Consider the following 288358-nt stretch of genomic DNA (forward strand, 5'->3'; position numbering starts at 1 on the left):
TTTAATAATAGACTGAACAATCAGTCAGAAGATAAGGAACTGAAGGACTTGAGCAAAGTGTAGACCAAACAGACCAAGAGACATATAGAAAATACTGCACCCAACAACAGCAGAATATACATTCTTCTTGAGGGCATACAAATCATTCTCCGGATAGAACACATATTATGCCACAAAATTTAATGAATTTTAAAAGATTAAAATTATACAAAATATTCTTTCTGATCTCAATAGAATAAAACTAGAGACGAATAGCAGAAGTAAAATTGGGAAACCCACAAATATGTAGAAATTAAACCACACACCCTTGAACAACTAGTGGGTCAAAGAAGAAGTCACAAGAGAAATTAGAAAGTACCTTGGGACAAATGAAAACAAAAACAAAACATCCTGCAGTGCACGGGATGCCCTGAAAGCAGTATAAGAGGGAAATTTATAGTGGTAAACATGTCCATTGAAAATAAAGATCTCAAATCAATGATCTAACTTCACACCTCAAAGAACTAGAAAAAGAAGAACCAACTAAACCCAAAGCTATCAGGGGAAGGAGATAATAAAGATTAGAGCACAGATAAATGAAATAGAGAATAGGAAAAAAAGTAAATGAAACTGAGTTGGTTTTTTGAATAGATCAATAAAATTGACAAACCCTTAGCTAGATTAAGTAGGGAAAAAAAAAAAGAGGAGACCCAAATAACTAAAATCAGAGTTGAAGTGGAGATGTTACAACTGATACCAGAGAAATAAAAAAGAACTATAAGGGGTTACTATGAACAATTGTACACCAAGAAATTGGATAACCTAGAAGAAATAAATAAATTCCTAGAAATGCAATACCTGCCAAGACTGAATTATGAAGAAATTTAAAATCTGAACAGACCCATAACTAGTGAGGAGATTAAACCAGTCATCAAAAACCTCCCAAGGAAGAAAAGCCCAGGGCCAGATGGTTTCACTGCAGAATTCCATAAACATTTAAAGAATTAACATCAACCCTCCTTAAGCTCTTCTAAAAAGTTGAAGAGGAGGAAAACCTCCAAATTCACTCTATGAGGCCAGCATTACCCTGACACAAAAGCCAGACAAAGACTACAAGAAACGAAAATTATAGACCAATAGTCCCAATAAATATGAATACAAAATTCCTCAACAAAATACAAGCAAATAATTCAACAGCACACTAAAGGGATTATACAGCATGGCCAAGTGAGGTTTATTCCTGGGATGCAAGGGTGATTCAAAATAAGGTAATCAATCAGTGTAATACACCACCTTAACAGAATGAAGGACAAAAACTACATGATCATTTTGATTGATGCAGAAAAAAAAAATTTGACAAAATTCAAAATACCCAGTAAACTTGGAATAGAAGGAAACTATCTCAGCATAATACCCAGCAAACTTAAAAATACCCAGAAAACTTGGAATAGAAGGAAACTATCTCAGCATAATAAAGGCCATATATGAGAAGCCCACAGTATACATCATACTCAATAGGGAAGGGCTGAAAGCTTTTCTTCTACGGTCAAGACCAAGATAAAGATGTCCACTCTCACCACTTCTCAATAGTATTGGAAATCCTAGCCAAAGCAATTACATAAGAAATAGAAAAAAAGAAAAAGTCATCCAAATTGGAAAGAAAAAAGTATTATCTCTGTTCACAGATGACATAATCGTATATGTAAAAAATCCTAAAGATTACACACACATACAGTTAAAACTAACAAATGGATTTAGCAAAGTTGTAAGATACAAACTTAATATACAAAAATCATCTTTGTTTCCATACACTAACAATGAACAACCCAGAAAGTAAATTAAGAACACCATATCATGTACAATAACATCAAAAAGAATAAAATACTTAGAAATAATCATAACCAAGGACATAAAAGAGCTGGGCACAGAAAAATACAAAACATTGCTGAAAAAATATTTAAAAATCATAAACAATCAGAAAGACATGCCATGTTTATTGGTTGGGTGATGAGATATTATTATGATGTCAAACTACCCCCAAAATCTACAGATTCAACACAATCTCTATCAAAATCTCAGTGGCATATTTGTAGAAATAGAAAAAAAAATCCTAAAATTCATATGGAATCTCAAGGGACCCAGAATAGCCAAAACAATTTTGAAAAAGAATAACAAAGTTGGAGGATTCACACTTCTTGACTTCAAAACATATTACAAGTTTATAGTAATAGTGATACCAGCATAAAGACAGACTTATAGACCAATGACATAGAATAGAGAACTCAGTAAAAAAACAAACAAACAAACACACACACACACACAGAAAAACCCTCACATATATTGTCCAATTATCTTCAACAAGGGTGCCAAGACAAGGATAATCTCTTCAACAAATGCTGTGGGAAAACTGAAAAGCTACATGCAAAAGAATGAGGTTGGACCTTGATCTTACATAATATACAACTGTTAACTCAAAATAAATTAAATACTTAACATAAGGCCCCAAACTAAAAAGCTCCTAGAAAAATAAAACAGGAGAAAACTTTCATGACATTGGATTCAGCAATGAGTTCTTGGAAAGAAAAGCAAAAGCATGAGCAACAAAAGCAAAAATAGACAAATGGGACTGCATCAACCATAAAATCTTTTGGACATCAAAGGACAAAATCAACAGAGTGAAAGGCAACCTATGGAATGGGAAAAAAATATTTGCAAATCACATATCTGACAAGGTGTTAATATCCAGAACACCTACTGCTCAACAACAACAAAAAATCAAATAACTCAATTAAAAACTGGGTTGAAGGACTCGAATAAACAATTTTCCAAAGAGGATATATGATTGGTCTACAAACATAAAAAGCTGCTTTAACATCACTATTTTTTGAAAAGGCAGTCTGTGCATACAGTTTTGAGCCCCACTAGTCCTTAAAGAATGAGTGTTGGACCTGGAACACTTTTTTTTTTTTAAGATTTTATTTATTTATTTGACAGAGAGAGATAGCGAGAGCAGGAACACAAGCAGGGGGAGTGGGAGAGGGAGAAGCAGTCTTCCTGCTGAGCAGGGAGCCCAATGCGGGACTCAATCCCAGGACCCTGGGATCATGACCTGAGCCGAAGGCAGATGCTTAATGACTGTGCCACCCAGGCACCCCTGGAATACTTTTTTAACCAAAAGATAAAGAATGCACCCAGCTTGGGCTGGACTTACCACCTTCTGTGGAAATATCTTTCTTTGTTTCAATGTATGCCCCTTCGTTTTGCTTAAATGTGTACATTATATGGCAACTGGCCAATTCCACTACTATATCTGTTCTCTGTGGAGAGCGGATGGAGTCCTTCTTTGGTAGCATAAGAGGGGTGTGGGCATGCTAATGACTCTGCATCAGCTGCTAGGAAGGACCTGTTAGCCATAGGGGATTGATGCCTACTACTGAAACTGATCTTGCTCTTTCTCTTTCCTACATGAGTAAGACATCCTTCCAACCAGTTGTAACTACATTGTTTTCCTTGGCGACTCCAATACCAAGATGCAATGGGCAGAAGTGCTTGAACTTCTACTCCTGATAGTAGGGCAATGGGTATTACTTGCTCAACACTAAACACTAGAGAAATGAACATGAAAACCACAATGCGATATCAACTCACACTCAATAGGATGCCTACTATCAAAAACCAGAATATAACTAGTGTTAGTAAGGATGGGGAGAAATTGGAAGCCTTTTGCACTATCAATAGGACTATAATATGGTATGATCTCTTTTGAAAAAAACTATGGCTGTTCCTCAAAAAATTAAAAATAGGACAATTATATGATCCAACATTCCTGCTTCTGGGTATATTTACGAAAGTGTTGAAAGCAGGGTCTCAAACATAATTTCCATACCCTCGCTCATAGCAGCACTATTCACAATAGTCAAGAGGTGAAAGTAACCCAAAAGCCCAAACGAGGATGAATAGATAAACAAATTGTGGTATATACATACAATGGAATACTATTCAGCCTGAAAAAGAAAGAAAATTTTATCACATGCTACCTAATGGATAAACTTTGGAGGACATTATGCTAAGTGAAACCAGCCAGTCACAAAATGACAAATAGGGTAGGGTTCCACATATATGAGGTATCTAGAGTAGTCATATTCATAGACACAAAAAGAGGAATGACAGTTACCACTTACTGGGGGAAAGAGGGAGAGGGGAGTTGTTTAGTGGGTCTAGAGTTTATGCAAGATGAAAAATTCTGGGCGTCTGTTTCACAACAATGTGATTATACTTAACATTACTGAATTATACACTTAAAAATGGTTAGGGTGGTAGAATTTATGTTATGTGCTTTTTTTTTTTTTAAGATTTTGTTTATTTTTTGACAGAGAGACACAGTGAGAGAGGGAATAAAAGCAGTGAGCGTGGGAGAGGGAGCAGCAGGCTCCCGGCCGAGCAGGGAGCCCGATGCGGGGCTCGATCCCAGGACCCTGGGATCATGACCCGAGCCGAAGGCAGACGCTTAATGACTGAGCCACCCAGGTGCCCCTATGTTATGTGCTTTTATCCACAATAAAAAAAGACATTCCTGAGCCTCAGCCTCAGCCTCAGAGATTCTGATTCAGAATCAGATGTCTTGTGGTATCTGAGAATTAGCACTTCTAGAGCTACCCAGGTGCTTCTGGTCCTCAGGCCACACTTTGAGTACCATTAATTTACATCACATTTCATCATTAGAAAATACCAGACACCTACAATGTGGTTCTAGCTCGAAATATTAGGAAAGCTTGGGTAATGGTTTGTGCCCAAACCACCCTAGTCTGTGATATGCATGCACTGAGACCCAGGAGCTTGGAATCCAGGGGACCTGGCTCCTCTTCTGCCCCAAGCACACAATCTGTGTGATGTTGGACAACTCAGCTCTCTAAGCTTCAGGTCACTGCATTTATAATTGGGATTAAATTGCTGATTTAATAGGCATGTGATGAGGGTTATATGAGAGGACAAGTGAAAGGCTCTTATAAAGAAACAGATTTGATAACTGTGTCATAGACGCTTGATTTATATAATGTTAGAAACTCAATGGCAGCATACCTTCCCTGATCCCCCCACCACCCAGCCTTCTGTGTCTTTTGTGCTCATCGAATGTGTTGTCTTGGTTCCAACACCGACCCTAACTTCTAGAAGGTCGGGCTTAGTTTGTTAGCTTACTTCTCCTCCATCCAGGGTCTTGTATAGTGCTTGAGACATAGCAGATGATAAATAAATATATATTAACTGGATAAAATACTTAGAGAAGCTGTATTAGTAGTTCTCAACCAGGGTATCACATGAGAACTACGTGGGAATTAAATAAAAATACCACTGCTTGGGGTACCCTCCAGAAATTCTGATTTAATTAAGCTAGGGCAGTGTCTCCCAACCTCCATTGCAAATTAGAATTACCCCAGGAAATTAAAAAATCCAATACTCAGGCCACACCTCTACCAATTATGTCAAAATCTCTGGGCATGGGGCTGAAGTATCAGTATCTTTAGAAAGAACCTTCAGATGAAACTATTGTGTAGTAGGGTCTGGCATCACTTGGCCATATGGAGAGAAAATTTACGTACCCAAGGAGTGGATTCCTAACCTATTCTTAGATAGAGACAAATGAAAAATTAAGAGGGGAGCGAGTCACTATTTTTCATGTGCCTAATAAAATCTTATTGTCTGCCCTTTCCAACTTTGTTCATTTAATTTATTTTCTGAGTGTTTAAAGTTGCTCTCCTTCAAATTCACTTCTCTCTCTTTTTGGCTATTTGCGATTGCTATTGGGTGACTGTGCTGGTTTGGATAGTGTCTCCCAAGACTACATGTACACCTGGAACCTGGGAATGTGACCTTAATTGGAAACAGAAACTTTGCAGATGTAATAAAGTTAAGATGAGGTCATATTAGATGAGGAGGACTCCAGTCCAATGATTGGTGTCCCCCCTTAGAAGAGGGAAATTTGGACATAACACAGAGGGGATGACTCCGTGTGATGACAGAGGCCAGGATTGGAGGGACACTCTATAAGCCACGATGTGCCAAGGTTGACTGCAGCCACCAAGAGCTAGATGACAGGCCTCCATTGGTTGTTTGGCCAAAACCAATTTAACAGGGAGGCTGGGGAAGAAGGTGGATAGATGGATGTCCAGTGAGATATGTTAGTACTGCCGTGGTTGTGGGTTCCTGTACAGAGCCAGTGCTGAAATGTGGTTTTCTAAGGTAGGAGAGAGATTTCCAACACTGAGCAGTTTTAGGAGATGCAGATATGCCATCCTTCAGTACCTCTTACCTACCCGAAAGCCTCCCATCTCTTGTTATTAAGGGGAAATCATTCCTTAAGGGACACACACACACACACACACACTGGCTCGTCCACTTCATATTCAGAAAATTCTCAGAGAGAAAATATGGAGTACCAAATTGGATACAAGCTAATATAAAACCTGTATTATCTTTTTTTTTTTAAGATTTTATTTATTTATTTGCGAGAGAGAGCACAAGAAGGGGGAGGGTCAGAGGGAGAAGCAGACTCCCTGCCGAGCAGGGAGCCCGATGTGGGACTCTATCCGGGGACTCCAGGATCATGACCTGAGCCGAAGGCAGTCGCCCAACCAACTGAGCCACTCAGGCGCCCTGTATTGTCTTTTTAAATTTATTTTATTTTATACTGTGTTTTTATTTTTATTTTTATTATTTATTTTTTTTCCCTACATCTTTCCATGCTGCCATAATGGCCACATGAATATCTTTTTATTTTTTATGTTCAGTTGTCTGTGCAGGATGTGACTATGACAGACGGCTGACCAGGAATGGAGGTGTTAGCTTCTGGAATTTTCTTTCTGTTAAGAATATAGAAGGGATGCACACATGGAAAGGACGGAGGCACCCTGTTCATTTAATGGCTTGGACCGCATTTGAAATCACAAATTTCACTTTTCTCTCATCAAGTGAAAAAAAATCATGAGCTTCAGACACAGGAAGGGCTGGGGGACCTCCAGACCCTGGGTTTCTCACTTACAGGCTCTGCCACTTCATGCTTGGTGACCCTGGAAAGTTGCTCAGCTTTTCTGGGCTTCAGTTTCCTCATCTAGAACACAAGGATGATAACACCTACCAGACAGGGTTGTTGAGGGGATTAGATAAGAGAAGGGGGCAAAGCCACTGGCCTGTCCTAGGTTATCGATACTTATTGTTCTTCTTTGCCTATTGTGTAAGGGGAAAAACCCCTCACACTTTTAAAGAGTTTACATAGGGAAATTCTGAACTCCCTCCACAATGGTCGTGTGCTGTGGACTTTTGTCTCTTGTGTTGAACACCTTCTGAACACCTTCTGTGATACTGTTTCCAAATTCCAGCTTCCTAGGCACTAGGTGCTCTAGATTTATTGACCAATGTGAGACTTACAGCAGCCCTTCAAGGTGGGTGTCCCTTCCCCATTGTTGAGGTGAGCTCATTGGAGTTCAGAGGAGTTAAATAATTGGCACAGAGATGTTGTGTGTGAAGCAGCAGAAGCAAACCTCTAGCCCAAGTCTAGGAAACTCTGCCATGTTGGAAACAAACCTCCTCCCAGTTCTGCCAGTGGCCAAACACCATGAGTGAACTAGAAAAACCTCCACCTCATGGGCTGGGAATGACCTTAAAAAGTCTTTGAATCTAGTCCGATCAGTTCTTCAATGTTTATGTCAGTCAGGCTAGACCAGGGTTATTATTTAATGACTCCTGGAAGTGTTCAACAGTCTTTTCCTGTCTCGGGACTACATGGAACTGAGATGCATGAATGCAAATGGTGGACCACAGGAATGGTGTGTAGGGGACCACAGGGATGGACCACAATCTGTGTAGACTTTAAGGAATATGTCCTTCCAGTGGTGTGGCTAGGAGAAGCAGAGGGAGGGCCCGGGATGTTGGTTCAGCTCTTTTGGGAATGGGAGTGAGATTCAAAGGTCAGGGCCTAGGCCTTGTCTGACAATGACACTGGAACCCTCAATGTTTCTGAACATGCCAAATACGAACCAGTCATTAGAATAAAAGCACTATAAAGAGAGTGATCTGTTTCCTTCTTTGTTCGCAGCCATTTCCTACCCCTAGAACAGTGTCTGGAACATAGTAGGAGTTCAGAGTAGATAGTAAATAAACTAACTGATTAGTTTCAGGGCATTTGCCCTTAATTCTCCCTCCATGTGGAACACCCTTACCCCAGAGAGTCACAGGGCTTGATTTTTCATTTCAATTATGGTAGGTTCAAAAGTCACCTCCACAGAGAGGCCTCCTCTGCTGTCTCATTTAAGACTAGTTACAGTCCATCACTTTTACGCTCGTCTTCTCCTTTACTCTTCCTTTCTATTACTTGTATATTTGTGAGTTTATCATCACTTTACCCACTGGTAGTTCCATGGGCAAAGCATCCATCTCCTTTGAGCTACTGTATCTCCAGGACCTGGAGCATGGTCTGGCAGAGTCAGTGCTCAATAAATTATATGTTGAATGAATGAGTGAATGAATGAATGAATGCCAACTCCATGGAATAGGTTAGCACAGTGCCTGGCACATGGCAAGAGAGAGATAAATGTCAGTGTTGATGTTGATGATGACATCAAATATCACCCTGAGGCTGTCACACTTTGGATAGGCCACTGACAGTCCTCAGTGTAGGTAGTGGATATTGGACCACTCTTCCACCCCACCTGCCATTCTTCCTTGATGCTGGGAGAGACTCTAAAAAATAGAGTCTGCTCCTGACTTTTTGTTCCTTGTAGAACTGTGACAAGGCATTTGGTGTCACATCCTCTTCTCTCCCCAACTGTTGAATTAGAACACTTTCAGATCTTTCTCACCAACATGTAAATGACCAAAAGCAGTGTCATCCCTGCATCCCACCATATTCTAGCCATGGCCTCTCCCATCTTCTAGGATTTTCTCTTCTCTTTGCTTTCCCACATGCTGTCATCTGCCTAAAGTGTCTCCACTCTGCTGCATTTCCTACCTATGGATACTGTTTCCAAATTCCAGCTTCCATACCACTTCTATGAAAGCTCAACTGATATTTTTCTGCTGTTTCCACCTCCTCTTTCTGTTTTCAATGCCACTTTCCCACCTTCTGTTGGAATTTTCATACAGGTCACTGTATTTTCCCAGACTCCTCTCCCCCAGGCCAGATAAGCTCCTCAAGGTCAGGGGCCCCACATATGGTGGGGATAATGGATTCTGACTTGAGTCAGTGGAGGGCATTCCTCCAGCCTGTGGACTTGGCTTACAGACCCCCTAGGTTCTGATCCTGCCCCTCCTACCATTTGTGAGACCCTGACAATTGTCTTAATCACCCCATGCCCCATGTGTCCACTTGAAATCAGGGATGCCAATTACTATAGTTTACAAATAATCCAATACCTCAGACCAATGGATGAAAGTATACCGATAGGAATTCTGAAATGGGCCACCTTTGGGGATAACTTAGGATGGACAGGCAACAGAATATAGTATCTTAGATATTTTTTCATTGCTATATTGAGGACTATTTATGAATCCATTTGGAACCAGACACAGAGAAACCAAACAATTGAACACATTTCTGAAAAATGCCCAAAGCTTTATTATCTTTGCTACTTTGACAGAAATAACATCACACTGAAAATATCATTCTGGCTCATTCACTTCAAAGACAGGTCCTCACTGGGCATATACACATAGCTTTGTAGGCCATGGAATTATATATACCCTGTGGTAAACAGCCTCTGAAACTCACATCACAAGTGAATATAAAGGAAATTTAAAAACACACACACACACACACACACAAATCTAAATATTCCACTGTACTCTCATAGCACAAAACTTCATTATTTTATGGAGAACTTGGAGAGCTTTGCAGCATACAGAGGGACTACTGATATGACATTTCTTAACTGACTCCATCTGCTCTTGACTCATGACAATTATTTGTCTGTAATGCAATGACTAAGATTTTGCCAAAGGTGCTCTTACTCCTCACAGTAATTCAGGGCCATCTGCTGGGAAGTAACCAGATACATCTGCTGGGCTATCCTGCTGTGCTGTCTTCTAACTGTACCCTAGTATGTCTGCTGGAATGTATCCAGGTCTGTCTGCTGGAATGTATCCAGGTCTGGCTGCTGGAATGTATCCAGGTCTGGCTGCTGGAATGTACCCAGATCTGGCTGCTGGAATGTATCCAGGTCTGGCTGCTCAAATGTATCCAGGTCTGTCTTCTGGAATGCACCCAGGTCCGGCTGCTGGAATGTACCCAGGTTGGGCAGCTCAAATGTATCCAGGTCCATCGGCTGGAATGTATTCAGGTCCATCTGCTGGAATGTATCCAGGCCCATCTGCTGGAATGTATCCAGGTCTGGCTGCTCAAATGTATCCAGGTCCGTCTGCTGGACTGTCTTCTGGTCTCTATTCTGGTAGGTGTCCTGGATTGTCTTCTGCTTAATTTTGATGCTAGAGTCATCCTTACAATTAGGTTTGGTGGTGGTCGTGGTTTGTATCTCCACTGGAATGGTGGTGGTAACCTCTTTGGGGTAGAAGGATTCTGTGGGGGTGGTCTGTTCCGGGGTGGTCTCTGTGGTTGTTGTCTGCTGTGTAGTGGTGGTCTCTTCCACAACCAACCGCTCTGTGGGGGTGGTCTGTTCCAGGGTGGTCTCTGTGGTCGTGGTCTGCTCTGTTGTGGTGGTCTCTTCCACAATCAACCTCTGTGTGGGGGTGGTCTGTTCTGGGGTGGTCTCTGTGGTCGTGGTTGGCTGTGTAGTGATGGCCTCTTTCATAATGAACTGCTGTGTGGGGGTGGTCTGTTCTGGGGTGGTCTCTCTAATTGTGGTCTGCTGTGTAGTGGTGGTCTCTTCCATAACCAACCGATCTGTGGGAGTGGTCTGTTCCGGGGTGGTCTCTTTAATCGTGGTCTGCTGTGTAGTGGTGCTCTTTTCCACAACCAGATGCTCAGTGGTGGTCTCTTCGTTCACAATGGGCACTGTGGGAGTGGTCTCTGGGCGTTGGATCTCCTTGGTAGGGAGAGGAGGTATAGTTTGGCTCTCTTGCATGGGATAGTAGTGTTTGACATCCTTGGAACTTCTATCCGAGGCCCCTCTGACAAAGGTACGACACCAGGGGTTGAATTCCATATTAGCATAGCTGGGGTCATGGATCAGAGAGGAGTACACCAGCTTCAAATTGGATTCTGGAAACCTCCAACCGCACACCCTGGTCCTCAGGACCATCTTGGAGTCCTCACAGATGTTGTTTTGCCAGTGCAAGTTCTGGGCAATTTGTCTCCAGTAGATTATATCACTTCTAAAACATGATATGCAGGACTTTGGATTGCCAGCAAAGACACAGGAAAACTTGTGGTCAAATCGGGTGCACTCCACCATCAGGGTGGTGCCCTCCTTATGATCAGTCACAGTCAAATAACATGTGGCCTGGTCTCGGGTAACAATGACGCCACTGACCACATGCTTTTCTTGCTGCCTTCTCTGCAAAGTTTGGGGCTTGCCCAGAGGGATCCACTGATTCTTGGTTGCAATGCTGCTTTGCCATTCACTGAATTCCTTTTGGCCCTCCACCAAGAGCACCTGAGCAGCCAGGAAGAGGAAGGAAAGCAGGGTGAGGCTATGGATCCTCATGGCTTCAGCTTGGTGGGGACCTGTTTGACAAAAGCAGATAAGTCAGTGCCTGGCTGTAGTTCAGTAATGCAGGGCTGCAGGATGACCCTCCCTCAACCCTGACACATGTCTGCCTGATTAGGAGTGAGATCAAGAATCCTTCTGGTTCCTGGAATTACTAGACCAGCAGCCCATCTATTCACATTTCTGCTTTACCTGGGTCCTGAATGTCAAAAACCGCCTACCCTTCCTTCATCCCTTCACCACTCTCTGCGCCAAATAAACTCTCATCCCTCATTCACTACTCCTTTACTCCTGCATTTGCTCACTCACTTCTTCATTTACTCATTCATTGAAGAAGCATCTACTGTATGTCATGCACTAAATCAGATATTGAATTAACCAAGTTGAATAGGAAATTTTGTATCTTAAACTCTTAGAGATAACTCTTTGGGGAAATTTGAACAACATTAACTGGAAGTCTGTCCCAATTCTGTCTGTGACATGATCTTGGGCAAGTCACTCTCCCTCTCTGGGTCTCAGTTATATCAACTGGATATTGAAGTGTTGGATGCAATGACTGAAACTCTCTTCTAGCTTAATATAGGTTTACATGGTGTCACTAGACCATGTAATGATAGTGGACATGGCAAGTGACATTAAAAGTGACACAGACCCAGGGTTCAAAATGGGTGGAGTTTGGACGCTCTGAGATAGGTGGGTTTGTAAGGTTGGGCGCCTGGGGTGCAGTAAGAACCTAAGGAAAGGCATGAAGGAGCAGAGATCATTTAATTTGACTGGGTAAAGTGAACCAGGGTGGATAGGGATGAATTTCTACCAGAGCATTTAGACTAGGAAATTGAGGGCAAGGATGATGACTAATTGATTTCTGGAGCCCTGTTGTGTCACAGTGCTAGACATGTACAAAGCCCTCAACCAATGCTTTTAAAAATAAATGATTGACTAGAAAGGATGACCTGAAGAACTTATACAACTCAACACCCCCCCACCCAGATAATCTAATTTAAAAAATGGGCAGGGGACCTGAATAATCCATTTTTCCAAAGAAGACATACAAATGGCTAACAGACAATGAAAAGATGCTCAACATCACTCATCATCAGGGAAATGCAAATCAAAACCGTGATGAGATATCACCTTACACCTGTTAGAATGTCTAGAATCAAAAAGACAAGAAATAAGAAGTACTGGCAAGAAAGTAGAGAAAAATAAACCCTCATGCACTGTTGGTGGGGATGCAAATTGGTGTAGCCACTATGAAAAACAGTACAGAGGTTCCTAAAAAATTAAAAACAGATTAATAATATTAATAGTATATAATAATATTAATATAGATAATATTAATGTTAATATTACCATATGATCCAGTAATTGCACTACTGGGTATTTACCCCCTTCAGTGAAAAAACTAATTTGAAAACATATATACACCCCTATGTTTGTTGCAGCTTTATTTGCAATAGCTAAGATATGGAAGCAACCCAAGTGTCCATCAATAGATAAATGGATAAGAAAAATGTCACACACACACACACACACACACACACACACACACACACTGGAATATTACACAGTCATAAAAAAGAATGAGATCTTGCCATTTGCAACAACATGGATTGATTTAGAGGGTATAATGCTAAGTGAAATAGCCTGACCAAAAGAGAAATACCGTAACTTCACTCCTCTGTGAAATTTAAGAAACAAAACAAATGAACAAACAAAGGAAAAAAGAGACAAACAAACTGATGGTTGCCATATGAGAGGTGGATAGGGGAATAGGTGAAATATAAAATTAAAAAAAAATTTTTAATTCAAGAAAAGAAAAAATGATGACCTTAAATAGTACACTAAATTACATAGATTTTATCAGGTAGCCAATAAAAAACAAAACAAATAAAACAAAACAAAAAGACAAAAAAAAAAAAAACACGCTTGAAAGGTGAAGAGAAATAGCATTTTTTTTTAAAGATTTTTTTTTTTTTAAGATTTTATTTATTTATTTGAGACCGAGAGAATGAGAGACAGAGAGCATGAAAGGGAGAAGCAGACTCCCTGCCGAGCAGGGAGCCCGACGTGGGACTCGATCCCGGGACTCCGGGATCATGACCTGAGCCGAAGGCAGTCGCTTAACCAACTGAGCCACCCAGGCGCCCTATAGCATTTGTATTTTGACACCTACTGTGTGCTATGCCCTCTACCAGCATTTGATTCTCACCTTGTTTAATCCACTCAAGAGCTATGCCTGGTAGATAATAAAAAATCATCCCCATGTATAACAGATATGACAGTTAAGGCTCATACTAGTAAACAAATTATGCAAGTAGGCAAGTGACAAAGATGGGACAGGCAGCCAGACCCTATCATTCTGGTCCTGAATACCATCCCTTATTGATTGATGGTTGCCTTAAACTTATTGTATTTTTCAGATAATATTGGTAACAAATAAGAAAACTATGAACTAATCAGGATTTGCTTTGGTTTAGTTGATGATAAGATGATTCGTATTATCATGAATCCACTTAAAAATACATTAAAATCCATTTGTAGTGCTCTACCATAAAAATAAATTCAGAATTTTGTTTGCATAAGGGGCTTCTGGCCTTTCCTTAGGATTGAGAAAGGGAGACAGTCTCAGGCATGTGGGCTCCTGAATGAAGGTGGATGGAGAACTAAGTACACTAGATGAATACCCCCTAATTCATCAGGGCATTGGGACTCAGTCCCTAAGTGTCCCTGATGGCGTCCAGACCCAGGATCCTGAGGTCTTGAGGAGCTAGGAGGGGGGCAGGTAATGAAACTCTTAAAAGAGCCAGGCTCTTACCTTATTCGGAGTATGCAGATCCGGTGTAATCCCAGATGTGAGTGAGTTTGCAGGCTTACAGCTGTCTCATCTGCTGTGCCAGGCAGGGAAGGCCCTTTTTATAGAAGCCCAGGCAGATGGATTTTACAATACCCATATCTATCTATCTTTATGATACTCCTCCCAGCCACATCCCTCGGGAGGGAGCCAGTTTCTGCAGGGAAAGTGGTTGGTGTAATCCTATGTGTGTGTGTGTGTGTGTGTGTAGGTAACATGCAAGGCATTAGACCTGCTTCCTTCAAACCCTTCCCTTTCCCCCAGCAGCCAGGGTAGGAGGACAGCTCACCTTGCAAAGACCCTCCTTGATGGGATGAGGACCCCAGCAGCAATATCTGTGGGAGAGTTATAAACAATAACGAAACTATCTTAGCTGCCAAGCCCTGTGCTGCCCATTTTACTTAAAGCTGTCCCTGAATTGATGATAAATGACATCTGACCTTTTGCTTTGACATAGCACCAGGGAGAACTGTGTGGACCCTGGTGAACTAGAATGTTTGCCTCTCTACATGTTAACTCTCAGTTCCATTGGCTGAGCACACTTTGGAGTGTGGGGCTCAGCATTGTGAGACTTTCTGAATTTCTAAGATGCCTGAAATCCAGTTGTGTTGATATGAAATTGGATTGTCATTTAGCTCATATTTTCCCAACATAATAATATGTTCCAGTGATATACAGACCAAAAATCGTAACTGTGGCTGTATTTCATTCAAGATTCACTTGTTTATGGGTCACCTGGGTGGCTCAGTCTTTAAGCGTCTGCCTTCGGCTCAGGTCCTGATCCCAGGGTCCTGGGATCGAGCCCCGTGTCCGGCTCGCTGCTCAGCGGGAAGCCTTCTTCTCCCTCTCCCACTCCCCCTGCTTGTGTTCCCTCTCTCACTGTCTCTGTCTGTCAAAAAAAAAAAAAAAAAAATCACTTGTTTGAGAATTCCAAGGTCACAGAGATATGGATATTGACTGGTTCACTCATTTTTTCAGAGTCTCTTCATGAATTCCATTGGAGGTGGCTATTTCTCCAAACTCCAAGCCTTTTGTAAAATTGTTCATTTAGGGACCATCTCCATTAACCTGGCCACCACTGTTTAAAACCCTGACCTCCATAAACAGGCGGATTTGCAGGGTTATTTGGACAAAGGCAAAATAAAGCCGTTTTGTTCCAAAGAAAGATGTAGTTCAAGGTGACAGCCAAAAAAGTGCGAAATTCATATGGATCATAGGGGGCAATCAGATTCTTTCTGGAGGAAGACTATAAGTCAGAACACAAAGCCAATTTAGAAGGAAACACATGGACTCCAGGATCTTTTCTGAGAATTGTCTCTGAGCTTTGGCAGGGAACATGGACCTTCTCCCATTGGCTTCTCATGGACCTTCCTTCAGCCTTCCTGTGATCCCATCCCAGATTCTGTCTTGGTCTTTGTATTCCAAACAATTGGCAAATATGAGACCAGGCTGTGTAACTTGCCCTATTGGCTCAGCCTGTCTGTACACACACACACACACACACACACACACACACACACACACCCTCCAATCAATCAGACCACACCAAACCACTGGGCCAATATTTCCCGAATACTTGGTGCACTTGCTCGCTCCCTTCCTACTTTGATCCTGCTGTTCCCCTTATTTGGAATGCCCTTCCAGTCCTAGTGTGCCAGGCACACACCTGCTCATCCTTTAAGATGCCGCTCATATGTCATCTCCTCCCTATTGGTTTCATTGGTCCTCTCATCATTGCCTATGCTCCCCACCCTTTCATGGGTGTTCATGGAGAGAAATAGACCATCACTCCCAGTTAGTGTATATGTGCCAGCTTTGTGCTGAGACAGTGTTATTATTTCATATCTCTATATACTGAGTAAATGATGCACTTGTACTTCAGTGCCCTGGGGAAGCTGGAGAGTTTTAGAGCCCCAGCAAGGCTGTCTACAGCAGGTTCCCACTGCCTCCCCATGCTTCCAGGCCCAATGGGAAACCAGCCATCAGCAGACTGACTCCGTAAAGATTCATCTCCCTTTTTTCTGCAAGAACCCCAGGAGAAATGTGAGGCCACCCTGGATTCTCATGGTACAAATATGAACATGAGGCTTAGGTGGTCTAAGTCCCTCAGCAAACACCCTGAGCTCTGCATGGCAGAGCCTGAACTGGTGGTGGGTCTGTTGTTGGTTAACCTCCCAGCAGAGTATTCTGGATGTTGCCTTATGGTTCTGAGACCTGAATCTGTCTCAGTTCTCCATTGTGAGGAGAAGACCCAGCCCTGCTGTTCTGTGTACCTCCATGACCCCATTATCCACAGCAGTTCCTGGCATAGTGTAGGTTTTTAAATAAGAATTGTTGAAGTAATGAGTTGAAAAATTCAACTTCAACTAACTTAAAAGACAAAAGCACTTATTGGCTCATTTGACTGGGCAGTAGGAGTAAAGTTGGTTCATATACACATAGATTCAAAGGTTTCAAAGTCTCTTCTCTGTTTCTATTTCCCTCTGAATCTCTGACTCTGTCTCTCTCACATTCCCTCTTTCTCTCTCTGTCTTCTGTGAACTCTCTGCTGTTTAGTTTCATTCTCAGGAAGGGCCCTTCCATTTGTTATAGAAGAGAACATGACCTTTCATCCCTAGCACCATATGAGTGCCCAGGAGAACTCTGACAGCCCCTCGCTGGTACATTCACTGAGTCTGTTGCAGAGAGCAGAGATGCGAGGTGGACAGCCCACCAGAAGCACAGGGAGTGGAGGATGGGAAGTTCTCAAGAAGAAAGAGGGCTTCTGTTATCCACAAAAGGAGGAAAAGTAGACAAAAAACAACCCACCGACATTTCAACAGGTTCTCATTTAATGGGAACAAATGCAGATAATAAGTTATATTGGAATTTCATAGCTGTTGACTAGCCTATTGAGAAAGACTCCCTTCAGGCTAGGTAGGACTTAGCTCATTAGGGAAGCCATATCAGATTCATGGGACAGAACTGTTCCTAATCTGTTTGAGGATCAATAAGTAAACTAGTTGCCTAAGGAGAAGGTTTGTGACAGGAGAAGGTAGGAGATAAGATCTCAAAGTCAAAGAGAGGTCGTGAATGCAAAGCTGAGGGTTTTATTCCACAGACTGAGGATGAGCATGAGTATGCAACCCAGGAGCCATCACTTTCCCTCCCAGTGTCCTTGGCAGACATTACCAGTAGTCTGTGCAGAGTACTCTTGCTGAGCCTGGAGGCAGCCTCAGAAGTCATTTCAACCCAGTCCTCCAGAAAGCCACTAGTCATCTACCATTGTTGGCATGAAGGACAAAACCTTTACCTGCCATTCCTGCCACCAATGGGCTTTTGAATATTTCTAGTATTTTTACATAGAAGAGTGAGCAAACTCACACCTTAGGGAATCCACAAGCCTTACACAAGAAAGTGAGCTTGTATCAGGAGTGGGACTTACATTGAAGATTTCCCTTTCCTTCACATTTTGATTCAGACTGTATAGCCCTTGAGAAGAAGAAAAGTAGCATGTGTAGCCCAGGGTCATGTGTCTTTCGTTGATCTGAAAAATGATGGCCAACTTTGGCCAACTAACCCCCCAGTGGAGATGGGAAATAGAAGTCAGGGTATAGAGAGGAAACCAGGCAAAAGAGTGCTAAGAACCAGAAATCTGAACACTGTCTCGATGTCATCAAGACTGTCTCTTTTGGGGCCTTGAAGGTTAGAAATAGTCCACTAACAAATTTTTCTCATCATTTCATCGAACGGGTGAGATGCTGTCCACATTTTACATTTGAGGAAAGAGAATTAAACATATTAAGTGTTTTTCCCTCAAGATATCTACATGATGATGGTAATAGTGGTGATGGGGTTGATGATGATTATTTTGGTGATGGTGGTGATGATACTGATATTAATTCACAAGTACTCTCACAGTGCTTCTATTTTTCAAGCACCATTCTAAAAAGTTATCTTACTTTATTTGTACAACAACCCTATTATTACTTCATTTTATAAATGTAGGAAATAACCCTACACCAAAGGTAAGAATTTAGACAAGTTACTTCAACCTGGAAAGTATATATCTCAGCTACATGTGAGGGAGAATTATGCCTACTTCATAGGGTTGTTTACGCTCAAATGTGATACATACAGAAAGTGCCTTGCCCAGTGATTGACACACAATTATAAATCTCATGTATGAAAGATACTTCTAGTATTTTAAAAATGAAGTAACATACTTATGTATTTAAGAACTCTCCCCATTTTCCTCTTATTCTGTTAAAGTAAAAAAAAAATAATAAAAGTTTTGGATTTATAGAAAAAAATAAAACCCCTGCCCCATATCTCACCCAGGTTGGCCTATCATTAATCTCTCTTTTTTTAAAGATTTTATTTATTTATTTGACAGAGAAAGACACAGCGAGAGAGGGAACACAAGTAGGGGGAGTGGGAGAGGGAGAAGCAGACTCCCTGCCGAGCAGGGAGCTCGATGCGGGACTCGATCCAGGGACTCCAGGATCATGACCTGAGCCAAAGGCAGTCGCTTAACCAACTGAGCCACCCAGGCACCCTGGCCTATCATTAATCTCTTACATTACTATGCTACATATATAAAAAGTATTGGACCAATATTGATACATCATTATTGAAGTCCATATGTTATTCAAACTCTTTAGAATTCACCCAGTGTTCTTTTTGAAGTTGTTAATAGGCTATTTTTTAAGGGCAGTTTTAGGTTCACAGCAGAATGGGTGGAAAGTACATAGAGGTCCCATCTTCACACATAAACAGCCATCCCTCCCTGTCAGCATCCAGCACTGAAGTGTACATTTGTTGCAATGTATGAACCTACACTGACATATCGTGGTGACCCACAGTCCATAGTTTCCAGTGTGGTTCACTCCTGCTGTTCTGCATGCTGTGGATTTTGACATCTATAATGACATGTATCCACCAATATGGTCTCAGAGAGAACAGTTTCACTGCCCTGAAAATTTGTTGTATGCCACCTCTTCATCTCTTCTTCCATAAGCCCTGCTAATCACTGGTCTTTTTCCTGACTCCATAGATTTGCCTTTTCCAGAATGTCATATGGTTGGAACTATACAGAATTTAGTGTTTTCAGATTGGCTTCTTTCACTAGCTTTATTATTTTAAGGTTCTTTTGTGTCTTTTCATGGCTTGAAAGCTCATTTCTTTTTAGCACAGAGTAATATACTAATATCTGGATATGCCACAGTTCATTTATCCATTTGCCTATTAAGGACATCTCAGTTGCTCCCATGTTTTGGGTAAATAAATAAATAAGAATAAAGCTGCTATAAACATTCATGGTTTTATTGTGCCCATGAGTTTTCAACCTCTAATGGTATTTTCTGTCCAGGATGCCAGCCCATGTCCCACAAGGCATTTAGGAGTCTTGACTCTTTGGCTTCTTTGACTGTGATGTTTCCCAGCTGTTCCTTGTTTTTGATGAACTTGAGAGTTTTCAGGAGGACTGGGCAGGTGTTCTGAGACTGTGTCCCTTTTGGAGTTTGCCTGGTATCTTTCTCATGATCAGATTGGTGTTATGTCATTCTTCTCTTCATCAAAGATTTAAATGATGGATGTCAGGTTTCCTTGGATGTTCCATGGAGGCTGAATGCAATTGGTGACCACCTACAGGTTAAGGCTGGTGGATGAATCCGAGTTTCATGCCGTCCGGTCACTGGCAGGTGATTTCAAGTTCAAAAGCTGATTTTACTCTCATGTGTTTGTTACTGCAATATCATTCCTTGACTTAAGGACCGGCACTTGTTTGTGCAGACACCAGAGATTCCTCAGTGGGTGTAATTTGGTTGTGAGGTGAGCTTTAACTGCAATAATACCAGGCCAAGCTTGGTCAAAAACCAGCCCTCCTTCAAAGGTGACCACGTGAACAGGCTTAGAAAATGCTGAGTCATTGCATCAAAGTGATATTAATTTGTAGGGCCAGGTCATGTGCATTAAAAACTTACTGTCAGAAAATAAGGAAATTGTCTGAAAAACTTTAACTAAAATCTAACCAGTCTGGAAAAAAGTATTCATCTTAGCTCCACTGAATGGTATTTGCATTCTAAATTTAAAATCCTCATTAGTCATGAGATTTCAGAATTCCTGTTCAGCAAATCAATTAATACATAGTGCTAAAGTTTTCCTTTAGAAAAATAAGAGACAGTTAAAATTTGATAGTAGAGTATTTGGTATGAATGAAAATTGAAAGCCTATAAAGTTTATTTACCTTAATAAGACATCCAGATTTACACACCACAATTTTGAACCCATTTTGTAAGAAGTTATGTGCAATGCTTGGCTTTTATTCTAAATCCATTTAAAAAGAAATGCACATTTTTTGCAACAGTTTAAACCATATGAAATTGCTGTTTGTAGTAGGTCAAAAGTGGTAGAATATCAGCAACTTTGAGTGGATCAAACTAATTGTAAGGATTTTTTTTTCCTTCAAGTAATAAGGCTCTTTCAAAGTCTTATATGTTATTACAAATTATTTTTTTATTGTTCCCTGACTTGATTTTTATTTATTTATTATTTATTTTATTTATTTATTTTTTTTATTATGTTCAGTTAGCCAACATATTGTACATCATTAGTTTTTGATGTAGTGTTCAACGATTCATTAGTTGTGTATAACACCCAGTGCTTAGCACAACACGTGCCCTCCTTAATACCCATCACCCGGTTACCCCATCCCTCACCCCCCTCCCTTCTGTAACCCTCAGTTTGGTTCCCAGAGTCCAGAGTCTCTCATGGTTTGTCTCCCTCTCTGATTTCTTCCCCTTCTTTTTTCCCTCCCTTTCCCTGTGGTCCTCCACGCTATTCCTTATGTTCCACATATGAGTGAGACCATATAATAATTGTCTTTCTCTGCTTGACTTATTTCACTTAGCATAATCCCCTCCAGTTCCATCCATGTCGATGCAAATGGTGGATATTCATCCTTTCTGATGGCTGAGTAATATTCCATTGTATATATGAACCACATCTTCTTTATCCATTCATCTGTTGAAGGGCATCTCGGGTCCTTCCACAGTTTGGCTATTGCGGACATTGCTGCTGTGAACATTGGGGTGCATGTGGCCCTTCTTTTCACGACATCTGTATCTTTGGGATAAATACCTAGTAGTGCAATTGCTGGGTTGTAGGGTAGCTCTATTTTTAACTTCCTGAGGAAACTCCATACTGTTTTCCAGAGTGGTTGTACCAGTTTGCATTCCCACCAACAGTGTAAGAGGGTTCCCCTTTCTCCACATCCTTACCAACATTTGTTTCCTGTCTTGTTAATTTTAGCCATTCTAACCGGTGTAAGGTGGTATCTCATTGTGGTTTTGATTTGTATTTCCCTGATGCCGAATGATGTTGAACATTTTTTCATGTGTCTGTTAGCCATTTGTATGTCTTCTTTGGAGAAGTGTCTGTTCATGTCTTCTGCTCATTTCTTGACTGGATTATTTGTTTTTGGGGTGTTGAGTTTGATAAGTTCTTTATACATCTTTGATACCAGCCCTTTATCTGAAATGTCATTTGCGAATAGCTTCTCCCGTTCCATGGGTTTCCTCTTAGTTTTGTTGACTGTTTCCTTTGCTGTGCAAAAGCTTTTTATTTTTTAGTGTTTTATAACAAACTCTCCAGAAAGCAAGTTCATTGATTACCTCCAGGTTTTCGTTTTCCCTATCTTTGTTTTTAAGGAAAACATTGTAAAACAGGTGAAACATGCTTTAAAGATGTCTGCTTTTATTTGAGTAACATTTCTGAGACACTCAGAAAAAAGCCAGTAGCCCTTTTGAATTTTCAGTGTGTCACAAAGAGAGACAGTTGCCACCCTGGAAAGCTCACAAAGGGAGAAGGCAAGTTGAGCTTTCTTAGTGTTATCCCTGTGAGCCACCAGGCACGTGGGCATATGCATTGCACTTCTGTCACAGTAAGAGGTGAAGACGTTATGATGAAAAGCACACCCAGGACAAGAGGATGGCACTCACACCCAGAGAGCAAAGCACTCTCATGTGCCATGGGCTATGGAAGGGAAGTCAGGGATGTGCAGGAGAAAAAGACACTGGTTGGCTCTAGGAAGAACAGGGTTGCCCTCTAACCAGATGTCATTCATTCTGCCACTCAGTCATTCATTCATCCTGTCATTCACTCCTTCTTCCATTTATCCAGAGAGCACTCATGAAACACTTAAGGTCCCAGGCTCTCTCTGTCATGGCCCAGAATGAGTCAAGGTGACATGGTCCTTGTCCTCAAGGAGATGCAGACAATAAAGGGAAAGACAAGGATCTCAATCATGACAATTGAGGGGCAATTGCCGTATAGGAGGGAATGTGGGGTGATCTGGGTGGGGACATCTAACCTAGCCAGAGGCAGAGAGAATGTCTTATGAGCCTGCAACTGGTTAATCTTATGAGCCTGCAACTGGTTAAAGGACACTCAACAGCTGCAGGAGAAGGAATGTCATTTATTCAGTCCTGACTCAGTTACTGCTCTATGCCAGTTGCTGATATCCGTTTAGGGAATCAAAGTGAATAGGATTTGGCCTTTGCCCTCAAGGTGGGCTGGTTTAGTCTGTGGCTCACTATCTGATGAGGGCTTTAGTGGTGACACTTGCCACTTCCAAACATTAAGCAACAGACGGTTTTCATTTTTCTACAGAATAAAGTCCTAATTTCTGAAGGCAACATATAGAAACTTACTCTTTTGAATCCCAGCCAGATTCTGTCCAGTATCCGTCACCCCCTACAGGCATGTCCTTGGGCTGCCATTACATCTGAGTGCTCATTCTTCTGCCCAAATTTCAGACTATTTTAAGAGACTCAAACTCTGCCAAACTGTTACTTTTGTCTTAAAATTCCATTCTACCATTGTCTACTTGGCAAATAGTCACTCTGATTTCCTGTGCCCACAACAAAATCTATGGTTCTTTGTCTGGATTCCCCTAGATTTTTACAGCCTTCACTCTTATTACAGTTGACTTGTCATTGTATTTGGTTCATTTATGTTCTTGCCACTGTCTTCATCCTGGGAATTGACATCTCCAGCCCAGATCTCTAGCTTGAACCTTAGAAAAAACTTAGCATAGAGTCCTTGGATTGAATTGGATTTTGTGTTTTTCAAGAACCTTCTGCTCTCAGTAATAGTAACTAATTAAATGTAACATGTTAAAGAAAATTGAGAATTGGGGGTAAATTTCTTATAAATCATGGATGCATGGATTGGGAGACCACTCCCACACAGAGTTGGGACGAGAAGCTCTGTTCTCACATTGCCTCTCAGTTTTCTCTGCACGAGTTTTTTGTTTTCTCTCCCTGCTTTTATCTCCCTGTTTTTTTGACACATTTTTTTTACGGGTATCAGCAGCTCTGAGCCGAGCTGCGGTGTGGAAATCTCTGGGGGAGACTTTGATAATTTGGGCTTGAGTCATGTTCCCGCCATTGGACTCCTCCACCCTGGCAAAGAGCAGGATTCTGGGGTGAACAGCCCGGCACCTAAAACATGTGGTTGGATTTACAAAAGGAGCAACTGTTCTCAAAGAATGGAGAGCTGTTCCCAGCGTGGAGGGGCTCCCGTAGGCTTCATGTCTGCCCTGGAAGAAAGTTATGGATAAGGTAGATGAGGAAGTAGGCAGGAGGACATTCTAGATTTACCTGAGGCTGCATCCAGACCAATGGTTCCCCATCTTCCCAGGCAAGAGGACTGTTTATGACACCACAACCTGGGCAGACCTCCCCACCACAGCACCCACACATTTACTAAAAGTGCTTGAGCAACACCATGGTGAGGGCAGCAACAGCTATGACATGGGCCATTACTGCACACAATTTGCGTGATGAGCTCACCCAGTCCCTGCTCACCAGGTAGGTGCTAGTCTTATCCACATGCAGCGAGGAGGAAATGAAAGAGCACAGACAGCTAGTGACTGGTGAAGCCAGGGCTCTAAACAGGTCATGGAGTCTCTAAAAAAGCCGGTGTACTTACCCTAATCTTCCTTCCGAAGGTGCCACAAAGCCCATGGAAATTTGGTAATCTATTTGCATTTGATTAACCACAGTGCTATCTACTGTCATTTGAATATGCATTGTGCATCTATTTACAAGAGATCTTTACCACAACAGTAACAGGAGTGGCCGTTATTTTAAATTGAATTAACAATGAGCAAACTGACCGAAAGTCATTTCTTTCAGGTGCACTGGATCCCCAGCTCCAGGTACAGCCTGCTTTCTGCTCAGGTAGAAAAAGCTGAAAAGTGACACCATAGCTCCAAACCAAGCCTGATACCACCTGAGTACAGGACTCTGGGAGAATCCAGGAGGAGAAATCCTGGTGAGACTTCAGCTTGCAGCTGGCCTGCCGTGACTCTGGGGACAAAAAGGAAGGAGAGGCAGAAAGGGAACAGGCATCCCTGGGAAGTGTGGGGTTGGGGGTACTGGAGATGGTTGGAGAGGGGTGGGAAACATGTCTCCACACAAACTTGGTCACTATCTTTAATAGGTCTGAAGTTTTTCCAGCTGTCACTCCTAGAGCATGGACACATATGACTTCAGGACAACATTAAGATATTTTATTTCTTTATTTGAGAGAGAGAGCACATGAGCATGCAAGAGTGGGGGAGGGCAGAGGCAGAGGGAGAAGCAGACTCCCTGCTGAGCAGGAAGCCCTACTCGGGGCCAGGATCCCAGGATCATGACCTGAGCTGAAGGCAGACGCTTAACCAACTGAGCCACCCAGGCGCCCCCAAAAATATTATTAAAAGACCAGTGAGAAGACCTGCCAACTGCCTCCCAGACAACATCCGACTTGAGCTCTCCAGGCAGAAAGAAGTCCTTCTGAGGGTCCCTCTGTGCTGATTATAAACTGCAATCTTTCAGGAGCTCACAGACCCAGATATATTTGCAAGTGGATGCGCAGCAAGGATTTTTCATTCTCACATTTTTCTTAGCCATTTTATTCAAAGCAGTTAGACCCCTGCCATAATATATGCACCTCCCAGGCTGGTCCTAAATCCTTCCTGCAGACAGTGGGATTGTTGTAAAAGGTCAGTAACCGGTCTGTGCTTAATCTGTCCCACGTTCATATAAACTTTGAATCCTCAGGTGTGAGAGGAGGAGTATATATTAGGGATGAGGAGGTCAATACCATCAGTTTAAAGTCATCAATTTAATTAATCTGACAAACAGATTTCCTGTATGAAACCCAGGCAGATTATGTGCCACTCACGAGGTCCTAGAGACTGTGCAGTAGCCGAGTGCTTCAGCTGGGGAATGCCAGTTGCTAGAACAACAACACCCAACCCTGTGGGCTTTACACACTGAAAACTCATTTCTTCCTCACGTGAATCCAAAATGGGTGTTTCCACTGTGGATTAGCACGAACAAAATTCAGTTGTTGCCTCTAGAACCCCAGCCTTGTCAGACTTCCAACTGCAGCTATATTGATCATGCATTTTGGCAGGATCCTGTCTTGGGCATGGCGAGTGCCTTTTGCTCAATCTCTTTGGCACAAAGTGTCAGAGATCGTTTGTCTGCAAGCTCACCTGGGCCTGCAAACATGTTTACTGTCCTGCCCCAGGGATGCCCGAATGCTCACACTCTTGTCCCCTGAAGGGGTGACTGCACGGACGAAGTCAAGTCCGTGGGCTCCCGGGAAGAGCCGGCGGCAGCGGCTTAGGAGCCGAGTCCTGAGGGGCCAGCCTCCGGTCAGTTCTCGGGAGGACTGTGGACTGAGGCTTGGCGATGGATTCCTGAGACAGCAAAGGAGAGTTACACCCCCCACAGAGCTCACGAGCCAAGTGGGAAGCGCGGACTTAGTTGGGCTGTTCGGGGACAGGAGATGATATGTGCCTCATCCTGGTAACTTGCTGAGGCTGGAAAATCTGCCCAGTTTGCCTCGGGACCTGGGTAGCAGGTGTGCGGGAGGCAGCCCTATGGGCCCCCTACCCAGGGCCTGCGAACCCCAAGGACCTTGGTGGAATCCCGCGGTCTGACGCAGGGGAGTGTGCTGAGGGACGCCTCTGGCAGCCGGAGGCACCCCTGCCCAGTCGCTGCGGCCACGGGGCTCCTCCTTCTGCCCACGAGGCTCCCCGCTGTGCAGCACTTGACACCCTGCAGCTGATGGCTGCTGGACGCTTGTGGAGAGCGAGTGGCTGAGGGACGACTGCCAGACTGTCCTCTGCCTGCATTGGCCCCCTCGGATCCTGGGAGAGCAGATGTTTTTTACTTCTCATAAAAATGGAAACGGAACATCCCAGAACAGCAAGTCAGGTCCCAGAGGCAGGTGCCCTTCACACAAGAAGGCAGTGCCCCACCTCTAGGGACCCGTCGTATCTCCCGTGATTACTCACACACGAGCCTTTGGCTCCCTGGACAGGGCTCCCAGGAAGGTCTGAGGGTGCGCGGCTCTGGCTTCTGGAAGGCTCATCTCAGCGCGAGCTGACGGAGTCCCCTGGGTGCAGCCGCCCTGCGGTGCCAGTGACAGCTCTGGAAGGAACTGGTGGGCTAACTTCAAAGGCTCTTGCCTTTCTTGACACAATACCCTTAAGTATCAGGCATGCCTCTGCCATCTGTCCTTGGCCCCGCTAGCAACCGGACTGGTGGTGACGAATGACACGTATGTTGAAGACCCCCGTGTCTGGAATTGCGAGTTCTGGAAGGCCACTGCTGCACCTGATGAAACATTTTCTGTACCCCACATGGATGCCCGTGGGGAGGTGCAGGCCGAGCCGGGGCTGTTCAGACCTGCATGGTGGCCAGTGCTGTCGCCTGTGTAGACCAGTCCTGCCACCGACTGCATGGGCCCTAAGGACGAGCCTCCATCTGCATGCCAAGGACACTGAAATGGCCTATACAATGATCTGATTTTCTTTTCTTCTCTTTTCTTTTCCTTTCCTTTCTTTTCTCTTTTCCTTTCTTTTCCTTTCCTTTCCTTTCTTTTCTCTTTTCCTTTCTTTTATTTTCTTTTCCTTTCCTTTCCTTTCCTTTCCTTTCCTCTCTTTTCTTTTCCTTTCCTTTCTTTTCTTTTCCTTTCTTTTTAATCTTTATTGGCCGTTTGTTTATCCTCCTTTGTAAAATTCCTCCTGATTTTCTAAGATTAAGCAAGAACCCTTTAGCGCTAAGGGCATGCTTCGCAGATAGATTACACGTGTCCTCTGCTGTCATCTTGTGGCAACTTCTGGCTTCTTGTGGCCTTTGACCCAACCCGATAAGCGAAATTGCCATCGTGTGGGAGTGGCAGGCTCTGGCCACCCTATAGTGGCCCTTGAGACCGAGCTCTGCCGTATTTTGGAGGTCTGGGACATTTACCGTCATATGCTGCCCAGGGGGTCCTGACAGCGGGCTAGTGGACGTGACATTCAGTGGACATTATCTATTCCTTCTCATTCTCAGCTGGTGGTGTCATGAAGAAGTAGAATGGACTTTGAAAGACTCGACTGGGCAAGATGGGCAAGATCGCTGGATTGACCATGTCATCAGCCTTGCAGACTCCCCACAGAGAAGACAGTGCCAGCCCCATGCAGCTGGCCCTCAGGACTGCAACAATGGCTGCCTGCTTCTGCATCCGCACCTCTGTGATGAGGAGCAGCGATCAGTGAGCAGAACACAGATCTCTGAGACCTTATCTGAGGGACAGGGTCCTTATGGATGAAATGCATAGAGAGCTGTATTAGTTGTTCTCAAGCCAGGTTGTACATGAGAATTACATGGGATATATCCCAGAAAATGATTTCATTAATCTAGGGTAGTGTTTCTATTAGAATCACCTGGGGAAATTTTTTTTTTTTTTTTAAAGCTTTATCCATCTATTTGAGAGAGAGAGTGTGTGAGTGGGGAGGGGCAGAGGGAGAGGGAGAAAGAATCTGAAGCAGAGGGCGCCTGGGTGGCTCAGTTGGTTAAGCGACTGCCTTCGGCTCAGGTCATGATCCTGGAGTCCCTGGATCGAGTCCGTATCCGGCTCCCTGCTCGGTGGGGAGCCTGCTTCTCCCTCTGACCCTCCCCCCTCTCATGTGCTCTCTCTCTCTCATTCTCTCTGTCTCAAATAAATAAATAAAATCTTAAAAAAAAAAAAAAGAATCTGAAGCAGACTCCTCACTGAGCGCAAAGCCCGATGCGGAGACCATGACCTGAGCCGAAACCAAGAGCTGGACGCCCAACCGACTGAGCCACCCAGGCACCCCTTACCTGGGGAAATGTAAAAATCCACATGTTTGGGCCACATCCCTAGCCAACTATATCAGAATCTCTAAGGGTGGGACCTAAGTATCAGCCACGTGAATCCATTGCATGGCAGGGGCTGGGCATCACTGTGTCAGATAAAGAGACAATCTTTGCTCACAAGCAGTGGAGTATTAACATGTTCTTAAATAAAGACAAATGTAAAATGAAGAGGGGGTGAGTCACTATCTTGTACATGCCTCGTAAAATTTGTCATTTTTCTGTCTCTTGTGATTTGGGTTATTTAACTTAGTTTCTGTGTGTAGATTAGCTCTCCTTCAAACTCCCTCCCCTATCTTTCTGACTATTCGCTATTGCTGTTGTGTGACGGGGCTGCCTTGGACCGTGTCCGCCCCTCCCCCCCGAATTCGTATCCGCCTAGAGCCTGTGGATGTTTGGAAATAGGTTGTTCACAAATGTGATGAAAGCGAAACGAGGTCATTCTTGATCAGGATGGGCCCTGATCCAATGACTCCTTAGAAGCAGAAGGAAATTTGGACCCAGGCACACAAGGGCAGACTCCGTTCTGTGAAGACAGAGGCAGAGATTGGAGTGATGTGTCCCAACAGTGCCATGCATTGTCGCAATCATCAGACTCGAGGAGAAAGGCATGAAACAGAGTCTTCCTTCTCTGGGGAAGGGGATTTCCGACCCCTGGCCTCCAGAACTGCGAGAGAAGACACTTCTGTGTAGAGCCACCCCCTCTGCATAATTTATTACAACAGCTCTGAGAAAAGGACACAGTGACGTAACTGGTATTTATCATATAGGAATATTTTTCAATAAGAGGGTTAGAGTCAGATTTCTGAAATCATTCTTTTATTGTTCACACACACGCACATCTGCGATTTGCTGAGCGTTCTCTAACTACAAGTCTAAGTTCCCAAGCAAGGAAATGGGACACAATTCACGTCTTGTTCCCAAAGCTAAACTGGAAATTCGGTGAATGTATTACATATTGAAACTTTCATCGAAGGCTCAGATTATTAAAGCAAAACTTCTAGAGATTAAAAAAAAAATAGGTGTACACGCTTTTCACTCTTTGGCGCGTCAGTGCATGTTGAATATAAAAATCACTGAACTCTGTAAACTCCAGGAGGGAAGTGTTTCTTTTCCAGTATTTGGAGGTGCTGTGCCGTTGGATCTGTTTAAAAACTTTGTTCATACAGTCTGAGTAGAATGATGTCTATGAAAACCAATATTACCATTTTCTATACTGCAACAAAAATAAATACACCAAAAACACCACGTTACCTCTAAGATGAAGTATTTACATCATGGGTTACAAAGGCAATCTAACGGTCATGAAAAGTATATGACAATTTGTGAAGTCTACAAAGAAGGTGAAAAGGTATATTCACATTCTGCTCCCTTTAAAAGCAAGTATTGAAACAACCATTTTATAGATAAATAAACTGAACGTATAAAATGTCATTAGTTCAACAAGTATTTCTTCAGGACGTTGTATGTGCCAGCCCTCATTTTAAGAGACATCAGCACTGATTTTTATCTGGGCATATCTAGTGTCTTTATGTAATTTTAAGATGTTATTACTTTTATTTTATGAGCCCATCATATATTAATAATGATGACCTCCCCAGTCCCATCTGATAAATATGGTTAAAAAAAGAAAACGCTTACTTTTTGGCAATACAGTTCCAGCACTATAAAATACTAAAAAGGGAGATACAGTATTTTTTTTAATTACTATTACAGCTCAACAGCTGCATCCCCCACATTTTTTTACCCTAATACAGATGCTGACAGAGTAAGTTCAGGAGAGACACAGGTCGAGAGGGAAGTGAGAGAAGTAAAAATGAAGCATACAGGGTCATCACAGAGGCTACGGAGCGTAGGCTACAGAGTCAAAATGAAAACTGGTAAAAACAGTTATAAAGTAAAGTGCCAAGTCCCCAAGACAGAGGAACTGCAAACAAGAAACAAGAAGGTCGGTTAAGGACGCCGAGAAGAGTAAGCAAGAGGGAAAACAGAGCTAAAACAACCATAAGAAAGTCGGTACAAAGAAGACACCTGAACAGAGGTGACCCCTACTTTAAGAAAAGACCAAGTGTAATCTCATCTTTCGCAAGCTCTCTGAGATGAGTACCACTTAGAAAGTGACCGCGCTCCCCAAACTCTGCAGAAATGTCTACTTACTCATCGTACACGTCCTCTGAGTCCATTCGACGATAGTACTTGGCCAGCTTCACAGCGAAAATGATGGCTGGGAGTAAAAATATGGTCGCTTTCCCTATGCCAAACCAAAACAAATTCTAGGGAAGAAAAGAAAATCAGGAGGATTACATGCCTGAGGATGGGGAATGGGAAACAGCAGTTGCTTGGCGGCGGGGTGGTGGTGGTGGGGATGTCCCTTCCTTTTGCAATTTTTTTAATGAGTCCTAATTTTGTTCATGGAGACCATTTGTGAACAAAATATGAGTCAGCCACTGTGTGAAGCGCTACATATTACTGTAAGTCCTAAAATCTTTCTGAAAACCCCGAATCGGTCCTATTATTATATTGATTTTACAAATGAGGAACAGTGGCAGAAAGTGGAGAAGCAAGGGTTTGAATCTAAGACCCCACCAGATGGCGTCCCTTTGCTGCCAAGGAGAAGCGCAGGGCCCTCCGGCCGCCTGAGCCGAATCACATTCCGGAGTTGTCCGATGTGCTAATTCACCTTCCTGGCCTTGCTGGGCATCGGAACAGGGGGACCACAGCCTCCTCATTCCAAAACAGTATTATGTGGAAAAGGCAGAATTACGAGGCTCTCAACAAACATTCCATAGTTCATTTAGCCAATTTGAGGGCAGATCATAGGCTGTATTCAACCCTGTTTTGTCTAAAAGGCAGCTTAAAGTAGTTTCAAAAAGTAGTTGCCAACATTCATAAGTCGGATTTCACATAGGAACTTGGGTTTATGTCCTTTCTTGAAAAGGCTGAAGTTCAGTCTCCGAACACTGAGCCCCCATCCCCACGAGGCGACACCAGCTGTAGCTGAGTGGTGGTTCTTCCCTCGAGAGGGGTATCTGTCCTCGGTTTGCCCCAGGCCACACCGCTAGCTTTTGCAGGGGCGACACCCAACGCCGTGTAACCTTACTCACCAGTCACAACGGACGCACCTGGGAACGACCAGCATGACCCTGTGGGCATCATACACTGGCCAGCATTGTACACTTGGCCGACTTCGTAAATGCACAAAATCTGCCGCTGCCTTAGGATGTTGTCGTTAACACTAGGACCGGCTCCCCAGCCCACCGCGAGGCAAAGGCAGCTTGGATGTCACAATGGCCCCCCACCCCAACCCTCATGGCTCAGCCACTGCGATCCTGCTCTTCTCCTGATGGGATGTGCTATCGAATGGCAGTGGCCCCTCCTGGCCCAGAATTCCCAGTAAATTTGTTCTCCTCCCTCCCCCCCCACCACGTTCTTTTATTGGCATGTTTCTAAGCTTTCAAACTTGTTTTGAGAGGCTTTAGAGCTTGATGACAACCATATACTTTTACTGGAAGCTGCCATAATTCTTCCGGGAACAATCGAGATATAAAAGGAACACGTTAGTCAGTCTGGAGTCTGTTTTCCTGGCAAAATCAATGCCCAGAGCTCTTTCTGACTATTTAGACCGCCCTGCTATAAAGCTCCAGCCTACGATCTTCCTGACCAGCCTCCAGGCCTCCCCTTCACTGGTCTCCAATTATTTGCGGAAAGCATCTGATAGTTGGGTGATTTGAGTAGCTGGGGCAGGTGGTGAAGACTGGATGCAACGAGATTAATTCAGAATCAACAAGATTAGCCCAGGATGCCTGAGGAGGGTTCAGGCAAGCGGGGGTCCAAGCAGCAGCACAAAGCCCCTAACGGGGGCTGGGGAGGAGGGAAGGCGGCCAGGAAGCCAAGCCTTGGGGTCTGCATGGCTGGGAGAGCGCAGGAGTGTTTCCATTCAGGCGTGAAGGTCCGTCTCGCAGAAAGATGGACGTGTGCATGTGGGACAGGGAGATGGGCAGATGGAGCGATACAGATGTACTTTGACAAACAGCTGTCCGATCATCATTCATTCAGTTGCCTATGCCAGGCAATCATCATTCATTCAGTTGCCTATGCCAGGCAATGTGCCAGATGACAGGGACGCAGCAACACATGGGCCCTCTGCTCAGGGAGTCGAGAGTCTAGAGTGTGCCGCAGGGGACAGGCCTTAATCAAAGAACCACACAAATGTGCAATTCAAACAGCAATAACACCTCTAAAGGAAAAGCATAGAGTTCTATGGGAGTGTAGAAAAGGGAGCTCAATCTAGGTGGCAAGATCAGAAAGGCTTCCTGGAAAAAAAGACATGTTTGAGCTAAGACCTGACCGCTGCTCACTAGTAATAGCAAACATGTATTGAGTGTCAACGTACCAGCTATGGCGTCAAGGGCTTGACACATAATCTCTCACTGAACTATCAAACAGCCCTACTCGGGTGATGAAGCTCAGAAAATTCAATAGTTTTTCAAAGTCACAGAGTTCAGAAAATGTAGAAGTACAGTCCAAATCCAGAGCCTGTGTTCTCACTCACTGGCGGACTTAGAGCTACAGTTAGCCAGATGGGGTGCGGGGGTGGAGGGGAAGAATGAGAGAGAGGGAGAGAGTGTGTGTGCATGTGGTTTATAGTCCAGGTAGCAGAAATGGCATGTGCAAAGGCCCTGAGGTGGGGACATCGAGATGGATTTAAAGAAGAGAAAGAAAACGTGTGTCTGGAGAGAAGGGTGATCAAATAGTGCAAAATGTGGCCTCCATGGGCAGGGGCCCAATCATGCAGGGCCTAGTGTATTCAGTTAAGGACCCTGATCTTCACTGGGGATAGCCACAAGAAGTCACCAAGGTGCTTCCAGCAGAGGAAATGAGAGGGTTGGCTCGCAGAGATGGTCAGTGTATACTGAGGAGTGAAGAGAGCTAAGGAATAAACTTGATTAATTGGAACTTACCATCCCAATGGTAATATCTCAAAGGGTTTTAAATAAAAAATTAAATTAAGTGGCACTTGGGTGGCTCAGGAGGTTAAGCATCTGCCTTTGGCTCAGGTCATGATCCCAGGGTCTGGGGATCGAACCCCGTTTCAGGTTCCCTGCTCAGCGGGGAGCCTGCTTCTCTCTCCCTCTGCTTGCCATCCCCTCCCTGCTTGTGTTCTCTCTGTCTCTCTCTGTCTGTCAAATAAATAAACAAAATCTTTAAAAAAAATTAAGTTTGCTATAGCTTTGGGGTTATGTATCTGTATCTATATCTATATCTGTAACTGTATCTACATAGTTACACTAAGAATCCTTTTACATATTGGCAATATGCATACCAGTGACCACTCTTTCCATCTATTCTGGACAAATAGAAGTTTTCTTCATGAGGGTCTCCTGACTTCTATAAATATAACTCTAGTAAGAGACAAAGGTAAGCAGCTAGGTCTTTGGCTTTCCCAGCCTGTTAGGTATCACAACACGTTCATCTAAATTTTAGATTTTAGGTCTTGGATTCTACAACAGTAATGGACTCAAGCGCAAAACTATTTTATATCCTAGGGCGTACTACAGTCTGCCAACAAACCATGAAGAGTGACCAGTTTATTGTGTTTCGTTATTTCGAAAGATGAAATTCTTACCAGGGGGTCGATAACGTAGCTACACAGAAAGACGTCCACAGCAGAGTCCAAAGCGGTGGCCACAGGTTTACAGGCTGCAATTTGCTCAGTAATCTGAGGGGTAAGAAACACAGGGGAGCTTTGAGCTACGCCCACAAAAATCCACAAGAATTAGATGTGTCGTTTACCCTTGACCTGTTCTCACAAAAAGGATCTCTACACCGTCTCAGATACAGAGCTGTGAGCTGATGGCTAGGGATGAGCTCCACGGTGTATACAAGTAGGTACTCGAAAGCGAGGTGCTGATTCTGTCTGAGCCCGGGTCTCTGAGTTCTGCCCTTGTTATTCGGAACAATAAGGCCCACCCTGCCAGGCTCCCGAGAATGCAGAAGTCCAGATTTCCAGCACAGGGGCTCAGTCTGAATTTCTCGCCTGACCCCTTTGAGATCTGACAAAGGATATGGGGAAGAAATGGAAAGCTAATTAAACAATACTTCTATCATTTAGACCAGGGCTTGGCCAACTTTTTCTATAAAGGACCAGAGAGTCAATACTCTCGACCTCGCAGGGCAGGCTGAGACACTTTTGTCACAGGTGCTGGACTCCCGCTCGGTATGGCAAAACCAGCCACCGAGGATGCAGAAACATACGGGTGCGGCTGTGGGCCAGTAAAATTGTGTTTACAGAAACAGCGCCACCTGCTGACCCCATTTTAGAAGATTGAAAACTATGAACTCATTAATGAGGTGAGAATAAACAAGTTTTTAATAATCAATTAAACTAATTTTATTTCTTTTTAATTTAAATTCAATTAGCCAACCTATAGTACATCACTAGTTTCAGATGTAGCATTCAACAATCCTTCAATTGCGTACACCACCCAGTGCTCATACAAGTCTAATGAATCACAAACAGATGCTCCAATCCCATTGACTTAAGATAACTATAGTCATTCATTTAAAAAAAACTTCTGAGTGCGTACAGTGAGCTAGATGTTCACTCACTGGGACAGGGATGTGTCCTATTTCTTTTCCTTTATGGGTGGACTCACCTTCCCCTTTTCTTCCATATATACCTTACAAGGCAACCCACGTTAACAACTTTATTTTTACCAAGCTCAGACAACCCCGTACACTCTCTTTCTGGGCTTTTCAACTGTTGGTTTTACAAAAAGCAGGGTAGGAGTCATATTCTGTATGCTTTTCTGCATCTTTCTTTTCTCTCTTATTTCTACCCTGTAAAAATCTCTCCTAGTCCCTTGGCATAGCGCTGATCCATTTTGTACAAATGGCCACTTAATATTCCCATGGTGTGGCTCTTGTACGACTTAACCATTCCTGTCCAGATTCACTTGGCTTTCAGGGTATTTGCTTTATATGAATGTGACCAAGCTGTGGTTCCTCGGTCTGGTGGAGGAGACGCACAGGGTTGAGTGGCCGTGGTGGTGATGTTGATAATGCATTTCTTCTGCCCTTACTCACCTGTGTGTGCATGCCCTTCACCCCAGCACTGGGAAGACCCCGAGGTCTTCACATCTGGGAGGCAGGAGGAGGTGTCAGAATAGACATCAGAAAGCTGGGCCTTGAGGGAGAACCAGGCTCAGGGCCCAGACGGTGGGGACTGGAGGCGGGGACTGGGGATGGGGAGATGATACGGAGGGAATCACGTGGAGAACTGTGAATGTTTCCGAGAATCAAGCAGTTGGGTGTGGCTGGAATATGGGGGTGGGGCAGCAAAGAGGGACGAGACGGGCGGTAGTCTCGGCTCATGCGGCTGAGGGCTGGGAATAGATAGGAGACACTCGAGGCTGCTCGGGGTAGTCCAAATTTTCCTGAGTCCCTAGACTTCTCAAAGCCTGTCTTGGCTGACAGCAAGTAGCCCACATAACTCAGCCCAGGTTATTCAAGTAACTCAGCTGCAAGCATCTCCCTCCACCCCCCACCCACCCCCCGCACCTCTCCCCAAGTGGAATAATCCTCAGAGGGACGCAGACCCAAAGCCCAAGATGACAAAAGTCCTACCCCCCGGCTTCTTGGAATGTGACTGTATTTGGAGGTAGGGTCTTTGAAGAGGCAGTTCAGCTCAAATGAAGTTATCAGGGTGAGTCCTAAACCAACATGACTGGTGTCTTTATAAAAGAAGAGAAAATTCGGGCACAGACATGCACAAAGGGATGACCATGTGAAGACAGAGAGAGAAGACAGCCACCTACAAGCCAAGCAGAGAGGCCTCCGAAGAAACTAACCCTGCTAACACCTTGATCTTGGACTTCCAGCCTCCAGAATTGTGAGAAAACAAATTTCTGTTTTCTGCTCAAGCCACCCCAAGTAGACTAATACACCAACCACCTGACAAGCTCAGCAGGGCCCAGGGCACGAACACACCACCGCTTTGAAGGGAGGTCATAGTTCACTGGGGAGACAGAGTCAAGTGTGGCAGGAACCCCCAAAATGGCGAGCAAAGGAGCTGGGGGAGAAAGTGAAGGCATGTTCTCCAGCTCAGTGGGCCGGCCTGAGAAGGGGTCCAGTGTGGATGACATGTGCTGAGTCCTAGGTGCCCCCTCTTCACGGTCCCCACGTTCGAGGTCCTTTGCTTATCTCCTACCCAATTACTAGGAACTTAACTTTATTTCCTCCTGATTTTATCCTAGAACATGACTATCCTAACACATGGCCCTCTTAAGTTCATTAAAGATAAACTACTTACTGAGAACTTGACCCACTGCAGATAGCGTTCAAAGTATCCTACTATCGTGTTCCCATACTTCTTACTTTCCTGGAAAGAAATCAAAGAGTAGTAAAATCATTAAGAGGACTATCCCATACTCTCTGCAGCCACGGAGTGACGGGCTCACATCCACTTACTTCAACAATAACTGAGGAGATGCGGGTTTTGAGGAAGTCCTGAGCAGAATCCAGAGAGGAAAGGATATCGACCACTTTCACCTGGAAAACACAGCGATCGACAGGGTCTCAAGGGATGAAGGGATTTAACTAGATGGTTGGCATGTGGATTTGGGTGCTGTTAGCTCGGCCCCACACCACCACAACTTGCTAGTTAAGAAGACCACAGAACCAGCCCAGCCCTCTGAGGGCAGGGGAAGGAGTGGAGTACGTACCAAGCACTCACTTTGTGCCCGACACCGGGCCAAGCTCTTAATCCAAATCACCTCACTGAGTCCAAGAATCCCCCACCTTATCCACAGTTTCCTTCACCCGGGATCCAGAAGCAGATGACCCTCCTTCCGACATATGGTCAGAAGGTCAATAGTAGCTAACGCTCTGCCACATGCCTACGCCATTCCCCTCCCTTTGCCCCGCACTCAGGTTTTTTATCATCTCACCTCATCACGGGAAGAAGGGGGAGTTCAGTACGGTAAGATATTTTGAGAGAGAGAGACCACATTCACATGATTTCTATTATGGTATATTGTTATAATTGTTCTATTTTATTATTGATTATTGTTTTTCCCCTCTTATTGTGCCTAATCTATCAACTCGACTTTATCGGAGCTGTGTATGTATGGGAAAAGAACTAAGTACGATGGGGTCCCATACCCCCTGTGGCCTCAGGCCTGCACTGAATGCACCCCCCGGCCAGTGGGTCGAGAGCTGATTTGCACCCCAACTCGCCCCCACACCGGCCCTTTGTGAAGGGGAAGGCATAGCTGACCACCGTCACCCTGAACGTAAGAGGTGCAGCGTAGTAAGGGACCAGCACGCAGTCCCCAGTCTGTCTCCAGCTTCCCTTGGCATGGGACAACCGTGATTAGAGGTACAGTGATGGTCCCCAAGCAGAGTAAACCTACTAGAATAGTCTTCAGGGGGAACTCAGGGTCTTGGTATGTCAGTCAAGTAGCAGACTCAGTGTTGCCCAGGGAGTGTACCAGCTAAACTGAAGGAGCTCACGGTTCACGCGGGAGACCCAGCTGCATGGGGCAAGAAGCCCTGTGGCAAAGGTCTGCAAAGGCAGCTGTGAGGAAAGCGCAGGGAGGACCACGGAGTCTTCCACTGTGGCTGACTGACATTCCAAACCTCTCACGGGCAGCCTAGTCTGCTCAATAAAGAAATATTTTCTGAGTTGCCTATTGGCATTGAGGATACAAGATGCACACACCATAGCCACAGAGCTCAGTTTCTGCTGTGGGGATGTTTGTGGTCCCAGGGAGGCCCCTGTGGTCCCGATCACTGATGTCTTTCTGGGCCTGGCTTCTCATGGGCGGGGGCATACGTCCCCACCCCGTGACGATAGGTCCGGCCATGTCACGTCCCTTGCTTTGGCCAATCGAACGTAGGTAGAGCGGCAGAGTGCTGGTTCTAGGCAGTCTCCGAAAGGGCAGCCTGTTTCCATTCACCCTCTGATTGCCTGTCCTCCCCCTCGAGGACATGAGGTGGCCCAGACAGGAGCTGTTCCTTCAGGCTGGGTCTCCGGGCGGGGAGATAGGTGGAGAAGACCGCCATGGACCCAACAGTGAGAATGCGTTTGTGGTCAGAAGGCACTGGATTGTGCAGGTAGCCTTATTTCAGTAACAGCGACCATGCATCTTCTGAGCTTGCGTCCCACACATCAAGACACAGCTTTCGCCAGGATGCCTGGGTGGCTCAGTCGGTTAAGCGTCATGGTCCCAGGGTCCTGGGATCGAGCCTTCAGCTCAGGTCATGATCCCAGGGTCCTGGGATCGAGTCCCGCATCGGGCTCCCTGCTCCGTGGGGAGCCTGCTTCTCCCTCTGCCTCTCTCTCTCTGTCTCTCATGAATAAATAAATAAAATCTTAAAAAAAAAAAAAAAAGACACAGCTTTCGCCTGTGTGTCGAATGGTGCACCAAGGTGAGACGTACTTGCAGAAAGCAAGTGGTAGGAAAACCCAGTTTGACACTTAACATGGGTAGATAGCCAAGCCTTTTGTTTGTTTTTTTAAACTTAAATACTTGTAAAACCAACATCTCTGAGAGTCTGTGTGTGCTTTTATGATGAGACCCGCCCCACCCAGGGCAGAAAAGGAAAAATCAGTCCTTACCTCCAGTCTGCTGCTTTTGTGTTGAAGTTCCTTGACGCTTTGGTAGATAGTACTCTGGTGAACAAACATACGCAATATTTTCTAACTTATGACATGAACCAGCAAGATCACATGCCTGTGTCTCCCCTCCCTCCCCGCAGTCAGCCATCGGATCTGACCTTACTCTGCAATGGTTTCATTCTAGAAAAAAACAACAGATCCAAGTAACGATAGCTCTGGTGTCAGGAAAGCTGAAGAAGGAAATCAGGATATGTCTTCTAGAGCAGCATGCCCCATGCAAGGTGCCCAAGAAACCACGTTGAGTCAGGTTTGCTCAAAGTAGCAGGAACTCCTTAAAAGAAATTCCGCCCAAATTGCCCAGAGTAGTTTAACCTGAATGGTTTAGATCAGGGAGTGGTAAAAACAAAGGCCAGATAGTAAATATTTTAGGCTTTGTGGGCCATACCCTGTCCAAAGCACTGAACTTTGCCATTTTATTTTATTTTATTTTTAACTTAATTTAATTTAATTTAATTAATTTAATTTAATTTAATTGTAAACTTTGCCCTTTTAGCCAAAAGCAGCCATAAATCATCTGTAATAAGGGGGCATGGCTGTGTTCCAAGAAATCTTAATTTATAAAAACAAGCAACAGGCTGGATTTGGCCCACAGATTGTAGTTTTGGGGGTCATGGTTTGCTAAACCCTGGTTTAGATTGTAGGTCACATGTACAGAGCTATTTGCCTATTTGTAGACAGGTTGCCCGAGCTCTGAGAAGGCCAAGGAGTCTTGTGTCTCCTTGAAGGAAAGCGTTTAAGGAACAGGGAAAAATCAGCTTAAAATGTTAACAAATCTGTGCTAGGTATAAACAAGCAGAGCAGAAAATTGGGATGAGCATAGCATACAAAATTCAGAAAATCAATTTTCTTTGTGAATACTCTAATTAGAAAGTCAGAAGGGGAAAGAGAGACAGAAAGAAAGAGAGAGACATGGTAAAAACTAGTTGTAGAAGGTTTCAAGACTGGAGTCGAGTGGACTGATACGCTTCTCCAAACCTGAGCAAGCCAACTCTGTAACAGGTTTCCCACACAAGCCTAATAATCATTCCTTTGTTCACAGAGTCTCTCTGGGACATCAGCCCCTTCATGTCCAGGAACCAGGTGACCGCAGGGCGGGACCCGTTCCCACCATCTTCAGACGAGAGACGGAAAGCCCTAAGACTTGGTGGAGGCAGAAGCAGGATCTGAAATCAGCTCCGCCTGACTCCAGAGCCCGTGTCCTTTCTCTGCTACAAACTACCTTTCTGGAATTCAGGGAAAGAAACCAGAAGGCAGTGAGAAGAAAAAGAAAGGGGAAGTCAGAACAGAGGCTACGAGAGAGGAGAAAGGAAACATCGCCCATCGGATCAGCGAACTGAGCTAAAGGAGGCAGAGAGAAAAGGACTTACCCTTGCCTTCCCATATTTCTTGGCAGGGTTTGGAGAAAAAGAATTTGAGAACAAGTAAGTAAGAGTGAGTCCAGGGCACAGACATCAGCCTTCCAGCTAGGTGCCTGGCTTCCGGGGGCCTGTTGAAGGCCAAGAGAGCTGGAGCTCGGTACGTGGGGCAATCCCAGAGTTAATCTACCTGGTCACAGGCAAGTGGAAAAGGCAAGGAGATAAGGCACGAAAGGAGTGGTGACATTGAAAATGTGTCTTCTTTAAAGCCCAGCTGCTATCATTTATTTTATTTTTTTAAGTTTTATTTTATTTTATTTTATTTTAATTTTATTTATTTCAGAGAGAGAACAGAGGGGAGGGGCAGAGGGAGAGGGACAAGCAGACTCCCCGCTGAGCACAGAGCCTGAATTGGGGTTCCACCCCAGGACCCTGAGATCATGACCTGAGCTGAAATCAAAAGTCGGATGTTCAACCCACTGAGCCACTCAGGCGCCCCTGCAAGTTATTTTTTTTAACATAGCTCAGTTTCTTAGCCTGAGGCCAGCTGGGTTTGACCTTCGCGCGTGAGGTTAGTCTACATGAAAGCCAGCTAGTGAGATGGGCTTTGCTCGGGTCCCGGGGAAACCCCAGAGGTTGTAGGTTGTTACCATTGACTGTTCCAAAGGAATGACTTGGCCACGGTGAATCGTCCTAATGGTTTGTGCATTACTTTTCAGGGACTGTTTCAAACTTCCTTGGGGCTACAAGGAGAACCAAATAAACACAGGTCAACACCATCCTTCCAGACTCTGGAGCACTCTCCCTAAGTGCAGGAGCTCGGGGCAGGGCAGTCGTGACCAGCGTGAAGCCCTCCTTGTCCGCTTGTGGGTGTGGGGACCACCCGGAGGGCAGTACCAAGACACCTGACCTCGAATCATAGAACCATGACGTCTCAGCGGCCACCCAAAGCCAGGGGACTTTCCTGAGGGCCAGAGGCTGTGCTCTCTTTCTCACCTCGCCAGAACAGAGCTGCTGTAAAGCCTGCTTTCCAGCAGCTATGTCCCCATTTTACAGACCGGGAAACTAAGGCACAGAGGGGTGAAACATCTCGTCCAAGTTCCTCTCCTTAGGAAGCGGTGGAGTCAGGATTAAGATCCCAGTCTTCCTCCAGAGCCCAGGCTCCTCATCCCCATGCTCTGCTGCTTCGTGAAAGGGGCCCGTTTGAGCCACCGAGTCACCAACCAGCAGGGGAAGTGAAGACGGAAGTTTACGGGGCTCGGGTGATGTCTTTGCTTTCCCTTATCCAGTTGCTATTGGTGACGCAGAGTACCAGATGGAATCTCCTCCCGTTGCCTACACTGCGAGAAAAATGATGTGGGTGTGTGTGCGCGCGCGTGCGCATGTTTGGAGGTAGAGGGGTTGGTGGGCGTGAAAGCAGAGATGGTTCTAAAGCACCAGCACCACGAGCAGAGGTCAGGAGACCCGTGGGCACCCTGATGCCACCCCGGGACCATTCACGTGCTCACGGATTTCTGGGCCACACGGCGGTGGCGGCTGGTGGGAAGTCTTGACATGCCCGAGAGAGAGAGAGAGGCGCTTTTAACTGAAGGTTACTTGTGGTATAAGGAAGCTAAGAATAGTACGGACATTTGACATCTCTAATGATTACAGCATTTAGAACTGGACTGTTTGAACTCACCAAATGGTCGGCTTTTGCTTCTAGATCATTTGCAAAGGATAAAAGATTCACTTTGGTGGGAGCTTTACCCATCTACAAAAGAGGGGGAAAGAGAACCATGTCATGGCTGTGGGATTTTTAAGCCTTAGCGATATCTAATAGACAATAGGGTGAGCTATGGTCCATAAAGTAAGGCTGGAAACTCTCAACATAGGTGACCACAGCTGCACTCGTGTTTATACATATAAAACCATATTATTTTTATCCAGCCACATGATCCAACCATAAAAAGAAATCAAGTACTGATCCATGCTATAATGGAGATGAATCTCAAAAACTTTAGGCTCCATGAAAGGGGACCAGGAAAGACCATGAAACACAGAAGGTCACATGCTGTATGATTCCACTCATATGACATAGCCAGAATCAGGAAATTCATAGGAGCAGAACACAGATTAGTAGTTGTCAGAGCTGGGAGGGCAGAAGGGAAGCAACTATGTAATGGGAATGAGGGTTTTTTTTCAGGTGATGAAGACATTCTGGAACTGGATAGAACCGGTGGTTGAGCAACATGGTGATTCTACTCCAAGCTAATGAATTGTTCACTTTATTTTTTAAATTTTTTATTATTTCTTAGAGATTTTATTTTTAAGTAATCTCTCCACCCAAAGTGGGGCTCGAACTCACGACCCTGAGATCAAGAGTCACATGCTCTACTGACAGAGCCAGCCAAGCGCCCCTGCATTGCTCACTTTAAAATAGTTAATTTATGCTATGTAAATTTAATCTCAATAATTAAAAAAAGGAAAGAAAAATAAAAAACCGGAGCTATCTGCTGTTATTCCCCCCCCCAAAGATCAAGCACGAACACATGGGTCACACCTCAGCCAAGTAGACATTATAGTCTATGGTGTCTACTCCTGAAGAGCTGAAATCCATAAGGTTTCTTCTTCCTGCTTCGTCCAGCAGCACAATATTGTCAATACTTACATTCAGATTTTTAAAATCATTGTCTATGTTTCCAGCAGGCTGCATGATAAAAAGAAAAGTTATAGGTAAGCCCATCCTTCAAGAATGCCACATACGCATTAAAAGAGCAATGACACAAGACAAAGAAAACACAGACGTGCCCTTGACTGGCATTTCCTCCTGGTACTCTTCTCTCCCCTCCCACTCCTTCTCTGCATCCCTGCCTCCTTCCTTATGCCCCACGCCAAGCACTGTGTGAGGAGCTGGGATGCAAGGCAAAATAATAGTCTATCTCAGGCCTCAAAGCCCTCAAAGGAAGAGACAGCGTTGTAATAAAGGCATGCAAACTGCGTCAGGACCCCAGGGGCAGGAGAGAGTCTGCCAAGGCAGGGGGCTGGAGGGGGCAACGGAGGGGAGGCGGGCTCTGAATGGGTCTGGACAAATACAGATGCTGAAGGGGGCCAGGCAGGCTGTATCCCAGGGGAAGGAGGCAGCACGCCCTGGACTCGCGCGGCGAGGACACTTGAGATCACGGGGACATGGCTGGTGACGTGGGGTTGTTCTAAGAGGCAGGCAGAGTTTCAGGCAGCGAGCGTGTAGTGCCCGAGTGCCCTTGAAACTCTTTTGCTCCTCCTCCTGTCCATTATGCTCTTGAGTGGGCTCTGCCTTGGGGGTGGGCTTGGGGGAGGGGGGGTGGGCAAAGAAGCAGAGGAAGTCAGTGCCTTCTGTCCCTTTTCATCGCTGTTGCCATGCTGTCTTGCTGAGGGCTGGCGGAGCTCCGCAGAGGCCCCTTGGAGTCCTGCAGCCACAGCCATGATTCCTGAGGGGCAAGGACTGTGTGGGGTGGAGTTCTGGGTGCCTAGTTCTCTCTTCAGGGACCTGGCCGAAAAGGGTGGCCAGTGTTGGCTCTCCAACACCCCCGGGGCTTTGTTCCTCTAGGGACACTGACACACACACAGCAAGATCTTCCTGCGTCGTGTCCGCACCGAAGGCCGCTTTAGAGATTTTGGGTGGTCAGCTAGAGAAACTCAGGCCTCAAGAAAGACAACGGGTTGGGGGGTGATGAAAATGATCTGGAGTTAGACAGAAGTGAGAGTTGCAGGACCTTGTGAGCATTCTAAATGTCACTTTCAGATGGTGAATTTTATCTTATGTGAATTTCACCTCGATGAAGAAAAAGAAAAAGGCAACTGGCTTTACTAAAGACATACATCCCTTTCCTGATTGGCTCTAATTCCTTACCTCTTGAAAGTTGAGATGCTCACTGATATTGTAGCTGTTCTCTAGCTTAAGTGTGGTATAGATGCCCTTATTTTCTTTGCAGTCGCTGTGGGAATAAAGAGAGAAATCACGATCCAGAAAGGCAGCTGTGTCTATCTCTGTCCCCCGCTAAGGATGGAGAGAAAGGTTCACTGTTTATCTTTAGTTTTGTTTAAATCTGGGTGCAGAGAAGCGGCTTCTGAGTGCCGATGCAGGAGGTCACCACCCCTCCCACCCCCACGCGCCTACAATTCGGGACTTTGTTCCCTGCTTTACTCAATGTCCCATCTTCGGAACAGATACAGTAAGACTGGTAAAGCATCCTTCTTTCTGTCTCCTTTGTGTTTTTTCTACTGCTGTGAGGGATAACAAGTTCACAACTTGGGAAGAAATAAATTCTCATAAAAAACAAACAAAAAAGGACACCACCTGCTAGAAAGAGGTGTGTTACAGAGCATATCATGGGCTTTATTAAAAGATTCTATCAAACCCCTGCCAGACCACCTGCCTCCATATTTCCAGGGCTGAGCTTCACTTACCAAACAAATGGTTGGATGTATATTTTAAGGGCAGGATGGAGATAGGGAAGGGGGCCACACCTATATCCAGACAGTCAGTACACCTAACTTGGCCTCACCTCTCTGTGCTTCTCTAAAATGTGCAAAATGCCTCCTTGACTGAGCTAAGAAGAGCAAGCTCATCTGATGCATGTCCCTGCCACTGGGACGGGCACTTCCCGGGGGCGCCTCTTCCTTGTCCAGCAGCGAAAGCCCTCTAGCCCCGAGGGATGCCTGGGAGAAGCCACTTTCCCACAGCCCTAGGAGGAGTGATACTCCTCTCCAGGGAATCCCCAGTCAGCTGGTGTTGTTGGAACAGAGAACTAGATACACTAGCCACCAGGGGTAGGCTGCAGAATTCTGCAGGAGCCAGGGGCACAAAGAGCTGGCAGGCTGGGCCAAGAAGATCGGCTCTGTCTTTTCAGCCCAAAGATGGTTTAATCATTCCCAGAGACTCCAATCCATCGATAACGTCTGCCTACAACATGCTGTGGAGAAGGATCCTGAGACTCTTCTGGCTATGAGCAAGACCACCAAGGGCTGACTACCAAGGGCTACCACGAAGGCCACTCATTTGCTATCTCTGCTAGGGGAGCCTCTGAACTGTATTGAGCAGGGAGGAAGTAAAACTGCCCAAAGTCACCAAGGCCTGCTCCCTGATGGTACAGCCAAGACTGGAGCCTGTCAGTCAGCTGCTTCACTATTAATTAGCATGTCTGAGATTTGGACCCATCTGCTAACTTCTTCTTATATAGCATTTACTTGGGGTGGCGTGATTGCCGTACAAAGAGTTTTCAAAGGGTCTCATTAATGCATCTTAAGGTCACCTTAACCAGCAAGGTCTAGTGCATACCGGACAGGGGGACCTTGAGACATCACCACGCCAAAATCTAGAAGGCTTTCAGGGGAAGGATGCTCTTTTTGGTCTTATTTTTACCACTTCCTTGCAAAGACTAGAGAATAGCTGGTCTTATCAAGCTTAAAGACACTTTGAAAGCAAAATTCTCATTCTGGAACAACAACATTTTCAGTAGCCGAAAAATGCATAATGCCATTAAGTCTACCTGTAAACTTGTTCAAAAGTGAGATTAATATCCGGGTTGTTAAACACCATGCCAGAGAGATAGTATTTCCAATTCTCATTTAGTAAATATGGTGTGTCCAAAATCTAGAACAAATTGAAAAAAGCTTTTTTTAAAAGAGATACTCTTACACTAATACACATACATATAATAAAATAAATATTCTGTTAAATATATTTTGGGGATTTTCAGATCATGGTTCTCTTCATTGGTTTCCAATTTAAAATGGGAAAATAATGGGGCGCCTGGGTGGCTCAGTCGTTAAGCATCTGCCTTCAGCTCAGGTCATGATCCCAGGGTCCTGGGATCGAGCCCCACATCGGGCTCCCTACTCAGTGGGAAGCCTGCTTCTCCCTCTCCCACTCCCCCTGCTGGTGTTCCCTCTCTCACTGTGTCTCTCTCTGTCAAATAAATAAATAAAATCTTTAAAAATAAATAAATAAATAAATAAAATGGGAAAATAATAGTGTAATTGGAATAAATTGTCCACTGGGTAGATCAATAAGAATTACTGAACTACTTCTTTTGGAGAACACCTCTCTTAGTAAGACAAGTACATTAGAAATGGGAGAACTGACAACTCGATTCAGAGTAGCCAGTAGAAAGCCATAAAGCAGTTGGTCCACCTCTTTGCTACTTTTCTCTAGACAAAATGAATTAAAACGTGCATACTCTTTCACTTAATATCATATATTGAAGATGGCTAATATGTCATATGTATCATAAAATTAAGACGAGCTCATTAGTGCGTGATCGTATATGTGCCCGAGGAATGTAAATGGTTTCAAAATATCCCCTATTTTGGGGCACCCGGGTGGCACAGTCGGTTAAGCAGCTGACTCTTGGTTTCGGCTCAGGTCATGATCTCAGGGTCATGAGATCAAGCTCTGCGTCCGGCTCAGTGCTCAGCATAGACTCTGCTTGGGATTCTCTTTCCCTGCCTCTGCCCCTCCTGCTAGTGCTCATGCTCTCTCTCTCTCTCAAATAAATAAATAAATCTTTAAAAAGAAAATCCCCTATATATATATTTTTTTAAGAATTCCTCTTTAGCAATTTAACGCAGCACGGGAGATAATGAAGTCTGGCTTGATGTATCACTATTATTTTTTATCAAGAGGCCAAATGGACATAATTTAACACATCAACACTCCCAATTCAATTTTCCTCAACTGAATAATTAAAATACTAAGACAACTGGTTACCTTTGTAGTCACTCACCAAATTTTGTAACAGATTTGAAGCGAAAAGGCATATACGATAAAACAGGAAAACAGAAATATATTTTAAAAACCAGAACCTGGAGAAAAGCACTGGAAAGCCAGAGTGACGAGAGCGCCACCCAGACCCAAGCTGCCTCATTAATTAGTGACACTGAACTGAGAGGTGGTCCCGTCGAGTCCACGGGACTCGGGTTCAGAGGGAGAAGGTGGAGCCTGAACTCATTTCCAACGGCCTCGTCAGACATCCACCGGGGCATCCACCGGGGACGACACTCGGCCACGAGGCGTGGAATTTTTCCATGTCTTTCACTTCACATTGAAGGCCTCAAAGCATCTGCGTGGGCAACCATCATTTGAGAACCTCTTTAAAAGGTCAGAAGCCTCCTGGGTTACCCCTCCTTGGGAATTTTCTTCCCCTGCTTATTACAATCCACACTGACCCGCAGGCCTCAACTGCTGGTGGTTGGTTCACCTGACATTCGAAAAACAGTACTTTACCATGTTTTTTTCCTTTTGCTCTGACGAATAGAAGGAATCTTCACGCACTGAATAAAAGCCAAAATGCTCATCTTTCTGCCCCCACTAGATATGGGGAAATCGAAATTTCCACTCAAGCCCTTTCTGCCGTGGGGACTGGAAGCCATCCTTACCTGGAATAACTTCCTGTTTTTGTAAGGCTCGCAGACCAGTTTTTCCATGTTTCCACCGATGACAAACGTGAGAACCACGATGGCCATCAGTACCCAGCAGAAGAGGAAACTGACGCCAACCCCGCTGGAAACAAAACAGAAATGAGGTTTGGAATTCTACAGTAACTTACTCAACATTCACGGGTGCCTGGTTGGCTCCCTTGGTAGAGCATGTGACTCTTGATCTCGGGGTCGTGAGTTCAAGCCCCAAGTTTGGTTAAAAAACAAAAACAAAACTACGGATCCAATATTACCTACCAGTACTTACGAGTCCTACCTATGCAGTGTAGGAAAGCGACCTAGAGTCTTTGCTTTGTGCAGGTTAAGCGAGCCCCCTGCTCCGGAGCGGAGACAGGAAGCCGTAAGCACTGTGACCTTTCAGTCCCAGGCATATATTTAGGGAACACTGGTCTCCTTGCAGCCCAGCACGCACGGTGGTTCCGTCATGGCCTCTGAGGTCAGGAGAGTGAACCTGGCCTTCTGCAGGGGACACGGTGAGTGGGGAGGTTCCGAGGCAGGAATTGCACCCTTGGGAGTCTGTGGGGGCCAACGTGGCTCTGCATGCAGAGGGAGGGCTGAGTGGCATGAGCTCCAGAGGCAGGCAGGGGTGCACGGGACAGGGCCCGGCTGGTCCAGGAAGGGGAGGCTGCTGAGGGCCTAGAAGCACGGGAGGAACATAACCCCCTTTCTCTCCGAGGAAGAACATTCTTGGCAGAGCGTGCAGGACAGGATGGACAGAGGCCCGCGTGGCCAGGGCTACCACTGAGGAGGCTGCTGTCGGTCCTGGGGTGGTGGGCTGATGTGGCTGGAGGCAGGGGACAGAAGAGATGGGACACAGGAGATGGACACAGCAGGATGTGCTGGAGATTCTGCCCGAGAGAAGGCGAGGAAGGGCCCAGGGTGATGCCAGGGCTTGTCAGCAGGGAAAGGAGACACTGGTGCTCGGGGAGGGAAGAGCAGGTGGGATCTGGGCCTGCTCCCGTGAGACATGGCCCTGGGGGTGCCGGAGGGGAGCCGGCTGGGGGTGGAGCGCACATGTCTGGGCTACGGGCCGGCACGAGGCAATCAGCTGCTTAGAAGTGACCACTGGCCCCTGGGACTGGGATGGCAGGGAGAGGCAGCCCGGGGTGGGGCCTGGGGGACTGTGCCGCTTGCTGGAGGGCAGCTGGCGACCAAGGCCGCCAGGGAAGGTTGCTGTGTGGGAAGGAAAGCACTAGGCTCCCATGCTGGAAGGGAAAACCAAGGCGTGTCTGCAGGGGGAGGGAGTGCGCAGGGGACCCTGTCACCGCGGGGAGGGCACATTCGGGGTGGGGCAGCTACAGGAAGTCCCGGGGCTGGAAGCCTCGAGGTCACTGCTGACCCGAGGGCAGGGCGGGGAGATAAGGACACAGGCAGCAAGCATCATTATTTCCAGTTGTCTGTGCAGGGAGGGGAGTGAGAGGGAAGAAGTGATGTTGGGAAGTTTTCTGTTGTCCTGTTTAAAGAGGGGAGAGAGCAGACCGTGTTTAAGGGTTGAGAAGCAAGGCTAGGAGAGGGGAAGAGAAGGAGGACACCGGAGAGGGAAGGCTGGTCCACGGCACACTCACCCTCGGGGCAGTGCTCAGGGAGCAGCAGGTGGGACGGCCCGAAGGGAGACACCCCTCTGCACCCTCTGGACACAGGGGAGCTGGAGTTTGCAGAAGGTGTATGATACCTTTTATTTCCTCTGTGAAGAAGGGGGTAAAGCCTTCTGCTAAGAGAGGGGGAAATGAGGAGGATGGATGCATCAGAGTGGAAAAAGCCACTGCCGAAGGAAGGGAGGGAGGGAAGGAGGAGGGAGGAAAGGAAGGAAGAGAGGAAAGGAAGGAAGGAAGGAAGGAATTGGGGGAGGGAGGGAAGGAAGGAAGCAGGAAGGAAGCAAGTGGGGGAGGGAAGGAAGGAAGGAAAGAAGGAAGTGGGGGAGGGAGGGAAGGAAGGAAGGAAGTGAGGAGGGAAGGAAGGAAGAAACTTGTAGGGCTCTGAAGGATCCATTTGAGGAGGGGATCATAATTTTGTAGGGATGCCAATGTGCCCCCTTGTGTGACTTTTCTCTAGGGTGCTCAGTTACTAGGGTGTAGAGGCGGACAGAGCAGACTCTTGACTCCGTCTCGGTGGACTGGCCAGATCATCAGCGGTGATTGTACCATCACTGGTACAAGCAGGAAGGACCCTCGAAGTGCGCAGGCTGAAGGACTTAGAAACAACAGCCTCCCTTCCTAAGGGCACAATTCCGCCCAATCGACACACTTAAGGCATAATTACCAATATTTGCCTGGTTTGGCTGAAATAAATAGCAAGATATGTTCACTGCAGGGGCCTCTGTCAGCCTGAATTTCTCTGACCTAAAAGGCTTGGGAGTCAGGGAGCGTATAAGGAAGAGGAACATTGTGGAGCGTAAGCCAGTCACCATGGTTTTAACCGGGTGCCGAAGCATGCGTGTGCGTTAGAGTTACAAAAATCATCCAAACCTTCCATAGAACACTACAAATCAACACGGCTACTCTCCAGAGCTTACTGTTAGCATTTCCAGCCTCTGTTTCTTAAATATGCTTCTATCTAGATAAGGCTGAGGCCTGTCACTCAGATAAGAATAGCTAATGGTGCTCAAAGTGTTGGAAAGAAGAAGGAGGAGAAGTAAAACAAGAACAAGAAAAATAACAGGCAACAAAGATCGTCTGTGGTCAGCAGAAGCAAAAATATTTATTATCTGGACCTTTATAGAAGCGTGTGCTGACTCCTGATCCACACAGTTAGGAGAGTGACATGTGCATAATCTTGGGAGCCCCAGTCAAACATCTTCAGGACTCTGGTCAACCATGCAGGGTAGACAACCTCGTTCCATATCAGTGACCCCAGGATCTCCCACTCCTTGGTGGCTGACATTGGTGCCATTCCCCGTGCCTCAAGATTATAACTAAAAGTACAGAAACACTGCTTGTGATGCTTTGTCCATAGTTGGGTCCTACTTCCTTATAATGGATCCCCTAGAATGGGAATGACTTGGCCAAGGGAGTTCTTGGGTTTTTAGGGCCCCTGATCCCACCTGACAAACTGCTTTCTGAACTATGACCGATGACCTGCCACCCATGTGGCCCATTTTGTGACACCCACGGCCACACCGAGTATTAGCTCCTCTTCAAAACTCCGGATAATCTGAGCACAGTTTTCAAGAGATAAAACTGGAAGCTTCACAGTGGGCATCAGTACAAGAGATGGTTTTCTAGCTGCCTGGGTGACGTCTCCTTCCCTCCGGGGAGACCTTCCCTGGGCCCTAGAGACAGATGTATGCCCCCTGCTGTATCCCATCAGGTCCCTAATATGCTCCCTGGACCCTCAGGAGACACAAGGATCAGAGCAGAGTCAGGGCTTTCTGCCTCTCCTTCCCCCCTGATCTTTCACTAGGAGTCCCCGGGGAGATAAGGATTCTTTGTTGGTTTTTGAAGAGACCATGCTCTTCAACAGATGGTGTCACTGTTTTTAAGAACAGGTGGTCTTGTGGTTACGGCTGAACAAAATATACTCTTTCTAATTCCTACAGGCAAATAAACGGTTTTTTAGAAGAAATTACATTCTTCTAATTGGTTTGACTAGACTGACTACACCTCTACTGTTTTCCCCCTTTACAATTATCCAGTTGTATATCAGATGTTTTAGGAGATGGAAGAGCCTGCCAAACTCGAATTCCAGGCTGAGTGATGGGTGTCGCCTTACGGGGCCCACAGCCACCCTTAGGCTGCAAGCCACCTGAAATGCATCTGATCAGCATTTTTCCTACGGTGTAATAAAGCCCAGTGCTCCCAAGCCATGGGCTTCTGTGTGACTTTGTCTCTTTAGAGATTCCTTAGTCTACAGAGGTGAGAGTTATACCCAAACTGAAGTAATTTTAGCCTCCCTCCAATGGCTCATGACTCCCCTGTTTCTTTTTTCTTTGAAGCTAGACAGCACATATTTTGGTTTTGTCCCTTAAAAATGTGCAAATAGAATTTTACCATAAGTGCACCCATTCAGAGCAATGTACTCCCTCCCGTCAAGCAGTTAAAAAGATGTGATCTAGGGCGCCTGGGCTCAGTTGGTTAAGCGACTGCCTTCGGCTCAGGTCATGATCCTGGAGTCCCGGGATCGAGTCCCACATCAGGCTCCCTGCTCAGCAGGGAGTCTGCTTCTCCCTCTGACCCTCCTCCCTCTCATGCTCTCTCTATCTCATTCTCTCTCTCGCAAATAAATAAAATCTTAAAAAAAAAAAAAAGATGTGATCTATAGATTCACCGTCGAAACACTGACAAAACAGCCAAGTACCAGGATTGGTAAAATCTGAACATTACACTCATTTTCTATCTGTAACTGTGTACATGGAAACAAAAAGACAGGGCAATATACTCTTTTTCGCTGGGTTAATTTCTTAAGTGTAAGCATGTGAGCAAATAGGCTTTTCCATGCACGGAGTTCTGTTCAGTTTTGTCCAATTTTGGCAGACTCCCATGTTGTTAGCTTTAAGGTTGTTTGTAAGACAACTGAGCCTGCGGTGCAGTTCTTTCTGCCCACAGGTCCTGTCCCCATGCTTTAATAAAACCACCTTTTTTGGCACCAAAAAAAAAACCCAAAACAAAACAAACAAACAGAAAACCCCAAAGACTCTTGTGTTGCATTAATGCTAAGAAAGCCTCGTACCACACCAGAGGCTACAGGTTTGACGGAAAGGCCATACCATCATAGCTCATAAGTCTGATTAATTATTGTAGCGACCCAATGTTTGGAAAAGCACATTAATGCAGGACACCTGCTGCTTGCTTCTCGCAGCCTGGTACTAGTGACGTAAGAGAAATGAGAGCGTGGCTGAGGTTTTGAGTCTCCATTGCTCCAGGGACTTGTTCTAAACCTTTACCTTCCTCTTGAGCCCCCATCACGCTCCCTGCCGCTGATTCTTGAGGTACGGACTGGAAAAGAAGATGTCAACTTGGAAGCCACACAGCTTCCTCTCTGGGACGCATTCAAAGCTTCTACCTCTGCCTCCTACTTGACATTTCTGGCCCCATCTGCAGTCACATCCAGCTCATGCCCTGTGCTTTGTCCCACCCTGGTAGAGTAAAGGTTTTTTGCTTGTTGTTTGTTTCAAAACTACGAACTTGAATATGAATGTCTTGGAAGCAGACACGATTGCTCCACGCTGGTAACCCGCACCTGCTCTTATCACTGATTTAGGCTCCATGTCTAAATCCTAAGGGTGCTGGCTCGGCAATCCCTTTGCTAAATCATCTCCAGAGTTTCAAAGTAAACAAGCTAATGATACTGCTGACCACAGAGAACAGTGTCTGAGACCAGGTCAATCCTCAGCGAGTTTCTGGTGAATAAACGGATGGATGGAGGGAAGAGAGGGAAGGAGGGAGAGAGAGAAAATACAATGGGAATCAGGATGGCAAGCTTATAAATAGTTTCGCTACCGAGGAGCCCACCATATACAGACACTGTGTTTATGCTTGTCTATCGAAGTGCTAACAATTTAGAGTTTTCTTTTACTCTTGTCCACGTGGTGGCATCTCCCACACCGAAAGAAGTACAATCACACCAGGACGCCTCCTCCGCTGGAACCCAGAACGCTCAGCCCAGAGGCCACCGGCTTCATGTCATCTGCTCTTCTCCCTGCATTTCCACCCCCCACGTGACAAGGAAGAGCAAACACTCACGCCATGAGGAAGATGCCCCCGGTGTTCGAGACGCAGCCTCGTCGGGTCGGGGAGGCATTCCGGTTATAGCCGCACATGCCACAAATCAAGCCCAGGTAATAAAAAACCACCATGAGTGTCAGCAAAGAGCAGACAACCAGGCCACCCAGCCACCTGGTGAAGCAAGCACAGTGTTATTAGACACAAAAGAGGTTGATATGATAACGCAGAAGCTGTCAGGCTGGGGCTGGAGCCGTAGGGTAACACTGGGCAATCAAATATCCGATTCCCCTGTTAATGCCTCCGAGAGTGACCCTGTAGTGACAAGACCCCTTCCCATCCCTAGTCCTCCAGCCCAACCAGCAGGAGACCTTAATTTTTATCTTGGTTTTGAAGAGCTCTGTCTTGCTCATTGGTCGGGAGACTACTGCTTCCTTCCTTTGCTTCATTTCCGTGGGGCTCCTGAGCAGGGTCTACTCAAGTTCTCCAAAGCTACCGATCACCGTACCCCTTCAGACCCCTTCTTTTCCCTGGTCTTTCTCTAAAATGCTTTGGGGTTGCAGGAATAATTGGGGAGGGGGGCATTGTGTTCTTTGCTGAACCAGAAACTCTACACGGGGAGTGCACTGAATATTTTAGAATTTACCAGCATCCTAAATCAAGTGCCTGCAGAATGCAAACCTCAATTTTGTAATGGTCCTGTGAGACATTTTAGGATGATGGGTCCTCAGTTAGGTCTTACTGGCTTTCCCGGAATGTACAACAACCTTTTCCAGCAGCTGAGGGGCATTCAAGGGTAGAAATGCTTCCCAACCGCTAAAACACTAAAAAATAAAGAATTTACTTCTGCAACAAAAGCTGCCACTGAAGCTTTTCATTAAATTAAGAGCAATCTCAATAATTATAATAGCCACCTGCACCTACTCTTTGGCTTTTTGTTCCAGATACTGGGGACGCCAAATTAAACAAGCCACGGATCCTGGCCTCGGAAATCTTTCACGGTTAATGTGTGCTTCATCTGCTTGGTTAAATTTCCTTTAAAAATAAGCTTTTAGTTTCTAGGGCAGGGGGAGCCGATGTGTAGACAGATAATTGTATCATTCTTTTCATTTGTGAGACTAACCACTAATGAGATTGTAAATTCATTGAGAAAGTGTCGGTCTTATGTTTGTCCTGACACCTGCTGGGGTGACCTAGCCACACGGTAGGAAAATGGCTTACTGATTACAGGGCAATAATTGAGAGCATAGTCAGATGGGGGCTGAAAACCCACCTCGCAAACATTGCCACTGACCTTGTGAAGGTTATTCCACTCCTCTGAGCCTCAAGTTCCTCATGTATGAAACAAGGTTACAAATAGAACAGAACCCTGCAGTTTTTTGTTTCTTGGGTTTTTTTTTTTTTATTAAATGAGATGTCATGTGTACAGTGCTTTGGAGAGCAGGCCGTAACTGTTCCTGAATTGCTAGCAATTATTGTTATTATTTTATTATTTATCTTGGGTTCTTGCATAGTAAATACCTGAACAGGAATGGAAGTCTCTGGAATCTCCATGAGTTTGGGCAGTAAGAATGATTCTGAAAGTGACAGGTGGTGGGGCTGAGCCTTTCAGAGGGAGAGCACATCTTACATGTCACATGGTCCTTGAAGTAACTCAGGTCTGTAGGTCCACCACTCCCTAGCGCTCCTCCCTGAGATGTCCACTGTCGTCTCCAAAGCCAAACCCCACTGGCTAACATTTTCTAATGGGGCAATCCACAGCTGAGGACCGCACTGCTTACCTGAGCTCTCGAGCAATTTACTCATTTCAAGGATGTTCTTTCTCTAAGAACCAACCTTGATGTGTTGATTTTATAAGACAATGAAAAGAATATTATCCAAATGCCCTCCTTAATTCCTTTTAGGCTTTGAAATCCTTTTACACACATTAGATAGTTATAACGAAGATTCTAAAAGCCATTAATGACATCAAAATCGCAAATTATTGACTTCTTGGCTCAAGAACTTCCAGTCTTCAGTTTTTAAAAATATACATAATACTTCATGAATTTGCATGCCATCCTTGTGCAGGGGTCATGCTCATCTTCCTTGTATCGTTCCAATTTTACCATAGGTGCTGCTAAAGCGAGCACTCCAACTTATTAAATAAACATAAAGTAGGGTTAACACATACCAGGTTATGTGCTCTTTGTACAGTCTTCTCTCACAAGATGATCCTGGTTATCATGTCTGATTCCTACCCTGTTCCAGAGCAAGGTTCGCCCCCTAGCTTGCCGGCTCCGGGGGGTGGGGCACTCACCTGAATGAATCATACTCCTCCAATGTGGGTAAATTTCGGTGGATGTAAGTTTCAGTGTCATTAATGTAACCCATGAAATTGGACAGCTTATCCTGAATCGGAATCTGCTCGCCTATGTTTTCAATATCTGAACCAAGGGAATTCAAGGTACTTTTGATATCTGAAAACAAAGATACCCAGGTTATGCATTTTCAAACCTAAGGGAAACAGAAACTCTGTTTCAGAACCAAAATGAAAAGCTTCAACCACTTTAAGTTTTCCCCATGTTATGCGTGTGTTTTAACCATGGAAAGGTTCTACAAGCATGAATGTAGCCAAGACCATCAAAGAGCAATTACTTAACAGAACAGCAAGCTATGGGTGCTGACTTTAATGACATGGTGCTGAAGTCAAGCCAGAGTTTTCTTCTGCTGCTTATTTCACTAAAAAATAAAATGAATCTGGAAGTAAAGCCTATGGTGTGCCTACCATGGACCAGGCACTTTTATAAATGTTAACTCATTTATTCCACCGAGGTAGATATTCTTCTTCCTATTTTACTAAGTGACCCTGAGGCCCATCGAGGTTAAATTACTTGCCCAAAGATCTTTTTTTTTTCTTTTTCCAGAAAAGCACTAGAAATGGGATTAAATCCCAGGTTTGTCTACCAAAGCTTTGGTTAAATGATTTTGGAAAAATAGTTTAATAAGAAATAGCATTCAGGAACACAGTAATTCGCCAGGAACAATTTTTTTGAACAAGTGGTCCCAGGCAACATTTTTGTTAAAATTTGATTTGACTCATACAAATTGAGATGTGTTCAAGTACATCTGTGCTCTCTCCTATGCAGATAACAATGTATTCCCAGTGGTCAAAGAGTTTCTGTTAACATCCATCCTAACCTTTCAGAGAGAAGAGAAGTTCTAATTTTCTGGAAAGTGTTTGTCCATTGTGATAGGTCCTGGGATCAAAGCTATCCAGGACACAGACGTCATCTAATTTAATGCTCACACAGGTCTGAAGTTGGTGCTATCTGCAGTGATTCTTGACATGGACGTACTAACAACATGCTAATCAGTTAAACATCCACTGATCCTGAAAAGGGAGATCAATCTCTTTGCAGCCAGCAGAGAGATTCGCTGTTCTCACAATGAAATCCCAGGTGAACTTTGGGTAGATGGCAACATGAATCAAAATGGAGTGACATAAAATGGTGGGAATCTTCTTCAAAGGGTGTTGTTCACACAGAGCTCCCAGGAGGAGACTGCTGCCCACAGTGGTTCAATTCTCCTCTAAATGTACCCAGAGGCTCCAGGATCCTCAACAAGGTGACTCGGTGGGTCTCTTCTTTGACTCTGGGATTTCTGGGAGTTTGAGAGATGTGGGATGCAGACTCTCCCTCCCCTTTGAACAGTTCCCTCAACTCCGAATCAGGTTCCTTCTGCTTCTCAGGCTGTCCTGCCCTCCCACACGACACAGCTCCCTGGCCTTGACAACTTGGGTGACTCTGTACATGGCTGGTATCCTCTCTCCCCAGATACTTCCCTCAGGCCCCAGTTTGGACGTGTCTTCCTCCAAGAAGCCTTCCACTACCCTTTCCCCCCTGGATCCCTTGTGTGTGCCTTGTCATGTTGCCAGAGTGTGGAAAATGGCATCTGTGTAAGTGCTCAGCTGAAGGGCAGGCGGGGAGCACAATTTATTCATCTCCCTTCGCCGGAGCCCCGCAGAGCCTGGCACACAGTAAGCACTCAAACTAAGTGTGCGGGGTAGGACCGAATGATCAAAACATGGGAGCTAAGGGGTTTTATTTGTTTTGGAAGGACATGAAAATAAGCAACTGATATTCACGTGAATGGAGTGATTGACACTCGCCCAGACCTGGGAAAACTCTGGCTTGTGTTGAGGCAATGACCGTGCGCAATGGGCCTCGCTCACGCATACTGCACACCTCGCTTTGCCAGACTTACAAGGGAGGGCTGCACGTATTGGCAGAAGAGGTCCAGAAAGGGGGAACAAAAAGCAAAAAGTAAACACAGAAATTAGTAAGCAGGTGGCTATCGGACATACAGAGCGTGTTAGCCTTCAGATGCTAGCATAAGATGTCTTTAATCTCTTAATATTTTAAAGTAGAATCTTAGGTGAAACAAAAAGGAACACACAAAACATTTAAAGCACTGTGTAATAGGATAAAATACTTTTTTTACCCAAAGTCTTAAAGGGTTGAAAGAACACTATTAGGGGGAAAAAAAAATCAAATACCTCTAACACAACATTTTAAAACCACTTGGTCAACAGATAAAAGGAAGCAAAAAGAAGATGATTTAAAAGAAGAAGACAATCTCACCTAGCTTCTGAGATTTCTTCTTTAAGCAAATAACCCCTGTCTATTGCCATTGCTGCACAAAGAACTGTGTATACTGCACTCTTTCCCTGTGCATTCACCCTGAATACCACAACCTGAATACAACGTGATTCAATTATTTAAGACTAGGAGAATTCTCTCAATATTGGTCCTGCTCCTCCAAAAATCCTAAGCAACCCTAAGAGCCTAAGATACCATTACAGCAACATCAGAAGGCAGACGAACATCTTCCTAAAAAGACAAAATAAATCCTTATACATAGTATTCCTGGAAAAAAAAATGAATTTTAAGTTTTGTTTTGTTTTTAGGAAATATAATAATCTACAGTTTTTCCCCAGTGAAACCAATCAAAATGTGACCTTCCTAGTTCAACCACGGCTGTCTTTAGCTCTGACAGCTCAAGATGAGGCCTGGTCACTAGAGTGTGGCCCTTGACCTTGCCACCTCCGGCCAGCAGGACGATGTTAATCAGAGTTCAATAAGATTATTATTTCTTAAAATCTAAATCGCTGTGTGAAGGTGGCATAATTAAAAATCTCTGATACTCATTTAATCTTCCAGATCAGTGAGAGAATTTTAAAAGAGAAAAAAACAAAACAAAAACACTTCTTAACAATACATTTTTTTTGGTACTAATCATCCAATTTTTAACAAAGAGAGAAACAAAATGACTTCAAACTCTCTCACCTGATATGATGTCTGTGGTTTGATTTTGCACCATCTCGGGAATATCATTAAAGGATTTATAGCCCTAGAAAATAGTTCAAAGTAAATTGATACACATAGTGAGTAGAAGGGTAATTAATGAGTATTCAGTTTTCAGCTTAACGTGGAGGAGAGAAGCAAAATAAAAATTCTAACAGTCATCTTAAGGCTGAAATCATCACTATATGGTCATTAAAAGACTACCAAAAAAATTCCCCTTAAGGGAAGACTTTCCCTTTAAATTGTATCCATCCAAGACTTTGCTAAAAGTTTTTCACTTTTAAACTGTTAATTTATATTATCTATAGTAGTGTTTCTCAACTGAGGGTGGTTCTGTCCTCCAGGGGACACTTGACAATGTCTGGAGACATTTTGGTTATCATGACAATGGTGCTGTGTGAGCAGGGACCCAGGGGCTTGTAAATACCCTACAACGTCTGGGACAGCCCCACCACAGGGAATCATCAACAGTGTTGACAGTGCTGAGGCTGAGAAGCCCCAATCTGTGCAATGTTCCATGTGCAGGTAGAAAGTGAGTTACCCAAATCAGAGTCGTATTTTCCAAGGCAATTAGGAAGTAAGACTGGGGATCTAGTCTCACCGAACACACAGCTTATAGAGGACGTACATTTTAGTGACGCTGAAGTGAAAACAAAAACAGCCACTCCAAGCCATGTCATTTTGGGGCTAAATCTGGGACAAGAAGATGTCATTATTTCTAAGTAACTCAGCTGAACAGACAGCATTTCCTCGGGAAGCGGTGTATTCTGTGTTTCTTCGCTGTCTGCTGGTGTCTTTAGCTATCTGCTGGGGAACACTGTATCAGTTACAACCTGTTATGGACCAAATGTCTGGCACCCCCACCTCCTGTCCCTGGCATCATAGCCTGAAATCCTATCCCCTTACGTGAGTGACGGTAGTAGGAGGTGGGGCCTTCCGGAGGTGATTAGATCATGAGAGTGAAGCCTCATGAATGGGATCAGTGTTTTTATAAAAGGGGAACCCACACAGCTCTCTCCACCACGTGAAGATACAATGGGAAAACGGCCGTCTGCAACCTGGAAGGGTCTCTCGCCACAACTCGGTCATGCTAACCCTCTGATCTTGGACTTCCAGCTGCCAGAACTGTGAGAGATAAATTTCTCTCGTTGAGAAGCCACCCAGCCTTTGACAGGCTCTTACAGCAGTCCAATCTAGGTGACAGACTTTATAAGATTTATGGTGCCAGCAAGTTTCCAGTTTAGCCTGGTAACATCGATGCCAGGAAAAGAACAGCTACCACTTCTGTTCCCTCAACGGTGACTACGTGAACCAGCGCACAGGTCCTTGTTTGGATGAGTGTACACCTGACCCCTCTGCTTTTATCTGCCTTTGGACTTGTGGAGGTCAACTGTTGAAAGAGGTTTTATGGTCGAAGAGGCCTTATAGATCTCCTGGATCAATTCCCTCATTTAACAAATGAGGGGACACCTGTTCACAAAGACCAGGAGTTTCTAATGACTTGTTTAAGGTGACACTTAATTTTGTCAGTAGATGAGTGTTTAACAGATTATGTGAAGATGTTTTGATACCCATGCTGAAAGACAGAGTCAAGAATAACACTATTCCCTCCCTTTCCTGCAGGCCCAGGGCATACTTATTGAATCATAATCTACAAAGAAATGTTTATTGTGCACTCAACATATAGGTTGAATAAACAGCAATAATTGGTAGGCAATCAGGGAAATGATGATGTTCTAGACCAACGTAGCCCCTGCCGGTTTTAGAGTTTACATGCCAGTGAGACAATAGAGACATTAAAGCAATAATTACAGTTATGATGATCTTAACAAAGACTATCTGCTGTGCTGGAAGAATGTGTTAAAAAGGGTTTGACATGGTCAAGATGCCCGGGAAAGGCCTCACTAAGAAAGTGATGTCGGGGTGTGTGGGTGATTCAGTTGGTTAAGCCTCCGACTCTTGATTTTGGCTCAGGTCATGATTTCAGGGTCGTGAGATCGAGCCCCATGTTGGGCTCCACGCTCAGCGCGGAGAGTCCGTTTGAGGTTCTCTCTCTCCCTCTGCCCCTCCCCCCACTTGTTCGTTCTCTCTCTCTCATTGTCTCTCAAATAAATAAATCTTTAAGAAAGTGATTTCGAATGCTTTAAGTAGCTAGTACTTAGTAGCCTAAGTGGCTGCGTGAAGGGGAGAGAGGCAGGCATAGCCCACAGCGTGTAGGAATGTGCAGAAGGGGGAGGAGACGAAGCAACAGGCTGACGCACCAGAGTGGGAGGGCACCTCACGTCAGTCAGTATGGGGTTCGGCCCTACACCTACCGAATTCTGAGTCCCAGGAAGACAAGATCATCTTTTGCTTCTTATCTCCAGCATGGTGCTTTGCACACAACAGATGCTTAACACAAATTTCTTTAAGTGCAATGAGCGAAATTACCTGGAGGATAATAGTTAACACCCTTCTTGGCAACCCCCTTTCCAAAATTTTAGGGCTTTTTTTTTTGCAGTTACCTCTTTTCTTATGTACTAGTCTACGCTTTAATATGATGTAAAACACCATTGTAATTTTTTTTTCCCCCCCCAAAAAACATACCTGTTGGACCAGGCTGGACAAATCTGTTTGAAGAACGTCATTAATATTATCAATTTGCTGATCCAAAGATGGGAGCTGAAAATTCATAAAACAAAATATAAGGCAAGGTGGTTACTCCCAACACTATTTGTCATAAAAAAGGGAGTCATCTTATATCCAAGTCCCAAAGTCTCTATATTATAGGGTATGGTTTAAGTTTCTTTTGAACAATAGAATATTGTTTGGGGAAAAAGACATTTAGCTCGAGGGGCCTTTACAGGCATTAAGTTTTAGATGTTTGGAGGGCTCCTGGGGCAGTTAGCAAAAATTAGGGAAAGAAATTTAACACAGATCAAACACATGCGATCTCACACTTCAGGTACTGAATATCGTTCAATAAAGTTGTAAATAACCTTTTAAAAAATATGTTTAAAAGCAATACAACCAACGTTATGTTGGTGAGTGGTCTGGAATACATTTTTCCTTTACAGCACTGTACATGGATTTAAAGTGTTCTATCTCTCGCCAAGACTGGGACAAACATCACAGACCTCCTGACATAATGTACCAAGAAAGACACAATATCACTCTTGTGATATCCCCGGCAAGTATGCATAACTCCAATCTAATCATGAGGGCACACCAGATAAACTTAAATTGAGGTCCTTCTATAAAATAAATGGCCTGCAGTCTTCAAAAGTGTCAATGTCAGAATAGAAGAAGATGGGCAGGGGACTATCGCAGATTGAAGGAACTAAACAGACATGACAACTAAAGACCACATATGACCCTGGACTGGCCCTTAGAATGGAGAAAGAAAAACAGCTGTAAAGTCAGTTTTTTAGGAAAATCAGCAAAATTTGAATATAGACCATGGACTAGATGCTCATATTGGGTCAGCGTTACATGTCCTAATTTTGAGAACTATATAAAGGTTGTGTATGGTTAGGAAATGCACTGACATATTTAGGGGTAAAAGGACATAGTCTGCAACTTACCGACAAGTGATTGAGAAAAGCACAAAATGCATAGTATTTTATACATATAAATGACAATATGAGTAGATGGTAGATACACAGATTGATAAACAGATAAAATAGGATGAAGCAAATGGAGCAAAAGGCTGGCAATTTGTGCATCTGGGTAAAGGGTGTAGACAGGAGTGCCTTGTACCATTCTTGCAACTTTTCTGCATGTTTGAAAAGACATCAAAATAAAAAGTTACCCCCAGAAGACTCGATCCCATACAATTCAAATGCAAGGGAAGATCCCAGCCTCTGAAAAACCATGCACTGGTGACCACAGTGATATGCATAACTCATACATACACACTGAGACTGAAGGTGAAGAATCTGCATGATGCTGACCCATGAGATGAAAGGTGAGAAGAGCAGAGTCATATTAAGATACTGTTTTATAAGAAGTGTGGCATGTATATACCACTACCTCAATGCATTAAAAATCATGAGGAAACATGATTATTTTATCTCTATTTCAGGACTTCATATATTCAAATTGCTCCAGATTCTCCCCCCGCCCATTTTCCCTTTGGAATGTGGAGAATTCCCTTATATTTAAGCATATGTGGTTAATATACGAGGCATGTCATTTGAAACTATATTTTAATTTTTAAAGGTCTACAAAAACACATTCTATTTCCTTTTTTCTTTTTAAAGCTGAATTCATTCTGGTAGGTTCCACCAAATCAACCGCAGAGGACACTTAACTAGGGGCTTCCCGTTATTCCTTCTCCCCAGCTGCAGCCGCACCAACGTGGCGATCGGAAACCCGACAGAGACCCAGGCCACCATGCTCCTGACAGGTGTCCCAGTGGCCCTGGCCTGTAGCAGGGTCCCCAGCTCACCTGATCCAAGTTGGTATTGTCATCCAGCTGGCTGAGAGACACCTGTATGCTGTTACAAGTGGTCGCCACTGGTGGGACAGAGCACATGGGGTCACTGAGTGATTGCTCCACGTTCATTTTCACGTCACTGAGGCTGGTGTTAAGCTGTGCGGTTGACTTCTTCAGCTCCTTTAAGGTGTTGTTCACGTTCAACAAGGCTTCTTTGGTCTCTTTGATTGCTGTGGGGACACACCTGGCTTCAGAACAGACGCACCCACTAGGCAGGCGATGGCGAAACTCCTTCTCCTCTACAAAGTACCCTCAGGGACCTTGAGGTGGGCTCATAAAAGACATTGGGAGGCAGCCGCTTTGGCCTCCTTGCCCAGCTACTCCAGCTGGCCCAGCTTTCCCACCTGCGGGCTCTTCAGACAAGAAGGAGCAAGAATCAGCCCTTCAATGCAAGGGGGACACCGAGGTGCAGCATTCACTGGCCAGCACAGGAAGAGTCATGGCAGGGAAAGGTGTCACTTCCCTAGCATCACCCAGCCTTGAAGAGGCCAGCCCTGACAAGCTGGTGCTTTCAACCCCGAGCGGTTTTAACCCACATCAAGACTGATCACACCCAGACATAGCTTAGTAAGGGATATTCAGAGAGCTGGAAGTAAACACAGAGCAGCAGGTGAAGAGCGCAGTTTTGGGTTCAAGCGGGTCTAGGTGCAGATCCCAGCCTTGCCACTTGCTGGTCGCCAGAAACCAATTCCTGAAAGTTCTTTGGCGATTTCCTCATCTGAACATGGTGAAACCACCACCACATTCATCACAAAATATGGGCATCAGAATGAGATTCCTTGATGGCAGTGAGTCCATCTGTTCTATCTGGGGAGCCTCCCAGCCCAAGACACATTCTTATACTAGGAAATCCTTGCTAATTACTTGCTATCCTGATTTTTCTGAGGTGTACAGCTATGTATTCATGACCAGGGAGGTCGTGACTTACAACACTTTTCTACAGTGACTTAAAGCCACAGCAGTAAAAGATGTGAAATTTAAATCAGAGGGCACTGCTTTTCTACTAAGCCAGCAAGTCTTCTAGGCTCACAGAACAGATGGCAGAGCATCAAGCCACACTTGGACGTTACAAGCAAAAGTGTGAATGCCCTTAAGAACTGGTTTCCCTAACTTTCCCTGGCAACCACATAAAACTTGAGTGCTCAAACCTCACGTACACACGCACACACACATGCACACACACACACACACACACACTTTAGTGCCTCGTGTTGTGGGATCTCACCTGAGGTCTTATCCTAATTCTGCGATCACCTTGTGATAGCATCTTGGGCAAACTCTTTCACCTCTGGGGATCTCAGTTTCCTCATGTGTAAACTGGGGAGCTGGTTGGGTCATCTCTTGGTTCTTAGGAGAGTCTATGATTCTCGGCTGTGTCCTAGCAGGTATGCTCTTAGGAGATGGCATTGTCCTTGTCACCCAAGATGGCACTGCAACCCAGCTCTGGTGATTTACCCTGAGACTGGGGGAGGCGTCCAGGATTGGACCGTATGACCACTGGCCCCAAATTCTGTCACGTTACCTAGATATAAAATCCTAACATCTGCTTCAATCGTTTCTTTTGAATTTTGGTCCAGTCATGTCTTAACAGTGTTGGAGATATAATAATATTTAAGACTTTGTCAAAGAGTCACTCTGGGAGTCAATGTCTCATCTCTTGTACCTACCTCCCAGGATTATCAGCAAAGCATGGCTCATATTAGAGGCTCAATGAATGTCTACCACAGCAAAAACAAGAAACAAAGAACAGGGTTGCAGCTAAAAACACATGACAGGATGCAAAAGAGTGTGCCAAAGTATGCCTCCCATCATACAACACACACCTCACATTTTAATGTGGTTTACCTCTCATAGTCGTTTCCATTTTAAGAGAAGGTATTTTAAGGCAAGAGACAACAACAACCAAGAATGATGGGTGATAAAATAAACTGATGGCCCAGAATACATGTGTCCATTTAAGCACAGTTTATAGACATTCTGGGTTATGGGTACTATTCTGTCATGTTCCAAGAAAGACTCAGAGGTAATAAATATATATATATATTTTCCAAAGGCTTCAAAGTATTTTATGTCTATAAAATATCTACTGGGTTACAACTCTGGGAGTCATTCCAGACTTAGCAAGATCACATATATTATGTATCTGAAGTCAGTGGAAAGATATTTCAGATTCTCAATTTTAATTAATTAACATTTTACCAGCTCATAGCACATTTCCTTTGTAGGTCCTGATCTGCAGCTCAAATAAGATTTACACAGATGAATTCGCATGGTTCTGCTCTCTCCAAAGCCACTAAACACGTAAAGCTGCAAAGAATTTTTAGCAAAAAATTCGTCAAAGCATTGATTCTCAGCCTTTTGGTTAAGATCCAGCGCAGTATCTGTTCTTATCAATTTAATATCTGATACATCCTCTATCGAAGGACAATATATTAAATGGGTTTTTGGAGAAGGGGAACGGAATGAGAGTTTACTCCGTCCACTCCGCACATTGGCCTGGCATTGTAGGACCTCCAGGAATGGTGCTCCCCTTCAAGGACCAAAAGAAATTGTCAAAGCAGTTTATTAAGCATAGTATAAAATGTTCTGGCAACACCAGAGGCTAAACTTTAACGTATTCAGCCTGTTTAAAAAAATAATAAAACTTTAACACTAACACAGGAAGCACTGAAGAGAAAAACAAAATCTGTTTCCATGGCCTTTAATCCAAAGGAAATTATAATTAAAACATTAAAAATTGGGCAAATCATGGGCCAAAAGTAAAGGTACATAGCAACCACACTGCACCAGTCATATATTTTTGCACAGAATTTACCATCACATAATTTTGGAGCCGGAGAATTCGGAAGACCAGTTTTCCAAATGCCTGGCATCCTCCCGTGGCCACAGCAGCACTTGAACTCTAGATTCCTAACTCCTCCTCCAAAGTTACTCTGGGCTGTCTTGCCATGGACGGCACAAAAACACCCTACAGCTTGACACTCTCCAATGGTGTTGGCACCCAAATACCATCTAGTGTGGACCAGGTAGCACAGTCTTCGTAGTCAGACCTGCATCTGAATCCCAGCTCCACCACTCCCCAGCTACCTGGTCTTGGACAAGTTACATCATCTCTGAGCCTTACTGTCCTGAGTTGGTAAAATGGAGGTGACTATACCGATCACACAGAACTCTTGTGAGAACTAACAGGATTTAGGAAAAGCAGGCCCTCAACACTCAAGGCCCTCAACACTCTAAATATTACTTTATGGCTAATGATTTCTACAAACACTTGCTGTGGACTGTGTTGGTTGACATCTCAGAAGCCATGTCATCTGTCTCCTGCACTGCAGCAGACCTGTGTTTGGATAACATGGGTCCCACCTCCCACTTAACCCATTTCCCCTGTGTAGCACTGGTCCAAAGATGGCTGTGGAACCCCAATTGGCCCAATTGGAGGGAAATCTGGTTGAGGAGGAGGAGTAATGTGGCCGGTGTTAGCCCTCTTGCAATTATAAGGGAAGTTTGCATTAGAATGATACAGACATTGTAGAGAACAGCTGGGTGAAAAGAATCTCACCACTAGATCAAGCCTTACCTGAAGCCAGTGTCAGTTACATGAGCAAATAATCCACTTAGTTGAAAGCCAGATAGAGACAGATTTTCTATATGTGTTGGGGGAAATGACCCATAATTACTCAAGAAATGTTTCCAAGAGAAGAGAGATGACTGGAGACATCTGATTGTAAAGGTCACAGAGCCAGCCCAAATCATTAACCCATTGGTGAAGTGCAAACACACGAAGCTATGATGAGGGCACGTGGAGGATAATCAGCAAGAGCGATGCCGAAGATGTGGGAAGTGAAGGATCAGCATTTTACAGGAGTGACGATTCTCCCAGTGAGGGGATGAGGAGCCACCAGGTCCCCACCTCCTTTCATTGTCTGTTCCTGGTGGTTGGTTAAGTAATACCTCCTGCTAACCACAGAATAGGGCGGGGGGGGTGGGGGTGGGCGGGGAAGGGCTCCTTGACAGTGTTGTTGAACCCCCGAATCAGCTAACTTTGGAACCACCATACGTCCAATATCTTGTCACGTGTGATATATTTCCTGTTGTTTAAGCCACGTGAAGGGTCTTTGGCATTGATATCACATCAATGGCGCCTCCAAAAGACCTCCAAGAATCATCAGCAAAATTCCCAAAGCAAATGAAAACAACTATAATCTGATTTGAAGAGATAGATATATCCACAAAGCGCATCAAGGGCAACTAAAGAAAAAATCAAAGGACCTGAGACATTAAAAGTAAAAGATCAGGAAGCTTGTAAAGTCAAAAGGAGTTGCCTAGCAACTGAAGCAGGACTATGAAAGAATGTAATCCATTTTCCGCTCCATCACCAGCAAAGTTACAGTATTCCACGCTTAGAAAATGAAGCTCTGCAGGCCTTTATTTGTTCAAGAAATGACAATCCGCTCTGGGCTGGACACTGTGTTGGGTATCTTCAGACACAAGCGAGGGGAATTAAGACATGAACAAAATCAACAGGCCGACGATGCACGTGCAGTACCGGGGTCTGAGGGAGAATTATGTCTAGAGACCTACGGTAGAATAAACGCTGAGATCCGTGGTTTGGAAGGGAAGGTTTGGGGTTTGGGGGGCTGAGATGGAAAGTGACCAGAAGGATGGGCAGGGGTCAGGTATGGAAGGAAGACAGGCAGGCAGGAGGCATGGGTGTTTACATCACATCCCTTCACTGGGCCTCAGTTTCCTTGCACTGGAAGGACATGGTTGGTGACGAGGGGAGCAGGCATCAGGGAAGCATCTCAGCATTATCCATAGCAGAGGACATGCCTTCAGTTGCAGGTAGACCCGTTGCAGGGTCAAGGAGAAGAGCAAGGAAAGACTAATCAGTTGGTTAAAATGAATCTTACCAACTCCTGGCCTGTTCTGCATGTCATCCCGTTTCCTGTTTCCATGTCTTTGAACTCTAAGGGGATGGGGGGGGGTGGCAGGGAGGAATGTCAAAAGGAACGGGCGTAACCTTCCAACTTCAACACAAGTCCTTCCTTTGTGGCCTGTCTTCTCGGGAATCCTGGCTCGTGAAAGTAAAATTCACAGGGGCAGGATGACAAATGTGAAGCACAGATGAAATTGTCCTCTCTCAAACACTTAGCACCAGTATCTCCTCAACATTTGGAAGGGGCTCAGAGTCTTTTTTTTTCATTGTGATTGAATATGTAGTTTCTTAAAATCAGTACATCTGCTCACTTAGATCACTGACTGTGGTGTCTTAAGATATCTCTACAGATTCCTCTTTCCCAAAAGTTGTTCTTTCCAGAGAAAAGGAAAGAGTAACCAATAGACCCCAAAGACCTAAACTTCTCGAGGCTACTCATCTTCTATAGCAAGAGTCGACAAGCTTTTTCCGTAAAAGGGGCAGATGGTAAACACTTCAGGCTTTGTGGGCCACATCTGCTGTCAGATGCCCCCTAACCGGCGGAGCACGGCTGCCTTCCAATAACCATCTTTACAAAACCAGGTGGCAGGCTCCTATCAAATGCTGCTGTTTTTATTTCAAAAGACTTGTAGACAATTAATACAACCTCTTTGACACAAGCTTTTTTAAAACAAACAAACAAACAAACAAACAAACAAACAAAACCCAAACAAACCAAACCAAACCATTGCGATGCTGTGAGTCTTTACCTGTCCTGTGGGCATGCCCACATCTGGGGAAAACAAGAAAGGGGAGCGTGATCCTGGGAAGCCTCTCTCACCCATTTCCGGCGTGGTGCTTACCTTCCGCCATGGCTTTGATGTCATCAAGCACGGGCATCACTTTAGGTCTTAGCTGTTCGTGAATTCCACCTCCTAGCAATGACTTAATATCTAAATGCAAAGAAGCAGAAGGGGCTGTGAGGGTAGGCTCCACGAGTGTCCTCTCCTCTTACCTGCATTTTCCTCCCGCTGCAGGATGTCCTCCCTTGGAAAGTCGTCTGGGGTCTCTCCTGCCCTGAAAGCCCTCTTTTCATCCTCGACCCCATTTAGGTGTTGATTCTTGGGGAGATTTCTTCACGCTGTCCAAAGTCCCCACACCAGCAGTCTCCCGTGAAAAAGCAATCAGCACAGACTGGGTATTTAATCTTACAGGTGTCCCCTGCTGGTTTTGTAGCGAGATGAGCCCATACAGAGACGCGAGAGTGGCGCCCCCCGGCGCCTTCCCCAGGAATCACGTCCAGTATCTCAGGGTGGAGCCCCAGAGCTCTGGGCTTCGTCTCCAGCTGCTGTGTGCATCCGTTAGCATCAGGAAAGCCTAAGAGAGGTGACTTTTGGGGTCTGGGAACCCTCCAAAGTGTTTCCATATAAATTAAAGGTAATCGTTTCTTTGCTTTATGCCGTTTCAGATTACAAGAGTATTCACAGGAAGGCTCAGCTTTCAGGTAACGGGAAACCTGTCCTAGGAACACAGTGTTTATAAAGTTAAGCCGTGTGTCTCTGATCTCTTCAGCTAGGCCAGAGTTTCCCAACAATGACACCATGGACGTTTTGAGCTGGATAATTCTTCATGGTGGGGGTTGTCTGGTGTGTTGTAGGGTGTTTAGAAGCCTCCCTGGGCTCTACCCACAGAAGCCGGCAGTACGGCCTCCCCCCCCCGCTGGGACAACCAAAATGTCTCCAGATGTTGCCTGGAAGGCAAAACAGCCCCTGGGGGAGAACCGCTGAGCAAGGCCATGTGGTACCTCCTCGGGGGCCTGCAGGGACCAGCACTGACTACCCCCCTATTTCTGAAGCCCACTGGTTTCTCTGGGGAGCCCATCTCCATCTGTAACAGTGGACCTGACAGAGACCCATTTCCTCCGTCACCTGGGGAAGGCAGAACGAGCACTTGTGACCACAGGAAAGCATAGGCATTCTTACCATAAAGGCTGGGTTTTACTCCTCGGGTAACAAACAGAAAATTGTCTCTAACTCTAGGGAATTGTTCTGCTTTGCTCCAACTTTGATGCAGAAGTCGTAGAAATGGCATACTTGATCACCTGGCCCATGTTTCGTGGGAGATGGCCAGAGCGTCTTCTAGCCAAAACCAACCAACCAACCAACCAACCAAGTTGAGGCAACTTTAAGTTTTACTCACTATCCAGATCCGAGAATGCCTTTTTCTTCGTGGTTGCATACTGGCTCAGTACATAGTTGATTTGCTAAAAAAAAAAAAAAAAAAAAAAAAAAAAAAGCATGAAATTCTGCTAAAGTCCAAAGCCAAAATAAAGAGAGATTTAACAAAAACTATCCTGAATCAGAACATTTTAAAAAGAAAGCAGGTTCCTAGAGATACTTGTATTTTCTGATACCCAGACTTCTTAATAACACTCCAAAACTTCTTGGCTTAGGAAATAGGATTTCTAATTTCTCCTGATTCTGTGCATTGGCTCTGTGGAGAGTCGGGGCGGGGCCAGCATGGCTGGGGACAAACGGGTCCCTCCCCTGACGTGGCCTCTCATCTTCTAAGTAGCCAGCCTGGGTGTTTTCACACCATGGTCTTGGCAGCAAGAGAGCAAGAGTGAACACTGAGGTCTCTGGAAGCCTGAGGTCAGAGCTAGCTCAAGGTTACACTCACTGCGTTCTTTTTGTCAAAGCAAATCACAGGCACGGACCAGATTCAAGGGATTGGAAACAGATCCACCTCTTCAAGCGAGGGACTAAAAAGAATTCGAGGCCATCTGTAATCTACTGCAGTAGGACCAATCATTATATTCAGTGGCTACGACCGAGCTGGCCTCTGGAGCCGCTGCTTACCTTCCTGTCTTCTGGGCCCTAGCGGACCTGCTTCCCCACACCCTTCATGACACTGGGTGTTACCATTGGTTGAATAACCAGTGCCAATCCCCTCAGTGAAAACGTACATGAGTATTTAAATTTTCGTTTTTTCAAATACTAGAGTAAGGTTAAATATCTTATTATGCTTGGGGCCAATTATATTTCCAAGTTAAATTGATCATTTACATTCTGCCCATTTTTTATACATTTGTTAGACCTCTTCATGTATTTTGAACTAGGTAAGTTTCCCCCCAAAGTCATGACCATTTACGATCCTTCCAAGATTCCAAAAGCAATCCCAAAGTTCACCGGCCACGACTGCTATATATTTAACGTTGCCACCTTTTTAGGAAAAGGGCTTTACTTTGGAGTCTTTAGAATGGTGGGTAAAAAAATATGAATTTTTATTCACAGATGGGGAAAAGGAAACATTTCCCTCTTATAAAGCTATGAATAAAATTAGCTTCTCGAACCTCAATATTAAAAAAAATGTTTGCAGTTTTTGCTCTTTTAGTTCCAACCCCATTTTTAAACACTGGTACAATATTTAATATGTTAGTATTGTTTAGAATGTAACAAACTTCGAAGAGCACATCTCTTTGTGAAAAAGCCCATGGATTCTGGCGGGCTCTGATGAGGGAATTCAACAGGAAGGCATCCTTCTCCACATACTGGTACCCAGGAGCTCATTATCAATTATTTGGGCTAGTATGTACTCAGATATTTTTAAAAACAATATTCTCTCAGGCAAGACATCACATGCTTCTGGGATACAGAAAAACGTGCCCTCCAGCCACCCCATCCCCCTTCTTCCAAAAACAACTTGTGTATGTGGGGGGGCACGTGTGTGTGTGTATCCCCCGTCCCAAGGAATTCTACACATCTATGCAGATGTGAGCAAATGGGTGTTTATAAAGCAGAAAACTCTTGAAACTCTTGTCTCATGACCAGAGTAACTTCATGCAAACCATGCGCGGTTAACTATATTGCTAAAGAGAAAGGACAATGGCACCCAAAGATGTTTCTTTTTAAAAAAAATCACGAGACCCATAAAATAGTTAAGCAATTATATAATAAATACTATAATTTTATGTTATACCTTAAAATAAAGGAAAATAAAGTAATAAAAAAATGACACCAGTTCTGAAATGATGCTTTTGTACGCTTTTGAAAATCACTCACTGGGCTTTTACTGCTTCATCTACAAAATTCAAAGGTAGCACCTGTCTACTCTGATTTTCTGGGCTTCTAGAAGTCCAAATGAGATTCCACATATACACAGGGACTCAAGAAGGCCCCAAACACCAAGCGTCTTTGTGGTTTTTACCTCTGGCGTTCCATTCAGGAGGGTTCTCAAGTCTTTGAAGTTGCTGTCTGCCAACTCCCGAGTCTTTTCGATCTGGGTCCTCAGGTGGTGGTTTGCCACAAAGCCATAGATGATGCCCACGCTGCCGGAAATGGGAGAGAAGGAAGGGCATTTACTATGTGTCCCGTGGTCTTCTGGCCAGCAGAGCAGCTCAGCAGATGCAAGGGGAGAAGGGCTCCCGAGCGGGGCCCCCAGGACGGCAGGACCTTCCCCCCCTGCCCCTCCCCCACTGCTGCAGCCTTCCCGCCAAGACCCCAGAACCCAACATGTGGACCACAACATGGGACTCAGTCCTCTCACATGAGACACACAGCCATTTAAGATACGTTGTTCTGTTAAATACGAATCTTATAAATGGAAAAGGTTCCCACTAAATTGTGGAGGGAACAGAAGGAGCAATGTTTATAAGGCATGTGTGCAAGAGAGCGTCATTCCTGCCCGCGTGGGAATGTGGGTGCACACTGTCCTGCCCAGCGCATACACAAACACACCCCACGTGCTTACCGCTGCTCCCACCAAAGAAGACTATCAGGGAAAATACCAAAATGATAAGAATGGTATGGGCTTCCTAACATTTTTTTGCGCTAATTGTCTTTATTATTTTTTTATTGTCCAGGTGGAAAAGAAACATGAGTTACTTTAGAGTATTAAACTGCCACATGAAAAATTGCAAACAGTAGCATCATACTGTATAATTTTATTGTATATAATGTACAAAATCAAGAAACCAATGGTGCTAAAAGTCAGTGTTTGTATTTGGGGAGGGGTGACTAATAACTTCATAACATCATTGACGTGCTCACATCATGCAAGTTGATGCCTACGTACTTAAGATACGGACACTCTTCTCTATGGGCGCTTAATGTTAACTAGTTACTAACAATCCCCTGACTTAAATTAACTTGACCAGTTGGTTTGTTTTTGTGTCAAAGCCTTCCAATGTTAAATAAAATGTTTCATTGAAAATTGTTAATTACCAAGGCCCTTCTAGATTTGGCCACTAGATGGCAGCAAGGAATTACCTAAACTCCTAACAACGGTATTTAACCCACAGAAATTAATGACAAAATTGTTCGTTTGTAACCATCCAATGGAAGGTGTGGATAGGTTTCTAGAACAAAGTTTTGCAAATAATAGGCAAACTTGTTCCCAGGCAACTCCTCAGTCTTGGGAAATGGGGATAATCATTTGCCCTATTTACAGTACTGATTCATTCCAAGCAGCATTGGTTCATTGCTGGTCTCACTTAAAACATATTTTCCCATTGCAGTATTACACAGGTACATTAGGTTTTCCAAACTAATCCGAAAAAAGTCTGTAACGCATACTGTTGAACAACATTTCTTATGGTTAACAAGTTGCCATGGAACGGAATGTGACCTAGGGTAGGAACATAAGACGTGGGTTCTAATCCCACTGTTGCCCCTAACTCACACTATGGGAGCTTGAGAAAGTCACTTTCCTTCTGTGAGCTTCGGCTGGTATTGCAAAACTGAAAATTAAATTGGATAAGTACTTCTCAACCTGTAAAGGAGAGGGGGTACTAGATGTCCACAGGGTCTCCGAGAACTTTTTAAATTTTATTTATTTTTAAAGATTTTATTTATTTATTTGAGAGAAACAGAGAGTGTGAGAGAGAGAGAACACAAGCAGGTGGAGGAGTAGAGGGAGAAGCAGACTCCCCGCTGAGTAGGGAGCCCAATGCAGGACTTGATCCCAGGACCTGAGCTAAAGGCAGATGCTTAACCGAATGAGCCACCCAGGCGCCCCTCCAAGACCTTTTTTAAAAGTTTGGGTTCATGTTGATGGTAATTTTAAAAAAATGAACATTAACAATAGTCTGTGCCATTTGGAATGACCACCTTACAATCCATCTTTGCCATTCTTAAGTCTGCATTGGTATTTACCAGACAGGCAATGTACTGTAAAAATAATAGTTATTAAATGATGCGCTCATGCAGAATAAGGCCAAACGACTTTGGAGTAGTGTGAACAGAAGAAGAGAAAAAGTTGGCTTGTAGCAATGCACCTGGAGGTTTATTTGCATTGCCCAATTTCAAACATTCCATCTCATGATGAGTCAGGGCCATCACCTGAATACACCTGCCCACCATAGGATTTCAAGCTGGAAGCCCCTTGCTCTCTCTCCCCAGCAAGCCCACATTGTCATTCATCATGCTCCAGACCCATTTTGTCATAGAGGAAGTCAAAATGAACTTGGAAAACAAACAACAGGTCCAAGTTCACTTGGCTTTCACTGAATGGGAGAAGAACCTCCTTGCCTTGAACTCTCAGAGGGCTCTCCCTGAAATTCGGGTGGGCTATTTCTCACTTCAGACTCTCGGTTTCCCTATTTCTACCTATGTTTGATTTCCCTAGAAAGAGGTGGAAACTCCTTCTTTGTCAACTTTGGGTAAATGATGGGTCTCTTGTCCATGGTGGGTGCTCAATGAAAGTGGGTTTACGGACTGGGCTTTGTTTCATTTGATCCATTTAGAAGATTAGCCATATGTTTGGAGTGTCTAGTCCATAAACTGTTTTTGTTCCTTTACTGAATAAATGCCTTTACTCAAAATATCATCAATCAGTAAAATGAATTGCAATACAACTTTGCAATAAAACACTGAATTTCAATGCAATGTATTTAAAAAGACCTACATTTCTGCCAATCAATTATGGATCCAATTAAAATGAAAGCATTGGTCTTTTTCAAAAAACAAACTGTCCCAAACAGAATTCTGGAATAAAACTCAGCAACTTTCAAAGCTAATTTTCAGACCTATAACACATTGTAAATCATATTTAAATTAAGGATGGCAAATTCAAAAGCCTATACGGGCAGGCAGAAAGCATAAAGGGCAAGTGTATGGTATGAACCTCTGGGAGCTTGGAGGTCACAGGTGGGAGTCGGGGAGATGCTCTGTCTAGCAAGTGCCACCATGATGTGAGACCAGTATTGCCAGATCTTCCAATTATTCACAAAAATGGAAATCTGGATTTTTATGTAAAATCTTCTCTTTTTAAATATTGCCCACTAATTAAAAAAAACTAAATTCTATGCAAACTCCATTTGTGATCCCTAATTTAAAGCTCCTATTTATTTATTTATTTATTTATTTATTTATTTAAGATTTATTTTATTTATCTTTTAGAGAGAGAGAGAGTGCATGCGCATGGGTGGGGGAGGGGCAGAGGGAGAAGAAGAGGGAGAGAATCTTAAGCCAACTCCCCCCTGAGATCATGACTTGAGCTGAAATCAAGAGTCAGACGCTTAACTGACTGAGCCACCCAGGTACCCTTTAAAACTCCTATTAAACACAAATAGAGAATAAAGAAGTTATGCTTTTGTTGCCCTTGATTTACAAAGTCCTTATTATTCAATACATTTTTTAAGCAAAAAAAAAAAATCACACGAATTAATATTTTTGGTTTTTTTTTTTTTAAACAACCATCAATCAACCATTAGAATAGGAGAACACTGTGGGAAATTTGCCTCACACAAAAAGGGAATAAAATTTCAAGGACTATTAGCAATCTGGCACTTGACGTGTGTGTTTTTATGCAGTACAACAAAATCTCTTGAAATTTTTAGCTGAAGACAGGAATTTTAATTTTTATGGCATATTAGTTTTACATCTTCTATATTTTATTATGGACAGGCCAATTTTCTCCCATATACACTTAAAAGTAAATAAAGCTTTTGAAAGACTAAGGATAAACCTTTAAGATTTGTAGCAATTTTTTCCCTACCAATTTCCACTGACTTAATGAAATTAGCCAATAAAAGCCAAATAAATGCTTTCAGTCTATAACTGATCTCTTATTTTTTAAAAATAATTTTATTTTTATTTTATTTTATTTAAATTTTATTTAAATAACTATCCCCCTCTCATTCACATTAAGAAAGTCTCATGATTTTCAGGCATGCTAGCTCAGTTTCTATTCTAGAACCCTGTGGCCTCTAAGCCAGGAATTGATCATCACAAACCTAATTAAAAAAAAAAAGAATTTTGAAAATAGCCATCTTCCTGACAGAGACTGGGATTCAATTTTTACCATGGCAATTGGCAAAAGCTGACTTACTATACTCAGAAACTTAGAAATACACTGGAAAAATGAAGGGGTGGCTGTTTGATCCTGTTTTGTTGTTGTCCATCACTTTTTTGGAATTCTGAAAAACACAGCAATGACAAAGCACAAAGGAAAGAAAGGAGAGGAAACTTGGCTTTTTCTGGAGTCAGACACATCTGTTGGAACCGCCTACAGTGAGAGGTGGAAATTCAATCTTCTGCTGATGGTCAAACAGACTTACATAAACATATGTCAACGTCTGTGAATTCAAACATTCCACAGCTGCCTTTGGAAAAGCTCAGAGAGAGAACATGACTGTATGTATTCCATGTATATGAGGGGGCCTTTCTCCTCCACAAACTAAGCCTTTCTCAATTAGAAAAAAAAAAAGACTTAATTTGTTTTAAATGAAAAAAAATGATGGATGAAAAATAAGAGTACTCAAGATGAATGGCTCAGTCATTAAGCGTCTGCCTTCGGCTCAGGTCATGATCCCAGGGTCCTGGGATCGAGCCCCGGGTCAGGCTCCCTGCTCCCTGCCTCGCCAGGGACCTGCTTCTTCCTCTCCCATTCCCCCTGCTTGTGTTCCCTCTCTGGCTGGCTGTCTGTGTCAAATAAATAAATAAAATCTTAAAAAACAAAACAAGACAAAAACAAAAAAAACAACCAACTTCAGGATTAACTGTAATGTAGTATAAAGCCACAAAATGAAGTTGAGCCTGATAAAAGGCAAGTAGACTGCTCTGGGTTTATCAAAGGGTTTTTTAAAAAAATCATATCCAAAGATTATTCATCAGTTGTATCCAATCTCTGTTGAGGTCAGTCGAAACCAGAAGCTATACCTCCTTTTCTTTTTCTTTCTGCCTTCTAACTTTGTTACTTTGTTGACATTATTTTGCCTGTTATCTTTTTTTTGAGAGAGAGAGAGAGCGCGCTCACATGCCGGAGCAGGGGAGAGGGGCAGAGGAAGAGGCAGAGAGAATCTTAAGTAGACTTCACACCCAGCACAGGGCTTGATGCAGGGCAGTGTTCAATCTCATGACCCTGATACCATGACCTGAGACGAGTCTGATGCTCAACTGCTGAACTGACTGAGCCACCCAGGTGTCCCCCCTCCCTCTTATTTTATCTAATATGATTTTGTGGACATACTTTCTTCTCTTTTCTATCTAATCGTAACAGGAATCTTTGCTTTCCCCAGGTCTGTAATCTTTGTGGCTAGCTTTTTTTTTTTTTTTTTTTAAGATTTTGTTTATTTATTTGAGATAGAGAGAGAGAGACTGAGCATGCGGGAGGGCAGAGGGAGAGGCAGACTCCCCGCTGAGGACGGAGCCTGACGCAGGACTCGATCCCAGGACCCTGAGATCATGACCTGAGGGGAAGGCAGATGCTTAACCGACTGAGCCACCCTGGCGCCCCTCTTTTTGGCTAGTTTTGATTATTTGCAAATAAAATAGAACTACTATTCAACTCATAATGTTGAATATACTTGCAAACCCATAATAGCTACTCCAAATTTACAAATGTAAGCCAAGAAGTTTAAACTTCTAGTGTGAGTTTAAAGTAAACTAAACAATCTCAAATACCACTCTTTTTTAGAGCTATTTATGATTCATATAGAAATTCAATATATTATGTAAAATTTGTTTTAAATTGTCACTTAGCCTCAAATAGGTGATCAACTTTGTTTTAATTATATTGAAATTTGAAGATGTGGTTTTTAAATTAATAAATTTTACTTGGGCGGGGAAACATATCTTTTTTTTAATACAATTTTAAGATTTTTATTTATTTATGTATTTGACAGAAAGAGACACAAAGAGAGAAAGAAAGAAAGCATAAGCAGGGGGAGCGGCAGGCAGAGGGAGAGGGAGAAGCAGACTCCCCACTGAGCAGGGAGCCCGATGTGGGGCTCCATCCCGGGACCCTGGGATCATGACCTGAGCCTAAGGCAGACGCTTAATCGACTGAGCCACCCAGGCTCCCCTGGGGAAACATATCTAAACTGAATGTAACTATAGAGAATCACAGCATGTCTTTTTTTAAAGAATTTTCTAAACTAAAATATCCCTGGGAGAGAAAGAAAAAAGAACTTACCTAAATTTATTTGATGGATCTGAGTTTTGAAGAATAAAAAAAATTGTAGCATTCATTTCACATATAAATGAAAGCCGAGTTTATTTCTTTGTAGCTTTATTGTTCACATATTTTGATACTTTAAAAAAGTTTTTAAAGATTTTATTTATTTGAGAGAGAGAGCATGAGCAGGGGGAGGGGCAAAGGGAGAGGGAGAAGCAGACGTCCTATTGAGCAGGGAGCCCTGCATGGAGCCCCACCCAGGCTCAATCCCAGGACCCTGAGATCATGACCTGAGCCAAAGTCAAATGCTTAACCAACGAGCCACCCAAGCGCCCCAGTGGCATTTTAAACATAATGTAAATAATTCAAACAGTTCAGGGTGAAATATAACACATGTGGCACATAATTATATGTAAATAAAAGCCTCCCCAAAATAAATAAAAATAAAAATAGGAACCCCCCCCTAAAAATAGGAACCCAATACACAATATGTGTTTCATTCAAAAAAAATGGAAAGTCTATTATTATATATGTAAACATTTATTTGGGTAAATAAGTAACTACATGCAACAAAGAGTTTTCCTGAAACTACAGCACATGTATTTATATCAAGTGAAAACTATTAACTTACTGAATAAGTAATCAAGTTACCAAGAAGCCCTAAGGCAAGTATTTTCAGATGACACTTTGTCTCCTGAGCCTCATCTTTGCTGTCCAGAGTTTACCTCTAGAGAGGGAGAGGCATGGCTGTCCAAGTCTCGGGATGAATGAAAGATGGAAGTTTTAGGCTTAAAAGAAATGCACAAGCATCTCTGCTGAGTCTGACAGGTCTTTGGACAGCAACTGACACTTTTCTGGTAGCTGGGGAGGAGGTAACCACCCCCACAGCTGGAGTGGGGTCTGTGCATTCCTGAAAGTATTTCAAACACAAAGCAGAGCAGTCAGGGACATCTGAAATTACCATTGACCTGACCTCAAGCTGTTTTTCATAATTCAAGGTGCAGGAACAGATTCAAATTATTTACAAAGAGAGCATTGGCGAGACAGAGAGACAGAGAATAGAAAACAGAAAAGCCCTCCCTGATGGTCAAACAAGGGTGTGTGAAATTAGCAACCCATTCACGTGGGTCCAGTTTGCACCTAGACTGGTAAGGTCTATTATTTAACTATTTTCAGAAAAAGTATGTCTTTTTTCAAAAAAAAAAAACACAAAAAAACCCACAAAAACTGATGATTGTCCTGGAATCAGTGGTAATGCACTGGCTTTTGGGGAGATTTTTTTGGTTGGTTAAGTTTAATTTGGGGTGCAATGAATTCAGTAGGTAATACCTGAGCGTGGTAGATACTCCCAAAGAGACAAAAAGTCTATCTGCAGTGAGAAGTGATTTCCTTCCTACCCTCCACAACTGGCAAATTGCCTTCCCAGAGGCCACCACTGTGGCCAGGTGGCAAGCCTACCACGTATGCTCTAAGCAAACATAACCAAGTGTTTGTGTCTCTCCTTTCTTGTTGTTGTCTTAGGGGCCACGTTCTATACACAGTCTGCAAGCTGCTTTTCTCAACCCAACTCTCCTGGGGACTGTTTCATCTCAGCATGTCTAGAGCTGCTCCGTCCCTTCCAATAGGTACAGTGCATTCCGATGAATCATCACCCCACAGCATATATCCTACCAGGACCCTGCTAATGGCCACACTTGCAGAACTTTTCTTCTTGGATTTCAAGAAGAAATCCAAGCTAAAACTTCAGCTGGGAGGCCAACTGAAATTGTTCTGTTTCATTGTGCTCAATTTCTGTTTAATTCTGAATTCTGCTTAAATTCCCTCAGATCAGTTATTTAGCAAAACCCGAAAAATCTTACTCACAGCTACCGAGCAAACGCAGTGCTTGAGAAAATAGTGAGGAGAGGCTGACTCCCGGTCCTCGCTGTCTCTGTGTCTCCTTGGGGCCTAGCATTATTCACATTGTGGGCACTTTAGTTCTGTTGCTAGATGTTAGGACATTCATTGGCTGAATGAATGAGGAGACGTGGAACCATGACCAAATATCACAACCAGGAGGCCAGTCACGTGAAGCACGTTGCTCAGCTGAGGAAACTGGTTTGCACTTGACAAAATGTTACTGTCTCTTTTTTTTAAGATTTATTTATTTATCTGAGAAAGAGAGAGAGAGTGGGGTGGAGGGGCAGAGGCAGAGGGAGAGAGGGTCCTAAGCAGACTCTGAACTGAGTGTGAAGCCCAACGCGGGGCTCAATCTCACGACCGACCCTGAGACCATGACCTGAACTGAAACCAAGAGTTGGACGCTTAACCAACTGAGCCACCCGGGCACCCCCAGAATGTTGGTGTCTTAAAAGCAGTGTACTGATCTGTCAGTCAGTTGGAAAACTTATGGCAGCAGAAGGAACGGCAGAAGAAACATTCTAAATCATGAAGCGTGTTCTAGGCTTCGGGAGAGGGTAGCAGCTTAACTACAAATTCAAGAAAACTAGGTTTATTATTAGAAAGTTAATTCTGTTCTACAATATTCGCACATTCCCCAGCTCAGGGACTGTACCTATCATTCAAGATCCCTTTGAATGTACAAATCAACTAACAAATGCTCTGCCTTCTGCAGGCCGCCTGTCTCCAACCAGCTATTTCAGGCAGGAGCTGCTGTTCTGGGAGGTACTTTTTGCAGGCCAAGATTTACCAGCTTGTCTTCAACAGGAAAAAATACCAAAGGGTTGGCTTAGCATGTAAATGAGGGCAGCCTGATTACCACGCTAACTTCTGGTTATGGTGACACTGTTTTGAACCCTCCTGGACACGAATTTTTGTTCTCTTCTGTTTTATGGGTGTGTTGTTGTTGTCTTGCTTTAAACTCATGGGCTTAACAGTTAAAACATGGGCCATCCCTCACCCACCCAAAACACAAATCCGCTGCCGTCCAAGATGCTACTTGCCTTATGAATATACAAATCACCAGGAGGGAGACCGTAAAGTATTTCCTCAGGAAGGTCCCGTTTTTCTTCTGTCGCTGATGCATTTCTCCACCACACTTGTTACAGTAACGACACAGACCAAAGCAAAACCCCACCAGAGGCATCAGAAAGACAAAGAGCAGTCCCAGGACAGCACAAATAATAATCCCGATTTCATAGTAGATAATCTGCAAACAAACAAAAGAAACAGCATATACTGTAACACAAAATAACAAGTAGAACATTCCATAGTGTGCATGTCTCATTTGTTTTAACCTATTTGCCAGCGTGAGTTAAATCTTAATGTGTGTATTTCCATCTTGATGCTCCTTTTTTTTTTTTAGAGGGAAGGGCAGGGGAAGAGGGAGAGAGAGAATCTTAAGCAGGCTCCACGCCTAGCAAATGAAGCCTGACACAGGGCTCGATCTCACGACCCTGAGGTCATGACCTGAGCCGAAATCAAGAGTCAGATGCTTAACTGACTGAGTCACCCTGGAGTCCCTTGATGCCCCTTCTTGAAACAGAGGAAGCAGATTTGAGTTAGCAGAATATGGAACCAAGTGGTTACTATCTTCTTTCAACTCAGGGTAAAATGTCCAAATGCACGGTCAAGTTGCAAATGGCTGAATTTAAACCCCAAAGGTATTTTGTTTGTTTTTAAATGGTATAACACATTTTGGCAGAAATACTTGCATTATGAATAATCTACATATCGGGATGATTTTTCACCAGAAAGACAGGGCCAGTAGAAGTTATTAAAGATTCAAAGCAATTTGGAATGGATCAATTCATGACGAATTCATAGTTACAAAAGAATCTGGAATATATCTAAATTTAGAAAAAAGGCTCAGACTTTCTGAGTCAGACATGTTAATCACAGGCCACTCGCTTTGTTTCCCGATCCATATGCTGGGACTAATAATACATACCTTGTAAGGTCATGTCATTGGGAACATTACAGATAATGTATGATCAGTGATAAGGTGGCAAGTGCAGTATGTAGCCTTTGTAAGTGGTACCTCTCATGCCGTGCTGGTGAGGCTGGGCTCAGTAGCCCATGTCTCGGACAGTCCTCTGTTCCTAGGACCTAGCATAACTTCGAGATAGGATCATGTGACCTAAATATATTTTCATAATCTCTGCTGGGGCTGTATTCTGGGATTAAAAAAAAAATTAATGCAACCGGATGACACAAAACTTGAGTTCATTCCAATGCATGTGTACAGTTACTCACATTTCCATAAAGCCAAGCTGAGCCAAGTAAATGAAACACAAGTGTTGCTCCTAGGAGCGAATGTGAGGTCTTAGCACTGAACTGGGAGTCAGAAGACCTGCTTTAAATTCCAGTAGGGGGCTTCTAGTTCCCTAAACCAGAATTAGCATTAATGTCATAAACTGTATTGTGAGGGTCAGATAATTAAATGATTTAAAGTGAAAACAAGAGCTAAGTGCCCAACACATAGTGGATAGTCAATCAATATTAGTTAACTCTGTGGGCAAATGCTTCAGAGCATTGAGGTGCACGTGGCACTTGAATATTAATGGAATATTCTTTGATATTAAGGATAAAATGCTAAAAAAAAAAAGTGGTTGAATTTTGCTGCATTCATCAAGTACACGCTCCTGCTTAAACTTGGCCGCACCCCATGGCCACAGAGAGTCCTGTAACCTGCCCTTGGGGACCCACATCATTGGCCAATTGAGAAACCAGCCTCAGAAACCCCAAACTCTTCTCAATTTCAATATCATTTCCCAGCAAATGTTCTAAATTATTTACTATTTTTCAAAGGGATTTAAAATCCTTTCTGAATCCCAGGAAGATAATGAACCCAAACGCAGGAGAGAAGGTGTTTTGAAATGTTCTAAATGCACTATGTTTAGCTCCAAGTACAAATTTCACACTTTATATACAACCTTTGCAATGCTACTGACTCAATATTATGTCAAAAAGTATCAGGAACAAGATATGTCATTTCAAGAGTTCCTTTCTGGGCTGAAGTCTGGCCAAGGTCTGGCAAGGACCCAAATGATTTCCTGATAACATAAGGGTCTCCAGGGCGCTCTGTGGATGATGTGGAGGAGGAGATCAGGATTGAAATTTACTGAGATGGATCGCTATTCTTTGGCGAAGTACTAAAACTGAAAGAGAAGATTAACGATGATTCCATAAACAAAAATGAAGCAAGCCACTTTAAAAACCCCCACAGCGGAGAGACAGTGAAGAACAGAAAATCCTGGCAGAAGCATCTCGTTACCTGCTGGCTTTAGACAGAGCAACAAGAAACAGCAAACAAGGACTTTACCTTCAGAGTCAAGACTACATTTTCTGGCTGTGGAAGTCAAAGCAGTTGAGGAGTTGAGGAGAGTAAGGCAGAGGCAGCATGCATCAAGAAAACAGAAAAAGTTACATGAGCGATTAACCACAACTGGGAACGTTAATATTCCATACAGAGAAAATCAAGGAGAGGAGGATCCACACAAGACAGGAACATAAAACTTGAGTGTTTATTAGAGAAACAGCCTTCAGGTAGAGTCAGTTCTGGAATTTACATCTGAAATTTATATATGGATTTCTTGAAAAGTTCTTATCAATATGCTAACCAGTTGTGGTCGGGGCGGGGGGGAGCGGAATAGAGGGAAAGTTACACATGCTTAACACACTAACCATGTGGTCTTCGCACAACAGAAGATCAGTAGCTGCCTAGAACCCCAGTCAAAACAACGGCTTCCAAAGCGTCCTTTCTGAGCTGAGAATCTGATGGCATTATTCTCTTGCTCAAAGGCATTCCAAGGATTCCCACCATGTTTCATTCAAACCTCTTCATGTGATCCTGTTATTTAATCCTGGCTTCACGTCCTGCTCTTCTTGACCATTCTGTTCCTAGGAAGAAGCCTCCTGCTCCCCCTTCCTCCCTCCAGCTCCCTGGTGCTGCCTCCGCACCCAGAACAGCATTCCCTTCACTGCTCTGCTCATGAAACTCAAGTCTGCCTGGATGTTGCGTCCTCCTGGAAATCTGTCTTGAGAACCGAGTGTGAGTTTGCTTTTATCATGCTGCCTGGAGCCCACTCCTGCCCCACGAGGAAGGGCTCTCCCATGGGAGCACCGCCTGAGCCCCGCTGCTCGCTCGGGGAGAGCAAGAACCATGACGTCACGCTCACCATTCTCTCACCCACCCCGGGATCTGGTGTGCAACAGGTGCCCAACTGGAATCAGGTAAACTGATGAACTCAGTGAGGGAGTTTCCAAAATCGTGGTCCAGAGATAGGGCTGGACCGTCCCGTAGTGAAACAGGAAAAATGAAGATACAATGAGTGTCCCATGAAGTGAAATTTGCTCAGTGTATCCTTTTGGTGGGGAGAGGGAGGTGATAGGTATACGAATGCAGACAAAGTTAGTATCGTTGCTATGGTGGGTTTTAAATATCCCTGTGTGGCAAAATAAAATCGGGTGGCTCTATGCCATTCCCTGGATTACTTTTTTGAAAGAGTGTACTCTGGGAAATCTAAATTTGGAAACTATAGCTTTGGATGGCAGATTTTCACAGATGTGAAAGAACGATGATTGTGATATTAGTAACTTTTAAATGAGGCATACAATGAGTTGGAGTGGGCAGCTCAGATACACATGCCCCCAGGGTCACATGGGGCACCTTGAATGACCCTGGGCGTGGGCCCCACAGGCTTGTTGCCTCCCAAACTTACTACCATAACCACCTCATAGCACCTCATACTAAATACTGGCTTCCAGATCCTCCCCTAGAGCGGGTATCAGGAGATTTGGGTAAACCCAGGCATCTGTCTTGAAAGCAAGCCCCGTGTCTTGGCTATGATCAGGTGGGTTTCGGAAACCTGCTCTCAGCTCTAGGGCTGGTCATGCTGGGCTGAGCCCCGGGGCAGAAGGCCTGTAAACTACCACCATCAGCTGATTCTTTTGTGTTTAATTTTGCCGCTGAGGGGTCGGTCTGGTCTGATGTATTTGTTGGGGTACCAGCAAACTCCACAGTGCAGCTGGGTACATCTTCACCTTTTCCCCGTTCATGCTGGCTGTCACACAGGTCTCAAGTTATTTTCATGCAATGCAGCAGTTTGAATCCTGCTGTACGGCTTTGTGTCTGTGATTCCCCACACCAGTTAATTACCCATTATCATCACCCAGGGACCTCTTGAAAATAACCAGCCAGCCCTGACCAACTACGTCAGAATCTCTGGGGGACGGGCCTGGGTCTTGTTGCCAATGCTACTCTGAGCCTTTGTTACCTTACTAACAGAACGGGGATAAGCAGAGATCCTATTTTATGCAGTATTTGCAAAGAGAACAAGAGAAAACAGTAAGCAGCAACACGGTTTTGTGCATTATTCTGTTCTAAGCACTTTACATATACTGTTTACTATGTGTTAAATAAGTTAATACATGTGAAGTGCTTAGGACCTGGCTTCCCAGAGTAATGCTCAGTCATCATTATCATCCTCCTCCTCCTCCTCATCAGAAGTAGAAATAATCAATGCATGTTAACATTATTCTCATCTCTCACCTCCAACAAGCCTCAGACAATGACCCTGGTCATGGGTCGTTGCACTGCTTGCTCTCTTAAATGCTTCTGAGATCTCTAGAAGGTAATTTCCTTACTTGGAAAGGAGAGTGTGTTCTTATAGGCAGCATGCCACGTCCCCCTGGGGGGCAGGAAACAAGGAACTCATTCACTTACCTTTCGCAGACACGTAGGATGGGTTGCAAACACCACACACCCACCTGGAATGATGACCTGCCATTTCCTAAGTGCCAAATCCATATCCAATGACTGTTAGCACTAGTGAGGTCATGAAAGGCAGCAGGGATGAGGCCCAGGCCCAGTACCTGCCGCCAGAGGAAGCTTCAAGAAAGGGAAAGGTAAGAACTGAGGGATGACATGAATGAGGAAGAGCAGCCAACCAAGAAGCTGACGTGGAGATGGACCATGACCACAGAAAAGGAATCCAGGAGGTCATCCCAAAGAAGCTGGCCACTCCTACGGACAGGGGTGCACAGAATGAAAACATAGAGGTGGCGGTGGGGGTGCTGCTGGGAGAACTGTCCCCTGAAAAAATTTCTAGAGGTGCGGGTGGTACTTAGGGGTTGTTGATGGGAACCAATCATAATCATCTACCTAAACTGCCCCAAACTATGCATTCTTTGAAGATAGGGACTGTGTCCTTTTATTTAATTGAGGAGCCGCTGCTTGATGAACTCAGCTAAGAGGCTCTCTCTGCAGAAAGCCCATGTGAGCTGGGAGGGGGGTGATGGAATGCTGTTTCCATTGGTTTTCAGTCAGCCAGAGACTCTAGGAAGGGGCTCACCCACGCTGATTCCCAAGGGAACGCACTCAGGTGCGAGTTGCCCATGTAATCTCTACCTTCACATCTGTGGTGAGGACAGACTATTCCTGGGAAGACCAAACTGAGTAATACTTGTAAGTCATGAACAAAGGCACCCACCTCCAAGCACGTGCTACAGAGATGCTAGGAACCTGGGGTTATTAGAGTCGTTGCTTGGATTTCCATAGCTTCATCTGCCTGGTTCTCCGCTTCCCTCATGGCTCCATAATTCCAAATCCTAGTCCTCTCCTGGATTTCCATTTCTGCCGGACCACTTCTTCCCAGGGATGATTACCCACTGTCACAGTTTGTGGCTTAATGGGTAGAAGGCACCGCATGGAGGCTGTCAGTCTCTCTATACAGCCCAGAATACTCACATGAGCTGCATCTTCCAAATTAGTCATTTTAGGACTACAGTCCAGTGGCCGGGGTTGAGCCTAATTTTTGTTGGTGATGTGCTTGTCAGTTAGGAGTTAGACTCGTCTGGGTACGAATCCCAGTTTCAGCCTTTAGTCACTGGGTGATCTTGGGCAAGTTCCCCAGCCTCTCTGAGTGCGGGATTTTCTGGCATGCGCAGTGCAGATACTTCTGCCTCGGATAGGTGTCATTGTGAGGATGAGAAACAATGTCAGGATCCTCAGCCAGTGTGGGCCCAGGGTGGACAAGAATTAGTATTACAGAGAGGGCGATGACCCAGTCTATGCTTCAGAAGCAATGAAGCAATGAAGCAGCTTTGCGCCTTCAGCCAAGTGCTCATAAACAGAAGTGAGGCTGTATTTCTCATCTACTCTACATGCTTTTGACATCTCAGTTCAAATGCAGCCCTACCGTGGAGTCTTTTCCTGATTTCCCAGGTGCAACAACAATCCCCCTCCTCCGAGCGTTCACGGTCCTTTATCAGAACTTCTTTCATGATGCGAATCGCCCTCCACCTCACAGTCCAGCTGTTGACCGCACTCTGTCTGCCGGGGCCGCCATGACAGAGCGCCACAGGCCAGAGGGCTTGAACAGCAGAAAGGGATTTCCTCACAGTTCTGGGGGCTGGAGGCTCAGATCAAGGTGTGGGCAGGGTTGGTGTCTTCTAAGGCCTCTCTCCTTGGCTTGCAGATGGCTGTCTTCTCCCTCTGTCCTTACGCGGTCTTGTGTGTGTGTGTGTGTGTGTGTGTGTCCTAATCTCCTCTTCTTATAAGGATACCAGTCAGACTGGATTAGGACCCACTAATGACCCCATTTAAAATTAATTACCTTTTTAACAACACTATCTCTAAATACAATCCCACACCAGGCGCTGGGGATTAGGACTTCAACATATGAATTGGGGGCAAATCGGTTCGTAACATCCATGTTTATTTCTTATCCCATAACCTCCCTTCCACCAACTTTCACATGTTTGTCGCCCTACCATGCCTTGTTCCTAGTCAGCACTCTGTCAACAGTGATAAAATGAATACATAAAACAAAAGAGAGAAGTAAAAGAAAAGATGTCAAGGAGGAGAGGGGCCAAGGATCTTAAAGCACTACCTTTAACTTTCAGTTGAAGCATAAAAAGGAGGCAGTTCTGTGAAAGGGAGTCCTATTTCCCTTCCAAAGTTAGGCCCAGCCCTTGGAACAAAAGGTCTGCTGAATGCTTCTGAACCTCCTTATGGAGAGAGTTCACTGAAAGAGCGCCCAGCGGGAAGGTCACTGCCTCAGAGGCTCCGCCACCATCTGAGGGCTCACGGGAGGAGGAAATGCTCAGCTGGGGACAAAGATAGCTGAAAAGGCTCCTCAGGGCCACTCGCCTGGCCAGACCTTAGCTGTGTGACTGCGTGAATTAGAGAGGCCGTGGGCACCGGTCAGTGCAGAAGATGCTGTTGGTGCCCCCTCCCCCCAACCTCCCTCAGGCCTCGGTCATCCCCCTGTACCTCCTTGAACTTCTAGCCCCTGGCATCTTTAACTCTGCACTGGAAGGCCTTTTCTGGAACCATGGAAGGTCAGAAGTGCTTAGGGGTGAACCCTTCCCCCACTCCCACACAGCCCTTAACCTGTGTGCCTTCAGTCTCGGTGTCTGGATACCTCAGCTTCCTCACCCTTCCTGTGGGCTAATTCGGACACTGGTGGTTGGCACCGTTTCCCCAGCAATTCTATAGGATGACGCTCCAGTCAGGCCACACCTTTTACACCAGTCAGGCCACCCTCCCTCCCTTGTATTATCTCTCCACTTCCCAGCCAGTGTTCCCTGCAACGCCCAAGTCCTTGACTCCTGATCTGCTTGGGAGGACTGTAACCCAACACACCCAGCATACATCAAACTAAAACCAGTCAGAGAGCTCCCCTCCCAAGGTGCCTGGCTTCTCTGGAGTCTTCGCCTCCCCAAATCCCTCTTCCTCGGACAGCCATGGAAAACATGACCCAGTCCCACATGTGGGGGAGGATTCAGGTCATTCATGAGGGCTCAATTCTGTCTCCTCTCTCCACTTCACCTCTGTGCCAATGGCTTTTGTTCATCTACAAAGGCCCCTGAGGTGGAGAGGAAATCGGGCACTAGGGAGATGCCCAGTTTTACTCCAAATCGAATACGAAGCCCGCCACAAAGGACTTGCCCAGCTAAGAATCCTGCCCTGGAGAGTGGCAGCCCAACACCAGCTCCTACTTGCCCAGCTGCTCAGAGTGACCTCAGGGTCTCAGGACCCCATCCTCCAAGGCCTGGGCCAGGTGAAGCACACTGCCCCCACCCACCCCTTGGCAGAACTAGTTGGCATTCAGGCCAGGCTGCTGATGGCCTGCGAATTATCAATATCGATATAAAAGCAACTGTAACTTGGTTCTGCCCAGGGAGGCAGGCAGACGTGGGCCCTTGTGTTTGGGAGACACATGAAGCCAGTGGCATTTAATAATGAAAATGCCTTCCACGGTACTAGGGAAGGCCATCAGCACTAGGGAGAAACTGGCTCATCATCTTTTATACATGTAAATGGTTTTTAGATAAGGCTTTCCTCTTTGGCTTCTGTGTTTGTTTTCTCTTGAGTATCGTCGTATTGCAAATTGAGAATAGGAGGCATGGCAAGCACAGCATCTGAGGTAACCATTCACTGGGCGGGAGTTCACGCCCTCCCCATACATTGCCCCCCACGCCCACTGGGAACACTGTCATTAGCATTTGCTGTGGCTGGCCATTCAAGGATGTCCACCATATGTCTGCTTTTATTGTTCTCTTGATAATCACCTCCATGCCAGGGAAGGAGAGAGCAAAGTGCCTAATCCTGCAGGACGAAGAGCCTGACAAACAGATTCAAATTTTTTTTTTTATTACCCTAACATTCAACGCAACAAACATTTGTCTGTTCCACTGGCAACCCACACTCGCGGTCAACCAAAATCAAAAGAATCCCTCTTCTGTTCAGGTAGTCGATCATAGAGGCACACAGAGTGAATGAGCAGAGCTGCACCTTGGTATCAAGTAGAGACACACAAGGTCCTTTAATACTTCGTGAAAATACCGTCCACTTGTATTCGCGAGCGTTCAGGGTCCCAGCTCACCTCTCCTTCCTCTCCTCCCCTCTTTCACACCTTGTCCTTGCGGCTCACCTGGACCCCGAAGCCTGGGAGGCCAGCAAAGCCACCTCCCTACCTGCTCCAGCCCTGCTTATTATCCTTTTTACCACAAGCCTCCCAGTCACCTCCTTATGGAAGAGCTTCCGGTCAGATTTAATTATTTTCATCTATGTTCCTCTGCATGTTACTAATAAATCTACTTATTCCCTTCTTCTCCTTCTTCTTCCTTAAACAATTTGGTACGCTATTTTTTTTTTTTTTATTACCCTAACATTCAATGCAACAAACATTTGTCTGTTTCACTGACAACCCACACTCGCGGTCAACCAAAATCAAAAGCATCCCTCTTCTGTTCAGGTAGTCGATCGTAGAGGCACACTCCTTCCTCTCCTCCCCTCTTTCACACCTTGTCTCAAATGGTAGGGCTATTTTCCTTATCTCTAGCCAGGGCAAGTGCACCTGTTCAAATGTGAAGCCAGGTGAAGCACACTGTTCACCTCCATGAACAAAGCTCTCCATGAACCTGTTCAAATGTGAAGCTGCTTTTCAACAAACTATATTTTAAAACCAAGTACACATCCCTGTTTCTAGAAATCCTCAAACAATTCTTCTTAGTTAGTGAGTTATTTTCCCTTAGCTAAAAAAGTAATGCTTCCCTTAAGGAAATTTCGGTTTTTAAATAACCTACACCTTGAAAGGTGAATGTTTCTTCAAATCCTACTTTTGGAATTTCTGCTTTTGCCCAAATGGAGTTTGCTTCAAATGGGATTTATACAGTGCTTCATTATTCCATAAAAGTTCTTAGTCAAAAAAAAATTACAGATCTCACAGATTAACTGGTTGCTTAAAGATTTACTTCCAAGTCAGCCAAAATTTTGTACATACTTATTTTCATAACAGACATATCAATAAAAATTACCTTCTCATACTCAGTTGAGAAGTCAAACTTCTTTTGTAGAATTTTTCTTAAAATATCTGAGGAAAAAAAGCCACAAAAGAATAGCAAGATTACTTTTTCAGTAAAAACACAAAAAGCATATTTAGGAAATAAGATCTATATATACTCACACATTACTGTACCTCTATGTAGTATTCTTATAATTTTATTCCTATTTCTTTTTTTAAAAAGATGTATTTATTTTAGAGAGAGAGAGAGAGACTGAATAAGCAGGGGGAGGGGCAAAGGGAGCGAGGGGGAGAGAATCTCCTAACAGACTCATCGATGAGTGGGGAGCCCGATGCGGGGCTCTATCCCAGGACCCTGAGATCATGACCTGAGCCAAAATCAAGAGTCAGATGCTCAACTGACTGAGCCACCCGGGCACCCCAATTTTATTCCTATTTCTTAATGTAGGTAAATAATTGAGCTAATGAGGCTCGAGCCAGAAGCAAAGAATGGAAGACAAGTATTTTTGACTTACTATTTTGCCGGTGGCAGAATTAGAGGGTTGCCATTTTTAAGAGTTTTCAATTGCTCACTTAATATTTACCAACATACACGTCATTAATAATTACTGATAAAATGTGACACTGAAACTGCTCACTCTTAATTTTTGGAAACACAAATGCAATTCATTCTTTAATCATTCCATAGTTACATAATATTTTACAAATAAAAGGAATCTTACAATTAACTTAATCCAGCAGTTCCTCACATGAAACACCCCTCCCTCCCCATCTCCAAGCAGCACATGAAAACCTGAAATAATACACAAAATGGGATTTTTTCCGTGCATGTTCATTTTGGGCACTTCCTAATTCTTACATAGGTGAAGATTCGTCTCTTATTCTGACTCACCAATCTAGTCATGATATGAGGCAACTGAGGCCCAGCCAGAGAGGACAACTTGACCAAAGCCTGTGATGTGTGAGGAGGCCAGAGCGAGGCCCAGGTGAGTCTTCCTCTCTCTGCTCCATGGTCCTTCCCACGCTCCACACTGTAATTGACCCCAGCAATGAGCTTCTGCAGTGGTATGGTTGTTTCCGTACTGATCACTTCTCAAGTGTACTACAAGGCGGGCAAAGGAAACCCTGTTGTGAATCCTTTTTTAAAGCGAGAAGTTCAGATTTACATGCCGGGGGACAAAGTAAGCCACCTCCCCGCAGGGCTTTCTGGAAAACAACTTCCCACCGTCACAGAGCAGCCCAAACGGAGCAGATCTTTAAAGGGTGTACTGCAGGAGCAGGGATCATACTGGAAGGTTTGGGGTGCCTACCCTAATCCTAGGGTACTGGGAACACTAGTTATTTCTCCAAGGGACATCAGGGATCTCCTCCCACCTTGAACTAGTCACTTTGCTTTGTTTTTGTTTTTGTTTTTTAAGATTTTATTTATTTATTTGAGAGACAGAATGAGAGACAGAGAGCACAAGAGGGGGGAGGGTCAGAGGGAGAAGCAGGCTCCCTGCTGAGCAGGGAGCCCGATGCGGGACTCGATCCCGGGACTCCGGGATCATGACCTGAGCTGAAGGCAGTCACTCAACCGACTGAGCCACCCAGGCGCCCTGTTTTGTTTGTTTTTAAGACTTATTTATTTATTTGAGAGAGAGAAAGAGAGCATGGGGGGAGGGGCAGAGGGAGAGAGAGAATCCTTTTTTTTTTTTTTTTTAAAGATTTTATTTATTTCTCTGTCAGAGAGAGAGAGAAAGCGCACAAGCAGGGGAAGTGGCAGGCAGAGGGAGAGGGAGAAGCAGGCTCCCCAAAGAGCAGGGGGAGTCCGATGAGGGAATCGATCCCAGGACCCCAGGATCATGACCTGAGCCGAAGGCAGTCGCTTAACCAACTGAGCCACCTAGGTGCCCGAGAGAGAGAATCCTTAAGCAGACTCCCTGTTGGGTGCGAAGCCTGACTCGGGTCTCCACCCCAGAACCATGAGATCATGACCTGAGCCGAAATCAAGAGTTGGTCGCTCAATCGACTGAGCCACCCAGGTGCCCCTTTTTGGTTTATTTTATAGATTAGGTTTCTGTTCTAGATTTCATTGGATGTAAGGGTCCACCGATGATGTTTTTTAAATTGGAAATCATCCATTTATTAAAATATATTTAAAGACACAGGTCATGTTCATGTGTTGCATTTGGGGATCTTGGTCTAGGTAAGAGTTGGGATGGAGTCCAAACTCCACTACTTTCTGGGGGTCTAACCCTGGGTGAAGAATTAACTGCCACGAGCATCCTCATCTGCAAAGCGGGATGATGTCAGTCCCCACCCTCAAAGGACTGCTTCGGGCCAAGTGAGATAAGTGAGATTATGTTAGTCTGGCCACACACTACCCATCCACTTTTCTCGTCTTTATAAACCCAGACCAACCAACCCAAATGAAAACGTAGGATTTCTTCGGGGGAGCTGCCCCCTCTGTCCTCTCGGGTCACACTGACTAGGCAAGTGGCCCCAGAGAGATGGATCCTCACTGGCCTAAGTGGGCAGATCTGCACATGTGGACCGTGAACCCCCCACCCCCCCAGGAATCCTGGAATCCTCAAGATCTGCTCAGGGTGCCCACGAGGTGGAAGCAGAAGACGTTATTTGCCGTCTCTCTGTGTTGGCATTTGTACTCAGAGGGACAGGGTTGTACTGATTGGGCACAAGTCACACAGTGTTCGCTGTGTTCGGCGCTGCCATGAACTCGAGGAAGATAGAAAGCCCTGCTACACGTCAGAAGAATCTTGGCGAAGCATCGCCAAATGGCGCTTTTATCAGATCTCAACCTGCGAGTAACAGAAGTATACATAAGGCGCTCCTGCTGCACACCCCGGTATCCAGCTGTCTCCAGAAAGAGTACTGGGTCCTCGTTTTGAGTTGGGAGCTACAACCCCCACGGGCCTCACAGAGCACTGTTTTCGCTCAAAAGAAAGAAACCGTGGTTATTGGGGCTTGACTATCTCGTAGACATTTCCTCTAACATGCAGGGAGTGGAGCCCGCAACTTCAAGAAAGTGGCTGACGGGACTTGTTGCCAGCGATAAAATTAGAGCATTGAAGCAAAAATTAGGATTTTGCAACTTTTGTATCTGTGCGGTTGACAGACGCAGGATTTTACCACATCATTCTCGCTCCACGTTAACCGGTTCTATCAATAACACATGTAGCAGGTGCTTCCCTAACAGAGCTCCGTGGAGGCAGGCAGATACGACACACGTGGGTCATGTGTCGGCCACAGCCTCAGTGGGACAGTGACAGTCTTCCAATGTCCAACCGACGATCCTGTCAGTTGGCTGGAGGACTCTCCCAAGTTCCTGGGATCCTGGTGGTCCCAGGTGTCGAGGAACGGTCCCAGCTACACCAAGGGGCACTCCTTACTGACAGCTCAACCCTGTCCTTTGTTTGCCAGCTAGCCTTGCCTCTCTGCCAAAGCGGGTCTGAGGCTTCGGAGCAGGGATGTTCTCCCTCCCCCTGGTTTAGAGCAGCACGGCCTAAGAGAAATCTATGACAAGCCATACAAGTCATTTCAAATTTCCTAGTAGCCACATTTAAAAAGGGAAAAAGAAACAGGTGATTATTTTAACTTAATTTTAATAATATGTTGTACTTAACCCAGATACGTGCAATATATTGTCATTCTTATATGCAGTCGATATAAAAATATTACTGAGCTACTTCACAGCCTTCTTTTCACACTAAGTGCTCAGGGTCTGAACCTGAACTAAGTGTTCAGGGTGTAAGATGCACATCAGTACATCTTGGGCCAGGTTAGCTACCGTTCAAGTGCTCGGGGGCCACGCGTGGCCCTGACCTCCCAGTGCACCCTGTCCAACGAGAACACAAAATGAGCATCCACAATATCCATGTTCCCTTTGCCTTCCCTGTGCATCTCTAAGTGGCTTTTAATCCAGGTAAATGAACACGGGAAAGCCTGCAGTATATAGCCCAGCGTCTTTATCTGTAAAGCCCTGGCATTAACACTGCGGCTCACGCCTCATGTGGGAACTCAGGAAGCCCCACACTAGGAAACTCTCTCTCAGTTCTAACATGTTCGTTGCTGGTGAGAACTTTGAATCGACTGTGGTCCATCTCAGAAAGCATGTGGAAGAGCCGGGGTCCCACTTCTGCTCCCCGAGCTCCTGCCACCCCTGCTTGGTGATTCTGCTGCACTTCAGTCCTTTGTGTTCACCTCTGGCTTCCTGGTCAGCTCCTTAAAGGCTTCCAGGGGAGACTATCCTCATCTCTGGATGGCCTGCATCCCCGGAAAGTTCCGGGGTTTCAGAACTGTTTGTGGTATTGACGCTGCATCAACATAAGATTATCATAAAAAGTGTTGCTTGCTTTCCGTAGATCAGATGGGATCCCCGAAGTCTGTGATTAGGTCCCGGTATTGCCTGGTGAGCGAGGTAGCCATTGGCATTTGGGCTACCACCCTGTTATACTGCCCTCCGTGAGACCTCGGTGTGGACAACAGTGGCCACCTTGTTCTTCCTGACCTGAAGGAGGGTCTGCTCTGACGGAGCCTGAAAGGCACTTACCAAGGGCCAGACAACTCCCAGACACCAGGGAAAGATTCTCCCTGTTCTGAACCTGGGGAGCTATCTGGCCACCTTTCCCATGTGACGATTTATTTTCCATTACACCAGTCCCGTGCTCTTTCCACAACCTAACAGCTGCCTCTTAAAATATAGCAGTAGGAGGGAAATATGGAAGCCAGTGGACAAGGAAGTTCTTTTCATGGTTAGAAGCCTGTTTCCCAGTATCTGGTCTCATGAAGGGGCTCTGTGGGTCTTTCCACAATGATGGTGGCTACCAGCCTTTCTTCATTCAATGCTTAGATGGTATGATGTCTTCTTATCTGGGACTTAATTTTAAATTTCATGTGCTGATGGAAATTAAGAAATGTAGCAACAGGGGCTAATTCTGACCTCTTGTGTTAGATGACCAACTTAGAAAGTAAGTTGGTTTTATTCGGTTGGTTGGTTTTGGGTTTTTTGCTTTGTGTGTGTGTGTGTGAATAATTTCTCTATGGATTTTTTTTTTTTTTATATCTGAAGCCACACAGCAAGATAAAGCAAGAAAAGTAGGATCCGTATATAAAAGAAATCCATCTTCCTTATCTTAGTCAAAATTCATCTTTGACTAAGATATTTCTGTTCCCTAACTGGCTTCTCTTAATACATATGTAGGTTCTGGCCCAAGCTGGGCCAAATGAGATTTCACTCTTGGAACGTTCTCTGGGAAAATGGGTAGACAACTTAAAAAAAAACAACAAAAAAAACCTTGCTGCTGGCAGTTGATTCATCAGATTTGTGACAAACTTAAGTGGTCTTGCAAAGATTTTGCTGATATCTATTTGACAAGACTTACCTGGCTAGGTCTCTAATTAAAAGATGTGCTACCTTATATCTTCTAAAGTGTGTTCCTGCCATTTATTGGAAACAGAACCTCCTAAAAACTGCTAAAGTATATTTAAAAGATTTTTAAGGAAGAGATTTTGATGTCTGATGTAAATCAACATTAATATGTTGCAAATCGTTCTTTTTTTAAAGATTTTTAAAATTTATTTATTTCAGAGACAGAAAGAGCGAGCATGTAGTGGGGGGATAGAGAGGTAGAAAGAGGGATAAGCAGACTCCCAAACGAGTGCAAAGCCCAACCAATCTCATGACCTGACCCTGAGATCATGACCTGAACAGAAACCAAGAGTTGGATGCTCAAATGACTGAGCCACCCAGGAGCCCCCATTCTTAATCTATGTAAAACAATATTATTTGTAATGCAGTTCTTGAGAAAATATATTTATAGAATGTTATTTTGTTCGTAGCTAGTAATTTTTCTGCCAAAAGTATTCTAATTTTAGCTTGTTTTATTTTAAAGGTTTTTTTTTTTAAGTTTAGTAAAGTTTTATATTCGGGTCATTCTAATTGCTCTTTTTGCTTTTTCTCTGCCTGATGTTTTCTTGTCTCTTTAATTAGATGCAACAAGATAGAATTATTAAAATTAAGCCAAAAAGGAAGTGATAACCTTAGGAGCATTAAGGTGTTCAGCATCAAAATTAGAGATTAAAACGCACAGAATGGTTTTTTCTTTATGAACACAACTTAGAGAGTGAATCTTTTTTTTTGGATCTTTTTTTTTCTAAATGTCAAGTTATATTTGTACTCAGAACTCTTATTAATAAAAATTAAACACACACACAAGCACACACAAAGTAAGCTCTCTTAGGCACTTAAAGTGTTTGCTTGGAAATGTGATTAACTAAGAGCATAAACAGTGTTAAGTGGGTTCCCCTGTGGAGACACCACGGTGTCACTCTTTGACCTCTAGTGGCACGGTCTTAAACTCACGTGGTGTGGGGTCTCTCTACTAAGAATGACTTAATCTGTTAATTTATGCATTAAATCAACACTATAAAGTAAAAGATTTTATTCGGGTTCCTACTAAAAGGATCAGTTTTATAAGTAGTATAAAATAATACTCAAGTTCAATTTAGAAACCTGCAAAAGCTAGGTTGGTGAATGTATAACTTTCAAAAATTGAATATTAATGGAAACCTTGTTTCTTTCCAGGCACAAAAGACTTTCCGCAGGCTCTTAAACATCAATTTGATGACTCACCCCCTCCCCCAAGCTAGGCCGAATTCCCGAGGGGGCAAGGGGCAGGCAGGCAAACCAAGTCGAATGCCTGACAAGTGCCGATAAAACACAAACCTGGACAGGTCAAAGGGTTAACTTCCTGGATGTGTTGGCATTCCACAGAGGAAGGAAGAGCGAGAGGCACTCTGCCCTAAAAGAAAGGCTCAGTGCGGTGCTTGGTATGTGACTGACTAACACGAAAACGTTAGCGTCTTCTGCTTCTGCGCTTGAGCCGCTCTCCCTGCTCTGCCTTTTCCAGTCCCTCAGCTTGTGGCACAGCTTGTGGTGAGTGCCTGGCAGAACCCACGTGTCACCTCATTTTCTCTGGTCCACTGCTTGACTGCATTCCCCAGACCCCACGCACTTAGATGGGACATGGGACTTGAGTTCTGGCCAATGGAACATGGGCAGGTGTGTATACACAATACTTCCAGGCCTGGCCTCTAAAACCTCCCACAAGACTCTGCATGCTCGCCCTCTTTACCCATCTCCCAGCCAAATACAGAGGATCCAGTGGAGAATCCTGAAGCCCCCAGGGATGGAAGGACATTAGATGGAGGCCGGGCCTCTCCACTCCGTTACTTCTACATCAGACGGAGCCAAGACAGAGAAGATTTTTCACTGAAACTTGGGCTTGTTTGTTATAGCAAATGGTGCCACTCACCCTAACTAAAAAAAGAGCCTAGCCAATTAAGACTCCCAACAGTTTTGTGAAGCAGCATCCTCTTACCTGTAGCCCGTCCCGCCAGCTTTGACAAACAAAGGTTACCTTGTCCGTTCATCTGTTGAAGGACATCTCGACTCCTTCCACAGTTTGGCTATTGTGGACATTGCTGCCATGAACATTGGGGTGCATGTGCCCCTTCTTTTCACTACATCTGTATCTTTGGGATAAATATCTAGTAGTGCAATTGCTGGGTTGTAGGGTAGCTCTATTTTTAACATCTTGAGGAACCTCCATACTGTTTTCCAGAGCGGCTACATAAGCTTGCATTCCCACCAACAATGTAAGAGGGTTCCCCCTTCTCTGCATCCCTGCCAACACTCATTGTTTCCTGTCTTGTTAATTTTTCCCATTTTAACTGGTGGTAGAAGATGTGGTTCATATATGCAACGGAATATTACTGAGCCATAGAAAGGATGAATACCCACCATTTGCATAGACATGGATGGAACTGGAGGGGATTATGCTTAAGTGAACTAAGTCAAGCAGAGAAAGACAATTATATGGTTTCACTCATATGTGGAACATAAGGAATAGCTTGGAGGACCACGGGGGAAGGGAGGGAAAACTGAATGGGAAGAAATCAGAGAGGGAGAAAAACCATGAGAGACTCTGGAATCCGGGAACCAAACTGAGGGTTACAGAGGGGAGGGGGGTGAGGGGATGGGGTAACCGGGTGATGGGCATTAAGGAGGGCACATGTGGTGATGAGCACTGGGTGTTATATGCAACTAATGAATCGTTGAACACTACATCAAAAACTAATGATGTATTATATGTTGGCTAATTGAACATAATAAAAAAAAAGGTTAATTTTTTTCCCCAGGAGCAGGTACACACCCATATAACACACTGAGGTTTGGTGAAGCCATTAGGTTGGCACTAATGTAAATGGAGATTTTAAAAGACATCTTCATTAAAAGGTTGAGATTTCTGTATTCATAACAGAGAATGCATGAAAAGGCGCTCAAACTCAGAAATGTCACTACAAAATGGGGTATGGTATAGCTCAGGTAGAGCACCTTCCTGCCTGCTTCCTATTTGTGGATCTGCAAAGCTCTGGAAAACATCCACACTCCCACCTTAAATCTCCATAAGCCTTTCAACAGCTTCACTACCAACTGAATTTTCCTAATCTACAAAACACATGTTCAAAACACGCGGATCCAGGGCGTCTCTACTGCCAAAATATTTAAGGAAAATGCTCTCAGGTTACAGTGTTATCCTGGGAAGTTTGTATCAAAAAGGAGTTAAGACTAAGTTGGCTTAAGATCTTGGGACCATCTCCAAGAGTTATGGGCACAAAATGGCTGTTTAGATGGGTTGAGAGCACCAGCTACCCAAGGTAGGCTGCTCTTTCTGGAGCAGAATACAGATTTTCATCAAGATGTAAAGTTAGTTGGTTAAAATGTAAACATTTATGTGGTTTTTATGTGGCCCTTGCACTTTCTCCAGAGCTCCCACATGAAGAGGTTTTAAACTACAGAAAGGAAATTCACTGTGGTTGAATCTTGTCTTCCCTCATTGGGGTAAGCTTGCTGGATTTTGTTTTTGTGCTTTAGAACTTCCTGATGCACATTTTCAATGAATGAACATTTATTTCTTCTCTTGACAGAAAGATATTTCAATATGAACAAATTGAAAAAGTTCTGGTTATTTGAATAACTTGACTCAGTTCACTCTTTATCAAGAATACTGTTTAAGGTGCCAACTTATTGCAAGAAAAATGTTGGAATCTACATTAAATCAGCACAGTGATGTGATCAGTTCTGATAGCTGATAGGTTAGTTGAAAGAGAAAAAGCAGGATAATCGTGCCTTAGAGATTTTAACTTAAGGCATGTAGATACACATCTTTCGCATCGTTTGATGGGAAGCCAAGGTCCATCTTTGAGTATGAGTTCTCTGGCTAGAATGGAGGTGAGTTAGGACAGCATCTATGGTAAAAGAAAGCTCTTCACTTATTTCAAAGTAGATTCATGCCAACCACCCCATCTCAAAACTGCACACTTAGGTACATGAGAAGAGGTCAATGCCTCCCAAAGTTACACCACCTACACATAACGTGGGTCCCCCAGAGAAAGCACTCGGTGATCTCTGACTCAAGATATGGGGGGGGCTTGGCTGATTTGAATCTTAAGTGATTGAAATGGGGAGAGGAGGAGTAGGCTTTTCTCCAACTACACTCACACCCCCCACCCCACTCCACCAATCCCCAAACATTGTAAATGATTGCCTGTGTCAGTCAGGACTCTCCAAACAAACAGCACCGATGAGAGAGGAGACAGAGATGAAGAGAAAGGGGGATTGATTTTAAGGAAGTATGGGGCTACGCATTTTGAAGATTTTATTTATTTATTTGAGAGAGAGAGAAGGCACATGAGGGAGGAGGGTCAGAGGGAGAAGCAGACCCCCTGCTGAACAGAGAGCCCAATGTGGGACTTGATCCTCGGATTCCGGGATCATGACCTGAGCCAAAGGCAGACGCTTAACTGACTGAGGCACCCAGGCGCCTGGGCTAGGCATTTTGAAATCTTTAGAGCCGGCTGGAATCTCAGGCAGGAGTTGATATTACAATCTTGAAGCAGAATTCCTTCCTCTTGTGGAAATCTGTTTTTGCTCTTAAAAACTTTCAGCTGATTGGGGGGGCCCACCCACATTATTGAGAGTAATCTCCTTCACTTAAAGTCAACTTATTGTAGGTGTTAACCACACCTGTAAAATACTTTTATGGCAACACATAGATTAGCATTTCATTAAATCCTTGGGTGCTACAGCCCAGTCAAGTGGATCCAGAAGACTAACCACAGCTCTGCCCAAGCCAGCTATGTGAGCCATAGAATGATTACGCCCTGCAGGCGTCTGAGCAGCGCGCGTCTGAGCAGCCCTGTTACAGAGCAGGTGGACTCACCATCATTAAGGGTACCTACTGACAACCCATGCCCCAAACAACCAGAGAGCTTCACCTGGGCCCAGTTAGTGCAAGGGCAGGGTTTCCCATGTAGTGTCTGAGGACAACTGATCTTGAATGGTGCTCCTTAACCAACCCCCCAAACTGACTTATGTTTGGTGTGTGCTAAACCACAAGACAGGCAAATAAATGCCATTTGAAAAGATTTCCACCAAAAATAGCAGAACTGGGGCGCCTGGGTGACTCAGTCTGTTGAGCCTCCAACTCTTGATTTCGGCTCAGGTCATGACCTCAGGGTCGTGAGATCAAGCCCTGCCTCGGGCTCTGCACTGGGCGTGGAGCCTGCTTAAGATTCTCTCTTTCCCTTTCCCTCTGCCCCTCCCTGCTGCTCGTGCATGCTCTCTCTCTTTCAAAAGAATAAAGAAAAGGAAAAAAAAATTGCAGAACCAAATTTGTTTGTCACTTGCAAGGTTAAATGTTGCTTCTCTGGAGAGAGTACTTAGCAAGCCCATCTTCCAGAAGCCCTGTTTGGTTAAATGTACCTGCTGTCTTTTGACATGAAGATGAACATTGTCTGTCCAGTGCTTGGGTCATGTTTTCCTGGGGCTGATGTGGGTAAGGTTGAGCCCAAAGAAGTGATTTTGGGGACCCAAGCAATGCAAGTGCCTCTGGTCTTGGAGTTCATCAGATTCCCTCGGATAAGCACATTTCTTTCTGGCACATCTGCCAGGAGCCTGTCTGAATTTAGTGCTCGGGGGATATGCATTTTCACAACCACCACGTGCAGCAACCATCTCTTGCTTTTCAGTCGCACGGAGCACCTCATGATACTGTTCAAATCCTCCAGCAGCACGACTAAACTCTGGTTTGGTTTTTAATACGGGGATTGATGCCTCAGAAATCTAGAAGCCAAGCCGGGTTTATTAGAACCTATCCAATGTATTCCCCCTGCCTCCAAGTATGTAATCAAGTATTCTGGAGGGCGAGCCTCCTTTCCTTTACTTAACATACAATGTGAGCACTCTCGTTATGCTTTTTCCTTCCTTCCAGCTGCCAGCCCAGGACTCTGTGCTGTTCTCCTTTAATTGACTGGAGCAGCTTCTCCCCAAAGGACTGACACACATCGGCTTATACTTGAATTAATGATGGCACTGACTCACACGGAGAAAGGGTACAAGCGAGATGTTGCCCGGGAAGCTATTCTTGCAAAAACATCTGGGACCAGTCTGGCCCATGCAGTTCTCTCCCTGACACGTGCCCACACTGATGGTGCAGTGGGGTTTGCTCTTACCCTGAGCATGGGGCCCAGCCTGTTACTGGGCAGTCTTGCTCTTACATCACCTCAAATTCCTTTAGAGGAAGCAGGAGCTCGGGTTGCACAGGTGAAGGGAAACTTCTGGGGTCTCCTGCAGCCCGGGGTCCTTGACAAAGCTGCATGTGGATAAAGGCTCAGGGCTCCCTGGCCTTCCTAATGCTGTCAGGGGTCTGGGAAAGGGCCTCTGGACCTGGGCTGGGTTGGCAGCTGTCTTGCCACCGCTGGTGAATCCAGGGAAGGGAGCAGGGACCGAAGCCAAAGTATCTGTTGGTTCCCAAGCTATTCAGTTCATTTCCTTCCCTGAGACATTCTTGGAAAATGTAATTCCATTTCCAGTCTTTGTCTCTGCTGTTTGTTGGGGGAAAGTTTGCCTTGAGAATCTTTGAAAGGAATGCAATGTGCATCACATGTTTTGGTCTGCGCTGGGGTCCTCATAACCTCACATACACTCCTGGGAGAATGTGAATCAGCTAAACCCCATTTTCTTCTGTCATGTGCCAGAAGGCTCAGCTGTTGACAGTGGCCTCTCCGCAAACCGGGGACTGAGGGGCAGAGCAAAGGGGGACTTTTTTTTTTCCTGTAGGTTTTTTTGAGCTCACTTGGATTTTTAAAAGAATATTGAAAAAAAAATTTTAAACCATGTACTTTTATCGACATACTCTTCTACCCCGTCCCAAAAAATGACATTAAAAAAAACATAGTTCTTAACACTATTGAGTTAAAAATTCTACTTCCTGTGAATGTAAATCTGATTTTACCGTATGTTGTGTAGGATATGCGATCTGGGGTGTCGTTTTTCCAGCATTGTGGCATGCACTGCTTGTCACTAGAGATCTTGAAAAGAGATGAGGCTGAAACCTGCAAAAATTTACATGCTGCCCAAGAAATAATCACTGGAAAAGAAATCACTAAATACTCAAGCTCCCAATAAGTGTTTGGTTCAGGCCAAATACACTCTTCCAGTGTTTTGTTAATAATGTACCAGAAGCGATGTTTCGTGGCTGTGTCTACCCCTTCTGCTTGTGCTGGCTACACTGTAAGCTCTCCAAGACTCTCTTGTGTTTGTCCCCAAACCACTTTCTGCTAGTTGCTGTTTACATAAATTCTAAGTCGAATGTTTTTAAAAACTCGGTAAAGAAGAGTTGTCTTATAAAAGAGCTGTTGAATTCAATGTAGGGGACGGAGCTCTAAAAGCTCAGAGAGAAAACCAGCAAAAATCTAGAAAAAAAAATCAGCACAGAGTTTATACTATAAATTCTTGTTACTTGAATAAAACCCAGACTGAAAATCATAAAGTTTGCATTGCCGGGGAAATTCCTATCCGGAGACTCACATTCATCCAACATTAAGGATGTAGGAATCTGCAAAGCAGTGTCCCTCCCACCAGCGAGAAGAACTAATTAGATAACAGTGTTATGGCTTCTCTTGGGCCCACCAGAGAGCTGAGCCTGCAAAGTAATCAATTCCACAGAGTGCCAAGCCCCTCTGAGGAAAGACAAGGGACACACAAACTATTTCCCCTTTGATGGTCTGGTAAAAAGAAATCACTGAAAATGCTGACAAGCTCTTAATGCCAATTGTGGGCTAGCATGTCTACTGTGGGTCCAGAAGGCTCAGAAACAGTAAGGAGTTTGCATTTGCTTGCAAGCCTCCAGTGGGTGCTCATGAGAGTGACTGGGGCAGGACAAGTGATTGGAGAAAATCCTCCTGGTGGTATAGGGATAGGTATAGGTAAAGGGGAGGTGAAGGGCTGCAGCTGGGGACGGGCATGGAGCCTGCATACTTCCCTAGGTCTTTCTCTCCAACAAAGCCAGAGTCTTAGAGCCACTGAGCAGGAGGGCAGGGAAACCTCTCAGTCCTCTGGCCACGGCAAAACTCCACTATTCCTGGGATGGGGGTAAAAGCAAAACCCATCTGCCTATGGGGAAGAAGTTGGAAACTCTCCTAACTGTAGGACACAGGTAAAGGCTTATTGCTGTTGGGGAACAGGGTAGAAGCAAAACCCCTCTGTGTTTGGGGATGAAACCACTCTCAGGCATGTTACCATTAGGATGACAGCAAAAACACGCTCCTTCCTAAAACCAGTACAGATTCCACGCAAGAGTTTGGCTGTCATGGAAGAAGGTACAGGAACAAAGAACGAGCCCCACTCCCACTCCCCAGGCTCAGTGGGACACGGCCTGTCTATGTCTGAGACCGGACCAGGACAACAGAGTCCCCCCTGCCTCCCACCATGAGCCTGGCACCAAGTGACAGGAATACCACCGTGGGAGAAGGAGCAAGAGGCATGGGCAGTTCTACACAGGGTGTCCAGCATTCAGTAAAAAATTACAAGACACACAAAAAAAAAGAAAGAAAAAGAAATGACCCATTGTCAAGAGAGAATCAGATCCAGAGATCATTCAGATGTTAGAGAACTTTCAGACAGGGATTTAAACAAAAAAAGGTTGTTAAGGGGGTGATTTACATTTGTATTTCAGGGCAAGATAAAATGCTTCAGAAAAGCATGTAAAGTTTTTAGGATTCCCAATATTTACCAACTTTAACTAACTATACCAGTCATAAACATATTGAATCAGAAGGCTCTGTTCTCCCTAAATTAATCCCATTTTTTTTTTACCATAAATCAGTGCAGTAGCAATTCTCTAGAAATTATAATAACCTGTCTTGTTCTGCCCAAGTCTCCAGCCTGTGGATTTTATTCCTCTACCCTATATTCTAACTTTCTCAGCATGCCTTAGAGGAAAGGGAGGGGGACGAGAAGAGAATATTAGTTGTCACCATGAATCACCCACTGAGCTAAGTTCTTGGGGCCCCGTGGTAGAGCAGGAAGAGGAGCGACTGGGAGTCAGTCGGAGCTGGCTCTGCCTCCAACCCTTAGAAGCTCTGCGACTGGTTTGAATTATGGGCCAAATTACAAAAACTCTCTGGGTCTCAGTTTCTTCATCTGTAAAATGGAAAGACAGCAATTGCTATCTGTGGGCTTATTAAAAAGATCATCAATGACTCAAGGTGGCTGTCTCCCCTCCCAGCAATCTAGTAGGAGAAGCAGCATCATTCCCATTCCCAAATTCCCTGGGGCTTCGGAAGGCTGAGTAGGCTGCACTATGTCACTCAGTTAACGAGCGATGTGGCAGGAATTCAAACTCAGGCTCACTTTCCTCTATGCAACCCTGCGACGCTTCAGAGTCCAGGGCCAGCCTTGCTGCCTGAGGGCATGTAGGGAGACTCGGGCCACTGACTTCAATTCTCTGTTTCCATCTCCCCATCTGCGAAATGGGGTAATCATACCCACCTTGCATGCCTATTCTAAGCAATGTAAATACTATGTGTAAGGCACTTGGAAACAGTACCTGACACAAAATAAATGCTCACACATCATGCTGGTGATGGAGGTGATGGTGGCGGTGGTGGGGGAGGGGGTGGTGGCCGCAGTGGTAGCTTAGGAAAAGATAGACCTCTGGGCTTTCCAATCCAAGAAAAATATTGGCCAAGCATCTCTTAGCAGCGGGGGAGGGGATAAGACCTGGACATGAGAGACTTTGGGCTTAGCTTTCGTTCTCCATTTACCCGCTCCACTATATTTGGTAAGTCCCTTACCCCCTTGGGGTCTAAATTTTCTCCTATATAGTGAGAGGGTCGCACTACATACTTACAAAGATACTTAACCAACATGAATATGTCCCAGACCCTGTACCGGGTGCTAAGGTTACAGAGCTGAAAAGATGCAGTCCATGCTGTTAACGGGCTCACAGTCTGCTGGGAAGACAGGTAAGTAAATGAAATGAAGTGGGTGTGCTCGAATGCGGTCATCCGAGTTCAAAGTCAGCAGGCTGGGAGGGGTTGAGAGCTGTGGGGACTAAACAAAGACTCACCAGAACAGGTAATATTTGAGCCGTGTCTTAAAAGAGAAGTAGAAATGTATTAAGTGGAAGGAAGGAACTTCAGGGAGAGGGAACGCAGACCCAACTCCCGACCCTGGCTTAGCGAGCCCGGCCCTCGAACACTCTTCCAGTGAGTTCTTCCTCGTGGAAAGCACAAGGGCAGTCACAAACTCAGAATTAGACTGGGATGAGCAAGAACCCAGTGGCCCCCCAAAAGAACTCCCCAAACCCCAATACAAGCACAATTTGCTTATTTGTTTCGAATCTCTGTTACATAAACTTCCTAAGTGTCAGAAAACAAAGCCCTAAATGAAGAGGAAGGGAGCAAAGCGTCCAAAAGCCGCCTCCTTTCTATTAAAAAACAAAGCAAACCAACTTCTTTTGGATCCATACCTATGCCTATTTATTATCCATGAGGCCAGGAACCCTGCAGCCGGTGTGGAGATGAAAAGGAATGCTTTATGATAGCTGAGCCCAAGCAGGTGAGCAGTCGTGAGCCCCCACTGAGAAAGTGCGGGCTAAATAAAGCCTCCCCGGCAAGTGAAGAAGCACATGGCCCTTCCTCCTTCATTTCCACGTCTGTGTGGAGAAACACGCATTTGCTGCACTCCCATGGAATCCAAATCCCTGAGCTCTGTCCCGGCCACTCACAAAATTACCGCTGAGTCCCTGGGAAATCCTAGACCATGCGAGTTTACCCATCTCTGTAACATGGCACCAGAATGCTCCCGACACAGCAGAAAGCCCACAGCGAATGGAAAAGAGATAACAGGACATTACCATTTTACAAGCACCACAGTGATGATTTATTGAGGCAAGAATAATCTGCGGATGCTAACAGCGCTAGGCAAATGATGGCTGGGGACCAGGGTTGGATATGGAAGGCACCACCTTCGCAAAATCATCAAACTTAATTTCACCAATAATGGGACAGAGGGACCCCAATAACCTCTTGATGGGATGGATCTCCCGAGAGGATACCGCATTTGTGTGGTAGCCCTGCAAAATATTTAATTTGAAGCTAATCATGAGAAATCAAGATCAATTCAAAATTGAGGGACATTTTTGGGGCAAAAACGGCTTAGGCTCTTCAAAAAATGTATATGTCACATACAAAAAAAAAGTCTAGGAAACTGTTCTAGATTAGAGGAGCCTAAATCTCCACAGAGCAAGCAGGATTCTTGACTGAACACTAGATCTAGGGACTAAAAACTATAAAGAACATTAACGGGAAAATTTGAGAAATGTAAGTATGGATTGTAAATAGAAAAAAGTGTCTTAATACTGTTCGGTGTCTTGAGTGGAGTGCTCACATGTGGTTATATAGGAGAATGACTTATTCTTTTTTTTTTTTAAGATTTTATTTATTTGAGATAGAACGAGAGTGAGCGAGGGAGAGAGCAAGAGAGCACAAGCAATGGAATCAGCAGAGGGAGAGGGAGAAGCAGGCTCCCCTCTGAGCAGGGAGCTCGACGCGGGTCTCGATCCCAGGACCCTGGGATCATGACCGGAGCCAAAGGCAGATGCTTAACCGACTGAGCCATCCAGGCGCCCCGAGAATGACGTATTCTTATGGGATGTGGGGAGGTACTTAGTGGTGTGGCAAAATGGTAACAATTGATGAATCTAGGTAAAGGCTCTACACGCATTCATTTGTATGATTCTTAACAGTTCCAAAGGTTTGAAATTATTCAAAATAAAAACTCGGAAGGAAAAACATTCCTAGATCTCATCCCATCTTTCTCTGAAATCATCTTCCTTTTATCAAACTCTATTTCCAAAAGCCAGTGAGCCAGTTAACCTACTTTCTTGTTTACTAAGCTCAAAGCTTTTTGATGGTTTCAGAGAGTCACCATGTTTTTTATTCCTTGTCAGGATTCTGATTTAAGGGAAGAAAAGGATCAGTAAATAGCTAATTGGGAAAGTGTGGATATTAAACCTAATGAGAATTAATAGTAAAAAAATAACAATTCTTCTTAATTTTTGTAGGTGGGTAATGACACTGTGGATAGTAAGAAATGCCCATATCTTTAAGAAATGCACACTGAAATGCCAAGTGAAATGATATTACGTCCAGGTTTGCTTTAAATGTTCTAGCAAAGAAAAATGTAGAGATAAAAAAGGACAGATGAAGCAAATATGACAAAATCAGGTAATTTTTCAGCCAGACAACTGGTATGGGGATTCCTTGTATCATTCTTTACAGTCTTGGGTAGGTTTGAAATTTTTCACTGTAAACTACTGATAGGAAATCTTATTCCCCTCATACTCTGTTATCCAATCCAGATCTTCATCACACACCTAACCTACTTTTAGTGAGGCTGCCGACTAATTACTCCTTTGGTCTCTCATCGCTCTTCTCTTCCATTCCATTCTACACAGTGCAGTCAGATGAATCAGTCTATAACCTCCTTTATGTGGCCTCCACTAATTATCTTCAGAGCTATCCCTCTTGTCACCCTATCTTTCCAATTAAAATCAAAGTGAGCACAGGCTTTGGAGACAGGGTGATCAGACGTATTTCTTGATTTGCCCAGTCAGTCCTGCCTCATCACACCTGTTGCCTTGGCCTAATCACTACCAGTGTTCCCTTTTACTTTTTAAATGCCCTGGTTTAAATGATGGACTAGATGGTCACCCAAATCAGGTGATCCTGAGTTCAAATTCCAGATCTGATACGTAATGCTGTATGGCCTATTTAATATCCTTGGGCCTCAATGTTCTCCATTGTTAAAAACTAATATGTGAGAAGCCCTGAACAATAAGCCTAGCACATATTAAGCAATCAATAGGCAGCTGAGATAATTCTATCTCCCTCCAAACAAGACCCCTCTAATCCAGCCAGGCTTCTCCCCTTGTCCCCAAAACCAAACATGTTGCTCGTGACCGCCTGCATCTTGCTGATGCTATTCCTCCACCCATCAAAAACCTCCTTCTGTCCTTCAAAGCTCAAGCTTGAGGTCCTCAGCTGACTTCCCTCATCGCTAAATACCTACCAGTCGTCACTCACTTGTGACATTTAATGATCCACCCGCTTATGTGTTCCCTGGACAATTTATTCTCTGCAAATACATTTGTCTCCTCAACTACAAACTATTCTTTCCTTAGAGCAGGAAAATTCTCTCTCCCACATAAATGCTGTGACCCTCTAACCCAGTGCCACGCACCTGTGTCAAGCACTTGTGTGCCCTAAACACCTGTATGCTCTAAATGAGATCCAGGAAGCTAGCATTCTCCTAAGAAGAATAGTTTCCTTGAAAAAAGAATCTAGAGATACAATCATGGTCCTATTCATAAGAAGTTTTGCTTTGTTTTAAAAAATTCCTTCTTGATTAAGTCCCAAAGGGAGTGGGGCTGGGAAATCAGACTTCCTACAAACTAAAACACAATTCCAAATCATCATTATTGTTAAATTTTAAGACCCCAGTCCTTCTAATGGCACATTAAACATCAGACAAATATGATTCCCTGCAGCTCTAAGTCCTTAATTCAGTCTGGTTTTTAAATGTGCAACCTATTTTTTTTAAAGTCTCATTTATCATAATAAAAAAAATTAAACCCTCAAATACAGTCAGGTTAGGTAATCTGCATACACAGGAGACTAGTGGGTAAATGGTTCGAAACCAGATGATCAAAATATCTTTCTGGTTTTCTTCTAGGTCTTAACTTTATGCTTCCATCTTATATGGGGGTAGAGTGTGACTTTAGCTACATAAGAACAATAACAACAACAAAAAAATCTTTGCTTAGGGGAAAAAATAGTCCAAAGACAATAGATCAAAATATAAACAGAGGTTATCTTTGGGTGGGAGAATGGATACTTCTTTTATTTCTGCTTCTGTGTATTCTGTATGAATATATTCTGCTTGTAAAATGGAAATAAGGAGTGCCTGGGTGGCTCAGTCAGTTAAGCATCTGACTCTTGGTTTCGACTCAGGTCATGATCTCAGGGTTGTGAGATCGAGCCCCGTATCCGGCTCCGTGCTCAGTGGGGACTCTGCTTGGGATTCTCTTCCTCTCCCTCTGCTCCTCACCCTCTCTCTCTAAGACAAATAAATAAGTGTTTAAAATGAAAATAAATAAAGGTATGTCTATTGTGTTAGTAATGAATGATACTACAAATGATTAAACAATTCGCTTAGTCAACAGAGACACATTCATTCAATGACAGCTCCTGGTATACTCCAAGGATCAGGAATCCATTTGAACAGCAAAGGAGGCACTGCCTTCGGTGTTTGGAGAATCCTCCCTGGGCCCCTTTCCTGCTTGCTTATCCTACCAGCTCTCATTTGGCTGTACTGGCTTAAACAAGCAAGCTTCCTATTTCTGGGCCTTAGTGGTCTCATCTGTACAATGGAACTAATACATTGGATGATTATTTCTGACTTGATGATCTTCCCCAAATGACAATTTCTCTAAATCCAAATGGTCTAGTGGCAATTCACAGTAAACAGATTAGGTAAAGTGTTTCTGCTCTCATGGAATCAATACTAAAAGGACTGACTCTGCGACATAACTAGGTACAAGGCATTTCACAGACAAACTCCCCAAAATGGGAAACAAACGGATGGAAACACAATCAATCTCACGAGTAGTCAGGGATATATATTAAAGTACTAGCATATTATGTCTCTTGCAATTAATTCTTTCTTTAAAATGCCCAATACATTTCTGGTGGTGGCATAAACCCTCACAGGACCTCCTGGTAAATTGATAACTCTTTCTGAAACTTTGAAAATGATCAGATCTTTCCACTAATAATAATTCTCCTTGGGGCAAAGAATTCTAAATGCCTGAATAACCCTGAGTGAACAACTGGAAATCAAAGTAGGGAGGGAGGGGTTGGTTTCTAAGTGATTCCATTCATTTTCTCCATGAAGTCTGAGGTCACTGGCTGATGGAGGAGGGCATAGGGTAGAAGTTGGAGAAGAGAAGAGAAAGTAGGTAAGTAGGAAATGGGAACGTTCTTGGATGTACATTTAAAGTGAGTCCAGTAGAGGGGGGCGGAGCAAGATGGCGGAGGAGTAGGAGACCTGGATTTCGTCTCCTCTCAGGAATTCAGCTGGATAGGGATCAAACCATTCTGAACACCTACAAACTCAACAGGAGATCGAAGAAAGGAATAGCAACAACTCTCTCATCAGAAAAGCGACCACTTTCTGGAAGGTCTTTTCTGATTTGTTTAGAGTATATTTTCTGGGGACGTGGTTACTCTGCTAGCATTTTGTTCTCCCATTAATCTATTCTCCTCTGCACAAAATGACGAGACGGAAAAAATCACCTCAACAAAAAGAACAAGAGGCAGTACCGACTGCCAGGGACCTACTCAATACAGACATTAGTACGATGTCAGATCTAGAGTTCAGAATCATCACTTTAAAGATACTAGCTGGGCTTGAAAAAAATATGGAAGTTATTAGAGAAACTCTTTCTGGAGAAGTAAAAGAGCTAAAATCCAACCAAGTAGAAATCAAAAAGGCTATTAATGAGGTGCAATCAAAAATGGGGGCACTAACTGCTAGAATAAATGAGGCAGAAGAGAGAATCAGTAATATAGAAGATGAAATGCTGGAAAATAAAGAAGCTGAGAAAAAGAGAGATAAACAACTACTGGATCATGAGGGCAGAATTCGAGAGATAAGTGATACCATAAGACGAAACAACATAGAATAATTGGGATCCCAGAAGAAGAAGAAAGAGAGAGGGGGGCAGAAGGTATAATGGAGCAAATTATAGCAGAGAACTTCCCTAATTTGGGGAAAGAAACAGGCATGAAAATCCAGGAAGCACAGAGAACCCCTCTCAAAATCAATAAAAATAGGTCAACTCCCCGACATCTAATAGTAAAACTTACAAGTCTCACAGACAAAGAGAAAATCCTGAAAGCAGCTCGGGAGAAGAGATATGTAACCTACAATGGTAGAAACATTAGATTGGCAACAGACCTATCCACAGAGACCTGGCAGGCCAGAAAGGACTGGCAGGATATATTCAGAGCACTAAATGAGAAAAATATGCAGCCAAGAATACTCTATCCAGCTAGGCTGTCATTGAAAATTGAAGGAGAGATAAAAAGTTTCCAGGACAAAAAAAAACTAAAGGAATTTGCAAACACAAAACCAGCCCTACAGGAAATCTTGAAAGGGGTCCTCTAAGCAAAGAGAGACCCTAAAAGCAACATAGACCAGAAAGGAACACAGACAATATATGGTAACAGTCACCTTACAGGCAATACAATGGCACTAAATTCCTATCTTTCAATAGTTACCTTGAATGTAAATGGGCTAAATGCCCCAATCAAAAGACACAGGCTAACAGACTGGATTAAAAAACAAGATCCATCGATATGCTGTCTGCAAGAGACTCATTTTAGACCCAAAGACACCCCCAGATTGAAAGTGAGGGGGTGGAAAACCATTTACCATGCTAATGGACACCAAAAGAAAGCTGGGGTGGCAATCCTTATATCAGACAAATTAGATTTTAAACCAAAGACTGTAATAAGAGATGAGGAAGGACACTATATCATACTTAAAGGATCTATCCAACAAGAAGATCTAACAATTGTAAATATCTATGCCCCTAACATGGGAGCAGCCAATTATATAAGGCAATTAATAACAAAAGCAAAGAAACACATCAACAACAATACAATAATAGTGGGGGACTTTAACATCCCCCTCACTGAAATGGACAGATCATCTAAGCAAAAGATCAACAAGGAAATAAAGACTTTAAATGACACACTGGACCAAATGGACTTCACAGACATATTCAGAACATTCCACCCCAAAGCAACGGAATACACATTCTTCTCTACTGCCCATGGAACATTCTCCAGAATCGACCACATCCTAGGTCATAAATCAGGTCTCAACCGGTACCAAAAGATTGGGATCATTCCCTGCCTATTTTCAGACCACAATGCTTTGAAACTAGAACTCAATCCCAAGAGGAAAGTCGGAAAGAACTCAAATACATGGAGGCTAAAGAGCATCCTACTGAAGAATGAATGGGTCAACCAGGAAATTAAAGAAGAATTAAAAAAATACATGGAAACTAATGAAAATGAAAACACAACTGTTCAAAATCTTTGGGATGCAGCAAAGGCAGTCCTAAGAGGAAAGTATATAGCAATACAAGCCTTTCTCAAGAAACAAGAAAGGTCTCAAGTACACAACCTAACCCTACACCTAAAGGAGCTGGAGAAAGAACAGCAAATAAAGCCTAAACCCAGCAGGAGAAGAGAAATCATAAAGATCAGAGCAGAAATCAATGAAATAGAAACTAAAAGAACAGTAGAACAGATCAACGAAACTAGGAGCTGGTTCTTTGAAAGAATTAACAAGATTGATAAACCCCTGGCCAGACTTATCAAAAAGAGAAGAGAAATGACCCAAATCAACAAAATCATGAATGAAAGAGGAGAGATCACAACCAACACCAAAGAAATACAAACAATTATAAGAACATATTATGAGCAACTCTATGCCAGCAAATTAGATAACCTGGAAGAGATGGATGCATTCCTAGAGATGTATCAACTACCAAAACTGAACCAGGATGAAATAGAAAACCTGAACAGACCTATAACCACTAAGGAAATTGAAGCAGTCATCAAAAATCTCCCAAAAAACAAAAGCCCAGGGCCAGATGGCTTCCCAGGGGAATTCTACCAAACATTTCAAGAAGAATTAATACCTATTCTTCTGAAACTGTTCCAAAAAATTGAAACGGAAGGAAAACTTCCAAACTCATTTTATGAGGCCAGCATTACCTTGATCCCCAAACCAGACAAAGACCCCATCAAAAAGGAGAATTACAGACCAATATCCCTGATGAACATGGATGCAAAAATTCTCACCAAAATACTAGCCAATAGGATCCAACAGTACATTAAAAGGATTATTCACCATGACCAAGTGGGATTTATCCCTGGGCTGCAAGGTTGGTTCAACATCCGCAAATCAATCAATGTGATACAGTACATTAACAAAGGAAAGAACAAGAATCATATGATCCTCTCGATAGATGCCGAAAAAGCTTTTGACAAAGTACAGCATCCTTTCTTGATCAAAACTCTTCAGAGTATAGGGATAGAGGGTACATACCTCAATATCATAAAAGCCATCTATGAAAAACCTACAGCAAATATTATTCTCAATGGGGAAAAACTGAGAGCTTTCCCCCTAAGGTCAGGAACGCGGCAGGGATGTCCACTATCACCACTGCTATTCAACATAGTATTGGAAGTCCTAGCCACAGCAATCAGACAACAAAAAGAAATCAAAGGCATCCAAATTGGCAAAGAAGAAGTCAAACTCTCACTCTTTGCAGATGATATGATACTTTATGTGGAAAACCCAAAAGACTCCACCCCAAAACTGCTAGAACTCATACAGGAATTCAGTAAAGTGGCAGGATATAAAATCAATGCACAGAAGTCAGTGGCATTCCTATACACCAACAACAAGACAGAAGAAAGAGAAATTAAGGAGTCGATCCCATTTACAATTGCACCCAAAACCATAAGATACCTAGGAATAAATCTAACCAAAGAGACAAAGGATCTGTACTCAGAAAACTATAAAATACTCATGAAAGAAATTGAGGAAGACACAAAGAAATGGAAAAACGTTCCATGCTCATGGATTGGAAGAACAAATATTGTGAAGATGTCAATGCTACCTAGAGCAATCTACACATTCAATGCAATCCCCATCAAAATACCATCCACTTTTTTCAAAGAAATGGAACAAATAATCCTAAAATTTGTATGGAACCAGAAAAGACCCCGCATAGCCAGAGGAATATTGAAAAAGAAAAGCAAAGCCGGTGGCATCACAATTCCGGACTGCAAGCTCTATTACAAAGCTGTCATCATCAAGACAGCATGGTACTGGCACAAAAACAGACACATCGATCAATGGAACAGAATAGAGAGCCCAGAAATGGACCCTCAACTCTATGGTCAACTAATCTTCGACAAAGCAGGAAAGAATGTCCAATGGAACAAAGACAGTCTCTTCAACAAATGGTGTTGGGAAAATTGGATAGACACATGCAGAAGAATGAAACTGGACCACTTCCTTACACCACACACAAAAATAGACTCCAAATGGTTGAAAGACCTCAATGTGAGACAGGAGTCCATCAAAATCCTAAAGGAGAACACAGGCAACAACCTCTTTGACCTCAGCCGAAGCAACTTCTTCCTAGAAACATCGCCAAAGGCAAGGGAAGCAAGGGCAAAAATGAACTATTGGGACTTCATCAAGATAAGAAGCTTTTGCAAAGCAAAGGAAACAGTTAACAAAACCAAAAGACAACCGACAGAATGGGAGAAGATATTTGCAAATGACATATCAGATAAAGGGCTAGTATCCAAAATCTATAAAGAACTCATCAAACTCAACACCCAAAGAACAAAGAATCCAATTAAGAAATGGGCAGAAGACATGAACAGACATTTTTCCAAAGAAGACATCCAAATGGCCAACAGACACATGAAAAAGTGCTCAATATCGCTCGGCATCAGGGAAATCCAAATCAAAACCTCAATGAGATATCACCTCACACCAGTCAGAATGGCTAAAATTAACAAGTCAGGAAACGACAGATGTTGGCGGGGATGCGGAGAAAGGGGAACCCTCCTACACTGTTGGTGGGAATGCAAGCTGGTGCAGCCACTCTGGAAAACTGTATGGAGGTTCCTCAAAAAGTTGAAAATAGAGCTACCATATGATCCAGCAATTGCACTACTGGGTATTTACCCCAAAGATACAAAAGTAGGGATCCGAAGGGCTACGTGCACCCCGATGTTTATAGCAGCAATGTCCACAATAGCCAAACTGTGGAAAGAGCCAAGATGTCCATCGACAGATGAATGGATAAAGAAGATGTGGTATATATATACAATGGAATATTATGCAGCCATCAAAAGGAATGAGATCTTGCCATTTGCAACGACGTGGATGGAACTGGAGGGTATTATGTTGAGTGAAATAAGTCAAACAGAGAAAGACATGTATCATATGATCTCACTGATATGAGGAATTCTTAATCGCAGGAAACAAACTGAGTGTTGTTGGAGTGGGGGGTGGGGTGGGAGGGATGGGGGGACTGGGTGATAGACACTGGGGAGCGTATGTGCTCTGGTAAGCGCTGTGAATTGTGCAAGACTGTTGAATCTCAGATCTGTACCTCTGAAACAAATAATGCAATATATGTTAAGAAAAAAAAAAAAAAAGAAGAAGAAGAAGGTAGCGGGAGGGGAAGAATGAAGCGGGGGAAATCGGAGGGGTAGACGAACCATGAGAGACGATGGACTCTGAAAAACAAACAGGGTTCTAGAGGGGAGGGGGGTGGGAGGATGGGTTAGCCTGGTGGTGGGTATTTAGGAGGGCACATTCTGCATGGAGCACTGGGTGTTGTGCACAAACAATGAATCATGGAACACTTCATCTAAAACTAATGTTGTAATGTAAGGGGATTAACATAAGAATAAAAAAATTAAAAAAAAAAAAAAAAAAAAAAGAAATAAAACCTCAAAAAAAAATAAATAAATAAATAAAGTGAGTCCAGTAGGCACAGTTAGCCGCTCTGAAATCAACCTGAGAAAATGGCGCAACCAGATTCGGAATTCTGTGAGAAGAGAATCAGGTGGGCGGGGTGGGCAAGGGGAAATGCCTATAATGCCCACAAAGTGAAGGTGAGGGGCTCCCAGAGTGAAAGTGGGGGTGCAGAGCCGGAGAAGAGTAAGCGAGGAGGTGGCCTGCTGTGTTGGGTCAGGGAAGACCACCACTGAGGAGGAAGCCCGGGCAAGAGATCTCGAAGATGCCAGGGAACCAGCCGCGGCTCAGAGGATGCAGAGCACGCAGGTGGAAGGCACCAGTGTCGGGAGGTGGCTTAGAGTCTAGGAACTTTCTAGGCTAGTAATCATCCAATGTATTAGTTCCATTGTACAGATGAGACCACTAAGGCCCAGAAATAGGAAGCTTGCTTGTTTAAGTCGGTACAGCCAAATGAGAGCTGGTAGGATAAGCAAGCAGGAAAGGGGCCCAGGGAGGAGTCTCCAAGTAATCCCACAGTGAACAAGTGGGCTGTGCGGGGGTGCATCCCCTTACGCACACAACCGAGATGTACTGAGCACGCGCTAGGTCCCAGGCACCGTGCCAGGATCCGGGGACACGGTGTCGGAGGGGTGAACAAGGTAGCATAACACGGCCCCCCATCGAGACGTTTAGAGTTTAATAAGCAAGATAAACAAATGTTTACTATTATACCAAGATATGTGCTGCAAAGGAACACGAAGCAAGGGAAGGGAGCAGGGAGAGGGGTCCTCCGTTGGTATGGCCGGAGACAATCTCTTTGAGGAGATGACGTTTGAGCGAAGACCTGAGTGGCGTGAGTGACAAGCCGAGCAGAAGAATGGTCCAAACAAAGGGAACGGTAAGAGGGTAAAGGCCTGAGCTCGATGTGGTGTGGTGTGTTCCAGGAGGAGCAGGGAGGCCCGCTGGTTTCACTATCCCTCCACGCTGTGTGAGTCGGGAGGCCACCACCACGGTCCAGGTGATGCGCGGCCTCACGAGGGGGACAACGGCCCCGACACAGAGAAGGGGCCAGATTTGACACACATGCTCACAGCAGAAAATCTGGCTTTTCCGGCCGACAGACTGGTTCCTGGGAAGCCTGGTCTGTTCCTGTTATTGCAGTGCAATTCTCGGGAGGCGCTCATTCCTGAAGTCAGCTATGAACTTGAATTTCAGCGCAGATACTCATTTCTGCTTAACCTTCCTTCTATTGCACGAGTTATATCTGGAATGACTCTTTTAAAGAAATGCAGTTCCCTGCGACACAGGCCTCCAGGGCAGACTGACCTACTGGGGCGCAGCAGACGTGGCTGCCTTAAACGAGGCATGTCACAATAATTCCCCTCCTAGCGGCCCGCTGTCCAAATCTCATTAGGCTGAGTTTCTGGGTCAGCCAATTTCCAAGAGGCTATTACAACACACAGCGCCCTCTTCCCCAGGATATACAAGGCTATTTACTTCCAATCAGGTCTGAAGAGAGCTTTCATCTCAATTAGTAAACACGGGCCATGGAATCAGCGACCCCATCAAATTAAAATATTTTAAAATTGAAATTCAGGAACTTCCAGATTCCTCCATGATGTCATCGATGCTAAAGAAATGCCAGACAAAAAAATACACAGTTCTGCCACCACCTTTTGGCTCCCAGGGTGGACTAAGAAACTTCCCCCCCACAGAATGACTAACCAGAAGTCTTATCTCTCAAGCTGCCATCTGTAAGCTAATCACCACTCTCCTCGGGAGGCTCCAGAGACTTCTTTCACCTTGGCTGCTGCCCTGGGTCTTCTCCAACCCTCCTCCTCTAGTTTGAAATTACGTAGTTCTTATTTTTCTTTAATCCCACTCAAATAAGAAGTTGGCCTTTGGGGATTTCTTATTTTTATTCCTACTCTGTAGGAGAACATGAATAGGACGAAAGAAGAAAGACAAGCCAGCCCAGGGACAGAAGCTGCAACTCCTTAGCTCCCTGTAGACAGAGACGTTCTGATCTCTGGCTCAGCCTCCCCCACTCACCACGTGCTTTTGGCATTTGTGGAAAAGGAAGACGTGAAGCAAGGGGCACACGGGAGAGTCCTGTCCCGGTGGCTAGAGGCAGAGCCGTTTGTTCTAGAATGCCCAGAAGCCACCTACAATCGCTTAGGCCCGTTGTTCAGGTAACACTCAAGACTAGAAGGAAGGCTTTTTCCCTCATGTGCTGTCACCAAAAGGAAACTCTGAGACACAGTGGACAGCTGCCTTAACAATGTCCTGATGGAACTCAAGAAAGGCCAGAAAATTCCAGAAAGCAATGAGGACGGGTGCATGAGAGGAGCGCTCACCAGCAACCACTCGGGTTCGCAGGTCACTCCAGGCTGTAGGAGATGAGCATTTATAAACAATGTGACCGTAACAACTTGCACTTAGCCTTTCTCACTCATTCCGTAAAATTTACCCAATCGACATGAGTCAAACTGGGTAAAAGGGGAACTCAAAATGATAGACTATTAGAAATTACAAATGAAAATCTGTATTTCAAACCTGCAGGGTATTTCAAAAGCTACAGGATAAAGCCAAAACTATTCTCAGGGGATATTTTACAGACAAATCTATTAGGAAATGAGAATAAAAATGGAACAACTATATGTTTAACCCAAAAGGCTAAGGAAGAAAATTCAGTAGACTTGTGAATGCAGAAGGGAAGAACTCTTAAAAACAGATTGACCAAAATGAACATAATTTTCCATTTCAAAGGCACGTGGGGAGCCGGTAAAGACCAGTCCTTCGTTGCGAAGTTTTTTCTTGTTGTGGCAGAGAAGACTGATGTGGAAAGCAAGCAATGCAATGTCGGAAAAGGCACGTGGAAAAGATCTAAAATCCATGAGTAATAACTGGACTTGAACCTACATATCAAAAGTTAAAATCATCCTACTTATTTTCCTTCCTAGACTTCTTGGAAGTAGAACTTACAAAGCGAGGTGCACTGCGTGATCCCACTAAAAGATATCATGCAATAGCCTAGTCTAAAAGCATGCATGACAAAAAGAGTAAGATCCTGAAATCAGACAGACCTGAGTCCAAACTTCTGCTCTGCCCACTCACAAGCTGTGTGATCCTGGCTAAGGGCGTTCCTCTCTCTGAGCATCTATTTGCATATATGTAATAGAGAGATGATATCTGCCTTACAAGACACTAGACAACATCATTAAGATTTTTTTTGCATTACTAATGTAGGATTAAACTGGATCAACCTTTATGGAGTGCAACTGGGCAACATCTATTATGGGTGCAAATTCATGAAATTGTAAGTTAACCTGGCAATTCTATTTCTAGAAGTATATCCTCCATACGTAAGTTGCACATTTATGAAATAATTAAAGTGATTTATAACAGTGTTTATAGCAGTAAAATGGCGGAAATGAGTTAATCAGTAATGGACTACTTCTACAGCAATAAAAAAAGGAATGAGGAGTTAGCTCTTTATATACTAATATAAAATAATGACCAAGTTGTATGTTTAAAAAGAAAGCAAGGTGCAGGGCGCCTAGGTGGCTCAGTCATTAAGCGTCTGCCTTTGGCTCAGGTCATGATCCCAGGGCTCTGGGATTGAGCCCCACATCGGGCTCCCTGCTCGGCGGGAAGCCTGTTTCTCTGTCTCCCACTCTACCTGCTTGTGTTCCCTCTCTCGCTGTTTCTCTCTCTCTGTTAAAAAATAAATAAAATCTTAAAAAAAAAAAAGAAAGGTGCCAAATAATACATAAACAATACGTTATCACTTGTGAAGAACAGACCATGTACACATTTTTTGCTTGTGTATGTAGAAAAGACGTCTGAAAAGACACAGACACACAAATACACGCACAGAACTGGTAACAGCGATCATCTGTAAAGAAGCTAGCTGGGTGGCTGAGAACCAAGAAGGGGACAGAAGCTTCACATTGTATATCTTTTTGTACTTTTAAATTTGTAGCCACATAAATATATTGCCTATTCAAAAAATGAAGTATTTTTAATATTCAGTGAGATACTGGAGCAAATCAAAGTGGAAAATACCAATAATTCAGCTGGAAAATAAGCCAAGGCAAAAAAAGGGAAGTTCTTTGCAAAACGAAATATAAATGTATAAAAGGATATGACTCACCAGTGATTAAAGATACACAAATTAAACCATGATTTTTTTTTTCCTATAACGTGTCAGACTTGCAATGATAAAAAATCTTAATAACCAGAGTTGGAAAAATGTGTGGGTGAGCTCACATTTTCATGCACTAATAATACTCGGAGTGCAAATCGGTATACAAATTAGGGAACCACTTGGTAATATCAATCAAAATTTTACATACACATACCATGTGCCACAGCAATTCCTTATCTAGAGGTTCCTCCTATTGGATTTACTTGCCCAAGTATGCAAAGCTAGACATTCAAGAGCAGTCTTTGTAGCAGTGTTTGAATAGCAAAAAGAACTGGTAACCTAAATATCCATCAAAAACAGTGAAATGCATTGTCTAATCAATGGAACACTGTATAGCAGATGAGGAAAGAGACCTAAATACCATCACTAGGGAACAGAATAAACACAACGTGGCTTACTCATACAATGGGATGTTAGTACAACTCAAATGAATGGATTAGAATTGATGGGTTTCAACATGAATAGAAACCCAAAACTTGGGGCGCCTGAGTGGCTCAGTCAGTTAAGTGCCTGCCTTCGGCTCAGGTAATGATCGCGGGGTCCTGGGATCAAGCCCTATGTCGGGTTCCCTGCTCAGTGGGGAGCCTGCTTCCCCTCTCCCTCTGCCTCTCTCCCTCTCTCTCTTGCTCTCTCTCGCTCTATCAAATAAATAAATGAAATCTTTAAAAAAAGAAACCCAAAACTTAACAGCGAGTTAAAAACAACAACAAGCAGACACAAAACAAGACTCACACACAAAACAATATTTTTTGGATATGTATAGTGAGTACATAAAAACCTGCCCTGAGAAGAAATAGTGTCTGTGGAGAAGAAAAGGAGGGAAGGCAGGAGGGGAAGGGGATGTGAATGGTATGTAAAGGGGATTCCAATTTTGTCAATTATGTTTTCTATCTTTTATTCAAAACAATCTGACTACTTATTTATTCTGGGAGCATGAGAAAACTACCAATGTTTTATAAATTTTTTTTCTCTGTACTTTCCTGCATTTTGTGAAGTTAAAGAGAAAGGAAATGGATATCTAGAATAATCTATCAGATATATTAAGTTTGAAAAGCAAGGGACAAAGAGCATGTTGAATAATTCCTTTAAAAAAATGTGTGTGTGTGTAAAACATTTTGTAGATGCTTATTTTCACAGTCTAGAACACAGCCTGGTACTTGGTAAGCACTCACCAAATACCTACTGAATGAATGAATGAATGAAGAAATGAATGAATAGCTACATGCAAAACTTGTTAGTAATCATGACCTTTAAATGTTATTTGCTTTTTTTAAAAAAATATTTTATTTATTTATTTGAGAAAGAGAGAGCAAGCACATGAAGGGGGTGAGGGGCAGAGGGAGAAGCAGACTCCCTGTTGAGCAGGGAGCCCGATGTGGGGCTCCATCCGGGGCTCTAGGATCATGACCCAAGCTGAAGGCAGATGCTTAACCAACTGAGCCACCCAAGCACCTTGTTATTGCTTTTAATGTGTATATATTGCTTTTATATTTAAAAATAAAATTAGCTTTAAATTATTTTAATAAATACTGGGCACGAGAGCAATGTATATAATTGGACTCATGCGGTGATTTGAATTTAATTCAATATTTATTCCTTCTCAGTCCAGGTATCTCCAGCACTTCTGGTCACCTTTAGTCTGGATCACACATGATGTTCCTCACATCGTAGCTGTTCCTTGCTCTCAAGCTATTCACAGATATTTAATCACTGTTAAGTTTGGGAATCCTTTTGGCTAAAAAATTATAAACTTGAGTTTTCCCATGAAAGTAAAAAAGCAGTAGCCTCAGAGATAAAGTAATAAGTGTCCGAAATACATAGAGCTATCATAAAGTCCATGCACTTTGAATTCTACAGTAAAAATGGAGCCACCCACTGCAACTCAGGTATGTAAAGTGAAGCATTAGGATTCCAAGAAAGCAGAGCTGCGTTAACAGCTGACAACACAAGAACAAAAGAAAAAAGTTGCAAAGCTGACTGTAAGGGAAGTTATAGAAGAAAATTATAAAGCAAAGCAACATGCTCTAGAAAGACACACAGCCCCGAGGGTTTTGTATAATAGCTCAGTGGTATCATCATGACAGCAGTATTTCAAGAAAGTACACATAGCAAGTGCTCAACTTTTGTGAATAAATAAAGAAATTTGGTACAGAGGGAAAAGTAGAATGTTTTTTCAAGTTCAAAAATACCAAAACAAAAGCAAGAGATTACGAAGGATCTCTGGAGGGCCAGGCATTGCTGGCATCAATAAGTTTATAATCTAGGACTGCAAACTATCAAGAGGCAGTGTTAAACATGGAACAGTGGGAGTGTGCAAGTGATATAGAAAGAGTACGGACAAAATAAGGAGTTAAGAGGTTCCAGATTTCCAGAATAGGGATCACACGGGAAAGGTTTTTTTGTTGTTGTTTTTTGTTTTTTTTAAAGATTTTATTTATTTACTTGAGAGAGAGAGAATGAGAGACAGAGAGCATGAGAGGGAGGAGGGCCAGAGGGAGAAGCAGACTCCCTGCTGAGCAGGAAGCCCGATGCGGGACTCGATTCCGGGACTCCAGGATCATGACCTGAGCCGAAGGCAGTCACTTAACCAACTGAGCCACCCAGGCGCCCCTTGGGAAAGGTTTTAAAGAAACAATAGGACTTTTGCCAGGAGGCAAGGGAACGAGGTGTCTGATCTTGAAGGGGCTTGGGGCCTCACGTCATGCAGGGACTGCAGTGAACAAAGAGCAGGTAGAGAGGAACGACCTGTGAAAATGCTTTAAACCTCTGGCCTCCAACAAGTAATGCCAGGTTTTCTTTTAAGCGCTCATGGAGGCGGGAGCTCCTTCCAGCGAATACTACGTCATGTGGTTGTAGACTGGCAGAGAGACCCATTTATACTAGTAATTTCTCCTTTTTTCCCCCATTTCAGCACATCTCATTGAGTCTTCATGAATGAAATGATGCTGTGCCGCAGATCATAAATGTATAAATGCACACTGAGACCTGGGGAGCTAACCCCCACTTTCCAGCTGCCCAGACCACCCAGCCATCAGGTCCTTACCTCAGAACACATGGTAGTGCACCGTCGAGCACCGTGAAGTGACCGCCTCTGCCGGGCACACGTGGCCCTCTGCAACACCAGGTCACATATCTGCTTACTGCGTGGATGCATTTGCTAAGCCTGTGGCAACCAGACGTCACAAATGGAGTGGCTTAAAACACAGGAATGTATTGTCTCGCAGTTCTGGGGGCAGAAGTCCAAGATCAAGGAGCGGACAGGGCCACGCTTCCTCCAAAGCTTCTCGGTCTCTCCTAGCTTCTGGCAGTTCCTTGGCTTGTGGAAACATCCCGCCAGTCTTCATCTGGCATCCTCCCTGTGTCTATATCTGTCTCCCAATTTCCCCTCATAAGGACACGAGTATTTTGGACACATTACTTTATCTCTGAGGCTACTGCTTTTTTACTTTCATGGGAAAACTCAAGTTTATAACAGGGTTAGGGGTCCACCCTACTCCAGTATGGTCTCATCTTAACTACTGGCATCTGCAACAACCCTGTCTCCAAATGAGGTCACAATCTAAGGTACCAGGGGTTAGGACGTCAACTTCAACCCAAAACACTCAATTTGCGGGCGCCTGGGTGGCTCAGTTGGTTAAGCGACTGCCTTCGGCTCAGGTCATGATGCAGCCTGGTTTTTGTTGTTTGTTTTTGGTTTTTTATAAGGCTGGTTGGGTTAAGGTGAGGATGGTGGTGGGAACTCCTTTTATTCTTTGAGTTCAGATAAGACTGAAGAGCTCGGATCACGCGTGGCCAGAGTGCTCAGCAGGGAGTCTGCTTCTCCCTCTCCCGCTCCCCCCTCTTGTGCTCTCTCTCTCTCTCAAATAAAGTAAATAAAATCTTAAAAAAAAATTAAATTAAAAACAAACACTCAATTTGCTCCCAAACTTCTTTCTGTCTCTTTATTTATAATAAGTTCAATGTGTAATTAAATATTACACAAACTGAGGAAATATGCACATAAAAAGAATGAGCACAGAAAATGAAATATTCTATAAAGACTTAATAAAGACCAGCCAATTAGATGAAATCACGTGTGAGTCAACTGTAAAAGTTTTTGGGAAGAAAAAGCAAACTAAAAATACACAACTCTGAACTCTTAAGTGTTTTCTTTGAATTCAAAGAAATCAAAACAAAGAAGCCAAATTACAGAGGATACATTTTGGCTGCTATTTCATATCAGAAACACTAATCATGAAACTTCAAACAATTAGCTCATGCTAGAAAAAAAAGTTTTCAGTCTTGGCTCTACATCAAAAGGTTGGTGAATGAATGTGTCAAGTTCCTTGTTTAAAAAACTTTTCTAGTTCAGGCAACACCCTAACAGGGACAGACCTGGAAAGATGTCTATGAAATACTACTAAGTGAACACTTGCTGTTACGGAACACGCAAAGTATTCCATTTTGTTCCCTAAGATTTTTAATAGACCTGAAAGCATGTTTGCAAACAACATTGAAAGACTGGACCCGTTATGAATGAATGCAACTAGAAGTGATCATCAGTGCTGCTAACATCACAAAAAGGGAGACAACCAGATAGTATCCGTATCCTGGTGCAAATGTACAATACCACCTATAAAGTGCCTTTGTCCCCAGAATGAACTTGTATCTGATCTTTATAGGAAATGCAGAAGACAGAGAAGTATGTTAAGAACACCATGAAAATGGAATCAGCGAAGTTCAGCCTATAAGAAATAATACAGGGAAAATAACTAGGTTCTTCAGCAAAAAAATTGCAAGGAGGAAAAAGACCTAGAGGTGCATCCTAGAAATTAAACAGAGACAGGAGACGTATCAACCTATTGCAATACATGGACATTATTTGGATCCCAATTCAGCCAAACTGTATTAAAAAATTACATTTACAAGACAATCAAGAAATCCGAACACTTCGATACTTTATTATATTGAAGAACTATTGTTGACTTTCTACAGTGTAAAATCCAGCATCTTTATTTTTAGGCATAGGTACTGAAATATTTACAGATGATATGATAGAAAGACTGAGACTTGCTTCAGAATGAAGGAGATGAGTAGGAGGGACAGGTAGAGGTAGAAACCAAACAAAATTGATCATGAGTTGAAAGTTACTGAAGCAGGCTGAAGTTACTGAAGCAGGTTTAGATGAGGCCTGGAGGTGGAGCCCTCATGATGGGGTTAGTACTTTATAAGAAGAGGAAGAGACCTATGTGCATGCGGGCTCTCTCTCCTCCACGTGAAGATACAGCGAGAAGGCTCAAACCAAGAAAACGACTCTCGCCAGACACTAAATCTCCTGCACCTTGATCTTGGACTTCCAGCTTCCATCATGGTGAGAAATAAAACGCTGTTTATGCCCCCCAGGCTGTGGTATTTTGTGACAGCCGCCCAAGCGGACTAAACAGGCCCCAACTGGAAACCTCCCAAATGCCAAGCCAGTGGGATAGATAAATAAATTACAGTATATTCATGTGATAGAAGAGTATGCAACAGCAAAAATGAATATTTTCAGCCATATGCAACAATCTGGGTGACTCCTACAAATAAAATATTGTGCAAAAGAGGGCAGAAAACAAAGCGTATGTACTGCGTCCCAGCAGGTGTAACTCATCTATGCCATTGAAGGGCAGGAGACGGGTTACCCTTGGGATGAGTTGGGGGATAATGAGCAGGAAAGAAGACAGGGTTCTTCTGGGAGCTTGTTCTTTTCCTTGATCTGGGGGCTGGTTACACAGATGTGTGCAGTTTGTGAAAAGTCATCAGGTTGTAGATGTAGGTGCACTTTTCGGTATGCATATTATGCTTCAACATAAAAATATTTTAAATATTTTTTAAATTAAAAGAAAGACTTTGATTTAGTAGATATGGGGTGGGACCTAAGAATCTGTATTTCTAATAAGCTTCCAGGTGATGTTGATGCTGTTGTTCCAAATGTCACATCTGGGGTAGCACCGAGCTAGGCCACTCGAGTCCAAGTGCCTGAGAATTTCCAGGAGCAGGTTCAGTGGACAATGTATACTCAATATGACCTTCCTCCTTAGCTTAGGTGAGGGCAACAGGTCTACTGAGTGATGCCCGCCCTTCACTGTCTACAGAGCCTCATGGGAGATGTGTTGGCTTCTCCCCAGGCTCATGGCCTGACAATCTCCCAGGCATGCAGGGCTCTAGCCTCGGTGTTCTCCAGGCCATATCCTATGAATCTCTGTCTCAACTCGCATCAATCAGGCCTCTACCTAAGCACCTGGAATGCTCTCCTCTGCTTCCTGAACCCTTCCACACCCTATGGCTCAGTTCAATTGCTACTTCCTCCATGAAGCCTTCTCTTGGCCCCATCATGACTAATCCCTCCTCGGGACAGCCATGAGCCCACTTGATCATGAGCAAGGACAGCCAACCCTGCACCACAGCCCACTACGGAGGTGGAGATCTCCTCCCTCAATGTCAGCCTTTTGAGAACAGAGATACTCAGTCAAGGCCATCTCTGCCCATACAGCACCAGGCTTGGCATGTAGTAGGAGCTCACTACATATTTGCAGGATTAAAATATGAGTGCTTGGAATCAAATAGTCAGGTTTGACTCTGGTTCCATTTTTTAGAAATAGGGCTTTGGTCACATTACTTGATATCGCTGGGCTGCTGGGGAGAACTAAAGAAGCGTGTGTGTGTTGAAAGGTGGTCTTCAAAAAGCCATGTCCAAGTCCTGACCCCAGGAACCTGTGAGAGGGACCTTATTTGGAAAAACGGGTCTTTGCTGACATAATTAAGTTAAGGATCTTGAGACGATATCATCCTGGATATAGGGTGAGCCCTAAATCCAATGGTAGGTGTCCTCATAAGAGAAGGTCAGTGACACAGAAGGGGGCCGTGTGAAGAGAGGCAGCGATTAGAACACCTAGAGCCACTAGAAGCTGAAAGAAGCAAAGATTCTCCCTTAGAGCCTTCAGAGAGAGCGTGTTCCCGCCAATACCTTGACTTTGGACGTCTGGCCCTCAGAACGCAGAAAGAATAAATCTCTGCTGTTTTAAACCACCCGGTTTGTGATCATTTGTTAGGGCAGCTCTAGGAAACCAGAAGAGTGGGAGTCAAATAAATACTTGGTCTTTTGTCTGTGTGATCATCAAAGTCTGACATTAGTTCAAAAGCTTTTAATGAATATGAATTTTATACATTCAAATTTTATTTGACAAACACACAGCACTTAATGTATGTTAGACACTGTTTTAGTTGCTTTGCAAACACTATTTCTTCAAATATTATGACGCCCCCAAAAGTACCATGATTATTTATTTTTTTCTTGAGAGAGAAACAGAGAGAGAGCAGGGAGAGGGGCAGAGAGAGACAATCTCAAGCAGACTCCGTGCCCAGCATGGAGCCCAACGTGGGGTTCGATCTCATGACCCTGAGATCATGACCTGAGCAGAAATCAAGAGTCGAATGCTCAACCCCCTGAGCCACGCAAGCACCCCGAAAAGTACCGTGACTATTTCCGTCATTTTACAGAGGGAAAACTAAGAAACAGAGAGTTTAAGTAACTTGCCCAAGGTTACAGAGCTAGTAAAGGAGCCAGGATCCAAACCCAGGCAGTGGCTCCAGAGTGTGAGTTCTTCACCACAGCTCAAGTACTGGGCTCATCCCCGAATCTAGATCCCCTTCAAGCAGAAGATACGTGGCGAGCCTGCTTGGCCTACCACCTCTCCTGCTAATGTTCACCCCACAGCCAAGTTCAGACCCAGCACCACCTTCCCTGTACAGACCACACTTCACAGCTACTCTCCAAGCACAAATTGTAGGACTTCTCTTCCGCTCAATGCCAGTGGACAAGCGGCGTTTAATTCCACATTGGCTCCGTCCAGCAGATGCTCCAGTGGCCTCTCTTTATTTACGTTCGTACTTAATCTCGCATTTCCTGCATGTACTTAGAGGATTCCTAAAAGGACATCACCGCTGGAGACTAGAGGAGTGGGGAGCTTTTCTTGTGTCTTTTTGTGGGCTTGGCACACATGTCCCAGAAAAGCATAGCCTGCCTCTGTTGATTACACGCATAAAGTCAGGAGCACATTCCAGCAGGACCTTGTAGACAACGTTACGGGGAATATGGTCAATAGGACTGGGTTTTCTGTTTAGCTGCAAAAGCTGTTCTATGAAGCAGAAGACACGTGGGATGGATTAGAGCAGTGCCCGTTACAGTCTGGGGACGTGTCACCTCCCCCCCAAACCCGCCCCACGCTCACAGGTCACTGGGGACATATGAATGCAATCTGTACAGCAGATCTCCTCCATAGAGGCAACATGGTGCAGCATTTGGGGGCAAAGTCATGGGCCCTGGGTCAAACCCTGAGTTGACCCCCTGTCCATCAGTGTGTGCGACCTTGGGACAGTCCCCGAGTCTCTTGAGTTCCTGATGAGCAAATACAAGCAGCAACTATGAGCCTGGAAAATAAAGCCTGGATTCCAACCCTGCCTCCACCACGACCCCCAATTGTTGTGGACCTCAACTTCCTCTTCTGTAAAATAAGAATAATAGTACCTAGCTCATAGAGTTACTGAGTTGTTCAAATCCCGGAAGCAGGCACATGATAGCTGTTTGCTCTTACATAAATTAGGATGACAGGTGATGACAGTTGAACCCTGCCCAGCACAGTGAGTGACACCTGGGAGGAAGGATCACTAGATATTAGTTCTTTCCCTCAGTGACCTTATCTATGGCCAGGCCCATTGCCAATATGAGTGCTGTGATCTAAAGGAGACAATGCTGGCTTTGTTTGAATTAAGTAAGAACACACAGGTGTTGGATATAATAAAACATCCTGATTCCCAGCAGACATTGGCAAAGACATGCCTACTGGGCTATCCGCCCAGCCATCCCCTTTCCTGGGAAGCACCTCCCTACCTGTGGCGCCATGGAGACAGTGACGACTCCCAGTGTCAGGCCCACGAGGTGTGACCGTGGCCACCATTACTCAGTGGGTCTGTGGTTGGTGACTGGCCCAGGCAGGACTGGAACTGGGGCTTGGGACTTAAAGAGAAGAACCCCCAACCGTTCTCCAGGAAGTTGGCTTGAATTCTGCGATGCTGGCATCCTGGTTCCCTGCCACGAGGATGGCAGGAGTGGAGGATCCCAGAGGGAGGGGGGATGGGAAGGCGGAGGTGCAAAGGGATTGGGTGCAGAGAGGAGCCAAGGTGGGAGGCAAGGAGGTCCCAGAGTGAGCGCCAGTCCCGGTGGCTGGGTAGCACGAGGTAACCGGAAGGCATGATGATAAACTTCTTTTTGACACCTTAGCTAACAGGTTTCTGTTATCTGCAACGGAGGGAACTCGCACTTACTGCAACAACCTGCCCGGATCTCATACTCGGCAGAGGACAAGCTTCGCCCTTCCCTCCTCCCACCTCCTGCTCACCCAGCTCCGCTTTGGCACCTGCCAAAATCAGATTAACCCAGAATGCTGTTAGAAACAGGTCAACCGGCCTAAAAATCTCATTTAAAAATACACCCAAAACAGAGCAGAGAATAATTTTAGAGACTTTCTATAAAAATAAAGGCAGAAGATGCCTTTTTTTCACTTGCTCCAATAGAATAGCTCTGGTCTGGGTCATGATTTATACCAAATTCATCACAGACACTTGAAATTGAAAAGGCACTGTTTACCATCCACACAAGATAATCTTCTGCAACACACACTCTTAGTGTGCAGAAATTACCATTTTTTATAGCAGCCTGCAGACCTTTTTAAAGCACTGTGGTAAAGTAAAAGGGAAAGAAATGAGCCACAAGGTAAGCTGCGGAATATAGGAGAAATAACTAGTATTGGAGACAGAGGTTTCTCAATCTGCCCCAGGCTAGCCATGTGCCTTGAACATGTACTGTTGTTCTGACTTAGCTTTCCAGTCTGGAAAGGGGGGTATAATAAATAGAAATAAGATGACCATTTACCACCATCATTTATCTCCCAAAGTTGTCGGGGGCTTCGAATGAGCTAACACTTCGCAAAGAATGCCTTACAGCAGATTCTGGGGACAGTGGCAAAGAACAAAGAAACAGAAGAACGAGAGCCTGTCAGACGTAGATGTTTTAGTGGAGGAGTAAAGACCACGCAGTGGACTAGCACTGCACCCAAACCCTGCCTTCTAGACCTGGTTCCGCGACTGTGGGGCTTGCAGGAAGACACAGCCTGCTGAACTTCAAAAGTAATGGAATGGCTTCTTACAAGGTAACTCCATAGAGAATATTCCTGATAGAGCAGCAGTAAGGACATTTTAGTGATCCCTCCTGGAGACATCTTCTTTTTCCCATGTCCCTTTCTGGCACCAATCTTGGCATCCAATTTGGTCAATTCTTCCTCTCAAATAATAATATAACTAGCAGCTACCTTTACTGAGGATTTTTATCTCTGCCTTTCAGGCATGGTTTTAAACATAGGCTTTACATATGTCATCTCATTTAAGCTTCACAGCTAAAAGCTACAGAGTCCGTTATGATTATTGTCGTATTACATCTATGAGAGCAGAGGCTCTGAAAATTAACTTGGCCAAAATCACCCAGCAGGTAATAGGCAAGAGCTAGGATTTGAACCCAAATCCTTTGAAATGAAATCCATGAAATGGATCCTGCCTCTGTTTCCCCCATCACCTTTGCCTCGTGCTAAGTTAGGTGCATTATTACCTCCCTCTGGACCACTGTAGAAGACTCTACCTCCCTATGACCTTTCCTACCAGCTGCTATCGGATTCTTTTCCCAAAACCCAATTCCCCTTCCACCCTGGCTCCCAGCTCCCAGCAGGTACAGCACAGAAAGCAGGGGCTCTCAAGAAATGAATGAAACTTTGCTCATGTTGCCTCAGCTTCCTTCTCTCTATAAAACTCTCCAGGGCGCCTGGGTGGCTCAGATGGTTAAGCATCTGCCTTCGGCTCAGGTCATGATCCCAGGGTCCTGGGATCGAGTCCCGCATCGGGCTTTCTGCTCCTTGGGAGCCTGCTTCTCCCTCTGCCTCTCTCTCTCTCTCTCTCTGTCTCTCATGAATAAATAAATAAAATCTTAAAAATAAATAAATAAATAAAACTCTCCAGCCTGCCAGTCAGGGTCTGACCCTTAACAGACTTATTCCATGAATACCCATCTCATGGGTCCACTATGAACCACTGTCTCCTCCACTCTCTGGGCACGTGGTTCCCTGTGCCAGAAGCACCCTTCCCTCAACTCCCCCTGGTCATCCTGCCATCAACACCCTTTCTAGGTTGAATGAATAGACAAGCGACCCCTCCCGAATGTAAGCCATCACTCTCTTCTCAGTGTGTCTAAGCCCGGGACTCGGCATCCCTCCTGCAGCTTCAGACGGGGGATAGGTGTTTATGAAATGCAAAACGCGTTATGCTGTTTGGCTCAGACACAGGATATAAAGTGGAAAACTTCCCAGTCAAATAGCATGAGAAAAGGGAGCCCGGGCTCGAGGGTCCTCCCTTTCTCTTCCACTCCTGCACTGGACTGGGACTTTGCACTCAAAACACTCTACTCTTTCAAATGAAAGAATATACCTTGGGGATCATTCCCTCTGTGAAGTTGTTACTTCATAGAGGACTTGTCCAGAAGTCATCTGTTTAGGTTACTGTATTAAGTTAGTTAAGTTAATGAATAGGATTCCATTTCTCTCTCTCTCTCTCTTTGTTGTTGTTTTTGCATCTTCAATTATGAAGATGTCTGCCTATGATCTGGAGCTCATGAAACACAATGGTCCCAGCAGGAAAACCCTGTCTGGTATATGTCCTTTATGTGGGAAAGCACCTAAGGGTACTTTGAGACCATTATGAGATCTAGTAACTGGATGAAAGAATTTAAAAAATGGGATGGTGGGAAAAAACCAACACTCCACAATGTCCCCTATGAAATTCAATATTATATTCTTTAAGCAACCTAATGATTTTTTTTTGCAAGGGGTAGTGCTACTCTGCTCTGGTCTACTGTTGAGACCTTCGGGAATTTCTTTTTCGAAAGTAATAAGTATTGATGAAGGTCAAGGGACAAGCAGTGCTAACACCCTCAGATTACAGCAGGATTTAAATTCTTCAGACACCTCCTTCTAGACTAATAATGGCGGTGGAGTTCAAAACCTGAGAATGTGTTGGATGCAGGATGCCTTTGACCTGATCGTTTGAATGCAAACTTTTAAAAATATTGCTTTCCTTTCTAAAATAAGTGTGACGAAGCCTTCCTCTGAAACCTAGAGGGAGCAAAATAAAGCAACATATGGGAAGAGATTACAGGATTAACTAATTACATGATATGCCTTAATAACACATGGATGCTTCACAATCTTTTTGAAGACGCCATTATAAATGCATATAATACAACTGAATTCTATTCCTTTTGCATAAAAAAAAAAGAAACTAAGACTAAAAACACTAGTAGGTATTTGATTATTCAATAATATTTACACCAAGTCTACAAATAAAGGAAGAGGTATCTATTGAGAATAGTGAACTTGTATCCAACATTAATAAGTGAAATATTTTCTACTTCCATCTTTTGGATTTTCAAATTTAGTCTTTCAAGCAGGGACATAAACAGTATGTAGTATTTGTTCAGGTTCTCTTCAAGGGCAACAGGGTTCAGAGTGATTTGTTTCATTGAATTGAAATTTAAATTAACAAAAAATTGAGAACTACACTTCAAACTGTTTTGACTGCTTAATCTGAGACAAAAAAATGTAAGACAATTTCAATATAAATGTATCATAATGAAAATCTGTAAACTGCCCATAACATAAACAAGTATTAAAGCTCACTAAATACATTCTCTCTCCCTCTCTTTCTGTCTCTGTCTCTCTCTCTCACACACACACAGACACATAATCCTCTTATGAATAATAGCTGACCAGCTAAAGAAGATGATAAGGATTACTACAGATTTTATAATTTGTATTGTATAACTTGTATTTGTATTTGATAATTTGTACATTGTATATTGTAAAGTTTAAAATTTGTATATATATGTACAAATTTTATAATTTGTATATATCATTTGTATATTGTAAATTGATACATTTATATATCAGTAATAGCATTCAAATCTTCACAGTTTAAAGAACAAGCCTAGAATAGGTCTAACATGAAGTCAATAAAAATTTAGACTGCCAAACCCTAATAGCAGATATTTCCCACAGACCATTTAAATTTTCATAATCTCTTCCCTGAAAACACATACCCGCAGGATTCCCAGGACAGGGATTAGGGCGAACAGTAGCAATACTCACCATGGGTAAGGCACCATGCCATCAGAGTTCCCACAAGGGGCCATCCCTCCTTTCCTTACACTTAAATTCTTAGAACTGAAGCAAAGAGTTAGCCAGGTAAACACGGCGGGTCAGGCCTGCCGTTGTCCTCAGCAATGTGAAATTGTACTTTGTGGTGGGTCAAGGAGGGGTCAATCTGTAAGTGCTGGCCTAGCCACCAGAGGTGATTATTAACTCACCTGAGAGAATTTGCATTTTTACCCTAATTTTTACCTTTGGTTTGCACTTGAGAGTAATTCATTGCTCTCACCAGGAAAAAAAAAAAAAGAAGAGGGAGGGGGAAAAAAGAGCAAGAATTGGAAAACCAGCATAGCAACATCGTTTGATTTCACTTCTTATAATCATATTCCTTGACAACCTATTCAACCTGGCACCAGTGTGCCTAACTTCTGTCTCAATACTTTCTGCTCCTGTAAACTCCAATCACTTTGAATCTTAGGCTTTAAAAAAACAATATATAAATAAAATACTGAATATAAAACATATTTACTGTATCTTGATTAACCAACAATATCCCGTGTGCGCAGGTGAGTGTGTCTGGGGACAAACTCCATCTTTTCCCCGCAATGGGCACTTACCTTCGGGGAAAGCATTGGGCTGCACCACGCGGAGGAAGACGTGCACCATTTTAAAGAGAACGCCAATGGGCCCAGCTTTGTAAGAGTGCTTGGTCTCATAGTTCGAGGCAGGCAATTCAAATTCCAAAACATCAGAACCCTTTGTGGATGACAGCGGCCCCAGGGCGGAGGTATCCGAGCACAACTCCAGCAGCAGCAGGAAGCCTAGGAGGAGGGCCATGGCTAGCAGGGTCCCCCACGCATGAGGTAGAGCTGGGGGCCTCCGGCCTCAGAGGTTCTGGAAGCCTTGGTCGAGGCAGGAGCGTGCGTTCCTGCGCAGAAGAGGCTCGGCAGCAAGCGCTGGGTGTGCGGAGTCCACTCCCTTTCCTGGCCGGGCTGGCATGCAGCAAAGGGCGTTCCAGAGCCTTCTGCGGGCCCGGGTCCGGGTCCGGGTCCGGGTCTGCGGCTCAAGGCACCATCCCTGGTGGGAGAGAAAGACAGCGCTCAGTTCGCACGCAGCCCGCCTGCCCCAGGAGCTTCTGGAGAGAAGGCTGCAGAGCTTTAGAGCCCACGCATCAGCCTAATCCGCTGGGTGGGAGGCAAATGCAGAGCCTGCTTAGAGCTGCAGGGGCACGAAAGCCAGAAGGTCCGACCCCAGGGGCCAGACGCAGAATGCAGACCTTGATGGGTTCCGGAAACACTCTATGGTGTAGAGAAGGCTGTGCGGCCTGAGAAACAGACACTTAGCGAGCACTTGCTATGTACCCAACGCTGCTGTACGTGCTGGGCCGGCTGGACCTTGTTGAAGGCATTATCCCATTTACAGATGAGGAAACCGCCCCAAAGAGGACTTCTGGGGACGTGCCCAGGTTAGGGCTGATTAATGGTGGGGTCACAATTCAAACCTGGGAGTTTGCCTTCAGAGCCCACACAAGACACCAGAACACTGTTCCTACAGAGACCTCTCTCTGGGGCTCCCCGCAGGTACCCAGAGGCCATAGACTAGATGCCTATTTTTTTCTCCAAGCTGGTGCTGCTGTCCCTGCTTCTGGAAATATATCTTATCTGCTTTTTATTCTACTCATTTGCTCACTGACCTTGTTTCAGACATCGCCTTCTCCACCTCACCCCCAACCCAAACTAGAAGGCCTCAAGGGCAGGAGCCAAGCTCTCTAAGGCTGGGTCACACTGGAATCTACCTTTCTAACACGTTCACCAGGTAATCCTGATGGAAACCTTCGCCCCCAAGTCACTACCTGAGAATTACGGGTCCCAGTGCTGAGAGATAGGGCGGAGGGAGATTCCCCACCACCCTTTCTGGGAGAGAAAGAGTCAGGAATGCGAGAGGCAGCTTTCAAGCCAGTGTCTAGCGAGGGCAAGAGGCTGAGAGGGTCTCCAAAGTGGACCCTGTCCCCTTGTGTTTTGAGCCCCAGAACTGAACACAAGGTAGGGCACACAGTCGGGGCTCAGTAAGTTCTGCTGAATATAAAACTGAATAAGCCAAAATGACTCTTTGCTTGTGCCACTGTGTGGAACGAGGTGTATCAGAACACAACATCGGAGGGGAGGTGGGGTGCGCGGCTCGGACTCCATTCTGGGGTCAGGAACACCCTGATTCTCTTCTATTTTGTACATGAGATACATACTTAGTACCTTTCAAAGTAAGGGCAGGGTGCTCCTGAAACCACTGTGAAATGCGGGAAGGAAGGTCATCAAGAAAGTGACCCGTTGCACAAGGGGACGTGATCCACTAAGTCGAAGAAAGCTGCAGACAAAAGGTGCGAATGCGTGAGCTGTTTGAGTGAAGACGTGAATTCGTATTTAATCTCCCGGATACTGCCTCATCTTCCAAGCCCTGTCCCACCCAGTTACTTCTGCACAGAACTCCCAACAGAATGACCTAACCCCTCTCTTTATCTAACCATGGCCGCTCTGAGCCCTTACAGCTCCCAGTGCCAACCTCGTGAACCCCGTATCAGCTTCCTGTCGGCTCTCCACCTCGCCCACGGATACACGGGGACCCTGGTGACCGTTGCCAAAGGGCAGTCCCCCTTCCAGGCATGGCTGCCGCCGCCCCCTGCTCGGGCTCCGGAGCGCTCTAGCCTTCCACCGGTTCCCGTCAGAAGTCACCGCTGGGCACATTCAAACACGGGCCTGCTCTGCTCCATCTTCAAACGGTCGCCAGAGAGGACAAATGAGAGAGAAACAAAGCCAGCCCGCCTTCCGGGGCCACGCTCTGGAGCCTCCGCGGCTGCACGGGCGGAAGAGGGAGCTGGCAGCAGAGGGTGTGCGCGGTACGCAGGTGCGCTAGGTCGACTCTCATGAGGCCGGCAGGCAGGCTTGCACACCACACACACTGACAACTGCCACACACACACCACACACTAACACACACTAGCACACACCACACATACACACACCACACACACTAACACACACCACACACACTAACACACACCACACATACACACACTAACACACTAACACACACCACACACACTAACACACACCACACATACACACACCACACACACTAACACACACCACACACACTAACACACACCACACATACACACACTAACACACACCACACACACCACACACACTAGCACACACCACACATACACACACCACACACCACACATACACACACCACACACACTAACACACACCACACATACACACACCACACACCACACATACACACACCACACACACTAACACACACCACACACACTAACACCACACACACTAACACACACCACACACACTGACAACTGCCACACACACACCACACACTAACACACACTAATACACACCACACACCACACACACACACACCACACACACACACACCACACATACACACACCACACACACTAGCACACACCACACATACACCACACAAACACACACCACACATACACACACTAACACACACCACACACACTGACAACTGCCACACACACACCACACACTAACACACACTAATACACACCACACACCACACACACACACACCACACATACACACACCACACACACCAGCACACACCACACACACCAGCACACACCACACACACTAGCACACACCACACATACACCACACAAACACACACCACACATACACACACCACACACACTAATACACACCACACATACACCACACACACTAACACACACCACACACACCAGCACACACCACACATACACACACAGCACACATACACACACCACACACACTGACAACTGCCACACATACACACACCACACACACTAACACACACCACACACACTGACACACAGCACACACACTAACACACACCACACATACACACACCACACAAATACACACCACACACGCTAACACACCCCACACACGCACAAAACATGCATACACACAAAACGCATGCTCATATAAATATCCTGCACAATACACACACACTACACACAACACGCTCCCGTCTTGTTTTCTGCTAAAGGACAGGCGGGGAGCACAGCAGCCGAAAGGATTAAAGGCTCAGCTGCCGAGAGAGGCTGACTTCTTGCTAATGCCACCCGGCCTCAGCCAGTGACGGAGAGAACACAGCAGGAGAGAGATGGCAAGAGGCCTGCGGAAGAGCTATGAATAAACAGTTTCAAACTCTCTCCGTGAAAAAGCAGGGGAAGGCAAATCCCAAGTGAAATGCAGCCCCACTCACGGCTGCGAGGCTGGAAGTGCCAATTCAGCTGGCCGGCACCCAGAGCTACGTGTCCAGATTTCTTCACTTCTTCCTCCAAAGTGGCGGTCCCTCTCACATTTAGAGTAAATGTTAATACTAAAATCTCATGACTTAGGAAACACTAGATAATAAAAGTCAAGCCAAAAGGGATGGTCTGGGTCCTCACCTGTGAACCCCCCTGGGTGGCAGGAGCAGCTGGGAGCCGCTCCTGGGACAGCCAGCCTAAAACCCAGGCCAGCTCTCCTGGACCAGGAGCTGCATTAGCATAAAATGTATATTTATTTAAAATGCTAATTATTGGACCGAATTTCTGGAGATGGGGCCCATTAATCTGCATTTTCAACACTCTCCCTCGGTGACTGATTCTCAAAACAACTGAAGTCTGAGAACCGGCACTGTTCCTGAGTACTCACTCACCTGGCTTATTCAGGCCACTCTCCAAAGACACCTTTGGCTTCTCAAATACAACTGCAAGACAACAGATTCAAGGAAAAGTCCTCCAGATGCCCTTCCTATAGTGCATTAAACTGATCTAGCCCAGCTGCTGTGTGGGGGTTTACTCATCTCTATGCCCCCAGAGCCAGGCACACAGTAGGCACTCAATAAAGGATTGCTGAAATCAAACGGTGAGGGATAGAGGCAGAACTGACATGAAATGGTCATTTTTACCCATTTCAAGATTGTATCGAGCATTTATTAGCAGTCCCACAGCCTCTGGAAGGGAGGTGCTGGAGGGTCTGTAGCTATCCCCATGATATAGGCAGCAGACTGTCTCTTTACTGGTTTTGCACATGGCAGAGCAACTGGTCTACCATCCTGGGGCCATGCCTTCCCTGGGACCCTCAACTTTGCAGGCTTTTGGAAACTGCTCCCTCAGAGGCTACCTCCTTACACAGGCACTAGACCAATCAATAAAGGCGATCTCACCATTTTTCTGATTTATGGGGTACAGATTCCTGGTTTCCATTCCAAATGCACTGAGTTCAAACTGGAAAGGGGGCCCAAGAATGTGAATTTTGAGCAAATACTTCACATGATTCTGAGCTTGGAGTCCAGAGAATGGCACTTCCACAGACACCAGTTTAAAAGCAGACATGGTGACTATCTAGCTTCATTTCTCCTTCTAACAAAAGGATCTTTGTAGTGGATATTTGTCACCTGGGATTTAGTTGCGGGGTGGGGGTGGGGGGTGGTCCCGCAGCCCGGGAGAGCCTCCTGCCGAGGAGGGAGAGCTGCGGGGGAGCTGCTTAACTTCTGAGCCTACCCTTGTGAGTCCTGTGGGCAGAACCCTGGCATTTCATTGTGAGGTCAGCCGAGGTGCCCAAACTGTGCCCTGGGGGGTCCCTCACGCTCACCCAGCAGATGCTTATTCCTGGGCTTGTGCATGGGGCCTGCACTCAAGCAGAGGCAGTTTCTAATTCATTCTAGCAATGATGGCACAGTGCCAGCAGCCACATCCAGAGTCTTGTGGCGGCAGCCGTGGCCACACACCAATCGGGGGACCTGTTGCATGTCCTGCATGAGCTCCTGAGTCTGGCTAGCCAGGCTTCCTGTCACTTCTCTAAGCTACCCAGTCCCTTTCCTGCTAAAATTGCCCAGCGTTGGCTTCTATCGTTTGTAACAAAGCATCCTGACCCTTAACAAATCTGAGATAGCTCTTGGTCCCCTGCAAAACCTTCATCCTTCATATATTAAACAGTACCAATAAAATAATACTTGGCTTAAAGTCTTACTACTTTGAGCCAGTCCGTTGATGCACTTGTTTACTTCACTGTGCTGGAATGCACAGAAATAGTCCAGTGTGGAAATCATAAGGAAGTTCATTTAAAAAAAATTATGGGGACATATCAAGGAAGCAAAACGAAACTAAAGGACATTGCTGAAGTGACAACAGGCCACACGTTTGAGACGGGGCAGGGGTCTCTAGTCCCACTCATTAACCCGGTAACTTGAGCGGTTGCTTACATTCTCCCTGCTTTCCTTTGCTTGTCCATAAAGTGGGGGTTTGAATAGTGCTGGAGGGCTAGACACGGAGTAGGTACAGCACCAGGCAGAGAGCTGACAGTCAAAAAAGGGTCCGAACCACCACGGCCAGCATCAGTCCTTCACACTCCGCGTGGCCCTGGGCTCACCTTGACAGACAGGACAGCTCCCGGAGGATACGCAACAGAAAGTGAGAAAGAAAAAGAAGTAGTAACTTCACACAGTGTGAATCCACAATGATTCCCATACTCGTCTTTGAGCCACAAAAACAGCATTTGGGTACGGTTCACCCAACATACAGCGGCAGACGTTTGAGTCTCCAGCGGGGCGTTCAAGGACCCCCGATCGTTCACCTGCGTGTCTTAACGAAGGTCGGCCGCTGCCCACAGGCACCCTGGAAAATCTTTCTGGATCGGAGCCGGGGCGGGAGTTACAGGAGCAACCTGTTGCTGCAAGAAGCTTGGGGCGCCGGCTTCCCCCAGCCTTTCCCTCCCACCCGCCGCCGGGCCGGGCCCCTTCCTGCCCTCTCTCCCTCCTCGGCAGGAGGCTCTCCCGGGCTGCGGGACACAAAAGAATGCGCGGTGGGGCGGGCGCGGGAAGCGAGGAGACTCGAGGAATCCGCCGCCGCCTGGGGGAGGGGGTTGCCCGAGTAACTTGGCTGCCCCCGCGCGTCCGCACGGGATCCCTGCCACCCCCGGAGGCTGCATCGGGGTCGCCAGGGCGAAGGGGGAGCGGAGCGGTGTGCCACCCCCTCGAATCCCCTTCCCCTCTCGGAGCGGGCTTTCGGGGAAACTGACCTGGGACACCCTGCCTCTCCCGCACCTCGAAGCTCGTTCTTCCGTCCACGCTTCCCTTTGTTGTTCCAGCCCGCGGCGCGGTACTGGCGAGGTGCGCCCAGAGCGAACTCAGTTCTCCACCCGGCAATTGCCGCAGGTCCCCAACTGTGCACACAAGGGGGTGGGGGCTGCATCAAGCCCGGGGTGCGTGAGGCTCTCCCACAGACGCCGGGAGACCGCCTCCCGTGGCTCCCCCCGGGCCCCCCTCCTGCTATGGTCTATTGCACCGCGTATTCCATTTGGAAAACCAGGGGGAGGTGACCCCTTTCCATCCCCGGCAGGGGAGGCTCAGTACCCCGCGCCCCCGGGGCACCCCCAGCACTCCGCTCCCCGCAGAACAGTTCCCAAACCCCTGACGAGCCTCCCCTCCGCCCTCCGCCTTCTCGGAGAGCGAGCCCGCGGCTTCGGGGGTCCCGGTCCCGCGTGCTTGTGTCCTGGTACCTGGCGAGCCACAGCCGCCGGCTCCCCTCCTGTGGCTGGAAAGAAGACCCACCACGCAGCCACCAGGCAGCGGGCAAAGTTTGCGCGCGTCCGCGCTCTGCCCGGAACTCCCGCTGGCCTGGCGCCCGGGCCACCTCGGCCACTTTGCAGCCGCCTGGCTCCCCGACCGCTCTCGGGGCTCGTACGACCTGCCGCGGGGCCGGAGCGAGCCCCTCCGTTCCCGATTCCCGACCCCACCTTCCTGCAGGAGGGTGCGCTCCGGCCCCCACCGTCACCGATGACGCCTCCCGGGCTCCGGGATGAGGACGCCGCTACTCACCGTGCGCCGGGTCCAGCTCCCGTGGCGGCTCCCGCCGCCGCCTGCCCTCCCCTCGCAGCGGCGTTCGCCCAACTCTGTCCGGCTCATGAATGATTTATGAGCCGCTTCGGGGACCACCGGGACGGCTTCCGGAGAGGCGGCCCCGCTGCCCGGCGCGCCGGCCAGCCCCCGGGGCGCGGCGGGCGGGGAAAGGCGCCGGCCCTGGAGGCGGGCGAGCGAGGCCCGGGGTGCCCGCGGGGACCTGTTGCGGCCGCCCCTGCTCCCGAGCAGGGACTTGCGGATGGAGCAATGCTACTTAGGTCTACTCACCCCCAGCCGCAGAGCTGAGCGCGCGGCCAGGTGCCTGCCTGGGACCGGCTCGGTATTTTAAAGATAGCTAAGCCTGGGGTTCTGGACACGCTCCCGACTGGACCAGCAGGGCAGCTTCGCGGCGACGCCGGGAGGAACCCACCTGGCCTGGGCTGCGTGCATTTCCTGAGGCGGGAGTCCTGCTCACGCCTGCACGCCCTTCTCCCAGCACCCACGCCTCCTTCACCTGCGCAGAGCCCTCTACTTGGAACGCCACCACCCTGCTAAAAACTCCTCTCTCTGGTTCTAGCCCAGACAGGCCTCGGTGGACCCCCACGCCACCGCACCCCGGCCGCTTTAGACCTTCTATTGCCGGGAACCAAGAGACTTCTTTTCTAATTTACCCAAACAAAACCAAACCCAAATCATTTGGTTCCCTAGTATATTATGTACCAATCACGACGCTCGTGGCTGGAGCTGTAAAACCTGCAGGAAGCAGTCCTTAATCCCATGTATACATACAGGCATGCGCTGTAGCACGAAGCACAATGCGCTTTAATTATTCGGTTCAGATGTGGGAGAGTCCCCGGACATCCCATCTTCACCTCTCTGCCAAGCTGCCAAGCTGAGCGGGTGGAAACCATGCACAAGTACTCACTCCCTCTCTAACTGCACTCACCAGTGTGCACCTCACACCTCACTCACCACTTCCTGTCTTGAATTGAGTACCATCTGGCAGAAAACGTAAGACTTACAGAAGAAAAACACCGTCAGGATGGTGTCTAGCATGCAGTAGGCGTTTCATGTTTGTGATGCGGGGGGATGGATGGATGGATGGATGGATGGATGGACAGGACCATTTCCACCGTGGCTCTTTCACTAACCCCAGAATCTAGCATAAAACCTGTGCTGGAAGGAGCATTGTTTATCTAAAGTTTAAGTTGATCTTGTATGTGCATACTTCTAGGACAACAAATGCGGGTCAGGAAACTTCTGGAAAGGACACCAGAGGCATGGCAAGTTTAGGTGGTAGTCTAATCAGGCCTGAGGTTTCTTCTCTGGAGCCCCCGCTGGTCAAGGGCCTCTGCTTCAGCACCCCCAGAGGCCCCTAGCACTTCTCCAAGGCAGCCCTCTCAGGGAGTGCTCCCCTCCTGAGAGCAGCCAGCTCTGATTTGCATCAAATGTTGACCCTGTCCCTTTTTATCACTGTGGCTTGAGCTGCTTAACCTCTTTGAGCCTCAGTTTCCTTGTCTGCAAAATAAAGACAATTATGCCTCCCACGGCTCCTGTGTCCTCCTAATAATAATAATAAAAATAACAAAGACAACGGCAGTAGGAGTGAGCGCTAACACTCAATGAATGCATCCTCTGAATGAGGCACTATGCCCAGAGCTGTAAGTGCATTATTTTGTGTCATCTTAGCAAGAAAGACAGCATATTATCTCCATCTTAAAGATAAGGCTAAAACCAGGTTCAGTCATTTGCCCGAGGTCACTGAGGTAGTAAGCGAAGCGCTGAATTGGAACCCAGATCTGGCTTCCAGAACCCATCATTGCCCTAGTGCACCCATGTACCGAGCGATAACATGAAACCCTCGGCCCTGGGCTCCCCTGCCTGGCAATGTTGTGTGGCACTCAGGCATCGCATTCAAATGATTGGCCATCTGTCTTCCCATAGGCACCGAATGCTTCAACTGTTTTTATCCATTTTCATATGCCTCCCTCCCTCCAGCACCTACTCTATGTGGACCAGTGGAGGTGTTCAATAAGTGAATGAATGAATAATAAACAGAACACAATATTCAGATCTGTTCTGAGCAGCTTTAGGCAGACAGTGACACAGGACTTAATGATTTATTCTGTTCAATTCGGCTTGGAGTCCTAATGCTACAGTCCTGCTATCTAGCACAACTGAATTTCTCTGTCATCTGTTACATGCAAGGCTGGAGGAGGTAATATTATTCCCATATATCCATTCAGTCATTAGGTGCACAAATTAGGTCTCCCTTTCTGAAATCGCTCATTTTTCCTGCCCAGATGAAATCTAAACACGAGGCAGTGTGACATCCTAGGGAAAGCCAGGAGATTCATTCAGATGCTGTCACTAACTACCAATGTGGTCCCTGGTAAGTCCTGTAACCTCCATGGGCTTCACATTCCTCAACGTCCAATAGCCTTGCTTAGTGACCGGATAGGGCTACAGGCTACCATTTTGGACCCTGCAGATACGGGACATTTTCAGGAACACAGGAAGTTCTATTGGATAGCGCTGGTTTAAATAGTGAACCATAATAAAGGAAAAATGACAGCACAGCTGGGGTAAGAAACTGAAGTTTCCATAGAAATTATCAGGGTTATGGAGCATCATAAATGAAGTATTGAGATTAATCATTGTCAGAGTATACAACACTCGATTCATTCAACAATCTTCAATCTTTGACAAGCCGTTCCTTATGAAGGACTTTGGATAGTCTTCTCTGAGTCACTAAGACTAAAACAAAATAGGTTAGTGAGTATATTATTCTAATTAACCTGACATTTTCTACCATGAATAATGTGCTTGTGTGACCAAAAAAAATGGCAGCATGTGACCCTTTAGAAAATCAGGTTTGTGTCATCTCAACATGGGCTGCCCTGCCTTCTTAAGCCTGAAATTTGTGTAAGAGACAGCTAAGGAGGAGAGGGAGAAGTTGATTGGGGTGGGGGGGGGGGGGGAGATTGTTCCAAATCGAAATTCTACTAGTTTTGAAGGGAATGGCTTCATGCAAGCCAGGGTTCACCTATAAATGTTTTACCTCATGCTTTCCTGTCCATCTTGCTTTCTCTCCCCTTGCCTCTGGGCTTAGAAACCAAACATAGCTTTGCTGATGTTTACTAACCAAAAGCCAAAAAAACATGCTTCCTGTAGTTCAGCAACCTTCAGGCAAGATTTGTAACTCATTCATCAAGCCCACTTGTACTAATTCAAAGGCAGAGGAAGAAAACTTCAACCCAGTTTGGACAAAGAGGAGGAAAGACAGAGCAGGGGCCAGACCAGGGCCAAGGCCAGCACCTTCGCGCCTAGATTCCGAACCTGGGAAGTTGGAAAACCCTGTCACACTTACTGGAGGCTGGCACGGGGTGGTTTTATATTTTATGTGCTGGATCTGCCTTCCAGTAACGGTTTCAAATAAATGCTTCATCTCTAGGGCTGGCTTTCATCTGCGCCTTTCCCTCTGACATCATTTTTAATATTCACTAACTCAAACGGGGCTTCCTAATTTGCCTTTGGTGACTGTGTGGGGAAAAATGAGGGCAGCAGAAGGAAAGGGAGCTACAAAGCGTGAGGATACTTGATCTCATTTTCTCAAGGAGGGCGAGGTTCTTTCATCTAAATGTTTGGACTGAGATTGAGGAGGGAGGTAGGCAGGGAAGTTCCACAATTTCTGGTTCTATAGTCATCAGTTTTTAAATCATATCCCCTAAAAGGCTCACCCAGGAACTTGTAATTTATACAACAGTAAAACTTACGACTCTGCTAAGAAGTGTTTTACCCCTCTGGGAATGATTGCTATTACTACTTCCTTCTATGAATTTGCACTTATCCCCTTCTCATTATCTGAAAACATGTATTAGCCGTCTGTTAGTCATTCATTCAGTAATATTGATTCAGCCCCTACTATATAGGTCAGGAGCTAGAGAGTCCAGTTACTCTGACCCAGAATATACTTATGGGAAAACAAGAAAACTTTTATCAAACACTTATTTACCCCATGCCTATTTTCCTCATCATGAGACTTTTTTTTTTTAAAGAATTCTCTTTTGCTTCATACTCTATCTGCTACCTAAGCTATAATCAGATATTTATTTTAAGCACAATAAACTGCTAATTAAAACACTCACTTGGGCCAGAGCAACTAAAATGTTAAATTATAGCCCCACCCAACCTGAGGGCATTATGCCAAGTGAAATAAGTCAGAGAAGAGAAAAACAAATACTGTATGATGTCACTTACATGTGGAATCTAATAAAACGAATTCATAGAAACGGAGGTCAGATTTGCGGTGGCCAGGGGCGGGGGCTGCGGGTTGAGGGGGGAAGGGTGAAGGTGGTCAAAAGGCACAAACTTTCACTTATAAGTAAATAAGTCCCAGGGATGTGATGTACAGTATGGTGACTCTGGTTAACAATACTCTACTGTGTATTTGAAAGTTGCCAAGCGAATAGACTTTAAAAGTTCTCATCACAGGAAAAAATTTTTCTCAGTAGAACTGAAAAGCATAAAATGAAATAAAAACTATGAAATATGATATAAAGGATTATAGTTCCATTCAGCTACTTATTCCACAGGGTGAAGAAGAAACAGCGATTCTTTGTGGTATGGTGGGGGAAGCATGGGATGTAGAGCTTGAATAGACATGAAGACAGTTCTTGCTCTGCTCATTCATTCGTTCATTCATTCTCTCCCACATTGCTTATCCAAACATTCCACAGATATTGACTGAGCACCTTCTGTGGGCCAGACTGAGCAGAGATATGGCAGAGAGTAAAACTAAGGCGTAAGCCCTTGCCCTCCCAGAGCTCACTCCCCTATAGAGAACATGGAACATGAAAGCCACCAAATCAATACACATGTTCGCTATATACCCTTGAATAAGTTACTTAACTTCTTTGAACTTCAGTGTCCTCACCCACAAAATAGAGGTTTTGCAAAGATTAAATGAGCCAACACATGCAACAAGCCTGGCACAGAGTAGGCGATAAATGTCAGCTCTTATATCTGCGCTTTCTATTTCTTTGCCAAACTCTCTCTCACCCCCTGCCCCCATCCCTCTTTTTATTTCCAATTTCATAGATTAGCAGTGTGGGGCTATTGGATCCACAAGCTAATGCGCATCCCACGGATACTTACATATTATGCCCCAAGGATTTGCAAGGATCCAAGTCAGAAAAAAACATATTGGGGACATATTCTGATCTCTGCCCCGCAGAAGAAATTGTCCAACACTCGGAAATGGGCAAAGGAGATGACTGGCATTTTTTCCGGCAGAGTGAGCGGCATGGTCTAAAGGACCTTCAGGGAATTGCTAGATTCTAAGAAGCGTGTACCTTTCATTGTATTTTTATGGACTACTCTGTAGTACAAATCTGTAAGGATAGAAGTAAAATTGTAGAACATGGATAACAATGCAAATGAATGTTCTCTACGAAAGATAATTTCATTTCTACCCTGTAGAAAAGATGACCCAAACACAACATTTTGGTACCCTATGGCTGGTGACAGGCTTTGCAGCTACTGGTAAATATTCATTTCGGCATTCCCGATTGTGTATACGAATGTCTGCTTTTCAATGTGTCCTCTGAACCGGTCATAACATCTTACTGGGTCTCTCACTAATTACTGAGCTGAGTTAAAACCTTTGACATGTGTCCACTATATATTTACATGAAATGTTTTTAATTCCTTGAACCTTATAATTTAGAAACCCTAATGGAGTTTATGATCTCTAAGGAGACAAATAACAAATTTTAACATGAATTAATTTTGTTAATGAAAATTTGAATAAATGCTGGAGGGATGAAATTCTAAATATTTGTATAGATTCTAATATTATAATAACAGCCCCTTCACTGGGGCAGAGATGCTGTAAGCAGCACCCCAAATTCCCTGCCAATTTCTCTCCCAAAGCCTCCCTGCAACAAACCCATTTAGAGCAATCTTTGACCCAAGTGCCAAGAAACTGCTAGGGACAAAGGGAAAGATTTCAAAAAGTTAGATCACAATAAACTCTTTTTGACTGCTGGGAACCCAGAATGATTTGTTTAATTAATAGGTTTAAGGTTCTTAAAGACCAAGGAACGTGGTCTTTAAGAGCACATGTACAAATGTGGTTCTTGGCTCCACTCTCAGAATTCAAGTGGACCACCCCCCCATGAAAGATGGGGGTGCGTGGAGGAAGGACAGGCTCAGTGGAGCATGTGTGCAGGAACTGTGCTCAGAGACGGGTTAATCCCTTCCAATAACCTGGGTGAAATCTGGGAGAGTTCCAGAGTCATTTTCATTATGGAAGGAGAAAAAAATTACAAACGAAGTAAGAAAATTGTTCCAGATCAGGGTTTTTTAACCTGGGCACTCTTGACATTTTGAACTGGATAATTCTTCATCATGGGTAGTCCTGGGCATGCGGGATGTTCAACAGCATCTCTGATTTCTATCCACCAGGTATATGTAGCACCCCCCTCCCAGTTGTGACCATCAAAATTATTCAAAACCTGGAGTTCGATTTTTTTTTAAAGCATAGGAAAAATTATTTAGTTTGGGCAGATCTTATCAGATGTATTTAAAGAGGGACTTCCTCTTAAGCATTTGGCAAATGTTAAGGATTTTTGGACATAAACTGAAACATATCTGGCACCCAAGTCCCTTGACCCATTCATGTTATGTACCTGGCCCTGGGGAGGCAGCCCTCACGTTGACTCCACATCACCCCCAGTGACAGCCTGCCCTGGAAGACTTGCAAACTGAGTAATTTCAGGAAAGTAAATTGCCTACTTGTATGCCTCCTAGAGACATTCACAAATGTCCCGTGCTGGGTGCTGGGTGCTTGTTCTGAGTATAACCTGGCCCTTGGAGAAACTCGACAGTTTACTTAGAACTTTGAGCAGAGAAGCATTCCGAAAAAAAGAATAGGACTGTTAATGATATTTCCCATGACCTAATGGGAAAGTGCCTGACACATTCCAGGGCCTCAGTAGATCTCAGAGAAAAACAAGGGGAATAGGTGAAGCTCGAACCTCATAAGAAGGCAAATAAATGAAGCAGCAGTAAGATGGTGCTGCAAGGTAGGAAAAGTATGTCCAGTTCGTATGCTTGTTACTGGCTATCTGCTATCTGTCAAGCACTGAGCAAAGTACTTCCCATACGTTCCCTTATTTGATTAACCCTCCTAAGGGGGCATCGTTACCCCCATTTCCCAGAGAAGGAAACAGGCTCACTGCCCGAGGCCATCATTTTGTTGGTTTCATAATAAGAATAACAGTTACCATTTACCAGGGTAACCATTACTCTAAATACCTCATTTAATACTTAAGGTAATTGTAGGAAGCAGGTACTAACCAAGCAAATCAAACAAAGGTCTGTTGTGCATTTGTTATGTGTCAGGCTGGCACTAGGTGGTAGGGACACAGCGGCAGAGAGCTCCTGCCCCCACCAAGTGTACAGTACAGGAGGGAAAAGAGACACTGACAAATGCTTACAGGTGGGATGATTCGTTTCACAGTCCTGCCTTCTGCCTCCCTGCTGGAAGCTCTTACGAAAGAATACAGATGGCAGCCTTGAGACCTAGGACTGGAAGCAAGTGAGCTTTTAATGAGCACCTAACCTGTGCCAGGCAAGATCTGTCCTTGGAACTCTGGGACACAGAGGTGACTTCAGCCCTATGCCAATGAGAAACTCTTGGCATGGACCTGGCCGCCCTCTACTGTCATTGCGCTGTTAAACTCTATTAAATGGCAAATAAGAGTGGTGGTAGAGAAATAATTTTAAAAGAAAGTGTAAGAGGAACGAACAACAAAATCCTGGATCTGTTGGATTCCAACAAAGCGATGCTGATAAACCTGGGGAAGCAGGCCCTTGGAAAAACTGAGCTGAGGTTAGGGGATTCTAGAGCTTAACTGGGACAAAAGACAGAATTACGGACTTGAGGGGAAAAAAATTTTTGTATGCATGTCATTCTGCAGAACATTTCAGAAGCCACCTAACGCTAAAAGTGCTAAGATGCATAAAACCAAGAAGAGGATGTACTGCTTTTAGAAGTCTCTAATTTGAAGAAGTGGGGGGTGGGGGGAGATAAGAAAAATAAAATTAAAGTTGAATCCTAAGGAAAATATCCCCTGGTAAGGAGCCCTATAGATGCAAGGAATACTAATGTATTCCATTGTAAGCATGCACTGAAGTAAAATTTAAGTCAGTAAAATTACTGAAGCTGAGTAATAGGTATCAGGGGTTCTATTTCACACCAGTTTGAAATTTTCCACTATAAAACAGGTAAAAAAAAAGAAAAAGAAACAAGCAAGTCAATGGCTGGGGGAAATAGGAAGTGGTACTGGGGCCTGTCCTTGAGCTGCAGCAAGGTCATGATGGTTGCTGGGGGTGAGGCCTAAGGGCTGAGTTGAATGTGGGGTGAAAGGCCAGTCAGCAGGCAAGAAGAGCGATCTGTCTCGTCTTGGCTACTTTCTGTCACATTAGTTCTTATGGAAGGACAATGGCAAATGCCTGGGAAGTTTAATAAGTTAGGGCCAGCTCCCTCTCGGTTGTGGACCGGAGAGTAACACGGATTCTGGAATCACGAATTGTGGAACAGATCAACGCAGGCTGGAGTCTGGCCCTGGCACCCCGAACTCCATGTGTCACCTTGGCCATATTACCTAACGCCCGTAAGCCTCGATTCCCCTCACTTGTAAAGTGGAGTTAACACTGGGTTTTGAGGGCATTAAATGACATATGGTATATACTGGAGGGTTCCAGGAGAGCCGGTTCTTTCCTCCTGACCACTGCGCCCCTGATTATATTTAGGGCAGGACAATGATCCTTCTTCACACTCTACCTTGCTTTCTCCCATCCCACAGGTCTGTGGCTGGTTGGATTAATCAGAGAAAGGGGTATTGGAAAGACACCGGAGCTATAGGTTATAGGATGGCTCTGACACCCCAACCCCCACCCCTAGCCCAAGAAGGCAGCTCTTCACTAAAACTGTACTAGGAGGTATAAGAGGGTCACATATCTCCACAGCCATCACCACCATGGAAAACAATCCGAATGTGTCCTACTGGCCTCCACATGCACCCGTAGACCCAATACACGTGTTTGAAAGCAAATCCCATTTAGTATTTTTCCTTTTGCCAGAGTTTTCTATCTCAGTGGCTCTACATAGTCTCCCAAGAGAGAAATTCAACCTTGCCTATATTTAGTATTTGCCATTTGTAGAGTTGCCCAACACGCATCCCCTTTTCTAGGTAACACAAACACCCCTTTGTGGGGAGCACTAGTGGGCCAATCCAACATCTTCCACCGCAAAAGCCAAAAGAGTATCTTCCCATTGACCTGTCATGCACTCAAGGCACGGTCCTACCCAGGCCCCGCCACTTGGCCACTCCTGCCCCTGACTTTGATTCTGGAGTGTGTGATGCAGCAAAGAGGGCCAATCAGACCAACAGAGGGCAGCAGTGACGGCCGTGTGGGGGGTGCCGGGTGCCAACAGCCACGTCCTAACCAGACTGTGTATGCTCACCTTGGTTCCGCATCTGCTCTCCAACCTCCTGACGAGGCCAGGAGCCAGCCACCCTTCCCGTATATTCCTTCTCTGGCTAAGATTGGCCAGAGTCGCTTCCTGTTAGTGCCTGGTTGATAAAATTGCTACCCTACCATCTCCTTCGCCTTCACTTTGCTTTCCAAGCCGTGTCTTTCTTGCCGGTCCCACGGTAACAGTGCTAACTCAGCCACTTGCACGTGTGTTGGGAGTCTCTCCCTTTGAGCAAATTGCTTAGGCCAGGACGCGGGGAAGGTGAATGAGTCCTAAGGCACAGGGTCAGATCCCATCTTTACTTAACATACTGATTTTATTCCTCATGGAGTTGGGCATAGACATGAATTTTTTAAATATTGCAATAAAATATTAGTTATCTTAATTAATGAGCTTTTGGGCACCCCCTAGTATTTTGGGCTGGCCCTTCCATGGCTCTATGCAATACTGGTCGGGACCAGAGCTCACCCACACATTTCCCTTCACTCACTAAACGAGTTTTTTAGGGCTCTGCTCTGCACCTGATTATACGAGGCTTTAAGCATGCAGAGATGATTAACACCAAGTCCAGCCCTCAAAAATGTCACCATCTCATGGGGGAAACAAATAACGGGCATTTTGAATTCTAGGTGCACCAATAGCGGGAGAGGACAAAGTAAGTATGGGCATGAAAATAGCAACAATAAATACTGAGTCCAGCCCTGAGTGGATCATGAAAAGGCTTCCACGGGCTTTAGTGCTAATCCTTTGGAATGAGATGTTCACCAGAGGGAGAACAAGAAGCATATTCTGAGCAGAGGAGTGAGCATACCTGGGTATATTCAGATTCAGTCCATGATACCATGGGGCTGGATTGTAATGTGCCTGGAACATAGTGTTAGAGAAAATGAATAAAGAGAGATGAATCTAGAGCAGGAGATTGGAAGGGGTCTGGGTTGTGAAGAGACCCATATGCCATGCCAAGGGATCATTTCAGACAATGTTAAGAACTACGGAGAAAATCAAACTGAATGAAGTAATAGACCAAGGAGACGAGGGGGGAGTTTTTCTGAAGTCGTGTCCAGATTTTAACTTAGGTGGAAATCTCTTTGGCCCTGGGCCTGCGGGCCAATGCTCCATGCCAACTGGGGTCGGGAGCTGGGAGTGCCGGACCTGACCCTTCCTCGGGCGAGAGACATGGACTTAGGGAGCTACCTCGTGCCTCTGGGCTCCCACTTCCTCATCCAAGAGAGTAATCTGAACTTCTTCCTGGGGTCTGACAGTCTGTGATTCGTGGTTCTCCCCAAGTTCAGCACCATGTCCGAGCCACGCTGTGACCTGTAGGGAGCTTGATATTTTCATTTAGGAGACAGCCATTAAATTACTTGTTAATACACACGCTGTCCTCCTGCTTGGCAGCTTCCTTAGTCAGCCCATCCTGAGTCTTAAATCGAAGCCAGGAAGCCCGGGGTGTGACTGAGTGTTGGTATCTGGATATCATTAAGAGGTTTATAAGAGCTTATCCTGAGCTTCCCGGCTTCACTTCTTCTTGAGTCGGCTTGCGCTCCGGTCTAGCTTTCTGGACACCCCTCAGAGCACCCCATGCCGGAGACGACTCTGATCGTGGTGTTTCAAAGACATTCAGAGTAAGCGTGCACTCTGGGATCCACTGCCGTGCGGTGCAGGCTCCAGCCGCCCGTTTGATAGGACAAGTGTGTCCCCTGCAGGGTCAGTTCTAGGTGAAAATGGGAAGTAGGTGTGGGAGGAAAACTGCGGGCTTTGGAACCAAACAGACTACGTGTATGGCTTATTGGGTGGTTTTGGCGTGTCGTCTGATCTCTCAGAATTTGTTTTACGGTGGACAACATGGGAATAATGACGCCTATTGTACGGTTATTACAAAGGGTTTGTGAAAGGACACGCTTGGTGCTCACAAATACTTCCTCTGGGCTTCCTCTTGGAGGCTGCATCTCCGTGTTGTTCTTGGGGTGCTCTGCACTCCTCTGCTTTCTCCACCCCCCACCGCAGGTTTGCAATACCTGCTTCTTCCTCTTTCTCCTTTTGTCCAGCATGCCCCCTTCCCCAAGCATTCAGACATTTGGGGATCATCTCTTTTGCCCTGGTGATACCCTCTGTTAAAAGGCTAGACCACAGGATGCCTGGGTGGCTCAGCTGGTTAAACACCTGCCTTCGGCTCAGGTCATGATCCCAGGGTCCTGGGATCGAGTCCCTCATTGGGCTCCTTGCTCAGCAGGGAGCCTGTTTCTCCCTCTGCCTGCCGCTCTCCCTGCTTGTGCTCTCTCTCTCTCTCTGACAAATAAATAAATAAATCTTTAAAAGAAAAGGGGGGGTGCTGGACCAGTAACCTGGGTTAATTTTCCCAAAATTAACTTGCTCAGGTTTCAGACCTTCTCACTGGGATCTCATTAGGTGCTCATGACACCCTGCTGTGTGCCTCTGGCTCTCCCGTAAGGCCGGGCTGTAGTCGGGGGGTGGGGGTGGGGTGGCCCGGGAGCCCAAGTCTGGGCAGCACCTGGTGGTCTCAATCCCTCCCCTTCTGCTCTCAAGAAGGCTGGGCGGGCTGGGAGCTGCCTGCCTCACCTCCATCACTGCTATTTCCTGGGGTCCGTGAGGATTGTCTACACCCTTTAAGGTATCCAGGGACTTGGGGGCACCTCTGTCCTTGATGTGACCCTCTGTTGAAAGGACCCCAAGCTAGCACTGCCCATCTTTCTCCTGAGGACAATCGCTGGAAATGCTTCTTTTGTTTTTACCCATCACCGCCCCTCTCTGGAGATGACAGACATGAGGCCCCAGGATACTGGGTAGGACCAAATGACAAGGAGGATCGGAGAGCCAGACTCGAATCCCCGTCTGGGACTGCTGCTCTGCCTGGCTAGTCTCCCATCGATCCCTGCCCCAAGCCTGAGTTACCTCCTGGGGGCGGGTGGGTCTCGACCCTCCAGCCGTTGCCTCCAGGGACGTGCCCACCACCTCAGCAGCTGGCCTGCACGCGTCCCATCCCAGCCTCGCAAATGCCCCCATCTGCAGCAACCACCCGCAGGGGTGGACACTGGAGATTCTGAGATTGCGTATTTGGCCTCTTACATCAGAAGGGTTCAGTGCCGGCGTTTTGGAGGCAGACCGCTGCGTATTGACCGCCCACTTCCGCTGGACGCCCTGGATCCCTCTGTGCTGGAGTTTCCTGGTCTGTGAGCTGTGGCTAATACTAGCACCTCATACGGCGTCAGACTGTGAGGATTCGGTGACTTAATAGGCACCAAGAGCTTGCACGGGGCTGCCATCTACTATTACTCAGGAAGCATGTACTGAGCACCTGCCGTGTGCTGGCTGGAGTCTTCCCTGACCTCACGGAGTCGATCGGTGAGGGGGAGGGGGGAGTGATTCAATCTCGGGTTTCTCTGACTCAGAACCACTGCTTTGCCCAGGACACAGGTGCCTCCGTCTTTTCAGGCAGAAGAAAGAAAGGAAGCCTTGAAACATACCAAGCACACCCTCCCTCTTCAAGGTCAACACCGAGCTTGGGCTCCGCTACTCCTGTTTCCCAGATGTGGTTCAAAGAGTCCCTGGGCCTCTGACTTCAGAGTCGACTGAAACCGTGGAGACCAGCATTGCTGCAGAAGGTTCCTGTCCATCAGGAGACCTCGGGAGATGTCCCTCCCCCCCGCCCCCGCCCGGGGTCTCCCGGCTCCTGGGCACCCTCTGTTGCTCAGGATAGAGGAAGTGAGGACAGGGCACCCAGAGAGCACCCAGAGAGCACCTGGCCCACTGGGCCTCCAACTCCGGCCCACCCATAGCTGAGACCTGGGCCTGAGTTCTCCCACTAAACCCACTGTAACCCAAATAAACCTTCCGGCCCCTTGAGGCCTGCCTTGACACACCCTGGAGTTCCAGGCACAATACACACTTATATCGGCCTCCAAAATGCCCTGCGTGGTGGTTGCGGCCAGTCTCCTGAGGGATGCTGGAACTTGCCCAGCAACGGCCCGAGAGCTTCTGTGTGGTGGTGCCCTGCCCTCCCCTTCCCGCACAGCGCCCCTCGGGTCTCCCCCTAGCTCTGCTTTCCTCGGGCTCCCCTCACGTGTCCCAGTGCTGATGCAGAAGCAGCAGGATCCAGGAGACGAGAGCTAGAGAATTAATAGAAGATGGGTACCAAGGGTCCTGGATTCCTCAGTTCAGGGGTCTTTCCTTCAATCTCACAGTAGGGGACAAGAGAATATTGGGAAAAGACCTCTGTCGGCCCCTTCATCGTGGAATGGGGGACAGCGTGGGGATGGAAAGGTGGGGCTTGGGCCCACTGGCTCCATGACCCGGCACAAGTGATTTGCCTTCTCCGAGCCTCAATGTCTGCTCCACAACACAGAGCATGACAGGGCTGTGCTTCTTACAAAGCTAGCCCCCCATAAAAGCCTATTTACATCTTTGTTACCAGAAGCCCTCTCTGGAAGGACTTCTGGTCTGGGAACGTGGTTTTCTGCCAGTGATGCACGGGGACCCTCGAGTTTGCGTGGATGTTGCCCAGGCTCCCAAGGCCTGTTTCAAGGACAGCAAACGCCCAGAGTCAGTTACACGGGGTAGGTTACTGAATACGATTCCCACTTAAAAAGAAAAAGCATTCTATTCTCTACCCCAACGCAACATGTAAAAAAGGAGGGCCTAAGGAAAGCTCTGGCCTTGATGAGTATTCAAGAAGCATGCAAATCCCAAGGATGTAGCCCAGACTGCTCTTTGTCCACCAGTATCCATTGTCCCCTTCTTCTTGCACCCGGAGATGTTGAACTAAGCCGCACGTGTGGCCTCCTCGAGTAAGAATACATTTCCCAGCCATCCTTGGAGCCAACGTGCCCATATGACTAATTCTGAGCAAGCAGAATTATGCAGGAGTGGTGTGTGCATTCTCAGGAAAAGGTCCTTAGAGGATATATTAGTCAGGGCTTGCCAGAGAAACAGAACCAATAGGATATCTGTATGGAGAGGTGTTAGCAGGAATTGGCTCACGTGGTTGTGGAGGCTGAAGAGTCCCTCGCTCTGCCGCCTGCGAGCTGCAGCCCCAGGAAAGCCCGTGGTGTAATTCAGGCTGAATCTGCAGGCCTGACAACCAGGGGGCCCAATAATGCAAATCCCAGTCCAAGGGCAGGAGAAGATGAAACGAAATGTCCCAGCTCAAGCAGGAAATAAAGAAGAGAATTCCTCCTTCCTGGGCCTTTGTTCTGTTCAGGCCCTTAACAGATTGGCCAGTGCTTAACCACACTGGGGAGGGCGCTTTCCTTTACGGAGTCCACTGATTCAAATGCTAATCTCATATGGAAACATTCTCGCAGACACACCCAGAAACAATATTTAATCTGGGCACCTGTGGCTAGTCAGGCTGACAACTATAATTAACCGTCACAGAGGGAGAAGTTGCCCCCTTCATTTTTTCCTTATACCTGCTGGCCAGAATTTGCACTGATGGCTGGAATCCAGCAGCCATCTTGGGCCATGAGTTGACCTTGAAAATTAGAAGCCACCCACAGCCTAGCAGCAGCATGGAAGGAACAGCAGAGCACCACTCCAGCCCTGCACTGCCTTCCATTGGGATCATGACTGACAAATAAATCTCTGTAAGGATCAAGTTATTATTATTTGAGATTCCTCTATTACTTGTAGCCAAACTTCCTCATAACTAGATAAAATGCAAACATACCACACTCAGTGGCAGATGGTGGGTTCTGTGGGGGCTTCTTTATTTGCCGTTCATTTCTGCCTTTATTTGTCGAGCATGTTTGGACTTACACTCTCCCCAGCAGCCACAGATTTCATTCAGGAAAGGTCCAGCTACAGCTGCCACACCTTCGTGATGGAGAGCCAGAGGCTGGGAGGAAGGGGGATAAATTCCAAATCCAGAGCAGAAGATGATTCATCGAGCATAAATCTGTTTGACTAGTGGGAGCTCGTTTTGGGTATTCCATAGATCGACTCCAACAAGGCAGGGAATGTAATCATCTGAAAAGTGCCCTGTTTCCAGATCAGGATGGTAAGCGGGTGGGGTTGGTCAATCGGTGGACCCCTGGTTATTGTGTGCATACTATGAGCCGTGTTTCCTTGCGGCTTGTCATCACCGAGGTGATGTTTCTGGGGTACCTGTTTCTCTGAAGTGTGAACGTCACGGTTTCCTGTGCAAAGCCCACAAGTCAGGGGCTCGGAGAGCTGGGGCTGGCTCCATCCCTGCCACCTGCCCACCGGGTGCTTGCAGGTAAGTTGGTTAACTGCTATGGGCTTCTGCTACTTCTTTCAGGGCCGTTGAGAGTTTCCCCACCTTTGTGCATGCTCCCTGGGAGCATTCCTTCGTTCAAAGCAGTGCTATTTAGGGTTGTCCAGGAAATTACACTCTCAGTGGAAATTCAGGAACTTTCCGTTAGGCCCCCAAAATAATTCACGTAAATAAATATGAGGTTTCAGTTGCAGTTTCTTTTTATGAAAGAGAGGAGACATTCATTATAGTTGAAATAGTCATTGTTACCATGTTTTTATGTCCTCTTCGACCTTTTTCTTTTGGGAACCTCTTTGAGAAGCAGTATCATTGAAACGTGTTTCCAAAACTTATTTGGTGATAAAAATCACTTGGGGTTCTTGATTAAACTGACAAACACACAGAACCAGGATCCCAAGTCGATCTTGGAGTTGCGATTCTAGAGGTTGGTGTGAGGCCAGGAATCAACACTCGTAAGAAGTGCCCAGGGCCTGGGAGTTTCTTGCGGTCAGATGAATTTGGGGAGCACCTGCTGGGCAAGTAATCTGAAAAGTCTGACTCAATGTCTGATGCTCTCTTTTTAATGATGGAAAAATCGAGGGCCAGAAAAATGAAATGGCTCATTCATGAGCCGTCAGGTGCTGGGCCCACATAAACCAAGACTTGAGTTCAGGTTCTGAGGCGACAAGGAAGTTGGAGAGAAATTTGAACCCCAATCTTCCCGCTTATTATCTATGTGATCTTGAGCAAGTTTTCTATTCAACTCACAAAGTATTACTTATCAAGCATCCATACTATGTGCCAGATCATGTGCTTGGCTTAAGTGCCTATGGGTGAACAAGAGAGAATCCAACCTGCCCTTGGGTGTTCCAGAGCCCGGAGGGGAGACCAACAAAGAGCTCTCAAAGGTGAGGACGGCAGCTTAAGTGGAGGGGGACCCTAGAGAGGCACCCAGCCCACCCAGCTTGGTCTGCAGGGACAGGATAGGCTTCCCTGAGAAAAGGTGGTTAAGGGCTCAGAGGATGACTAGGATCTGCCAGGTGAGCAAGTGGGTGGAAGGCACTGCAGGTACCAGGAAAGAGGCAAAAAGACCAGGTAAGGACCTGAACCCAGGCCTCTTGAGGAGTCAAAGAGACAAGTCCAAAGGCGATGGGCCCCCAGGGAACTGGGGAGGGAGGCTGGGGCAGACCACACAGACCATGCGGGATCTCTTCTGTGCGTACGTGCTCTGTTCTAAAGGCAAAGGGAAGTCACTCAAAGATTCCGACGGTCCTGGTGCCATCAGGTTTTGAAGGCTCGTTCCTGAGCCTCTGAATCTTTATCTGTAAATGCAGGGCGATAACTTGCCGCCCTGCTCTCCCTCTTGCCCGCTCGTGGGCTAATTCTCCACCCCAGGGCCAGAGCAAAGCTCTCACAATGGAAGCCAGATCCTGTCACTTCTTTGCTCAAAAGTCCCTGGTGGTCCCCTTCTCAACCCACACTCAGAACGGTGTCCAAAGTGCCCAGTGTGGTCTCTGATCCCCTGCCCCCCTCCCTGGGCCTCCCTGCTGCTTCCCCTCAGGCTGTGCCCTGACCCGGCCCTCTGCCTGGGGCTCGGCCCTTGATAGCCCCGCACTTCCCAGGCCTTTCCTGACCACACCCCTCTTCGGGGCACTTCCACCTGTTGTCTCATACATATGAGAGGGCGAGCTCCATGGGGGCGGGGGGCTCAGTGTCTGTTTGCTGCCGTCTCCCCAGGCAGAGCTACCAGCCCATGATATTTGTGGGTAAATGATGGAATAAGACCATAATACCCATCTCACACGGTTAATGAGAAGCTCGAATAGCAGAATTACTGTATACATAGTACCGGGTGCAGAAAGTACTTAGCAAATGGAAGCTTCCTTGTTTCTTTCTGCTCTATTCCCTCTCCTTCCCCAGACTCCCAATTAGAAGTCCTTCTCAGGGCACCGCACACCCCTGGGCCCCCAGTTGCCCCTAGCCCCTTGCCCTGCCTGCCAGTACCAGGCTCTGTCCCTGACTGCCCGGCCCGATCCGTGCTCCCCAGTGCTGGCTTACCTTTGTCCCTAGAGGAGGAGAGGGGTGTGCCACGTTTACAACACATGGAGCTGAAGGGGTTTGGAGGTTGGCAACTCGAAACTGTTCATTGTCCTGTTGCCCCCGGACCCTGTGTGGTCAGAGGCTGGGTGTGGCCATCACGCGCGGGGGGGTATCAGATGCATGCCAGGGCATGCAATGAATCGGGACCATTTTGCAGGTGCAGAAAAAACTAAGCCCTTCCCTTAAGCCTTGACTGATGGCTTCTTTTCTGCTGACCCTGACACAAATAGACTGTGAGCCCAGCATTGTGGACTTGGGATCACGTGCAAAAAGCTCCCTTCCCTAACCTAACTGTGAGGTTCACAGAGCTGGCCGAGCAGTCTGCAGGGGGGAGGCCCGGGCAGTGTCCCCGGAAGGCTCTCCCCTCCTTGCTTCTTGCTCAGACCTCACAGGGGTGTAAATAAATAAATGGGGGCCTGTAAAAGCCTCTTCAAGAAAGCAGAGCTGTGAGCTGCCAGGGAGCCCTTAAATCCACCTACTTCAGGAATGTTGAGCCTGGGGCTCTGGGCTGGCTAAGGAGTTGGGACGTGGGCACTGAACTTGGATGCAAGGTGTTCTGGGTGTCTGTGTGTTTCCGTGCTGGAGAGAGTCTGTTGCTTTTTTCGATTCTCAGAACCCACCTGTATAAACGTCCTGGAGATGAGAATGAACTCACGTATGAGCATAGGGTGGTTGACAGCTCAGCCTCCTGCCGTCCCCAGGACCTCCTGCCAGGTCACCAGTACTGTTCAGGATAAAACAAGCGGCAGATAAACAACAGCAAACACAGAAACAATACAAACCGAGCTTAAAAAAGCAAAGCAGAGCAAAAGGAAATACGCCAACACGTTAGCCATGACTGTCTCAGGGAGCAGGGGGACGAGTCTTTTCCTTTCCTGTTCTTTTTTGGATTCTTCCAGATTTTCTATTAAAGAAACATGTGGTCCTTTATCATTAAAAGAAGAAAGCTTTCTTTGAAGGGAAAAAAAAATCACTGTAATTGTATAAGAGTATCTCTATTCCACACTTTTTTCATATTTTTTTAGGTTCTTAAAGTTTTTTTATTGTTCAAGTTTGTAGGTGAAATATATTTTGTTAACCAACTTTTCTGGAAAAAAAGCATAGAAGTTAAAAAAGCATTACCGTTCACTCTGGAAGTATTTCGTTTAAGAAGTTCATGGAAATGCTCTAAAGGACAATTGTCATGTTCTGGTAAGTTCCAATAAAAGGCAGAGTGCATTATTTGGAAACATGCTTTTTTTATGGATAGGTTTTTTGTTTTTTTTTAATTTCATGTAATCAACTGTAAAGTCTTATTTCCTCAGGGACTGAGCTAAATTCAGTGAGCTAAATTTGCCCCGAGATACCACTCCAGGGCAACTCTCTTATTTTCTATTCTTAGCTTCAATGGGGGTTTTAAAAATATCCATTTTAAACGGTGGCTTCAGCTGATGAGCCCAGTGTCTTAGCTACTGAACTTGGTAATTATAAGATTTCCTAGAATAAATTTAATTGGCAAACAAATTCTTAAAATCAGCTGTTATTGTTGCTTTAAATACTTCTCTTGCCTTTTCAAGCCCTGGCAGAGCTACCCTAGTTGTTCCAGCCTCTGGAAAAATGTGAATTAGACATCACCAATTTATGGGACCTCATTGTAGCCAATTGTTTTGATTTGTCTGGGGCAGGTGTCTATGTAGTTCAGAGGCTCCTAGCACAAAAAGAATACAATATAGGTTATTTTCATCCTTGTGGGAAAAAGGCGTGCTGTTTTTATTTACCTTTTGACATGTTAAAATCAGATTTACAAATCCATACCTGTTTATGTCTAGTGATGTCATCTTCTAGAATTCTATGAATTTATAAGGATTAAAATAATTTAACTGAATATAAGCCATTTTGTCTTTAAATAAGTTGAGATTTTACTTACTTACTTGACTTTAAACCCTGGTTCTGTATCTTACTAGCTGTGTGACCCGGGGCAGTTCACACAGTGTCTCTGACCCTCATTTATAAAACAGAGATGGGGGCGCCTGGGTGGCTCAGTTGGTTAAGCGACTGCCTTCGGCTCAGGTCATGATCCTGGAGTCCCTGGATCGAGTCCCGCATCGGGCTCCCTGCTCGGCAGGGAGCCTGCTTCTGCCTCTGACCCTCCCCCCTCTCATGTGCTCTCTCTCATTCTCTCTGTCTCAAATAAATAAATAAAATCTTTAAAAAAAAAAAAAAGAATAAAACAGAGATGGTAATATATCTATGCAGTAAGACTGCTGTGTTTTGGAAATAAGGACTTTGGAAAATAAAGTACGTGGTGGCATTTATTAGCACAGTGCGTATTTAAATTTACTTCCTTCCCCCCAGCCAATTCTCAGAGAATAATGTCAATTATATTCAATTAAGCAAACACTAATTGAGCACTTACAGGGAAAGTGTGAGAGACACCAACACTCTGTCCGTAGCTTTAAGAATCCCACTGTCTTGTAAGGAGGACAGAGACCTGCTGTGTCCTAATTACTCCAGACTGCGCAAACTGCTTTAAGTGCAGTATAAAGAAAGAGCTCTGGTTCTAAGGGAAAGGAATATTCGTGTTACCTGGTGTGATTTTACAACAAGCCTCAAGAGCCTCAAGCTGGTCCTTGAAGGATAAATAGTTCTGGTCTGAAGGAGGAGCCAGGTTTTGGAAAGCAGAGAATGGGGAAAGAGCACGGGGAGTCGCCAAAGCAGGAGCAAAGGCAAGGCTGGAGAAACGTGTGGGGTGTGTGAGGGAGCCCTGCCGAGGGCTGGGTCTCCTCAGGGGAACTGGTCAGGCAGCGGACAGACGAGTGTGGACGCCATGGCTCACAGCTCGGTGCAAAGAGCTGTGTTGTCAGAATCGCCTCTGCCGCGTTCCCCTCCCCTTGAAGTGGCCTGACCCTCCCTAAAAGCAAGGCTTGGAACTCTAGTAGAAGCTCAGCAGACATTTATCACCCTTGATCACTGACTCATCAAGTCTTTATTGAGTATTGACTACGTGCCAGGCCCTGTCTGAGGCCCTTGGGAGTCAGTGGCGAGCAAACACACAGTTCTTGCCTTCATGGGGTTTACATGCTCCCAGGGCAAATGGGCAGCGGTCACGTAAACAAATGCATGTCTTGTAGAATTTAATTTTAGGCAAGTAGTGCTGCAAAGTAAGAGAAGGTGTAGGGAGACACAAGAGTTGCTCAGGGGGTGCTCAGGGACGTCTCTCTGAGGTGATATGTGAGCCAAGCGAGTATCGGTGGGAAGAGGGTTTCTGGGAGAAGGATAGCAGGTTCAAAGGCCCAGCTATGGAGCTGCTTTAGGTGCTACTGGGACAGTAAGGGGCCTAGGCGATTTCAGTGCAGTGCTAGAAAATGGGGCCAAAGAGGTTTGAAGACACAGAGGAAGGTTTCTAAAGCCAGACTTGACCCGGCCCCCGATCCTGCTCTGACCCTCTGAGCTTGGTCCTCCTGGAGTTTGAAGGCCTGTGTTGACTTCCCAGGACAGGTTCTCTTGGCCCCTGCTGGCTCCCTCTGCCCTGACAGGACCCTCTAACCCCTATGTGGCCACAGCACACACTCCTGGACACCAGTCTTGGGAAAGGAAGCCCATGGAGAGGGGCACCTCCCCCACTGGTGTCATCAATCCTCATCTTGGTTTTCTTTTTTTAAGATTTTATTTATTTATTTGGGAGAGAGAGAATGAGAGAGAGCAAGCACATGAGAGGGGGGAGGGTCGGAGGGAGAAGCAGACTCCCTGCCGAGCAGGGAGCCCGATGCGGGACTCGATCCCGGGACTCCAGGATCATGACCCGAGCCGAAGGCAGTCGCTTAACCAACTGAGCCATCCAGGCGCCCCTCTCATCTTGGTTTTCCGGGGTTGGTAGCAGGGGGAGGCTGTCCACCATGGGAGGGCCATGCTCAGTCTCACCCCTGAGGCTCCCCTTTCCCTCTGGGGTATCCCTGGACATCCACACCCATGATGTCCAAGGCCCTGCCCATTCTTTATGCTCTCTGACTCAACCCTGTACACAGAACTTTCCCTCAGTTTGTCCCAGCCCAGCTGAGACAGGGCTGGACTGTTCAGCAACATTTTATAGGGAGTCTTGGGAGCACCAAGCTCTGGTGCTTCTGGGAAGCACCAAGCTTCTGCTATAAGCAGAATAACTGGCAACTACCATCAACGAGACTGCTTCCAGAACCCTCAAGGCCACACACACTGTCCCCTGTCTGGCTCAGTCTCTTCCTGGGCAACCGGCACCACCCTCCAGCACTTGGCACCCCTCCTTCCTACCCCCGGAGTCCAAGTCCCCACAGAGGGGCCCACAGAGAAGAAGATGGCAACTCCTCACCAGTTTAAGGCCCGCGTTCCAAGCTACTTCCTGTCCCAGCATCCTTTTCTTCCCACCTGACTGACATCAAGAATGTCCACTCCCATCTGGGAGACCCTGGCCAGCACCCCCAGGGGTGTGGCAGCCCCAGCTTAGCCATATCAGAGCACTGTCCCTTCAGTGTGATTCAGAGGTCTCAGATACTCTGCGGGAGGGTTCCTCACAGCCGCACCTGCTACACCTGGACTCGGTCTGCCCCTGAGCTGCTTGGGGCAGGAACTCCCACCTGGTTATCTCTGCCCACCAGCCCAGCACGGCGGGAGCCAGGGAGCCTGGCAGGGCTGCCTTCTTGCCCCACTTACCATCTCTGTTTTACAGATTGGGAGCATGAGGCTCAGAGAGGTGGCGCGCCCCCCTCGAGGGGCCTCACCTCCGGTAAGAGGCAGAGATTTCGGCTTCCAAGCCTCTCCCATGGGACCAGCTGCTCTTCTCGGGGCTGGGGGAGTTCAGGAGCTCTGGGGTTTCCCCACACCCGGAACAAGCTGCACCCTCGAGCTGTAAGCACAGCTTAATTACAGATAATTACGCATAATTATCTGCGTAATTATGATTATTCGCTGCCCTTCTGTGGTTAGGTGGCAATGGTGACAGTCATCTCCCTGGGTGCCCGGGCCGGGGGCACGAGGCATCTCATTCTCTCTCTCTCTGAAGCAATCTGATTCCCGGCAGCCAGAAGGAAGAAAAGCCCAGTAGCACATTTCCTTATTTTAAACCGGGGAGCTTAGCCTTGAGAAAGTAAATAAGGTGGCTGCAGAAAGTTGTGCAGAGTGAAAATGCGTGGCTCTGGGTGGCTGTCCCCTTTCCCACACTGGCATCGTCACATTGAGGCTCTGAGTTAACTGAACCCCTCCAAGGGGTCTGCCAGCCCATGTTTGTTCACCCATCCCAGCCTGTCCACACCTGCGGGAGGCACAGGCAGCTCTCAAGGACGCTAAGCCTCGGGACGCCGGGGTGGCTCAGTCGTTACACGTCTGCCTTCGGCTCAGGTCATGGTTCCAGGGTCCTGGGATCGAGCCCCGCATCGTGCTCGCTGCTCCACGGGAAGCCTGCTTCTCCCTCTCCCACTCCCCCTGCTTGTGTTCCCTCTCTCGCTGTGTCTCTCTCTGACAAATAAATAAATAAAATCTTAAAAAAATAAAAAATAAAAAGGAAACCAAGGCTCTAGGAAGCAGAGACAGCCCAAAGTCATCCAGCTAGTTAGTGAGGAGCCGAGAGTCAAGCTTGTGTTGTCTCTCCATAGAATTCATCAGGAGATCATTACTGAGAGCTTGCCATTAGTATGAGGGAAGAAGGGCCGAATGTAAACACAGCCAGACCTTCTAGACTGCCTGGAGTTGACTCTTCTGAGCCCTCTCTCCTTCAGGGCTGCCTCACCAACTTGGTTTCCCAGTTGTTTCCAAAATCAGGAATCAGGATGGTCTGGCCACCGAGGACCCCAGACCACAGAGCAAGTCCAGAGCGACCCCCATGCCTGGCTGGCTTTCATGGAACCATCTTCCGAGAAGCAGCAGAGCAGGGAGAAAAGTCCACGTTATAAGATGACCTGGGGGCCACCAAATTCTTCTACCTCATTTCTATCTTGTTAAGCCTGTGAAATCAACTTTCCAGTTTTGTGCTCAGGGAGCCTCAGGGGATCAGATTCAAAGGACAGAGGGTGCTTATGGGGGGGAAGGGATTTACCTCGACTGACGACATCACAGGTAAAGAGCAACGATTAGGCCCAGAACAGGGGCCAACATTCAATCAGCCACCACACTCCCCGACACTGCTGGGCCCTGAGGGGCCGCACCAGGACCACTGCAGAGGGCACTGTGGAGCAGAACAAAGTGAGAAGGACAAAGTTGTCATCTAGAAAAGACCCTCCAGGCTCCAAGGGGCCTGATAAATCCCTCCTTCTCCACAGAGGGCAGTGGGGCCCACAACAGGGGGGCTGGCCTCTCTCCAAGGGGCCCTGGAAAGCCTCAGAGGAGCAATTCTTCATAGAAGCTGCCTTGAGGGGGGCAGGTGGGGGAGTCATTCTAGCAGATTTGGCTATTGGATAGGAATGAGCTACAGGTATGATCCCACTCTCCTTTTTTTTTTTAAATTGAGGTTAAGTAAAATTAATATTAATCATTTTATTTCTTTTAAAGATTTATTTATTTATTTATCTGACAGAGAGAGACACAGCGAGAGAGGGAACATAAGCAGGGGGAGTGGGAGAGGGAGAAGCAGGCTTCCCGCCGAGCAGAGAGCCCGATGTGGGACTCGATCCCACGACCCTGGGATCATGACCTGAGCTGAAGGCAGACGCTTAACCGACTGAGCCACCCAGGCGTCCCTAAAATTAACCACTTTAAAGTATACAATTCACTGGCATTTAGTACATTCACAGTGTTGTGCAGGTATCACGTCTACCTGGTTCTAAACCAAGTACATCTTCAGCACCCTCAAAACAAAGCATGGTTCTCTGTAAGCAGTAGCTCCAGATTCCCAGCCCCTGCCCCCTCCCCCATCTCCCCCACCCCTGGAAACCACCAGGCTGCATCTGTCTCTGTGCATACTTGATGTCCTATAAAGCATGGGCTTGAGGAGGGTGGGACTGTGGTTTTGGTTTCGATATATTTTAACCTTTGTCAAGACTTCTATGTGCATGATAAAGTTGCAATTTCACGGTGGAAAAAAACCTGGAAATCGACAAAAGCCCAATGTAGAAACTTGAAATCTCTCCCGGTCCCATCCCTCCCAATTTCTGCACTAACATCTCAGGGGAAAAACTCCTGTTTCACCCCCATGCAAATGTGGGCGAGCATCCAGGCCACGTCCCCAGTTGCGTGCCTTGGGCTGGATTCTTAACCTGTCGCGTTCCCTCACTTGCAAAATGCAGATGTAATAGTACCTACTTCACGGGTTTACGGAGAGGAGAAATGGGGGAATAGTTCGTATGAAGCGTTGAAAGTGGGGTGAGCCACAGAATGAATCCTCTGTCAACGCAGACACATCAGCTGTTACTGTGTTTTTCCCAACTTAGTGGTTTGGGGGTTATCATATCTGCAGAAGAAGAAACCGAGGGTCAGGGAGCCCGAGTAACTTGCAGAAAGGACGGAGAAAGCAAATATATATATATTTTTGAATGCTGATAGGTGCTGATATCAGTGCTATCAATCAATTGATATCAATGCTACCAATGCTGATAGCAAGGGTCATTATCCTTGCTCCATTTCACGGAGAAGGAAACTGAGGCCCTGCGGGGTTAAGGTCACACAAGGTCACACAGCTGGCTAGTGAGGGGCAGAGCTGCTTGTTTCCGAAGGCCTTGCGTGTTGCTCCAGCCCACCCCAGTACCTCCTCCCATGTATCCGAGGCCCCTAATCTGGGGTTTAGGATCACGTGGTCAGGGCCCCTCACCTCTGGATGGTTCCAAGCCTCTAATTCCGCCTTCCTGGCTTCCCAGGGCCGCTGTTTGCTTCCCGCCTGGCTTGGGGCCCTGCTCATCTGGCTGTGCACGGAGACACCCATGCGGGCTGCCGAAAACAGAGCTGGGGAAGCAGGCTTTCCAGCCCCGGGTTTCCGCCGCCGGGGCCGCTCAGGTCCTGCTCAGAGACTGTACGAGGCCCTCGGGTGATGCCTTGCCAGGAAACGCCACCTGCCCCCGGCTCGGTGCTGGGCGCCTGGCCTGCCCTTATGCGCACCATCTCATGGAAGTTTCCTGACTCCGCCTGGAGAAGGGAAGCCCTCCCCAGGACGAGGAAAAGCCCCCAGGCTGGTGGAGCGAGGAAGAGGTCTCAGGCCCGGCTTCTGGTGCAGCGACAGCACCAGCTCCCAGTGGTGGGTATTTGATCCCGTTACCAAAGTGATCGGATGGGCCGTGGAGCTTTCCGCGAGATTCCACAGGAGGACTGCAAGGCTGCAGCCTTTTCCCAGGATGCTAATTAAAAATACAAGCCGACCAATAAATACAGCATCGTAAATAATTCAACTTGGAGGAGCCCGGGGACCAAGGTTCACACTGCTGCTCAAATCCCTACAGAGCACACTTGCTTCTGCCGCTTTCAGCCCTCCTGCACTCATCCCAGAGATGCCGGGGATGTGGGGGAAGCTTCCCTCCCTGATGAAAAGGGCTATGTGAGGAGAAATCACCCTTCCTGTTCTTGGACATGATTCTCTAAAGATATGCTATTGGAGCGCGGGGGACCCCAGGGGAAGGGAGGGAAAACGGAATGGGAAGAAATCACAGAGGGAGACAAAACATGAGAGACTCTGGGAAACAAATGGAGGGTTGCAGAAGGGGAGGGGGGTGGGGAGAGGGGGTAACCGGATGATGGGTATTAAGCGCGTGCTGTGATGAGCACTGGGTGTTATACTCAACTAATGAATCACTGAACGCTACATCTAAAACTAATGATGTACTATATGTTGGCTAACTGAACATAATAATAATTAAAAAGAGATACACTAATGGAGGCCCAGACCACCATCTTTTGGCCGTGAGACAAATGCCAGTGAACCCAGCTGCAGCGTAGGAAGCACCGAGGCCCTTGACCAAGCAAACTTAGACAACCTGCTCCCAGCCACCTTTGTGCTACTTGTTATAAGAGATAATGAACCGTTTGTGGCTGAAGCCAGTGTGTTTGTTCTAGCACAGAAATTCTGGCTCACTGGGGCTGCAATGAGGTTCATGAATTTGCATTTCTAACTCCCAGTGACGCTGATGCTGGTCCAGGGACCACACTTGAGGTCGTCGTTGCTTAAATTAATTTTAATTGCATGCTCAACCTCTTGCAACCAAAAGCATCCTAGCTGATAAGTGCTTCTGGAGGGCACATGACAATGGATATTGGGCTTCATACTTGCAAAGCCACGAGGCAATAGTAGAGGCAGCTGATTTTGCAGAAGAAGAAACTGAAACTTAGAAAAATTAGTGTTTGCCAGAACCCTTGTATTTGCCATTGACAGAAACTTGGCTGCGAAGGAGTTTCGGCATGAAGGGAAGGTCGTTGACACAAGGATGTAGATAGAACCCGTGCAAACCCCGGCACAGCTGAATCCAGGGGCTCAAATTGCGTTTCTGGCTTCTTCCTTCAAGTACCAGACCACCTGACCACTAGCTACCCAAGGCTCCCATCCCGTGACACTGGATTGGGACTCCAGAGGACAGTGTTTCTGTTGCCCACTGGCCACGTATAACCCTCGGCACCACTTGAGGAGAGTGAGAAGGGAAACCACGAGGACCAGGGTAGAGGCAGTCACTGCTGGGCTTAGGATGATGTGGCTCCCATCAGGTGGGAGGCATAGAGGTTGTGAAAAGCAGTCGGCTGCGTTTAGATTCAGATACTGTGGTAAAATTTCCATTTAAACATATATATATATTTTTAAAGATTTTATTTATTTATTTATTTATTTATTTGACAGAGAGAGATACAGCGAGAGAGGGAACACAAGCAGGGGGAGTGGGAGAGGGAGAAGCAGACTCCCCGCAGAGCAGGGAGCCAGATGCGGGGCTCGATCCCAGGACCCTGGGATCATGACCTGAGCCGAAGGCAGACGCCCAACGACTGAGCCACCCAGGCGCCCCTCCATTTAAACATATTTAAAAATCAGAGAAGCCTGCTTTCTTAGAATTCTTGTTGCAGGGTTTGATCCTGAAAATGTGGTCCCTGTAATTATAGCTCATATTTGACCTTGCAGCTCATAAATGCTAATTATGACCTCCTCCACTAGATTATATGGACCCTGATGGCAAGAAATATTTCATTCATACATTTCCAAACACAAATATTTGTTGGCCCTGCTGTGTGGCTCAGAGAATGTCACTGATAATGTTGAGTCTGTTCTAGTTAGAAGATGGCATCTGGTCAGTTTGGTTCCCTGTGGACTGGGCATCCTGAGAGGGGTAGCCTCATGGCAGAAAGATCCACTTCATCACACTCTCCAGAAACAGAAATTTGTTTGATCACAATTTTGCTAAACACACACACACACACACACACAGCAGTCAAGAATGAGTTTGACTACATATACCAGAAAACCCAACATAGAGCTTAAACAGATAGTGAGAAGGAAGGAGGGGAGCAAGGATGCTGAGGAGGCCACCAGGAACGTCTACCATGATCTATATCTGTAATAAGATGCTCTGAGATTGGACTTGATATTTTTGAAACTTCAATACATAGAGGTGGGGACAGACCACTATTTTTACCTGAAAGCTGAAGCCTTCTTATTGCTCTAGGGAAAACTTTATCTTTTGACAGAGACTGCACACTGATTTTGCAAAGACCCTGTGATAAGTCTCTTGTCATCCAACAGAAAAGGGCAGAGACTCTGAAGAAATTCTGAGCATGTTGTTGCAGACCACTGGTTGTAAAGTGCCATAAGCAGATATGTCCCTTGAAGGCAGAGTTGCATTTTTTTTGAGATTACGTTTGATCCTTCCTTTTGGGTTTAAGACTGAAGATCCTAGGAACTAGCAGGGAGAAATGGCAAAGGCTGTCCTCCTGTTTCAGACACCAAGTTGGTAAGAGGTAGGATCCCTTAGGGGACTTGGCCTCTGGATTTAGGGAGCCATAATATTTTGTATCCCGTTTAAGTGTTTTCTTTTCTGTTTTTATTACTTTTTCAGAATGTTACCTACAGGAGTAATTTATTAACTATCTGAACCTGGTCTCAGCTCGGGTCTGGAGATTAGGGAGAAAGGAGCCATGCTTGGGAAAACAGCAGTTATAAAATAGTAAGAGGCTATCGCCAGGGGACGAGTAAGATGTGCAGAGGTTGTTGTTGAAGTGACAAGTAACATGCAGGACAGATTTTGAAACATGCTTGTCTCCCTCTGGGACCTCCCGGAGGGAACCTACTAAAACCCTGTATTTCTCGCTAAGTGGATGATTTGAGGCATGGCCCTAACTCTGGTTATTTAAGGGAAGGGTTTCTCATTGGTTGAGCAACTTGGTAATACCTGGGTAAACACTAAGTGTTCACAGAAGTTTGACTTTGGTCTCAGTGTTTGCTCACATATAAGACTAGACTTGTCCTTGCCATTTGGGAGGCTAAATAGCCAAGTCTACCCCTTTGTCATATCTGGCATCTCTGAGCTGATTTAAAGATTTATTTTATTCTTCTACACCAAAAAAAGGCTGAAATTTGTGTGCATGCAAAGAAAACAGATGCGCTGGATCCTCAGGTATGATTTTATTCTCTTGAAAGCAAATGATATTGGTCCATTACCACATTTCTAGATCCAAAATCTGAGAACAAATTTTTCTGAAAGGATAATGGAGAGCCATAAGTACACCCTGAAATGTAAGAAATAAAAAATGCAAGAAAGGGCAGTAACCTGAAGGGCATTTCTGCAAATATTCATGAAATATCTTCTTTCTTTGGTTCTGATCTGTACGCCTTTAATTTCTTTTCTTGTCATATTGCACCAGGTGGAAATTCGGGTACGATGTTGAATAGGGATGGTGAACAAGAACTTCTTTGTCTTGTTTCCAGTCTTAGGGGGAAACAGTTCAGTTTCCCACCATCAAATATGATGTTAGTTTTTTTGCATATTCCCTTATGGTATTAAAGATGTTCCCTTCTATCCTTAGATTTTTGAGAGTTACCGTCATGACATTTATGTTTTTTTTCCTTCAGTCTGTTAAAAATTACATTGATTGATTTATAAAGGTTGAATCAGGCTTGCATTCCTGATTCCTGAATTACACTGATAATACATTACACACTTGTATTATCCTTTTCATATATTGCTGGGTTCCATTTGCCATTATTTGGTTAAGGATTTTTGCATCCATATTCATGAGAGATTATTGGTTCACAGTTTTCATTTATTGTAATGTTTTAACTGCCTTTGGTACTAGGGTAATTCCGCTCTTAAAGTGAGTAGGGAAGTATTCTGTCAGCTATTTTCTGAAAAAAAAAAATGCAGGGAATTGGTATTATTTTTTCTTTAAATGTTTGACAGAACTCACCAGTGAAAGTCTAGTGTTTCCTTTTTCTGTAAGAGCTTTAATTATCAGTTCAATTTCTTTAATAGATATAAGGCTATGGAGGTTATCTGTTTTCCTATGGGAGTTTTGATATCTCTGTCTTTCAAGGAATTAGTCTATCTCACCTAAGTTACCAAATTTGTGAGGAAGTATCTTCTTTGAGTGCCCAAAGCTTTAGTTTGTGAGATTGCTTCTGTGAGATTGCAGAAGTATCATAAACCAAATTCTCAAGTCAAGTAGGTGAAAAGATGATAAATCTTTATTTTAATCACTACTCTCAGAGTTTGAGGAAAGCCTGATAATTTGTTGGCAACATCGCCATCAGCCATATTTATCATGACAGAGTTGGCCTAACATATCTTCCTGTCCCAATAGTTCAAAGTGAGCATCTATTTGGTATAACAAATGTGCAGGATAGTGATTTAGGAGCTAAATAGCAGCTGGGGATGATGGTACATGGTTCCTATACTATCATTTCAAGCTTTAAAATTGATTACTAAGTTGTTTTAATAACAAAAATGTGAAATCAATGTATTTTGGATAAAATACCAGATTTATTTTTTATTGCCTGACTTTATTCTACCATGATTGTAATATTCAGCTTTGGCCTTAACTTGGACCAAAGACCGATTTTACCATTTGCCAGTATAGAATCTAGCCAAACACATAATCAGGGTGCCTCCAAAATGCACACACTCGAACACACACACAAATACAAACACACATTCATTATCCCAAGGTCACCAAGTCTCACCGGGCTGTAGTTATGATCCCATTGACAATAACGTCTATGGTTTGTAAGTAGTTCTTCTTTTTACATGTACATTCTGAGCTTTTCCCATCTCAAAGTGCATATTAACTGGGTTAGAATGAGTCTCAAATATTAACTTCCAAACTATTTTCAGGTCCCCAGGACCCCCCTCTGCACCCTAAATCTTGAATCTGATTTGTTTTGCAAAATCCTACTTCTCTTTTTAATTCTCTTACACAGATCCCCCAGCACTTCTGATGCTGTGTAAACTCATCCACAGAAAGATGGGGAAATCATCTGGAGTTCACCTGCCATATCTGGGACTCATTTCACATCTGTATCATTTAGGCCTTAGGATTAGCTTTCCCACATATGACTAAACCATTAATTGACAGTGGTTTAAGCAAGACAGATGTTTATCTCTTTCTTATGTAAATGGAATCTAGGGAAGGCCTTCTCAGAGGCCAGAACAAGGGACAATAGAAGAAACAGAAAGGTACACTCTCTTCCTTGCAATGAGCTTTCTTGAAAGTTCCACATAAGACTTTTGTTTGTGTTACTGCTGTAGAGATGCTTGTTGTCTGTGAACACTAACTTCCTTAGAAAGAACATCCCCATCTTTAGCGGGGTCATAACTGTGTGAAACAAAAACTGTCTGTTGTAGTTCGGACATCTAGCCAATCAAAGGAGACAGAATGTCACGTCTAACATCTAGAAATTGTCCTTAAAGACATGCCCTTCTTCCTCTTTCCCTCTCCTGCTGGCTAGAATGCAGAAACGTTTGCTAGAGCTCAGAAGACATTTTGGACCATGGGGTGGAGGCTATATATTACGGATGTGGAACAACAAGACAGAAGGAGCTTAGGTCCTTAACCATTACAGAATGGCTCTACCAGATTTGCTTTGCATCCATGCAGACTGTTTTCTTCTGAGAGAGCCATAAACTTCTCTCCTGATTTAGTCATTGTTATTTTGACCATTGTTACAACAGCTGAACAAATATCACAACATACACAGACGGCTATCAAGTCCTAGACAGTACATCTAAACTGGAAGATTGGGGTTGGAATTGGAGAGCCATGCCCTATTTGGGGCACTTAGCAGAAGCTCTAGGGAGCTTTTGCTAACTTAGCATACCTTTCCAGCCCAGTCCCCTACCCAGAGATTCTGCACACCTTCCCATCCTATGGGAAATAATTACAGGAACTATGTCACTGATGGATATGCCTTAGGTATGGTAATAATGTGGAAGCAGGAAAGAACTTGAGATGAGCTATGCTGGAAGGCTGATGTTGATATGGGCAGAATCAGGAGGACAAGAGTGGGGAGGAGGATGTGGTCTGAGCTGATGATAGCCATCTGGTGATGCCCATCAGCCAGCAGAGCAGCCATCTTGGAAGCCTCTGGGCTTCCAAGGGCGTTCTGTTCGAAGGCATGAGAGGAAACTGGTGAATCTAGAGAGGAGGGCAGACTCCAGAGGGAACTCACCCTGGAATGATCCAGGGTTGAAGGACTGAGAGGAAGTAGAGCAGACGCCGTCAATGGAAGAGACAAAGAAGCAGCAGCCTGAGAAAGGGCAAACCAGGGCAGTGTAGGATGACCAAGGTCCAAGGAGGGGAGGTCTGGAGGGAAGGAGAAATGAAATGGACATACCAAGGATTTAGGCAGGTGGGGCTGGCTGCAGCAGGGCAAGTGAGGAGGTCTGCTGTTTAGGAAGCTTTGGTGCCCACAGAGGGTGTTGCTCAGGGCCTATTACAAGTGGGACAGATGGTGGTTTCACTAAGTCGAAGTCAAAACAAATACTGAAAACATAAGAGGCAGCTGTGAAAATAACTTTGATGGATTGGACCATTTGCTAGTAAAACAAAGGTTATAGCCAGCCCTTACATTTGTATGATGCTCCGTGCCTTCTGGGCAGGATAGGCAACATAATTTGCAGGGCCTGGTGCAAAATCAAAATGTGGGTCCCTATTTGAAAACAATGAAGAATTTCAAGATGGTGAGAGCAGAGCATTGAAACAAGTGTGAGGCGCTGTGGGACCGCACAGATTGCACACCCACGAAGCTGGCCTGCTTCCAAGCAGTCTCCTTTAATTTCAGAGAGAATTTTCGAGATGCTCTGACCCATCCAAGTCATTTGGAGTGGATAGCTTTTTTGGCTGCTCAGCATTAGATCACCCTTCCTATTTGAGGGATGGAGGGATTCCCCATTGTATCGGTCCAGGTGGGAGGCATGGCCCCTCCACCGTGAAAACCTTCTCCCAGACCCCGGGACACCAGGGAACAGTCATGCGATCCAAGCTCAGCTAATCAGAGGCTTCCTCCCAGGATATCAAGGGGTTTTTTTGCATCACTCATAAGCATGCAGGATCCCAAGAAACACTTCCCTGAGGTGGTTAGAATCAAGAGGCCGGGGCAGAGGTGAGGGTCCAGAAGGAGCAGCGGTGAGTGTCCAGCAGGAACCAGGGGTAGTGTCCCATCCCACCCTCCCTTGGGAGCTTCTCCTGCATTCTCTGTCACTGATCCCCTCCTTTATGTTGCTCCTTCTCCAACGTGTAAGTTCAGGGGGGTCCCCAAGACCACCCTCAGGCTCAGCAAAGCTGTCATACTCCCATTTTTGCTTTTCGACCGTGAAAGCTCACAGATGAAAATCAGCACTAAGAGGAGCAGAGAGGAGGGTCTGGGAGAGTTCCAGAAGCAAGCAAGTTCCAGAAGCAAGTTCCATGTCATTTCCCAGTGGAGTTTGGGCAGCCCTTACTTCTCCCAGCAACTCTGTGTGACAATACTATGCTGAGTCTTGACAACCAGGGGCACTCACCCAAGCCTTGGCGTCCAGAGTTTTTATGGTCGCTAGCCGTGTAGACACAGCTGACCGCCCTGCCCACAAGGCTAACTCTCATATCCAGCCCCCCTGGAGGATGAGCTGATACTGTGTGGCCCAAAGCCCCACCAGAGTTCACACAGTTATTTGTAGACTCTCTAGGATGGCTCAAGAGCCCCCAGGGAAATAAAGACCCTCTTATCAAGCAGAACATTCCAAGGGCTCGGTGGTTACCTCCCAGAAGCTAGACGCAAAGGCGACACCTTTCTCTGGGCAAGGCGAAAGCCTCCCCCCAGATTTCCCATCCATTTCTCCGGGTGCCCCAAGCCGTTTCTTGGCAAACCTTTCTCAAGTCCCCAGCTGCCTAGATCCTCTTGATGCCTCCTGAGGTAAGCATGGCTGATGCTGTGATCTCTGTTTCCCAAATGAGTCAGCCAAGGCCCAGACAGATCGAGGAACTTCCCCAAAGTCACACAGGTCATTCCAAGGCGCCACATCCCGTGACCCAGCCCCGTGTCCTTTTGGCTTCACCCAGCGGCCAGGGGCAGGAATCACTGCAACGGGCTGCAGCTGCCAGGAAGACTCAATCCTTGGAAAGGCTGGGAGATTGAGGTCAGCTGAAACTCAGCATAAATATTTGAGGTTGTGAATTTTTTAAAGCCCAGATAAGCCTGCTGAAATGAACCCAGCCTTGGCCAGCCTTGGATGTTCTCAGGAGAGCACAGAGGCAGTTTGTGGATACATTTCTGTAGATCTTTACAAGTTTCCAAAAATAGTCTCCTTTTTCTATGTTGGGGAGGCTGGCCAGTCTTCCTAGGAGACGTGGCAATACCAGGGGGCATCCAGCGTCCGCTAAGTGGAAACAAGCCTTTAACCCTGAGGTGGCTTCCCCCACCCTGACCTAGAAGTAAAAGTCCTTTGTGAAGCGCAGGATTTGTCTCCTAGCCAGAGGACAATTTTACCCTCAGCCGTACCGCCAGCTGGTCCCATCTGCAGCGGGGAGCCCTGGGAGAGCGATGATCACTAAGGTGAGCACAAGGCCCCGAGGGTGGGCGGATGCGGACGCACAGCAGTTCTGCTGCTGGGCACACAGGCTGTGCCCTGCTCTGGAGGGATTCCCATGGGCCCCTGGGGCCTCAGACCCAGGGCAAGCAGGGTTGCTTGGAGAGAGCTGCTTGCGGAGAATCTTCTTGGTCTTTGCCGTGCTCCTGTTGGATCCTAGAAAACCCAGGGACCTGGGAGACCATCTCTTCCAACTGGGGAGGCCGAGGCCACAACAGGGACCTGACATGTAGCCGCAGAGCTGGGACTTACATACGATGTTCCGGTACCTACTCCTCCTTTAGGGGTGACCCCTCAATGCAGTGGGCTCTCCAGGATCTCAGAGAAAGGGGCCGGGTGCTGGGGCCGCATGCATGCGTTCATTCAGCAAACATTTACTGAATGCCTACTGTCATAGTTTCCCAGGGCTACCATAACAAATTACCACAAACTTGGTGTCTTAAAGTAATGGAAATGTATTCTTGTATAGTTCTGGAGGCAAGAAGTCCAAAATCAAGGTGACAAGGCTGTGCTCCCTCTGAAGAATCCTGGGGAGAATGCTTCCCTGCCTCTTCCAGGTTCTGCTGGCTCCAGGTGTCCTTGGCTTGTGGGTGCATGGCTCTAAGCTCTGCCTCTGTCTTGATGTGACCTTCTCGCCTGTGTCTCCTCCCCTTCTCTTGTAAGACACTTACCCTGGTTTTTTTAGGGCCCATCTTAATCCAGGATCATCTCATCCCAAGATCCTTAGCTTAATTATATCTGCAAAGGCCTTTTCCCCAAATAAGGTCACACACATAGGTTCTGGTGGACATAACTTTTTTGGGGGGGTCAAGGAGGGGTGCTCCATTCAACCCACTATACCTACCACGTGACAGACTCCGTTCTAAACCCTGGGTGTGGCAGGAAGTGTGGCAGACAGGGCCCGGCTTCACAGGGGAGAGGGAAACAAGCTACGATTTATTATAATTTCCAGTAGAGAGAACTTCTCTGAAGCGCCCTTGAGAAGGGCAAAGGGGTAGAGATTGTCCGGGTTGGGGGGTGTTCTCTTCAAAATAAAGTGGTCGGAGTTGCCCTCTTGCAGGACCTGCGGACACGAGAGGGGACGTGGTCAGCGCACGGCACTCGCACATGCCCAGATCCCACCTCCCCCTGTCAGGGGCCTGGGAGGCAAGAGGGTAACTTGAGCAGAGTGAACACCTGGTAGCTTGTGTTTCACAGAGCATGCATCGGAGGAGTCCAGCTCTTCTGGAAGCCTCCATGGCTGCAAATGTCTGCTCAGTAGCAAGAAAAGAAATGGAAGAGGGTTAGGACGGTAGACGGGGGAATTTGGACTTTTTTTTTTTATTCTTATGTTAATCCCCATACATTACATCATTAGTTCTAGATGAAGTGTTCCATGATTCATTGTTTGTGCACAACACCCAGTGCTCCATGCAGAATGTGCCCTCCTCAATACCCACCACCAGGCTAACCCATCCTCCCACCCCCCTCCCCTCTAGAACCCTCTGTTTGTTTTTCAGAGTCCATCGTCTCGGAATTTGGACTTTTAAGACTGTCAGTTACTGAGTACTCGAAACGAGGCACTGCATCCATCTTCCAGGATGCTAACTAAGACTTCTCTTGCCCGCAGAGAGTTCCTGAGTCCCCCCAGTCGAAAGCAGTGGGCTCTCACATGTTTTGAAAGGAGGTGGTAAACAGAGCGCCACAGGAATGCCCAAAACTGCAAAAATTTGTGACTCTGGTTCCCCACACGCCTCCTGCATGAGCAGTTCAGAGATTGATCAAAGACGGTCTTTTAAAGCAAATTCACAGATGTGGGGAATGTTATGGTGTTTCTCTTCCTCTCCTGAGTAGCTCCTCATCCCCAAAGGGGGAGGGGGCCGGAAGAGAAACCATGGCTGAGGTGAGGGGCGCAGGCAGGCCAGTCTGGCGCCCTTGGACTTGGCACTCAATGTCTCCTGAGCTGCCGGGGGGGCAGGCCGGGGGCCACCGCAAGACCAGAGCACAGGGCAGTGACAAGTGACACGCCCTTTCCTGGAGCTGTCCTGCACGCACAAAAAGGAGCGAAGGCAGCAAAGTGAGCATCTTGCATTCCCAGAGGCCGGTGGGGCCAGAATCGTGCGAGTCTTCTTGTGGCCAAGGGAGTGCCAAGGAAGGAACCAGAGCAGAGCCACCCTGGTGAAAACCTTGCCCTAGGGGGCTGCTTGCTGACCCAGGGAACCTCCATGGTGAACCGTAGGGCAGGAGGTAAAGAAATGGAAAGGAGGGGCACCTGGGTGGCTCAGTCGTTAAGCATCTGCCTTCAGCTCAGGTCACGATCCCAGGGTCTTGAGATCGAACCCCACGTCAGGCTCTCTGCTCAGTGGGAAGCCTGCTTCTCCCTCTCCCACTCCCCCTGCTTGTGTTCCCTCTCTCGTTGTTTCTCTCTCTCTGTCAAAATAAATAAATAAAATCTTAAAAAAAAAAAAATAGAAATGGAAAGGAGCTCTGAGAAGTCAGACAAGGAAGATATCTCGCATGCCAGGGGGCCCAGGTGGTGACAGTGGTGGGAGTGAGCAGGTGGGATATCTCTCAACCCACAAAAGTGCACCCTAGACGAGAGGAGAAAGAGGGCCGTTATGGGTTGAACTGTGTCCCTCCAATAGATATAATGAAGTCCTAAACCCCCAGGACCTGTGAACATGACCTTACTTGGAAATGAGGTTGTGGCTCATGTAATTAGTTAAGGTGAGGTCATACTAGAATAGAGTGGGCATTTCATCCACTGTGACCAGTGTCCTTATAGGAAGAGGGACATTTGGACACAGACACAGAGAGGAACAGGGCATATAAAGACAGAGGCAGGGACTGGAGCAATGTGGCCACAAGCCAAGGGACACCGAAGCCACCAGAAGCTGGAAAAGGCAAGGAAGCATCCTCCCCTAGAGACTTCAGAGGGAACATGGCTTTGCCCAAACCTTGATTTTGGATCTCTAGCCTCCAGAACTGTGAGAGAATACATTTCTGTTGATTTAAGCCACCCAGATTGTGGTAATTTGTCACGACAGCCCTAGGAAATTAACATAAGGACCAACCATTGGGCATCTGCCCCAGCAGGTACCAGTGGTCAGATATTCCAACAGGAGTCCAACAGGACTGGCTTGTCTTCCCACCTTCTGCCCCTCCTGCTCACCCTTCTCCCCCCAGTTCCAGAGAAGCCGAACAGCAAGGCATATGGGGGAGAGGAAAGGAAAAAGATGAGCTGAAGGACACCCCATACCCCATTCCTGCTGTTCTTCTGCCTGGGCTGGGGGGAGAGGCACTGGTTTGAATGGGAGGTGAGATGAAAAAAAAAGAAAAAGAAAGTTCTGGCTTAGGTCGGACTGGAATCTTTTTACTACCTGAAAATGACCTGAACAAGCTCTAGGATCCACCTTTAATGTGGGAAGTTGCCTCCAGGAGCCCAGACCTGAGAATCCACAGGAAACACACAGGTAGAAATATCTGACGGCCCTAAGCTTCCTCCGGAGACAGAGCGCCTCTCCAGCAGACTGTGGGGGGGCAGCAGGAAGTCACCTTGGATTCCCCGCCATCCCTTGGGCTTTTCGGTAAAAGGAACCTTCAGTTCAGCTTCACGGAAATCTCAGATTCCTCTTCTCCCAAGGACTGAAACCTAACCTGGAGCTCAGGTTGCTGTGGGGAAATGGTCTAGACTTCAGGGGATTTGCCAAACCCTTGCTCAGGCAACGGCTTCCCCTGGAGGCGGGCCAGCCAAGGTCACAGACTGGCCAGGGCAACGTTCTGTAGTGGGGAAGTGCTTTCAGCAGGGGACATCTCTGAGACTGTAGATAGTGACACCAATGCCAGGGTAAATAGAGTCAGCCTTCCTGCTCGAGGCAGGAGGTGTGGCGCTTTGTTCCTGGCCGGCCGTGCAGTCTGGGGTCGGTGGCTTTACCTTCAGGATTAACTGCAGGAAACAAGAACCCTCTAGCCGTTTCTAGGCAAAAGAGAGACTTCGTACAGGGAATTAGGTGCTTACAGAATCCCCTGAAGCCTGTTGAGGAGGGAGGGGCTCTAGGCTGGGTCTCCGGGAGTGTTTAAAGAGTAACTGGGGGGCGCATGGGTGGCTCAGATGGTTAAGCGTCTGCCTTCGGCTCAGGTCATGATCCCGGGGTCCTGGGATCGAGTCCCGCGCCGGGTTCTCTGCTCCTTGGGAGCCTGCTTCTCCCTCTGCCTCTCTCTCTCTCTCTGTCTTTCATGAATAAATGAATAAAATCTTTAAAAAAAAAAAAAGAGGGCACCTGGGTGGCTCAGTCGTTAAGCGTCTGCCTTCGGCTCAGGTCATGATCCCAGGGTCCTGGGATTGAGTCCCACATCAGGCTCCCTGCTCCGCGGGAAGCCTGCTTCTCCCTCTCCCACTCCCCTGCTTGTGTTCCTGCTCTTGCTATCTCTCTGTCAAATAAATAAATAAAATCTTAAAAAAAAAAAAAAAGAGCAACTGGGATTTGTTTCAATCGGGGATGGCAAGACATGCAGGCCTGGAAGTGACTGTCATGAAGATGTGTGTTGTCCTGAACGGAGCCCCAGAAACAGGAGGCTCAGCACAGGGAAGTACCTGGGTCAGTAGAGAGGTAGAAGGAGCAAGGGGAAATGCGGACAAGAGTCTTTCTCCTAGTTTCCAGGAAAGGAATGTGCTTCTGGACCAGCAGACTTGGGATTGGCTGGTGTGCATTAACTTCAGCAACTCTGGGGCGTAGGCGCTGGACCACATGTGTCTGCACAAGAGCTCGTACATGATTGTTCTTAGCAGAATTAGTCATAATGGCCAATAAAGAGAAAGTACCCCAAAGGCCCATCTAATGATGAAGAGAAAAAGAAAATGTGGTCTATCCATACAGTGGACATTATTCAGCAATAATAAGAAATGAAGTACTGAGACATGTCACCACATGGATGGAGCTTGAAAATACTATGCTATGCTATAGGAATTATATCTCAATAAAGCTGTTACAAAACAAATCATATAAACTTATGTCCACACAAAATCCTGCACCCGGATGTTTATAGCAGCTTTATTTATAATTGCCAAAACATGGAAGCAGCCAGATGTCCTTCAGGAGGTGAATGGATTAAACCAGAGGTACCCCCAGACAATGGAATATTCTTCTGTGCCAATGGGAAAAGAGCTATCAGGCCATGAAAAGACATGCAGGAAACTAAAGTGCATATTACCAAGTAAAAGAAGCCAATCTGAAAAGACCACACACTGCATGATTCTTAGATGACATTCCGGAAGATACAAAATTACGAAGATAGTAAAAAAGATCAATGGTGGCCACGGGTTGGAGGGAGGGGTGAACAGAATGAGCACAGAGGATTTTTAGGGCACTGAACCTATTCTGTATGATACTATAATGGTGGATACATGTCATTATATATTTGTTTAAACCCATAGAATGTACAACACTAAGAGTGAACCCTCCTGTAGATTATGGACTCTGGGTGATAATGATGTGTCAGTGTAGAATCATTGATCATAACAAATGTACCATTCTGTGGGGAATGTTGATATTGGGGGAGGAAGTTAGGGGGGACAAGGGGATATATGGGAACTCTGTACTTTCCACACAATTTTGATGTGAACCTAAAACTTGTCATTAAAAAAAATAAGGCCTGGGGCGCCTGGGTGGCTCAGTCGGTTAAGCAGCCAACTCTTGATTTTAGCTCAGGTCATGATCTCAGGGTCCTGGGATCCAGCCCCGTGTTGGGCTCTGGTGCTCAGCACAGAATCTTCTTGTCCCTCTCCCTCTGCTCCTCCCCCTGTTTCTGTGCTCTCTATCTCTAAAATAAATAAATAAATAAATAAATCTTTTTCTTAAAAAGGCCTATTTTGGTGGAAATGCAAGCTGGTGCAGCCACTGTGGAAAACAGTACGGAGGTTCCTCAAAAAACTAAAAATAGAACTACCATATGATCCAATAATTCCACCACTAGGTATTTACCCAAAGAAAACGAAAACACTAATTCAAAAATATATATATGCACCCCTATGTTTTTTGCAGCATTATTTACAATAGCCAAGATATGGAAGCAGCCCAAGTGTCCATCCATCGATGAATGGATAAAGAAGATGTGGTATATATACAATGGAATATTACTCAGCCATAAAAAGAATGAAATCTTGCCATTAGCAGCAACATGGATGGACCTAGAGGGTATTAAGCTAAGTGAAATAAGTCAGTCAGAGAAAGACAAATACCATAGGATTTCGCTCATAAGGCAAATTTAAGAAACAAAACAAGTGAACAAGGAAAAAGACAAACAAAAAACCAGACTCTTAAATACTGAGAACAAACGGGTGGTTGCCATGGGAGAGGTGGGTGGGGGGATGGGGCAAATAGGTGATGGGGATTAAAAAGTACACTTATTGTCATGAGCACTGAGTAGTGTATAGAATCATGATATTTATGCCTGAAATGATAATAGTGTATATTAATTATACTTGAAAAAGATAAAAATAAGTAAAAGGCAGGTATATGAATAGAAAAAAAAATAAGACCTATTTTTTAAAAATCACATAAGGGAAAGAAATCACTTAGAGTCTGATCACACATACATGATCACTCAACAGTTTGACTCACATACTTGCAGTCTCTGTAAACACTTTTTATATAAACAGTTTCATGTTATAGTGTTTTAGCCTGTTTTTCTTCACCTAGCAATATGCTATAAACATTTTTCTATGTCAATGAAGATTTTATTGCATTTTATGATATCTGCATGGAAATCCATTATGTAGATAAACTACAATTTATTTAAACACTCCACATTCTCAGACATCATCTTAATTTGTGTCAGTATAAATAACACTGTGATGAACATCACATGTTCTTCGAATAAATTCTTAATGATAATAAAATAGTGAATATTTGTTGAATGCTTAGTAAGAGCCAATGACTGAGCTGAGTGCTTCACAAATGTCTGGATTAAAGAAGTCTCAGAGAACCTTAGGAAGCAGGTATTATAATTAATCCCATTTTACAGATAAAGTAACTGATGTTTGGAGATAGTAAATAACTTGCCTGTGGATAAACAGCTAGTAAATGGTCAAGGCTACACACTTAGGTTTATCTGATTCTAGAACTTGAATAATTATTTCTGATGCCTACATATACAGAATTAGTTTCTGTATCTTTTAATTCTTTTGATACCTTTGTTAAATAGTCCTCAAGAAAATTCATTCTAATAGTCCCCACCAAAAATGCAGGAAAGTGGTCACAACCCTCATCCACACTAATGTCACGGTTCTTTGTAGTCTGCAAGCTAAAAATGGCTTCATGTTATTGTTTCAATTTGTAATTTTTAAGTTACTTGAGAATTGCATGTTTTTATATTTATTGGCTGTATTTATTGTTCAAGAATCAATTTTTCATGTGCCTTTTTTCTCTTTCAATGGGCCATTTATCTTTTTTCTTATTGATTTGCTTAGCAATATCCTAGCTATCATACACTTTTCAAGTATTTTTCACACTTCATGCTTTTTTCTTGTAACTTGACAATTTCCATTATTTCTTCATTGACTTTTAGGCTTAGACTTTGCAAGTGTTCCCTTACTAACTCCTCTAGGCCCAAGTACAGAGCCAGTAGGTATGCAGACCAGAAAGCTGACACGGCCAGCCAGCCAGCAAGCCCCCTCCTAAATGCTTCAAAACCAGACTCTGCTCTTACTTTCTCTCTGATCAGATCCAGAGTAACTAACCACAGTCTTGGCTCTCTGTCACAAAAGGTCAGAAGACATGTCAGATATAGAAGGCCAGTACCCAAAGTACAATTTGGAGCTGACATTTGGTGTAAAATACGGCACAAATCTTAGCAGTGTCCTCCTTAGACATTTGCTAGTTGATTAAATTTGTTTTTATTAAGATTTTTCACATACCATAAAATTCACTATTTAGAAGTGTAAAATTCGGTGGTTTTTTATTCCAGTCCCAAAGTCGTACAACCATCCCCACTATCTAATTTCAGAAATGTTTCATCACTCCAGAAAGAAACTCCATACCCATTAGCAGCCACTCCCCGTTCCCCCTCAGTCCAGCCCTGGCAACCACTCATTGACTTTCTGTCTCTCTGGATTAGCCCATTCTGGATACTTCCTAGAAATGGAATCCTACATTATGTGGTCTTTGGGTCTGGCTTCTTTCCCTTAGCATCATGTTTTTAAGGTTCATTGCTCCATGCCGTGGGCTTCATTCCTTTCTGTGGCTCAATAACATTCCATCAGATGGGATTTTGTCTAGCCATTTCATGTGCATGGACATTGGGTTGTTTCCAAGTTTTGGCTATTATGAATAATGCTGCTATGAAAAATCCATGTCCAGGCTTTTATGCAGACCTATGTTCTGTTTCTCTTGGGTAGATGGACAAGAGAGTGGCTGCATCCTTTGGTACCGCTGTGTTTAATGTTTTGGGGTACCTGCTGGACTCTTTTCCCCTAGCTCCTGCACTGTATTTTCATTCCCACCAGCAAGGCGTGAGGGGTCCGATTTTCTCCACATCTCTGCCAATACTTATATATTTTTATTACGGCCAGCCTAATACAGGGAGAGACTTTTATACTGGGTGGACTTTGAGTCCATTTAAATAAAGACAAGACTTTTGGGGTGCCTGGGTGGCTCAGTCAGCCGAGTCACTCTTTTTTTTTTTTTTTTTTAAAGATTTTATTTATTTATTTGACAGAGAAAGACACAGCGAGAGAGGGAACACAAGCAGGGGGAGTGGGAGAGGGAGAAGCAGACTCCCTGCCGAGCAGGGAGCCCGATGCGGGACTCGATCCAGGGCTCCAGGATCATGACCTGAGCCGAAGGCAGTCGCTTAACCAACTGAGCCACCCAGGCGCCCTAGCCGAGTCACTCTTGATTGCAGCTCGGATTTGGATCTCAGGGTCGTGAGTTTAAGCCCTGTGTTGGATTCCACACCCAGCATGGAACCCACTTAAAAAAAAAAAAAAGGCTTTAGAGTGGGTCTTCTAGGGAACCTGCAGTCGGGTCAAAGAATGACAAGTCTTTGGGAATGACATTTTGGGAGAATTCCAGCTCCCTTTTGCTCCAGCCAGTACTGGAAATGTGGATTTATTTTTCAAGACTGCTGCTGAGCGGGCGAGTGGAGGATGGGACTAGAGCAAGTGAAAAACCAGAAATGTGGGGCGCCTGGGTGGCTCAGTCGTTAAGCGTCTGCCTTCGGCTGGGGTCATGATCCCAGGGTCCTGGGATCGAGCCCCGCATCAGGCTCCCCGCTCGGCGGGAAGCCTGCTTCTCCCTCTCCCACTCCCCCTGCTTGTGTTCCCTCTCTCGCTGTGTCTCTCTGTCAAATAAATAAAAAAAATAAAATCTTGAAAAAAAACCCCAAAAAACCAGAAATGATATTCGTACGCAAAATTTTCAGATTTTTAAAGCACCTTTTGATGGGCCCAACTGAAAATACTCTTGCGTCAAAACCATCTGTGGGCCCCAGTTAGGATCTTGGGCATAGAAAGAGGTGGTTTGGTGGGATAGTACGGTTTTCAATTGTTTTAAAGCAGGAGAACCTTTTTGTCAGGGAGAATTCCACTCCGTACCAAGGGTAATACATACAATATTTCACAATCCAAAGGCAGAGGCTCCCGCCCATCAGAACAGACTCGGGCCTTAGCTGTGCTGGGTGCCGCCCTTTGAGTGGGCTGGATGGTGAGGAGATGGCAGGGCATCCGGGAGGGGGTCCCTCCGGGAGCAGCCCCAGGGCAGAGCTGCCACAGATTCACAGATGAAAGTGGAGCTTCTCTTTTTAAGTGGTGCTGGGCGAGGAGAACCTGGCTGCTGAACCCTGCTGGGCCCCAGGCTCTCCAGCCCAATGCGCCGGGCCCAGGACTCCCCTGACCCCACCTTCTGCGCCTCCCAACCCCCTGGGCTTTCCTTGTGCTCCAGATTCCCTGTGACCCCACCCCCGGTGCTCTGGACCCCATGGCCCTCTCCCTCTTGGGCCCCCTTGTGCCTGGGCGTCCTGCACCACCCCTACCTCCTACCTTGGGGGGCCCAGAGCTCTGGAGAGGAGTCTAAAGAGCTCCTGGGCCTCCTTTGGTTTGATCTTTTGGATGTGTGCCTCTCACCCCTCGGAGGGTGGGAAGGGGAGTAGTAGGCCTGGGGCATCTGGCACAGGGGTGGGGACTCTCTGGGGTCCCCCCATTCTCCCACAAGGGTGGCTGCCCCTTTCCTGGGACCCTCGGGCTTGCTACTCCCATTGCTCCTCCGGGAACGTCATGGGGCCCATGGTGGGGGGGCGGGGGTGCTGCTGGGGCTGCGGTGGGGACTTCCGCCTTCATTCCTGTAACCCCACCACTGCCATGCCTCATGCGGGAGTGCTTCTGGGGGAGGGGTGCCTCCCTGGAGGGCCCCCATCTGTGCCCAGGCTCTCTTCTCATCACCTCTTCCAATGCTCCAGCCCCATGAGCAGAGCAATTCCGCCCTCCTTGTGCATGAGATGCTTTCTTCCCTCCCCGCCTCACCCTTCGAATGTGTAGCCTGGCTTTGCTGGGTGCCCTGCTCTCCTGGGTGGGTCCCTCTGAACCAGGTTCAGTCTCCCTGCTGGATGGAACTGGCTGAATTCCACACTCCTGCCCCAGAAGGAAGCACCCTAGTCAAAGTGAGTACTGATTTTTCATGGAAACAATGACATCTCATCTCCCATAAGGAAGGCATATTAAAAAAAAAAGTAAAAAGTGGGAAAAAAAAAAAAAAGGCAGGCATATTCACCTGTCGTGTGTCTTGGAGACTGAGGCTTGAGAAACAAAAGCCTTGGCATTACTGGGGTTTTCACTCGGGAACCTCTGACTCCTGTCTGAGCCCGGTTTCTCCTGGGAGTCTCATCAGCAGGTGACAGGCTGCTTGATTGGCACCCGTCCCGGCTGGATCGTTTCCTGCCGTCGTTCTTCATTTGGCTTCAAGGGCACAGTCTTTGGTGGCAGCCAATGGGGTTCGATTCTCATTTCCACGGCTGCTGAATGATCTCAGGGGCTCACCTGGCCTCTGCGGACCACAGACTCCTCAGTTGTGAGCCCGAGAGAAGCCAGTCCTCTTTGCCGGGAGGGTCGAACCGGCTGATGTCCATGCCATCCGGAGGGGCCCACCGGAAAGGAAAGTACGATGCTCAGACCCTGCACGGCTCGCTGGCCCCGTCTGCGCTGGGGACAACACCGCCCTCCAGCGGGCACCACGGCCCTGGGGCCGCAGGAAGGCTGCAGATGGAGCGGGGCGGCCTTATGGTTCCCAGGGGCGTCGGAAGGCAGACTGTCCAGGTTGGAATCCTGCTTCTTCCCCTTACTGTGTTCCTTTGCACTCGCTGCTTCTCTGTGAGTCTGGGTCTTACCTGCTGGGAGTAGAGGGACCTAGCTCAAAAATGGTCTGTGTGGCGTGAATGACCTCAAGCACCTACAGGACTTTTAGTAGAGTCCAGGTGGGGTCACAAGCACCCATCAACACAAACCAGTCCTGCCTGTCATAGCCCCTCGGGGCCTCCGCCTCCAGGAACAGCTTAAGGGAGCACGGCATGTGGGCTCTCAGGAGTTGTAAATGGCACTTTAAAACTAGAAGCTTATCATTTGATCAAAACAGCAGAGAGGGAAAATGGCCTCTTCCAGGATGAAACCCAGGGCTCTGGGAGGCTGCCTTTGTGAGTCTAGACGGAGTTCAGGAGTTCATGGAGAGAAGACTCTAACTCCCAGTTGGGGTCCTATTTCCACACTGAGATACAGCCTCAGCTTTTCAAATCGGGTCAGCAGCTTGCTAGGGGGGATAATCTTGATGCCTAATTAATTAGTTGGAAGTAAAAGGACTTTTGCAAAGTGGAGGAAAGACATCACTATCGGGTCATCTGTGTTAAAGTGACAGCTAATTAATGCCATTTTAATTAGGACATGACAGCGATTTAATTTGCTGTGGCAGTAGGGTGCTCTCCTCGGGGGTGTGGTGGGACACCCCCAAAGCTGCGGGTCAGAGACCTGCATTTGGGTGCGTTCCATCTCCATCACCAGCCACAGGTGTCATCCAGGGCATGTTATCTAACCTTCTCAGGGCATGTTTTCCTTCGTTGAGAGATGAGTATTATTAAACCCACTTCAGCCATTAAACACTGTGATTGATGAGAACACAGTCTAGAAGATATTAGGTCCATCACATCGTGATCATTTCTCTCAGCTACAAGGCCCAGGGAGCCCGGCTTTACCAGAGAGGGGAGCTTTTTGTCTTGGTGTTCCTTAACCTTTTACCAATCACCATTTTCCAACAAGGACTCAAAGAAAAAAAAAAAGTCTGAAATATTGTGATGATTACCAAAATGTGACACAGACACACAAAGTGAGCAAATGCTCTTGGAAAATGGTGTTGATAGGCTTGCTAGAGGCAGGATTGCCACAAACCTTCAATTTGTTAAAAACAAAACAAAATAAAAAAACACAGGAGCACCTGGATGGCCCAGTTGGTTAAGCGTCTACCTTTGGCTCCAGTCCTGATCTTGGAGTCCTGGGATCGAGCCCCACATTGGGCTCCCCGCTCAGCGGGGAGTCTGCTTCTCACTCTCTCTCTGCCCCTCCCCCTGCTTGTGTTTGCTCTTTCTCAAATAAATAAATAAATCTTAAAAACAAAACAACTCACAGCCTCTGTGAAGCACAGTAAAGCAAAGTGCGATAAAGCGAGGTATGTCTGTTCCTTCTGTGGATCTGTGATAGCCGGTTGGATAATCTCTGCCTACAAGCGTGAGCCAGTCACGAAGGCATCATGGGACTGGGATGCCTCCTGTCCGCATCATCCGTCATCACTTTATGACAAAGAGGCTGACCCGCCCAACTGACAGGAGCTGGGACTTTCATGAATGTATCAGGATGTGGCATGATCAGACTTGGGGAGGCGCCACTCCAACGGGATGGGGAAGAATCCCCAGTGAAAACGAAGATGCTTTATTTCTGAACACCAAGAAAACCAAGCAGAGCCCTTCTGGGGGAAGGAATTCTGTGTCCAGTCTAGACAGGAAGGGGGTAACTTCATAGCCAATTGCTGGGTCGTCAGCCTTTTGGGGCAACAGTGGTGGAAGGAAGCACTGAGTGCCGTATCCCAGAGGCTGGTCCGGTTCATCAGGTGCTCTGTGCACTGTGGGCCCATCGCAGATGACTCCTGTTCTGCAGGACACGGCTGTCCCAAGCCACTTAGCGAAACCTCTAGATGATGAATTCAAAGAGAGCCTTGGGGGAACATTGGTAACAACTGCATACTTGAAGAGACATGAGGAAAATGTAGTCCACTGGAGAAAAAAGAATGCAGACCAACAGTTGAGACCTGATTGCACCCGTGGAGTACCCCTGAGTGGGGTCAGCCTGTTGCTGAAGACACGAATCCTGGGAGGAAAGGCCACTAGGCATCTGAGCACTCTGGCCCAGGGATAACCGCCCCCAAATTCACCTGTCAAAATCCTATCCCCCAAGGTGGGGCCTGTGGGAGGTGATTAGGTAAGAGGGTGGAGCCTCGTGAATGGGATTAGTGCCTGGATTAGTCAGGGTTTTCCAGAAAGAGAGCCCATTAGGAGATCCACAGTTACCGATAAGAGGAGATCTACTAGGGGATTTGGCCCGCATGGTAATAGAGGACTGGAAGCCCGCAGTCTGGTCTCCAAGCCGGAGAATGAGGAGAGCCGAGGGTATAATTCAGTCTGAGTCTGAGGCTGGAGGACTGAGGAGCTTGCTGGTTTTAAGTCCTGGAGGCTGAGGGCCCAAGAACCAAGAGCTCTGGGCTCTGAGGGTAAGAGAAAACAGACATGGAATCTCCAGGACAGAGAGAACTCACACTTCCTTCCCCTTTTTGTTCCATGTGGGCTCTGCAGGGATTAGGTGATGCCCGCCCATGAATCTCCTCAGCCTACCGAATCAACACTAATGTCTTCCAGAAACACTCCCACAGATACACCCAGAAGTAATGCTTTCTCAGCTACCTGGGTCACCCAAGCCCAGTCAAAGTGCATGTGAAATGCACAGTTCCCTTATGGACAGAGACAGCAGCGAGCTCGCTTTCTCTCCCTCTGCTCTCCACCAGGCCAGGATACCAGAAGCCGGCCATCTGCAAGCCAGGAAGAGGGCACTCATCAGATCCTGGATGTGCCAACACCCTGACTTTGTTCAGGGCCAGTATGTTCAGGCAGCTGATGATGTTGGGTCTAAGCCAATGTTTTTCAATCTGTAGGACACAATCCATCACAAGAGTATGGGATCAATTTAGTATGGTATAACTAGCATTTAAAAAATATAAATAGAAAATATCTGAAAAAAATCAGAGTAAAGGTAGGCATTGTTTGGTAAAAGTTTACTTTTCAGGCATATATGTGTGCGTCCACTGTGTTTTGATGTAAAATATACTTCCTATTATGGGTCTCTATCCAAAATGTTGAAAAACACTGGTCTAGGGCAATCACGAAGCTCCCACGCCCCCCATCCCCTGCCCTACTTCCAGCTAACACTGAAAAGAAAAATTAAAGATATGAATATGCATGTTGCTAAAATGAAAAATATCGAATAAATGTATTAAAAATATTTAATCATACGCTTAAAGCTAGGTACCCTTTTAAAAACCCTTGTAAAGTTGGCAAGATTAGGACAGTCATCCAGCCCAGGGCTGCTGAGAGCATTCATGTAATGTGTGCCTCTGGAAGGTTATTTTGTGACAACACATCACAAGTGATTTGGAATCTTTGCCCAAGTAATTCCAGCTCTAGGAATTTATCTAAAGAAATGATCAAACGTGGGGCGCCTGGGTGGCTCAGTCGTTAAACGTCTGCCTTCGGCTCAGGTCATGATCCTGGAGTCCCTGGATCGAGTCCCACATTGGGCTCCCTGCTCGGCGGGAAGCCTGCTTCTCCCTCTCCCACTCCCCCTGCTTGTGTTCCTGCTCTCGCTATCTCTCTCTCTGTCAAATAAATAAATAAATTCTTAAAAAAAGAAAAAAAGAAAAAAGAAATGATCAAACGTGCAACAAAAAGGAATTGAGTAAAGGAATGATGATAGGGTCACATATGGAATTCTATGCATGCATTGAAAATATTTCAAATTGTTGCATGGAAGAATTCCCACCACATGTGAAGGAAATGAAGCATGCTTCAAATCAGCACGTGGAGTGTATTTGAGGAAACCTATCTCTGTGTGTCCCTTTGCCAAAACAGTTTGAAAGAACATGCACCAAGTTAAATGGTAAAATTATAGGTATTCCTCTCTTCGCCCCATCTTTTTCTTTTTCTTTTTTTTTTAAAGATTTTATTTATTTATTTGAGACAGAGAGAATGAGAGAGAGAGAGAGCACATGAGAGGGGGGAGGGTCAGAGGGAGAAGCAGACGCCCTGCCGAGCAGGGAGCCTGATGCAGGACTCGATCCCGGGACTCCAGGATCATGACCTGAGCCGAAGGCAGTCGCTTAACCAACTGAGCCACCCAGGCACCCCACCCCATCTTTTTCTTAATAGCCTTCTGGCTTTCCAGTAATGAACGGATATTACTTGAGGATCAAAACTAATAAACAGCTTTCAAAGTGAGCGGTATTTGCCATTGCTGGAGCCAGGAAGGAGATCCTCTCCCCACCCTCCCTCCTTTGCAAGGGGCCAGCAGTGCTGGGCACATTATGACCATGTGTTTTGCAAGCACATGCCCCGTGTGTGGCGGGGAGCCCACCTGTCTGGTGCAGGCATGGCATCCAAGTGCCTGGACAATCAGGGCTCTCGTTTCCTGGTTGGTACATGGACATCTCGAACCCTACTGTATCCACCTTGCAGGGGTGAATGAGAAGCCAAGGAGAGACAATTTGAAAAGTGTCAGGTGTCACGTAAATCCACGTTGTTATGCCTCGTCATGACTCAGTAGAGAGAAAAAAGGTGATTTGGCAATGAGCAGAACCAGAACAATCCATTCATAATCCAAATTCTAAAAATAGCACTCAGCGAGGCCAATCTAGGGAGAATTAGAATCATTCGAGAGTCTGGAAAATGTGAGCCAAAGGAGGTCAGAAGGAATGGAAAATTGGTTATGCATACTTTTGTTAGAAAACTCCTTTTTTAAATTTAAATTCAATTAATTAACATATAGTATATTATTAGTTTCAGAGGTAGAGTTCAGTGTTTCATCAGTCTTATTAAAATGCTTTTTTAAAAAAGATTTTATTTATTTATTTAAGGGAGAGAGAGAGAATACAAGAGCAGGGTGAGGGACAGAGGGAAAAGCAGACTCCCCACTGAGCAGGGAGCCTGATTTGGGGCTCTATCCTGGGACTCTGGGATAATGACCTGAGCCAAAGGCAGATGCTTAACCAACTGAGCCACCCAGGCACCCCGATTCATCGGTCTTATGTAACACCCAATGCTCATTACATCACGTGCCTTCCTTAACGCTCATCACCCAGTTACCCCATCCCCCCTCCCCTCTAGCAACTCTCAATTTGTTTCCTATGATTAAGAGTCTCTTACCGTTTCCCTCTCTGATTTAATCTTGTTTTATTTTTCCTTCCCTTCCCTCATGACCTTCTGTTTTGTTTCTTAAATTCCACATGAGTGAGGTCATATGATACATGTCTTTCTCTGACTGACTTATTTCACTCAGCATAATACCCTCCAGTTCCATCCATGTCGTTGCAAATGGCAAGATTTCATTCTTTTTGATGGCTGCATAATATTCCATATTGTGTGTGTGTGTGTGTGTGTGTGTGTGTGTGTGTGTGTGTGTATAACATCTTTTTTATCCATTCATCTGTCAATGGACATCTGGGCTCTTTCCATAGTTTGGCTATTGTGGACATTGCTGCTATAAATATTGGGGTGCAGGTGCCCCTTCAGATCACTACATTTGTATCTGTGGGGTAAATACCCAGTAGTGCAATTGCTGGGTCATAGGGTAGCTCTGTTTTCAACTTTTTGAGAAACCTCCATACTGTTTTCTAGAGTGGCTGCACCAGCTTGCATTCCCACCAACATTGTAGGAGGGTTCCCCATTCTCTGCATTAAAACCAAAGACCTCACCAAAAAGGAGAATTATAGACCAATATCCCTAATGAACATGGATGAAAAATTCTCACCAAAATACTAGCCAATAGGATCCAACAGTGCATTAAAAGGATTATTCACCATTACCAAGTAGGATTTATTCCTGGGCTGCAAGTTTGGTTCAACATCCGCAAATCAATCAATGCGATATGCTGCATACATAAAAGAAAAGACAAGAACCATATGATCCTCTCAATAGATGCAGAAAAAGCATTTGACAAAGTACAGCATCCTTTCTTGATTAAAACTCTTCAGAGTGTAGGGACAGAGAGTATATACCTCAACATCATAAAACGCATCTATGAAAGCCCACAGCGAATATCATTCTCAATGGGGAAAAACTGAGACCTTTTCCCTTAAGGTCAGGAACACGACAGGGATGCCCACTCTCACCACTGCTATTCAACATAGTACTAGAGGTCCTAGCCACAGCAATCAGAAAACAAAAAGAAATAAAAGGCATCCAAATTGGCAAAGAAGAAGTCAAACTGTCACTCTTCACAGATGACATGATACTCTATGTGGAAAACCCCAAAGAAGACTCCTTGATGAAGAAACAAATCTTGTGTGTGTTGCTAAGAGCTGTCGTGTAGGGCTGTGCTGAGGTCCATGCTCCATGGATTGGGGAAGGGCCAACATCCTGTCATCATGGGGATCCAGCTTTAAATCTTGGCTCTGTTCCTCTCTAGCTGGGCAACTTGAGAAAAGAGCCTCCTAGCCTTGGTTTCCACATCTGTAAAATGAGGACCTTGCAGGGACATTGTGCAGATCAAAGGAGGTAGGAATTAACAGGCTCTTGTATGATGGTTTGCTGTAAATGTCTAATAGGTACTGCTTTTAAAATTACTACTCTTACTCTTACTATACTATTACTGCTACTACTATTACAGTTATTTCATGTCCCAGGTAGATGACAACCTATCAGGGGTGCAGGAGAAGGCAGCTTGCCCCTGGGGGAGAGGTTGGGTGCCCTGTGAGACCCCTTCAAGGCAAAACCGCCATCAGTCTGGGACTTAGGCCACCTCTAAACATGCTACGTTCGAGGGAGAAATGAACAGTGCACTTATCTCCATTCTATTCACAAGGGCAAGTCATGTTCTCTCCTGCTGTGTTTTTCAGTTAAAGGTGGACAGAATCTGAAAGCGCATGGCTTTACTTCACCTGCCAACAGCTCCTTCTCTTCCCAGGTCCAACAGCGGGAGAGCTGAGCCCAGTTTCCTGCTCCTCAGTTGGCACCCTCTGTGCTCCTTTCCACTTCCCCGTAAGGAAATGTGGTTTCTGTTGGTTTCTCTCGTGGACCGATGAGCCATCTAGCTTGCCCCAGGGAATCATTTCTGCAGGGAAGCGTGTCTGAAGGCCGCTCATCACCAGGATCGTCCAATGAGAAGCAGAATCAGACAAAGATGGACTTGGCCTACTCGGTAGTGTCAGCATGGAAGAAACGAAGCACCGAGTCTAGGCTGAATGCTCTGTTCTGTGTTTGTATCGCCAGGGGAGGTTTAGAGGTTCCTGCAGACTATGGCTGCTTTGCCCCTCCCAGGTCAGTCTGGGGTCAGTCTGGGGGGCTCCTGGCCCGGCCCTGGTGTGACGCCAGGCCTGCCTGAGCCCAGGGTACTCCATTCAAAACAGCCCCCTTGGGGCGCCTGGGTGGGTGGCTCAGTCGTTAAGCATCTGCCTTCATTCAGCTCAGGTCGTGATCCTGGGGTCCTGGGATTGAGCCCCAAGTGAGCTCCCTGCTCGACAGGAAGCCTGCTTCTCCCTCTCCCACTCCCCCTGCTTGTGTTCCCTCTCTCGCCATGTCTCTGTCAAATAAATAAATAAAATCTTAAAAACAAAAACAAACCCCAAAACCAGCCCCCTCACCAGTATCCCTGATTCCATGCTAGCCACGCTGCAACCCAATCTCCACAGTCAGAAAAAAAGCAATATCCTAACTCCTTACCCGGTCCTTGGACCAACAATACCCTAACTCCCGTCCCTGGGCTTGGATGACCTAGACCCCAGCCCCATGACCTCCGACTCTGCTAAATTTCCTTCTGCTGGTAGAGTACAGCCAGCTCACTCTCGTGCCAGTGGCTTTGAACTTGGCGGCTCCCTGCCTGAATGAGGTTCCTTCTAGCTCAGGCTGCAGTGGACACCTTCCTGGGTGATCCATCCAATTTCAAGAAAGCATCCTGCCCCTTTCTCATTACCTTGTTTTCTCTATGGTCCCCATTACCTTCTGCAAATACTCAGCCACTCTTGTATTCCAGTGGTTTCTCCACTGGAATATTGGAATAGAAGCTTCCAAAGAGAAGACCCTGCATGCCCTGTCCACCATGTCACCAGCTCCTGGAAGAGTGAGGGTGCTCCGTTGAGTGAATCTGCCACAGACAGTTGGGAGCTCAGGTGCACCACTTAGCGGACTCTGTGTCCTTTCTTCCTCAGCTTTGGTGATTGAAGTTTTGGAGTCTCATGTGATATGTTGACCCAGTGCTTTATGATTTCTGCATGACTCGTCTGGAAGATTCTAGTGCTAGGGGATGGGGGCGGAACCTTGAGGGTGTAGTAGGCAGAAGAATGCCAAGCAAGGTTTGAGGAAGATCTAGAAGACCCTGCTTCTAACCCTGCTCTGTCTTATCTGGCTGCCTGGCCTTGAGAGAGCAACAGCAATAAAATACAGATTTTCGATAAACTGGAAGTATATGCTAAAGACCAAAATTCTGTTTTAGTCTCTCCAATCTTTACCTTGGGAAATGCAGATGGGGTTGTTTTGAGCCCCGTAATTCTGAGATCTAGATCCTAGAGAGTGATGGCTCTAGGCCTGGGTTCTCAAACTTTTAACGAGCTTGTGAATCACCAGGAGAGCTGTAAAAACAGATTGTCGGGCCCCAGTCCCAGAATTTCTGTTCAGCAGGTCTGGGTGGGAGCAGAGAATAATCTGCATTTCTAACATGTCTCCAGGTGATGGGATGCTGCTGGTTGGGGACCACACTTTGAGGACCACTAATCTAGGCTGAGGTCTCAGGCAATGAGGGTCACCATTGCACAGTGAACAATTCGAGCGTCAGATGCACTCTTTTTTGGGGGGAGAGGGGCAGAGTGAGAATCTTAAGCAGGTTCCACGCCCAGCACAGAGCTTGATGAGGGGCTTGATCTCACGACGCTGAGATCAAGAGTCCGACGCTTAACTGAGCCACCCAGGCGCCCCTTCAGATACACTCTTATTCCTCCCAACAATCCCGAGAAGTGGGTATTATCAAGCCTGATCTACAGATAAGCAGGTTTGCAGTGTCATAGAGCAAGTCCCTGCCTCCAATCCCACACAACAAGCTGGCCTTCCCTGAGCTTCCCAGAGGGGCAAACGTCTTAGACACCCAACATCCTGAAAGGTCACCATGCCCCACATCCGCTAAGTCCTGTTCCTCTGGTGGGAATGGCCACGGTCGCAGGGTCTCCTGGTCTCTGTTTCTCTCTCCTCCCAAAAGCAGCAGACACCACAGCCTTCTCAGGGAAGGGGTTTAACTTTCTGTTCTGATATGTGCTACCTGTGTGACCTTGGACAGGTTACCTAACCCTTTATAGTTTACAAGTAGCTTTTTTTTTTTTTTCTTCTCATTTATCCTCTCATTTGATAGCTCCAATGATCCAATTGAAGATCCCATGTAAGCTCCCCCCATCGCCTGCAGGATCAAGTCCAAGATTTTTGGTAAGGCATTCAAAGCTCTCCAGATCTAGCCCCTGCCTCCTTCTCCACCTTCCCTCTGGACTGAAGCTCTTCCTTCTCGTTTTCTCAGCATGATGGTTGGCACGCAACACTCAGCCATGGGAGGCCATGTGGGGCCATGCTGTGCTTTCCTCCTTCGTCCCTGTCTGGCTCACCCTTCCTTTCCTTCTTATCCATCTCACTCCTACTCTCTTTTTCAGGCGGTCCGAGTGAACATTCCCCACAATGGCTCATATGTTTAGTCATCCAATAAATATTTATTGGCCACCTGCTCATGCCAGGAACCGTACAAGATAGATGCTGGGGCCCTGTCTAAGTTAGATGTTCTGCTGCAACCAGTACCCATATTCATGGCAGCACTTAGGTCACAGGACTGGAATTGCCCAGCCAGTTCAACCATCAGTCTGCCCGCTAGAACTTAGAGCAGAGCAGAGCTTATTTACATCTGTGCTTTACACAGTGACTGTGCAATTAATATGTGTTAAATCAAGCCCTACAAGATATTTATGCATTTTTCTTGTATTTCACTCTATCTGGTTAATCTTGATATTATAGCGATTTCCTAGTGTTTATATTCTTATGAAGACATATCTAAAATGAAATAGAATACGCTTACTAAAAATAATTACAATTCACCCTTCAAGAGCTTATACATTCTACAATTCCTGATTCAATCTTTTTTAAAGGTGTCACCTGAACCCCAAGACTCCCCTCCCCCCACTGCCCTTAACTTCCCCACCTGCCAAAAAAAGTTGTAAGTTGAGAGCGAAATATGCTGTGCGGATACTTACCTTTCTTTTTCATTAAGTATCAAACAACTTCCAGTACACCTTTACTGCACTATACCAAAAGGGGCCTTCTACTAACTTGCCAAAATGTGTTATCTTTTCTTATTAAAATTTAGACCAAGCAAGCATGGCTGAACATGAGCTGTTGTTCCCTGTAAGCCAACTTTTCAGATCACTAAAACTCTCTTAGAATGCCAATTTCCTTAACAACTTCCTCCTCAATTGTAGACATGTCTCAATCAGATTAAACATGACCTAAACCATCCTCTCTGTCTCAGGCACTCACGAATGCCGCATATCACACTGAACCCTAACGCAGGGATATTTCGAGCAATCACTTGCACAGAACCATTTGCCTCAAACTGGCCCCAGATGACCATACCTTTGCTGCTCTTTTGATGTATTAACTCCTTTATTTCCACTTCTCTGTGCTGTTAGACTAGATCTATCATTCACTCTTCCTGTACACAATTTCCTGAGCGATTAGGAGCAAGGCCTATCTCGTCAGTAGAGTATATGAACAAATAGGACTTTGCTGTTTATGTGCAAATTTTAAGGTTCCGTTCAAGATGACCAAGAGTGCTGGAGTCTGACTTCTGAATGAGTGGGACACAGTCATCTTTAGCTTTTCCCTACAAAGAGTACGAATGAGAATCCAGACTGTTTTCAGAAGTACGTGTTTTAGAGATCGAACACCTCACATTTATGTGAAGATGTCTAAATAGACCCTTCCAGATTTCTTAGTGTATTAATTTGGGCTGATATAGACCCTCTGGATTCAGTAGCTTAGAAACAAAGGCATTTATTCCTCTCTCATGTGTCGTCTGAGTGTTCCTAGTGGACAGGCGACTCTGCTCCACAGAGGCTTCAGGGACCAGGATCTGTCCCCCTGCCATCCCATGGACGCGGCATTTATCTGCATGGTTGGGGCAAAGTCACACCTTCTCTGGGTTACAGTTGGTGGGAAGGGAAGAGAAGGTGTAAGGGGGTCCATATTGGCATATATCCCTTTGACTTCATCCTTTGGTGGGAATGTCATGAGGCCACAAGCAACAGCAAGGACTCAGGGATGTAGTCCCCGACTGTCAAGGCAGCTACGTGCTCAGTTGCAACTCTGTTCATGGAACAGAACAGATTCTGGTGGACAACTGGCAGTCTTCAGTTTAAAAAAAAAAAAAAAAATTATTTCCCTGTTTCTATTTTATAGAAGTATTGTGAAACTGCTACATAATTATTTTATTTTACGAAAATACAATAGGGAAAAAATCAGACTTCTATAAAATGTTAAAGGACCATATTTATTTTAGATCTGAAACAAACCTGGAAGGTCTTCTGGTCATTAGGCAACGTGTCTCCAAGAGATGCTATCTTACTGACTTGTTTACTACTGGTCTTCCCCAGAAGAGCTGGAGTTGGGCTCACTGCTGATCCCAGCATCTTAGCAAAGCCTCCTGGCATATAAGGTGATTCGTAAATCCCTGTTGGAAGAATAAATGAACCTGAAACATATCAAAATGTAGTGATTTTAAATGATTTTGTGAACTTATATTCTCCGCTGCTGAATTAGCAGCAGTGGCAGAAATGTTTTGGGGATCTAATTACAACACGCTTCTTCCATGTATACATATGAGTGTACAGTTTAAATACTGGCCAAAGTACACAAGTACAAAGTACAAAGAAAATTTGGACAAGCTCCTGAATGACCCTTGATGCTTATGCTTCTGTTCCAAAGGAAAAGCTAATTAGAGTCTGACCTATGTTGTGCCTTAAATTTTTTTTAAAAAGCAAAGTACTGTCTTGAACTTGACTCTCAGATGTGAAAAACACATTGTGTGACATTCAAAACACCTGTCAAATGCAAGCGCCTCCATCGGCTGAGAGATAGGAAATGGTCTGTGATCAAGTACTGGCCTTTTTTTTTTACCCCCCAGAACAAAAATCCAACATTTTGCCACCATTAAGACCAAGAGAAGAATTCAAATTAGACAGTCTTGTCACTTGTAAATTAGAAGTAAATTCTTATTACAGAGTGGGAAATTTACTCCAGCGAATATAACAGTAAACGTTATTAAAATAAGTTCAGTGACCTTTTTAAAAAAGATTACAAAATTGAATTTATTGAGTTTCACACAAGATGCACTTATAAAATTAGTACTGAATGCCATTTTAACAGAGGAAATGAACATCATTCCGAACTCCCAATAGATTCTGCAAAGGAAATGAAATCTTCCGAAAATGACAGCACAATAATAACAGGATAATTCAAGCCGAATTGAAAGATATACCCAAATCATATTCTTGCTCTGATCAGGGCTACGTTTGGCAGTTTCCCCCAAACTATTCCATTCACGTGGACACTGTTCCTTTTGGTGGTGAAGAGATGGATATAAGAAGAATTCTAAAATAGGGCTTCGTTGAAACATACACAAAATACGAGTCTTTTCATTTTTAACTTAAAATACTTCCTGGTTTCACAAAAGCATTTCAGTAAGATATCCTCTTTTACCCTACGTGAACATTAATCTTCATATTTCTTTAGTTAATGCAAAACATTAAGATTCAGTTCCATATTTCTACAGAAGCCAAAGAAGCCAAAACATTAAAGCATGCTTTGTATTTCACCCAGGAAAGAGTTGGATCCCCTAAAATTTATCTTCTGCATATCATATGCCCAAAGGGTCAGCACAAGAGCTGAACTTCAACATGAAAACATGAAAGGAAATGACAGTTAACAGTTACATCTGCACATTTTGAAATGAGACGCTGTAGAATTTTTATAAAAATGCAGAAAGGTTTCTCAAGATAAAACTGTGGTGGGAAATGACTTCTCTTATGATGTGGGCCACAAGCTAGTAATTAGCAGAAATGGAATCTTGATCTCAAACAAAACCAAAAGCACCTTTTGGTTGCTGTTCCCAGCATCCATACACACACACCTCCCTGCCCCCGACAGCCACGCTCGCGGCCCAAACACATGGCTGCCGGCCCCCAGCACAGACACCCCCACGGACGGTCCAATCAGCAGGACTCCCGCATTTGTAAGCCCAAGCAAGACGTTACCCAAACCATTTAGAATATTTGCTTTAAAGCTGCCACTTTAAAAAACTGTTAAAGTTGACACCTTTGAATTTTGTACACTGACAATTCTTTAGCCCATTCAACACCAAATCCTTTTAACTGTAACAATTTATGAAGCAATTCGTTTTAAAGCGAAACCAGTTAACCATACATTAAAGTTAACACTGCTCTGCTTTTTCAGTATAAAAGAGTGCCTTTTTGTAAGGGTATTTCTATTTTATCCATTGCAATGGAACAATACACAGCTCACATTTTGCTTTAAAGAGTAAACTGAAAAATTATGAAATGTTTTTGTCCGTGATGCAACCTTCATTAATGAATATTTTTAAATAAACAAACCGGGTTAGGGTTTTTTCCTATAAAATGCTACTATTCATCATGAATTATTTTAGGTAGCCTTTTATTCTGATTAATTCAGATACATCTTCTTCAAGGATTATTCTGGTGGTAAGAACATTTATCTTGACTTAAGTTTAATTATTATTTTTTTTTAATGCTTTGGCAGATGAAGGACAGTTTGAAAACTGTTTGTGAAAATAGTATGGGACTGGAAAGGTAATGTCATGGGAAAAGCTTCACAGTTTTCCAGGTATATCCTTGTACTGAAGAGGCCTCAAGGCAATTTGATGTTCTGGAAGCGCGGACTGATGAAGCAGAGTGATTCTGGCATTTTGCCCATGAGGCCCGGGGGTGACTGCTCTCTACCGAGCAGGTGGGGGTCCTCCAACCCGTCAGGTTTCCAGAGTCCAGGCTGGAGGTCGCTGCTCTTCTGCGACCTGACCTGCAGCCAGACCCCATTACTGGAAGAAAGATATTAAGATTCGCTTTCCATTAATAATTTAAGTTTTTAAATAAATATTTAAGTGCCATTTTTCGCATCTGTCCGTCCCGGGAGCAGAGCATCTCCCACCCCGGGACTCCGCTGGGCACGAGAGGCCACAGAGTTCAGTCGATTCGGTTTCCACAGATTGTGAACCTGTCTACCTCTAACAAATCTTTCTTTGAGGATCTGTGCTTTAATTCAGAGCTTTCCTGTGTTATGTCCTTCTCATCGCCATCTGGAGTTGTGAGAAACTGATCAGAACTGCTTGCCACAAGTAATGGGATGACATTTTCCTTTGGATGAACAGGCTGGCTGGTGACCGAAGCGGACAGGTTTTCTTCTGTGGAAAAACAGATCCAGCTAATTAGAAAAGGATTTCCCTCCAACTTATAATATATACAAGCTTACCAAGAGAGTGGTAATGGAAGGAAGTGTCCATCACCCATATTTTAAGGTAAAGCAAGTCAACACCAAGTAGCCTGGGGCATATAAGCGGCCATGGTTTATAATGAAACTCAGGGGCTACGCCATTTGTTTGCTCAATTAAAATTTTATAGAAGGGCTATTATGTGGATAGTATCTCACAAATAACACCACTCCCTGATTTTGGGAAGATCAGAACTCCCGTATAACAAACTCCCTCCTACATGACCAAGTCCTAATGATTGTTGCCTGAAAAGTTAGCATTGGCTCCCACACTCAGGACGTCAGGGGCAAGCGGACTCGAGGACATCCACCCTCTTCGTGTAATCACTTTAGCAGCCCTGAGCATTCGACCCATGGGAAGTCCAAACGGAGACCCCTTCCCCTATGCTCACTTCGTCTACCCTTTGAAATTTAGTTCAGGCATCACCACCTCCAGGATGGGAGCCTCTCCTGTCCCCTCTACCCCCCCATGCCTGCCGACAACCAGCTCCCCTTTCTGGATTACCCGCTTCTGCCATCTCCCCTGTCAGTCTGGGAGGTCCTGCAGGCACGATTCACTATCTCTGTATCTCCAGCGTCCCGGATATTACCTAGCACACAGCAGCTCCGCGTATTTAAAATTAAGCCATTTAAACAACAAGTCCTATGAACGGATATGGAACAGACGGGACTGCCATCTAATGACAAACACGATATCAGTGTCCCACTTCTGCCTCCAAATCTTCCAGGCCAGCAGCCCTGGAATCATCCTTCCTCTCTCTCTCACACTGTGAAACCTCATCAGCAAATCCTGTGCTCTTCCAGACCGATCTGGAATTTGGCCAGTGCTCCTGGCTCACACCACTAGCCCCAGTTCTTTTTTTTTTTTTAATTTTTTATTGTTCTGTTAATCACCATACATTACATCATTAGTTTTAGATGAAGTGTTCCATGATTCATTGTTTGTGCATAACACCCAGTGCTCCATGCAGAACGTGCCCTCCTCAATACCCACCACCAGGCCAACCCATCCTCCCACCCCCCTCCCCTCTAGAACCCTCAGTTTGTTTTTCAGAGTCCATCGTCTCTCATGGTTCGTCTCCCCCTCCGATTCCCCCCTTCATTCTTCCCCTATCTTTTTTTTTTTTTTTAACATATATTACATTATTTGTTTCAGAGGTACAGATCTGAGATTCAACAGTCTTGCACAATTCACAGCGCTCACCATAGCACATACCCTCCCCAATGTCTATCACCAAACCAGCCCATCCCTCCCACGCCCCACCACTCCAGCAACCCTCAGTTTGTTTCCTGAGATTAAGAATTCCTCATATCAGTGAGGTCATATGATACATGTCTTTCTCTGTTTGACTTATTTCGCTCAGCATAATACCCTCCAGTTCCATCCACGTCGTTGCAAATGGCAAGATCTCATTCCTTTTGATGGCTGCATAATATTCCATTGTATATATATATATACCACATCTTCCTTATCCATTCGTCTGTCGATGGACATCTTGGCTCTTTCCACAGTTTCCACTAGCCCCTGTTCTAACCCAGGCGGCCTCCCCGCTGGCCTCTGCCTCTGGCTCGCTCTCCTTGAGTCTCCTTCCCACAAAGCTGGAGAGTGATCCAGCTAGATCACGTCACTCCTTTTGCACCACCTTCCTTCATGGTGTCTGGCCTGCGGTCTCCTGATCTCCAAAACACCCAGTAGGGGCACTGAGACATTTGTCTGAAATGCACTTCCCATTCCTGAAACAGAGGCTTCCCACACAGCAAGAGATGCATGGCAGACAGCAGGGTGGCCTCTCTGACTCCTTCTCTAGTTCCTCTCCCGTGGGATGGGTCCACTCCAGCCACCCGACCGTTGGGGTCCCTCCACACGCCCAGCAGGTTCCCACCCTGGGCCTTGGCACATGCTGCTGGTGCTCCTCCTCCCAGGAAGGTGCCGCTTCCTTGGCTGGCGGAGTTTTGGATTCCCAGTCACACTTCCCTTTTCTGACCCGGCTGTTGTTTTCTCTACAGCACGACTGCCCCCTTGCTTTCTCCCCGTCTCCCCAGCAAGTCAGAATCGGCGCTGTCCTTCCTCCCTACTGCCGTATCCCCAGGCCTGTCCTGTAACAGGTGCTCAACGATCATCTCCTGGATAAGGAATAAATGTAAAAACTCAGAGCACTGTGTTAGGTGTATCTGCGATGAGATCTAAAATACAAATATTAAAGACAACTCAGCAAAGTGAAATCAAATCTTGAAAGCACTGCGAAACACTGACCAAACAGTGATTTACTAGGGAAAATTCAGATAATTAACTCTTTGGAAAATGATTCACACAAGGGATGGAAGGAACCAAACGTACCTTGAGAGGGTTTACATTTGTTCTGTGATTTATTAGGTGGTTTGCCTGGTGCACTGGCTGGAGGGGGATTAAACAACTTGTCTTCCATCTTGGCCTCCTTCACATACTGGCATGATTTCCCCAACAGCACAATGCTATTAAGTACTTTCAGGGATATCAACCTAAAACCAGAAGGAAACAAACACCCATGGTTGGAATTCATCTCAGTCACAGCGAACGTCATCTTCTACCACTGCTAACGAGAAGGCACAGGGCCAGGTGAGGAGCGTGGGCCTGGGAGCCGGAGGCCCGAGTCTGGGATGGGCGAGTTTCCCATGAGGCTTCTTTACCACAAGGGAAAATGCCTGATCGATTCCTTAGTTCTCATTACAACAAGAAATTATACCACTTTGAAGTTTTACCTGGTACAAATATTTAACATTTATTCTTTCACTGCAAAACAAATGTATTTAGTAAATGTAGATGAACAAAAAATAACTTCTAATTCCAGAGTCCAGCACTACTCACTGTGATATTTGGTATGCTATGTTTCAGTCACTTTTATGAATTTATACCAATCCGTACTTTTCCACTGTTTAGAAACAGAGTCTATATTACAAAGCAGTAGGGGCTGGAGTTCGGGGCCAGGGCAGATTCTGGGTGCCAAGTGTTTGAGTTCAAATCCTGACTCACTGCTTAGAACCTGTGTGGACCTGAGTGCATTTCTTAGCCATGAATCCAGTGGTGATTCCAGTCAGTGCTCAGAACAGTGCTTGGCACACAGCAATGTCCACCAATTTTGCTAAATGCTATTTTTGTTTTACATATATATTATTATGAATATTTTCCCTACCAGTTAATATTCCTCAGGGACATTATTTTAATGTCTTATAATATTTCACTGTTTGAGTTACCATATAACAAAGCCGCCGGAAGCCCTTACCCTCTAAAGCCCTTAATTTCTGGATATTTAGGTTATTTCCAATATTTTGTTTCTATTTAAAAGTTTCTAATTAGGAAAACTTAGGTTAAATCTGTATCTCCTTAAGATAAATGCATAGATAGCTATAATTATCGAAGTGGAATTTCTGGGACCAAAATGTATACGACATTTTAAGGTATCTGATACAAATCTGGCAAAAAAAATTCTGAAAAACTACTTTTCATGTTGGTATCTTCTCATGTATGGGGACCTTAAATGACAACCACGGACCCCACTCCAGCATCACATGAGTGAAGAGGCGGCTGCTATCTCTATGGCTGAGGTGAGATCCTGACAATCACAGGAAACTGCGAGTCAGTGGGGGCGAGGCTAAGGAGGGGCCTGGCAGGGAGGTCAAAGAAAGAAGCAAACAGGTTTCCTTCACTGACCCTAGACTCTCCCCTCCAGGAGCTAAGAATGCAAACATCCAAGGAGGACCTCACATTAGATCCATGGCCCCCAGGATCTTCACGGCAAAACACTCCCCAATTTATCCCCAGACCCGACTGTGCTTGGAACTCCTTACTCGTACCTTCCCTTGCTTCCCTGACCCTGCCTTGGGGATATCTAACAGGATTTCAAACTTACTACAGCCAAGCCTTCCAAAACACAAAAGAAAACAACACAAAATCACACCCGCATGTATTTCTCACAGGCTTCCCCACTGCAGTATGGCGATTCCACTACCCTCCTTGCTTGGGCCCCAAACCCTGCAATCACACTTGATTCCTTAGGTTCCCTTACACCTCACATCCAATCATTCACCGGCAAGTCCTGTCTGGCTCCACTTTCAACAAAGCCACCAGCTGACAAATTGTTAGCACTCCAACTGCTACCACTGGCGTGGCAGCCACAGTTCCCGGTCCCTGGGAGGCCCGTAACCGCTTCCTGACTTGGCCCGAGGTCTGCTTCTCCTCTTGCCACACTCCAGGCCGTTCTCCACACAGCCGCCAGAGTGGTCCTGGCCAGAAGCCAGCTGGATCTAGCCCTCTTCTGCTCTGAAGCCTCCAGGGGTTCCTCCTTCCCTCAGCCGGAACCCGAGCCCTTCCCGGGGCTGCTGGGTGTCCTCTGCGATGCTCCGTCTCGACCGCTGTGCTCCTGGCGCCCGGGCTCCCCGCTGCTGTTCCTGTCGGGCCTGTCCTGTGTCGCCTCTGCTGAGTCTGCTATCCTCCCAGGCATCCGCATGGCTCTCTCCCTCGCTCCAGCTGGTCTCCACTGAAGCTCACCAGAGAGGCTGGAAGGCAGGCACCTCCGCTGTTCTCCATCTCCTTACACTGCCCTATTTTTCTTCCTGACGATTACTATAAACTCTCACTTTACAGAGATTTGCTTTTCTGGTTGTCTGTTTTTCCACTAGAATTTCAGTGCTGCAAAGGCAGGGCCCTAGTCTTGCCCCAGGCCCAGTACCTGGCGCCTAGCGGGTGCTCACTGAGGAGTGCCGATTGCAGGAGGAGGGCAGAGGCCTTCCACCTGCAGCTCAGGCCATGGCAAGTCTGGGGGGAAAGAGGCAGAACCTGAGGCAGTGGGGAGAAAGCCCAGCACTGTGTGCCAGGAGGCCCAACTGAATTCTGACTTGTCCACACTCAAGGGAGAGTCCTGGGCTTGGTGAGGTCACAGAATAAAGAAAGCTTCAGGGACAAGGTGGTTTGGGAAAGATTTTGAAGGAGGAGAGGATAATTTGGGCACTACCCTGATATAAGGTAATAAGGAGAAATGAGTGGAGTGGAAAGGTCAGTGAGAAGCTGGGCCTCTGTGGACTATCGAGGGGAACAGTGATGGGGGCGTCGTGAATTTTCAGTCATTCAGCTTAAGGCACGTCCACTTTGGTGATTTACACACACACAACTGTAACTAAACAAAGGTTTTTCAATGTTGCATACACATGCTTCACTTCCCAGTTTAGGTCAAAAGAAAAACAAAAGAATATTTTGTTAAACAAAGATGGAAGCAATTATAGCAACAGCCCTTGATGAACAAGGCACAATGCCAAGAACTTTGGAGTGCTATGTGAGCATTTGCACCAGAGATGTAGGATCTCATGGTTTTTAATGTCAAAAAACTGAGAGATGTGTATGGTTCCTTGACCTTTAGAAGCTGTAAGTCAGTTCCTGTAGTATGAAAAAGGGGCAGGCTCTAGGAGAAATCAAGGCCCCAGGCTCCCTGCCTCAACACAATTTCCTATGTGCCCAGTGTCAAACCAAAGCCACCAATCAAGGTACTGATGACATGGCTTGGGACACTGCAGGGACAGAGGCTTGATGGCCAGGGGGGCATCCTGACTCCTAGAACCTGAGCAGAACCTCAGTGGGGAGAGACCCATGGATTCACTGAGTTAAAGATGTTTTTAAACACAGGAAAATGTCTGATTGTAATGGCAGATTTTATCGTGAGAGGAAATAGGAATGCAACTGAAACCCTAAGCAGAAAGAGCTTTAACTGATTCCGCTAAAGATTAAAATAAAATCGACAGTGCTATTAATACTAGTACCAAACAGCAGCATATTTCACTGAACGTCACCAAGTCACGAACACAACTGGAGGTATGTGCTGTTAAGGGAGCCCCAGGCCAGTGAGAATGGATGTAGGGTGCTTTGGTTGCAAGTAACTTCCATTATATCTTGCATACATACTTTACTGTACAATCAAAAAACATATTCAAGAACAGTTAATCTTACCCAAAATAGAAGAGTATGACACAGGCATAAGACAGGATTCCTTGCACTTTAATTGAGCTTGTTACAACTCTGATGAGCTAGCCAGAAACAAACCAACAAAAACACACAAACAAAACATACAACCACAGAGTTATTAGTTAATATTTAAATAAAGACTTCTCCATGCTGATTTCAACATTTTAGATACACTCCTGCAGGCTTTGTCTAAATCCAAGTAAGCAGTTCTAGATTTTTCAATTTGCATGAACATCTGGCTGCTTGTGAAAACTTCTGTGGTCGATTTGGATTTGTTCAGGCAAATTTAGGATGCCTGTGGCTAATGTCATGTTCAGCTGTTGCTGACTCTCTGAAGTCGGGCACTGTATCTAGGTTCGTGAATGACCCATTTAGTTGTACCCCCCCGAGATGCAAATCAGCTGATTTTTTAAAATGAAAAATCACTCTGGAAAATACAAATAAATTCATCTTGCTGCATGTGTGCCCACCAGAGCTAGAACCATGTAGCGCACCCTTCCCTTGTTCTTGCTTTCTTTGTCTTTCCTTGAGAGTCTTTTTAGGAACCCACAGTGACTTCCGGGGAAGAGAGGGAAAAGGGAGCCTTAGGAGCTGTGTACTGCTTGAAAAAACGGAGTTATCACAGCACTGTCCTTGGAAGTGTGCTGAATTAATCTGGTGGGTCTGTCACTGGAAAATATTTATACGTTACAGGTTCAGCTTAATAATGTGTCTACATCTTAAGGTCTAGGGGGACTGCTACATGTAAATGGAAAGTCTGGGAAAATAACAGACCTTATCCAGCAATGTTAGGTTATCATCAAGTGGAACTCTATTAGAGTGTCTTAAATAAATACCGTAAGATATATTTTAAACCATATTTTACAAATGCTTTTAGTAAAAGAACAACTGGGTAGAGATCGAGGGAACTGTCACGTGTTCCCTGAAGGTTCACTACGATTAGACCTATATGGAAGTCCTTGTCTGTCACAGGCTCTACTGGGGAGATGACCTGCTGTACAAGTATTCGTGGTGGACGTTAACGTGGCTCTAGGATTTTACTGATTAATATGAAAGGCAAGCCAATTGCTGCATTCAAGGCTTAAGTGATTTCATTTTTATCTAACATATTATTAGGTAATTTTAGGGTATGTATATCTAAAGCTTAATTTCCATGAGACCTTAATATATCATTTCTTTTACTTTGCCTGGATATGATTTCATTTTAGGACGTAAGGTAACATTTAGAGAGAAACATTGCCACTCGTGAGCCTTAAAGAGGCCTCAGAATATTCCTCAAGGCTCCTAGATGGCTGCCAAAGCTATGGGGTCACTTTGGAGCTCTGCGAGAAAAGTGCTACAGGAGAAAACCCGCTGGATCACTGCCTAACTGCATTATCCCCTCTGAAAATGCAGGAGGTTCTCCAGAAGCACTTCATTAATCAATTATTAGCTAAACTTAAATCTTTTGGTACAACAACCATAAAAACTCATTTAAGGAATAAAACAAAGGCCAGAGAAAAATTTAAAAATACTAAATTAAAAAATCCATACTAATTATGAATAGAGTTTTCTGGCAAATAAATTGCTACTAGTTAGTTATTATTTGGCAAAGCAGAGCCACATTTAAATCCAATCATTTAACCAATCCTTTAAAAATAAAAGAAGTCAGGCAACCTAGGTTTATCCTTATTACACTATATCTATCATGTTTCCAGTTCTAGGAAACAAATGCAGAAAAATTTTAACATTCTATCAATCTCTTAAACAATTTTACTCCTTAAAATACTCTTGTTTTTCCACAGGTCTAGGAGTTCCTTTTCCCAAACAAAAGAAAGCTATGTTATTATGTAACAAACAAGTTACTAATAGAACTGAAAACATTGAGGATGCGGTTGTCTGGAAAGTCACAATGAAATTTACATAACATTAAATCTATTAATCTTCCAGCCTTTAAAAAAGGTCAGGCAAGCTGGTCTCAAATACAGCTGGTATCACTTACAATTTCTTTATACATCTTAGTTGACTTCCATGACACTTTGCATCTAGGGGGAGAACTCTAGATGTCCTTTGGCAAAAAGACGGTTGCATTTGTTTTGATGTGAGAGTAGGTAGCCAACGAGGAACATAATCAAATACAGGTACAGCCAGCAAACCTTAATTAACATTATTATAGCCTGATGTGGCTAGTAACTTCTTGCAAGACTGTTCTGAGCAATTCATTAAAATATTCAAAGTTGGTGACTATTTTTTGGATTGATTTAATACATTTCAGTGCTAATATTTAAAAAATATATATATATATATTTTTTCTAAGTATAACAGTAAAAATTTTCATTGTAAAAACTCTGGAACAATTGTAAAAAATAATGACTATAATGGACAGGGACTATGTCTTCACTTGAGCATAACAAAATTTATTTAACCTATTTTATTTCTTTCCAAACTTTTACTATTGTAAATGCCATTGCAATGCATAATCTTGCCTATAAATGATCATGTGCCTTTTATAACTATTTTCTTAGGATAAATTCCTAGAACTCCAATTACTGCATCAAAGCAGTCCAACTGCCTTTTAGAAATGCTGGATCGACTTCTCAGACTTCCGTTAATACACGCTACAGTGGTTGCACATGCCTACCACTAGGCATTTCCACTCAAAAAGAAAAATCTTTGCCAAATGAATAAGCAAAAATGAGTACTCTCATTACCAGGAAAGCCATTAGATAAAATATTTGTTAAAATTACTTATCTGTTGGACAGCTCAAAATCCAAAAGAATAATACTGTAACTTAAAATTTCCTTCCAGATCATTTACCCTTTAGTAAATTTTTATATCAGGTCCTTCTGAAACAAACTTCTTGATAATTCATTTATTAATACTTTATCATAATAGCTATCTCATTGTAGAAAAGGGAAAAAAGTACGAACTTACTAGAACAGCTAGTGGGAGAGGGATGAACCCCATCCTCCGTGCCACGGAGTCACTGTAATCAGTATATGCCTGCACAGAGAAAGGAGAGAAGGATTTCTGGAACTGAAAAAGTTCACTTCCACTTACCACCAGCAAACGTTCTCAACGGGGGAAGCTATGCACAAAAAGAAAACCCGGCAACTATTATGTAATTGAGTAAAATGTGGAAATCTAAATGTTCATAAGAAGTTTTAAATCCGAAGCTGTATAACTGCTAGTAGGCTACAGAAATCATACCTTATTTAATACTAAGTACTATGATTATTTTACTAAATTACAAACATAGTGTTGAGAACAGAGATAAGTAGGAAGTTGAAGTTTACGCAACTTTCCCTTAACCAATATTCCACACTAAGTTAAACCATTGTTCAGGTAATTTCAGACTACTACGTCTTCGATATAATGCTCACATTTTTCTGTCGACTGCTAACAAGGTCAAAAGCAAGGCTGGCTCTATATTCACTGTAGACCTAAAGACAAATAAGAGTGAAATATTAAGTGATATAGTACAAATATACAATATGCAAAGATTTAATTGACTTTGTAGATGAAAACGTTTAATAATTAACCAGGAAAAAGGTGCTGATAGCCAAGGAGACACCTGGGTAGTGCTTCTCTGTTTTCCTACAGTAAAGGTAAAAAAGCCTCAGCCCCAACTGTTATGTTCACAAGCTTTTTAAAGATTTTTCTTCAAAGAGGGATAAATAGTCAATGATTATGATCCTGAGAGTTTAGAATTTGGGGGAGAGTGGCTATTTTAAGTAGCATAATAAATATAAAATAATTTTGAAATTTTAAATGCCTAGTTTAAAAATTATTACTGTCTATATAACAATAATGATACCTCAATTCAAACAATGGGTGCTAAGCAAGATGTAAAACTGAGTTTGAGAATGTAACATTTACGAAAGCACTGGAAACTGTCATTTCACTAAAAACTGCACTAAGTACTTGAATCAAGTTTATTAATTTTGACTTCAGATGCTCAGAAAATGATCCCATGAAAAGGGGACCATTTTGCACTGAGGAAACCAAGAGAGTAAACAGTGAAATTACTTGATCAGTGCTTTATAAAAGAGTGCAAAATCTTATTTAAGTTTATTAAAGCATTCAGAAGCTCTTAATCAAATCATCACATTGTAGCAGTTGCAACCACGTTAGATTTCAAATCTCTGCCTTTTGAAATAGTACCACGGTAAGACAAAGTACAACCCAAATAACATCTAGGAAACTGTCCAAGTGAATATTCATTTAGGGGCTGAGGTAGGAATGGGGAGGGCGCCGGAACTCCCAGGCTTTGTGTATGATGGGCCTACAGCACACATCTATTTGTGGCAAGTCCACAGAACAGCTGGATGAAACATAAAGCAAATCTCCTGAGTGCTTTCACCAAAAAAAGCTGTCTTCTACAACTTTTCAGAAATCTACAGTCACAGAAAAATAATCAGTTTTTAAATACAAAATACTTAAAAAAATCTAGCCAGAGAGAAAAGGTTTGATAGTCTATGCTTAAATAAAAACAATGTGATTTTTAAAAGTTTAAGTACACAGATGATAGTATTAACAATTTATAATGATTGAGTTAGCGACACTCTACTCCGACCTGAACTATTGGCCAAACTACACTTCCACCCAAAAGTATGGAACCAGGTTTGTTCAATACTGAAATAACATACTTTCTGTAGTATAATACTTTTTAAAAATTTAAAATTATAATTCTAACTTCAAAGTAGTACTCTTATCTTAATAAATGGAGTAAACCTAGCCTTATTTTACATCTTTATAATATTAAGCAGAAGTCAACATTATTTTTTTGCTTTAGAAAATATTACTTTTCATAATTATTATTTTTTTATTTTTTAAATCTAAATTCAAGTTAGTTAACACATACTGTAGTACTGATTTCAGGAGTAGAATTTAGTGATTCATCACTTACATATAACACCCACTGCTCATCCCAACAAGTGCCCTCTTTAATACCCATCACTCCTTTATCCCATTCCCCGCCCACCTCCCCTTCAGCAACCCTCAGTTTACCTCCCTCTAGGTTTCTATCTTATTTTTCCTTCCCTTCCCCTATGTTCATCTGCTTTCTTAAATTCCACATGAGTGAAAGCATATGGTATTTGTCTTTCTCTGACTTATCTTGCTTAGCATAACACACTCTAGTTCCATCCACGTCATTACAAGATTTCTTTTTGATGTGTGTGTGTGTGTGTGTACATACATACACACATCTTCTTTATCCATTTATCAGTCAATGGACATTTGTGGTTCTTTCCATAATTTGGCTATTATTGATAAAGCTGCTATAAACATTGGGGTGCATGTGCCCCTTCAAATCAGTATTTTTGTATCCTTTGGATAAATACCTAGTAGTGCAATTGCTGGGTCATAGGGTAGTTCTGTTTTTAACTTTCTGAGGAACCTCCATACTGTTTTCCAGAGTGGCTGCACCAGTTTGCACAGAAATCAACATTAAACACTGAATTGCTTATTAAAATACATACATCTGCAGTAATGTCATTGAACTTGGTGATAAAGGCATGTTTTACAATATCCACAGCAGTTTCTGATGCAATCACCATACAGACATCTGGAAACAACACCCAGAGGTGATCTAGAAAGGACAGGGGAAAAGAGACAATTAAATCTCTTAATATGAATAGAACATCATATACCATAATACCACAGACTGCCATAGAAATCTGAAATCTCCACAGGGCTAACCTACAATGTTGTCAATAAATGATAACAGAGACACAACTAGCATTCAGTTAATTATCAGAAGAGCTATATTTTATCAAGTTAAAGGATAACTCACTCAATAGCTATTTATTCTGTATTTTCTCTGTGCTAAACCCTTGAGGGGCAGGACACAGAGGTGAACAGAGCCCCCAACTTTCTTCATGGAGCCAATACACTGGTAGAATGGCTAATTAAGCAAGCTTGTCATAACATCCTTTAATTCTATAGCTGCCTAATGTGACAGTAAATAGCTAGTAGGGACAGGTGCTGAAGTCAACTGAACAATCTCTTCCCCTCTTTATTACTATGACTTAAAGATACTGATCATTTATTTCACTGTCACACTGATGCAATCTGTCACATTTGCTCATCTTTATCATATTTATTAAAATGTCAATTTGGTATCAAGTACCTGATAAAAAATGCAAACAAATAACCTCCTGAGACCCTGAAGAAGGATATAAGGGCGGGACTGAGCAAGAAAAGGTTAGAACCGTTGACAAGGACCTAGGCAATTTGGGATCTGGGCCCTGGAGGGCGGGGTGGAGAGACTGTAGCTCTGACCCTCTGTGCTGGCAGTTTCAGTGGGCCTGGCATCGTGTTGGGGTTTTGGGAATCAGGAAACTTCTTTCAACATTGAACTCTGCCACTAACTGGCTCCATGACCTCGGGCAAGTTTCTTAATGACCTAAGCTCCAGTTTCCTCATCTACAAAATAAAAAGTCTCTATACTTGGCCATTATGAGAATTAAATAAGGAGATAAAGTGCAGAATAATGTGCCTGGCACACAAAATAGCTAGTATTATTTTTATGTTATTCATGATCTTGGAAACTTACAGGAAGCTTCCATAAATGGTATTTTGGTTTTTAAGAAAAGAAATTAAAGAAATCAAAGAGTAAAAGATTAATATTAAGTGTTCCTTTTATCACACTCTCTGCCATAGCAGTAATAAACAAGACCTAAGGTAACTAGCTGAAAGTCACAATACAAATGAGAAGAGGATTTCAAACACCCAGTGGTCAGCAGGCTCAGGATTACTGTCCTTGGGCACAACAGCCCTGCTCCAGGACTGCTGATCCCATGTGAGTTCTGCCGGGACCAGCCGCACATGCCCACTCCCCTGCCTCTCGTAGATACCATGTTAGCTGCCTTGGTTATAAACGGAGAATCCAGTGTGTGTGGAGGAGAGCTTTGCTGCCAAGTCAGGCAGACTTTGGGTCTATTCAGACAGGAACTCAAGCCACTGGAAAATAGATCATTTGATCTTATGCCTTCTGTAAGCAAATAACTTCTGGAAATGTATTTCCAAGATCATATATCTCATTTAACACCTATTTCTGGTTTTTCACAGGTATCTGAAAACTAGCAACAAACCAAAATAAATGAACAAGAAGTTATTAAAAGCCTGGAATGTGCATGGCATTGAGGGCAATAAATAAAATGCAAAGTATAATCTCGGTCCTAAAGAACGAGGTTGCATAAAAATGTCAAGACATAAAAAAACTCAATTACTTGAGATACCTGAGCACTTGACCATTTCCCACCAACCTCACTCAGCATTACCAGACTGTGTTATAATCACCTGTCAATTTCTACTATGAGCCTGGGAGTCCTACATCTATCTTAGGACTCTCTACGTGTGCTACAGTGCCTGGCTGTATGGAAATGCCTGCTAAGTGAATGGATAATGAAAATTCATAGAATCTCAACAACTTCCTGTCAGCCTTGATTTAAAGATGTATAAGTAACCAAATGTACTTCCTTACATGATATTTTTTTCAATTTATCCTTATTCAAAATGCTAATTAAGAGACAGTGAATGAGTAAAAAACAAATGTTAAGAAAGAACAAAAGTTCTTTTGGCGAACCGTGAAAATGAAAAAGAGCCGACTGCATTTAGATAACCCCAGTACACTACAGTTAAGAAAACAAAGAGGCTGCAGTGCTGAGCAGTGTCCACTCAACCCAGCTCTAGAGACACTGTGAGGTTGACAGGAAATGACGGGCCAAAGACTACTTCATGCGGTGTGGCATCCTACCACCCGCCACATTACGGGGAACATGATCAGTCCCTTCTACCCAAACAGGTATTTCCAACACCCAAGACGCGGAGCAGCTAAAGTTTTTGAAGTTCTCTGCAATATTCACTTTATTCCATGTAAAAGAATGGTTTTTGGTTCAAGAGTAAAATTAGAAGGCACTGTATCTGTTAAGAGTTACGTACCTGGATTCCAAGAAAACTGCTCCATGTTTCTTAGACACACTATTAGCAAAAGCACATAATTCGTGAATCGTTCCTTAATATCTGAAAAAAAATTAACATATTCTTTACTGTATATAAATAATAATATAGTTCATGTATAACTTTCTTTTAGTCAGAAGATTATGAAAGTACAATTACATATAAATGTCTGCAAAATAAATATACTATTTTATTTTATTTTATTTTATTTATTTTTATTTTTATTTTTTTTAAAGATTTTATTTATTTATTTGACAGAGAGAGACACAGCGAGAGAGGGAACACAAGCAGGGGGAGTGGGAGAGGGAGAAGAAGGCTTCCCGCTGAGCAGGGAGCCCGACGCGGGGCTCGATCCCAGGACCCTGGGATCATGACCTGAGCCGAAGGCAGACGCTTAACGACTGAGCCACCCAGGCGCCCCAATATACTATTTTATATATAAGATGGTGTCACATTGGTAAGGCATTTATGTCTTTCACTGACCTAATTCAGGTATGGAAATTCCAGTTTTGTACATGGTTGAACGTATCAGTGGTTTTTTTCTGTTTTAATAGCTGAGTAGTGTTCCACAGCATGACCATACCACCATTTGTTTATCTGCTTTCTTACTGACAGACATTGGGTTGTTTCCAGTTTTTGGCTGCTATGAATAAAGCTGCCATATTTCTTATACAAGTCTTTTGTGAAAATGTGTTCTCGCTGCTACGTTATAGGACAAGCAAACCTTTAACTGTATAAGAAACTACCAGAAGGTTTTCCAGGGCAAATGTAGCATTTCCCACTCACACCGTCAAAGCACGAGAAGGCCAGTCACTCGGTACTCCTGCTAGCGTTCACCAGCGGCAGACTACGGGAACAGCCATTCTGGGGGTGGGCTCTTCCACCCCCATTTTCCACCACAGTACAAATGTCAACACGGTGAGAGATAAATTATGTCTTCATATTCTCATGAAACAGTCTTGACTTTGTGAACTTCACTCCAGGGTCTCAGGGATGCCCCTCCAGGGTTCCATGGGTTATACTTTGAGAACCAAGACACTATGCTGCTTTGATTTTGTAACTATGAAAGATAATGTTTCCAGGGATAGATGTTGTGCTTTCATTCTTCTTAGGGTTAGTAAGGAGCCAGTAAGGCATAACTGAAAAAGCTGAGCACAGAGAGACAACCTGAGGTTTAGAGTCATAACTCTGCTCTTGACATCTGCGCAGGTGACCTTGGGGAAGTCAAATTACTCTCTCTGTGCATTAGTTTCCACATCTATAAAATGGAATATCATCTGCTACAAAGAAATTTCTGGATTAAAAAGAAGCTCTGAAAGTATGGTATGGTGCTATACAAATGTTTGTCATATTTTATTATCTTTTTAAATATCTTGAGATTACGATAACCACGATAATAAGAAAACCCAGTAAAGATGTTGAGGGAGTTAGAGAAAGCACAGCTAAGTCAAAGAAGCAGTAGCCCGGAGGAAATGTGACACAGAGTTTCAGAATGAATTGCAAAATCATACTGCCTAAAGCTGCATGTAGAAGCTAAGTGTACTTACCGCTATTTGACATTTGAAAAAGATTGTTCTTTTCAAACTTCTTGAAAACACTTCCTTTAATTTCAACAAACTGAAATAGTAAACAAAAATATCACCTTTATCATTATAACAGTTTAAAAATGGACAAAGCTATATATAAAACTTCCTGGACAGTAAATAACACTTAAAAAAAAAAATTTTATTCCATCCAGAATACTGCCATTAAAGTGCCCATATAACCTCAAAAATACAAAATAAAATCTCATACTTACATTATTAGACATCATGATAGTAAGCAGTGACTTGTTGTGGGAGTTAAAAGCCACGTTGAGAGTTGTTGCTTGAACCATGATGAGAATTGCATGCAAAACTAGCAGTGAGTGATGTCAAGGAAAAAGCTTGTCTGTTTTCATATTAGTAGATAAAACTATGTAATTTAGAAAGTGAATAATGGGGGGGATGATCATGCTTTCTAAATCCAGTCTTGTGTTAGTGTTTTATTATCTTATTAGCTATAGTTGATACAAATTTGACAGGTAATATGTACGGGACCCATACGAAACAAAAGCAGAAATGAGCCTCTGGGCATCTATGCACTTAGACTGTGAGTCCGGGAAGATGGTTACCTTGTTCTTTCTGGACTTCTGGCATTTGGCACAAGATCTGGGAAACAAGCCCTCAAAAAAGTTTCTAGTAAGTGGAATAAACTATGGTAAATACTGAAAAAAGAGACTTAGCTAATTTGCATTCTAAAATAGAAAAGAACACAAAGTAAAAGTTAGTCTGGAAGCAACTGGCTTCTATAGTTCTGCAGGGGGTGGGGGAGTGGGGATGTCAGATGATAAGAAATGTCTGATAATTGAGATTCTTCTTTACACGTCATTTTTGAAGATATTCACAAGTTGCAGAATTATATTCATATTACACATGGAATAGTTTATTTAAATGAGAATAACTGTTTTACTCCACATTCTTGGAACAAACTATTACACTTATAGATATCTTATCTTTCCAAGTATTAATCCAACGTTTTCAAGTACAACACTTTCAGAGTCCGTACACATTCCTGTGAATGAGTCTGGACCCCATATGGAACTTCAGTGTAGCTATGCATGTGTGTGTACAAATAAACAGATGGGTACATACACACACACACACAGTTTATATAGTGAAGCCTTTAACTCTTCAAAAGATAAGCTTTAAGAAGGGGTGTGGGGGGCAGAGGAGATAAAACTTCCAAAATTCTTCCCCAATCAATTTCATATTTTACCTCTAGATGAACCATATATATTTTAAGCCCTAGGCTTTAACAAAAAATTCATAGGCTTAAAGATAACTTCCAAATAATTCCAGTATAGGTATGAAAGTTATGTTGGGCTCTATAAAGTATGTATAAATACGAACCTTGCATTCTCAAGTTCTTCCATCTAATCAGTCACACTGGGACTAGAACTGCTTTTTACCAGTTAAAGGGAGCAAACATACATGAGGCTCTTTAATTTACAATTACTACTATAACCAATTCATTAAAAGAAAGCAGACATTTCACGTTAATCTTCAGGACACACATACACATACACCTTTAAATCTGAGAAATAGCTAACCAAATAAAATAACATAGAATACGCACTGACTTGAAATTTCCAGTAATTCTAAAGGATACAGACATAGAGAACAGCCATGAAAAAGTGAGGGATCACTCCGATATGGGCTCTTTTTCTTTCTTTAGGTTCTGTTGCTGTCCAATAGAGAGCATCTAATATGTCTTGTCCAAATGATGAAAACAGACGATCTGCTACCTAAGGAGAAAAATCATTGGAAAAATGTTTCTTTCCTTTTTTTTTTTTTCTGAAAAGTGTTTCTTAATATTCCACCTAAATATGTTACTAAAACTCAGATGCAACTCAAAAATACTGGAGCTCTGACTTTAAATCCCACTAGAAGGCAAGCCACAGAAGAGCAGGGATCTCTTTATTCTCTGACACACAGTGAGTGCTCAAAATCTTGTATTATTTGAATTAGACTTTGTCTAATTAGCTATATATTTATAACAAGGAGAGTCTTACATAGTGGCAAAAATAAAAGGGAGAGGCACATCACAATCACAGTCTGATTTTAATTCTTTAAATTCAGATTCAGGATTTGAACTTAAGTCCTTTAGGATAAATATATCATTTGACCCACTGTATTTGCACCTAATATTTACAGACAACAGTAGCTGTAATTTGTTTTGGATTAACAACAGAGTATGTAATACGCAGATTTACTTCCTAAAGACACTGTGAGGTATCGATCTCCATGAACAGAGTATGATGAATAAAAAGCAGCAGACAAAAAAGAAAGGAGGGCATATATTATTCAGGCTTTGGCTGAATGTTACATCCACACCCAGACTGTCAATCTCTGGCTCCCATAGTCTCTAATCCATCACCCTGTTCTTTTTCATCACGGTATTTATCACTTCCAAATACCTCCCGGTCTACAGTCTCTTTTCCACCTGCAGAACATAAGCTCCTTAAGAACAGGCTTTGCTCACTTCTGGATCTTCAGGATTTAAGGCAATGCTTGGCATGAAGTAACTGTCGATTAAATATTTGCCGAACGCAGGCATAACAGCGACCCACTGTTTAGGGAGCACTCAACACACGTCTGGCACCGCGCTAAGCCCTGTCTCTACGCTGCTTCCCTGCACGCTCGTGATTCCCCTAGCACCTGCATTCACAGATGAGACAGTAAGAGTTAGACCCACTCAGCAACTAGCAGCCATGTCCAGGGCAGCGAGGCAGTGACTGGAAGAAGTGAGGTTCGGTCAGAGATGGCTTATCTCTAGAACAGAGCCAGGACTCTTGTCCACTATGCTGAAACCACTTCAACAAGTATAGTCTGCAAAGCGAATACGCATTTCAGCCATTTGATCAGCAATTCATGGACCCTTTCCCTTGAGGCCTATTCTCTAATAACAGTGTTGAGGCCACCCTACAGGGGGCTTTGTAAACTAGGGGGCACACGCACTAAGCGTGGGGGTAGGGAGAAGCCCGCGTCACCTGCAGTCCCCTAAGAGGGAAGGCAATGAAGGAGCCTGATAGGCCACAGAAGGAACGAGAGGAGCCCAGGCTTTTCTCTCTGTGAAAGAATGGCTACTCTGCCCCGCAAACTTCACCCACGCTGTCTGCATCCTACTTGGTGGGGCAGAGCAGGAGCACGGGCAACGAGCCTAGAATCAGGAAGCTGGGGTGTGGTTTTAAATCCTATTGGTCAACGAATTTAGGAGGAACCAGGACGGTCAGAGTTCCGTGGCTTCTGGGAAGAGATGGAAAGCTCTCATCCACCACAGCAATGCAGCCTCAGAGCGGAAAGGCCAGCAGCCCCTACACCCCTCCATCTGCCCACTCACGAGGAAAAATCCTTTCCCAGCCAAGTTAAAAGATAAGTAGACCTTATTTGTGTCCCTAAAAATATAGGAAACTGCATTTGAATCTCAAAAGTTTTCTCATATAACCTAGAGTAACTTGCTATTTTAAGAACTGATTAAAATTCTGCCTATAGAGCAAAGCATGTTTTTTTTGCTTTGTGTAGCTGCTTCCTTTATTTTTTGTATGAAAGCAGAGTCTCACATATTGACTGCTTTAAAGTGAAATATATTGCATTAAAAATATTGGGGCGCCTGGGTGGCTCAATTGGTTAAGCGTCTGCCTTCGGTTCAGGTCATGATCCCAGGGTCCTCGGATCGAGTGCTGCGTCGGGCTCCCTGCTCAGCGAGGAGTCCGCTTCTCTTCTTCTCCCTGCTTGTGCTCTCTCTTGCTATCTCTGTCTCTCTCTCTCTAATAAATAAATAAAATCTTTTTTAGAAAATATTAAGTACTTGGAGAAATGGGGAAAGTTATGTTTACTTGCTCTATGTAAAAATTCCAAAGCACTTTAAAAGTAAATCTATTATAGCAAATATATATAAGATCCTAACATTTTTTCATAATTTTCCAAGTTTTAGTAAGAAGTATACATGGGTTTCCAACGAATTTGCAAACAAATTCCCCTACCATCTGACAATTTACATTCTCAAGGGGGTACTGACTAAAAAGTCTCTGGACAGCAGGTACTCTTCTCTCCTACTTGAGGACGTGTCATGCCCTGGGGACCCAGGACCAGGAGCAGGCACCATATCATGAGGACGAGAGTCTCCAGTCTCAGCCCAGAACTACTTAATCAGAATCTGCATTTTAACAAGGTCTCCAAGTGACTGTATGAACCAAGGCCAGCAGTCCCAATACTAGAGTTGTCAGATGAGTGTTCTGTATCATTGGGCTCCAAGTCTGCGCCTCGATCAAGCCTGTGCAGGTCAGGGGGCTAGGCTAACCGTGCAGGTACAGGAGGGCCTTCACTCACCTCAAGCATATTGTAGATGATGTAGAGCTTGATGACTGACTGCCCTCTTATCAGGTGATACATCATGGAGTAGTCAACATAGTGCATCATAAAATAGCAGATTACCAAAATGACACCCTTCAGAATGTCACACACCTGAGCAGGCTGAAGCAAACGTCTGTCCCTGAAATACATAAGAAGTAATAAAAACATGAGTTTTACTTTACATGCTCTTGAAATAATCTTTACTGGACATACACTGGAATACAGAGATAATGAGAATTAAGTCGCTCTTTTAAGAACTAACAAGTTATACTGACTACTCAACTGTGTGAAATTTTCTGCCAAACCAAAAACAAAGGTGTTAAACCAGAATTACTATTAGAAGTGGGTCCTCTTCCCACTTCTAATAGTAATTAGAGGGGAGGGGGAAGGGGGATGGGTTAGCCTGGTGGTGGGTATTGGGGAGGGCACATACTGCATGGAGCATTGGGTGTTATACACAAACAATGAATCATGGAACACTACATCAAAAACTAATGATGTAATGTATGGTGATTAACATAACATAATAAAAAAATTTTTAAAAAATAAAAAAAATTTTTAAAAAAGTGGGTCCTCTTAACAAAGGGAACACAGAGGGCGGCGTCTGCTCATAACACGCTTTGAAACAATGGATTTCCATGATTCTGACCTAAGCCTCATCTTAAAGCCCTGTAGCCCACTGGATCAGCCCTTTCCACACATGAGTAGCGCTCTGCCCTTTCCATTTACCAGGAGAGCAGGTTTCTCCATGTCGCTTCACAAGGAGTTCATGTTTCTATGACGGCGTCGTGCTCCACTGTGTGGATGCGCTGCGATTTACAGACCACCCTGGCAGATGGCCAGTCTTTTGCAACTACAAACCATGACACCATGTGCATGTCTTGCCTCATATATGAAAATGCATCTGTAGGACAAATTCCTACAATCGGAGGGTATGTTCCCTCAGCAGAAGCAGTGAACTGCCCTCTCCGATGGCTCTGCCAATGAGCGCATTCACTAGCAGCTCCTGAGGAAGGCTGCCATGGATGTGCAGCAATCGGGATTCCATGGGCTGTTGGATCTCTGCCAATCCCACTGCTGAAAAATGGCACCTAGCATAGTTTCAGTTAATTATTCCCGTTAGGATAGTGGCATCGTTCTATATATTTAAGTTATTTATATTTTCTGTGGAATTCTCCCCTATCTTTTTCTTACTGGCTTGACAGGAGCTGAGTTTTTTCCTAATTACCACGAGCAGAATCATTGCTTACTTCAATGGGGTTCAAACCAGTCCACTTCAAAATACGCTACTGTGGCATCTTATTTTGAATTAAAGTTACGTAAGAAACAGCTGGTGCAAGAAGGACACTCTGACCTCCTCTGTCCTCTTCAAAGTGGGAGATAAATTCCCCAGGGAACGACAGCCTCCCTGCACCTGGGCACAGAAGACACCCTTACCACCAGAGATAAGAAATTCAGGGCTGAGAAGGCTGTATAAACCACCCTTGTTACTTCTTCATTAACTTGCTATCCCAAGCCCAAACTTCTTTGTCTTGTTAATTCTTCACAAATTTATTATTTCTTTGTCTTAAAGGTATAAAAGTGTCCTGCCTGGTCACTTCTTTGAGTTGCCTATTTTTATGAGTTCTTGTATGTATGAAATTACATTTTTCTCCTGTGAAACTGTTTTATGACAATCTAATTATTGGACCAGCAGAAGAATCTAGGTGGGAAAAAAGAAGTTTCCTCCCTTACACTTCAAGGTCAGAGTATGAAGAGCAAAACCTAAATTGTGCATGGAGAGAAACATCTGACTAAGACACAGCAAAAAATATAAAGAAGAAATTTATGATTTCTTTCAGTGGATATGAAACTCCTGTGGCTAGAACGGAAGGCAGCTTGCTCTATGTCTACTGTAGGCAAATTCCTCAAGACAGGAAATGCTCCATCTCCTGTTTGGGAAGCTTTTACATAATCAACAAAAAGCCCCCAGTACTTTCTTCAAGAGTTGCAGAATCCCTTCATTCTCACCATCGTGACAACATTCTAGCAACTACCTCAGGGGTGAGCTCATTTTCCAGCTGGCCCTCGGCATTCTGAGGTCTTCACGTCTTCACTATTCCCTAACCATTGTCCACATTCAGATCAGGGGCTCTTTTCTTCGAGAGAGCCTTGCAGGGCTCAACAAGGAATCTGTAGGTCTTCCAAACCGTTACCTGAAACACTGTTTTACAAGAACAGTGAAGGATTATTTTACAAACGAGGCTTGCAATACCAGCTCTGTGAGCAGGTGATACAGAACCTCATTCTTATTTTTCACAATGCATACTGCACATGGTTTTCAGTCAGATATGAAACTGATCTATTCACAGAAAGAATATAAGAATTGCAAAAATCCTGAAAAGAGGTAAATTCTGTGAGAACTACGTCCATAAAGGTTTAGAAGTAGATGGGAAGACACTGGGCTGAACCAGCGAGTCTAAATGGGGAGACAGGTTAGAATTTGTCTATGTCAGACCTTGTGTCTTGAGACCAGCACTATAAACTAATAATTTCACTACCAAAGTGAAATTATTCTTAGCAGCTGAGGTTTTGGGCAAAATTGCATCAAGGACAAAGCTGATCAATCTCTAGCACTATTGCCCTGTCCCCCTGACTCTTCTCCAGTGCTGTTCCTTTCTCCCAATTGGACGCCGGCCCGTTTCTCCTCACGGAAACAGAGGGATCTTCACCTCCCATCTCCTAAACACCCAGCCCAGAACACAGATCTGTGCCAAGGGCTATTTCATCAAGGCAATTCTCTGCTCCCACCCTACAAGATTAAAAACAGAAGAGGTAGTACATTTGTCGGGAGTGGGAGCGAAGCAGGTTTTTCATTCAACCAATGAGAAGAGGAGGCATTCTGAACACTCCTGGGCTGCTGGCCCGTGTGTAAATGTCCCCTGGGACAGCCGGGGGACAAGCTAGTATCAGTACGGACTACGGCAGCCATCCCTGCCTGGGAAGTGCCAGGTGCAGCTCTGCATATGCTGAATGCCACAAATCACCAAGAGGCGTGTGCCTTTGTAGTTAGGAACTACAGGTCATGCTTTATGAATTAAAGAAAATGACAGGTACCCAAAGTAGGGTAGTATTAATTAATATACATTAATTACAATGGTGACTTTGATAACTAATTAAAGAAAACTATACTTAGAGCTTTTGGTACTAGATTGGCAGCTACTTAGTTAAGTGATCTCAGCCAGAGTAACTTTATTTAAGAGACAAGGGGTTTTTATATATATCATATCCAATCGTGTGTCTTTATAAACATATACAACAAAGGGCCAATGTGTTAGTGTGTGTCTATGAAGGAATGCTGTATTAATTACAAGTCATGCTGCGAATCAGAGCTAACAAACATTGAAATATATATCCCCAAATAAGACAATATGACATATTTTGAACTAAGATGATAAAAATTTAAAATCAAGGGGCGCCTAGGTGGCTCTGTTGTTAAGCGTCTGCCTTCGGCTCAGGTCATGATCCCAGGGTCCTTGGATTGAGCCCCATGTCGGACTCCCTGCTCTGCGGGAAGCTTGCTTCTCCCTATCCCACTCCCCGCTTACGTTCCTGCTCTCACTATCTCTCTCTCTCTCTCTGTCAAATAAATAAATAAATAAATAATCTTAAAAATTAAAATCAAGCAAGCATAAACAACTTTAATTTAACTTTATCTTGCCTAAGATCAAACCAGGTTGTAAAACACAGAAAAGTCGTACAAACACTTTATGCTACAATTTTCAGTTACCATGTGGCAGGCACTGTTCTAGGCACTTGGAAAATACTCATTTCAGTTTTCACAATAATCCTATGGGCAAGGTACTATCTAGACCATCTCAGCTTTACAGATGAGGCAAGGTGCAGTCAGGAGTGTGCCCACAGCTGGACAGTTATTAAGTCAAGAGGTGGAGGAGCGGGGATCTGAACCTAGGCAGTCTGGCTCCAGAAGGCATGTTCATTACTACCATCTACCATTCTAGACTTTTCTTTAAAAGAACTTTTAAATCAACAACTCCGTACCCTTTCTCTTTCAGTATAGGTTAATATGATATAACTTATCACTGTACTGACAGCTCATCTGGAAAAATTTTGTGCTAAAAAGCAAATATACCCATCATTTTTGTTATTTCTAAAAAGAGAAAAAAAAAACAGGACCATATTTCACTGGATCCACTGCTCTCTGTGTGCTCCCTGCTCTGGTGAAAATCTCCTTTGCTAACATCCTAAGTGGTTGCTCTAGAGATGACTCTGATTTTAAGGAGTATTATTCAAATAAAGAATAAAAGTAGCAGAACTCCTAAGAAACAGAGTCTTGTTTTCCTATAAACGTCCCTATTAATAAAAAAGGAAAGTTGCAAAAATAAAACCTATTTCTAAGGTGGCACCTTAAAAGACATCTGTATGTCTCACAGCATCTCTGAGTAAGAAAAGACCTGACCTCAAAATAAGTTCACAGGATTAAAAGAACTTGAACCAGTCCCAGTATTTGTTTCCTTCTCTGTCAGGGTATTTTTAGATGACTATCTGATAAGTATTTCCAACTCCATAAAAAGCTTATCCACAGCCTTGCCAATCGACTTGGAATTGGCTGTCAAACAATACTTTTAAGGTTCAAGTTCTTCCTTATAAATGTCTGCTAAACGGTAGTTACTAGCAATTCATTTTGCAAATGCTGGAAATCTCACATGAACACACAAATAAGTAGAATAAGCTGTTGGACAAAGTGAAAAACCCACTAATCTAATTCATAGGTTTGGCTGTGAGTTACGGCAAGACAAGTTAACATTAAACAAGATATTCAACAGAACTTAAAATATATTTTTTTTAATTTTCATGTTAAGCCACTCATACAGAAACCACATTTTCTCATTTTTAAGTTTCATCTTTTACTCATTCAAATACTTCCACTGGATATGAGCAATTGTCAATTAAAGCACTGCCTGTTTTTCAAAGGGCTCCTAGATTCGTGGGAACAGAACAATGCAGTGGGCAAAGATGATCTACATAGGCTTCTTCCTCCTGCTCGGTAGCAGAAGGTAACACGCTAAGATTAAAGTAAAAACTGGTAGCATAGAGAAAGATCAAGAAAAAAGAAAGGGCAACACAGATGAGTAAGAAAAATGGGATAATCCCTGCCTGGTTGATTTTCAAATTGGTGTAGAAAAGTGTCAAGCTATCGGCATGAGATATTTCATTATAAAATACATAGACTGAATCTTTCTTTCTCTAACACTTTTAGCTCTTTGTAGTATACCTGAAACAATGTCAAATAAGAAAAAGTAAAATATTCAATATGGTTCCCATTTTTAAAAAAGAAGTCCCTTTAAAATTTTGAAGTAAATTCAAATAAAGTATTGAGATTAAGATATTTTCCTTAATTAGAAAATGGTATATTTGGGGCACCTAGGTGGCTCAGTCAGTTAAGCATCTATCTTTGGCTTAGGTCGTGAGCCCAGGGTCCTGCGATCAAGCCTGGCATCGGGCTCCCTGCTCAGGGGGAGCCTGCTTCTCCCTCTCCCTGCCCACTCCCCTTGCTTGTGCTCTCTGTCAAATGAATAAATAAAATCTTAAAAAAAAAAAAAAGAAAAGAAAACAGTATTTTAAATCTTAAGTTTTCCTGACATACAGTAGAAAAGTAATTACTAAGTGCTGAAACTGAATGATTAAAGTGTTTCCTTGGGCTTTAAAATAATTTCAAACTACACTAGAAAAAAACCCAACTGATTTAATAAAGTTATGGAGTAATGCAAAACAAAAACTGCTTATATGGAAGGAACTTATTATAAGCTCAGTTGACTACTGTGGCATTGGGGAAAAAGTACTTGCTCTCAAGGTCTAAGACAGCAAGTGTAATTAAAGATCATTTGAGTGATTTTCCTACGTTAGATAAGATCATGGTCAAATCTTGCAAAAACGTGGACAAAGCTTTAGGACCAAGTAAGGATAGAGACCACGTTTTCCTCAGGTGTCTGTCCTCAAATGGTTATGTCTGCCTATGCTGTTTTTGTTGTTTCCATTATAATTAATATCTGTTTGCACGGATGTCAATTTGGCCAAGAGTAGAGAACGAAAAATCAGGGTTTACTCACCACAAGGAGTCCCTGTGACACCACATTCCATTCTATAAAGGAAGTGAAAGTGCTCCTCCCTTCGGTCTGATTCACGAGAGAGAAAGAAAGAGAGAAGGTTGTAATGTTGCTACGCTACTTAGAGTGCCATGGTGAGGAAACAGGGGACAACAAAACCTGATTTATGAAGACTCTCTAATAAAACAAATATATTGCTCTCTACCTATCAGCCACGCAGATCAACCTGGTAAGAGGAAATCACAAACATACTTGTTTCCCCAGAGAAAGCCACCAAGAGCTCTCCCTTCATGTGCTATAGGTGGATATTAAACCATTTAGGGCACAATTGAGGCTTATGTTGAAGAGAAAAATCGTGTGTGTGTGTGTGTGTGTGTGAAGTGAATTTTGGGTGAAATATCTTGAAGGAAGTAAGGCATACAGAGGAAGGCTGAGGTTAAGAAATTCTCAAGCATTTGAAATTCATCATTCTTCTGAGAGATAAAAGCCTTTCTGTGGGATAAACTCTCAGAGGAAAAAGACACTATTGCCTCTTTAAACACAAAAAAGTCCACAAAGGCTCATGTTAAGAGTTCTTCTGCCTAAAACAGAAGTGCGATCAGGAAATTTGCTGGCACAGATTTTATTTGCTCTGATAGTAAAAGAAAAACACTCTGGCATTTATTAAGCCTACTCTACACTTACTACCATCTAAAATGTTTGAGCAAAGTTTTCAAAAATAACTCAGTTCTTGGCACCAGATAGCACCATTTTCTCTACAATTTCCTTCAACTTTTAACTTAAACGTTATGGAGAATTCTAAAACACAAAATGAAGTCACAAGTTTGAGCAGGAAAGAGGATTCACAAAAATGCCAGGTAAATAAAAAACAATTCCACAATTGGTTACTTTATTTATTCTCTAAGTAAACTTGGAAAAATGAGGTCTGATACCTCTTTAATACAGAGCAGTCTATTCTTCTAAAAAATGAAATACTTTCATTCTTCCAAGAAACACAGGTACCTCATATAATGAATCAAAATTTAATTCTGATTTCCATATCATTAAAAAATTATCCTAATTCAGGAAGTTTCTCAAATGTCTTTCTAAAATGATACTACCCTACATGCAAGAGAGGGAAGAAACACAGGGATCTGCTTTTAAACAATTTGGATATATTTCTTTACTTATTTTAGTCTCCAACAAAATATCTGGGAGTGAAGACTTTTCAAGATTGTTAATTCATTAGTAAAATGTTTTCAAATAAATATTCCTGAGATTACTAAACTTTTTATGGAAGCGTGATCCTTTGTAGGCAACACAACACACCTACCAAGTCAAGATAATCACCCTGCCAACTTCTCAGAAGAACAACATTGTAACAGGACCAAAAGCTGGCAAAGTGCCGGCTGGTGGGCAGTCACAGTGAAGGCTGGGTTCTCGTAAGGGTGCGCAGGATTGCTCTGGCCTTTAGCTTTAGTGAAAGGCTTGTGTACTAAGATGTCAAAAGTGGCCAAACCCAAACCCAAACCAAAAACCATGGCAAGTCTACAGAATATTTAGAAATTGGTCCAAAGAATAAATTCTAAAGCAGAAAATCTGGGAGGCTGTCAGTTTTCAAAAGCCTCTCACACATGCTGTACCAGATACAACTCTGCAAGCAGAGGAAGCAAGCACACTAATCACAAATACAGAAAGAAGGCAACAACCTGACACAACTATTGATGTGATACTGAAAATAGACAATATTAGAGACTGCAAAGTCATGGTTTTCATGTCAGCATCTTGATTACTCTGATGAATATCCTTTTCCCCCCTTTTGGGGGGAATAATTAAAAAGAATTAAGAGAGTAGGAAGATAGTGACTTTCTTATAGTAAAAGACATATAGGAATGTAAGGATAAGCGGACAGTTAGAAAAAAAAAAACACAATCAACTTCTTTATTGTTCTTTTAATTTCTTTCTATCCCTTTGAAAAAATAAAGGTCAGACTGAAGGAAAGAGCACTTTTTGCTTGCTGAAAAAGATAGAACATAGCACAGCTACAGGTGAGATAAATCAACCTTTAATGGAAGTAGAAAATGTTGAAAGAAAAGGTATAAGAAGGCAGAATTTGGCTACTTCTAAATAATAATTTTGTTAAAATAAATGTATTTTTATATTCCTAAAATATTGAAAAGGTCTTAGACATAATATTAACAATAGCTTTGTTACTATAATTTTTCTCATTATAGTTCAAGTTTTAAACACTTCAAATTTGGTGGTTTTAAAAATAATGCTCAAAAAGACACCATTTTCTAAGTTGCTCTAAGAAAATATAAATTGCTACACACACTACTGTAAGCACAAATCACTCAATTTTGATAAAGCATACTTTTACTAAGACAGTAAGGCAGTATTTTCATATTCTGTGTATTCTGGCCTACACTTGCACAGAATACTGAAAGTTGCTGAAGTTCTATTATGTAATTTTAACTGCATTTCACATTTTATATATATACATCATATATTTATTAGTGACCGCACAAAACGTAATTTTTCAGTTGGTCCAAATTGCAGAAATAGCAAGAATGGTTTACAAAGGACAAGGGAACAGAGTCTTGCATGTGGGGTGACACACTGCCCTCTGGTGTCATTTTAGCTCTAAACCCTTGACAATAGAATACATTTTAATTTTGTTTTGAAATGCTACTCAATTTAGACTGAAATATTTCAAAGTAATATACAAAAGCAACCACCTCTACTTTATATCTAAAAAAAAAAAAATCTTAAAATATCTAGAAAAGGTTGGCTCCAGGGACCATCGGCCACTCATAACAAAGCAAATGGGAGGAGAGGACTGAAGATCGCCAGCTCTCTGCAACACCTCTTTTAGTTTTCAGAACAAACACTGAAAGACTTCTCTCATGCTATTTGGGTGTCCTGCTTCTCCCAAGTGACAAGGAACACTGGAAATGTGTACAATAACCAGGTAGGTCTTCAAACAGAGCCTAAAAAGGGCCTTCAGGAACACTGACAAATCACCGCTGTCACTAATTCAGTAAGCAGCCCCTGGGTGCTAACACACCCAGGGAAGGACCCTCTCTAGAAGGAAGAGAGTTCTTAGGATATTCCCTATAATGTTTTATCTCATCATGCCAACAGCCATATGGAACATCCTATGTCTTTGAAAGCCATTCACTTAGAGATGGGCTGGAGAACACCGTTGATCCAAGAATAACTAAAAAGTTAATTTAGCTCACAGTGTAGACGTGAACACCTCCACGTGGCATTCGTTATTTTATGTCAGGTAGCTTCACCTGGCTCTATCCAAATTTCTATGTCCATCCGTGCTATGCAGTCCACATGAAGATTTATATTTAGTAATGTTTTATCAGATACTTTTTCTGGTCTTCTGAAAACTAAAATAGCCACAATTTTTTTTTTAAGATTTTATTTATTTATTTGACAGAGAGAGACACAGCGAGAGAGGGAACACAAGCAGAGGGGGTGGGAGAGGGAGAAGCAGGCTTCCCGCGCAGCAGGGAGCCCGATGTGGGGCTCGATCCCAGGACCCTGGGATCATGACCTGAGCCGAAGGCAGACACTTAACCACTGAGCTACCCACATGCCCCTAAAATAGCCATAATTTTATTGAGCCCCCAATAGTGATTAAAAAAAAATATACGAGTGGTGCCTGGGTGGTTCAGTCGTTAAGCGTCTGCCTTCGGCTCAGGTCATGATCCCGGGGTCCTGGGATGGAGGCCTGTATCAGGCTCCCTGCTCCGCGGGAAGCCTGCTTCTCCCTCTCCCACTCCCCCTGCTTGTTTTCCCTCTCTCTCTGTGTCTCTCTCTGTCAAATACATAAATAAAATCTTTAAAAAAAAACAAACAAAAAAACGAGATTAGGCTTTGCTAATGTTAAAGTATCATGCTACAAATGTCTTTTTAAAAAAAGGTTTGCTAAGAATAAAGCATTAAAAACTCTCCCAAAGGTATAAAGAATGTACGTGACTATCCTAAAGCTGATGATTATATTCCTAAAAAGAGTCTTCCACTTCACTAACATGTAATTAATAAACTATGTAACATAATTCTCTTATCCTGGTAGGCAGGGCTACAGCATGTTAAGTATCACAAATAACAGCGATGTGATCTGAATTCTTATCGTTTTACCCCATGTAATCTGGCAGAGAATTCTTCTCTTTTTACAATATGATCATCATGACCAATAAATTCCTCCAATTTGTATTAGAAGGATTTCTTCCTTATTGAAACTGGTTACGGGGGCGCCTGGGTGGCTCAGTTGGTTAAGCGACTGCCTTCGGCTCAGGTCATGATCCTGGAGTCCCTGGATCGAGTCCCGCACTGGGCTCCCTGCTCGGCAGGGAGCCTGCTTCTGCCTCTGACCCTCCCCCCTCTCATGTGCTCTCTCTCTCTCTCATTCTCTCTGTCTCAAATAAATAAATAAAATCTTAAAAAAAAAAAGAAAGAAAGAAACTGGTTACGGTTTATTTCTAAAGGGACCATATGTGTTATTCAGTGTTTAGTAAGTATTTGCCCATTGACTACTTTAAAAGAGACTTTTCTAAGACTTTAGTCATTTAAAAAAGACTCAACACATAATTCTGTATATTGACCATTAATTTTATACCTCAGTTTCCATGGTTAAGTCACTGATAATCACATTAATTATATTTTTATATACCACAGAATAGTCACCTACTTTATAGTTAAATGAAGTTTCTTATTATTGTCCATTTCAGCATTTTAAAACTTCTCCAGAATGAAATGTGTCTAGAGAAGTGATCCATGTAAGAAATGTCACTTGGGCAACTATGCTACGTAAGAACTGTATAATAATATTCTAGAGAATGACTCCACAGAGTGGAGACATGTTGACATGTCTGTACAAAAAAAGAAAACTGTAAAACCCAAACTTCTAACCTCAAGACCAATAAAGCATTAAGATTCACGTAAGCTTACAACATTTTCATCTTCTTGTTCCTAGTTTTGGTAGAAAAGGAAGGAAGGAAACTAATATTTGTTCTGGTCTACTGTGAACCAGGCACCATGCTGGGTATTCTTTTTACACCTCCCATATTTGTGGTAGAAGGTGCTGGGCTCTCAACATCCCCTTTTTACTGTGATGTGGAAACAGGCTTAGAGAATAGAGAAGTTAAGCAGTTGCCCACACACCTCACCAGCTAAGCAATGTGGGGCTGGGTTGTCTGAGCCTTCCCACTAGGACAGTGGCCTTCAAGAGTGTTCCGCGTTCACCAATCGGAGGGAGTCTCACTGGGAATCAGTAACTAAGGCTCCCCAGGCCACTAAGACAGTGATTCTTAAATGAGAGGAAGAGGAGCCCCTGAAGAGCTCCTTAGGAGATTCTGGTAACTCCCAGCCCAGAACCCAGTTCTCATTCTACAGACGATGCCTTGGAGGTCAAGGGACTTCACGAACACAAAGGTACGGGGTGAGCAGCACAATGGCCACCGGGTCCTTGGCTCTCAGTCCCCATGCCTTCCCACTCTTCTACGTGGCCACCTGCATTAATATTACTGTACTGGCCAAAGCAAAGTTCTAGTTCAAAACCATTTGGGAAAAAAGTGTGCATGGAAAAAGTACAAATATTATATAAACACATTATATAATATTCATTAAAAAGATAAACAGCATTAGTTCATGCATTAAGGGCCAAAGTATGAATGAAAATGTATAAATTATCCCTATTCTGCAAAATCTATCCAAGTGATTACTTTAACAACTACAAGTAGTAAAAACTACTTTTATAAGTAGCAAAAATAATTTAAACATTTGAAATAGCTCACGATCTTAAACTTACCTTAAGCCATAGCAAGGCAGAGTGAAGAGCCTGAATAGTGCCAGGAAAACTCTTAAAGGAAGCAGGGTGAACACATACAGAAATGCATCCAGGCACAGAAAGATTCCAAAAACCATGAGCTGGATTTTAAAAGGAGAGAAGAAAACAAGAAACAAAACGTAAAATAAATATTCTCTAAATAATTGTAGATGAAAATTTCAAAAGAGGGATTTCTAAACATTGTTGGGATTCATTTCTCGAAACTTGGCTACGTGAATTACAAGTTAGTAGTTGGACTTGGGTACATGTGCCACATTTAATGAAAAATCCTCTTTAAGTGCAACTTTGTATTCTTCTCCCAGAGCCTTTGGTTTACCACCTAGAAAAGTCAATTACTCAAGAGATAATCTGCCCCCGACCACAGCTTGGAAACACCTGATATGGACTTCCTCAAACTTTAAAGATACTGTAGAAAATCTTTCAGATAGAACCTTTAACTCTAACTTGACTCTTTATGATTTTGCTGTCTCCTATTTGTCAGAGTGCTTCATAGGCAAGAAAGACTAAGACATATACTGAGTTAAAATACTGTCTTTATGCCATAAATGTGTAAAATGATTATTACTTTTAACATAATTTCACGTGCACTCAAATTTGCTGTACTCCGAAGGCATTATTCTTAACTGGAGGAGTAGCTGCTAACCTTTGTACCTCTTCCCCTTTCTTATGCGCTTGCCCCATCCTTCCTACTATTCTGTAACATTATACCTTTGTCCCATTAAACGCAGGACTATATTTCACAGGAGGGTGGAGTCTTTTGATGGCTTGGGGAAGTGGCCACACCCAGGCTACCACACTCAGCTACTGGACGAGCGGTGACTTTCTGTATGTCTGATATGCAAACATGGTATGCTCTACATGCCCTCACACATAACACTCCATGTAACCTCAGGCAATGAATTGTCCTACGTAAATTTATCAAGTAGTTAAAATCCACAATGTAATGGGCAGAACTGTGTCTGCCCAAAATTCATATGTTGAAGTCCAAACCACCAGTACCTCAGAATGTGACCATGTTTGGATACACGTTCTTGAAAGAGGTAATTAAGTTAAAATAAAGTCATTAGAGTGAGTCCTAATCGAATGTGACTGGTGTCCTTATTAGATGAGAAAATCTGGACACAGACAAGGACAGAGGAAAGATGATACAAAGACACAGGGAGAAGACACAATCTATAAGCCAAGGAGAGAGGCCTAAGAAGAAATCAACCCTGTTGACACCCTGATCTCCATTCCCAGCCTCCAGAACTGTGAGAAAATAAGCTTCTGTGGTTTAAGCCGCCTGGTCTGCAGTACTTTGTGACATAGCCCTAGCAAACCTTTAAAAGAAAGGACACATTTTATTAACCTTTTGCAAGAATGTCTCAAAAGAATATGTACATATATGGGCCAGATTTCTCAATCAGAATATAGAGAACCTAAGAGCTTTTTTTTTTTTTTTTAAACAAATGAGATTCACTATGAACACCAATGAAAGTACCAAGTCATGTGCTGCAAACCACTTTCCAGTCCTCCCTCCAAGGCTGCTGGCCAGTCAGGCATCCTGTGTGTGGCCAGCACAGCTACGGTCCTGCATCTGCTTCCTTGTTCTACATACAAAAGAGTGTTGTAGAAGACAGCATGGTCCACGGAAAGCTGGTGGTCCGTATTTATTACTCTCCCGTCACCAAGAAGCCTTTCCCTGTTCCCTGGTGGACTGCTGGCTGCACTCCAAAGGCAGAAACTACTAGAAGCCCACACATCCCAAAAGGTATCTCAGTGTGCATGCAACAGGCGATCGCATACTGGGAGGGAGAGTAAGTGGCTGTCTTTCTCCTGACCTTCCACTGGGGATGAGCACATTACTCATTCATCCAACATCTACAAAGCTGCTAATATGGGCCAAGTAACACGCTCAGCCCAGCAGGCACACAGCCAGGCAGGACACCAGGATGGGGTTTAAGCTCATTCACATTTGAGCACAGAGCCACCCACACAGAGACTGCCACTACAACAGAACTAAGTTTTCAGGGAACAGGGGAGCCCTAGAGAGAGAATGGCCAAACGAACTTGGGGAGATCTAGGAAAAGCTCCAGAGGAGACCCTTGAAGACATCTGAGAAGAGGAGGGCTACTGCCACACGGAGAGGGCAGCCTGGGCAGAAGAGGGGGTGTGGGGGGGGAGGGGGAGGAAGTTTCCAGAGGAGGAAGCAGAGCAAGAGCACAGAGGAGGCAAGAAATTATGAAGACTAAAACCTCTTAAAGAACAGTACAGCTACGTTTCTCTGGCTTTGGGGAATTTGTATTCGCATCGTTCACGGTGAACAACAGTAACAGAAGCCACATTTGAAACCAGCCCGGCAGACCAAGTGGGCAAGCAATTATCCCACACGGTGTGCTGACCGCGGAACTGCCTGGGGCGGTCAGTGTCACAGACTGTCACATAAAACTGGAAGGAAAGCAAGGGGCTGCGGTCTGGGGACACCGCAGCTGAGTGGAGGGAAAGCACTTGTGTCATGAGAACACACAATGCACAAGCAACAGAAATGCCTTTCAGGTTCCGGAAACGTGGGACTGCGGACTCGACTACTGCACCTGCTACTCAGATGGTGCACTTTCTCATAAGGCTCAGGCTCTTGTTAATTCCTTACGGATGAAAATGAGAAAATCTCCTAATAAAGTAAACAACACGTAACCACAGAAACATTCATCCTTGAAGGAGGTAAAGAAACCATGCCAGGTGCAGGGTGAGCCGGGCGCCCCGCAGGACATTGCGTGGGCATCTCTCAGTTAATTCACATGCCACCCCCCCACCCCCCGCCCCGAGTTTGGAGGGCCCGGGCAGCAGTGGCTCCTGCGCTCACAGCTTCCAGGTGCGGTGGTAAGAGCCTGCTACTTAATCCTCCTGACGGCTCTTTGAAGTGGTTATTACCATCCCTACTTGACACCTGAGGAAACCGCAGCTCTGAAGCTGAACCCCTGCCCAAAGCTGGGGGTCAGAGTAAAGGAACTGGCGTTAGAGCCCGAGTCTGCCCGACCCAAGGCCCTGCACGCTCTCTCTAAAGCAGTTTAAGCAGAGCAAAGAGATCCTACTCCCTACTTTTACTAGGCATAGGGGTTGACACAATTTTCTTTGTGCTAACTCTTGCTAATTTGCCTAGTGTCATAAAAAACACAAACAGACATTTAATGGATCAAACTTATAAAAGGCAAATAAATTTCACATATTTAGATTTATTGCTGACTTTGAAAATATGTTACTAAGAACTAAATGCTTTGGGCATATATTATGAGAATAATATGTACTTTCACACCTTCAGTTACTTTGCATGGCAAAGCATGATGAAAATATTTCAAGCAGAAATCGAACATGGAGTTTCTGGCTTTTGCTCCTCCATTCTGTGCATCTTCCCAGGGATGGAAGAAGACACAATGCTGTACATGCTTTCGTGGGAAACCTTCCCCGGGCTAACACTCATTCTTTGAGTTGTTCCTCCTTTTCTCTTAATCAAATATTGTGCAGCTTTCACGGCAGAGACTCTGATAGCTGAATAAAATCTATGACCACTATTTTAAGAAGGCCAAAGTCTTAAAAAGAAAAAAAAAAACAAAACTCAAAGTTTTGTAAAGGAGCAAACTGCCCAAAGAAGAGGATTCAAACTCTAACCATGATCCACCATGAGAAAAATACTATGTTTTCATATGCACTCAAAACATTCATAACCACGCAAAAACCCAAAAGAAAAGTTTCACCAAAATAAGGTTAACTTTTAGTCCATGGAATTCAAGTTGATATTTTCTACTTCCCCTTTATAAAACAATGTCAGTCTCACTAAATTCACAACCCACTAAAGGGTGGTAACTCACTGTCTGAAAAACAGGTCCCCGGAAAGGCAGGCTGGTTGGAACTCAGTTCCCTCCATGGGCAGCCACATGGGCAGTGAAGACAGTTCAAAGTGGCTACAGGGAGCTTTGCAGAGAATTTCGGAGTCAGAACACACTGGGAAGCTCTTTGTACAAAAATGAATGAAAAGCACTGAGACACAAAATTACAGATATTCAACTTGAGAATACTTCTCTTAAAGTTCATTCTCAGAAGTAGGGATTTATTAAAATTTACATGGGCAAATAATTATTTCAAAATAATCTGCTTAATTAATAAGACAGCTCTTGCAAATCTTTAGAATAAAAAACCTGTAAGAAGGAACACTGTAAGGAAAGAAATGTCAGCAGGCCTTTCTGTCTTGCAGGAGCTCTCGTCTGGAAGGACTTCGGAAGCCTTCTACAGGTGCTGTGCGGTGCACCTGGGCACTGCACCCACGGCCTCAGTCCATCCTCCCTCCCCCACCCAAGAGGCCAGAAGCACCCCCTCACCCCTGCTCTGCAGTGAGACTCAGGAGCTTGCCTGGTTTGTGAGCAGCAGAGACAGGGCCAGACGTCAGCCTGCGGAAGACACAACTCTGAAAATGGAATCACTGTTTCTATTATGACACCTGTTACTCATCCTTCCAGCCTCAACCTTGCTACTGTATTTGGCCTTATACATATTTTTTAAAAAAAGATTTGAGGGGCGCCTGGGTGGCTCAGTTGGTTAAGCGACTGCCTTCGGCTCAGGTCATGATCCCGGAGTCCCGGGATCGAGTCCCGCATCGGGCTCCCTGCTCGGCAGGGAGTCAGCTTCTCCCTCTGACCCTCCCCCCTCTCATGCTCTCTCTCTCTCAAATAAATAAATAAAATCTTTAAAAAAAAAAAAGATTTGACATAGCTTTTAACATCTGAACTTCAATGTTAAGAAAACTACAAAATGGCACTGATTCTGCAACATTGGTCAACAAAACATCACAGGCTAGTGAACATTTCCACAACCAGCTCTTCCCACATTCATTTTGGACCTACTACTATTGCTCTTCATCATTTGAAAAAGACTCACCTCAAAAGAAAAAAAAAAAAAAAAAAAAACACCTCTCTCTGTGGAGAATGGAGCAGGGTTTCTTAACCTTTTTTAAATCTGTCCCTTTTTAACAAAAATATCCGGCCTTCCTTTCGAGATTTCAAAATAAATAAAATTTTATGGCTAAAATCAAAATAGCACAATTCTGGAATACGCCTCTCTCAATTACACAAACCATCTTCTGGCAATTCTGAATACCATCTCCTCCACCATGACCACCACACAGCACCCACTGGTGGGGGGTGGCTGGCCTGGCGCAAAGCAGGAAGCAGTGTTTCCCTTTTCTTTCCTGGCCTCACAATTTATAAAGCTCAGGGTCTCCTCCTGAAAGAGCTGAGACCATATCTGGCTCAATTCTACACTGGGGATCAAAGGTCATTAGGAAGGACATCTTCCCCTGGGGAATTTACAATCTAGTGAGCTGGACACAGTGCTGGTGAATGACGTGCTCTGGGCAGGGTGGGCAGGAATGGAGTGTGGCACTGGGGACGGTGCACCAAGGGGAGGAGGAACAGTTAGCAAGGATCTCCCACAGAGGAGACAAGAGGGGCACTAGATTTTGGCAGGCACGGTAAGAAGGAACAGAATTTCAAACAAAGGCAAGAGTAAGAAGGAACAGAATTTCGAACAAAGGGAAGAGCATGCCCAGGTGCAGCGTGAGTGGGAGGCTGAATGTGATCACTATACAAGAGGGACAGAAACCATCTTCAGTAATTACGAAGGAACACATATCTTTATCCTGTGTTCCAGGAGTTCTCAACAAACCCACATGCAGAGACCCATTATTGGAAGAATGGATTATCATTCTTAGGAGAATAAGTTATCAATTTAAAAAGTTTACAAATGACTGACTTTGAAAGCAATTACTGCTTCAAGGTCATCCCTATAAAAACTTTTATTTACCTGAATTCAAAACTTCGTACCCCCAGGAAGTCTGCAGTCTAGGAGGAGGCAAACAACGGATTACCGTGGCCCAGGGACCTTTATAACAAAGCAACACTGCATATACATATGTAACTGCAGAAAACAGAGGAATGTGGATGAAAACCTTCGTAATAATCACAATCTACACCTGACATATATTTTAACATGAGGAATAAATTTCTTAAGAGGTAAATAAAGAAACAAATTAAAGATTCTAATTTGTAGAAAGACTAAGGTCCTGGATTTTCCTGCTTCTTTTACAGCCATGTCGAATACTGTTATACTCTAAGCACTTGACCCACATTGATTTCTTGAATGCTCCCAACGCCCCTTGAGGCAGGGACCCCTACTTGGTGTTTGCAAAGAGCAAAGAGCGCTGTAACACAGTGCGGACCCTAGGGCACATCTGAGAGTCCTGCTGAGGAACAGAGGTGTGGCAGCTGCTGCCGGCCACCATCGCACCACCACACCACTTCTCAGCTCCAATCTACTTTTTTAGGGAGTGATCAGAGCATTACAGCAAGCTGAGTAAGCAGAGAGGACAGTGAAGGAGAACAATGGTCTGAGTGAGAGATCACAATGGCCTGCAATGGCACAACGGAAAGAGAGAGGAAGAGAGAGATGTAAAACTGTTTCCAAAGCTAACGCGACAGAAATAAGTTCCTGATTCAAAAAGATAAACACAGGCCCACAGTGGCGACTTCATAAGTTGTCTTTTAACTACATCAGTGAATGCGGTAGAGCCTGAAGTCTTCGGCTGGTTGTCCTAGAGCTGTCGCATGGGTCCTATACGCCCAACAGGTAGCGGGGCCTCCACCAGGCCATGAGGCCCTAGATGCCGGGCCGCTCCACCATCACCTCCAAGCCCCACTTCTGGAGGGGGCTGCCACTGCCGTTGCCAAACGGGTCCTGTCCTCCAAGAGAGTTAAGAAAGGTGAAGACTGTTGCAGAGGCGTGAAGAAGCCTTGGCCACTGCCACTCCAAGCAGGGGGCAACAAGCCTCAGAACCTGAGGAATGTCAGCCTGGGCTGCCCAGATTCTGGATTCTGAAAAATGCAGATCCCCATGGCTTTCCTGCTTCTGAGCAGCTTCATGGTGGGACATCTGAGTCAGGGTGTGTCACAGACAAGAGCTGCATCATGAGAAGAACTTAGGGGAATGATTCCCCAAACACACTTCCTTGAAATGAGCAACTGAGCAGGATGCCCCAGAAATCGCTGCCATACACGTGGGTCTGGGTAAGTCCTCAATACAGTTTCACCATGAAATCCCAGGACTGTTTTCCTGAAATAAAGGTGAAACGATGGCTGTGACTACACTTTGTTAACACACACTCACACTGAGAAACAACGAAAACGCTTTCTGTGGTAATTCTGAGTAAGTTCATTGTTTTGAAAACAACTTGTGGAATTATTTTTTGCAAGTATTACATCCTCTACCCCCACCCTCAAAAAAGCAGATCTAAGTTCCTCCCCTAGGTAAGTACAATTTCCCTTTCTGTGAAGCTTTCCATTTGCTCCTGTTTCCCCTGCTCCTCGTATGCAAACTCACTCAGAGTCATGGACGATCAGCTCTCTTAAGATGCCCCAGTCCAACCCCATAATCTCTGACAAAGAAAGTCAAAGCCCAAGGAGGTTCAATGCCTTGATCAGGCCACTCGCCTATCACCTGCAGACCTGAGAAGAAAAGTTAACATTACTGAATCTTGACCCCCAATCTTCCCATGTCACAGTAACATTTGTCCCTTTCAATAATAGCAATTGTCTATGCAGAAAAATAACAACATTCTATACCCATAGCAATACTTAAACCTTCAACCTGACAAATTTAAAGCTTAGGAAAATTTACTAGGTTCTTAAGACAACTAAGCAGTTCCACTGAAGACTAAGCAGTTGAGTTCCATTTTTGAAAAAACGTATTAAAAAACTACGGTAACAATGAAATAAAAAATTGCCAAAAAGCATAGAATTACAAGGTAAAGAAAAGTCAAAAATGTATTTTTGTTTTAGTTCTACCTTTTATGACAGGCAGTTACATAAACATATGGAAGTAACGGAAAGGAAGTAATTTTGATAAAAGGATTTGTAATCATCACAACCTATACCTGACATGTATCTAGCACACTTATTTCTTAAGAGGTAAAATAAATAAATCAATTTATTTTAATTTGAAGAAAGATTAGGAACATGGAAAGATCTTGAGCCCTTCCTGCTTCTCTTATTGCTAATCCATGTTGAACATGGCTATACAAATTTTTCAGAAGCACAGTTCTGAGGGGTGGCTAACCCAATCACCATTCTCAGTCTGCCCCTCCCTTCGTTGGAAAAGTATCACATCCACTGTCCTAGTCTCCCAGGCAGCTGGGGATGGCTGTGCAACTCACTCCGGCCAATAAGATACACAGTGAAGGAAGTGTGTGGGGACACATCTGGGAAAGCTTTTAATTCTTTATAAAAGGGACAGTCAAATGGTGGCACTGTCTGTCTCCTCTTCTTTTGGGTGATAATGCAGACGCATTGCCTGAGGTCGCAGCTGCATCTTTCTATTAAAAGGCAACGAGCAAGAGGACTGAAAGCCAATTTGCCAACGATGGTGAAATGGAAACATAAAAAGGACTCCGAGTCTAGGCTGGCTTCATTAATTGGCTGGAACAAAGGAGATCACCTTCCTCTAGACTCGTCAAAACAATTTTCAAACCCGTTTAAGCCACTGTTAGGTAGTCTGTCACATATGCAGGTAAAAGCATTCCTAAAGAAATCCTCCCAAAGCTAGTCTCCACTGCTTAGTCTGACCATTCACAGTTACCTGGATCCAGTCTCTCCTCCCAGTGTACCTGTCCTTTCCTGTCCCTAACAGTTTCCCACCTCCGGATCTTCCTAGCACAACCCCCCACACCCCCAAGCCCTAAAAATGCAGGTGCAAAATCAACCTCCTTTTCTCATCACCTTGCAGTGCATTACCTTTGCAAGTCTGGAGGTGAGCACTGTACTTGCATGCTGCCGAAGTGCCTGGAGTACAGACGGTATTCAAAACAAACTGAGAGGGGCGCCTGGGTGGCTCAGATGGTTAAGCGTCTGCCTTCGGCTCAGGTCATGATCCCAGGGTCCTGGGATCGAGCCCCACATGGGGCTCCTGGCTCAGCCGGGAGTCTGCTTCTCCCTCTCCCTCTGCCTCTCCCACTGCTCATGTTCTCTCTCTCTCTCTGTATCTCTGTGTCTCAAATGAATAAATAAAATCTTTAAAAAAAAAAAAACCTGAGAAAAATCAATAAACAAGTGAATAAGTGACCTGTAGCTCTCTAAACTAGCATTTAAGTGTATTAGGGAATTCTAAAGAATACTTTGGTGAGCACTTCCTTACTATTTCCTGCAGTTTGGGATTCACACAGATGACAAAATTAGCTCTTGACAAGGATACTGTTCCCATGGGGTGCAGGATAAATTGTTCCCATGGGGTCAAAATGCAGCACAAACATCAACACAACTGCCACGTCGGTGCAGATGGAGAAAACAAGACTTGAAGAGAACATGTATCGCATGAGGCCGTGGGGGAGATGGAATGCTAACTCATTTGAAGTGCTTGGGACAGTGCCTGGCACCTAATCCTTATTTGATAACTGCTATCTGTTTTATTCACACAGAAATAGCTGCCAGAGGTGGGATGTAAATGGACAAGTCAAGGGGGGCTATGGGGCAGTAAGCACTTACCAGGAATTGTCTAAGAAACTGGTGATCCTGCCCTGATTTCAGAAAGCTTCTAAAGTGTTGCTGTCTGACCTAACCATGAGCTCTAAGTCATGTGCCTGCTGAGGCCAGACTCTAGAGGGCCTGACAGAAAATGTCAGGGTGACGGGGTGTGCTACTATCTCTTTTGACCACCAGCTACCTTCATGAAAGAGACACGCTTTACTCTAAGACAGCATGGTTACAAAGACAGAGGGAAGAAAACAGTTCTCCCCCAAACTGCCTGTGGTCAACAATCCAAGAAGGAGGAGAGTCAGAAAACCATGTCCCTTGCTGGGTTAGAAAAGTCAAATTTAGCAGCAAGTGAAGCAGGAAGATTAAAAGTCTAACATAAGATCAAAGTGGGACATGGGGGAGCCATGGAAACCACACCGCTCCCGGTCACCCCTTGCTGTCCAGGGAGCCCCCAGACGACAGCTATCCCTCCTGTGAGGGGACATCCCCTGGAATGCAACCTGGAGACAAGAAACCTTTCCAAATTTCTCTTGCTCTCTTAGGGCAGGGCATTCCTCAAGTTGCTGAGGTGAGGACTATAAAATATTTTAAAACATTTATATGGGGCTCACCCATAATTAATATACAGATGAGGAAACCGAGGCAAATGGACAGAAGTGAATGGCTCAAGGCCTCACAGCTAACAAATGGTGGAGTGGAGATGCTGATTTCGGCAGGCCGGCTTTAGCGTTCATGCCCTTGACCACTGCACTATCCTGCTCTCAGTTTAGACCGCAGAGAAAGTGCAGCTCGGTGTCCTCCGCTGTACAAAGAGAACAGTACAGACCCCTCACAGATCACACATGGTGAGGAACAGATCTAGGATGAGAACCCAAGGGGTGTGTGGGTGCAGGTGGAAAGGGATTTGTGGCGGGAAAAAAGGGAAATGCTCCCCAAGGCCAACAAAACACTCCAAAATTTCATCCTTTCACATCAGAATGAGAAGTTCAAATATGAAAAAAGTACCAGCCACTGGAAATACTATTTTGAATATATAAGCAATTTACCTGTTTTGAATGTCAAGTATGTGTTTTTCCACTGAGAAAATTACACAAAAATTCTGGAATTTTTTTCACATTAGTAAACAGGTTCAGTAAGAGATACTGAGTTGACCACTCTCTTGACTTGAAAATATAAACATTAATTAGGTGTTTTATAGCTCGTGCAATCCTTGTAGAAGCAAAGTGCTCTTTAACTGTCAAGTTTCTCCTCCTGGAAAGGCTACATGAAAATATCATAGCATTTACCAAAAAATAAGGAAAAAAATGAATACAGTGTCATATATTAGAAGTATTCTATATTCTATATCAGGGAAAAATATTATATATTAGGTATTACCAATTAAACAATAAATTTACTGACATGAACATCTAGATAGCCCCCCCACCTCTTAAAATAAAAAATAACATAAAGGTCTGGGAGACACCAGAAGGAACTCACCCTGTTACAAGAAATTTATGCCTGTGATTAAACTGAAATAGAACTCTGGTTTCCTCTATATTTCACTTATTCTGAGAAGTTAAGAAGAAATTGCTCTAAACTGAAAAATGCGCACCCTTTTATATATTTTAAGCAATAAATATGCTTCTGAAGTGTTGTTCTAAGAGACTAAATCAACTTTTCCTAAATAGGCCCAAAGCAAAAGCCTCTGTAATAGGAAACAGGATTAGAAAATTATTACAATTGTGCATGAGCAGTGTTAATTCAACTTTTCTGATGTTATTCCCCTTACATACCCATAAATAAAACCAAAGTTTCATGACAAAATACTTACCCTCCTACAGGCAATGCACTCTGATAACTTTTCTATTCTTTTCTTTAAAAAGAAATTCCTAATTGGCTGCAACCTACCTCATCAGCTACCCATCCCATCAGTGGTCCCTTAATGCACCATGGTTTGAAAAACACCCTGGTTCATAGTGAAGTCTTACCAAGGCCTGTGGGCATTTTCCCCAGAAGACAACACTCACACTAAGAAACCTGAAACGGTTGCAAGTTTCTGTGAGAAATCTACCGAGAAACTGCTTGGCATGTCAATGGTGCCAGTAAAGAGAAGAGGATATGTGTATTGACCCTCCTCCGATGAGCTCATCATCATGAGGGCTGTGGCCGCTGCTCATCATTTCGGCCCCACGTCGGGTAATAAAACGGGTCAGACACACACACTTCTTGCTTTGAAGCAATCCCTTGGGTGTGTCCATAGTTTGGCTGTGGATTGCAGGCAAATCTCTGTGCACGCCCCACAGAAAAATGGGAATCCGCAACTGTTCAGGCAGGGTGAGAGAAAAACCTTCCCTCGAAGAGACCAGGTGGGTAAAAGCTGACTGTGGCTGGCACTGTCCTGTACAAGGACACAGATCCCAGCAAACCTCCCTCCAATTCCCTCTGCCGCGTATCCTCACATTTCCCTGTCTTGGCTTATCACCGGAAGGAAAAAGGGAGCTCAGAAAATAAGTTAATGTGTTTAAGAAAGACCTAAGAATTACTATTACTGTTATTATTATTGGCAAGCAAAAGAAACACTACCCCCCATCGCTGGCCAAAATCTTAAATAAATTCCAATGTACAAAATCAAGGTGCTGCCGCACTGGGGGAGCAGTGGTGCCGAGAGCGCCCCCACACTCCTCCGTCTCACCCCCCAGGCCCTGACTCTTCCTTGGAACCCGAGCCTCCCGAGAGAAGCAGCCACGCAATCATAGCCAAGGCAGCCAGTGTCTCACTGTCAGCACTGTTCTCTCTCCAGGCCGCGCTTGCTCTCATCTCTCCCCACCCGAGCCCAGAATGCCCTGGAGCTGCAGCAGGCGACCTGCCACCTGAGCCCATGTGAAGCAACACTTCTCGAACCGTCACTCTCCGGCTGCCTCCCTCCCCTCTACCACACTGATGGGACCGCTGGAAGTAAAAGACCATCAACCCGACCAGCTGGGTCCTCGCTCCTCACTGTCTCCCGCCCCTCTTGTTCTAGAAGACTCTGACCGAGCAAACCAGCAAAACTCCTCTGACAGCCACTCCAACAGAAAGTAAGATTCTAAGGAACTGATCAAACTATTAAAAGTGTTAAGTTACCAGAAAAGCACAAAACCGTGTTCTAATACAGCCAAAGCTGAATTATTTCTTAATGCCTCCTTTCTGGCAAGAAATCTTGGAATTGCTCAGACGTACCAACTGCAGCAATGCAGAGGGAAAAGAGCGGCCTTCCCGACATCTCTGACTGGTCCTGACAGACCTGAGACCCAACCGCGGGAACACAGTGTGCAGGGAGTCAGTGCTGCCGTGGCCACGCCCACCCCAGCAAGTGAGGTTTTCTGTGGCAAAGGTGCAATGAATTGTCTTTTCCTTTGAAGAGCCTGTCATTTATGTTTTAGATATGAGGGCTTTCTGAGAAACTGAAACCTTTAAAGGGGCTGAAATTAAATACTTTGTCATGTTGAATGGAAAAAATACTGCCCCTGGTACAATAAAACTGATGAGAACTAAAGGAGTAGGTAGAGAGTAGTTCCTTGGAAAAAGTGACCTGGCTGGGACACAAGTGGAAATACGGTAAGTTTAACACATAGCAAAGCTAAGAAACACTGGATCCTACTTACACTAAAAACACAAGTTTTAAAGCCTCTTCCTGGATGGGAAGTCCTACTCCCAATACATTTAATTACCTATGATCACATTATTTCCAATATTTTAAAAACTCAACTCAAGCTGTTCACAATTTATTTTCATATAATTAACATGTTGACATAACTTTCAAAATGATGTCTTGTAATAGAAAAAAAAATAGTACCTTTTCCAATTCTCTCGGTATTCGCATACAAGTGTATACTCTTTCTCTTCTTTCTGTATACTTGGCCTCATTATGTTCAAGGAAGTACCCTCTTGTTAGTTCAGCACTGAGGAACCTCAACAACGAAAGCTCTACAGGAAAAGAAAATGACACAAAACAAAAAGAACAGTATTTATCAAGAAACTTAAATGCTCGCTGGGGCCAAAGATAATACATATATAAAACAAAAAGAGAATAAAACAAAACAGTCTGTAATTCTGTGCCCAGAACTGAACAGCTACACACAAATGATCAGCAAAAATTATTGACAAAATTGCTACTCTGTGTGGTATAAAGGGAAAAAGCCACAGGAATATAAAAAGAACAATTACTATGAGCCAGAATTGTTAGAAAAGTGTTTGCAAGAGTGCAGTCCTGGGTCTTATAGGTGATATAGGACCTAGACTGATAGACATAAGGGACAGTAGAGATCAAGTATATACAAAATGAATAAATGTATACATCTATATCTATATATATGATTCTACATAAGCTAAAAGAGAGCCAAGTCACCTAAACAGGCATTGCTCGGGTCCAAAAACCATCCTGGGTGAATTACATTGATTATCAGTGCAACTTCTTTCTTCAGCCTCAGAGATCCTGCAAAAGTACCTAAATAATGCCATTTCCCTAGATGAAGGCCTACCAACAGGATAATCATCATACTAAGTCATACAAAGTAGAACCTCAACAAGATCTGAAAGACTCACCTTTCCTTGGATTTGTCCACCTGTTCTCTCTGTTCCTCCAAAACAAATTCACCCAGAATCACCTCGTCTCAAATGAAAGTAAGGCCAAAGGAGGTTGAGTACTTTCCCCTTGGCTATAACTGGAGTTTCTGGGGTGAGATGCTAAGGTTCCAACCCCTTCCCTGACAGCCCATCACCTCACTGACTTTTCAGGACCCCTGATTCCCATTACCATCCTATTCTTACTCCCCAGGAGGCCAAGCCCTCTTCCAGAAGTCAGGATAGCAAAGGTTTCAATTTGTTCTCTTTGCCCTGAGCTGGCCCTTGTGGTCCTTTTACCAAACACAGTGTTGGTGTTCCCTCCAAAAAATGACAAAGAGGGAAGGTGGATTTCATGTATGAGTACTGACTCACAGAATTGCATCTTATGTGAGTGCCAGGATTTAAAGTCCGCAGGGATGGGGAAGAGTCTAGAGTCAAAAACACCCTTGAAAAGCCCTTAGGAAGACCCAGAAGGAGACTTACTACCTCCTGGGGGCCTAAAAGAGCTTACTTCCTCCAGCACTGAACAGATGGCGAGTTCTTCTGAGCATCAGGTCAAATGGGCTGCTCATGTATAGAGGTTATATTACACAAAAAAATATATACATACGTGCACACATTTCTTTAAACTCCAGATTTGTCCTCTCTCTGGAGCGTTAGTGATACCATAAGAGGTATCTAGGGATCGAAACAGACGGAGAGAAAAGCAGACTTCCACCCACCCCAGCTTCGAGCAGGGCAGGCCGAATCATCAAATACACTGTGAGCATCATGCTCTCAGTACATTTACAGTTGAAGCTAGGGCAGAGGTGAACTGTATTGTTCACATATTAATAGATGTTCCGATTAGAAGGGCTTAGTATCACCAAATCCATGCAGAGTACAATTTTTGATTGGGAACTTTCTAATATAGTGTAGACTGGCTAGATCCAGAACACGATCTGCCGTATGAAGGGGAGAAAAAGAAAGCCTTTTGAGCTGCAAACAAGAACAGCCAAACCAATGAAAGATAAAAATCATACTCTTGGGGCGCCTGGGTGGCTCAGTTGGTTAAGCGTCTGTTGATGGCTCAGGTCATGATCCCAGGGTCCTGGGATGGAGCTCCACATGGAGCTCCCCGCTCAGCGGGGGTCTGCTTGTCCCTCTTTCTCCCCCTCTGCCCATCCCCCAGCTCGTGCTCTCTCTTTCTCAAATAAATAAAATACATTTTTTTGAGATTTTAGTATTTATTCATTTGAGACAGAGAGATACAGGGAGGGAGAGAGCATGAGCAGGGGGAGAGGCAGAGGGAGAGGGAGAAGCAGGCTCCCCACCGAGCCAGGAGCCAGTCGTGGGGCTCGATCCCAGGACCCTGGGATCATGACCTGAGCCGAAAGCAGGTGCTTAACCATCTGAGCCACCCAGGCGCCCCTAAATAAAATCTTTTAAAAAATGTATACAGATACTCTTTATTCAGTTCAGTCTTCCAATTAGAAAGCAAAGACTGTGTTTTTTTTTTTTTTTAACATTTTATTTATTTATATGAGCAAGAGAGAGCGCAGGCGAACACAGAGGGAAAAGGGAGAAGCAGACTCCCCACCTAGCAGGGAGTCCGATGCAGGGCTCGATCCCAGGACCCTGGGATCATGACCTGAGCCAAAGGCAGACGCTTAATGACTGAGTCACCCAGGCGCCCCAGAAAGCAAAGGAAGTTCTGATTAGCTGATATAGATCAATAAATATGTCATAAACATCAATCCTTTCATGTAAAATCTGAGAAGCAGCAGGCCTCTCTGAAGGCAGGACAGACTGTACTGACAGCAGCGAGCCCCAAAGGTCACTTCACCAGGATTCCCGTCCGCACTCCTGCCTGCCACCCTCCACCACAGGCGCTGCCCTCTCTAGTCGCCCAACTTTTCGGCCCTGGGTGTCTCTGGCAGCTTCTCCCCCACCTGACCTGCAAGGGTTTGCCGGCTCAGTGTTCCCATCACTGTGTCCTAACGAAGCACCAGTCAGAGTGAAACGCCGGCCATCCCTGAAAGCTCTTATTCCTTGGCGTGTCCTTTTCTCTTTTTCCTATTCTCTTTGGACAGTCTAAGGTTAAAACCATCATCTGAATCCTGAAGTCACCATATCTGACTGCAGGAACCTGGACCCCTATTTCCAGCTGCCTCCTGGGCAACTCCACCTGGAGCCCCCCACCCTTACCTTGAACCTCCAAGCGGAGCTCAGGATCTTCCCCCACAATCTACCCTCTCCTGCAGCCCTGACTTTAGCTCGTGCACCACCAGTGACACCATTGTGTGTTAGAAGCTTGGGGTCACCCTTCTCCTCTCACGAAGCCCCACTGACTTGTCGTCTGGCACATTTATTCACTTACCCCTCTCTCTCTATCCACCCTAGTTTGGTCCTTCTCATCACCCCCCCCCCCCCCCCCAGTTCCCACCTAAGCTTCCTGACTCATGCCCTTCTTCCAGTCTTTCCTCCCTTCAGCCCTAACCCTGTGGGGCAGCCAGAGCCAGCATGCTGGCAGATCGGCTGCGGGCCCCCTTCAGTGCTCTCAGCCACCTGCAGGCCAGGCCCTACACCTCCGCGGCGGTGACACCCGATCCCCTACAACTTGGCCCCCGGCTATGTTCTCAGGCATGCCCCACACCTGCCTCCGCTGAATCTCTAGGTCACCATTCTCTAGTTACGCTACGTTTCACTTCTTGCTAACAGGGCAGTCGGTTGACACCTATCTCAGGGTTGCAGTTACTCCAGGTGGTTCTGGAACAGAATTCCCCTCCAGTTTCCCACAGGTGACCACGGACAGTCGCCTGCTCTGTGAAGCCATCCCCAGGTTTTCTGAACAGAATGCAGCCTTTCCCCACTCGGCTGGCACAGCGACTACCTGTTCTGGCACTTCTACCCACCGCACTCATTTTTGGCCTCGTTTTGTCCTTTCCTTTGCATCCTCGGGGTACAGCACGTCATAGGTGTTCAATACACGCTTGCTCAAAGACTATATGAGATCAAAGGAAGAGGAAAAACCAGAGAGCAGTGTGGCAGAGAGAACAAAAACAGAATCAGAAATCAGAAGTGGTAAAAGCAGAGAGAACACCAGATTCTTGAGAAAACAGCCTGTGACAGACTTTCCCGAGGCTGGGCGTGAGTAGGAAAAGAGTGACGAGCTCTGACGCCTCACTGGCCGCAGCTGCCACTGCAGATAAGGAGTCTCCTGGCTGCGTGTGTGCCTAAGTGACTGGAGAGGCTCACCCACCAGGTATCCGAACGTCCCCCCTAAAAGGATAGGGTGCCATGCTGGCAGGCACAGCCAGTGAGCGCCCTGGGCTGCAGGACAAGGATGCTTGCATTATCCACAGGATGGGCAGGGAGTGAAGCTGGGCAGCTTGCTAGTATGTCAGCTGTGTTAAGGAAATACAGCAACAGGCTATTACGGATTTTTAAATTTAAAACAGCAAACTAAATCAAAAGATTGAGACAGCTATACCCTGTTTACTTAGAAAATTATCCTCCGCAGTGGCGTCTTCCCTGATGACGCAGTTGACCAAGTTTTACCATAATAAGAGTTTTGTTATGATCCACAAGAAAAGCAGGGATTAGCAATCAGAAGAAGGGGGTTCTGGCATTCTCTCTATCACACATGAGTCCTGTGACCCTGGCTCACATCATAGGTCTTAATTTCACAGAAGAGAAAACTGAGGCTTGGAGCAGTTTTAGAACCTGCCTAGGGTCCACGCAGGATGGCCAAGGGACCGAGAGAGGATCTGCACGAAAGCACAAAACAACTGCAAAGCATGACACAAGGTCTTAAACTCCTTACTAGTAATTTCAAAGGATCTGAGGTAGTACTCAATTCTGGTTTGGGGGTTCCCTAGTGTTTACTGATGCTGCTTCTGCACTCCTGTTTTCATGGATAAACGGTAATGGGGCAAATAAGTATATTCAACAAACTAGCTAACCTAATAACTAATTTTCTGTAAACAAGTCGTACAATATAAACCTACAAAAGTGTCTTAACTATAATACAAATATAAAACAGTGGTATGTGAGGATTCTACTTCTAGAAATGCAAGAATTTTAGTTATAAACACCCATTTAAATTCCACAATGGAAAATTTAAAAGTATGCACTTAAAAAAATCAAAATGAGGGGTGCCTGGGTGGCTCAGTCGTTAAGAGTCTGCCTTCAGCTCAGGTCATGATCCCAGGGTCCTGGGATCGAGCCCCGCCACTGGGCTCCCTGCTCAGCAGGAAGCCTGCTTCTCCCTCTCCCACTCCCCCTGCTTATGTTCCTGTTCTCGCTCTCTGTCAAATAAATAAACATTTTTTTAAAAATCAAAATGATAAAAACATTTTAGTGCACAGCTCTCACAACCAGGAGGCATATTCTACTGTTAGGTCCACTTTGCAGATGAAGAAACCAAGGGATAGAGAGGTTAAGGAGGTCTCCAAGGTCACACAGGAAGAAAGCGGGAGAGCCAGGATTCAAAATCAAGCAGTCTATCCTCAAAGCGTGTGCTTTTTGGCACTAGATTATTTTTTAATTTTTTATTTAAATTCAATTTAGTTAACATATACCGTATTATTAGTCTCAGGGGTAGAATTTAGTGATTCATCAGTTGACTATAAAAGCCAGTGCTCATCACATCACTTGCCCTCCTTAATACCCATCACCCAATTACCCCATCCCACCACCCACCTCCCCTCCAGCAACCCTGTTTGTTTCCTAGAGCTAAGTCTCCTATGGTTTGCCTCCCTCTGTTTTTACCTTATTTTATTTTTCCTTCCCTTCCCCTATGCTCCTCTGTTGTGTTACTTAAGCTCCACATATGAGTGAAATCGTATGGTATTTGTCTATCTCTGATTTATTTCGATTAGCGTAATACCCTCTAGTTTCATCCACATCGTTGCAAATGGCAAGATTTTATTCTTCTTGGTTGCTGAGCAATATTCCATTATACTCACCCCCCCCCCATCTTCTTTATCCTTTCATCTGTTGATGGACATCTGGGCTCTTTCCGTACTTTGGCTATCGTGGACACTGCTGCTATCCACACTGGGGTGCAGGTGGCACTAGATTATTTTGCCTATCATTGTCTCAAGTGCTTTTGTAAACAGGCCACTATGTACTTTCTAGAAAACTGGAAACCCCCCTGCCCCCATCCTCCTCTTTCTCTGTGTTTCACATACAGCACCCTGGGTTTACTTCTGTGAAATTAACACGGTTAACTGGTCAGCTCCCTTACCAGCTCATGAGCTGTTTGAAAGCAGGCACCACGAATCCTGATCTTCCCAATGTCCAGCCCCCAGTGAGTCCTGAATCTGAGGAGTGCCTGCATATAATTAACACCATACTGATGGGCTAGGAAATGTTTTTAAAGATACACTAAAGCAATACTAACAAAAGAACCAAGCTTCGTGGAGTGAAATATTTCGGAAGCTTTATCTTACCTTCTTCTCCCCCACTCCTGTAAAACTGGCCCTGCTTAAGGGATTAGGATCCTCCCACTTTATGCCAAGAGGCAGTTTACAAAGGTCTTGCACACAGTACTTCATAAAATTCTCACAACAACTGAGAGCTAAAGAGAGCAAGATAATGGTGTTCACGTTTTACAAACGAAGAAACTGAGGATCAGAGAGGTTAAGAGACTTGTCCAAAGTCACTGAAAGGTTAAGATGCAAATTGGGAACATAATCTGGATCTCTGACCTCCCAAGTCCAGAGTGCTTTCTCCCCTACACCATAATTAGCATCCATCTACCCCACAAGATAACCTTGCCCTAACCTGGCTTCAACCGGCCAGAAAGAGCCCTTTGATTCATACTGAGGGAGAAGGGGCTTACGTGGCCCTGCAGCCTGAGCTAGTTAAGTTAGCCCTGCTGCTCTGTCAGCCGCTCCACCTTCCCTAGCCATAGATAGGCTTTGCACGATGCTACTTAATCTTCTGTTCCAAAGTACAGCTGTGGTTCACTGTTTTTGTACTTGTTGTTTTAAACATTGTTGTCTAGCATTCTACAGATTTGTCTGAACTTACTTAACCTGTCATATTTGGGTACAGCTGCCTGGCTAATAGCCTAAGAAGGCTATTGTTCCTTCACCTGTGGGTGCCGCCCCTCAAGAATTCTGGTCCACTTTAACTTCTTCCGTACTGTGGTGGCATTTCATTCCTCCTTAGCAAAAGTCGCTCTCACCTGTTATGCCAAACATCTGTCTTTATATTTTAAAAGCAAATCATTTTCCCAAATAAAATAATCCAAATGTTTATTTTCCGAACACTGACTTAGCTTTTTAGATGTCAACCAATTTTAGTTCATTTATCTAGTTCTTACCAAGAAGAAATGTCAGCGCGTCTTTTAAAAATACTTATTAATACAAACAAGTGCTTCTACATTAGAAGAACTAAGTTTTGCCACTTGTGAATATTTCATATAAGGAAAATAATACCAATCATAAATCCAAATCAGTTCCTCCAGAGTATTTTAATCAATATTCATCTTTTACTGCAGAAATGCTCTATGTTCCGGTATCTTAAATTGAGAAAAAGTACAGTATAAATTGCTTCCTCCTCATCCCTAAAAGAAGGTTATGTTTAATTATCTTCTGGGATAGCTTGGTTTAGAAATAAGAAGCCAGGATACAAAAGTATTAATTAAAAGTAATGAGTAATCATAAATATATTTAAATGTTAAGTAATATGTCTAAATATATCTTTCTTAAGATAGGACTGACCATTAAAAAATTGGAAAGTAATATTGGTTAACTGTTAGGAAAATATTATAAAACATGCGAATCTCCATAGTCTTAAATAATATAAAATGGTAATAAACTTTACTAAGGTTACGTAAAAATATTACATGTAAGTTTGTTATACAAACATAGAGGTTCATCCTTGTACAAGGCACATTTGAAATCAATACAACAGTGATTCTGTCTTCCTAACTCAAATAATAGTAAAGGTACCACTCAAGTTTTTAAGACGCTCAAACTGCTTCTAAATAGTCTCACTTAGGGAAGTAAGGAATAGGTAGAATATTCATGAATTTATACATTTATAGATGGAAAACAGGGACACAAAGAGTAGTGACTGTTTCAAAGGTCACAAGGTTTCAGGGTTAAGGACTGAAAATGGGATCAGAATGTCAGTAATCTGACAGTCAATGCTACAGTCTTTCCAAAGACCTGTTTCACCCAAGCATTCCTCAAACTGGGCCACTAAGGAGCCGCCAGGGATGAATTTTGGAGGGTAAACTAGGATGAAGTTAAACATTTTAAAAAGCCGGGATACTGCCCAGTCAAAGACTAAAATGAATAACTTCATTGCTTGTTTAATTTGCATGTGCTAGGGGTGCCTGGGTGGTTCAGTTGGTTAAGCAACTGCCTTCGGCTCAGGTCATGATCCGGGAGTCCCGGGATCGAGTCCCGCATCGGGTTCCCTGCTCGGCAGGGAGTCTGCTTCTCCCTCTGACCCTCCCCCCTCTCATGTGCTCTCTCTAATAAATAAAATCTTTAAAAAAAAAAAAAATTTACATGTGCTAGTTAAATAAAGCAAGTGAGAGTTTTAAAAGCAGAGCAATAGTGTGTCAGAGGACGTTAACTCTACCTCACCTATTTCAGGGTTGTGGTGGTTACTCCAAGTAACTTCCCAGTCAGTTTTACAGTTATCATTACTTCCCTTTGTAAGTGAGATATTAATTGACTAGAGTATAATTTCAGAACAACAGCCTTTAATCATCCATGAGGATAAGTTTGGGGCCACAGGGATAACCATGTAACATATTCTATGGAGGATAAGGACCAATTAAATGAAAAGGTATTTTAATAAAAATAAATTAATTGTAATAAGAATTTAAATTTTCAATTACACAAAAATAGGGCGTAGAGAATATGAACAGTTAAAACCTCTGTCCCACTCAAAGTCTTTTGTGGTAACTGTAAAAAGGAGCTCAGTTGGCTTTTTGGAGTTTAGGCTTTCTTCCTGCCTCTGCTCATTCCCTCACAGAGGTAAAGCAAGAGATCTAAAATGGGTAAAGAAAGAGAAAAGCAGCAAAAGAGATGGGTAACAAGTGTAAGCTCTAGAAGTGGAAGAGTCACCATTTAAACAAAAGGAAAAGCATGGGTTCCACAGCACTGTTGAAATCAGACACAATACTGTTCACCCATGACCTTACTTTAAGCTCTTTTGTTTTACAAGCACCACCTATCCCTATGCATATTCCAACACCTGCATCGTATAGGTATTGTTATCCTCACTGGTAGGTACAACGCTTATTTTACACCAGTTCTTCTACTGTTAAGTCTTCACGGGCACCAGAGCCCACTTACGTACTTCAGATACTAAACCATTTAGTAGTGGAGTCATGAAACAGAGCCAAAAGAATTAGGCAAGTGGTCTAAGTAAGCACAGAGTCTAAGAGCAATTTAACAACCGAACCAGGCCAAGAACAGATTGCCTAATTCTTAGTTCAAAGTTGACTTGCTAGATGTAGATTCTTAAATGGGAACATGGTTATATAGAAACTCTCCCCCTTAGAACTTTTACAGATGAGTAAAGTGGGGAACGAGTACAAAACTATGGTAATATGTACTTATTATCTGAGCTTATGTCAAAAAGGACAACAGAAGTTGGTAGTATTTTTTTTTTAAAGATTTTATTTATTTATTTATTTATTTGAGAGAGAGAACGAGATAGAGAGAGCATGAGAGGGGGGAGGGTCAGAGGGAGAAGCAGACTCCCCGCTGAGCAGGGAGCCCGATGCGGGACTCGATCCCGGGACTCCAGGATCATGACCTGAGCCGAAGGCAGTCGCTTAACCAACTGAGCCACCCAGGCGCCCCAGTTGGTAGTATTTTTAAGAGCAGGAACAAAAGAAGAAGGAAGAGATGAATCTGTAGTTCTGCACTATACCAAGAGTCCAAGAACTGTGACCACATAAAGCAACAGTGGAATATACAATGAACGTTCTGAGAGAGAGAAAGAGACAGGTATGATGAGTGGAATATCCCTTTCGCACTCTTAGGGTGTAAGTACCAGTACCAGAGGAACAGTTTCAACCCACCTCCAGGCTACATGTAAGCCAAAGTCAGAGCATAGAGAATCAAGTAATTCAGAGTCTGAAATAAGAAACAAAATGAAAGCTTACACTTTATGTAGATACACATACATGGTATATGTAACGGCTTATACACAAATGAATATTCATATATATCTTCTAGACATATAAATGGACAAAGATAGGTATAAAACAAAAATATTAACCTCAAATACTATGGTTTGAATTATTTTACTTGGATGGGGAGGGTGTGGATAAGCACCTAGTCAGTGTACTCATTCATGGTATCCTAGGTTATTGGGACAGGCCAACAAACATTTATAAGACCCCTAAATTCCTTGGGAGAAATAGTAAAAAGGACTTTGGAACTAACTGATGGTTAGGCCACCAAGACACTAAGATTGCGACTTTCAAAGGGAAAAACAAAGGTTGCGCTAAACTGGAGAGGAGGAACTAGAGTATCAGGGGCAGCATAAGAATTTAAAAAAAGGACATGTATGGTGATGGTGGTAGCCACACTTGTGGTGAGCACAGCATAACCTACAGACATGTTGAATCACTCTGCTGTACACCTGAAACTAATACAACACTGTGCCAACTATACTAAAAAAAAAAAGTTTTTTTTTAATGGACAAGTAACACCTTAAGTATAAGCACAGAGGCTTGGAAGACATTTGATTCAGGGAGAAATGTTTCCCACATGACACTAGGTGGTGCCACTCAAAGGCCCTCTGGCCCAGGCCAGCCCCTAGGGAACAGTTTTCTAAACACTGCACTAGGGAGGAGGGAAAAGGTTACAGAGCAGTCGAAAGCGGCAATGGTAGAACAGCAATGTGAAGCAGAGCCGCTCAGCACCCTGGGTATTTAAGAATGACTGAAAGAATTCTAATCTCCAACCAATGCAGCATCAGTTAGAGGGTGGATGCCAGCAGGGGAAGATCTGTGTGCCTAGCAGAGTAGAGACGCCTGGGGCCCACATGGACCGACACTGGCTGGTGACCCCAGCTGAAATATTCCTGAGATTCTTACCTAAGTCTTGATCCCTAAGAGTTGCCACGGTCATCTCTCCTCACACAAGACTGATGGAATTAGGGAAACAATGAGGGCCACACCAACAACTAAAGCTGGAAGTGTCTCCCGGATAAAGACTTTCTGCAACTAGGTTAAAAGTCCACTTTCCAACAGGTTAAGTAAACCACGCTCAGAAACTCATGCTGATGAAGAATGCGTGCGTGGTGCGAAGTCTGCGGAAGGCCGTGGTACCAGATATTCAGACCCATCTCCGAAAGGGCTAGGAAAGGGGTGTTAGGGGTTATTCCAAAAACCTAACATCTGTGCTCATCAAAAGGCTCCTGACAACTTCATTTTCTGCGTATGCAAACAACAACAAAAAAGGCTTTTATAATATTGGCTTTCCTGAAACTCAGAAATATTGTAAAGCCATTGTAGTGAAACCTGGCCACTCTTGTTTCCATTTGCACCAGAGCATCTTTAAGGTTCAAGTCCAAGTCAGTAAACAGACAGCTGAGAGATTTAATACTGTCTTACTTAGATCCTGCCAGTTGAGAAAGTAAATACTCTGGAAAGCAAGTATTTGACAACTAAACCAAACAGTTGAGAATTTTTAAGTGGCTAATTGAAAAAGACTGAACAAGGCACAGTCTGTACTTATTTTTCAAAGATACAGACCTCTTCAAAATCTAACCTTTGTCTACTTCTGACAATTAGCAAATCACACAGGATCTCACCTGATCAACCTTCTGGTATCTGACTACTACATTTTTCAATATTCAAGTACAATCAATGATGCAGTAAGCCTCAGGACCTAACATTCATTTGCAGGAACTGAAGGAAATAATGGCTAATAGAGCCCCTACTGCCCACCAGAAGCAATTGTGGGGGAAGAAATTTAATGGAGTTATGGCTCAGCTGCTGTTTAAAACTTAGAATTACATAAAAATGTAAATGTGATCACTGTACTCAATGAAACATGTATCTCAAAGTCTTTTTCGTTGAAGCCTAACATACAACTACAGTATGAATACAGATGCAATTTAAATTTTTTAAAGAAAGGAATCCCACAGTTTAAAAATTAATATTCTAACAAAATGCTTAAAATTGGTCGTTGAAAGTAGGATTCGCAAAGCATCTTTTCCTGTACAGCCTTTTTTTTTTTTTTTTTTAAGAGGCTTAGGTTTCGGTTTAGGAAAAGTTCACAGGTAGCGTTTTGAAGAGAGGTTTCTACGTATTTCTGTTCTGGGCAAAAGTACTGAACTTCACGCTCATTCCCACATTGCTAGCTGCGGCTGCGGAACACACATGTGCAGGGCAAGTTAACAGGTTTCTATGGCTCCAGTTCGCTTAACATACACAACGAAAAAGTCACCGCGGCATGAAAATAATTAAGAAAGCAGCCTTGAGCTTCTCGGTTTGGAGCTCGCCGCGACGTACAGGTGCTCGCCAACGACACCGGGCGGAGCACAGCCCGGGGGTCTTTCTGAAGGCCCTTCAAAAGCGGTCAAGTCACCCAGGACAGAACTTCCCGGGCCGCAGCTTGGCCTGGCGGACACACCTGGCCGGGCGTGTGCCGCGGGGGCCCGGGGCCGCGCGCCGACCCGCCCGGCGAGCTGTCAGCGGCCGCGCAGCCACGGAGCCCGCCAGCAGCCTCGGCGGCTCGCGCACCCCCAGCGCGGCGGCCCCGGCGCAGTTGCGGCCGCGGGGCAGGGGCCCCGGACCGCAGGACGCTGCCCGCCGCCCTCGGCGCGGCCTAGCGCCTCCCGCCCGCCTCACCTGCGCGGCTGCGGCGCCGCTCCCGCCGCCGGTCGCTCTCGTAGAAGCCCAGCGTCTCCGCGTGCTGAGGCGCCGGCGGGGGCCCATGGCCGCCGCCGCCGCCGCCCGGCTGCTCCGCCTCGCCGCGGCCGTCCCGCTCCGGGCCGTCCGCGCCGCTACCGCCGCCTTCTCCCGGGGCGGCCGCAGCGCCGACGCCCGCCATGTTCCGAGCACAACAAACTGTCCCCGCCGCCTCCCTCCAGCCTCCGGCCCGGCCTCCGCCTCCGCCTCCGCCTCCGCCTCCGGCCGGCCCCCTCCCGGCCTCGCCCCGCCCCTCGCCGGAGCCCGGGCCGCCGCCGCCGCCGCCGCCGCCGCCATCCGCGGCTCGCCGGCCGGCGCGCGCCATTGGCGTCAGCGGCGCGTGGGAGGCCGCCGCCGCCGCCGCCGCCGCCACGGCCGCCGCCATCTTCTTCCTGCCCTCGGTGTGGCGAGAGGTGGTTTCCCGCGCCGCGGCGGGCTCGGCCGTCCGGGACGCGGCGCCGGGCTCCATGCGGCTGGGCCGCGCGGCCGGAGAGAGCGGCCGCCTCCGGGGCTCGGGCCGGGGGCCGGGCGCGGCGACGGACGGAGGGTCGGCGGAGGAGCCCCGGGGCGGCGGTCGCTGCGCCCGCTGCCTGTCGTCTGCGAGGTGTCCGGCCGCCCGCCCGGGGTCCCTTTTGCAGGCTCGGTGCCCGGAGTGCGCCGGCGCCGCCTGCCCGGTCTCGGCGGCGACCGCGCGGCCCCGGCAGCGAGGGCCCGGCTCCAGATGGCCGACCTCCGCGAGCCCTGACGCCATACGTCCGCTATTTGGACTCCATCTCTTCTGCATATTTATGGTCGCCCGTCACATTCCCTGGCCTCTGGGTTTCCGTTGACAGTTTCCAAAACACTCGGGCAAGAAGGAGCTCGGGGATGCTGCCCTACAGGTGGGGGCGCGGAGGGGAAGCCCGAGGAGCCGGGTGCCTTGTGCATTTCATGCTCCCGCGGGTGTATTAGGCTGTTTTTCGGGGTCAGGGTTGGGGTACGGCCCTTGGCCGCCGCGGTGCCGGTGCTCCATCACCTGGGCGGCCGCTTTACTTGGCCCGTCCTTTGCGGCTCTGGCGGGTAATTGCGCACGGAGCGCGGTGTCGAGACCACCCGCCGCAGGAGTGGTGCAAGTGAAGATGCTCCAGTGAAGGGGCCGAGGGACTTTGCTACCTGCTTCCCACGTGGTTGTTGCGTGCTTTATTGAGGGTGACCGTGGCAGGTCGGTTTGCCAACTTCAGAACCGACCTGTGCAAAAGGGAAGTTGTAATTCTTCCCCTAGCATTAAGCTCCCCGGAATTTTCCCTAGACCTAAACTTGACAGCCAGATATAAACGGGTATGAATAGAGCAAAACTGAGCTCCTGTTGATTCATCAGAGAACCTTGAGGGTTCTGTTGTCACTAGTGAGTGCCTAAATTTGCAGACCCAGCAAATTTAACAGTGGGCTGTTTGGGGGCAGCATGCCGAAAGCAGCCACCTGCCGGTCTGACAGCAGGGTAAGAGCCCAGGTGAGGGGACTAAGATGGACTAAAAGGGCCCCAGAGGTGGGACCTGACCCTCACCCACCCTGGAAAAGGAGGAACCAATCTTTGGAAGATCCTTACTCTCCTTCGTAAAACAACAGTTCACAGGAATAGAATTCCAAACATTCCTGTGACTGTCCTCCATGAAATTCTGTTGTGTTATACTTAGTCAAAACTGAGCCTTAATCAATCAAAAACAAATGTTCTGGACAAGTCTTCAGAATCATTTTGAAGATGAAAAAATACTGAAAATTTTATGACCTTTAAGATGCCTTATAGCTCAAATTGTATTATCCTCTGATCTTTTATAGTATAATACCATCCCCATTCCATTGTTTACTGATTTCAAGAAGGAAGTAGACTTTTATTGCTTGTTTATGTCAGTTCTCATTTACTGCCTCACCGTATTCATTGGCTTATTGCCCCTGCCTTTAACTCAACAGCAGCTGGAAGGGAAAGAATCATTCTGTTTCCTAAGGCAGCCAGTTACAGGAATGGATTTCTCTCATTTTCTTTATCAGGCCCAAGGAAAATCACGGGCCAAGGCTGCCTATCCTTTTTAAATAGCAAAGAGGAAAGGAGGAGCTGTGTACAGTCTAGGTATGAAGGTGTCACACGCTGAGGAGCGAAACGAAGACGGGAAAACTAAGGGATGTGTAGCTTCTCATCAGTTGGGTCTTTTCACTGGAGCTGTATTATTTGATCTAATACTTTGTGAAACTGCACAATTTCAAACCCATCATGAAATCAACATACTGAACATTTTGAAAACAATATAAAGTTTTTTTTTCACTTAACACTATCCTTCCCTTGTATAGGTTTTGATGATTAGATAATCAAATATCTCACTGTAATACAAAAATTTATTTTCTTTGGGTTAATTCAACCTTCTGCAACTTAATTCGGAATCCAGGAAAGGGTGTTTTCAAATGTGTATTCTAAATCTTCAAAATACTGACTTACAAATAATCTCATGTAAGAAATCGTTACACAGCACAGAAGAACCAATTCTCCAAGGAAAATAAATAGCAATTGAGATATCATAATGTTTTTTTATATCAGTTGTAAAAAGATATAAGCCTAGATTTATAATACCACCTTTAGAAAACATTAGGGATGTTTTAAAAACATGACAAATCTCACCATCAAGGAGACGTCAGATTACATTCTGAGTTAAAGTACAAGGGAAAAACAGGATTTGGATGACAATGAGGTACAGTAATTTAAACCATTAAGCAAACAATGAGCTGGTGTGCTGTTCACATGTCACTGTCCCAGCTGCTGGTCAAAGAAATAACTTTACTCGTGAGAAGTACTTTCCGTGGAGGAAAGGGAAGAGCAAGAACAAGAAGTTGGGGAGAATCTTACATGTAAAAGAGAAGGGAAAAATTCAATAAGCTAAGAAACCTTTCTTAGGAAAGGAATTTATGTATTCAAAGTTACATTTTAATATACTTGCATAATTGATAGAAATTTAAGAGCTTGTAAAATTGCTGCACATATTTTTAATTGTGTATTCTTGTACCTTCTGGTTGTAATATCTATCATGTGGCTATTGTGTTTTGAAGATAGACAAGCACAAAATACCATTTTTAAAAAGAATGGAAATTTGGTGAGTAGTATGCACAATTTTATTCTATTTTTTAAAGATTTATTTAGGAGAAGAGGGAGAGGAGGGCAGAAACTCAAGCAGAATCCCCGCTGAGTGTAGAGATGGAAGGGGGCATGGGGAGTGTGGGCTCATTCCCACAACCCATGAAATCATGACCTGAGCGGAGACCAAGTCATAGGCTCAACCAACTGAGCCACCCAGGCGCCCCAGTATACGCAATTTAAAAAAATAAATTGCATAACTCCATATTTTAGTAATTAAAGACAATAATTTTAATTTTGTGACTAAACAAAATAAATTGAACCCATTGTGCATGAGCCATGGATTCAAACTCCAGAAAATTATCTTGTGAAGTCTATAAACTGATTCTCAGTGCCTTTCATTGGTAAATGGGGCAATACCTACCTATTCTGTAGTAGGAGCCAATAAATAAATAAGTTTCCCCTTTCCCCTTAATGATAACTTTGAATGTTTCCTTTCATTTAAACTTAGTAGGTTTTATTTTTCAACTATAAAGCATTTTAGCTCAATAGCACTTTATATATATGCCTATAAATATGTTTGATATTAGTTCTATATATTTTTCCTGAGTCCCCAAAACATCAAGTATTTTGATGACTTGCAAGGATCCTGAATCAAGAAAAGGCCTATACTCTCTCTGACTCTCCAGTGAGAGTCTTTTGACCTAAGATAACACATGTGACCTCTCTATGCTTCATTTTCCCCCCTTATAGCATATTGGACTAGATTACCCTGATGGCCTCTTCCAAAATGTTGGGATAACATCCTTGCAAACCCTTTTGCAGATTCTTGGACTCTTGGGTTAAAAATAGCTCAATATGCCTATATTATGAAGATTTTTATAGAAAAGTATGAAATCCTTAATTACAGAATGACTTTGTAATTTGGGCTAAAATCTGAATGCAGGGAATTAAAATGTGGTAACTTTATTGATAACACATCAAAGATGTGTAAGTCTTTAATGTACCTTGTTTATGATCCATGCATTAGTTCTGCATCCCCTTATGAGAACCCATAGTGTTCGACCTTTCCAGTACTCGTGACAGGTCTCAGGATAGAAACCCACTTTAAACAAGTTTCCCATATTGTACCTATGCATACCTCAGTCTAAGAACACTGCTTTAAGGTGGCATTTAACAGCAACTGAAATGCTATTTGGGATGATTACGGTTACACAGTTAATTTTGGTAGTATAGATTCAACCACTGGACAGGTAACAGTTTAATTTTGTCTTTCTCAGTCGAAAACTTATTTCAGTAGACATGACTTTTTTTAAACCATAAATGTCACGTGTCAAATTTGCAAAATGTCTTGCTGAATTTAATTCATCATTTTGTCTTCAAAGAGAAAAGTAAGAGTTGATGTTTTTTAAAAATCAGAACAGCTTTGCAACTGATGTTCTAAAGAAATAAAATAGAGTGTTGGGCCCAGAGCAAGGCTTGCAGCAAATTTATATGAATTTATTGAATCTCTGAGTTTGAATACTAATACTTCCTATCTTCGGCAGTCACTTTTGGACTGCTACTCATTAAGTTTTATCCTGACTGGGCTTTATTCCATGCGTTTCTAAAGGACACCAATGCAGTTTGTTTCTGGAAGATGTAGCACAAATTGAATAATGTACCTTTGATTCTAATGTGCCTTTACAAGATAACTAAAACAGTCATGAGCAAAACCTTATTTCTAAAAGCATTTATGTGGCAGGAGAATATAGGACTGAAACCACTTGAAATAGACCCTATTGATAAGTGTATTTTGTTAAGAGGTATGTTTTATAAAAAATACTCTGTTCTAAAGACCTAAAGTAGGTTATATTTATGTAATAAAAGTGTATGAACACAAATCCATACTATATTGGCTAATAGGACCTTTTATTCATGATCAGATAAAAGGTTTAGATTTTAAATTTCTGGAAAATTCTAAAATACTGATGAAAGGGACCATGGTGATGACTTAGCAAGCTTTCCATTCCAGATTTCTCTCTTTGAAGAGAAAGCACATTGTTCCTTTTTCATTATACACATAAAAAAGTAGAAATGTCGTGTTTAGAATGGTTTTAATCATTCAGTCACCTAATTGACAAGAATCTATTTGCAGAGTGAACTCAGACTTTCCAGATAACTGTTAAATCCTTCTTATCACTGTTAAAATCCTTCTTTATAATTCTGGCTAGCAAAGCCTTTATTTTTATAATTCACCCAATAAAGGTGATTTTATTTAACAGTGAGTTCATGTTGGATTTTGCCTTTCAGAATTTTTATTGTCCTGTTTTCATTGTTCCCTGGTGGTGAGTTATTTATTGCTTCTTTTGGCCACTTATCAAATAATTGTTGGTAATCAGAAGATTTTACAAGATATTTAGGATACATTTTTACTTTTTTCTAGTGTTTCTGATTGAATTCTCATGGATCAAGATAAAAGTAATTTTTTCTCTTTACTTGCATGTTTGATAAGTTCTTTTGGGCTATGATCGTTCACTCCTGCTCTTGCAATTTGCTTTTGTTCTGCTCATTCCTCAGGGTTTCCATCCTAACATTTTTTTCTATTCCTCTCTCCTCTTTCTAAATAGTTAAAAGTAAATGGACTCTCTGGGTCTCATAAACATCTATTTTTTTTTTTTTTTAAGATTGATTGATTTGAGAGAGAGAGAGGGAGGGAGGGAGCACAAGCAGGAGGAGGGGCAAAGGGAGAGAGAGAAACAGACTCCCCTCTGAGCAGGGTGCCTGATGTGGGACTCAGTCCCAGGATCCTGGGATCATGACCTGATCCAAAGGCAGACGCTAACTGACTGAGCCACCCAGACACCATTAAACATCTATTTTTTAAATTTTATCTCTTCTTATGCAAACCTAAGTATTTCTCTGTTTCATCTTTGTTACCAAAATGTATTACAAATGCATAATAGATTTTCCGATTCTCAAAATTATCCTCCCTTAAGCGTTTCTGCTTTCCAGGTTTTAGAAATGTGTTTATCTGAGTTCAAGGCCTTGGGTTTTCAGATTGTTCTTTTATATGCATCTGCTATAACCTTTTCAGTATTCTAAGTTTATGTTTATATGCAAAATCCTTCTGTTGTTTCTGACATTTTCTAATTTAGTATCAATTTCAAATAATGAACATTTTTTACCTCTTACCTTACGTATGGATGCTCTAACTTAGGTGTACAGTTTTGTGAAGGAGACCAGTAATGTGGCTAGTTTTTCAAAATAGCAATAAAAAGAAAACATATAGTGTGGCTTTAGCAAACATTATTTTCTTGGGACAGTTATGTCCTCCTAATTATGCTTGGTCTAAGCTGGTACTAACATTAATTCACATTCCCCTGAGCAGATATATGCTGCCGTTAAAAATCTGACATGTATAATTCATAAATAAATATTTGATTGCTAAAAAAAGTGAGGCCAAATCAGGCACTGATCATTATTTATCATCTCTTTATTTTCACCCTGATCTTTCATCCATATACCTAAATATGTCATAATACCAATTGTATAAATAAAAATTCTTTTCTAGCGCTGTGAACTATTTTTAAATATTCAATTTTATTGTTCATTATTCTGGAACTTATGATCTGACATGGTTAGATATTCTTTTTCTAAACAATATTGTTTCATGCAATTTGGTTTTATTTTTACAAGTTTCATATGCTCTTTCACAGTTTCTAGTTTATCTTAACATAGACCATAAGATCAATCTCGTATTAAATAATTAAAGGTACAAAAATAAATTGATGCCATTGACTTTGGGTAACTTAATGTCCACTCTAAATCTTCTGCTACTTGTTTACTTCCACCATTTTAATCATATTTTACAGAGGAAGCCTAATTGGTGTGATATGGTCTCTTCACTGGTGTTTTATAGACAGTGTTCTGTTTTATGGCGAGTGTAAATGGGTTCTCTCTTGAAAGCTAATAATTTTCTTTGTATTAAGAGCATATATTTTTTTAAATAACATATCAACAAGGATTTTTCTTCTGAGTCTGTAATTTTTTAAACCAAATACTCAGATAGGCAGTGTCTGTTAATCCTTCAGGGACCCACTGAAGCGCACAGGTGGATTCACCCATGCAAACATTTGCTTCTAGCTAACGGATGGTTTTCTCAAAATAATCTGTTTTTGTGTGTCTGCGTCAAAGTAGGTAAAATTTTCGTCTGGGCCTAGATCCTAGAATTTAGTCTCAACTGACGGCACTGGACTAGCAAAGGTCTTCAGTAGAAAGACAGCGGAGTAAAATGGAGAAAGCTGTAAATTTGGAGCCCAGAGACCTGAGTTAGGATTCTATGCTGCTGCTTACTAGTGTGAAATCTGAGATGAGACCCAGGTCTTAGTTTCTTGATCCATATAGCAGACGATCCATATAGCAGACGATCCACATAGCAGACGATCCACATAGCTAGATTGTCTCAAAGTTTCCTTTCACTTCTAAGATGATGAGATTTTAGGTACCTCATTATTTTAGGCTAAAGTTAAATGTGGACTTGGTTTAAGTTTGTAATATTTTTCTTCAGATGAACTCCAGCATCCTGTTCTAAATTGCAATGTTTACCCTAAGTTGCTTACCTTTCATCGGCATACTTTATTAGTGCTTATTCAACAAATATTTGTTGAATGTTTTTTTATGTGCCAGGTACTATGCAAAGCCCTAGGGTAGCAAAGATAAATGAGATGTGTTTCCCGTCCACAAGTAACAATATTGCAGTGTGGTAAGGACCACAGTAGACAAACGAATGAGGTGCCATGGTAGTTCAAAGAAAAGATTGGATAAATCTGCTTTGGGGAGAACCAGGACAGCTTAGAAAGAAGTGGCATTGACTGGGTCTTGGAAGATGTGTTTGCCAGGTGGGAAATGGGGCTGAGGTAGGTAACAAAAGGGCCTCACAGACAGATGGAGTAGCATATACAGAGTGAAGAGGTAGGAGGATCCATAGTGTTTGAGTGGAACTTCCAGATGGATTCAGTTTCCAGGGCTAAATCATAGGGAGCAAATGGTGAGAGAAGGCAGGGCATTGAATAGACAGAAGAATGAGCAAGAATGGTTGAAGTGGAATGAGGAATTAGGAGATGAAAAGGTTGATATCGATAGCTCTGGGCCTTCTTCACAAGTTGAAGAATAACTCAAAAAAAATTTTTGAGCCTCATATATAGTGAGATTTACTTGCACTACTACTCATAGTTGTTGAGTAGAACAATTAGAACGTTAGTCCATGTCTATTGGGCATTTATTGTGTATTGTCTTATTCCCAATGTCCAATTCCAGTATCTAGTTAAGTATTACCCACATTGTTTTATCTTAAATGTAATATTTGCAAAACATTTTTTTAAAGATTTTATTTATTTATTTGAGAGAGAGAGAGCACATGAGCAGGGGTGGGGAGGAGCAGAAAGAGGGAGAGAGAGAATCTCAAGCAGACTCCCCTCTGAGCGGGAGCCGTCATGAGGCTCAATCACATGACCCTGAGATCAGGACCTGAGCCGAAACCAAGAGTCAGATGCTTAACTGACTGAGCCACCCAGGCACACCGCAGAACAAACTTTTTTTAATTTGTTTTGTTTGGCTATATGGCAAAGGAATTTTTTTTTTTTTTTTTTTGGACAGGGAATTACAGATACGTTGTAATGATAACCAATGTGTTCTTCATATATAGAATATCACATTTCACCTCAAAATTCCAGATTAAGTCATTTCAGTGTGTTGAAGGGATGAAATGAGATGATGACTTGGAAGCTGCTTCTCATAAACTTTAAAGGGTAGATTGTGTGAATAATTATAAATGTCAGAAAGTGCACTATTTATTAAAGCTTATGTCTGAGTCTCATCCCTCTCCCTCCACAACTATGGGGTGGGGTAAGAACTATATGTCAACTTGGAATCAGACTCCGTTTTGAGCCATTTAATTTAGACACTTATTATTTTAATGTAAGCGCTTTTACTTTGGCAGGCAGCATACAATTTTAATTAGCACTTGGAACACAGCAAAATAGGTTGATGAGGTACAAGACATGGAGAAATACGTTCATAATGGCCTGCCCTAGGACTCTGGCAGAGCCCAGGAGAGAAGCTTTCAGCAGCATGCTCAACGCTTCTGAGAAATCATCCCACTGGCACTTAAACTCTTATACATTTAATCACTTTAGTGTTTTAAAATGTTGAAATATTGGCATTAGCAGCTTTGTCATCTATACTACACGCAGAGAGAATATTAATTTCTTAAGCTTATTTGATGTAGCGACTGATGTATAAGAAAACTGAACTCATTTCTACATCTGCCCAGAATTCACTTCCCAGCTTTGCCAGTCAAGCTCTGACTCATCCTTCAAACCCTAGTCCTGATACCCCCTCACAGTCTGACCTACCCCCCTCCTTTCACCCGTGGCCATTCTCTTTTTCTTTATATACCCATAGTCCAGCACTCTGTTCCAATGATTTTTTAATGCATTATTCTCCCCTGTTGACTCTCAATGCCATATTTGTAGGAACTGTGTCCCCCTATCTGCATTTTGGTTGCATACAATTAAAAAGCACTGCACTGTGGAATAAAAAGAACATGCACTTTTTAGTTAAACTCATGGGTTAAGTCTTGACTGCTTCTTACTTGCTATAGGAACTTGGACAAATTATTTAACTTCTTTGAGCTTCTTTAAATAAGGATAGAAATGCCTGCTGTGCAGGATTGTTGTACAGATTAAATAAGATCCATCCATCAGTTTAGCAGATACATAGAGAGATCCTATTACATGTCAGCCACTGTACTTGGTACTAAGAATATAATGATGAATAAGGCGTGATCCTGCCCTGAGAACTTTATAATTTAGTGGAAGAGACAGACGAGAAAACAGACGATTGCAATTTAATTCTTGAAGGATGGATAGAAATTCATTAGCACAGGAATTCTAGGGGTTGGGGTGAAGGTAGCAGGATCTGGGGTGGAAGGAGAAGCGTATGTGTTGCCTTTGAGCCAGAGAGAGGCTGGCAAGTCAAGACAGAGAGGCTTAATATAGTAGCTGGGGGGTTGAGGCTGGAGACGTACATACCACGAGGAGCCTTGCAAGCCTGGCACGGGGCGGAGGGAACCTATAAAGAACATGTGATCAGATTTGCCTTTCTGAAAGACCTCTTTCCTAGGCAGCGTGTGGAGTGGTTTGAGATAGTCAAGGCAATCAGTATGACCGGATAAGAGGCTGTTGACTAACCGTGCTGATGGCCTCCACAGCAGGAATTAGAGTGGGGATGGGGAGATAGAGTATATCAAGAGATCTTTAGGAGCCAGAAAAGGCAGGATGTGGTCAGATGTGTTAGGAGAAAGGTGGTAAGAGAGGGAGAGGAGTCAGGGAGAGGAAACAAAGAGGAGGGGTGTGGGGTGCATGAGGAAGGAAAAGTGAGTCCAGTTTGGAAACTGGGGTTTGAAGGACCCATGGGGAGCGTGGGACATTTTGACTTCATCATTTTGGGCTCCTATGTATTTTTGACCCTCTCGGTTTTTTATTCTAGAACATAAACATTTCTGTTAGGATGATATCAACACTGATGAATTTTGTGGCAAAGATTTATTCCAGGATGAATTCCATAAGGCATTTTAATTCCTTGGTCCATGTTCAATGTAGCATATTTAAACTGTTTCCAGTTGTCACTTAGATTTTTATTTTACTAACATTATTTCCATCAGGATAAAACCTTTCTTGTGCACAATTTACAAGGAAGTTTATTGATTTTCCAACTTCTTTTTCATGATCTTTGTGAAATTTATACAGATTATAGCTTTTCCATGGTAAGTCTTCTTTTATCTCTATTATTTTTACCATGTCAGATTTTACACATGTAAGCTTTTATCAAATTTTTTAAATTTTCCATAAATTTGTGAGCAATAATAATTTTTACCATTTGCTGGTTTTGCTCTTGTCAGCTATAGTTTACGTTTCTTTTTATCAAGCCTAAAATTTTCCTGAAGTAAATTTTGCAGTTTTTAAGTTTACTAATGATATGTAATTCTCAAGTCAGCTTTTCTTCTATAACAAATTTTACTGTGTATCACTTTGGCCCTTGTCAGTTTCATTTTGGTCCTTAAGACCGAGTTGCCTCAGGGGCGCCTGGGTGGCTCAGTTGGTTAGGCGACTGCCTTCGTCTCGGGTCGTGGTCCTGGAGTCCCGGGATCGGGTCCCGCGTCGGGCTCCCTGCTCGGCGGGGAGTCTGCTTCTCCCTCCGACCCTCCCCCTTCTCATGCTCTCTCTCTCCATCTCATTCTCTCTCTCAAATAAATAAATAAAATCTTTAAAAAAAAAAGACCGAGTTGCCTCAAAATGACAGAATCAAAATGGCATACTTCAGCCCATGGACAGCCAAGGGGAGAGGTCTAGGAAATGGGATATACCCATACAGCTTTGGTGATGTGGAGAGATATCAGGGATCAAATATAAATTTGACAGTCATTTTCATCTGGGTGTTGAGGCCAAGGGAATAGGTGACATCTCACAAGAGGGGTGTACAGCATGAGAGAAGAGCACTCAGGAAAACTTGGAGGAGCACCAACATTTGGGAAAGAAATAGCCAAAGGGGGAGTCCATGAAGGAGAGGTAGGAGGTAGGAAGAAGCTCGCGGGAGGCATCGTCATGGAAGTCAAATCAAGGAATGGGAGTCGATGATGGATGCTGCAGAGGGCACGTGGGATACATACTGAAACATGTCCTTTGGATTTAGCATCAACGACATCATCACTGTCCTCACTGTCCATCATCACTACCTCATGAGTGGAGAAAAAAATACCCAGCTGGGTGTACTCACAGAGGAGTGAGAAGGAGATGAAGAAGTGGAGACAATTTTAAGCCAACATTGGCTGTAGGAAAGGAAGTTTGTTTGCGTATTCATTGAACGGTTTATTTATTTCCTTTTAATAGAAGAGAGCTTTGAGCATGGTTAAGCACTGATTGTTGAAGGAAGAGGATGAACATACATGAGAATGGGAATGGGATCCCCAAAGAGCACGGTAGGCCTGTCATGCTTTCTGGGGGTAGGATCTGACGTCAGGCTTGCTGCCTAAAGCTCCATATCCAGTGAGTTATCAGCAGCCATGTGCCCACAAGATGTAACCATCATAAATCAGCCCATCCAGCTGGGCTTCTACTTTGGTGTCTTTTTTTTTTTTTTAAGATTTTATTTATTTATTTATTTGAGAGAAAGAGAGAGAGACAGAGAAACAGCATGAGAGGGGAGAGGGTCAGAGGGAGAAGCAGACTCCCCGCCGAGCAGGGAGCCCGATGCGGGACTCGATCCCAGGACTCCGGGATCATGACCTGAGCCGAAGGCAGTTGCTTAACCAACTGAGCCACCCAGGCGCCCCTCTACTTTGGCGTCTTAATCAATCCTGATTCCCGACTGGACTCGGAGCTCTACCATGAACTATTTTAACTATTTGCTTATCACTTACAGCCCTCAGTCAAGAGGATCTTAAGTATTGTCCCTAAAGCCACAATATGATCACCTGCCCTGACCCTTGAATACTACTACTTTCGAGAATGTTCTGCTGCTGCATATTGCCCATGACATCAGAGATGCTGCAGTATCCTTGCTCTGCAATTGCAAGCTGGGGTTTTTTACCACATCTACTTAGATCTGCCGCTTACAGGGCAGATAAAATAGAAAACGACACTCTACAATGACCCCGCCTATTCCCTGCTCCTTCCATTTGTCTGCACATGTTATGGCAAAACTTGGGTTACCTCCCAAATAATGGGGCAGTAGCCAATGCACACACCATCTGTCCATCCATTGAGCTCCCACCTGGCCATTCATCCACCCCTTCACTTCTCATTTGTGGGTCACTTAGTAGCACCAGGTGCCGTGGTAAGCGGTGAGGTGACAATAGGAAGAGACAGCGCTCTCAGAGCTCACCATCTAGCAGGTGAGTTAGTCGTTGTTGCAATACTGTGTGAAAGGTGGGCAAGGTAAAGAACCAGTTCGTCTAGGTAAGCAGGGACTGGTAGAGTGCCTTTTTTTTCTTTTTTTTTTTTTGTAGAATCTATAGCAATCTCATGGGGTCAGTTCGACATATGAAATGTGTGCTTCTTATCCCAATGCAGTTGTTTCACCTGTCAATTCATAGAGCTCCAAAAGTTACCTTTGTTTATGAGGATGGATAGGTTCCAAGCCTGTGATTACCATAAAGAAAACTCATCTCCTTACATAGCAACTAAGATCAGTTCCTGAATTTAGAGGATATTAAAGAAAGGGCATTCTCTTGGAATCTTTTTCTGGGTTTAGCTAGTATCCCCTTCTACCCTGTCCCCGTTCTCCCGTGCTGAGCCCCCTATTTTTGTTGTTTGCCTTCAGGACAAAGGGCAGGACAATTTTGTTGGCCGTTGTTGAGTCATGTATATTTGTCTGACCTCCATGGAATTTAGTTCTGGGCACATGAATTAAATAAAGGTGGACTGAGCGGTCATGGTCTGCATCCCAACCTGACAGGTTCTCCACACTTCTGACTTGGCTTGTTTTGCTGTTTCCTGACCCCACTGACAGGCCACTGCCTCTGGATCCCAGCACTGGCACCCTGCGTGTGGATGGGACACTGAAATGGGACAGCCAGGGGCTGGGGGAGCCCTGGGAACACCAGAGATACCCTGCTTTTGTTTCTGTGCACCAAGCTGCTATTCCTGTGGGGGTCTAAGCATGTCTAATTAGGTGGAGAAAGAATCGGAGGTATTGGGCATACATCTCATCCCCCAAATTGAAGTGTGAAATAAACGCTACAGTAAAAAATGATCTATAAACCAATATAATACTAAGTTTATATCACATTATGGCAGAGAGTTGGAAAAAGAAAAGGGGAGGACACCCTCATTCCCTCCCCACCCCACCACCCCCGCACTCACGCTCTCTCTCTCTCTCTCTGATGTGTGTCTTAGTTCCTGGATCTTGTCCCCTGCCAAAGAATATGTGGGGGTCCATTTAATCTTTGTTCACTGTCCCTCAAGATCCCTCTGCACAGCCCTTTACATATAGCGGGTCTCGCTCTGTTTCCCTGTCTTGCCTAGAGCACAGGACTCAGGCTGGGCTGCCCCTGTCCCTCCTCCTGCCCAGAGGGTTCCAGCCACATAACCATTCCTGGCACAAGGCTTCCCCTTCCTGCCTGGAATGATAGGAGGATCTTCTCATTTTCAGGACCTCAGATGTCATTTCCCCCTTCTTCCTCACCCTTTCCTAGGGCAGGGTGGGGTGGGGCGGTGACCGTTAGCCAGGCAGGCTCTTATCTTCTACCCCTCTACATCCGCTCCCCAGTGAACACACAGCTGGGGTGAGAGGGAGGAGCATACCCACAGCCGGAGGAAAAAGACACCGTTCAGTGTGATAAAACAGCCCTGCCACACAAGCAAAACTGCTCAGTAGCCTCCTCTAAATATTTAGAAAAAATATTTTTAACTTAAGAAGTTATCTGTGAATGACAAAGATTTCAGGCAAGACCGAGGGAGAAGATTTTGCGGACTGGGGGAGTGGTGGTTTGGGGAAGCAGTGTCTTGTCTACACTAGGGTTCCTCCCTTCCTGTCCTCTTGGCCCTTCCTCTTGGCCATTCTCATCCTGAGCCAAACTGTGTCTCTATCTCTGTCCATTCCCCATCTTTTCCCTGCCACTGTCCTTCATTCCCATCTGACACCCATCGTGGGAAAGGCAGTTAGAGGCTAGACCAGGCACTCACAGGTTCCCCGACTTCGGGAGTTTATCCAGAGGGCCAAACACCACAGTTTGACTTCTCCCTGGGGATTGCTTCTGTAAAATAGCTCTTTCTAATTTCTGCATGAAATATTTTCATTGCTTTTTTTTTTTTGCATTTAATTTTACGCTTCGAATACGTGTAACATTTATGGGATTCCAAAGCCAAAATTATATCGTACACGGGGCACTCTAGTGTCCTCCACCCTGTTTGCCTCAGCTGTCTACAGGGAATTAATTTTGTTTCTGGTTTATTCTTCCAGCGTTTCTTTTTGCAAATATAAGAATACATATATGAAAGGTGGCATATGACTTAGCAGTTTGTACCTTGCTTTTTGCACATAACAATTCATCTTTGTATCCATAGATAGGTGCATAGGAAACTTCCTCACGTCTTCAAGGCTGAATATACAGAATTGTGGGAAGGTATCATAGTTTATTAGTCTCTTATTGATAAACATTTGGATTGTTTCTAACTGCTATTTTAAATAATGGCACAATGAATAGTTTTCTGTGTCTGTTGCTGATTTTGTTTTAATAAAAACAAATAGGAGTGCAGGCAGGAGGGCAGGGAAGAGAGGGTAAGAGGGAGAGATGAAGAGAGAGAGAGAGAGAAATGCTTGACAGTCAGCTGACTGAGCCACCCAACTCCTTTTGGTTTTTTATGGAGGCTTCATTACTTAGGCATAATTGATTAAACCATTGGCCATTGGTGACTGATTCAACCTTTAGCCCCTCTCCCTTCCCTGGAAGTCAGGGCTGGGGGTAGGACTGAAAGTCCCAATGCTCTAATCATATGGTTGGTTCCCCCCCAACCAACCAGCCCCCGTCCTTAGGTACTTTCCAAAAGACACCGAATTCACACAAAAAAAGCACCTTTAATATCCTCATCACTTAGGAAATTCCAATGGTTTTAGGAACTCTGTGCCAGGAGCCAGGACGAAGACCAGATATACATTTCTTATGAAATCACAATATTGCCCATCTACCATGGACACTTCATTGAGAAGACACTTCGACAGAGCAGAGGACAGCACAAGGGTGACGATGCCCAGTTGTGGAAGATGGACAGGGTATCTTATATAGGAGGGAGGAAGGAGAGACTGGGAGCTTGTCACACATTTCCCAGTGGTTCACCAGGATGTCTCCCAAGCTCTGCAAACGTAGCATACCTTCACTCCTGAAGCTGTGGCACCCTCTCTTATGAGTTCCAGTCCCCTCTCCTTGGTTCGCTGACACTACAAACCTTGGTTATTTGTCCTTATCTCTTTGCCTCACCTATTTTCACCCTGCAGATGTTCTTTGTTTTGTCCCCCAGCTATCCCAGCTACTATTACCCTAGGAGAGTCCTTCCATGTGTCTCTCCTGGAAGATTTCAGCAGAGGGGGGAAGAAAAGCCTGCAGACTCTGGAGTCAGACTCCCCAGGTTTCCTTGGTCGCTCTGTACTTACTAGCTTTGACCCCCTGGCAACTGACTTAACCCCTGAGCTTCTGTCTCCTCCTGTCACTTGAGATGCACAATAGTATTTGTGACCTTCAGTCATAGTGAGGATCAAGTGAAATCCAATGTGGAAAATGCTCGGAATGGTGCCTATCATGTCACAAATACACAATAAACCCTAGAGACATTTCAAAAGCCTCCTAACTGGCTTCACTACCTTCTCATTTCTCTCTCTCTCTCTCTTTCTCAGTTTCTCTATTCCCACATGCTGGGCAGATTGGTCTCTATAATACATCCGAACAAGGCACTTCCTCCTGGAACACTTTTCATGATGCTTTGGACCTCCTCAAGCTGGCTCCAGGCTATCTGCCCAGTGTCATCTCCTGCCACGTCTCTGCAGCACTCTGCTCACCTGGTCCTTGCACCTTCATCTGCGTTCCCATCTCTGTGCCCTGGGTGCTCTTGCCCTGGGATTTCCTTCTTTCTCCTTTCCTCCTTGGTAATCCACCTCCCATCCTTCCAGGCACAGGTCAGATGTCATATCCTCTGTGAAAACTTTCCTGAAACTCCCCCTCCTCATCACCAAGTCATTTTGGTGGTTTCATCTTCTGTAGTCCCATGGCAATTTGTATACATCCTTCCAACTTAACCCAGCTGCCAGCACAATGTGAATGTGCACCCCACGCCACCTGTGCCCCATGGAGGGGACGTCATCCCGTCCTGCATATCTTGGTTTCCACAGGATTTCCTCATGACTGGATCCCTGTATACCTGTTAAAGAAAAAGAGACAATAGGTCCAAAATGGAGTTACTTGTGCTAAGCCCAATGTCAGCAAATCAAGGCTTAATACTTACCCTAATTGCAGTTTCAGCTTCTCCCAGGAATGTGATCCTTATCCAGTCAACCTGGAATTACCTGGTCAGCCTTAGTGAGGTGATCCGCACGCTAGACCCCTGCCCTTCCCTCAAAGGAAGCTTGCCCCAAATAGTCCAATCTATTAAAATTTCTTTTCCTACCCCCTTCTGCCTGTAAAAGTCTTCCATTTTGTGCCCTTCCTTGGAGCTCCTCTTTATTTGTTGGTTGGGATGCCACATGATTCATGTATTGTTGAATAAAGCCAATTTGATCTTCAAATTTACTCAGTTGCATTTTGTTTCTTAACATGCCTTCCCTCACGGCATCACACAATTCTGTTAGCAGCTCTTGTTATAGTCCCTAAAAGAACTGAGGGAAGGGTTCTTTAGTTTATGGATGAAAGTGCTTGAGAGAGAAAATAAAAGAAATGAGTCTGGGGAAGGGCAGATTTTCAAGAGTTGAATTTTCTGGTTCCTGTGCCCTGTCTTTGCTTCAAGAACTTTCAGAAACATTTTAAATAATACAACTGTCAAACTCTGGGAGGTCCCTGCACCCAGGATCTGCTGTCCTTTTCCTTTGGTGCTTATTTCCCTCCCTGGGAGGCAGTCAAGAGAGGACAGAATAAAATCCTATAAAACCACGAAATAGATATGATATTGTACTATTGTCCTGTATAGAGAAGAGGGCGACATGCCTTGCCGTTGTCCACTCTGATGTTGCTTGTTTTAACAATGTAGCACTGAATTCAAATCTAAATCATTGCTGTTCTATGTTGGGTCATCATTCTCCTTCAGGAGAAAATCCACTAAACCCAACTGTATCAGATTGGGTTCCCCAGAAGCAGAGTCAGAGACCACAATTGCTCTGAATGTGATGTATTGAAGGAGCGCCCTCAGGAGAAGGGACTGAGAAAAGAAAGCATGGCATGGATATGGCCTTGTCAGGGACTAACTTGGGGCTGATTCCCTGGGGAGCTCTGGAGCCTGAATTGCACCACAGAGTTGGTCCCCTTTTGAGACAAGGGTTGTGGTTTTCTAAACCCTTGTGTCAGTGAGTCATTGTCCCCTGTCTTCTCTGAAGGAGGGATGGTAGGAGCTTAATCTCCTGGATGAAGTAATTCCCTTTTGGTTAAGCATGAATAGCATCCATGATGCCAACAATCTTGGAGCAGAGGAGTGGGGACAGCAGACAGCTCAGAGGATGTGCTGAGCCCCAGAAACAACCTCACTGGGGTACCTTGGAGAGAGTGACACCAGGATGGGGAAAGTGTGTGCATGTCGTGTCTGTCTATGTATGCCTGTGTCAGGGGAGGGTGGCCACAGAGTTTCCCAAGGTATATGGTATTGGGGCCCAGACAGTGTTATTAGGATATTTAAGGAATTATGACCTCAGAAGACACAAGGACTTAGCAGAAGTGAAGCAGAAAATACTTGTTTTTGATAATCCAGGGACTACTTAAAGGCCATACCTATTCTATGTTCGTACCTTGATCTAGCAGCAATTGACTGTGGCTGCATGTTATGCTTTCTACCTAATTTAATTATTTTACTTGGAACTTCCACCCTGGTTTTATAAAGTTTAACCCATATAAATTAAGCTATTCCAAAAGGGAAGTGGGGAATTACTACAGGAAGCTCTGAATTGAGCTCTGCCTTCCATGTGAGCTAGACAAAAATGGGGTGAGTGTTGGGCTAGAAAGTTCTTATTATTATTTGAAAAAGAAAAAAGAGAATTATAATGTGAAGAAAGACACAAAGCTTTAATAATCTCTCCCATTAATCTCAAGCTACATGGGAGGGACTCCTTGCATAACTTGAGTGGTGTACCTAGCTAGATGGCTCTAAACATGACTTCTTGGCCCTCCCAGAGGTTCTAGAGCTCCTTAAGTAAGTTTCTTTTAAGAATAGATGGCCCCAAAAAGCTGGAGCACTTGAAGACATACATATGGCCAACTTTGTATTTTTATGTATTTAAGGGTTTTGAAAAGCCCATAGCTTGTTAATTAACTAGATATCTGTGGATCCTACAGATATTTTTACTGCCATCAGAGGGTCCAGTATTATGTCCTAAAGTGTTCTCCTATCTGGTTTTTAGTGGAAATTCCTATCTCTGTGGTCATCATTTCCTAGATGCCTGAGTAAGATCTTCCAAAAGTAGGGCTACACATGGTGAAAGGGCTTGTATGGGCCAAGCTTGAACAATTTTCCCTCTAAAGAATCTTTAGGTCTTAAGAACTAGATATTATATTTTTATGTGTGCATGTATGGTTGAGGTCTATAGATTCAGCAGCTGTTTCAACAGCTCCTTAAAAAGGTCTCTGACAAATCTGTAATTATTAGCTTCTCTCCTTCTTTTAGAAGTCTGGTGCAGAAGAAAGAATAAACAGTTAAATGAAAGGGTTCATTCATTTGTGTTCTGGTTAAAGTCAGAAGGCTCTAATCTTAGTGCTATCGACCCCAGGAAATGATCTAGACCACCTATAAAACAGCAATAATATTATTTAAAAGTATTATCAGGAAAGTAATTTTTTAAGCAGAGATATAAAGATTTAATATATATATGTGTGTTCTTATATCTATAGTGAGTTAAACTTTATATAAATCCAATTATATATGTGGGATAGGGTGCCTGGTGTGGTGGAATTTTTTATTTAAAAGTGAACATTGAAAGTCATATTGGAGCTGCATCCTTAACACAAATATAAGAATTGAGGCATGTCTTGACTTTGGAATATGATATACAATAAACTTAAAAAATTCTGTTGCAAAAGACTTCTCTATTTAGAGAGATTTAGGAAGGGAATGGATATCTGTGCATAGGATCCTAAAAGCCTCCTGGCAGGGAAGAAAGGAAGTCAACCACCCATTCAATCAAATGTTAAAATTAGGAAAACCTGCCACAGTGGACCGTGGTCATCCTGACCAAGGGACGGTGACAAAAGAGAGCATTGAGTTTCCCCAGAGGGAAACACATCACAAGAGAAAGTGGGGTCTGGCAATGATGTGAGCTCCACACAGTAACCCCAAGTCAAGGGGAAGATCTCCATCTGGCATATTATGAAACTGAATTCAGAAGATCCACAGGTAGGAGCCAGCAAACCAATGATTTTGCATGCCATGGCAAAGAGTGTAACCATTCCATGTTGTGCCAAGGGCCATCGAAGAGTTTTAAGCAAGGCAATGGCTAGGTTTTTGCAGTAGAGAGCTCGTTTCAGTGACTGATGTGGAGGTTATATTTAAGAAAAGCAAGAATAGAATCTGGGAAGCTGTTGACATGGTTCAAAGGAAAAGAATAGGGCCTGCATGAGCGAGTGATAAAAGGAAAAGATTCAAGTAGAAGGAGGTAAAGCTGTCTTGACTTGTTAATTGATTGGCTCAGAGGGAGCAGTGCTTAATTTGTTTGCTATTTGTGCTCTTTATTACCATTAGAAAAAGTGGGGATTGGAATAAATGGCCAGTTATTCCCTTCCTGATCATTTGTTTCAGTTGTTCATCTCTAAAAAGAAAATTATGAATACGGGGCTTTGATTAGTTCTACTTATTTTTATAATGACTGTGGTTATCATTTCCAGTTTATTGAATGGAGTCATTGTTTTAATTTGCATAAGTGGCATTTGGATATGCAATTACATTAAAAGCTAGATATCAATTGATGTAGGAGAAGAATTATCTAGATATGGCCATGATATTAAAGTGAACAAATGTCTGACTCGAGAGTTTGCCAACATTTCCATTGAGTTAATGCTGGCTGCCAAAGACTGATGAAAAGAAAATATAAAGAAAAGTATAGATGATCTTAGCCAAATGGTACCTTTACAGATTAGAAGGAAGGGTATATCTTTTTTTGTTTTGTTTTTAACAAAGTGCTTAAAATTAGAAAACCAACAAGTTTTTTGTTACAAAACAATAATAACAACAATAACCCAAAACAATAAAATGGTGTATATTGTAAAAACTAAAAAGCATCCTTCACCACAACCAGCCAGAACCTGTGTGGGTAACTACTGTTAACAGGTAGGTGGGTATTCTTCCCAGTAGAAAGTGTCCTTAAAGAGATTCTGGAGCCAAGAATATACAACGGGGAAATGACAATCTCTTTAATAAATGGTGTTGGGAATACTGGACAGCCACTTGCAAAAAAAATGAAACTAGATTACCACCTTATACTATACACAAAAACTCAAAGTGGATTAAAGACGTGAATGAAGAACTGAAACCATAAAACTCTTAGAAGAACACACAGGTAGTAAGCTCCTGGCCATCAGTCTTGGTGATGATTTTTTGGCTCTCACTCCAAAAGCAAAGGCAACAAAAGCAAAAATAAACATCCAACTAAAACCCCTCTGCACAGCAAAGGAGATCATCAACAAAATGAAAAGGTAACCTACTGAGTGGGAGAAAATATTTGCAAATATCATATATATGATAGGGGTCAATATCTGAAATGTATTTTTTAAAAAGCTCATACACTTCAATAGCAAAAGCCCAAACAATTTTTTTTAAAGATTTTATTTATTTATTTGAGAGAAAGAATGAGACAGAGAGAGAGAGCATGAGATGGGGGAGGATCAGAGGGAGAAGCAGACTCCCTGCTGAGCAGGGAGCCCGATGCGGGACTCGATCCCGGGACTCCAGGATCATGATCTGAGCCGAAGGCAGTCGCTTAACCAACTGAACCACCCAGGCGCCCAAAGCCCAAACAATTTAATTAAAAAATGGGCAGAGGATCTGAATAGACATTTTTCCAAAGAAGACATACAGATGGCCAACAGGTACATGAAAATTTGTTCAACATCACTCATCAGCAGGGAAATACAGATCAAAAACACAGTGAGATGTCACCTCACACCTGTGAAAATGGCTATCAAGAAGATAAGAGATAACAAGAGCTGACAAGAACATGGAGACAGGGAACCCTTGTGCACTGCTGGTGGGAATGTAAATTGGTGCAGCCACTTACCTATCGAAAACAGTATAGAGGTTTCTCAAAGAACTAAAAATAGAATTACCATATGATCCAGCAATTCCACTTCTGAGTATTTATCCAAAGAAAATGAAAATACTAATTTGAAAAGATATATGCACCTCATGTTTGTATTAGCATTATTTACAATAGCCAAGATATGGAAACAACCTAAGTGTCTATCAATGGATGAATGGATAAAAAAATGATGTGATGCACATGTATGTGCATATGCGCACACGTGTGCGCACACACATGCACACACATGCACATACACACAATGGAATACTATTCAGCCATAAAAAAGAATGAAATCTTGCCATTTGCAACAACATGAATGGACCTTAAGGGCTTTACACTAAGTGAAATAAGTCAGAAAGAGAAAGACAGATACCATACGGTCTCATTTATATGTGGAATTAAACAACAACCACAAAACCCCAAGCTCATAGATACAGAGAACAGATTGGTGGTTGCCAAAGGGTGGGAGTAGGGGGTGGGCAAAATGGATGAAAGGGGTCAAAGTTACAGATTTACCATTATAAAATAAATAAGTCCCAGGGATGAATGTACAGTATGATGACTATAGTTAATTATACTGTATTACATATTTGAAAGTTGCTAAAAGAGTAGATCTTAAAAGTCCTCATCATAAGAAAAAAAAATTTTGGTGACTATATACAGTGATGAATGTTAACTAGACTTATTATACTCATTTCACAGTATATACAAATATGGAATCATATGTTGTATACCTGGCATTAATATAATGTTACAGGTCAATTACACTTCAATTTAAAAACATTTTAAATAGATAAAAATCAAACATTTAAATTGACCAAATAAAGGTAAAAACCACATACTCATTTCAATATATTCAGAAAAATAAATGGGCAAAATCCATCATGTATTCAGAATTAGCAAACAGGCAAAAGAGAATGAGATGAGAGATTCTGCTCATTTCACAGAATGTAAGACAGCACATCCTTCATCAGGGTAAGTTTGACCTATTTCCTTATCTGATAAAGTGTCCTTGATGATTCAGGTCCTAGCTTGCCCTGTGGCTAAATGCTAGAATTGCTGTTGGCAAGCGATGCTGTCACATTGGGACAGTTGACAGTGAGAATAAGAGAGACAGGACAGAAAGCCAGGAGAAAAGGGTCACGTGAAGGTTGAGTACAAAAGGCAGATGCCAGGGATGAAAATAGACAGGCTTGGGAAAGGAGGCTTGGAAGTCCACCTTCTCTGCTTTTCACTCTTGCTACATTCCTTGTCACCCTACCCCCTGCTGCTGAGTTTTACCCCCTGCCTTCTATTTATTCTCCCAAAGGTCACCAAGGGGACATTTGGTCACCATGTTTGATGACCTTTCCTCCATTTTCACCTCCCTTAACCTTGCTCCGTGTTTGAACTGCCAACCACAGTGGTCTTCGTGAATCATCCCCTTGGCTACAGTGACACTGTGTTCTTTCAGTTCATAAACGTCCCTGACTTCCATCCTGATGCCTCCTCCTCTTCTAGTCCTCAACTGTGGGCTCCGCCTACAATTCTGTTCTTTTCCTGCTTTTCCTTTCTCTGCATTTTCTATGACAATGAAACTTGAATCTGAATCTGGGGCTTCAACGATCATCCCTATGAGGGACACTCTGAGATATTATAGATACAGATAGACATAAGAATATGAATCTGGCCTTGACCTTCCCTGGAGTTCTGATCTTCTGTTTTCTGTTACCTTCTAGACATGTGACATTTGTATCTCAAACTCGGCATCTCCAAAATGAAACTTGTCCTCTTCCCATCTAACAGCTCCCTTAGCATGGTCCAAAGGGGCCTTTGTGATCTGTCCCTGCCTACCTTTCCAGTCTCATCTCCTGCCACTCTCCCACAAGCCCCCTCTTTTCCAGTCCTACCTACAGAACCACCATTGCACGGATGTGTCGTGCTACCAAATACCTCCATGCTATTAACTATGCTCCCTCCATCTGAAACACCCTTCTCCCTGGTCCTGGATTTTTCACCCCAAACAGTTCTTCAACCCTCAAAACTTCTCTCAGCTATCACCTTCTTTAGAAAGATTTGTTTGAATTCTTGGATGCAGTGGCCCACTGCTGTCTCCCACAACCTCCCTGGAAGCTGCTGCTATAGTCCTTATCCCACTACAGTGTATTTGGTTTTGTCCTTGCTTATAAATGGTAAGACCTTTAAAGAGGAAGACTACATCTTTGGGCTCTGCACCCATAGGGCCTAAAAAAGTGTTTCACACATAATAAGTACTTAATAAATACTGGATAAATAGAAGAACCAGTTTCTCTTGCCTGGCTTTTCTATTTTTGATGATGGTAAAGCCATCTCAAATTTATATCTCTAATCCTAACTCCTCCCCCTAACTCCAGAATCATATCTTTCCTTTGCAACATCTCCAGGTTTATCAAAGACAACAGGCTGTAAACAAAGCTCTTGTTTTCCTTGCCCACCATCCCCCCATTTCAGTAAGGAACTGTTCAGGACACAAACCGTAGAAGCATCCTTAGTTTTTTTTCCCATTCCACATCAAATCCAATGAAGAGTTCTATAAACTTTATCTTACCATAAACAGATTCTGGCTGTTTTTCATCTTCTCTAACATTATCACATTAGTCCAAGTGACCATCACCTCCTGCCTGGACTCCTGCAAGTTCACACTTTTTCTCTACAAATGATTCTCCACATGGCGAGAGTTCCTTAGCCTGGATTACAAAATCCTTTGGGATTTGGCCTTTGGCTCTCCCTCTCGACCCATTTCCTACCACCCCTACCTTGTGGTCTCTGCTTTGTCTGCACAGGTCTCCTTGCTGCTCCTTGAACAAACCAGACAGGTGCCTACTTTGAGGATTTTCCTTTACCATTCTTGCTGCCTCAAATACTCCTCTTCCAGAACTTTGTGTGGATCTCCAACTTACTCCCGTGTGGTCTTTGCTCAGAAGTCACCTTCAGAAAAAGGACTTCTCTGATAACATTATCTATAAAAGCACCTGCCTGACCCTCTATCCTCTTAACCTGATTTTTTTCCCTTTCCTCCCTGAAATTTTTTGTTTCTTTAAAGATCTTTTGATGATTTTTTTCCCTACTATATACACTCCCTGAGGATAAGCTACTTGTCTATTAGGTTCTTCGCTACAGCCCAGCATCCGGAACAATTCCTGGCATTATTGTAGAACCTCAGTAAATATTTAATCAATAAATTAATTATCCTTGTTCTTGAGGGCTTTGGATCTTCTTTAACTGCCCACTTGCCTTCCTTCCTGTTTGTAGTCATCAAGTCCTTTAGAGTCTTCCTTGACCTTATTCAATTAATATTTATTGATGATGCGAAGTGTCTTTCTTAGGGTATGCCTATCATTGAGCTCCTTACTTTTCACAGTTGCCAGATCACATGAGGTAATTAATGGACCAAGAACTTTGTAAATTTTAAAGCCCGACACAAGCCATTTGCCTTCCAGTCATACTGCAATGATACTAATTAATGTTACTTCCATTTCCAACCCATACAGGAGTGTCTGACTGATCTCCCTGCTTCCAAACACTCCCTAGATAATATATTCTGAACCCTGCTGCCCACTTAATCTTATTAAAGCATTGCTATAATTATGTTCCTCTCTTATTCAAAAACTTTGAATGCTTTCCAATTCCTGACCAAATAAAAGAGAAACTCGTTGGCTTGTAACCAAGATCTTCCACAACCTGGCTTCAGACGGCCTCTTCCCTGTCTGCCTCCAGTCCCCATTGAAGCTTTGGTTTTCAAGTCCGTCTAGAACACTCATTTTTCCTAGGCATACCTGCCTTTCCTCTCGTCTCCACTCACGCTCTCCCTCCATCCAATAGGAATGCTGCCTGCACACCTTCCCCTGAAAAATTCACGCTTTGTGGTCCCAGAGCAAATGAACATCATGATGCTGTCCTCCTTGGGTTTTTCCATGTCCAGGGGATTCTTTCTTCACTCTGGGCATGTTCACAGCATTTAGCTCTCATTTACCTCTGGAGGGGCCATTCTTATCCTTCCTCCTCCTTTTTCTTAAAGGAGGAAGGAAGGAAAATGATACAAGGAAACTTGTGGTATCTCTCTCCTCTTTTACCATCCTGATTTGGAAGGCAGGGAGGGTCTGATCTCCATTTGCCCAAGCTTCCGTGATTGTTTGTCCCTTCCTTCAAAACAGGCCATGTGATTCCCTCTCTGGGATCTGCCCACCAACAATAGGCATGCATTCATGGCTCCTGCCTGCATATAGTAGGGTTCTGAAGACAGGTTGTCATCTTGCCTTTCTGAGTTGTGCGGGGGTGGGGGGAGTCTTGGGAAGCCTACATTTGCTACAGGATAAACGACATTCTCCAATCTAGCCTTTCTGAATTATAAGGCTTATGTTTTTGTCTCCGTGTATCTGACTCTACTTCTTAATTAGTTCTGAACTCTGAGGAGAAGCAATTAATTATCTCCCTCCTTTAAAACTCAAACATCACCCATGTGACCCTTTTTACGAACTCTTCTATAGTACAGCTATTTATAATGTCTTATTCATATTTGTAACCCAAT

At 44.4% G+C, this 288358-nt stretch overlaps 2 protein-coding genes and 2 non-coding genes across 12 annotated transcripts; 1 reads left to right on the plus strand and 3 right to left on the minus strand.

The window, feature by feature from the left end:
* Positions 1–11570: 11570 nt before the first annotated feature.
* On the minus strand, positions 11571–143319 carry PROM1 (prominin 1). Of its 8 annotated transcripts, none has more exons than XM_045881444.3 (25): positions 143130–143318; positions 142331–142474; positions 135851–136310; positions 91737–91792; positions 81914–82119; positions 72783–72903; positions 70776–70839; positions 69440–69529; positions 63614–63831; positions 61771–61845; positions 59167–59230; positions 56139–56298; positions 53861–54013; positions 48123–48246; positions 46235–46338; positions 44596–44680; positions 43267–43413; positions 42406–42477; positions 41375–41467; positions 39310–39363; positions 37158–37238; positions 37000–37068; positions 34315–34407; positions 30846–30961; positions 29491–29904 (listed from the first exon to the last, which is right to left on the minus strand). In XM_045881444.3, the coding sequence occupies exons 3-25, from the start codon at positions 136068–136070 to the stop codon at positions 29850–29852; spliced, it is 2520 nt and encodes an 839-aa protein (XP_045737400.1). In that variant the 5' UTR covers positions 136071–136310; positions 142331–142474; positions 143130–143318; the 3' UTR covers positions 29491–29849. The 8 variants fall into 8 exon arrangements, with proteins under 8 accessions (XP_064440380.1, XP_045737400.1, XP_045737401.1 ...); XM_045881445.3 differs by lacking the exon at positions 143130–143318 and adding an exon at positions 142811–142999; XM_064584310.1 differs by lacking the exons at positions 29491–29904; positions 142331–142474 and adding an exon at positions 11571–11650 and having other exon boundaries at positions 143130–143319.
* LOC123849082 (U6 spliceosomal RNA) lies at positions 55865–55971 on the minus strand. Its single transcript, XR_006791925.1, has one exon. It is a non-coding gene; the product is annotated as a U6 spliceosomal RNA (small nuclear RNA).
* On the plus strand, positions 66004–66194 carry LOC123849187 (U2 spliceosomal RNA). The gene has a single exon (XR_006792013.1). It is a non-coding gene; the product is annotated as a U2 spliceosomal RNA (small nuclear RNA).
* A 58299-nt stretch (positions 143320–201618) lies between the features above and the next one.
* TAPT1 (transmembrane anterior posterior transformation 1) lies at positions 201619–262461 on the minus strand. Of its 2 annotated transcripts, none has more exons than XM_045881438.3 (14): positions 261636–262461; positions 249042–249172; positions 235635–235753; positions 223701–223863; positions 220981–221116; positions 219590–219687; positions 219339–219408; positions 217774–217854; positions 215310–215419; positions 213210–213269; positions 212761–212829; positions 209832–209908; positions 206196–206356; positions 201619–203771 (listed from the first exon to the last, which is right to left on the minus strand). In XM_045881438.3, exons 1-14 carry the CDS (start codon positions 262444–262446, stop codon positions 203554–203556), a joined length of 2304 nt encoding a protein of 767 aa, XP_045737394.2. In that variant the 5' UTR covers positions 262447–262461; the 3' UTR covers positions 201619–203553. The 2 variants fall into 2 exon arrangements, with proteins under 2 accessions (XP_045737394.2, XP_064440383.1); XM_064584313.1 differs by lacking the exon at positions 201619–203771 and adding an exon at positions 205135–205981.
* Positions 262462–288358: the final 25897 nt, after the last annotated feature.

This window comes from Mirounga angustirostris, unplaced genomic scaffold (genome assembly GCF_029215605.1).
Source record: "Mirounga angustirostris isolate CCGP_5_RB_7025 unplaced genomic scaffold, mMirAng1.0.hap1 SCAF_2, whole genome shotgun sequence".
NCBI lineage: Eukaryota > Metazoa > Chordata > Mammalia > Carnivora > Phocidae > Mirounga > Mirounga angustirostris.

What these genes read in the sequence shown, in the direction of transcription:
- TAPT1 (XM_045881438.3), bottom strand. Translation starts at nt 262,446, where the DNA reads ATGGCGTCAGGGCTCGCGGAGGTCGGCCATCTGGAGCCGGGCCCTCGC. An exon ending in CTGCCTTGCTATGGCTTAAG is followed by an intron (nt 223,864 to 235,634) that starts GTAAGTTTAAGA and finishes TATGTATTTCAG; the next exon opens with GGACAGACGTTTGCTTCAGC. An exon ending in TCATCTACAATATGCTTGAG is followed by an intron (nt 221,117 to 223,700) that starts GTGAGTGAAGGC and finishes TTTTCTCCTTAG; the next exon opens with GTAGCAGATCGTCTGTTTTC.
- PROM1 (XM_045881446.3), bottom strand. Translation starts at nt 136,070, where the DNA reads ATGGCCCTCCTCCTAGGCTTCCTGCTGCTGCTGGAGTTGTGCTCGGAT. An exon ending in TGTCCAGCCTGGTCCAACAG is followed by an intron (nt 59,231 to 61,770) that starts GTATGTTTTTTG and finishes ACTATTTTCTAG; the next exon opens with GGCTATAAATCCTTTAATGA. An exon ending in ATAATGTCTACTTGGCTGAG is followed by an intron (nt 42,478 to 43,266) that starts GTGTGACCCATG and finishes CCTCTTTTGTAG; the next exon opens with ATGGGTAAAGCTCCCACCAA.